General features: G+C 39.2%; 1 protein-coding gene and 2 non-coding genes across 5 annotated transcripts; 2 read left to right on the plus strand and 1 right to left on the minus strand.

Annotated features, from left to right (window-relative positions):
* The first annotated feature begins 31,517 nt into the window (after positions 1–31,517).
* Positions 31,518–31,589, plus strand: TRNAA-CGC (transfer RNA alanine (anticodon CGC)). The gene has a single exon. It is a non-coding gene; the product is annotated as a tRNA-Ala (tRNA).
* Positions 31,590–31,852: 263 nt separating this feature from the next.
* Positions 31,853–31,923, minus strand: TRNAG-GCC (transfer RNA glycine (anticodon GCC)). Its single transcript has one exon. It is a non-coding gene; the product is annotated as a tRNA-Gly (tRNA).
* Positions 31,924–71,159: 39,236 nt separating this feature from the next.
* On the plus strand, positions 71,160–243,425 carry GPD2 (glycerol-3-phosphate dehydrogenase 2). 3 transcript variants are annotated; one of them, XM_055121701.1, is made up of 17 exons: positions 71,160–71,446; positions 121,437–121,546; positions 146,647–146,818; positions 162,090–162,214; positions 163,494–163,591; positions 164,598–164,761; positions 195,726–195,890; positions 196,886–197,030; positions 206,737–206,930; positions 220,519–220,653; positions 220,873–221,048; positions 221,681–221,812; positions 223,416–223,574; positions 236,556–236,668; positions 236,840–236,918; positions 237,096–237,194; positions 240,049–243,425. In XM_055121701.1, exons 2-17 carry the CDS (start codon positions 121,445–121,447, stop codon positions 240,172–240,174), a joined length of 2,184 nt encoding a protein of 727 aa, XP_054977676.1. In that variant the 5' UTR covers positions 71,160–71,446; positions 121,437–121,444; the 3' UTR covers positions 240,175–243,425. The 3 variants fall into 3 exon arrangements, with proteins under 3 accessions (XP_054977676.1, XP_054977675.1, XP_054977677.1); XM_055121700.1 differs by lacking the exon at positions 71,160–71,446 and adding an exon at positions 71,919–72,094; XM_055121702.1 differs by lacking the exon at positions 71,160–71,446 and adding an exon at positions 106,445–106,463.
* The last annotated feature ends 1,074 nt before the right edge of the window (positions 243,426–244,499 follow it).

Raw genomic sequence — 244,499 nt, forward strand, 5'->3', positions numbered from 1 at the left:
GAATACAGCTCTCTTACCAAAAAGCCCGTCATCATGCTTTCCTCCATATTCATTGACTACAGATTGATTCCATGGCAGTCCTTGACCTACTTTCTTCATCAGCCTTTCCAGAGAAAGATGTTTCTCAAGAATGATGCTGCCTGTTTTCTGAATGAATTTAGAGCTCCATTGAAAATGTAAAAGGGAGGGAGGGTGCCAGAAAGACAGCACAGGGGTTAGATACTTGTTCCATTCCACTAATCCCGATTGGAATTCCTATCACCACATATGTCCTCTGAGAACAGCTAGGGGTCAATCCTTAGCATAGAGCCAAGAGTAGTCCCTGAACACCTAGGGTAGCACTGTAGCACTGCTGTCCTCTTGTTCATCGATGTGCTCGATCAGGCACCAGTAACCTCGCTATTGTGAGATCTCGTTACTGTTTTTGGCATATCGAATACAACACGGGTAGCTTGCCAGGCGGGATACTCCGGGATACTCTCGGTAGCTAGCTCGCTCTTGGAGAGAGACTGAGGAACTGAACCCCAGTTGGCCGCGTGCAAGGCAAACGCCCTACCCGCTGTGCTATCGCTCCAGTCCAGGATGTGGCCTGAAAATTTCTCTCCTCATCTCTCTCTCTCTCTCTCTCTCTCTCTCTCTCTCACACACACACACACACACACACACACACACACATACACACACAGAAGGACCCAACTTTTGTAATGGCAAAAAATAATGTCTTGCAGGTGAAGAGACACCACAGCTAGTAAGGCACTTGCCTTGCATGTGGCTGACCCAGGTTCAATCTCTGACATCCCTTACAGTCCCATGAACTGGAGTGATTACTGAGTGCAGAGCCAGGAATAAGCTTTGAGCACCACTGAGTATGGCCCCCAAAGAAAACAAAACAGAAAAGGGAGTAACATCTCCCAGGGAAAGCTACCAAGAACATATACGTTATTGGAATGCACAACAAGGTATTCCAGTTCTTATGGGTACTACATTCCTGTTGGGTTGTCTTTGACTCAAGTTTTGATCCAGTTTTTTTTTTTTTGGTTTTTGGGTCACACCCGGCGATGCACAGGGGTTACTCTTGGCTCTTCACTCAGGAATTACCCCTGGCGGTGCTCAGGGGACCATATGGGATGCTGGGATTAGAACCCGGGTCGGCTGCGTGCAAGGCAAATGCCCTACCTGCTGTGCTATCACTCCAGCCCCTTGATCCAGTTTTGATTCAACTTTGTTCCAGAAAAAAATCATGCTCATGTTGAATCTTGAGTTCAAATAGAAGGTGAATAAAGTCTGGAAAGCTTATAAGGATAGAAGGAGCTGCTTTTGCAAGTGTATGAAGCAATCACAGAACTGTAAGTAGTGGAAGCCGGGCATCTGTATATGCAGGACAGTGAAAGAAGAAACTAGAGGTGTCAGCTTGGGTTATGTCATGAAGGCAGCTTAAAAGCAGAGAGTCAAGTTCTCACACCTGCAGGCATTCTCACTGTGGTTGTTAAAGTCACACAAGTTATATGTAAAAAATTACCCTTCATAGGTGGCTAGAAGAAATCTAGACCTTTCAACAACAGTACTGTCATCTCACTATTTGAAAGAAGAAAAAGGAAAATAGTCATTATTTACCATCCTTCATTGCTCTCTCTTCATCTGGCTAATCGCATCTGATGGAATATGAAGCCCCAGACAAATTATGGGTATACTTTCTCTCCTACAACCTCTGGAGAAACGCTGTTGAGCTATTGTTGTAAAATAAGTCTGTTACTGTTGTTTGAGATGAAGGATCAAAATTTGAGTCAAAGACTGCACAAAAGAAATGCAATCCCCATAAGAATGGGAATGCCTTATTTGGTATTCCAATAACAAAATCAGATCTCAACTGAATGGTTAATAGAGTAAGGGACTGGGGGATACAAAATATGTTTATGTCTTTGATTTTCTGAATGGGAGCAATTTGGTCCCCACCGAGCTGTGCTCAGCAGCTAGTTTTGTGTCTGTGCTCTGGAGTGACCCCCTGGTAGTACTCAGGGAGCCATATGTGGTGCCAGGGATTGAGCTGGGGTGGGAGCAGTGTAACTATCACAAGTTTCCTGCATTTAAAATGAGAGTAGGGGTATGGAGAGACAGCACAGTGGGTAAGGCACGTGGCTGACCTGGGTTTAATCTCAGGCATCTGATTTGTTCCCAACACTTGCAGGAGTAATTCCTGAGTGCAGAGCCAAGAGTAACCCCTGAGCACTGCTGGGAGTGACCCCTCCAAAAATAAAATAAAACAAGAGTGATAAAAGGCAGCAATATGGTTTTGTGAAGATTGAATGAAAACGTGTTATAATATGCCTGACATAAGAAAATCAAAATTTTTAATCCTATGGTATCAAGCAAATTCACTGAGCTCTGAATATTTGACCCTACCTATTTACATGACAATGGTGATTTACTAGAGGGAAGGGGAGCGGAGAGGTAGCACATAGGGTAGGGCGTTGGCCTTGTATGCAGCCGACCTGAGTTCGATTCCTCCACCCCTCTTGAAGAGGCCGGCAAGCTATCGAGAGTACCCTGCCCACGCGGCAGAGTCTGGCAAGCTACCTGTGGCATACTCGATATGCCAAAAACAGTAACAACAAGTCTCACAATGGAAATGTTACTGGTGCCCGCTAGAGCAAATCAATGAACAATAGGACGACAGTGCTATAGTGATTTACTGTATCAGGTAAAGGAAAAGCCTATATCTGCAGTGGGTATTTGGTATTATTTGAAGATGACTTCTCCTTTTTGTGGAGTCTGAGAGGTGATTGTTTGAACACAAGGCAGAACATCTTTTCAGCACTGGTTATCAGAAACTCATTCATGTGGAACACTTTATAAGAAGTGAGTGGCAATGAAGTTACTGCTGACAGTACAAGCAAAGAATGAAAGGATCATGGTGTACAAATCAGTGGTGAAAAGGATGAAATAGAATGCCCTATAGAAGGTGGTCTGGAGTCATGGTCATGTCTAAGTAAGTAAGGATATTCATAGCACAGACCAAGGAAGACTGCAGGAAGAAAGCGCAAACCTGTTCGTGGATGCATTGTGGATGCCGATTGGATTGTTCAAGATTTGGCCCTTATAAAGAGAAGGGAGAAGGATTTTCTTGAACTCATGAAACTACTATACCTGGGCTCCTGGGACCTAAAAGAGCTTAAAGAATTCACAAACAATCCAGTCTCTCTAAAGAAGACAATATCTGACACTGTTGTGATAAAGATGGTAACAATCTTAAGACCAAAGTTCCTAAGGTTAAGTCTCTTGTCTCCCCACCTGTCTGAATTCAATAAACAATAAACTTTCTGAGAAATGAATAGATGTTAGCATGAAAACAAAGTGGACTTTATTACACAAGGAATGCATAAAAATAAGGAAGACTTTGGCTCTAGTAGTAAGGTATTTTATTTTTTTGTCTTTGAAGATCTCAGAAATCAAACCCCTGGCCTCACAATTACAAGGTAAGTGCTCTACCACTGAGCTACATCTCCAGCTCCTTTTGATTTTATGATTATTTCTTAGTTGCATTTTTTAATGGAAAAATATTGAAGCATAAAATAAAAGGAGGGAAGAAGGAAGGAAGGAAGGAAGGAAGGAAGGAAGGAAGGAAGGAAGGAAGGAAGGAAGGAAGGAAGGAAGGAAGGAAGGAAGGAAGGAAGGAAGGAAGGGAAGGGGGGAAGGGAAGGGGGGAAGGGAGGAAGGAAGTCTTATTGAGATACCATTTCTAGTTTTCAGTATGCACCAGGTATTTATTAGTTCATTCTGTTTATACTTGTTTTTAGGCATAATTAACAAAGAAATGCTCATTTGTCATTGATGGCAGATATTATTTACCACTGGATGGTTTATTAGTTTTTCCCAATTAAAAAAATGACTCAGGTAATCAATATGTGTATTAAAGATGTGGAAACTCATAACTCAAGTTTCCTGGCAATAAAAATGACCACTATTTCTGTTTGTAGCTATCTTTTTTGGAACAGAGGAAAGAGGCTTGGGTATTATAGTTTGGTGTGACAAAGCCTAGTAAATAGTGATTTATTTTATTTTATTTTTTAATCAAAATAATATACGTATATACTTTTAAGAGACAAACTCAGTCTTTTGTTTCCCTTCTCCCAATGGATCTTCTCTTCCTAGTCTATCCAATTAAGAACCACTTTCAATTCTTTATTTATGTCTTCTAGACTCTACTGCCATGTTGCTTAATGTTTCCACTATTATTTATTTATATTGACTGATTTCAGACAGATCGATGGCACAGCAGGTAGGGTGTTTGGCTTGCGCGTGGCTGATCTAGGTTCGATTCCTCCGTCTCTCTCAGAGAGCCCAGCAAGCTACCGACAGTATCCCACCGGCATGACAGAGTCTGGCAAGCTACCAGTGCCATATTTGATATGCCAAAAACAGTAACAACAAGCCTCACAATGGAGATGTTATTGGTGCCCGCTCGAGCAAATCGATGAACAACTGGATGACAGTGCTACAGTGCTACTTCCCAACCCTAAAGATGAGGACTAACTCTTCCATTTGCTTTCCCGTCTTCAAATATTAAGATATGACAGTTCTTGGATAAATAAAAATAAATAAGCTATATTGCAAGTTAAAATAAATATTGTTTATAGATGACTATCTAATGTATCGATTTGCTCGAGTGGACACCAGTAACATCTCCATTTTGAGCAAATTGATGAGCAACAGGATGAGAGTGATACAGTGATACAGTGATCTAATGTATAATTATTTTATTTTATTTACTTAATTCTATGATTTTTCTTTCCTGATATTTGTTGTTTGGTTTGCTGTACTTTCTGCACTCTGATATTATTTACTACCTTCTCAAATTTTTTTTTTTTTTTTGCTTTTCAGGTCACACCCAGCAATGCACAGTGGTTACTCCTGGCTCTACACTCAGGAATTACTCCTGGCAGTGCTCAGGGGACCATATGGGATGCTGGGAATCGAACTCGGGTCGGCTGCGTGCAAGGCAAACGCCCTACCCGCTGTGCTATTGCTCCAGCCCCTCAAATTTTTTTTTTTTCAAATTAACCAATTCCATGGAGGGAAAGAACATCAGTAGGGAGAAACATACATCGAAAGTTCTGCTTACTTGTTTGCCTGCATTGTTTTATTCTGCCTTCACCCCATCTGTCCACTTGTCTCAGTAACACAGCCTGAATGCTTTCTAGGTACTTGTCATCGCTATCATCCTGGGAATTGCCCTTACCCAGTGCTGGCTTTTTTCTGAACTTATGACTGCTCTTTCTGTGTATTTCCTCATTTTAATTGGACACAGTATACATAGGAGGGACAAAATTCTTGAGAATTTTCCAGACTGACAAATTTCTATTTCCTTACAATTGATTGTTCAGATCAGTAGATAATTCAGGCTAAGTGTTTTTCTAGGAGCATTAAAGCCACTTGTCTAGTCTTCTGGCATCTCAGACTTGAATGAGGTATCTGCTTTTTCTTTAGAAGTGCTTCTCTCTCTTGCAGGTGCTTTGAAATCTAATACTATGTGCCTTAGTGTCTCTTTTCCTCCGTCTCTCAAAGAGAGCCCGGCAAGCTACCGAGAGTATCCCGCCTGCAGGGCAGAGCCTGGCAAGCTACCTGTGGAGTATACGATATGCCAAAAACAGTAACAACAAGTCTCACAATGGAGATGTTACTGGTGCCTGCTCGAGCAAATCAGTGAACAATGGGACAACAGTACAGTGCAGTGCTAAAGTGTCTCTTTTCAATATTTGTACCCAAAACTCAATGGGAACACATTCCTCAGTAATAGCATATTTGATTATTCATATAATTTCTCTGATCATTCCCCCAATCTCATATCCCCTTCTCCTTTCATTTCATTCAGTACCGATTTTCTTTTACTTTCTATGACAGCATGCTTAATTTTCTAATTTTCTTTCCTGTAGCTCATCTTTTTTGCTTTTATAGTACATTTTTTAGACTATTTTCCCAACTAAACATTATCCAACATTCTACCAATTAATAATTTTTCTGCTGGTATGTTTTTAAATTTCTATAAAGTTTAATTCTTTACCTTTTTCATCTTGGTTCTTCTTTTTGCTTTTTTTGGGTCACACCCGGCAATGCTCAGCAGTTACTCCTGGCTCTGCACTCAGGAATTACTCCTGGCGGTGCTCGGGGGGCCTATGGGATGCTGGGAATCGAACCCGAGTCGGCCGCGTGCAAGGCAAACGCCCTACCCGCTGTGCTATTGCTTCAACCCTGATTCTTCTTTTTCTTCTGTCGTAGTACTGATGTCATGGTATTGTCAAATATTTGATACAATTCATACTGTAGTGAAACATTAAAGATTTTCAAATAGAATTTTTTCCATCTAAATTTATATTTTCAGCATTTAATTTTACAGTGTCTGTGTGTGTGTGTGTGTGTGTGTGTGTGTGTGTGTTTGGGCCACACTTGGCTATGCTGAGAGCTTACTCCTGGCCCTTTCTCATAGGTCACTCCTGGCAGGTCTCAATTGGACCATGCCAGGGATAGTACCTGTGCCATCTGTGTGCAAGGCAGTCACCTTACCCATTCTGCTATATTTATGGCCTTCAGTATGTTTTAAAAATAATCATTACTCATTCTTTAACTTTAGGCACCATGCTTTACACTGTTGATAACAGCAGGATATCATGCATAAGACATTGCATCACCACACCCTTCACCAGTGTCTGCTTCCTTCTACCGTTGTCCGTGTCCCCCACCTCCGCCTATTCTCCCATCCTTCCTACAGTGAGGTACTTCCTACAAAAAAACAGCTATTTATAAAGAAAACTGGCCATGAAAATACCACACATACAGTATATGCAATTTCTATATCTCTGAAAACTATGCTAGATACAGGAGAAAAAGGGGGGTGGGTAGGAAGTAAATGGCTATCTTTGGTTGTGAGATGGCACTGAAATTTTGGTAGATGGTGCAGTGAGTCCTATGCTTGTAAGGAGAGGTTAAACCATGCCCTTAAAATTCTACAATATTGGGGCTGGAGCGATAGCACAGCGGGTAGGGCATTTGCCTTGCATGCTGACCCAGGTTCAATTCCCAGTATCCCAAATGGTTCCCTGAGCACCACCAGGAATTCCTGAGTGCAAAGCCAGGAGTAACCCCTGTGCATTGCCAGGTGTGACCAAAACAAAACAAAACAAAACAAAATTCTACAATATTGTGCACTGAAAAGGGAAAATAGATTTATTTATTTTATTTTGGAGATTACACAAACATTCCCAGGACTAGCGATCTTGATATTTATTCTAAAGAGCTGCTTTCTATACTGTTGGAAGCTTTGTGCGGGTATGAGAGAGGGCAGGTTGAAATGAGGGGAAGCATGTCTTCACTTTTACTAATGCAATGTGAAAGGAGAGACAGCTCAAAGTTCAAATCTCAGTGTTTTTTTTATTTTTGGCCTTTTATTTGGACTAGATCCTTTGTGTTAGTTTCCTGTGATCAAATTTGCACAAATCTAATTACTTAAGAGTCTAAGCTTGGGGGGCTGGAGCAATAGCACAGCGTGTGGGACGTTTGCCTTGCACGCGGCCGACCCTGGTTCCATTCCCAGCATCCCACATGGTCCCCTAAGCACCGCCAGGGGTAATTCCTGAGTGTAGAGCCAGGAATGGCCCTTGTGCATCACCAGGTATGACCCAAAAAGCAAAAAAAAAAAAAAAGTCTAAACTTGTCTTACAGGTAGGTCAGCAATCTCAAATGGGCTTCCCTGGTCTAAAATCAAGGTGCATTTCTTTCCAAGGATCTGCAGGAGAACTGCTTTTCCTGCTTTTTCCAGCTTTCGTACTAACTTTGCTTTTGCCTCCCTTCCATTTTCAAAGTCAATAGTAGCCAATGAAATCTTCCTCACATTGTTTCTAATGAAATTTTATTTTTTTACCTCTTCCCAACTTTCAAAGACCTTATGACAACAACAAAGACTTGATGACAATGTTCGGCCACTCATATAACCCAGGACAATGTTACTCTCCAATTGAAAAATAGCTTTCATTCTCTTTACCTATGTGATGTAATATATCTGCAGGTTTGGGATTAGGACACAGACTTTTCCAGGGGTTACTGTTCTGCTCAGCACACATTCCAATTTCCATGCTCTCTTCTAGGGACAGAGCAATAGATAAGGCTGAGATGTCTTAATATTTTATAGAAATTTCACACAGCCCTGCACTCTGGGTTTCCTATGGTTTAATTTGTGTGGAAAATGAACCTTAGACTCTTGCCAAAGAGAGAAGGGCATCCACCGGGAAGCCTGCAGCCGACATGAGGGGGAAACTGCGCACCAAGGAGGAGGGCTGTGCTGGTAGCGGAGCTGTGTGGGTAGCCGTTGGTTGGTTTAATGGGGAGGTGGGGCACTATTTTTCAGAATTTGTAATATTTGTATTTTCAACTTCAATTAATGTCCCTACCTTTTGAGATACTTAGTTTATTCTTGAACCATCTAAGAACTCACCCACTTGCTTTCGCACTTCCATATTTCTTGCCTTCCTCTCTTCAATGATATCATCTCATATTATTTTTTTCCCTATGGGTTTATGTCTTATTTTATTTCTTTATTTTTATTTATGTGATTTTGGAAATTATCAAAGAAAAACAAATATTATCATAAACCTGGAGTTGTTTATCATTTGTAAATAAAGGATAAAACTAGAGAACAACATTATTTCAGATTGTCACTAAACATAGAAAGAGGTTATATCTAGATGAAGGAGTGCTAATTTGCAAATAAACATTCTGATTTGGATAATGGAAAAGCAAAAACTAAAAAAGAGGGAAAAATAGGTCAGAAAATTATTGAACTTTAAGAATGTCCTAAAATTATAGAATTAATTTTTAACAGGATCAGTGAGAGATTTTTTTCAGGTATGCAAATTCTTTCATATTATTCTTTCAGCTGCTTTAAAATTTTGACTTTGAGTCCTTCTGTGCTTTTCAGATTATAAATCCCAGTACACAATATTTTGGGGACAATGAATATTAAGAACTTTTACCTCTGTGCCTCAGTATAGATCAAGCATAAATACTTTTAGTGATTTTTTTCTTTTACTCTTTTTAGGTATTCCTTCATTGTTTAAGAAGGTGTTACTCATGAAGGGATGGGTGTTAGATCGTTGTATGACTGAAGCTCCATCATGAGCGGCTTTGTAACTGTGTATCTCATGGTGATTCAATTTAAAAAAAGAATACATCTATATAAAGAAGGTATTGTTATATAGGTGTGAAGCTACATTTTCATTCATTTTTATGTAGTATTATTTAAGAATTTTAAGGTCTTTAAATCATAAATGTGAACAAATCTTGGTTATATACTACTAAAAATAATAAACAATGATTTACTTTAATATATATGTACATATATATTTACACATTTCTGAAATTGAGGTAAAATGTGTAACAATGTGATAGTCAAGAATGTTTGAATCAGATACAGATGGTCTGCTTAATGATCTGTCCTAATTAAAAGCTGTCCTAATTTTTGAATCAAATTTTCAATAGATTTACAAGTTGGAGTACAAATTGAAGTTCTGTTAATAGCTAAATCACTTAATGATCTTACTTTAAAATCCATATAAATCTATATGATTACTTTCACCTGCCTTATTTCCTAATGTCAAAGTCATGAAGGCTAGTGTTTACTTTTCTTTATAGGAGCTGACATATACATGGAACTGTAGCTTTTATTGCAGGAATGGATATTGTTAAAATTCAACTTAGACATTTTATAGGCAAAAGTAACCCGTTTCAGTTTATTTAATTGTCATTTCAATTTTTCACTTCTTACTATTTTGATCAAGTCCTCAATTGAAATTATGAGTGCTCCTTTATTTCTTCCTAACTATGTAGTGTCCAAGTGTCATTTTTTAAGGGCAATGCATGGGTGTTAAAGGTCAAGTTAGGAGTCATCCAGTTCTGTATTTGCAGAGTTAAGCCCAATTAGTTTGAAAGTTATTGAGTATGGTAAATGTGGTTTATATATGTTTATAACAGAACAGACGTTTAAACTGGGAATCACAACCGTCTTTCTCCCATCACTGTACATTTCACTAGGCCTCCCAGAGCAGACAGTCTGGCCTCTTGATTAGTTATGAATTTCTATCTGGAGACATGGAGTGTGATTGAAATACAATGAATATTTGCCTTTGAGAGAGCCATTGTCTGTAGCATCCACGGAACTGCCAAGGCAGATTTGACAATGTCTCAAGAGTTTAAAGTCAGAGTTAGAAATTCTTTAAAAAAAAAACAACTATAGTACAGTTGACTCAAAATCCCAATATAATGCAAATGCTGAAAAGATGGAATGATGCGCAGGCTTTAAAATCAGTTCAAGAAGGTGCTATTTACTGAGATTTCAGAACTGGGAAGACAGAACGACAATGAAATAATAAATTCCTTGAACAAGGAATTGGCTTTATATAACACAAGAGAGTCTCCATCATTATATAAATACTGAAGTTTTTTTCTGACATCTTGATATTCTTCATATCTCAGAGCATATGTAAATTTCTCTATAGGTTATCCCCATTGAAGAGTTTCATTCATTCATTTTTTTAAAACACTATTTTTTTTTAATTTTGGGACACACCCATGATGCTCAGGGGACTGTATAGGATATTGGGAATCAAATTTTGGTTGACCACGTGCAAAGTGAGTGCTCTCCTCACTGTTCTATTCCTCTGGCCCCATGAGTTCCATTCATTTAATTTTCATTCTCTGACAGATAAATTATATTTTTTAGTTTTAAATTGGACTGGAGTGATAGCACAGTGGGTAGGGGGTTTGCCTTGCATGCCACTGACCCAAGTTCAATACTTCCGTCCCTCTCAGAGAGCCCGGCAATATACTGAGAGTATAACACCCGAATGTCAGAGCCTGGCAAGCTCCCCATGGCATATTTGATATGCCGAAAACAGTAACAAGTCTCATTATGGAGATGTTACTGGTGCCCGCTTGAGCAAACTGATGAACAATGGGATGACAGTATGACAGTGCTACAGTGCAGTGCTATTTTAAAATTATTTGTTTATTTGTTTTATTTTTATTGAATCACTATTCATGACTAGATTTCATTCATACAGTGTTCCAACACCCACCCCTACACCTGTGTACATTTCCCAGCACCAGCATCCTCAGTTTCCCTACCCTAACCCCCTCATTCCCCATCCCCACCTACCTCTATAGCAGGTGCTTTTCTGTTTTCTCTCTCTCTGTTTTCTCTCACTCATTCACTCTCTCTCTCCCTCCCTCTCTTTCCCTCCCTCTGTCTCTCTGTGTGTTTCTCTCCTTTTGGGCATTCTAACAGATAAATTTCAAATCTTGCTCTCTAAGCATTCTTGTACAAGTAAAGTATTGTAAATTACTTGAGCATTCCAACAACCACCAAGCTGACTTGAAAGCACAGAAATTTATAATGATCACTGCCTTTGCCTGATTAAAAACAAGATAAATCAAGGATCAATAATTTAAATTATACTCTAATTTTTTTAGCTTTGGCTTTGCAACGGATCTCTGAGAAGTCTGGTTACTATTCATAAATGACCTTCCTAAAAGTAGAAACTAGACAGTTTCTGCCCTCTCTCAAATACCCTCTATCTACCCCTTCCAGATTTCTCTAGACTTTTCCAGTATCTTTGTTATAGTAAAATCTGGGGGTTATAATGTATCAGTTTAGTTCAATTCATTTGGAAAAGTTTCATTCAAATCTTTACCACTTCATGAAATAGACAATAACACTGTAATCAATCACAAAAAAACAGTCACAGAAGAGTCCTTAAATACCTCCTACTATTGGATTTTTTTTATAGTACAAATTAAAATTCAAGGCAACATGCAAATTTTTTCAAGGCAGTAGAATAAATAAATAAAAATAAACAATTAGAGAAATAAGTAAAAAATAAGGAACTTCTTTAAAATTTATCCCAGAATTATCCTATTTGTGTATCCCAGGATTGGGCTAGAGATACAGTACAAGGGTTAATTAACTTGTCTGGCATTCAGCTGACCCTGGTCATACCCTAAGCTGCACCAGCAGTGACCAGTGACTGAGCACAAAGCCAGAGGTAAGGCCTGAGCTATATATGATTCAAAATCTTCAGCTATAAACAAACAACACACACACACACACACTTTCAAGATTTCATGTGCAAACCTCCAATCACTATGGCATCTGAATTCTTGATAACTAAGTTGTATCTTTTATTCCATTTATAAGGTTGATGACAATGTGTACCACTGGTGGCTCACACTTAAATGTGGTCTAACACAAATTTCAGAAGAGTCTCAATATTATTGTAGTTGTATAGAAACAGCTAAAATCTATTATTTATATGTGACAGGCACAGTTCTATGTGCTTTAGTTTAATTTATTACTCAAACTCCATTTAGCTTTTGTTATTCTTATTTACAAATTGAGTCACAGAAAAGATATTAATTTTCTCAAGGTTGCACAGGTAGTAGGCTATTTTGTTTCACCCTTGTCTAAAAAGCATGATTCCAGTATCAAAGCTGCAATCATATATGAGAATACCTCCTCTCTCTAATGCTTAATTTGCCACACACTTTCATTGTAACCTAAGATTTTCAGTAGGAACAGTTTCCTGAATGAAAAGAAAGATGTGCTGTTCAAAGATACTAAAGTCCAATGCTAAACTGTTTTGTTCCTTAAAAACAAAAAAAAAAAAAACAAAAAAAGAACAACCTCTTACTGCCTTCATGAATAGAAAGAAATGTTATACAGATTTTGGGAATTAATTCAGTGGTAGGATAATTGCCTTGGATATGTGAGGCCTTCAGTTCAATTCTTGGCACCACTAGGTTCTAGAACCTAGCCAGTAACCCCTGAGCACTGTTGATGCTGTTCAAGAATATGAGAGAGAGAGAGAGAGAGAGTTAAAGAATTATATCATTTAGGCAGTACCAAATTGGGCAATCCAAAACTGAATTTGAACTCAGAATCTTTGATGATTATAGTAAATGGCATGGAAGAACCTAATCTAAACAAATGGATTTGAGCTAAACACAAAACTCAAATTAATGGCAGAACCTAGAAATGCTCTCTGAAAGGCTAAATTTTTGGATTTTTATACTATTTGGAAGAGGAGTAGGTTCTGTTAATAGGACAGACTTTGTGCAACATATGTTAAGAAAAAAATTGGAAGCACTTAAAAAATACAAGTTGGAAGCTCAAGCTTGCAAAAAAAAAAAAAAGAGGGAGAGAGAAAAGAGAAATATCCTTAAAATATTTTGGAGCTTTTAAGAGAAAGTCAATATTAAAATTAGTATGAACATAGAGGAAAAGCTTGATTAGTTGACTGTCTGTTGTTTTCCTAAATGTCAACATGAAAACCCAAACAGAAAAAGGTGAGCTGGGTCTCTAGAAGGGCTGTTAGGGAAGGTATAGTGTTAATTTCGTGATTTGGTTGATGGCAACCTCAAAGTGTCAAGTGCATGGTGACAAAGTATTTCCTGGAACTAAGGGCTCCTTCAGGAAATATAAACAAGCATAATGTTTGTGGGGACCAACACTTTAAACCAAGATGGGACCTATATGTGGCAGTAATTACCAGTGATTTAAACAATATTGACAGACAGATCTCTAGAATTTGGAAATCATTGGTGGATAGTCTGAGCTGAGCATTAAACTCTACATCTTTAGTAGTTATATTAAGCATAATTTTCTTCCCCTTCTAGTTTGGCATCAGGGAAAATATGCCTTTTAATTTATAAGTAAAACTTTGTTGACTGATCATTGACTTATAATGAGGTAATTTTGTAAAAGATTCATGGCTTTGTATATACTACACATGTACCACCAAAGTTTTAAATTGCCACTTCCAATTCAAAATTATGTTGACATTCTCTACCCTTTCTACATAACTAAATTTAAAATTTCATTAGCTTTTATTTTGTTATAACTTTAAATTTTAATTCTTGATTTGTAAGAGACATAGATTTATTTCATTATAGCAATGATGATTTCAATCTCAAAAATCACTATCAGGGTTCTAAATTTTAAGTCTTTTTAAATTTGTTGTTTTTGTTTTCTCCTCCTCTCTGTTGTTGTCAAGATAAAAAGGAGGTGAGCTTGCAGTAGGTCGGGTGCTCGCTGATATCGTTTCAACTTCAGCATTGCATATGGTCCCCAACACTCTCAGGAGTAACCCCTAAGTACAGAGATAGTAGTAGCCCCTGAGCATTGCTGTGTTCAATAGATTTACAAGTTGGATTATAAATTAAACATCTTGTGAAAAGTTAAATCACTTAATTATCTGAGAATATCTTACTTTAAAATCTGTATAAATCTATGTAACTACTCTCACCTGACAGTATTTCATAATGTCAAAGTCATGAAGGCTATGTTTACTTTTCTTTATAGGAGTTGGCATGTATGTGAAACTATAGCTTTTATTGCGATGAGGTTAGCTAATTATGGTTAGCTATTATGTTGGGGAAGGACACACCCAGTGATGTTCAGGGGACCATATAGGATGTTGGGGATCAAATTTGGGTCAACTGCACATGAAATCATGGTGTGTGTGTGTGTGTGCGCGTGTTGGGTGGGTTGTTTAGAGTTCTGGATCAGATTACACAGCTCAGGGTTTACCTCTGGCCCTGTGCTCAGAGTTTCCTGCTGGTGGTGCTCATGGTATTAATATGGTACTAATTCCAACCCTCAGCAACTTATATATGTGTGTGTGTGTGTGTGTGTATTTGTAGACATAGATGAAATGCACACATATGTGAGATGAATTATCTCACTAATCTGGTGTATAAAAAAAGACCAAGGGAATGGGCTGGAGCAATAGTACAGTGGGTAGGGCGTTTGCCTTGCATGCAGTCAACCTGGGTTTAATCCCCAGCATCCCATATGGTCCCCCGTGCATCTCCAGGAGTAATTCCTGAGTGCAGAGCCAGGAGTATCCCCTGCGCATCTCCGGTGTAACCCAAAAAACAAAACAAAAAACCCAAGGAAAATGACAATATCAAAAAATGGCAAACCCGCGGCCTTGGATTATAAAACTGAGATTACCAAACTGACTGGAAGAAGAGGTAGACTAGAAGTAACATAAGGACAATGATGGATGGACTTAGCCCTTTGGTGGTGGTGAAGCTGTAGTAACTTTGTACACCAATATCATAAACGTTAGCACTATTATACAAGTTATATAAATTATAATAATTGGGAGGGTGGCACCCAATAGTGCACAAGGCTTACTCCTAGCTTTGTGCTTAGGGATTACTCCTAGCTCAGGAGACCATAGTGGGTCCTGGGATCAAACCCAGATTGACCACATGGAAGCCAAGTGCCCTACTTGTACTTTCACTCATCCCCAACACTAATTTTTTTTTTGTTTTGCTTTGTTTGGGGTTTATACATGGTGGTGCTCAGAGATCCATATGGGATTTTGAAATTGAACCCAGGTTGACCGTGTAGAAGGTAAATGCCCTACTCTACTTTACTCTGGCCCCAGCAATAAAAACTTTTTAATAAATTATGCAAAAATAAATAAAATAGGAAAACACTCTGTTAAAATGTTGCCAGCCTCTCTGAACCTTACTTTTCTCATCTATTAAAAGAGGGAGCATGTATGGTCTATCTGTATGGGTTTGTGGGTTCTGTTGCTTCTATCTTCATAATCAAATCATTTGTTTTGATGACAACTTTTCCTAGCATCACTATCAGTTCTAATAGAAGACAAAGATATGAGAAAAGAAATGTGTGTGTGAGATAAGAAAAATACTTTTATAAAATATCCAAAACAGAAGCCTAAATAGAGTTGCATCTCCTTCAAAAGTCTTATGTTTCTGGCTCAGACCTTACCATTTATGTTTTTATTTACAGGAACAATGAAGCGTTTTCGTTTAAAAATCTTTCCCCTCTAATTAAGCAGAGATGGAACTGAGTCAACAATGCAGTTTGGGAAGCTGACAAACTGAAAATGTCAATAAGCTATTGAAAGCATGCTCTGTCTAAAGATAATAGGAAGTTGCATTGATCCTGAATTCTTAAGAAGAGAAAGAGACCTTTAGATCAGAAAACAAGCCTTAAGAGGAGCTGAGGCTAATCATGGTTCTTTCCCCTTACCAGCTCCTCTGATCCATAGAATGGAAAAAGAAAACCCAGCCTTGCCAGATTTTCAGAGAGGAAGAAAAAAATCTTTATTTTTGACCATGCACAATGGAAGAACTTTGTTTAACAGATGATCACCAGTGCTTGGAAAGTAGGTCAGTCTCGTGGCATGCAGTGAGTGATCCTGTACTAGTTATCAGCCTTTACATATGATAAAACTTATCTTTTATCATGTAAAATAGGGATATGTTCTTATAAATTCATCAATAGGACATTATTTCTGTAGGTAAGCATAATAGAGTAATTACACAGATTTACATGGTATAATCTACTATATAGAGCTGGATCGATAGAGCAGTGGGTAGGGCATTCGCCTTTCATGTGGTAGACCTGGGTTCAATTCCTCTGTCCATCTCGGAGAGCCCGGCAAGCTACTGAAAGTATCTCGCTCTCATGTTAGAGTCTGTCAAGCTACCAGCGGTGTATTCTATATGCTAAAAACAGTAACAACAAGTCTCACAATGGAGACGTTACTGGTGCCCGCTCGAGCAAATCAATGAACAATGGGATGACAGTGACAGTGACAGTCTACTATATGCCTTGGCCATCTGGTCTAACCCCTTGACACCACCATCACGTGTTGGGGGTCATTAACCTACATACTGTAAAGTGACTTGGTGCAGGAGACTCTAAACATTGACCACAGAGTAGTGTCAACCTCCATGAAGCATTTACCTTACCCAGTAGATCTAGCATTTTATGGTGGTGGCTATACAAATTTGTGAATTTATAGAAAAAATAATATGCTTAAAATAGGTGGATTACCCAGCATAAGAACTATATACAAACAGTATTATTATTTTTTTTTTTAAAAAAAAAGCACTTTTGTGCAGATTCAACTAGGACACGGGTTCTTTTGTTGTTGTTGCTGTATTTGGGGGCCGTACCCAGTGATGCTCAGGTATTACTCGAATTTTGAGTTCAGGGGTCACTGCTGGCAGTGTTTGGGGAACCATATGGGGTGGTAGAGATCTAACCCAAGTTAGCTGTGTGTAAGGAAATTTACCTACTGTGCTATCCCTCCAGTCCCTAGGATACAGTCTCCTTAGTTTCAGTCCAAAGGCTTATAGATACTAAGTTCAGGCAATTCTCTTTAAATTAATTCAGGAGATCAAATTGAAGTCTTCCACATGCAAGGCAAGGGCCTTAACTTATCTCTCATGCTCTTCATATCTCTTTAGATATGAATTCCCAGGGCACTCTTACCACCCAAAAGTTGACTACTTCTGAAATATCTATTCCAAAGATCCCACTGCCAATGAGGGACTGATCAAGCATCTGGTCAACCTATTTCTGTCTTTCTATCCTTTTAGAAAAACCTTAGATTCCATGTTGGTCTCCTCAGTCATATATCTTTGGCAGTTTCCAAGCATACTGTTTCCATCGTGTTTTTGGTGCAAACACCTTTTCAAAATTTCTGTCCAATCTGGCATTTCTTCTCTGGGCCTACCAGTGACTCTCTCTACATTCCTAGCTCCTGCTTCTGGGTTTCAATGCTACCTTAAAATCTTTCTAGCTTCTCTAGACTGTTTCCTCTTTCATTAGACTTTCTAAACACAGTAACTTGGCTATAATACCAAGTAAATAAACTCCTTTCTTTGGCAGAGAAAATAGAAACTTTATTCATAGGAATGTCTTCAGTTAACTATCTCTGGTCTATAAAATCAACTGTATTCCACAGCTTTTGCATTCCTACGTTTCTTTTGCAACAGTGCTGTAGCTGTATCTCTTATATATTTAAGTATGGCCCTTCAGTTACTTTTTACTTATCCTTATTATCTCCCTTCTTTTCTGACTATTTAAAATTTCCTAGGGCCAGAAAAATAGTACAGCAGGAAGGGCATTTGCCTTGCATGATGCCAACCTAGATTTAATTCCTGGCATCCCATAGGGTCCCCCAAGCATGCTAGGAGTAATTCCTGAGTGCAGATCCAAGAGTAACCACTGAGTATTACCAGGTGTGACCCAAAAAGAAAAAAATAAATTCCACTAATGACCCAAGGTTCCCTCCCTCTGTCTACCTCACCTATGTAGCAAACCCACTTAAAAAAAAGTACTAATTATAGTTTGGGTAGCATGCATAAAATAGTATTGACCTTTATGATTTTGATAATCATAGTTGTCTTTTGACTTCTTTATTTAATTATTTAATTAATTAATTTATTTGCTTTTTGGGTCACTCCTGGCGATGCACAGAGGTTCTGACTTCTTTAAATTTTCATTCAAATATTCTGAATCTTCCACCTTAAATTTTAAAGACAACCTACTCAAGATGCTAATTTGAAGAGCTGTCTAAGTGCTGGAGCTACAGCACAGTGGGTAGGGCTTTTGCCTTGCACGTGGCCAACCTGGGTTTGATTCCCAGCAACTCATATGGTCCCCTGAGCACCACCAGGACTGATTCTGAGTTCTGAGCCAGGAATAACCCCTGAGCATTGCCAGGGGTAACCCAAAAAGCAAAAACAATTAAAAAAATAAAGTGTTGTCTAATAGAAATATAATGTAAGTCACCTATGTAAAAAGTTTAATTTTTATAGTATCCTCAAGAAAGTGGGCTGAAATGATAGCACTGCAGTAGGGCATTTGCCTTGCATGCGGCCGACCCAGGTTCGATTCTTCTGCCCCCTAGGAGAGCTGGGCAAGTTACCGAGAATATCTCACCTGCACGGCAGAGCCTGGCAAGCTACCCGTGGCATATTTGATATGCCAAAAACAGTAACAAGTCTCACAATGGAGACGTTACTGGTGCCTGCTCAAGCAAATCAATGAGCAATGGCATGACAGTGACAGTGATCCTCAAGAAAGTAAAAAAAAAAGCTTAATGTTAATAATTTAATCTAGTAATTAAAATATTATTTCAAGGTCTACTTAGGAGTAAAAATTATTAATGAAATATTTTACCATTCATGTTTGCATTAATTCGCTTCCATTAGACATGCTAGTGGGAGAATATCCATGATAGCTACTGGTGACGATATTGTACAGTGAAACTCCCCCCTGAGTTCATCATTTGTTTGTTGGATGCTCAGAAAAAATTCTTATGGCTTCATTGCTTTCTATTAGGGTCCTCTCCCATATGTTCTATATACTACAGCCAGAATGGTTTTCTAAAAATAAAATCTCATGTTGCTTTCTTCTGTAGAACTCTGCATGGTTTCTCACAGCTCCCTAAGAGCTTATGATAATGACAAGGCCCTTTATAAACTGGACCTTGCATACTATCCAGCTTCAGCTCTTACTTTTCCATATTCTGAAATATATCACACACATCTCACTCAATTTATTTTTGTTTCTTAAAGTTATAATGGTGATCTTGACTTCCATGTCTTTACATATTCTGTTGCTCCTGTGAAGGATGCTCCTCTTCATCCTCCTTATCCCCGTTCTTCCTCAACAAGCTGTTACTCTACTTTAGTCGTCTCAAAAACCTTTCTAATCCCATAAATTTGAATTATGGGATTAGAAAGGTTTAGCTTCTTTTAGCTTCTTTTACCACATTTTTATTACATTGTTACCTTCTCTACAGTTGTTAAAGGCTGCTTTCTTTATATTTAACCCTAAATATAAGTGGAGGCAGTGAAAAATAACCTGGTTTCATTTTTATTTGCAGGTCCAAGAATAGCGGCTAGCACACTCTAAGTATAAAATCATGAGGAATCTATCTATTGGTCTCTGTCCCTGGATCCTGGCACAGAGTTACTAAAACTAGTTATTTCTTGGTGCATCCCACTTTGGAATTGCCTGCATCTTTACTCAGAGTGCATAAATTCTTTTCCTACTTGGTGGGGTTCCCTCTTTTCTCTATTACTTCTCTCTCTCTTATATTTCCTAAATTAAACTATTTCCACTTTACTAATAGAACAATAATAGATTGTATCTTGTCCAGTGATGTGGCTCAAGTGATAGAGCCCATACCTTGCAAGTGTGAAGCCCAGGATTTGTTCCCCAGTACCACATAGTACCCCCATCCCCCACCCCCAAACAGTGTTAGTAGGACTCTGGTTGAAGAGATAAAACAGAGTTTAAAGGCATATTTGCCTTGTACACTTCCAACCCTGAGGTGAATCCCCAGCACTACAGATCTGGTCTTTGGAGTACTGCCAAGGGTCACTCCTGAAAATAGATCCTGGAATAGTCTCTGAACACTGCCTGTGTGTTTCAAAAATAATGAAAAAAGGAAAGAGACAGACAGACGCACACACACTCAGACACAGAGAAAGAGAGAAAGAGAAAGAAAGAAAGAAAGAAAGAAAGAAAGAAAGAAAGAAAGAAAGAAAGAAAGAAAGAAAGAAAGAAAGAAAGAAAGAAAGAAAGAAAGAAAGAAAGAAAGAAAGAAAGAAAGAAAAAGAGAGAGAGAAAGAGAGAGAAAGAGATATAGAGAGAGAAAGAGAAAGAAGGAAAGAAAGAAGAGAGGCTGGAGCAATAGTATAGTGGGTAGGGCATTTGCCTTCATGCAGCCGACCAGGGTTCGATTCCCAGCATCCCATATGGTCCCCTGAGCACCGCCAGGAGTAATTCCTGAGTGCAGAGCCAGGAGTAACCCCTGTGCATCACCAGGTGTGACCCAAAAAGCAAAAAAACAAAACAAACAAAAAAAGAAGGAACGGAAAGGAAGGAAGGAAGGAAGGAAGGAAGGAAGGAAGGAAGGAAGGAAGGAAGGAAGGAAGGAAGGAAGGAAGGAAGGAAGGAAGGAAGGAAGGAAGGAAGGAAGGGAGGGATGGAGGGAGGGATGCTGAGTCCTGAGCACAGTGTTCCCTATCCTCTAGAATAATTTAAACAATTTAAACTTGATTAGGAACAATTTTTAAAAGTAAATTTTAAAAGGAAAGAAGCATTAAATTACCATTTCATTAGAATAAAAACAGAATAAAAAACTCCTAGCAAGAATAACTGAATAACAAAGTATATATGAAAAGAATATTTAATTTTATAGTAAAATAAATATTATCATCTAGAAAATTACTTCCGCATTACTAAATCTAATGGACTTTCAAAAAGTCCTTCAGTTTGTTCTGTTAGTAGGGGTAATGGACATTTTAAATCTTGGATATCTTATGTGATTTCTCTAGCAGTGTTTTAGAACTTACCTCTCTCTCTTTTTTTTTAAACTTTTTATTAAATCACCATGTGGAAAGTTACAAAGTTCTCAGGTTTAAATGTCAGTTATACAATATTCAAACACCCATCCCTTCACCAGTGCCCATATTCCACCACCAGAAACCCCAGTATATCCCCCGCCCCACCCCCTACCCCCTACTGTATAACTAATGAATTTCACTTCATTTTTTCTTTACCTTGATTACATTCCATAATTCAACATAAAACTCACTATAGTTGTTGGAGTTTCCAACCAAGAGAGACAGACCTACTACATTTGATAATTAGTTTTTCATTGCTGGAAATGAAGAGATATGTAGCCCCACTGCTACAAGTACATAACTCTCTCTCTCTCTCTCTCTCTCTCTCTCTCTCTCTCTCTCTCTCTCTCTCTCTCTCTCTCTCTTTTTTCCTTTTTCCTTTTCCTTTTTTTTTTTTCTTTATCCCCCTCCTCCCCCTTCCGGCGCCTCATAGTATGGTGTACACCACGCCGCGTCGGCCAGCGTGGGGCTTTTGCTTAGTTCACAGTCCAGAGAGGTGGCTGCTACATTAAAAACCTTCAAAATTTCAACAAAAACTTACTGTTATTATTTGGAGTTTTCCCCCCAAGTCAGACCTGTTCAAAAGGAACCGTTGCACATTGCTCACAATTATAAATGTTAAGTCGCGCGGACGCTGCTGCGTCCGCACGGTTTTGGATTTCTGTATAAAGTCCAGGGAAAATTCTGCCAGAAATTACATAGCTCAGCTCACAGTCCCAGTGCATTGCTGTAAGAAGTCTTTAGGCGCAGAGGGTCCGATTCGCGCTCAGCAGCTCCGGATTTATCTGGGCCGAGGGTGTGCCGGTTACGCCCCCTTCCCATGAGTTCCTGGGAGCCCCAAGAGTAAAAACTGAATACCTCTGGGTTTGGAGTCACAGAAGATGGCGCCTGCCACGTGGGTGCCGCCAGGCCGCTGCTTTCCGTGCAGGAAGACAGGGTGGGGAGGAAAATAATCCACCCCCGGCAGCACAGAGTTACAGCTCAGTTCAAAGTCCCAGTGCATAGCTATCGGATGCTGCGCTGGATGCCCGAATGTGTTACATCTCTGGAATCAAAGTCTTTTGGCGCAGAGGGTCCACAACTTACCTCTCTTTTACATCCTTTTCTTGGTATCTCTTCAGTCTTCTCTTTCAGACTTGCTTCTGTACCTATGGCTCTTATTTCCCTTGTTTCTCATTTGTGAAATATTAGAGTTCTTCAAAGCTAAACCTTTAGTTTTTTTTCTTCTTATCTTCTTTGTTCTCTTCCTAGATAGTTCATCCAGTTTATAGTTTAGTTTCTATATAGATATTTCATAAACATATATGCATTCCAGTGCCAAACCTCTCATCTCCAAATCTATCACCTAAGTATCTATTAAAAATATCCCTCTAATTAAAAAATTAATGATTTTTAAAAAAATAAGTTATCACATTTGAGCTCATTTTCTCTTCAGTATTTTCTATTTTACTAAATTACACCACCACACATAATAATGTGGAAGCCAGAATACTGATTCATAATACTGATATTCATAGGAATCACTTTAGACACCTCCTTCTCTTGTAATCCTATTTCCAATGTGTCCTAAGTCAATCAATATTTAGAGTATTAACAACTAGAATGTAGTATATCAGTAAATATCCAGTTATTAAATAACCTATGATATGTAATATATACCATGACTGCTTATTTATGTTTGCTTGACTATGGATTTTATGGTGTTCTCCATATTTATCTGAATTATGTTAAGACTAAAGGCATTTTTATTATCCTTTCTGCTTTTTTGGAAAATTTTCCATGTCAATGGAAACTCTCAGATTCCCAAGCAAGAATAAAGATAATACCATATTTGGCATCTTCTTTGTTAGTCAAGAGAGAGAAGAAATATGAGCATTTTGGGATACCATCAACATTTATATCCTGTTACTCATTTTTAAAAGTCATTTGTATTATAATGATATGTGCTGAGAACTGAATGGGAGCAGCATGAGGTGTAATCTTTGAAAACTAAACCTCTAAAGGGAAAGCTGTGACTCTTTTTCTCTTAATTTGTTTATAATTAGTTAAGAATGGTTAAAATATCTTGAGGCATATTGACAAAATATATTTGATTATATATATGTGATATATATACATATATGTGTGTGCCTCTCGGAGAGCCTGGCAAGCTACCAAGAGTATCCCACCTGCATGGAAGAGTCTGGCAAGCTCCCCATGTCATATTCTATATGCTAAATACAGTAACAATAACAGGTCTCATTCCCCTGACCCTGAAAAAAGCCTCCAATCATTGGGAAAAACGAGTAAGGAGAGGCTCTTAAATCTCAGGGTTGGGACGAATGGAGACATTACTAGTGCTCCCTTGAGTAAATTGATGAACAACAGGATGACGGTGATATAGTGATACAGTGATACTATACCATCTCCAACTTCCTTTCCTTTGGGTGATAAATAAGCACGACAGTTTTATATCCTTTCTCGACCTAATTAGGGGGAAAAGAGAATCATTGACTGTCAATCTGCTTTCTGAGCCCAGTCAATGACAATAAGTACCCAGATAGCAAAAGTCATGTAACAAAATTGTCAACACTGCTTCTCACTCAAGCATATCTGCCTGCCCAAGTCACATGGGAATATGCCTCTATACTTATGCTCTAGAATAAATTATTTTAAGTAGAATTTATGGTCTATTCCTGAAAAGAGAGATTCTAGATAAAGTGGCTGGAATATATGAAGACCGTTTTTCTCTCATGAAAGTCTAGATGCAGACAGCACAAGACTGATAGGGTTGCCTCAGGGATGTTTGAGACTCAAGCTTCTCCCTCCTGCTCAGGTGTGGTCATCCTCTTGAAGTTTCAACTCTTACTTCACTTAGTATCTGAATTCCGTCACCAGAGTCAGTTCTTGCCAGTGGAATGAGGAAAAATAAATGGAATCAAATGCTACAACTTGTGATGTGTGTCCTCAAAAGGAGAAAGGTCTGTGCTTCCTCTACTTTTTGAATATGTAGAGCATGTCATTGTTGCTGGTGGTCATATGTCCAGCTAAAACTCAGAAGATATGCAAGAATCCTGTGATATATACGTAAAAGAATACTATGCAGCTCAATGAAAGAACAAAATCATACAAATTTTAGCAACATGAATGGAACTAGAAGACATCATGTGGAGTGAAGTAAGTCAGAAAGAAAGGGATCTCTCTTATATGGGGGACTTAAAGATACATACACATCAAAACAGCAACAAAGGACCAAAAGGAGAACTAATGAGAAATAAAAAAGGGAAAACTAATCCACACAATTGAGTTGGGATGCGTGTGGGGGGTTGAAAGGGAAGAGTGTTAGAGTCCTTGGGGGAGGAGGGGAGGGGAGTGGGTACACTCACCAGTGAGCGTGGTGTTGAATTATGTGCATGAGAAACCATCATTGACAGCATTGTGAATCACAGAATATCAGTAATTTAAAAAAACAGAAAAAAATTAAAATAAAATTCAAAAGATCTATTATTATTGAAGAGAGAGCATACATGAGGACAAGTCCTGTTTTGGGCACCAGCTTAGAAAGCATGTCTTTAATTTATGCATGTGCAGTAGTTTAGGAGTACAGACTTTGGGTGAGATAACGTTGCTTTCATTTTTGCTTTTAATAAATCTACTTATGTGAAGTTGGTGGCAAGTGAAAACATTCTTAATTTTTTTATTTTGTGGGGAGTTTTCGTTTTGTTTTGTTTTGTTTTTGGTTAACATGCTCTATGTAGAAGGCCAGGGTAGATAGCTCAAAGACTTTGGCTGCATGCTTTGCATTTGGAAGTATGGGGCTGCATCCCCAACACCATATATCTCCTGAACACAGTGGATTGACCCACAAGCACCAGTGGGTCACTGTCACTGCTATCCTGTTGCTCATTGACTTGCTCGAGTGGGTACCAGTAATGTCTCCATCGTGGGACTTGTTAGTGTTTCTGGCATATCGAATACAACACAGGTAGTGTGCCAGGCTCTGTCTGCCATGCGGGCGAGATACTCTCAGAAGCTTGCCGGGCTCTTCAAGAGGGACAGAGGAATTGAACCCAGGTTGGCCACATGCAAGTCGAACGCCCTACTCGCTGTGCTATTACTCCAGCCCCACCAGTGGGTATAGCCCAAAAATAAAAACAGAAAGAAAAAGAAACTCCACGCAGAACTTCATATGGAATTTGGTGATATTGCAACTGACCCTTGTGTTGCTCTTGCTTAGCTTAGTAAGGAATACAGTTTGTGAACTGCCATCCTTGTAGCAGTGGAAACAGTCAAGTACTAATGTAACATACCCATCTCTACTTGATTTCCCTTTTTTGTTTTGTCTTTAGGACCACATCTGGAACTGCTAAGGGCTCTGATCAGCCATACCCACTGTACTATCTCTTTGGCCCCTCTACTTTTAAAAAATTTATCAATTTTTTATGTTTTTATGGGGTGCACCTAGCAGTGCTCAAGGCTTATTCCTGGCTCTGTGCTCAGCAGTTGTTCCTGGCAGAGGATCATATGGGATTCCAGGGATGGAAGGATGGAACCAGGTTTGACTGTGTGCAAGGCAAACTCTTTACCTGCTATACTGTCTCTACTCTTCGTTTTTTCTTTTTGTAAATAACTTAAGCAATCGGAATGTGTGTAAGTTTTCACTGTCACATCCATCCCATTCCATTAATAACACTTTCCATTCTCTTACATCTCCCTTTAAAAGATTTTTTGTTGGAGCTGGAGCAATAGCACAGCGGGTAGGGCATTTGCCTTGAGTGTGCCAGACCCAGGTTCGATCCCTGGTATCCCATATGGTCCCTTAAGTACAGCCAGGAGTAATTCCTGAGTGTAGAGCCAGGAGTAACTCCTGAGCATCGCTGGATGTGACTCAAAAAGCAAAAAAAAAAAAAAAAAAGATTTTTTGTTGAGGTTTGATAAACCCACCACATCTAACTATACAATTAAATAATTTTGAGAAATTTTACTAGGCTGCACAATCATCACTATAATTTCATTTCAATCTATCTTTTAGAATATCTATATCACAATAGAATAATTGATGCTCTGCCACCTTAAATACTTTTAAAAAATTTCTTTATTTCTCTTACATTTTAGGAACACCCAGTGGTGTTCAGGACTTACTCTTGGCTCTATGCTCAGGGATCACTGTTGACTGTGCTCAGGTGATCATATGTGATACCTGGAACTGAACCAGGCATAGCCATATGCAAAGCAAGCGCCTTAACCCCTGTACTACATCTTTCACAAAAATCACGAAATCACGAAATCCCGTTAATCACCGATTTCTCGGGCGGGCTCAGTAACATCTCATTTCGTCCTTTTCCTGAAATCTTAGAAGTCCATCTTGACTTGGTCCTCCTAAGGATGTTGCACTGGGGGCTCTTCAGGGTCAGGGGAATGAGATGCAGCTTGTTACTGGATTTTGCATATGAATACACCATGGGAAGCTTGCAAGGCTGTCCCATGTGGGCAGGAAGAGAAGAAGGCTAAAAATATCGAGTGGCCGCAAAGCGAGGCCACATCTTTACCCCCGCTTAAACATTACATTTATCAATCACTAAAAAAATACATGTAAGTTAGCATGGATTTTATGCAGATCGATCCAGGTACTGTGAGAATTTGTACACTAACATATAGTAACTAATCTCAAGGACCTATCTAGTAGACAAAATAAGACTTCATTCAGAAACCAGTATAAGAAATATATATGTGTCCCATGTTCAGCTTTTGTGAATGGGCCAGTAGTATACAACTACAGATACTCCTAGAGTTGAGAGTGAATTATCTAAGTTTGGAAAAAAACTTTCATACTCCATATAGATATATCCCCCCCCACCCCTTTCAGTCTTAAAACACCCTTTCTTAAACTGACTGACCACTGATAGTCCCAGAAGTATGGGCTTTTTGTAACATCTCTTCTCTTTTAAATGTCATCTTAAATATGTACCTCCTTCTGTTTCCATCTATTTGTAACCAGAATTTAAATTATAGAATTTGCATCTTTCCAAGTAGTTTCTAACTTACTGTTCAATAAACACTTCTAATTCAAAATGCAAATTTTATGATCACTATAATTTTTCACTTTGGGGTACTTATTGAAAAGAGTAATGTTTATTAACTTTCTCTAAATTAAATGTAACCAGTAGCTTTTTTGACCCTGGGGTTGTTATTAATGATAATTAACTGTGGTGATGAAGAGTAACTAATAGTCATGATCCTGAGAAGCAAAGACTGTATTTCAAAGGGCTGCCCGTTCCTTTAGGAGTTATGTAACTGCAATCCTGTCTTTTTTATCCTTGAAGCCACAGGCATTGGGCATTCCCACATGCCAAATGCAACTCATTTGCCTCTCACCCATTTTGTATCTTTTCTTTCTTTTTATTGTTTTCCTTTCATTTGGGGGTCACATCTGGTGGTACACAGGGGTTATTCTGAGTTCTGTGCTCTCTGTGTCCCAGCATCACTCCCAGAGGTGTTTCAGGGACCATGTGGTACTAGGGCTTGAACCCAGTCCTCCTGCATGTAAAACATGTGCACTAACTTTTTGAGTTTTCTTTTCTTGTTGTTTTCTAAAGGTCAGCAGAACCACAGGGATATTATATAAATAAATTCCTGGATGATCTCACTCGTATATGGTATATGAAGAAATTAAGCAAGGGACAAGGACCAATGAAATAAAATTGTAATAAACCCTTAAACTTTCACAACAGAACTGAGTACCACAGAAGGGGTAGGGGTACAGCAACAGGAAACAGGAAAGGATTCTTGTTCACCAGAACAGGAAAGAAAGAGAAAGATGAGAAAAATCTAGGGACAATTAGTAGAGGAATACTGACACTTTGGTGGTGGATGTGCTGTAATATTTCACATTAAAGTAGAAATATGAATGTGATTATAAGCCATGTTAAATAAAAACACACACATACACACACAAATGTCATTCCTGAACCCTCCAGTTACTTTAAATTAGTATATTTGAGGATGAGATTCAAATCTTTTAAAATACTATTTCCAGAGACTGGAGAGATAGCACAGCGGGTAGGGCGTTTGCCTTGCATGCTGTTGACACAGGTTTGATTCCCAGCATCCCAAATGGTCCCCTGAGCACCGCCAGGAGTAATTCCTGAGTGGATGAGCCAGGAGTAACTCCTGTGCATTGTCAGGTATGACCCTCCCCCCCCAAAAAATTAAAAAGCACTATTTCCAATATACAGCCAAGACTGGGAACCACTGAGGTATTAATCAACAACTCTGATGTTTAATTTTTCTAGTTTAATTTAAATACATAGCATTAGCATTGTTATATGTTAAAATATATAAACATTGGCATATTAGTTTAAGCTGTCCAACAGAATTATTTGATATATGTATATGTTATATGATTAAGTTTAGATAATAATTATGCCCCATGACCACTATAATTGACATATAAGTAACCCTTAATCAGAGGCTCTTACACATTAAAATTACCTCAAAGTTTTAAAATGCTGATGTGTGGGCTCTGCCTCTAGGATTTCTCATTTAAAAGATTTGGGGTTAGCTTCAGACAAGCACCCGCAACAATATTTTCTAAGGGCGGGGCGTGGGCAGGGCACATTCAGCAATGCTTAGGGGTTACTGGCAGCTCTGCAGCTGGAAATGACTCTGGGTAGTGCTGTGGAACCACACGGGATGCTGGGGATAGAAACCCAGGTCAGACACATGCAAGGGACGTACTATTGCTTGGACCCAGCCCCCAGAAATAATGCTTCAAAGTGTCTGCCAGTAATTCAAATAGGCAGTCAAAAGTAAAAACTATTGCATGGACTGAGAAAAAACACCTTATCTCAAAATCACTTCTGAGGGAATGGTGCCCCATTACCTGTGGGACCACCAGTCAGAGAGCTGAAGCAAGAACATAGCAGAGAAAGTGGAAATTGTGCATAGAGTGGGGGTGTATGGTCCTTTCTTGTGAATGGTATGTGTGCTTGCATATGACCATGTGTGATAGATAGTACGTGTGATAGAGACTAAGACTGGGAGAATTTGACCCCACTCAAAAGAAACATGAGAATAGAAGATAGCTCTTTTTGAACTGCATTTTTAAATGCTCCATAATTACTGATATGCATTCAGACACTCTTCATTTGTGAAAAGAGTTGGTGTATTTATTTGCTTACAGAATAGGTTCGATTCCTCCATCCCTCTCGGAGAGCCCGGCAAGCTGAGAGTATCCCGCCCACACGGCAAAGCCTATCAAGCTACCCCGTGGTGTATTTGATATGCCAAAAACAGTAACAAGTCCCACAATGGAGACGTTACTGGTGCCTGCTCAAGCAAATCGACGGGACAACAGTGCAGTGACAGTGCAACAGAATAGATATAATCCAGAGTTTTCCATGAAAGACCCTAACCCAAAACTGCATCCTTTTTCACCTTTCCTATCAGAGACAGTGACTGAAAAATCCCACCTTGCTCAGACTTTTTTGGGGGATTATACCAGGTCAGTAAATTAATTTCATATCTTGTATTGACTCTAGAGCTTGGCCCTTCTTTATCAAAGACACTTCATTAAGCCTTGGATTGGTGAACGGGAGGAGTAAGCATTAAAGGTTAATGTCTCTGGGTTTGGCCCTGAAATATCAGAATTACTGAGAGAAGAAGTTCCCGGAAAGCCAGGGCACTGAATGATGGAGCAGTAAGTCAGTAATGAGGAAGGAATCCTGAAGAGGATGGCAAGGTGAGGTCTCCGGAGGCAAGCTTCCTTCTCTGACATGAACTCTATCCTTGTAATTGCCACTGATTCAAAGCTGGGGCAGGGATAGGGCTCTGTTCCTGTTTGCCCATTCAGACAGAATCCTCAGAAGAAGTTCAAGTGCCTCGGGGCAGAATGCAGGCCGGGGCTGGGAACGCTCTGGCTTAGAACAGAGTCCCTAATGACTGTCCACTGACGTGGCGTGGCGTGTGTGTGTGTGTGTGTGTGTGTGTGTGTGTGTGCCGGATTCGGAGCCACTGTTTGTTTCTGTGACTGTACTCACACACAGTTAGCTTTTTAATCTGAGCGTTGATTGTGGAGCTGGAGGGCGACCCAGAGTGATTCTGAAATCTGCGTTTCCTGCTCTGCCTTTCCACCTGCTGACTGGCACCTGTGTGAGTCAGCCTGAAAGGGACCAAAGTCTAGGCCTTCCCGTGCTATCCCCCTTTACCTTTGGCTGCAAGTGGGTGTGACCCATCTCCCAGCCACCCACCCACACATACACACACACACACACACACACACACACACACACCATCCCCCCCCCACCCCCACCCCCCCCCACACACACGCACAGCACTTCGCCGCCGTCAAAGTGACATTTGTCAGCTCAGACCATCACCCAGCCCTCACACCGCCCCGAGCGGGGATTTCCGAGGAAACAGGTTTTCTTCCTTTGCGGCGGGGAGCGCGGGGGTGGCTTAGGCAGCCCGGGAAAGGGCTGTCCCGCGACTTCGCCTGCCAACGAACTTGTCCGACGGCCCCAGGGGCAAATATCTGAGCCCTAAATGCACCTTCAGCAGGTGTCACGCCCAGACTTGTTCATTATTTGCATATGATTAAACTACCACCCGGGCGACATTCTTCCCGTTTGGGACGGTGAGGAGGAAGAGCGCGCAAAAGAAATCCCTTTTAATTCCAAGAGGCGGCGGGGACCCCCTAACCAAGCCCAGTGTGGGGGGCAGGAGGGGCACAGGCGGGAACACCGATTCGTTCTCCTGGGCGGGAGCTTATCTCGGGGCGGGCTGGGGGGAGGGGAGCGGATAGAGAAATCCAAGGGTTTTCGGGCGCGCACGGCCGAGCGCGGCTCCTGCAGCGGGTCTCCCCGGGCTCGGATCGCGCGCGGGCTCCCGGGTCCCGGGCCCGGCGGGCGTCCAGCGGCGCGCGCGAAGCTGCGGCCCCGAGAGCCCCGCGGCCGCGCGCTTCTCCCCGCGCCTGCGCGGTAAGGCCGGGGCGGGCCCCGTGCGCACCGACGTCCCGCCCCCCTCGGCGGCGCCGGGCGGCCCCGGGCTCCAGGAACCCGAGAACTGGGGCTCGGCTCGGCGGGTGGCTGCTCGGGGTCGTCCTGCAATGTGAAAGCAGCTTTCAAACGGGGTGGGTGCAAGTAGAGCAGGGACACGCATCGAAATCAACTCTGCACGTGGCATTGGGATAATCAGCAATGAGTACTGTGAACCAATACCGATACCAGAAGCCCAGCTCTCGGCTGGGGGATGTAGCTCAGTGGTAGAGCGCGCGCTTCGCATGTGTGAGGTCCCGGGTTCAATCCCCGGCATCTCCAAACCAGCCGCTTCGCTTTTTTTTTTTTTTCTCCAATTTCCTTTTTATCTTTCGTATGCCTGCGTTTCATTTTCTCTTGTAGACTCTAGGACGCCCAAACACAATGCGAAAGGGAGATGGTCTTCTCGATTGCATAAAATAAAAGGTGAAGCCGGAGGTTTGGTTTGATTTCTGTTTTCATGTTTGCCGTAATACCAGGCGTTTCCTTGTGATGTTTGAAGGTGGTCTAGGGATATAAAATAACCATGTTAAGAAAACAGAAGTTGCATTGGCCGGGAATCGAACCCGGGCCTCCCGCGTGGCAGGCGAGAATTCTACCACTGAACCACCAATGCTCACGGAGGAAAGTTGTTCACTATATATTACTAGAAGACATACTTCCATGAGCCTACTGAGTCTGGTTGTGTATAAAATATTAGAGAAAGCAATACATTTCTTAAAACGAAATCAATAATATTGAAAAAAAACTATTTACTAAAATCTCATTCTTAACTTCTGATGAACTCTATAGAGATTCCTTTGAAACTGTCTTTGACAAAGAAGAACATGAAGTTTTTGTTGGTTATACAGTTTTACAATATAACATAACATTGTATCTTCACGCATTTAGATAATTTTTAACCACTTTTTTTTTTTTTTTTGGCTGTAGCTACTCAAATGCTTAATGCTATTTAACATGGCTTGGCAGCATAGGTGAAGGAGAATTATAGAGGAACTACACTCCCAGATGCAAATTATAAGGGTTAATTGTAATTGTATGATCTAAATAAGAAAGTCGGTGTCCTACCCAAGTCACCTAGATCCTCTAAAATTGCCCCATTCTTCATAGTGAATGATTTGATCCTTGGGACCTGTTTAAACTCTACTAGTATGATTCCGATCTTTTACACTTCGTTTCCATGGAAAGTAAGATTGCAAACCATACGGCAAAGATATATAGGGAAGGAGTAGTGAAAATTGGTAGAAGAAAATTTATGGAATTGATATAATAAGAGGTAAAAGTCTGAATTTAGACAACATTGCTTACTTTATTTAAAGGAGGAAAATTCCCAGCAACCTGAAGGATATTTTATGGCCAGAAATAACTTGGGAGGAAAGTATGAGAAATAATATTAAACTGCAGCAGTAACTATGTGCTGGGCCTGTGTAATTACTTTAAACATGAATTTCAACCCAGTGAGACAGGTATAATTTCCTCAAGTTAATACATGAAGAAATGAGGATCTTAGAGGATACACATCCAGTTTAATGTTTGGATGTTTAATTAAAGCGCTGTTCACCCTGCAAGAGAGTAACTCAATTGTATATTTAACTCCAGAAGTTATTATATATAACTTCTGAAGCACAGTACATTATATATCAGGAATAGTTTGTAGGAGTTAGAGAAGGACCATTGAAAGTTCCTGAAGCAGTGCAAGGATTCTACATTAAATTTTTTTTTAAGGACTTACAGTCATAGATTCCAAACAAAAAATTGAAGATGAATATATTAAGGTGCTACAAAGACATAGAAGTTATGAAGTGAATAAGAAATCTACGGCATAGTACTAAGTAACCTATGAATGAACAAGACCACACCACTGTTCTTTACAGTGAGAGGATGAGAAAAAACCCTTTAAACTTGCTGTCTGGAAACTGTAGCTTTCCAAAAGTGCTCAGAACCTTTTCCCAGCTCTCTCCCTCCTATCTGCATAGTTTTAAACTTTCCCATTTGTTTGCATTTGTTTGATGGAATTAAAACAAAAAGTTTTCTCATGCTCACATCTAAAAACCTTAAGTTTTTTTGGTTTTGGGGGGTTTTATTTTGCCTTTTGGGTCATACCTGGCAATGCACAGGGGTTACTCCTGGCTTTGCACTCAGGAATCACCCCTGGTTCTCAGAGGACCATATGGGATACTGGGTATCGAACCTGGTTGGCCACGTGCAAGGCAAACGCCCTACTCGCTGTGCTATTGTTCTAGCCCCCCCCCCCCTTGAGTTCTTTTGAACTCTAAAATATTAGTATTCTGGAAAGAGCCATTGTACAGTTGGTAGGGCTCTTGCCTTGCAAGTGGCTGACCCAGGTTTGATCCTTAGTACCTGATAAATGTTCCCCCATATGGTTCCCTGAGCCCTGCTAGGACAGATCCCTGAGCACAGAGCCAGGAGTAAGCCCCAAGCACTGCCTGGTGTGGCTCAAGAACAAACAAAAGGAAAACCAAAACATTACTATTCAAATAAATAAATTACAGCATGAGAAACACCAAGATAAATGTATAACACAAATCAAGGGAAACCAAATAAGAAATACGGCCTAATGGTGAACTTTACTTGTGGTTTACTAAAGACCTTTTCTCTTTCTTGATAAAAGTCCAGATGCGTTTTCCTAGCTTCATGGTCAAATGTTGTACATTAAGCCAATTATCCCAATTTTGTTTCCAAGGATTGGAATGGTATGGACTTGTGACAGTTCTTAACAAAGAGAAGGAAGTCTGTTTGGGACATCTAGGAAAGATGGAATAAAAGATCTTTTGCCCTTTCTTTTTTGCTTGTCACGTTGCTATATTAGGTATATTGCTTAAAGTCACCCCAGCCTCTTCTGTTATAAATAAAGACTGAGAATGATCTGGAAAAAGATCAAAAGGAGCATTCATCATCCTGGGATTTTCTCCTAGGAAATCTGGGTTTCTGGTTAGGTTTGATAATTAAAGATCCTTATTTTAAAACCCCTTTGAATTGGGCATTTTATAATGCCCAAAAATCTGTGAGTGTATGTGATGGTGATGGAGGGGGTATTGGTATGTATATATGAGTGTGTGTGTCTGGCAGTATACATACTTTTAGTAAAAGTCCTGTACAAGTCTTCTATTCTGTAAAGAATATATACCTCGAGATTTGGGTGACATTAATTGATTTCTTTGTCTCTAGTCCTCTGTGTTTGTTATATTTGTGAAACAAGTCTAGCCAAATATTTTCCCTTGCCACTGTGCATAATTTAAAGAGTTGTGACTGAAAGCAGGCACAACCAAGATTCTCACCAAAAAGTTCTTGCCAGATCGATAGGCAAACACCATCCTTTTGCAAGAGTGAGAAAATAGCTGGAGTTGATAGGGCCGCTGGCTTGTCCAAAAGAAACCTATACCTCAAGGATGGACATGGAGAGTATCATGCTAAGTGAAACGAGTCAGAAAGAGAGTGACAGACATAGAATGACTGCACTAATCTGTGGAATATAAAATAACATAGTATGAGACTAACACCCAAGGACAGCAGAGACAAGGGCTAGGAGCACTGCTCCACGTGAGAAGGGACCATTAAGTCAATGATGGTTGGAGGAATCGCTCGGGATGGGAGATGTGTGCTGAAAGTAGACAAAGTACCAAACATGATGGCCTCTCAGTATCTGTATTGCAAAACATAATGCCTCAAAGTAAAGAGAGAGAGTTAAAAGGAAAGTGCTATAAAGGCAGTGGATGGGATGGGGTGGGGGTGGTGGGAGGGATACTGGGGACATTGGTGATGGGAAATGTACCCTGGTGAAGGGATGGGTGTTTGTTCATTGTATGACTGAAACTCAATCATGAAATCTTTGTAACTGTATCTCATTTAATTAAAAAAACTTAAAAATCAAAAGAAGCCCACACTTCATAATCTGACATTAAGCCTTTATAAGCATACATGTCTGGAGTATTCTGGAGTTTGTTTTTATGTGAGTCAATAAATTGTGCTTTAAAAATAACAAGTCTTTTTTTTTTAGTCAGTTTAGATAGTATTTGTTTTGTTTACATCTGAGCAATACTAATTGAGGTGCTGTTTCCCTAAAATGAAAACAAATTCAATTTAGAGAACTCATTGCACTAAAACATGATATAAGCTGAGAAACATGAAAACTTAAAAAAAGCTTAAAAGAATTAGTGAGTGATAGAGTTACACAGAGGCATAATGAGCTTGAGGAACATTTGTTTCCTACAAATAATTAACCTTATTTATAGGAAAAATGTCAATTTGTTACAAGGGAAGCCACTGAAAAATTTTCTAGCAGGGCTGGAGTGATAGCACAGCGGGTAGGGTGTTTGCCTTGCACGAGGCCAACCGGGATTCAATTCCCAGCATCCCATATGGTCCTCTGGGCAAAACCAGGAGTAATTCCTGAGTGCATGAGCCAGGAGTAACCCTTGTGCATTGCCATGTGTGACCCCAAAACAAAACAAAACAAAAATTTTTCTAGCAGGGGAAAGATGAAAGCCTTAGCCGGCATGATGTGGCAACAGAGTCGGAAAAGAGGAAAATGAATTTAAAAAAATACAATTTACCCACAAAAATGCTTATAGTGGGTTCAGAGTCACCATGTGTTTCTGAAGCCTAATGAGAGATCCAGCAGGACGTTATACGAAGTAAACGAGGAGGGGCTGGAGTGATAGCACAGCGGGTAGGGCGTTTGCCTTGCACGCGGCCGACCCGGGTTCGATTCCCAGCATCCCATATGGTCCTCTGAGCACCGCCAGGGGAGATTCCTGAGTGCAGAGCCAGGAGTAACCCCTGTGCATTGCCAGGTGTGACCCAAAAAGAAAAAAAAAAACCGAAGTAAACGAGGAACTGATTTTAAATGACAGAACTGTGGTTTTAGTGTTTGGGGGTCAGCAAGGAGAAGAGTAAAGGAGTGATTTGGAGATACTGATTTTGAAGAGATCGTTATGAAGCAGTTGATCTGGGGAAATCAATCACTGAGTTGGAATTGGGAATGGACTGGACAGAAGTGGAAGGGAAGATGGTAGAAGTAAGACTGTTGTTGTATGAGTGGCCAGAGTAAGGGAGCCAACAGCAAGAAAGCAACAGTGTGAGACATCATGGAATCTTTGAGGCAGACTCCTCATATCCGTTCCTTCTGAGTCATGTATTGTGACCAATACAGTCTACTGTAGTTAGTGTATTCCATGTTAATCCTGTCTCACGTTAGTGATTCTGTAGCCATTTGGGTACTGGTGCGGTCAAGCATGGAAAGATTACAGGATAACCAGCAAGTGGTCCCTTCTGGGCAGTGCACACTAACACTTGTCCCAGTCTGCTGGGCTCTGATGAGTTCAGCAGAGAGGAAGAAAGCGGGGTGTTTAATCCATTTTGATCTGACTTTTGTACATGGTGATAGGTGAAGATCTAAGCCCATTTTTTTGCATGTAGCTGTCCAGTTTTGCCAGCACAATTTGTTAAACATGCTTTCCTTGCTCCAGTTCACATTTCTTGCTCCCTTATCAAAGGTTAGATGATCATATATTTGGGTGTGTGTGTCAGAGTATTCAACCCTGTTCCATTGGTCTGCAGCTCTGCCTTTGTTCCAGTACCACGCTGTTTTAATTACTACTGCTTTGTAGCAGAGTTGAAAGTTGGGGAGGTTGATTCCTCCCATTTTCTTTTTCCCAAGAATTGCTTTAGCTATTAGTGGGGGCATATTGTTCCATATGAATTTCAAGAGAGCTTGCTCCATTTCTTTGAAGAACGTCAAGGGTATCCTTCTAGGGGTCGCATTGAATTTGTACAATGCTTTGGGGAGTATTGCCATTTTGACAATAATAATTCTTCCAATCCATGAGTAGGGGATATCTTTCCACTTCCTCGTGTCCTCTTTTACTTCCTGAAGCAGCGTTTTGTAGTTTTCGTTATACTTTAGCTCCTTAGGTAAGTCCTTTAGCTCCTTAGGTAAGCTGATTTGGAGGTACTTGGTTTTTTGAGGCACAGTTGTGAACGGGATTGCTTTTACCATGTCTCTTTCTTCTCTCTCTCTCATTATTTGCATATAGGAAAGCCATGGACTTTTCAGACCAGAATCCCTAAGGTACATTGAAGACAAGGCCGGCAAAACCCTCCACGACATTGAAGCCAACGGTATCTTCAAAGATGACACGCCACTAGCCAAGCAAATGAAAACAGAGATAAATAAATGGGACTATCTAAAACTAAGAAGCTTCTGCACCTCAAAAGAAACAGTGACCAAAATACAAAGACAATCTACAGAATGGGAAAGAATATCTATGCAGTACCCATCTGATAAAGGGTTGATATTAAGGATATACAATGCACTGGTTGAACTCCACAAGAAGAAAACTGCCGACCCGATCAAAAAATGGGGTGATGAAATTAACAGAAACTTCCCAAAGAAGAAATCCGAATGGCTGAGAGGCACATGAGAAAATGTTCAACATCACTAATCATCAGGGAGATGCAGATCAAAATAACAATGAGATATCATCTCACACCACAGAGACTGGCCCACATCCCAAAAAACAAAAGCAACCTGTGTTGGCGTGGATGTGGGGAGAAAGGGACTCTCCTTCACTGCTGGTGGGAATGCCAACTGGTTCAGTCCTTTAGGAAAACAATATGGATGATTCTCAAAAAATTAGAAATTGAGCTTCCATTTGACCCAGCAATACCACTCCTGGGAATATATCCCAGAGAGGCAAAAAAAGTATAGTAGAAATGCCATCTGCATTTGTATGTTCATTGCAGCACTGTTTACAATAGCCACAATCTGGAAAAAAACAGAGTGCCCCAAAACAGATGACTGGTTAAAGAAAATCTGGCACATCGACATAATGGAATACTATGCAGCTGTCAGAAAACATGAAGTCATGAAATTTGCATATAAGTGGATCAACATGGAAAGTATCATGTTGAGTCAAATGAGTCAGAAAGAAAGAGACAGACATAGAAATATTGCACTCATATGTGGAATATAATGTAGCAGAGAGGTACAAGCTTGCAATGATGCAATTTCTGGCAGATATTTCTCTGGACTTAGCTACTAAAATACTAAAATACAGAAATCCAAAACTGTGCGGCCACTAGTGCGGCCACTCGACCTCATATCTTTTCATTCTCAGCAATGGAAAACAAATTATCAAATGCTTCCTTTTCAGCAGGTCCAACTTTAGGGGAGAAAAACTCCAAACAATGATAGTGAGGTTTTTTTTTTGAAATATTGAATGTAATCAAAGTAAGTGAAATTTATCAGTTACAGAGGCGGGGTGGCGGGCTAGGGAGGTGGTGGGGTGAGTGGGAGGTATACTGTGATTCTTGGTGGTGGAATATGTGCACTGGTGAAGGGATGGGTGTTCGAGCATTGTATAACTGAGACTTAAACCTGAAAGCTTTGTAACTTTCCACATGGTGATTCAATAATAGAATAAATTTTAAAAAATAATAAAATAAAAAAAAGAAAGCGGGGTGTGTCCTGAAACATTACACAATTGTCTCTCTTGAGAAACTGTCATTGTGACAGCCCAATGGGGAACTAGAGACTGGGACGTTGTTGCATCATAACACTGTGGAACTCTTGCTCAAGGCTCCTAGTCCCAGGTCGGGGTTGGCTCATCCAGGGAATGTGGCCAGGCTTCTATCAGCTTGAAGAAAGCAACTCATTTGGAAACAGTAATAGTTCATATAGCTACCAAAGCAATGACTTAAAAAAAAAAAAACTTGTGAGTGATGATATTGATTTAATACACACAGCTTATTTCTGTCCCAGGTTACAAACTAGCCCTGGGGAAATGGTGGAGCCAGTCATTTGGATTGCCCTTTACTGGCTGGGAATTAAATCATTACTTATTCCATTTTAGAATCACAAGTAGTACCCCAAGGCCTACTTTCCTAAGGATTAAAATCAAGGCATGGAAATGAAGGATCCAGGTATAATTCTCAGATGCATACAGATGTTGTGAATGCAGCAATTTTTCCTGGAAAGCTGTCACTGCCAAATCATCCTGCTCGTGCCATACTCATTGCTAGCCTTCGAGTCTGTCCAATTAGTCAATAAGTCTGAGTTTCCCCTCTTTAAATGACATGAAAAACTAAATTTAAAAAAAAAGAAATAAAATAAATACTATTGAACCTTAGGATTCTTCCTCATGTTCCCCCTCCACTATTTAGTATAGACCCTTTCAGAGCTCTCTCCCTGGACAAAGAAAAGACAAATATATCTTTGTCATTCTATAAACTGCTGCCCATTGAATTTTCTCCCCCTTCTCTCTCTCCTTTCCTTTTTCCCTGTCTTTTTATTTCATTAATTCTTGAATATTCAACCAGTTCTTTATTGCTGATTCAAGAATTGAACTTATTTCAAATCTGCACAGAGTCCTCAGAATAGAGGAAATGTGGGTGTGAATTCCTTCTCCTTTCCTGAATCCCCATCTCTGGAAGTGGCATTTCAAATACTCCTGAGCTGTGCCACTCAGCCACCCACTATAGGATGGCAGCTGACGTCTCCCTTTCCAAGTTCTTCTTCCTCTTCCTCCCAAGCCATTTTTGCCTTTTCAAAGATAAATTTTTGGAGGGACATGGGTACTCTGGTAGTGGGTGTGATGTTGTAGTATTATAAGCACAAAACAACATTAATATTATTATATACCATGATGCCTCAATTAAAAAATAAATTTCATAATTACAATAATAATCAATTTTCCCCCTGTTTGTAACCAATATTTTTGGTGTAAAATTTAAAAGCCATAAGATACCACTCATTAAAAGGTCTTTCAGGAAGCCAGAGCAATAATGCAGTGGGTTGGGCATTTGCCTTGTATGCAGTCGACCAGGATTTGATCCCCAGCACCCCATTTGGTCCCCCAGGCAATTTCTGAGTGCTGAACCAGGAATAATCCCTGAGAATCACCAGAAGAGGCCCCAAAGTAAACACATTTTTTTTAAAAGATATTTTAGCCCACCCCAGTTCCTGGGTTCTCTTTTCTAGAAGCAACTGCTGTTACCAACATCTTGTATTTCTCTTCACAGATAATGAAGAGTACAGAAATATTAAATTAACTTTTATTGCACACATCTTACATAACTACACTATTGTGCTCACTCCCTGTTCTTTTTCTTTTCTTTTACTTTCAGAAAAATGATCTCAGAAAAATTTCTCTCTAAGATACAGAGCTATCCTTTTTTTTTCTCTTTTTAATGACTCTATATTCATTTTTACTGCCCTTTACTGGTTGGAATTAAAACATTATTTATTCCACCTGACAATCATTAGTAGTGCTCCAGGCCAAGTTTCCTAAGGATTTAGATTCAAGGCATTGAAAATGAAGATTCTCAATATCATGCTCAGAAGGGTGAAGAGTATCTGATTGTCTATTACATGAAGGTTCCACTGTCACCTTAACTAACTCCTTACCAGAGGACATGTAAGCTGCTTCGGTTTTTTTTTTTTATAGTAGGAAAAATGATATAATGAATATATAAAAATATATCCAGGATAAATTCCTAGAAGCACAACTGCAAAATCAAAGGGAAGGGATAGTTTAAATTTTAATACATGTTGTGGAATTACTCCCCAGAAAGATAAATTTTTCACTTTTAATGTTGCTCCCAAATCTCCTTGGAGATTAGTTTGGACCACATTTCCTAAGTCTTGCTAGATTCAGTGCAAGCTTCGTGGATGTATTGTCTGTGCATTTGTATTATTAATTTTTAAGTAGCTTAGTTATTTTAGACCTATCAAAATTTTGTTCCTAAATATTTTTGTTTTTTACTTTTAACTTAAATATACTTAATATATTACACTTGTGACCAGAGAAAAGTTTTTTGAGGGTGGAAACGGGATAATGAGGGGAGGGATTCCCAAGCAGAGGGACTGACAACCAAATTCATGATATTTGGCTTGACTGTGGACCTGATGGTTCAATGGTTGGACCCAGCTACAACCACACCTAATTCCTGGGAACCACTGTTTGCATTGCTGAGAATTAAACTCAGGGCCTCCTCATGTGAGATATATAATCCAGCCACCCTTGAGTTCCCTTTCTGACCCCAGAAAAATCTTTAAATAAAAAGAAATTTAGTTTGTGAGTTTGATTTTCAGCTATTTGAAATACAGTATCAAGTCTATGTTCATAAATTACGTATGATATTAGGCATTGCATATGGAAAATAACCTATCAATACTTATATTGATACTAATATATTGGGATAGAACTTCCAACGAAGGCTTAGAGATATTTAAAATTTCTTTCATTCTCTCCCTATTTATCTATCTCTTTTTAAATCTCCCCTCTTCCTCTTATTTTCCTTTTTTTCTCTTTCTCATATATGTTAGAATAATAACAGAGCATAGCATATTCAATATTACAATTTTATTCCAAAATTATAATGAAAAATATGTATCTTCTGGTGTAGTTTGTTTATCAGATAATACAGGTCAAATTTTGCCCTTCAACCCTGTACTCATAGGTTAAATTTCTAGTTATAGTATCTGTTAATGTGAACTTGCACTTAAAAAACAAGGCATTCAAAGAAATTCATAAGGTGGCCCTAATTCAACATGACTGTGTCCTGAGAAAAAGGAAAATTTGGACAAAAGTATACATGCACCTTGTGAAGATGAGATGAACAATGCTTCTACAAAGGAAGAAATGTTATATAATACAATTACGAGGTTCTAGGAAAGAAGCTTGAAACAGATTTTCCCTCTGTTCTAAAAAGGACCAACTTGTAAACAACTTGATCTCAAACTTTTAATCTCCCAACACTGGAGACAATACATTTCTGTTACTCAAGTTACACATTTATTTTATTGCAGTTACTCCAGTCCATTAAACAACAAATTATCAGAAGAAACTCAGCAGTCAGAATGCCACAGTCTCAATTTTTTTTTCTTTTGGGTCACACCTGGTGATGCACAGGGGTCACTCCTGGCTCTGCACTCAGAAATTACTGCTGGTGGTGTTCAGGGGACCATATGGGATACTGGGAATCAAACCAGGGTCAGTCATGTGCATGCCCTACCCAGTGTGCTATTGTTCCAGCCCCCAGTCTCAATTTTTTTACCAGCAGAAGTCAGAATATTCATTTCGAATATTAACTTCATTTTTTCACATGAATTCTTGTATTAGTCAGCTCCTACACCTCAAGCAACACAAGCCTAGAGACAATAATAATCTGATACCAGAAAGTCCATTCAACATGAAATGTTAGGGCAAAGAACTTAACTCCACAAATAAACTCTTCTTGAAAAGTAGCATCCTGGTTACCAGAGATCTAACGTGAGGAAACTTAATACAAGTATTTAAAATATCTAAGAAAACAATAATTTTCTAAATAAACTGCAGGGTAACTTCTAGTTATGGGCGAGAACTATATGAAAGAGGCATATGGGACCAGCATCATGTGAAATAAGTGTATACTCTTCCATTGGTCAGTCATGTGGACTTTTGTAAGGTACTTTTCCTTTCTACCTTAAGTAAAAATCTATTAAATATACATAATAGCAGTTTCAACCTACTTGGATTGTTCTGAGAAATAAAGGCATCAAGACATTTAAGCATAAAGAACAGTAGAACATAATAAGGATCTAGCACGTAGTCTTTATTACTCATTTAGAGTTCTCGATACAAATTTAGAAAAATGGCATCAGATTTCTTTTAGAATACAAATGATACACATTACTTTTCAAACACAATTATTTGATAAATTGCTAGTTCACTGGGCAGGTCTCAAGATTCAACTCAGGCTACACTTTCCAGGAGTGCTCACCATGAATCATGTTTCTTGGCGGCTTTCCACAGTTAGGTGTCTGGTTCTCAATTTTGCAAGTTCTGAAACTTCATTTAGTGGTAGAACAGAGAAAAAGGACATTCCTCTGATTTAGATGTATATTAAGCAAGAAAGATGATTATTTGGTACCCAAATTTAAAGTACAACGTTCTGGGCCAGAGGGATAATTCAAAGATTAAGGTGCTTGCCTTGTATTCCAGTTCAATCCCAGAATCACATAAACTCCCCTGAGCACCACCTGGAATTATCTGCAAGCATAAAACCAGAAATGAGTCCTGAACACAGCCAGGTGTATCTAAAAATTCAAAAATCAATAAACTGCAATATTCTCCTTGATAAATATTATTCTCTATATGCTATCAGAGTATTTTTCTTATTAGGCTCAAAGTTTAAGAGATGTTAGGCTATGATCTGATAGATATTACTAAGCACAGTTAAAGCACAGGAAATTTTTAGTAAATTCAAATATTTGATGGCATCAGTTTATGAAAAAGCAATGTTTTTATTATTTATTTATTTTGCTTTTTGGGTCATACCCAGTGATGCACTGAGGTTACTCCTAGTTCATGCACTCCGGTGCTTGGGGACCATATGGGATGCTGGGAATCGAACCCGAGTCGAAAGCATGCAAGGCAAACACCCTACCCGCTATGCTATCACTCCAGCCTGAAAAAGCAATGTTTTTATATTCACAATGCATCTATATCCCTGTCCTGGACCAAACCCTTCTCATTCTTAGATGAGCTTGCACAGAAATAAAACGTGCTTCTCTGTTTCAAACCAGGTATTCTCAACTCTTTCTCAGAGACACAGTTTTCTTATGACATTGAGAGCATTGAAAAGTTACAGCTGGATCTAGTCCATCCACTCCTGACTTAGGATTTGTATTTTTGTTCATTTGTTTGTTTTGTTTTGTTTTTAACTGCCTATATCTTCCTGAACTATTGGGTGGGTGGACTACTCTTTCTAGGTTAAGCCTAGAATGTCAAACGAATGCTAAATAATGTGGTATGGCCAGCTAAATTGCTCTGATCAGCAAATATTTATGTTTAATTATACAGTTTTGTATTTCAAAGGAAGACGGAATTTCCCTTTGTTCAGATCACTCCACCCAACACCCACCCTTCCAGTGTAGGCACTCCCAGTCTCTGCTTCCAAACAGCAGTGTGGTAGATGTCTGTGTGTGTGTGTGTGTGTGTGTGTGTGTGTGTGTGTGTGTGTGTGTGTGTGTGTGTTCCACATTGTCTCTTTTCCCTGTGGCCCAGACTTGGAAATAACTCTGAGCTTCCTTGCTCCCTGGTACTCTCTCTCTGTTTAGACATTTACTTTTTGTAACTCAGTTTTCTCTGGTAAATTCAGCTTAGTTCCTGTTACTCCAAATTGGCTGCCATTGCCCTACAGAGTACAGGCAATTTGCAAATAACTTTGTGTACACCTCCACATTTTGAACAGTGTAAGTTTTCTGTAGGTGTTAGTATAATGAACAGATCCACCACTTGAATATTTTGTAAATACCTTTTCTGCATCCAGGATTGACTCATCAAGCATTAAAGATAAGAAAGTGAGCTAGATATCCTTATAGAAACTTACAGTTTTAACTTTGGTTGAGCACTAAGAGTCATTAACATGCTTGTCTTAATTTTTTTTATTATTTAATTTTTTTTTATTGTAGGTTAGAGAATGTGTTTACAGTAGTGTTAACTTTTATGGTTCTGATATGCAACGTCTCTTACCACCACCAATGGGTTCATTGTCTCTGTGTTTTATTTATATTCATTACCTGCAAGGGACTGTATTGCTTAGTCATATACTGTTTGGATTTATCTTGCTCCTTAGCAGTCATGACCATCTTATCTTGAGTTTATGCTTAAAAGGTTAATACTGCTATTAGTTACTTGGCGACCTTTTCACTCTTTCCCTTCCCTGTATTATACCTTATACAGAATATTTACCCAGAAAGAATATTGCACGGGTGAATGAAATGTCCCCTTTGGTCAATTAACTGAATGTCTAATGTAGACAAATTATTTCCAATTTAATGTGATTTTTTCCCCAATTTTAAAACTAATTCTAGATCTGCAGAGATAATACAGCAGGTAGGGCATTTGTCTTGACACTGCCCACCTGGTTTCTATTTCCAGCACCACACAGGGTACCTTGAGCCCTGCCAGGAGTTATCCATCAGCACAGAGCCAGGAATAAGGACTGAGTAATGCCAGGTGTTATACCCTTCATTTTCCACCAAAAGAAATAAAACTAATTTTATATAGTGAAAGAAACCTAATGGAGTTGTAAGGATAAGTTAAACTACATGTGGTAGTTTTTTTGTTAATGTTATTTGTTCAGCTAGAACTAATAGAAAATCAATTGCCAGATACATAGGACATTCTGGTTAACAAGTGGGAAACCTAGGGTTTAATCGACACTTTGACTCTTGGGTTTTTTTTTTTTTTTTGCTTTTTGGGTCACACCCGGCGATGCACAGGGGTTACTCCTGGCTCATGCTCTCAGGAATCACTCCTGGCGGTGCTCAGGGGACCATATGGGATGCTGGGAATCAACCCAGGTCAACCGCATGCAAGGAAAATGCCCTACCCACTGTGCTATCGCTCCAGCCCCTGACTCTTGGTTTTATCCCCTCAGCAACTTATTTATAACAAACCCATAACAGACATACACTGTACCTGTTAAAGACATTAGGCAAAAAAATAATAATTTCTTCTGCAATGACATAAGAAACATTAAACTGGACATTGTTCCTCAGAATGGTTAGGAATTCCAAGTCATATTCTGACTTCATGATTCTTTATTATGAAAACAACACATGTTATAAAAATAACATATAACACCATACATTTGTAGGGATTATGGTGCAAAACCATTTCTAGACAACACAGGGGTTCCTGTGTATGAGAGTAACTTCCTTCCTGTGCTCTAGTTTTATGAATAAAAGGATAACAATTACATGTTATATATTAAACTTATGAATAAGAACTCTTCCTATATAATCACCATAACTTGGCTAAGTTCATTCTTATATTAAACTTAACTCAGTTTATCATGCTGAAGGGAAAGTACTTTGCCCAAGTCAGGTCAAAGGCTTCTACTAACAATGCTGAGTGATGAAAAAAAGGTAGGTTTTACCAGTTAGCCTTAGAAAATATATGGCAGACTACTATGAAATGCTTGTGGCATGTCATCTGCTTCAAAGTGAAGGATCTGGCAGTGAACCGAAGTATTCATTCCAACTCCAACTCTTATCTGCCCTGTGATCTTGAACAAGGTACTGGCCTTTCTGTCTTAGTTTTTTCCTTGTTAAAATGGACCTAAAAGTAGATTTACTTCAGAGCATTGCTCTGAGAATGAATTAAGCTACTGCATACAATGGTGTTCCATAGTGTCTGGCACATTCTATACTTAGCTCAGTAAATATTAGCTATTCATATAATGCATGAGAACCAGTATTGCAAAATCTGTTTCTGAACTGGATAAAAATGATAAACATGCTTATAAGGACATATAAATACATATGGAGAGAAGAAACTTGTATTATACAGAACATATTTTTACTAAATTTACAAAAATGGTACTTCTTGTTTTTTTCAATATGTAACCTTTATATTTTTGGAGATATTTTGGTAAAGGCAGTGTCAAAAGTTATAATAATAAAGGCCCTGTATGTATGCATACTTATGGTTATAAAGGCATTTTGCTTCCCAACAGCTCTGTGTAATAGATAGATAACACTTCTTTGTCTTGTAGCAGAGAAACAATGATTGAACAATAAAATTAAGGGCCAGAGACATAGTACAGGATGCAAGGTGTTTGTCTTGCATGATGCTGACCCCAGTTTGATGCATGGCACTGTACATGGTTCCCTAAGCACCACCAGGTGTGACCCTCGAGGTGAGCCAGGAATAGTCTGGAGCACAGCTGGATGTGGTCAAAAACCAAAAACACAAAAGAAAAAGAAGAGAAAGAAATAAGAAAAGGAAGGGGAAAAAAAGAGAAGAGAAAAGAAAGAAAAGAAAAAAGAAAAGAAAAGAAAAAGACAATATTTCAAAGAGACAGAACTGGGGTTTAAACATTGGTGTTTTGATTTGTTTCAGTTCCTGAGTTTTCTTGTATGGAATGTAAGATGATTTACACACTTATCACAACCAGTGAATTGACATAAATATTCCATTTAAATTGCATTGCCTTGAAAATGTAGTCACTCTGCTTAGCTTACTCTACTAAAATACTTGTAGTGTTAAATTTAAATTTTATGATGATGCACGAATCACTTAGAGTCAAAGCCTGATTTCCCTTATAATTGAAAGATAGAATAACCTTATTATTTTCATCATTATTTAAAATTTAAACTATGATACAAATACAGAGAACATGTATCATTAGTTTATTGTCACATTAGCATACCAAGAGAAAGTTAGAATTTTGTGCTTTAAAAAAATAGTTGTTGGACATAAATAACATACAATTTAGTACATAATTGTGAGATTTTTTCAGATTTGATATAAATAAAAAATTAAAGCCAATCAAATAATTGATGCTGAAGCACAGGAAGAAGCAAAATATGGGGGAAACCATTACGTTAAAATTTGAAGAAATGGTATATAATCTGAAAGTATGCACATTGCATCTTACATATATAGTCTAGGTGCCTTTCTATCTGAAGAAATATGTGGGTAGTAAATAGCTTAGATATTCACCTGCTTTATGGAAAAGGTGTGAACCAAATGATTTCAAGTTACTTTTTAGTTCTAGCTCTGTGACATTTCAATGGCTTTAGCAGCATCATATTATTTGGTGAACTTTATTAAAAAAGAAATCAAGTTTTACATTCAAAGTGGATGAGATCTAAAAACTTTTTCAAAGGTTATTTAGTACTAGAACTACTCTAATGAGCACTTGCTTTTTCAGTGATCATTATTTCAATGCCATTTACTTTTTAAAAACTGGGAATGTCATCATTTATTTTATGTATCTTTTAAATAACAATGACAGTCCCAAAAAGCTTCAAGAGGCTCATAGTATATGTTATTAAATGAGGACATACAAATACTACATTATATCCAACTAGATACAGAAATTATAACCATGAATTTATGTGCTTTTATTTCCTCCTTTTATCAGACAATATAATGATACTTCAACCTTAGAAAAGAATAAAGACTCTTAATCCAAATGTTTTACTTTTTATTAATTATGTTAGTCTTTATTTACATTTTTTTAATTTAGTTTTTATTTAGATCCCCTCCCCCAAGCAGAGCCAGTTGAAGACCTCCGGAACCCAGCCACAGCCATGCTCAAGACCACTTTCCACAAATTCATATAAGGTTCATGCATGAAGGAACCAGCAGAGGAACCCAGGTATGCAGGACCCGGGGCCAAGATTTCCTAGGCTGCTCAGATCGGGACTGGGCCTCTTCCATCCAGACCCTCATTTTCCAGTGGTTGGTCAGTCACACCCAGAAACTGCCCCGGATGTCATGTAATCCCATCAACAGCCAACATCCAGAGACTATAAAACCAAGCTCCTGGAAGCGTGAGGCTGCATTGCCTAGTTCTCCCTGTTGGAGTACCTGACAAGCTACTGAGAATCTATTGCCTTCATGGGAGGGTCTAGCAAGCTCCTCGTGGTGTATTCATATCTCAAGTACAATAACAGATATATACTTACCTCTCAGAGAACCAGCAAGCTACCAAGAGTATCCCACCAGCATGGCAGAGCCTGGCAAGCTACCTGTGGCGTATTTGATATGCCAAAAACAATAATGATAGGTCTCATTCCCCTGACCCTGAAAGAGCCTTCAATCGTTGGGAAAGACAAGTAAGGAGAGGCTGCTAAAATCTCAGGGCTGAGTGTAATTAGAGATGTTACTGGCAGTGAACAATGGGATAACAGTGACATATTTTTATTGTTTTTTGTTTGTTGTTGCAGTTATGAGGATCAAACTCAATGTCTCACATGTACAAGATGTTTTATTGTGGAATTGCATCCTCATTTTGTTGAGGTTTTTAAAGTTCCTGACACTTTCTCAGTCATTGAAAATAAGTCCATTAACAAAACAGAAAAATAAAATTCCTTCTTCATGGCACGTGCATTCTATATGGACACACCAATAAAAGACACAATAAACAAGACAAATTGGGGACTGCAGAGATAGTACAGTGGGTAGGGCATTTGCTTTGCATGCAACTGATCAGGGTTTGATCCCTAGCATCTGAATCAGAGCCAGGAGTTACTCTGGAGCATCACAGGGTGTGGCCCCCACTCAAAAAAATAGATGAAAGAAAAAGAAGACAAACTACATGTTGTTGTCGTGGAGAAACAATATACCAGGGTAAGGGGTTAAAAGAAACTGAAATCGTACCTAGGGTGATGAGGTATGTCTCTCAGAGGAAATGACAGTTGAGGCAAAAGCTGCTCCTTGTCAGTGTTGTAACATTTTTATATGGAGAATATCAAATATCAAAGTCCCAGGTGTGAAAGCTGCTTTCTCTTTGCTTTTCTATCCTGTCCCTTTCTCTTTCCCTCCCTCCCTTCCTTCCTTCCTTCCTTCCTTCCTTCCTTCCTTCCTTCCTTCCTTCCTTCCTTCCTTCCTTCCTTCCTTCCTTCCTTCCTTCCTTCCTCCATTTTTCCTTCATTCTTCTCTTCTCCCTTGCCCTTTCCCTCCCTTTTTCTCTCTCTTACCTTCTTTCTTTCTTTCTTTTTTTTTTTTCTTTTTGGGTCACACCCGGCGATGCACAGGGGTTATTCCTGGCTCTACACTTAGGAATCACTCCTGGCGGTGCTCAGGGGACCATATGGGATGCTGGGAATCGAACCCGGGTCGGCTGTGTGCAAGGCAAATGCCCTACCTGCTATGCTATCACTCCAGTCTTTCTTTCTTTCTTTCTTTCTTTCTTTCTTTCTTTCTTTCTTTCTTTCTTTCTTTCTTTCTTTCTTTCTTTCTTTCTTTCTTTCTTTCTTTCTTTCTTTCTTTCTTTCTTTCTTTCTTTCTTTCTTTCTTTCTTTCTTTCTGTCTCTCTTTCTTTCTCTCTTTCTCTCTCTTTCTTTCTTTCTTTCTTTCTTTCTTTCTTTCTTTCTTTCTTTCTTTCTTTCTTTCTTTCTTTCTTTCTTTCTTTCTTTCTTTCTCTTTCTTAAAGATATGGAAAGATTAGGAAGATTAGAAAAAGAAAAAGAAGAAGAAGACAAACTATATGTTGATGTCATGGAGAAACAATATACCAGGGTAAGGGGTTATGGCAAATTTCTTGGCTTTTGCTCTGAGAGAGATAGAAAGTCACTGGTAGACTTAAAACAGAAGAATGACTTGATTTTACTTACCAGGACCAGTCTGGCTGCTAAGTTGAGAATAGAGGGAATGAGAAGACAGGAAGCAAAGTGAAGAAATTATTTCAATAGGTAACAGAGGCTGCAGCCAAGAAGGTAATAGCGACGATGTTGAGAAGTGGTTACACTCAGGATATTTGGCAACTTAAAATGCCATTTCTTTCAATTTTTCAGCGAAAATAGGAGCTCAGAATTCAGCTATTTTTTGTTGTTCTTAATGACTTTAAGTTTACACACATGTCATAGAAAGCCCCTTCCTGATTGGTCTCATCGGCATCCCTTCAGCAACTCCATTTATTTTCTATTCTGCTTTACTATTTTATTCTTGACCTCTTTTGTCGGTTTTGCTTATGCACTTATTTGTGGTTGCATTACTCAGAGTCACTCCCATTAGTATTCAGGGGCCTATGGGTACCTAGGATAGAATCCAGACCTCCCACATGCAAAGCATGCACACTAGGCCATTGAATGTTACTTGTCTTTTAAAATTGTCATTATCCTCAATAAGTGCTAGTTGTTTTTATTGTTGCTGGTGTGTGTGTGTGTGTGTGTGTGTGTGTGTATGTGCCACTCACAGTGGTGGCCCAAGGACTCTGTAGTGCCAGGAATTGAAACTAAGGCTTAAGGCTTCTGCATGCAAAGCATGCTCTCCAGTTCTTTGAGTCATCTCCCTGGCCAAGAACTAGTTTGAAGAGAAAGAATGTGAAATTTGCATTATGAGAAATGGACTTTGGTCTCTTATCTTCCATTAATCTCTCCTTTAAAACGTACTGAAGTGTCTTTATAGAGAAGTGAGCATAAGACACAATTTTGAATCAAGTCAGAAATTTATTTGGGTCTCTGGTCAAATTGTTTGCTTTTGGTTAATCAAAACCTATGACTATTTTGCTCAAAACAACACTGAGAGTGTGAAGACAACTGTAGTCTTCATTTTTAAGGTTTACTGAATGTTTGAAACTCATTGTAAGTATATTTGAAATCCAAGAAATTCTAGAATACAAAATTGTGAGTTGATCTGCCAAATATCTGAGTTAATTCCAAATCCCATCACATGCGAAATAATTATTTTGTTACTTAAAGTAACATCTGACATCCTAACAAATGCCAGTTTGATCACAAGATGATCTGGTACCAATGAGGGACAATAAAATTTGTGACTCAATAAAGTGTATTTCTGCCAGTTTTATGGCTCAAAATATCATCTAGTAATACTAAGTAAGTAAAAACTCCATCATACCCCCTATTTGCTTTTAGTTTCAGCTGCATAATTTTACAATTTAAAAGCTTGGTCAATAGAAACTGTCAAGAGAAATAAGACCAAAACCAATTTTATTTCATTTAGCATCTATTGATCATACTTCGAGCTGTTTAAGTCTTTCTCGCTGAAGCCTCCATAAAGTCATTTATGCCTCAAAAAGAGTTAGAAATTGATATATAAGCAGAAGGGGATAACTAGAGAACTATTAATAGAACATTTAGATCTCATTTTTCCTCATTACATTTCCTGGAATGTTAGTGTAGGAGTCTTAAATGCCACAGGTTTATCCTTCTGGGATTTTTTTTTCTTCCAGATTATTCAACTGATGCTGAAAAGAATTTGAGATAGCAAGACTCCCTCTTGCCTATTCTTTCTATCCAGTGTTAATTGGGATTCTAGGTCCTTCAAAAGGAAAAAAAATGCATGGGGCTTCTACTTTTCATGGGTAAAAAAGGTATTTATCTGTTGTTGGAGCTATTCAGAGATTATTTGTTGACAAGTAATCTACATAATCTATATGTTGAGTGTTTTCTGATACCAAAGATCATTTTTAAAATTGTATTTCTGTCTCATTTATCTTTACAACAGTCCGTTAAGGCATGCATTATTACTTATATATTATACATGAGAAAACTGATGTTTAGAGAGATGAAGCATGGAACTGGGTACCTCAGGCAGAAAGGTGACTCAAAGAACCGGGCATGTGCTTTGCATGCAGGAGACCTGGGTTCAGTCCTTGCCATTATATATTGCCCCCTTGCACCAAGAATGATCCCTGGGCAGAGAATCAGAAGTGGGTCCTTGAACACTGTCAGGTATACACCCCCTCTCCCCTAAAAACAAATCCCCAAAATGTATTTATTTGGGGAGAAGGAGATCCCAGTTGGTGCTCAGGTGGCCCCCTACAGATTCTCTGCTGGCAAGGCAAGAGGTTCCGTACAAGAACTTGTTTTGTGAAGCTGTTCTGGCCCTGCTCTGGTTCTGCGCTGCCTGGACACCAAGGTCACTCCAGCGGTGCTGTGGCTGGGACCCTCCAGGGTCACACCTGATGATGCTTGGGAGACTATGTGGTGTCAGGGACTGAACCAGGGCAGGGTGCATAAGCCCTAACCACTGCACTATCTCTGACCCTTGTACCAAAGTTCATTGTGCTTTTTAGGAAGGTGCCTCAATGGTAGAGTACATGCCTTGCACACGAAGAACTTGAGTTTGATTTCTTTCTTCCCTCCCTCCCTCTTTCCCTCTCTCACTTCTTCCTTCCCCTTTTCATCTCTCCTCTCTTCCTCCCTTGCTTTTATTTTTTCTTTCAGTTTTTGGGTCACACCCAGCAGTGCTCAGGGATTACTCATTGCTCTGTGGTCAGGGATCATTCCTGGTGGGTTCTGGGGATCATATGGGGGTTTGAACTTGGGTCAGCCACATGCAAAACAAACACTCTACTGATTTCCCTATAGCTCTGGCCCCTTGCTTGCTTTATTTTTCTTGCTCTCTGTCTCTGTCTCTCTGCCTGACTCTCTTTGTCTTTGTCTGTCTCTCTCTGTATGTTTCTGTTCTATGTCTCTGTCCTGTCTCTGTCTCTGTTTCTATCTGTCTGTCTGTCTGTCAGTCTCTCTCTCTCTCTCTCTCTCTCTCTCTCTCTCTCTCTCTCTCTTTCTCTCCCTCCTATACAGAGTCATGCTCAGTGCTTACTCTTGGCTCTGCGCCGAGAGATCATTCATGATAGTGCCAGGTGTATGTGTAGAGAGACATTCCTAGTATTTTATTAAATAAACCAGGGTTTGCAGAAAAATGTTTTAATAATAATTATAATATTTAAAACAAATAGCGTTTAATTCAGAGCTTGATCTAAGTGATTAACAGAGACAGTGCTTAGAGGTGATTTGGATGAATTAATATGTTGAGTGTTTTCTAGACATCAAAAATCATTTTAATGATCATATTTGTAGCAATCCACTGAGATAAGCATTATTACTTATATATTTTATATGAGAAAATTGATGCTTAGAGAGATTAAGCATCAATTGCCCCAATTCATAAAGGTAACAAATGCTAAGACTTGATTTTGTATGAGCTGACTTAAAGCCCATGACTTTATATACTTAGGGCTCTATTTCTTTTTAAATGCAGATATAGGGGCAGAGAGATTGAACAGATAGTAGAGTGTTTGCCTTACATGTGGCCAACCTGGATTTGATCAGTGGCACTTCAGATGATTCCCCCAAGCACCATGAAGGAGTGATCTCTGAGCACAGAACCAGCGTAAACTCTGGGCTGGGTGTGGCCCTAAAACCAAGCAACCAAATAAAGGCTGTAGACATTGAAGACATTCTAAAAAAAACAGTTAACAAACTATTAACAATGATAAATTATGTTTTTCTCTTTTTGTCTCATATCTCATATTTTCAAATGACTGTATATTTTTTCTGAAATAAAGTCTACATGATAAACAAAACCCCTCTGTTTTTTAAATATATATATATTTTTGAATCACCATGAGATACAGTTACAAAGGTTTCATGATCAAGTTTCAGTCATATAATGATTGAACACCCATCCTTCCACCAGTGAGCATTTTCTATCACCAATGTTTCCAGTATCCCTCCTGCCATCCCACCCCATCCCACCCATGCCTCTGTGGCAGGCACCTTCCTTTACTCTCTCTACTTTGGGGCAATATGGTTTGCAATACAGATACTGAGAGGCCATTGTGTTTGGTCCTTAGTCTACTTTCAGCACACATCTCCCATCCCGAGCGATCTCTCCAGCCATTACTGACTTAATGGTCCCTTCTCCATTCCAACTGCCTTCTCCCCCAGCATCTGAGGCAGGCTTCCAAACCATAGAGCGATTTTCCTGGCCCTTATCTCTACTGTCCTTAGGTATTAGTCTCATTTTATGTTATTTTATATTCCACAAATGAGTGCAGTCATTTCACATCTGTCCATTTCTTTCTGACTCATTTCAGTTAGCATGATACTCTCCATTTCCATTCACTTACAAGAAAATTTCATGACTTCATCTTAAAAAACCTCTTTAGTTGGTCTCATCACCAACAGAGAGGTCTTTTGTGGGTATTTTTCTTTCCAGAACAACAGGAATAATACTCTAACATACTCTATAAAACTTAAATCTATTTTTTCTCTTTTCCATTTATAGTTATTTTTACAGTATCGTTCTTTCCTCCTTGACCACATCAAAGAATATATTCTATTCACCTTCATGTTTTGGGGACTAAATTGAAAAAGAAAATTTAATGTAGCGAAAATCACTGTTTACCATTACATTTTTCTTTGCCCTTTTTCCTGTGCAGTAAATATTCTGTGTTTGTACCTAGTCGCTGCCATGGCCAAATGAATCTCCATTGCCCTTTATCCCCTACTGCTAAGAGCAGTAGCCACTAAGTGTGAAAATCAAAACAAAGCACTTTCCCATCTCCCCAATGGAGTAAAAGCAGTGAAGCCCAAATAATGCTTAGTTACCAAAAGCCACGCCAGGTGTCTAATCGAAAGGGTATTGATTTTAGCTAGTAAATAGCCCTTAATATAGTTGGAACCTGGGTTGAATATGCAGCCTGGTAATTAGCTAATAAAGCAAACAAGGGCTAGAGAGAACGTGGCGCAGTTGGATAAGCAGCAGCCTGTTATCCAGGAAGCTTGCTTAGGTCTAATACCCCCTCATACAGGGGACTCAAGTCACCTTTAGGACTCCATGAATAGCGTTTTCAGCAATTAAATAAGGAAGAAACTATCAAGCTATCATAGAGTGTGAGATATAACTAAAAGCTGTTGTAAATGTTTGGCAAATATTACATGCAATGGAAATGCTTCCTGAAGACAGATGTTGCAATTTAATAATCTTAAGTGGAAGGTTTAATAACTATTTTAGATCATTAGGATAATGTTTAGTGCCCTGGGATAGTTATTAAACAATTCTCAGCTTGTTAAATTATCTGATACTTCAGAGAAATCCATAGCTTGATTAATTCTTACATTATCCTACAACTGCAGAGTGCAGAGGCCAGTTGGTATGGGGACTTGGGGGAGGGGGGTCGCTCAAAAGTGGGAAAAGGATCAAGTTTACCAAATGTCACTTTAAGTATTAAGAAATTCAGGATGGTGACCCAGAGAGCTAAGGAAAAGAGTTAAGTATAAGCAAAACCCTGAAAACAGATGATACATTAAGAAAGACCTAAAAGTCAGCTTTAGCATTCAAGGCATTGTATCAGGCCCACATAGAGGCTTTGTGGCTGTTTTTTAAAACAGCTTTCTTTAAAAGACAAGACAAACGCCTCAGTACTTGGCGTTAAATATGGCACTCATGCATAGCGCCTATCTTTACCCTCAAATAGATTAAGAAAAGTGTGTCTATCCGACGAAGAGATTTTATACATTCACAATTACAAAGTAGCATTTCATTTATATTGAATGTTATATATCTGAGAAGGTGGGTTCATTTGTTAAAATCCATAGAGATTTTTACTACAATCCTTTACTTATTAATGCATCACTTAAGCAGTAGCTATAACATCATATTTTCTAACATAAAGTCAATATTCCCTTTCTTCTCTTGAAGAAGATAGCTTCTATTGAAACTGAATAGAAAGATGTGAGGGGAGAGAAAGAGAGAAGTATGTGTTTAAGAGAGAACAGAGGCATCTCCAGAGTAGGAAAAGCCAAGGGAAAAAAAAAAGAAAGAAAGACTAGCAAGCAAGATATGTGTTTAAGGGAGAATATAGACTTGAAGAGCAAGAGACGTAAAACACACTTTTATAAGTAAATAGGTCTATTCGGATTCTTGCCTTAAATTTTACTTCACCCATACTAAATTTTGCATTTGTAGGATTTATCTATTTCATGTAAGTTTTAAGTGCATTTGTATAGAATTATTTATAATATTTATTTTTTAATTTTATACCTTTAAAATATACATTTGCAAATTTTTGTATTTTAGCAATCTATCATTGATTTGCAGTTTTGTGGATCTCCAGAAAATTAGCTCTATTCACTAATGTGTGTAGTTATAACCATCTCTCACCACCTCCATGATAAGACAGAGAGATTGAGAGAGAGGGAGGGGGGGAGAGAGGGAGAGAGAGAGATTTGTTCTAAATATGGTACAAAAAAAGAAACATAGTAAAGGAAAAACAAGTGGTCGTCAGAACTGAAGATTTTTTCTACAGAACCAAGCTTACATGGCAGGGGATGGGAGACAGTTGGGAGGGGTCCTAGGACACTGGTGGAGGGAAGCAGGTTCTCTGGTGGTGGAATCAAAGATGTGGTACTATTTCCATGAAAAGTGTAGCTAACAGTACAATAAATCCCGGTAGCAATGTAGCTAGAACAACTGTTGTCCCGTTGTTCATCGATTTGCTCGAGCAGGCACCAGTAATGACTCCAAGTGAGAGTTGTTACTGTTTTTGGCATATCGAATGCTCCATGGGTACCTTGCCAGGCTCAGCAGTGCAGGCAGGATATTCTGGGTAGCTTGCTGGGCTCTCTGAGAGGAACAGAGGAATCGAACCCTGGTAGGCCATGTGCAAGGCAAATGCCTTACCCGCTGTGCCATTGCTCCAACCCAATAAATCGCGGTAGCTCAATAAAAATAAAATTGGTGTTTTTAGGGGCTGGAGTGATAACACAGTGGGTAGGGCGTTTGCCTTGTGCACGGCTGACCCAGGTTTGATTCCCTGCATCCCATATGGTCCCTGGAGCACTGCCAGGAGTGATTCCTGAGTGCAAAGCCAAGAGTAACTCCTGTGCATTGCCGGGTGTAAGCAAAAATAAAAACAAAACAAAACAAAAAAACAACTAATGTTTTTAAATGAAATGGATTGGTGATATTTTCTTTTCTTTTAAAATTAGGATCTCACCTATGGTGCTCCAGAGCCCAGTTGATGCTCAGTGCCAGGATTTGTAAGCATGACCATACCGAGTGCTGAAGGCCTGAAGGGCCACCACCGAAACTAATATTTTCTTAAGAAAAATCAATGTTTTGTGAAAAGTTTTCAGATTTTTGGTTTCTTTTGAAAATTCAGAGTATCCTTTAAAATAATTTCCCCATCATAGTGTTGAATAAAGTTTTCACCTCTTGTTTTTCCTGTGGTTTCTATTATGAAAATAAGATGACTGACTAAAAAGTACAAATAAAAATAAACATTCCTTCTTTTTATATCTTTTTATATTCAATTTTTAAAATTGTTATAATGTTTTGCTATATTGATTACATGTTATTCTCTATCTATATATTTATATTTTTGTTAAAACCATCTTAAAGCAGTTTTATTTGTCCTTCCTTATTTAGCATACATTTCTAGACAAGATAATTTTCTACATAACCACAATGCTATTATCACACTGAAAAATACATTTATTGTAATTGTCATTTATCTTTATATAGTCCACATCCAAATTTTCTCATTGTCTCCAAAATATCTTTTAACATTCACTCTTTTTTCAAGTGAGGGTCTAATTTTAAACACACTCATTACATTACTTCCAGTCACTTTTACTCCAGATAGGCTCTCCCTCTGCTTCCCTTTTCTTTTCTTCCAGACATTGTCTGTAGAACTAAAATCTAAAGACTTGATTAATTCAGATTAAACATGTGAGACAAAAAGTAATTCAGTGGGGTTCATATTACATCACACAAAAATATATCACCTAATGACTAGCTTTTCCTAGTTGGTGACACAAAATTTGATCATCTGATTAAGGTACTGGACTAACCACTTTGGGTCTTTTTGGTTTTGGACCACACCCAGCAGTGCTCAGGGGGTTACTCCTGGCTCAGTGATTGGACGGTGGCTTGAGAGCCTCCCATTTGCAAAGTATGCGCTTAGGCCTTTGAGTCATCTCTCTGGCTCAAAGGGCTAAACACTATAGATGTGCATGTTCTCTCCATTCTAGCTCATATGTATCCTACTAGATTTCATTGTTTGTCTTCCCTGGGCAGCATGTGTAAAGTTCGACCTAAAGTATGTCACCTGCTACAATGCGTGATAAGAGCAAACACTACCACCTCCCTGGAACAATACACAATTCCTGGCATGTGATGCATGAGTCCCCAAAGTCTCTGATAGACTAGAGCTAGAAAAAGCCTTAGAAAACCTGAAAGCGGGGCTAGAGTGAAAGGACAGTGGGTAGGGCTTTTGCTTTGCATGCAGCTGAACCAAGTTATGTCTCCAGCATCTTATTTGACCCCCAGGCCTGCCAGGAGTGGGCCCTGAGCACAGAAGAGTGTGGCCCTCAAATGAACAAAAAGACCTGAGAGGAAGTAAGGTGGGGAAAATATTAAAAGCCACACTCTATCTCTGAGCTATAGGTGTTCTGAGAAACGATTTGCTGTTTATTTTTTTAATTTAATTTAATTTATTTATTTATTTTGCTTTTTGGGTCACACCTGGCTCTGCACAGGGGTTATTCCTGGCTCTGCACTGAGGAATTACTCCTGATGGTGTTCAGGGGACCATATGGGATGCTAGGAATCGAACCCGGGTCAGCCGTGTGCAAGGCAAACGCCCTACCTGCTGTGCTATTGCTCCAGCCCCACAATTTGCTCTTTAGATACATCCTGCAGACAGCAGAGACTAGGGAATAATGGTTCTTTCTTTCAACAGCATAGAGATGAATGATCCCAAGAGAGAAACTGGGAGGAAGAATGAATTTTGAGTGTTTTGGAAGTCAAGGGCTTTGGTTACGAGAGGCTCACTCTTTTTTTTGTTTTGTTTTGTTCTGTTTTGTTTAGTTTTTCTTTGGTGGTGGGGATTGAACCCAAAGCCCCTCCCACAAGTGGGTGCTCCACAGCCCAGCCATATACTGGGCACCTTCACATTTATGAAGGACCATTGCTGTTCATGTTCGTGTCACAGGTTGGGTTTTCTGAAGGCAGATATTAAAAATATGGCATTCATGTTATTTATTAGGGCTATTTATGGAGGGAAGAAAATGGGGGCAGGTTGGGCTGAGAAAGAAGCTGAAAGAGATGCAGGTCCAAAGCCTCTGTCAAGTTCTTCAGAATTTTCTCCCAGTCCCCTAGCTTACATTTCTGCTTCACTCAGGCACAAATGTAGTCACAGCACTGGTCTAGTCTCAAAAAGAAATAACCTCAAGTGAGGCAGTTTCATGTAGTAGAGGCAAATTCTGGAGCTGGCAGAGCTAGACCCACTTGCTGGAGATGCTTTCAGCTACTAAAGTAAGTTCTGTTTAAAGGAGGGTTTGCGTGGCATAGCAATCTATTTACCACAGACCCTAAATTTAAACTCTAAAAGTACAAAATTCACTCTTATCTCTAAATGAAATATGTGGACAGTTACAGATACTTTTCCTTAGCTGGCTGATTCTATTATTCATGCTATTTTACAGTTTTTTTCATTCTCTCTCTCTCTCTCTCTCTCTCTCTCTCTCTGTGTGTGTGTGTGTGTGTGTGTGTGTGTGTGTGTGTGTGTGTGTGAACACAAATTCTGGTGCTCAGTTCAGTACTTGGGAGTCACTCCTGGCTTTGCTTCAGGGACCACGTGAGATGGAACCAAAGCATATACTTGAGCCCTTTGTGTTATCTCCCAGACCTAGAGCCTGGAAATTTCTCTCCCTCCCACCCTCCTGTCTTCCCTCTCTCTCTCTCTCTCTCCCTCCCATCTCCCTGCCTTCCTCCCTCCTTCCCTCCCTCCTGCCTTCTCCCCTCTTTCCCTCCATCCCTCCTGCCTTCCCTCCCTCTTACCCTTTCTTCCTTCCTTCCTGGATTGAACTCAGGCACTCATATTTACAAGGCCAGCACTCTTGCCCTGAACTACAACCTTAGTCCCCACATTTCTTTACTTATTTATTTTAAAAATGCATATAAAATTAAATGGCCTGGGCATGTCAAATTCTGGAGACTGCTATTCATATAAGGTAGATTGAAATTCCTATAAGATAGAAAAAAACTCATGTCAAAATTTTTGTGCCAGAGATTGAACCCAAGGTTTTTGTTTTGTTTTGTTTTTGTTTTTTTAATTTTATTGAATTACCCTGAGATAGTTATAAGCTTTCATGTTTGGGTTACAATCACACAATGATCAAACACCCATCCCTCCACCAGTGCACATTCCCCACCATCAATATCCCTAGTATCCCCCCCCCCTTTCCCACCCTCCTCCTGCCTCCATGGCAGACAATACTCCCCATACCTCTCTCTCTACTTTTGGGCATTATGGCTTGCAACACAGACACTGAGAGGCTGTCATTTTGGTCCATTATCTACTTTCGGCAAGTATCTCCCATCCCGACTGACTCTTCCAGACATAATTTTCTTAGTGATCCCTTCTCTAATCCAAGATTTGATATGAAGAATATATGTATCTACATCTCCAGTGCCCCCCCATACTGAGCTGATTTGTGTGTTTATAAGTTGCTTTTTCATCCTGAACAAAAAAATATATCCTACAGGGCTAGGGAGGTTTTTTGAAGGACTAGAGAGCATGCTTTGCATGCAGGAGCAGCAAGTTTAATACCTGGCACCACATGGTCATGTCTCTCCACCCTGCCCCCCAGGCGCACACTCTAGTAATTCCTGGAGCAGACCCCAAGCTCTGAGCTAGCTGTGACCCTAGAACCAAATACATAAAGATAGGTAGAGATAGAGACAGAAAAGCAGAAATAGAGAGATACGAACAGAGATCGAGATATATCTTCTATGAATTTTTATGATATTCTGAAGATCTAGCTGGAGGTAACAGGACAAATTGTGGCTGGAGAGACAATATAGGGCTTAAAGCACTTCCCTTGCATGCTGCTGACTTCTGTTCTATCTCTGGAACAACATGATCTTGTGTGGCCCAAACCTCCTCCTACCCACAGAAAAGATAAAATAGATTGGCATTATTGCCAAAGGGAAATAAATGGAGTCTATATCAGTTCCTATAACAAATGTGGTTGCTGTATAAAATAGAAAATTTTATGGTTGAAGCAAAATTTCCTCCACGTTTGACTCTTGATATTTTCATAAGTGTAAATTTGCTAGGAAAATAAATTTTATTGCCCTGAAATCAGTTTCTAGCTCGCTATTATATTATGTACCCCATGTTGTCTCATTTCTCAGAAACAATGGGTAGGAAGGAAGAGGTTGTAGGTGGGTAGGAAGAGATGAGGTTGTCTGTTTACATATGACCTAGAAAGTGGCAATATAAATTATTTTTCCTTACATTGGCATATTTCTCCTTGATTGATGTGACACTGGCCATTCTGTCCTTCTGTTCTGTTTCAATAACTAATTCCAGTGTGTAATCCAAAGAAAACAAGGCATAATCTCTGATTTTCTTTCACTTTTCTGTTTTATATATTTCTGCTGATAAAGGAGGAATAACAGAGGTTCACTTTGGAGGCCAAGTTATATGCCGAGGGAGAAGCACGTGCTATTCTCTGGCCTGTGTGCCCCATGCGGAAAGGGCCTCCTCTTGGCTCGGCAGAAAATAGGCCAATGTCCACGTGTTTTCAGGCTGCTGAATTAACACACAACGTTCTCATTTTAAAACTCATCATGCACAGACATAAATCTGCTCAGTGCTCTTATTGTTCGATTCTCGCTGTTCAGATGTATTCCCTTTTCTTAAAACCACTTTTGAGATTGCAAACAGCGGTCCCATTTATTTTAAGCATTTACTGCTGAGATTTCAACCATCTCCAGGTTATATAACAGGTATTCAGATGTGGAACTGAACAAATTTCCAGTTTCTCAGGCTGTTTACCTTCAGCTCCATTGCCTCTTCCACTGAATCATAACTAGATTTACACTGAAGAACCCAATTATCCATTTTGTTTCAGCTTCCACTTCAGCACCTAATGCTTATTCATGTTCTCTGCATGAGTTTCTTGGGACAGTTTTGCTTATCCACTACCTTCTTGCGGCTATTAATGAGGAGGCTCTGTTCCAGAGACAACAGTGTTCAATTTACATCATCAACATTTGCAAAAGCTCTTTTTTAGTACTATCCCAGGGCCGGAGGGAGGGCATGCCTGCCTAAGAAGGATTTCACATTTCCTTTACCTGCAAGACCCTTAAATCTAAGGAAGTTTATATTGATGCTTTAAATTTTTATCTTAAATATACTTTCCCAGATTCTTCTAAAGCAGAAATAAATCTCGGAGTGCCCACTTAAATTATATTTGGTATTTTTATTTCATCTTTTCAAGGATCATATATTTTTACCTCATTCTTGATCCTAACTCTTTGAAAATCACTGATGTGGGAAATTCTTTCCTCTGGATATTTTCAGATGTCTCTAATTCTGCTTTTAAGAGTTCAGCTAACAAGTACATGGAGATCTACAGAATGAGCTGTTCCAATCCTAATGCCCCAAAGTCACTGATCTATCTAGCCAGCTCAATAGTTTGTCTACAAGTTTTCCTGAAGAATATTATCAATCCTTTAGAAACTCTAGACAAGACTTTCTTCTTTTTATAACTCATAAACTTTGAGATTTTGTTTAATTTTTGGTTATACTTTCAGTGTTTGCAACTGTGGTCAGATTATAAGTGGGTATGGCAATTCCTAAATAAAGCAATATAATTAATAGAAGATATATGTGAATAATGCCAGCAACTAAATCTTTGAACAAGGGTGTCTTGATGAAGAGATAAAATGTCTGAAATTTAGGGGAGGGACCTGACATTAATAACACTTTTATTGACAATTTACATGTTAGGCATCATATATATATACATATATACATATATATGTACATATATACATATATATATATATATATATATATGTCACCTCATTCAGCTCCAGTTTGGTGAATTGCTAACTGTGTTATCTTGGGCAGGCTACTTAAGTCTTTTTTTTTAAGTGTATAATTCATTAATTGGCTAATTTTAGTGTATGTTAGGTAACAGATTATGATAGTGCTAACATATAAAGTTGCTGCACCTTCACCACCACCAAAGTGCCAAAGACCTTCCACTACTGGCCTTTTAATTTTAAGATTTTATTTATTTATTTTTTAATACTGTGGTGCTGCTTTACCACATCCATCCCCAGAGTGCCAGACCTTCACAGTTATCCCAAGGGGCGTTTCTGCCCATCCCTTTGCACACTCAGGTCGCTTTTTTATTGACCCTATCTCAGGACGAAACAATTTTGTACTTGTATGCCTCAATTTTAGAAAACAAAACAACACTGAACTTAAAACCCAAAAACTCATCGAGGTGCTATGAGGATGAAAGGTTACATGTTCCTTGTGGTCAGTGTCTGATTGGCACAGGTTAACTATAATGTGAAATTGACTATTAGCGTTCTTGCTAATAAGATGACTGAAGTTCTGGGAGGCTAGAGAGTGAGGTCATGGTCAAGCAGTTTGTAAGTGGAAGAATATGAAGTCTCCACACTTTTCTTTGTGCCAACTGGCTTCTCATTTCAGTCTTGACTCTGTTTAGTTAATTCTGTAAGAGACAAAGGGCCAAAATGTAGTCATAACTAACAAAACTTCAGTTTAATTTCTTTTCCTTTTTTGGGGGGAGGGGTGGGTGTTGGGGGCACATCTAGCAGTGCCCATAGCTCATTCCTGGCTTTTTGCTCAGGAATTACTACTGGTACTTCTTTGGGGCTGGAGTGATAGCACAGTGGGTAGGTCGTTTGCCTTGCACGCAGCCGACCCAGGTTCAATTCCTACGTCCCTCGAGGAGAGTCTGGCAAGCTACCAAGAGTATCCCGCCCACACGGCAGAGCCTGGCAAGCTTCCTGCATTCGATATGCCAAAAACAGTAACAACAAGTCTCACAATGGAGATGTTACTGGTGCCCGCTTGAGCAAGCCAATGAGCAACGGGATGACAGTGATACAGTGATACTGCTTTGGGGAAAAGTCCCTCAACCCTTGTCCTATCCTTCCTCCCTTTCTTCCTTCCTCCCTACCTCCCTCCTTCTCTTCCTCCCTCCCTTCCTCCTTTCTGGTCTCATGACTGGGGAATCACACATGTGCCTGACTGTGGAGCTTACACACCTTCTAGCCCTGGTGCTTGTTGGGGATTGCTCATCACAAAGGGGTGCAGAGCTTGACCATGGTGCTAAAGCAAAGTTTTTACTTCTTTACTTGCAGTGTTTCCACCTTGGGGCTCACACACTTAATTGAAGTACACAGTTTCTGCTTATGCTGCTTTCTGGAAGTTGCTGGTGGACTCACACATGTGTTTATCAGGCAGCATACTTTCTGGCCATGGTGTTTGCACTTTTTCCCTCCCCAGTTACAGTGTTTGCTGGGTGCTGTACATGTGGTACTTACAACCTTGGCTGCAGTGTGAGTGGAAATTGCTTGCAAAATCAGGGGTCACAGATATCAGAATGGCTTGGTTCAAATAGCGCCAGGATTGTGCTTGTCACATGTGGTGACACTGGGGATTTGAACTCTTGACCATAAGCTTGCAAGACACGTGTTATAAGTCTCCTGGGTCCCTATTTGCTATTTTCAACATCTCATAGAAATGTGACCTTTAACTGGGCAAGCTAGAATTTCCTGGCCAGCACTAATGAGATCATCTGACTGATAGACCTTTTCCCATTTAAATTTGTTGCCTAAAACAATAAATCTATTTTATCCCTTTCTTCCATCATCTTTCTGTCTCTACAAGTCTTCCATTTTCGCACATTTTTTTGAGGACTTTTCTGTTTGCTGCATGGAATGCTTTAAGGTTTATGAAACATTTAATAAAGCCAATTACATCTTTAAACATAATCTGTGAGAATTTTTCTTAACATTGCTTAAACTTTCTAGGTCTTGTTTTTTTCCCTTTGTAAAATAAAATCGTGAGATTTAATAATACTTATGGCCCCTTTCATTTCTTGTAAAATTTTAATATAAACTGGGATGACAATGAACTCTTTACTATGAAAAACTTTTGTTAGAATGGGCAGGATTAAAACTTTGGGATAAAAATGTGGTAGATGGTCATAAAAAGTGCAAGGTAAGGTCCAGAGTGATAGTACAGCTGGGTAGGGAACTTCCCTTGCCTGTGGCCAACATGGACTTGATCACTGTCACCCCATATGGTCCTTTGAGCACACTAGGATTGACCCTGAGTACAGAGCCATGAGTAAGCCCTGAATTCTGTTGGGTGTGACATACCCTGCCCCCACCCCCTACCAACAAGAAAACCGGAAAAAAAAGAGAAAAAAGCATGAGACCTTTCAATCTAGGGCCAAGGCATTTCCTAACAATTGGGTTGATGAGTGGCCTAAAACAGATGACTGGTTAAAGAAACTTTGGTACATTTACACAATGGAATACTATGCAGCTGTTAGGAGAGATGAAGTCATGAAATTTGCTTATAAATGGATAGACATGGAGAGTATCATGCTAAGCGAAATGAGTCAGAAAGAGGGGGACAGACATAGAAGGACTGCACTAATTTGTGGAGTATAAAATAACATCACATGAGGCTGACACCCAAGGACAGTAGATACAAGGACCAGGAGGATTGCCCCATAGCTGGAAGCCTGCTTCATGAGTGGAAGGGAGAAGGCAGATGGAATAGAGAAGGGATCACTAAGAAGATGATGGTTGGAGGAATGAGTTTGGATGGGAAATGCATGCTGGAAGTAGATAATGGACCAAACATGATGACCTCTCAGTGTCTGTGTTGCAAGCCATAATGCTCAAAAGTAGAGAGAGAGTATGGGGAACACTGTCTGCTATGGAGGCAGGGGGAGGGTTGGTAAGTGGGGGTATACCGGTGGCGGTGAATGTGCACTGGTGGAGGGATGGGTGTTTTATCATTGTGAGATTGTAACCCAAACATAAAAAAAAAGAAAAAAAAACAGTTGGGTCAAAACTGTTGTAGATAAAGTCTGCTACCCCAAGTATTTCTCTTTGGTATATGGATTATTTTCTAGAAGAGGCCCTGAAGTCTGAGTGGAGTTTTCTCAGAGACACTCCTGTGGTAAGGGAAATCTTCTTTTTTGAGGGTGTATCCAGACCCTTTAATTTTTTTTTTTTTGGAGGCATGTGCAGTGATGCCGGAGGGGGAGGGGGACTCCCAAGCAGTGCTCAAGTGGGACCAGAGATATATCAAGTAGGACATTGGTCTTGCATGCAGCCAACCTAGATTTATTCCCTGGCACCCCATATGGTTCCCCCGAGCCTCCCAGGAGTGAGTGCACAGTCTGGATAAAGCCCTGAACACTATTGGGTGTGGGTCCCTCAACTCCTCCCCCCACAACAAAACCAAACCAAGTGGTGTTCAGAAGGTGGGGGGCTGCACTGGCCATTCTTGGGCAGCCAGGGATGAGACTTTACTTGGCCTGCAAGTGTTGGGTGACAGATGGAAGCCTCCAGGGCTGTACCCCACTAATCCCTGGGGACCAGGTAGTTCCAGAAATCATATCAGCAATAATGAGCATTGATACATTATTTTTCGGTTCTAGTTCCTTTAGCTTTTACCAAACAATCAATTAAATCTGTAGTGTGGTCAAGATGTGTTTGTTCTCTAAGCCTTTCCTGTCGATCCTCCATGGCTGACACACCTCCACACACCACCCCAATCTCCAACCCTTCTCCACACCTGCCACGCTCCCTTTGTCTTCTGCTGAAGATTTTTTTTTTCTTCTTGGGTCACACCTGGCAATGCACAGGGGTTACTCCTGGCTCTGCACTCAGGAATTACTCCTGGAGGTGCTCAGGGGACCATATGGAATGCTGGGAATCGAACCCGGGTTGGCAGCATGCAAGGCAAATGCCCTACCCGCTGGGCTATCGCTCTTACCTCTGCTGAAGATTCTTAAGGTGGAAACTGAAGCCGTCTATGTGTATTACTCCAAGGGACTGATCTGGTGTTCTGCTGAATTTCTTCTGTATGTAAAGGAAGCAGACATATTATATTTCCCCTCTGGTCAACCTATGTGGTGTTTATCTCATTGCTTCCAAGCCTGGAGGGATAAGAAATGATTTTTCTGCTTCCCTATAGTTTTAGCATCAGGTAGCATATTTTCTAGGTTGGAAAGGAGTTCTTATTGCTAGTTTTGTTACACTAGACTCTAAGTAATCACCTAAATTCAAATGGCAACATTGCAGAAGCAAGATAATTTAATGGTAGGCAAATTTAGGCTTTGTTAGGACAGGAATTAGTGAAAAGGGGTACGTTTTTCCAGAACTAGGTAGTATGACTACTGAAATTGTCATAGGCTCACCGGAAATGAATTAGGTGGCACCAGAAGTTATTTGACACCCTCAAAGGCAGTAAACATAGTTACATTCCAAACGCTGAGTCATGCTTATGGTGACAAGAAGAAACTCTTGGGAGTGTAACTTCTCTGAAGCACTGATCTTTAATGTGGAGGTAGTACTCTGCCGAAAAAATTACTTCATGTTTTACAATTGGATTTGGGAAAGTGCTTTTCCCTGCTCACTGTCACTCAGTTTCCCTTGCCCTCTGCCCCTTTCAGCCCTGGACTTGTTTGTTTTTGCTTTACTTCCAGTAAACAATAAGAAGCAGTAGCTAGTGTATGTATAAGTGAGCAGGGTCTTAAAAACTGTTACTTGGGATCCAGTATAGTAATTCTGAGGCACAATTCTTAAATTGTTATTTCTCTCCCACAAAATTATTTTGATAAAAGAAATTATTCAGGGCCTGGAGAGATAGTACAGCGTGTAAGGCACTGCTTTGCACCTGGCGGCTGACCGTGGTATGATTTTTGGCACCATTTGTGGTCCTCTGAGCCCCACGAGGAGAGATCCCTGAGCATAGAGCCAAGGTAAATGCTTGGTACTGCTGGGTGTAGCCCAACACCCCTTTCCCCGCTGGGGGAAAAAAAAGAATTACTCCACGATATGGGAAGATTTCTTAATGTTACATTACCCATCAGCAGCTAAATTTTTTCAGTGGATTCTTATATCAAGCAGTATAAAGGGGCAGAGAGAGATGGAAAGCTGCTCTAGATTCTCATAAGTCACTGTCACTGTCATCCCCTTGTTCATCGATTTGCTTGAGTGGGCACCAGTAATGTCTCCATTGTGAGACTTGTTACTGTTTCTGGCATATTGAATACGCCATGGGTTGCTTGCCAGGCTCTGTGGTGCAGGTCAGATACTCTCGGTAGCTTGCTGGGCTCTCCGAGAGGGACGGAGGAATCAAACCCGGGTCAGCTGCATGCAAGGTGAATGCCCTACCGGCGGTGCTATCGCTCAGTTCCCTAAATTTAAACCCTTCATATTATGTTAAAAACAAAACTATTATTTTTGTTTGTCATGTTGATGGGCCACACCAGCAGTGCTTAGGACTGGCTCTGTGTTCAGGGATCAGTCTTGGTGGTGGTCTGGGCACATTTAAGGCAATTATCTTACCTCTTTACTCTTTCTTTAGCCCCCTGTTCCCCAGCTTTTAATAAATTTTATCTCCTTTATAAAATATTGATGGACCAATAGGGTATAATTTTATCTCTCAATCTTAGGCCACACTTGGCAATGTTTGGGGGTTGCTTCCTTGGGGGACCATATGGTGCCAGGTCTTTTACATGCAAAGACCTTATTTAGCCCCTTGAGCTACCTCATTGGTGTCCAGTGGGGAATCATTTTTGATTCTGTAAGACTTTCTGGATCTTAAAGGACAGCACTGTATTTTTGTTTGTTTGTTGGTTCTGTGCCATGCCTGGCAGTACTCAGGGATCACTACTGATGGTGCTCTGGGGATCCCGTGCCAGTGGGGGGCAAGGAAAGTGCCCTTCCTGCTGTACTATCTCTCCGACTTCAAATATTTTGAAATTATTTTGTTTTATCTTCAAAGATTAACAACTTCATTTTAAAAACCATTTTTACCTCAAACAAAAGTGGATGCCGAATTTGTGCCGAATACTTGCAAGATGGCAATGTTTTATCCAGTAAATGAAAGTGACCATCTTGTAAGTTTCCTGTTTACATTTTTTTCAAGGATATAGAAGGATTAGGTATATGTATGGAAGGTGGGAAAGGGCAGGGCAGAGGCTGATTGTTTAGAAAGAGAAGATCCCAGGGCAATCATGGTAAGCCTCCTTATCTAGCTTCCTTTAACTCCCTTCCATCCACGCCTTTTCCCTCTGGTGCCTTATCTGAAGTCTATAGGATGTCTAGTGCTCCTCTACTCTCCTTTAAGCCTCAAATTTGAAAAGTAAAACCCTATCAAATTCTTTTTCTCACCTCAAGATTTTCTAACTCCTCCTACTTCACCAGGGTCTTCTTGGGTCAGATTGCATTGGATGGTAATAAGTCATTCATTGAACTTAATCTCAACTGGACAACGTGAATAACTGAATCATGCTGGCCTGTAAGCTAATTAGGTGACTAGGACTTTGTGGAGGAAATAAAAGTAGATATAATAGCAACTGGAACAAATCATTAATCTCAGTAGTCATTCGAAATCAATAAACACTTATCAAACATCTATTATGATGCAAGCACCATGCTAGGCCCCAGAGCACAGAAGTGAATTCACAGAAGGTTTGCAATTTACAAGCAATAAACTGTTCTGGGAGAATTACTGGGGTGGGAATCCAGGCCTGGTGACTTAATTCAGCCAGATTCTTCCTTTTCTGTGTAACATGTTGCTTTTAGATATGTTTTTGGATTTGAAATGTGAGCGCACAGGAGTATGACAGGTTTCACCTTCTAAGAATCAGCTTGGGGAGACTCCTAACTGTGGTTCTCACACTTCAGTGTGCACAGAATCACTTGAAGGGCTTGTCAAATCAGAAACCTGGGCCCGAGTCCAAGTTTCAGAATCAGGTAGCCGGCAGTATCACTGAAAAGTTGCATTTCTATTAAGTAGCTGATACTGCTAAGCTTTCCTAGAGAGAGCCTTGGGGAGCCATTTGGAAAACACAAGGATTTGCAGATTCTAACGCACAAACGGACTCAATTGGTGTGGAGATGGAAATCTGGCATTGATAGTTTTAACATGCTCCCACCTGGCATCCTAATCTGTACCGGAGAGCTGGAAGCACGGCTCCAGCAGGTAAGATTCCACGGGGAAGTAACTCTGAGTGTGGGGCCCAGTGATTCTGCACAGTCCTCTGGGTCAATGAGAATAATTCGGCGGAGTTTAAAGAGATGAATAGGTAACTTAGTAAATACTCAACTGGAGAAAAACCTACCACTGAGATTTTGGTACAAATTAACTTAGCTGCCATCCTTTGCAAGACTTTGGCGAACCATGCCCTGGCTATTTCCTAAGACTCCAGTAAGAACTTTTATTTTAAGGCACCCAGGAGTTCCCCAGACTATCGAAGAAAAGCTCTGAAAAGGATTCATTTGAACCCCCTCTGCACCCTCCTGGGGTCCACTTGGACTCGCCTAGTACTTGCAGGTCCAACAAGTGAGCTGGGCATGCTCAGTGGGCAGGGTCGGTTTGTCGCGGGGGAGGGCGGGGGGGTTGCAACTGGGAAGTCTGTGGCTCAGCTGCTGGGGTTCTCCGCCTCGTTCCCCCCCCATGCCCCCCACCCCCCCCACCCCGTACGAGGCCGGGCCTTGAGCAGCCTTGCTCAGCATCCCACCTCCTGGGGCTGGGGCTTGGTCCTCCCTGCAGGAACCCGGCGCTGACATTCAAGCGGGGGGTCAGGAGGCCCGGCGCGCCTGCAGAGCCGCGCTGGGGGGGGGGGAGGGAAGAGCTCAGCGCCCGGGCTTTGGGCTCCGCTGGCGGGGTCCCAGGGGTCCGCCCGCCTCGTAGGCGCGTCTCTAGGCCCCGGGAAGCCTGTCGGCTGAGCCCGGGCAAGCACGATTCCGGGGCAGGCAGCGCGAAATCAGGTAAGACCGGCCCGCTGGCTTGCAGGCGGGCGTGCGAGTGTCGCCCGGCCCGGGCAGGTGGCGAGGGCGGCCGGGCTCGGGGAGGGCCGAGGAGAAGGGACGCGTCCAGCGCTCGGCCTAGGCCCGCCGCGGCTCCCCGGCGGGCAGCAGGTCCGGAGAGGCGCGCGGGCAGCAGGGAGGGGCGGCACTGCAGCCGGGCACCGCGGCCCTCGCCTCCGGGTCCCCGTGGGGTCCCGTGCGAGGGGCGGCCGCGTCCTCGATCGTGAGGCGGCCCCTCTCGGGCCCCGGGGACCTCCGCCACCCACTTCCGCGTCGCCGGGCCGGAGCAGCCTGGGCCGCGGCCTCGAGGCTGCAGGAGGCGGCCTCGCGGACCCGGGAGGAGCAGCCGCGGCGGGAGGAGGAGGAGAAGGAGGTGGAGGAGGTGGTGGAGGAGGAGGAGGAAGAGGAGGAGGAAGTCGCCCGGGAGGCGGGGGCGCGGCGGCGCCGGGCGCGTCGGGTTACACTCGCGCAGCCTGCCCCGGAGTGACATCCACCCGCGCCGCGCTGCGAGTACCACGGCCGCGGCTCGCATTCGGGGGAGGCAGAGACTCCGCCCCGGCCGCAGGAACTGGGTGCTCCCGCTCCCTCTCCCCCGACGACCCAACGCAGGTGTGTGCTTCCTGGGAGACCCCTCGCCACCCCCCGCCTCCCAGGGTGGCCCGGGGGAGCCGGCCCGTGGTGACCCGGGCGAGTCCTTTAGTGCTCCGGGGTTGGGGTGAGAGGTGGCGGGAATCTGGGGAGAGGTTTTGAATTTCTTCCCCAGCCACCGAAGGTGGACGCGTCTAGGCTTTTTAGTTGACTTCCCCCCCGCCTTTTTTTTCTTTTTTCGGGGTGGGGTGGGGTGGGGTGGAGGAAGGCGGCGAGGTGGAACACATGAGTCTCTCTAGTGGTAAGGAAGGGTTTTGGGGCGAGGGTTGGTGTCCCCTTGAAAGTTTGCTGCAAACTTTTGGCTGGTGACTGTCGCGCAGCTAATGCGGAGCGTTGTTGCTGCTCTTGGAAGTTAAGAAAAAGGTTTTGGAAAGGGGCTGAGGCTTTTTTCTTGGAGGACCTCAGCTGCTTCCCTGCTGTGGCAGTTCTGGGAGGAAATGGAAGGTGCACCCCGATGAGTTTCCACCAGCCGCCTCTCCCATTTAGGAAGATCTAGACGCAGATAAGAGATGTTCCAGGAGTGCTTTGGTAGGAAGGTAGAGGTTGGCGAATGAGGCGTTGGTGTTTGGCCGGATCACGTCTCTTTTCCTTCTTATTTAGGGAGCACTCACTTGCAGAAGAGCCTTCCTTAGGGGTTCCAGAGACTTCACACACACACAAATTGTCACCCAGTCTTAGGGACATGGGCTAACTCAAATGACACAACATAGAGATTACATGGGAGGCAGCTGTAGCAACAGCTAACATCTGGATTAGTTCATTTATATAAATAGGTGAAGGAAGGCAGGGTAAGTTACACCGAGACTTGATTGCTTAAAATAAAACGGGTTAATGTTGCATAGGTTCCACATTGAAGAGTTAGGAAGTTTCTGTGAGGATTGTGGAGGCTCATGGCAGTGACAGTCCCCTGGTACCCCCTCAAGCCCCCCTCCCCCCACCACACTTTATTTCCCCACCAGCCATAGTCTGTCCAGTAATAAATGGTGTTTGGGGCTTACTTCTAGCTCTGTACTCAGGAATCTCTTGTAATGGGCTCGGCAGGTCATTTGGGGTGCTGAGTGAGGATGGAACCCTGGTCCTGATGCACAAGGCAGGCACCTTTCCTGCTCTACTACTGCTCTAGCCTGTGACTCTAGTCCCTGAATTTTTCATTTTTCTATTGGCCATCCCATGAGATCTGGCTGCCTTTGGCTGGATCATGAGTCCTGCACAATCTAGGGGACCTTATGAAGTGGATGTTGAAACTGTTCTCTCCTTGGGACAGTATGCCAAATTACAACACTTCTTTGATTTTCACAAACTAGCAGTTGTGGGAAGATGGCGTTTTACAATCAACTTTATTGGAGTTGCACATTCTCACATACTCATACTTTATTTTATAAAAATATTTTCTTTGAAAATTTTTTATCAATTTATCATTGATTTATAGTCATGTAGAATTTCAGTTTAGCATATTTATCTAGATATGTGTAATTGTCTTCACCTCCACTATCAAAAAACTGATCTCTCTCCTGTGTGTGCTGTAAAGAAGGAAGGAAACAAACAACCAAAGCCTTCAGAACCAGTTTCTCTGAACTAGGGCGTGTGTGTATGTAGGTACTGTGAGAAGGATTTTTGGGATTTGGATAGAGTTAAGTGGGTATTCTTATGGTGGCTATTGAAACAATGTATGCATGAAACTATCATCAAACAGTACTGTAAATCATGGGACCTCAATTAAAAAAATGGAGAAAGGTTTGTAAAGAAAGATAATCTGATTAGCATTAAAGCTCTGCTTCTGTTTCTCTTTCATCTAGTCAAAGATTCAATGGCATGGCATGCTAATTGACAGTTGTCTATGGTCACTGGGTTTTATCCTCTCGCCCCAGTTCCGCGGTTGTATCTGTTGGTTTAATCTTGTCATATATATTTAAAAAGGTTTGACTTGTAGCGAAGTCATTTTGGGTAAAAGATTGTAACTGATTCTGTCTTGGTTTACCTATTTTCTCTTTTCAACTAGAATGTACATTTTTTGTGAGAGGAGTTGCTTTACTTTAAACACTTGTATTTTTAAATGCCTAGAGTAGTAACTCGCTTAAAATAAGAGCCCAATGTTTTCTGTTGTTTTTAGCTCTTGGGCCACACCCAGCGATTCTTAGGGATTACTCCTTGTTCTGCATTCTGGAATTACTCTTGGAGGTGCACAGGGGACCATAGGGATGCCTGGGATTCAATCCGGGTCAGCCTCATGCAAGGCAAGCACCCTACCCATTGTACTATCTGCAGCCCAGCCCCATAAGTGTTTTCATAATGAGTGACTGAACTGTAGTACAAATTCTAGCTTGTAATAGGCGCTCAATAAATGTTTTCACAATGAGTGACTAAATTGTGGGACAAACTCTAGCTGAGTTGTAGTGGAGAGGAGAGAAAACCAAAGACTTTGGCCTTAGGCAACCTCTTTAAACTTGGTGAATTTCTATGGTCTTATTGGGAGGCATGGTAATATGTAACACATGTAAAATCCATAGTCATAAACCTGTCAGGCAGGTAGTAAAATTCAAATATTTGTTATGTTTTTTCTTATATTCAAAAGGGTAATTGTGGGCAAAGAATGCAGTTGAACAATTTAGCTCTTGTGTATTGGGTATGAATTATCCAGCATCCCGTTCCCCTTTAAAACGATGTTTGTGTTATGTATGCCTTACCTATTTCATGTAAACTCTAAAATATATTAGCACAGAATTTTTTTTAAGTTTATTCATGACAGGTAAGATATGATTATTACCATGAGACCCAAGTAAAAAATTAACTTTAATGCAGGAAAAGAAAAAAAAATAAAATGGTGTGTGTGTGTGTGTGTGTGTGTGATGGTGTGTGTGTGTGTGTGTGTGTGTGATGAAAAAGAAAAGGGAATGAGTGGTAGCGATGGCTATTACAGAAGGGAAGCAGTTTCCTCATCATCTGATTTCTTCGCTTTATTATTAATTTTTTTTTCCTGTGATGCTATTTTCTTCTGTTTTGCAAAACTCTGTTTTCTCTTCTTGCCTACCCAAAGAGTTACTAGGCTGTCCTAAATACAGAAAAAAACAAAACAAAACATAACAAAGTTCATGAAGTGTGTGAGAAAGCAAATAACCCTGGCTTTTAAGTGTTTTTTTTTTTTTTTTTTTGTAAGTTGTGTAGCATTTTAAACACAAGTAGTAGGTAAAGATAAAGTGTAGCTTTTAGGAAGAACCAGATTTGTTTAATAAGGTAACCATGGAACTCTAAGACTATCTAGAGATCAGCTTGGCTCCTGCATTGTCATGTAGCCAGTGGTGGGCTGTTTGGGACTAGTGTCTGTGAAAGGGACAAGTGCCCTAGGCTCAAGTAGAATCAGATTTTTTGGTTAGGAGGATGTCACTCAACTTCAGAGAAACTTGTTTCTGAAGATTATAGGTCATAAGACAGCCTTTGTTTCAAGTCTATGAGCTGTTTTATATTAAAGTATATTTAAAAAGGCAGGGACTGGAGTGATAGCACAGCGGGTAGGGCGTTTGCCTTACCTGGGTTCGATTCCCAGCATCCCATATGGCCCCCCAGGCACCACCAGGAGTAATTCCTGAGTGTAGAGCCAGGAGTAACCCCTGAGCATCACTGGGTGTGACTCAAAAAACAAACAAACAAAAAAAGACAGTCTGTCATGGACACATATACTTTCAAAATGAAATTTCTGTGGAAAGGTTTATCAGAATTCTGTAAAAATTCTGTATTTGCTCTAAATATGCCTTTCATTATGTCTAAAGATTTAAAATTCATGATCATAGTGAATTCTTTATTCTTGCCACTTTTTTGGGGGGGTAAAGGGGTGAGGACGCTACACCTGGGGGTGCTCAGGGCTTACTGTCTACAGGCATCCCACCAGATACGGTGCCAGAGATTTGAACTGGTGTTAGCCTCTCAAGGCAAGCACTTTAACCCCTGTAATATCCCTGTGACCCCTACTCTTGCTACTTTTCACGTACTTAAAAAACAAATGTACCAGATGACTGTCTTAATGTGTTCAGTGGGATCTTTTTCATCTGAAGTTTCAGGGGAAAATTACTAATCATTAGTTTGGAAACCCCAGAAGTGGCTTATTTCAAGATTGTTATTTTGGAAGGTAAAATTGAGTGCAATTAAACTGGAAAGTTTAGTTCTGATAATTAAGCCATTATCAGAATGGCTTTATTTATTTGTTTATTTATTTGGGAAGGTGCCACACCTGTCCAGCCCTCAGGGGCTACTCCTGGCTTGGTACTCAGGGCTCACTCCTGCAGGTGTTTGGGGGATTATGCAGTACTGGGGATCAAGCCCAGGGCTCCACATGCAAAGCATGCACTCTCTCATTTTGAGCTACCACCTTGATCCCAGATCGTTTTAGATTCTCATTGCTAAATAACAAAATTCTGCTGAGTACGTTTGAAGGTCTGAGTGGCTTTATTAAATGATTCATGAGCTGGCAGTAACCTGTCTAGCTAATGGTGCTCACTGTGTTGCACAGAGAGGTTGTATGTGATGTAGGGGTGCCCTGAAAGGCTGTACATCAAGGAAGTTTATCTTTTAAATTTTTTTGTTGGTCACAGCTTGTGGTTTGGACAAGGGGCAGGAAATGACAGGATCTTCTGGTGCTGGGAATTGTAACTGGGACTTCTGCTTGCAATGCCTGCTCTTTAGCCTTTGGAGCTATGTCCTAGCCCCAGAAAGAGCTTTTACAGTTGAAAGGTGTGAATGCTTGTGGAAGGAGGTATGTGTAGGGTAAAGTATAGAGCAGTTATTTATCAAAAGACATAATCTTAAATTAAAAAGAAAAGTAATCTAAGTGTTTTTTTTTTGTTGTTGTTGTTGTTGTTGTTGCTTTTTGCGTCACACCCAGCGATGCACAAGGGTCACTCCTGGCTCTGCACTCAGGAATTATCCCTGGTGGTGCTCAGGGGACCATATGGGATGCTGGGAATTGAACCTGGATTGGCCAAGTACAAGGCAAATAAATGCCCTACCCGTTGTGCTATCCTCCAGCCCCTGTTTTTTAATTTTTTGATTTAATTAATTAATTAAATTTTTTTTAGGCAGGGCTACTTTTTTTTTTAATTTAAATTTTATTGAATCACCATGTGGAGGGTTACAAAGTTCTCAGGATTATGTCAGTTATACAGTACTCAAACACCCTTCCCTTCACCCGTGCCCATATTCCATCACCAACCACCTCATTATACCTCCCGCCCCCTCCCGCCCCCCCAGTCCCTGCCCTTGTAAGTGATAAGTTTCACTTCGTTTACGCTTTATCTTGGTTACAGTCCATGTTTCAACACATAATTCACTATTGTTGCTAGGGTTTCCCCCCCAAAAAAGAGAAGACAGTCCCACTGTCAAGGAAGCATTTGATGGCTCTCCATTGCTGAGAATGTAGAGATATTAAGTCCCGCTGTTTGTTACATAACTTTTCTATTTTTTTCCCCCCTTGTCCCACGCCACCGAGATCACGCCTGTTTAGTAATCACCACGCTACCTGACAAAGGGAAAACACACCAAAAAAGATGGTTATTTCTCGTCATCAGCCGGCGTGGGGCTCTGGCTTAGTTGATAGTCTGGTAGAATGTCTGCAAGCAGTTTCTGGAACCAAAAGTAATACGCTGGTATCGGCCCCGGCTCAAGATTCCACCAGCGTCCCGCTGTTCCAAGTACATAATAATTTATTCCCTTGTATCCCATTCCCACGCCACCAGGTCCGTGTCAGCTTAATGGACATCATACTATGGTTAACGCCACGCCGCGTTTCTTCCCGAGAAAGAAGGATATTTCTTCTCAGCCGGCGTGGGGCTCTGGCTTAGTTCAGTCTATAGAGATGGCTACCACTTTGGTGGCCTTCAATATTTCAGCAAAAGACTTACTATTCTTGTTAGGATTTCCCACCAAAGTCCGATCCGTTAAAAGGGAACCATTTCATATTGGTGATGATTAAATGACAATAGGTTGCGCGGCCATGGCAGGGCTACTTTTAGAGAGGGCCACTCTATAAGGATCTTAAGCAGATTGCTTCTTAGTACTGATGGGAAATTTTAAATTCCCCTTTTGTGTCTGGGTAGATAGCTCAAAGGGCTGGAACATTTGCTTTGAATGCGAGAAGCCAAGGTTTTATGCTTAACACCACATGGTTCCCCTACTCTGCCTGGATCTAAAGCTGAGTACTGCCCGGTGTGGCCCCTCCCCCTCCCCTAATCAAAGAAAGAACAGTGAAACTATTCTTCTTTTGGGAGATGCTAAAACTGTACTTAACTATCAAGACTTTGATAGGACTGGACTTTAATGATTCCACTGTGGGTCTTTAAATAAACATCAAAATACCTACTTCCTCAAGGACCCATCATCTTTTAAATTTATTTTATTATTATTTTTTAATTGAATCCCAGTGTGATATGCACAGTTAGAGAGTTGTTCATGATTGGGGTTCAGCCATATAATGTTCCAACACCTGTCCCTTCACCCCAACACCTGTCCCTTCACCACAACACCTGTCCCTCCACCAATGTAATTTCCCACCACCAGTGATCCCAGGGACCCATCGTCTTTGAGGTGAGAACAAACTTAGAAGTTAAGTTATAGAGAATAAATGAATGACAAGTTGTGCACCTTCTTATTTTAGAATTATTGACATGATGGAGAAGGATATATAGAATGTGCCATGATCATTGATAACTCCAAGTGAAAAAGACAAAGGTCCAGGGTGCCTGCAAACCAGGAACTTTCAAACAACATAAGAACAGACTTTCTGTGTTATCTGGTCAGGATCTTAGGAATGGTTGAGAAAAAGGTAATATGAAGAATAGACTATTTCAGCACTTAAGATTGTTTAGGTAATGATGCAGGCTTGAGTTTATCCTGAATGCTAATTTAATATCTTTGACAGAAATGACTTTTTTCCTTTGTGCTTTCTTACTATTCTGTGTTTTTATCTTTGTCAAGTTTTTTTTTGTTAAATGTTTATTCCTATATTTTATGTTCTGTTATTTCCCAGTTTTCTGTTGAAAATTTAAGTCTTACAAGTTCAGCTTTCTGGTTCATGTTGCAAACAAAACGTGGTCTCTGATGTAAGTTAGATCAAACCTTGGTTGTAATTAGTTCATTAAAATTGGTTTGAAAAATAGGTTGATTTAAATACATTTCCTTTCTGTGGAGGATGGCTAAAAGCACTTCCCCCCTCCCTTTTTAGATGTTTGAGTCATACCCAGTGATACACAGGGGTTACTCCTGGCTCTGCACTCAGAAATTACTCCTGGTGATGCTTAGGGTACTTCATGAGATGCTGGGAATTGAACCTGGGTTGGCCACGTGCAAGGCAAATGCCTTACCCACTGTGCTATCATTCCAGCCCTCTCCCCTAGATGATTAGGGGCACTTAATGAATGCTTTGAATGCAGGTTATTTGCTGAGCTACACATCATCCATTCTGCACAGATCCTGGAGTAGCCAAGGAGCTATTAAGTATGCCTTTAAAACAAACAAAAATACAAAGAAAAAAAGATTCTTTCCTAATTAAGAATTTGGATTGTGACATGTATTAAAACTTTAAAACATTATTTAGAGAAAACCCCACATTATTTGGGAGGCATCTTTTAATTGTTTAAGGAATTATTGTGGATTTATTATATGGCAGAGCCTGGCAAGCTCCACATGGCGTACTTGTTATGCCAGAATCAGTAACAATAACAGGTCTCATTTCCCTGACTCTGAAAGAGCCTCCAATCGTTGGGAAAGATGAGTAAGGAGAGGCTGCTAAAATCTCAGGGCTGGGATGAATGGAAACATTACTGGCGCCCACTCGAGTAAATCAATGAACAATGAGATGACAGTGATACAGTGATACAGTGATTATACTTTTAATAATGTACTGAATAAAAATTATAATAGATATTGTAAAATAAGATAATTTTAAAAATAACAAAGTTAGAATGATTCTAGGTGGGTAAAGTGACCTGCACCAAAAGCAGTGAGTTGCCTGGGTGATTTGCAAATAATGTTGCATGTCACCTGACTCCTGGCTATCTTGCCACTTCTGTTGCAGGTGAGTTGGACAAAGTGGTACCTTTCCTCTCAACTCTCTTCATTGGAGAAGTCTCTGAGAGGAGGATTAGGACTGTTCAAGTATGCTCTGAACATGTATGTGTTATGGACATTAGCCACATGAAATTCTGTCAAGCTGTGCCTGAAGTCTACTTAACCTACGTGGTGTGGGAACCGGTCCCCAACATCGAGTTTTCAGGGAGCCAAGGACTTTGTGGGCCCAGTCTAGATTCCAGTTTCTTTAAGTTGTACAGTCAAGTTGCATATATGGGTCCTTTCTTCCTTAATCATGAATGCTTGCGTAGTTATGAACTTCCCTCTCAACACGGCTTTTGTTGTGTCCTATAGGGTTTGGTTGCTCTTTTAATTATTGTTTGTTTCCATGAATGAAGCTTTGAGTTCCTGCCCTCCCCCCACCCTTTTTTTTTGCCTTTTGGGTCACACCCAGCGATGCTCAGGGGTTACTCCTGGCTCAGTACTCAGGAATTACTCCTGGCAGTGCTTGGGAGACCACATGGGATTCCAGGGAACGAACGTGGATGGGCTGCATGTAAGGTAAAGGCTGAACCTGACGCATGATTGCTGCAAGTCCTGAATTCCCTTTTGATTTCCTCTTTAACCCACTAGTTATTTAGTAATGAGCTTTTCAATTTCTGGGTATTAGGGTTGTTTCTCCATTTCTGTTCGTGAATAACTTCTATGTTTCGTGCATCATGGTCTGAGAAGATAGTTGATGTGATTTCTACGTGCTTGACTGTGGAGGTATGTTTTGTGTACCAGTATGTGGTCTATCTTGGAGAATGTCCCGTGTGCTTTAGAGATGAATGTGTATTCGGCTTTTGGTGGATAAAAATATGTTTACTTAACCCCTCTCTTCCATTTCTTCCTTCAAAGTATTTCTTTTCTGAACTTTAATGTGGTTGATCTATCTAGAGGTGACAGCAGTGTTGAAGTCTCCGCTATGATTGTTCCTATCAGTGTCTTTCTTTAAGTTTATTAGCAGTTGTTTTAAGTATTTTGCTGGTCCCAGATTAGGTACATATACTATTTATGAGTAAGTTCTTTCTGCTGTTTGTGTCCCCTAATCATTAACAAATGACCCTCACTGTCTGAAGTCTATGTTGTCTGATACCAGTATGGCCACTCTAGCTTTTTTATAGAATTGTTTGCTTGAAGGATTGTCTTCCAATCTTTGACTTTGAGTCTGTGTTTGCTCTGCCCACTCAAATGTGTTTGTTGGAGATAGCAGAATGTTGGGTTCAATTTCTAATATTCCATTCTGTGCCTCTTAATGGTGCATTTAGTTCATTGACATTGAGAGAGATTATTGTCAAGGAGTTTTGTGCCATCTTTTGGTAGAAGTAAGGTGTGCTTGTCGGATTCATCTTGCCTTAGAGTAGCCCCTTTAGTTCTTCTTATATGATTGTTGTTTTGTTTCTATAAAGTTCTTGAGCTGTTTTTTATTCATGAACTTGCATTCTGTTCTTTCAAGTCTGAACGAGAAGTCTGTCTGGATTAAATATTCTTGTGAGGTGTTCATTCCATTGAAGTGATTTATTTTTATTTTTATTTACTATATCCCACTATTATCTTTGAATCCTGAGGGTTTTATTTGGTAGGTCTGCTGTAAATCTTAAGAACACTCTGTTGCATATAATTTCCTTCTTTAATATAGCTGCTTTCAGCTTCCAGTATTCTATCCCTATCTAGTGTTTTAATCATTCTGATTAGGATGTGTCTTGGAGTATTTTTATTTGTATCTCTTTTAGATGGTAACTTCCCAGCCTCCTGGATTTGGATGCATGTATTCAATTCTGGAAACTTCTGCAATGATGTTTTTGACTATTGGTTCTTCATCAGGGGTCTTCCTGCCCCTCAGGGCTCCTGATGATTCTTAAGTTGTTCCTCTTAAATTCATCCCAAAGCTCTCTTGTCATCTATTCACTTATTTGGAGGTTTTTTTCCCCATCTTATGCTGCTGTCTGAAGGTTTTTGCATCTTGTCCTGGATCTCACTGATTTGTCCTCAGCACGTGTCACTCTGATGGTGAGGTCTTCCAGTGAGTTTTTCATTTCGCCTACTAAGTTTTTCCAGATCTGTCATTTGTGTTTGTAGTTTCCTCATTTCCGTTCTCCTATCTTTTTGTGTTTTATTGGTGGTCTGTTTCATTGTATCTTTGAGCTCGTTAAACATCCTAATCATTTCCACTTTGAGTTCCTTCTCAGAGAGATTGTAGAGGGAGTTGTTACTGATAGGGACTTCAGGATTACAGTCTTCACTCACTAACCATATTGGGGTTCTGCACTGCTTTTCCGTGCTTCATTTTAAAGTCTGGATATATTTCTTTCCCACTTCACTGTCTGCTTCTCTCTTAAGGTTAGTAAGGTCTCTGGGAGAGTTTTATGGAAGGGAAAGTATCTTGTGACTGCCCCTTGGGAAGCACACATTTTGCCTTTCCCACAATATGCTCTGACCTGTGGAAGGTATTAAGTATTTCTACTTAATACCCCAATGATAATTTTTTTTTCTTTTTGAGTCACACCCAGCGGTGCTCAGGGGATACTCCTGGCTCTGCACTCAGTAATCACTCCTAGCAGTGCTTGGGGGACCATATGGGATGCCGGGGATTGAACCCAGGTCGGCTGCATGCAAGGCAAACGCCCTACCCGCTATACTGTTGCTGCAGCCCCAATGCTAGTGTTTTTATATTCCATTAAAAAATTATCCTGTGGGTGAACGAACACAGCAAAAGCCAGGAGTAAGCTCTGAGCATGGTTGGGTGCAACTCCAAAACAAAAACAAACAAACAAGGTATTATCCCAGTCCTTGAATATCCTGAGAATAGGCTACCAGTTTCATCAAGTTTACTCTAATTTCCCTAGTCAGAAATTTTTTAAAACCCTTTAACTGTCTCTTTTAAAAATGCTGCTCTTAAGTATTTTACTTGAGTAGATGGTAATTACTTGAAAATATGTATCATTTCCCTCCAGGCGAAAGATTACTCATATCAAGGCCTGGATTTTACATAATTTTGTAGACTTCCTATCTCATACTTAAGTGCCCAGCATGGAAAAAATGCAAATATTTGTTGAAAAGTGATTTCCTCATAATTCACCGATCTCCTAGATTTTTTTCAGATTTTGTAAATTTTATTTTATTTTTATAAAGTTGTTCACAATAATTCATTGCATTTAATAGTCAAACACCAATCCCACCACCATTGCACCTTCCCACCACCATATTTGAATGTTTCCACCCCAAATCCCAAATCATGCCCCCCAAAGCTTGGTATATCAGTGGTGTAGAGTATGAGAAGTTGCTCCGAGAATTCTAGAATTTAGAATACGATTACACAGCAGATTGATTCATGGGTGAGGCCTATGTTCCTCTCTTCTGGGAGCTTTATTTCTGAATCACTGGATTTTGGCCATTGATGAGATTATGGCACCAGGGGCAGTTTGTGGGTGTGACTGCCAAACTACCGGTAAACTTGAGAGATGGGGGAGGAGGCCAATTTCCCCTCTAAATGAACTTGGAGATCTCAGTCTCAGGTACTGCATACCTGGGTTTTTCTGCAGATTCCCTCGTGGGTGAGGCTCGTCCGAGTCTGTGGACAGTGGCCGTGAGCATGGCCAAGGTTGAGTTCTGGAGGTTTTCAGCTGCCGGGTCTCGAGGTGGGGAGGGAAACTCAACCCGCCCCCCTCCGAGTTGCCCTTGTGGGGACAGCCTGGCGAGGGTTCTCGACCACTTACCTCCTAATTACTCATGAAGTAGAAGGATTGCCTGTCCTTGGAAAGGAGATAAAACAGGCAGATGTATTTTATTTTACCTAATTAGTTAAGCTTTGAGTTTTGTCTTTTTAGTTTTCCTCTTTCTCTTTAATCATTTGTAGTTCTCTTATCTGAAGGCTATTTGGGAGGAGGAAAGGCAGTGACAGCAGGTGATCCACTGAGGGTTTCTTGCCTTTTAAAGACCTCACAGGACTGCTCTCTCTCCTGCATCCCGCAATTTGCCCATCTATTCCATTCTTTTAACTTTCCTTTTACTTTGTAGTGCTGAGAATCAAACCCAGAACCTCATTCAAGCCACGCTTGTACACTGGCATCGAGCTGCATTCCCAGTCCCTAATCCCTCTCTTAGGAAAGAATTCAGGGCTCAAGTGATAGTACAGGGGTTACAGCACTTGCGTTGCATACAGCTGAGCTGGTTTAATCTGTGGCACAATATTCGGAACCTGGCTTGGTGGCAGGCAAGGCACCAATCCCTATACTGGCTGGCTTTCTCACCCCAGATGCTGTGTTCTTAATCTCATTTTTGGCTTATGTTCTTAGGATCTATCAACAAAAAAAATGCATATTTTGGGCTGGAGCAATCGTACAGTGGACAGGGTGTTTGCCTTGAGTTCCACCAAGCCAGGTTCAATCCCTGGCATCTCATATGGTCCCTTGAGCACTGCCAGGAGTGATTCTTTGAGTGCAGAGCCAGGAGTAGCTTCTGATAATTGCTGGGTGTGACCTTCCCTACAAAAGTGTATTTTTACCTTTTATCTCATTTACTCTTCTTTTTTTTTTTATTTGCTGGCATAAACCTCTTGCCCTTATCCCACCCACCATTAGTAGAGGAGACTTTTTCTAAAAGACTCTGGAGTCACAGAGTTGTCTAGTAGGAAAGGTTAGATATTTAAAACCATTTGAGCTTATTAATAATAGTAATGAAAACTATTATTTCTTGAGAACATTTTTTTGTCCCTCTGTGCCAAGAACTTTTTGCACATTGTTTCATGTGTCAGCAGTAAATCTTAGTATATCGTTAAGGAAACATGCCCAGAGAACTAAAGCTTACTCATAGCTATATAATTTTCTGAAACATTGGAAACTTCTTTGAAAACTGTGGAAAGATATAATAGAATCAATGGATAATACTCCTAGCTTTTCCATGGTTACTTTCCCTCCCTCCCTCCTTTCCTCCCTCCTCCTTCCTTCCTTCCTTCCTTCCTTCCTTCCTTCCTTCCTTCCTTCCTTCCTTCCTTCCTTCCTTCCTTCCTTCCTTCCTTCCTTCCTTCCTTCCTTCCTTCCTTCCTTCCTTCCTTCTTCCCTCCCTCCTCCCTCCCTCCCTTCCTTTCTCTCTCCCTCCCTTCCTTCCTCCTTTTCTTTTAGATTTTGGACTATACTTGTGCTCAGGGCTTACTTCTGATTTACTGCTTGGGGACCACTTCTGAGGTGCTTGGGGGACCATGTGTTACTGGTGATTAACCCCAGGGCTCCTGCATGCAAAGCATGCACTCCAGCCTGTTAAGCTATATCCCCAGCTTCTCCCCCCCCACCACTTTTCTATTTTTTTAAATACAAAGGTTCACCAATGCTTTATTTAAATACAAAATCCTAAACTAGACTAGAGTCTATTTCTTGCTTATTGCTACTGGATACCACAATTCTGCTCTTTAAAACTTGTCCTCTTCTTTTTTTCTTTTTTTTTTTTTTTAAGGGCCCACGTATTTATAACTAAGTCATTTTCTTAGTTATAAAAGTAGGGTTTTGGGAATGCATGAGGATAATCTGTTAACAGTGTTTGTCATCCCATGGATCACCAGGTATGATTCGGCCCATCTAGCTGGCTAAGGTGGGTCTCCCATTCCTCCTCTGCCAATCCATGTGCATTCTTTCCAGAGATGCATGCTTGATTAAGAGGGTAGCGTCCCCAAATTGGACGCAACCTCATGGAAGGTATATGAGAGAACTTGACCTTTCAACACCTATAATTCCTGTTACTTGGACAGTTTTTGCTGGGAATGCTGAACTTGTGCAAACATCGTATAGTACTCTACAAATGTCTGCCTAAAATGATACTGTCAGACGCTCTACCGCCGAGCTACATCTCCAGCCAGAATCCCTGTTCATTTCAATGGATGTGGAAACAACCTGCAATTTGGAATCAGTCTTTTTTTTTTTTTTTCTGTTGCTACCATGGATTATGAATGCTACTGGAAACTAACAATCCTATACGATAGGAGTTGCATACAGATTTCTATTCTATGCCTTTAGCCACGAGGTACTCCTTTCCACCTGTTTCTTGACATCACCTTTCTACATTTCTTGGAGGTTTTTCCCCCAAACCTTTGTTATTTCCTTTGACCCTTTCACCCTATCTATGTCTTTCTTTATCAGAAGACAGTGTTAAAACACACTAAGCTGTTTCAATTGAAATATCTGGAAACAGATCAAATATTTCTCAACCATGTCATAGCTTTAGTTGTCGGATGACTTTCCTCTCTTTGAAGAACAGGCACCTTGAGTCATTGTATTGTGTAACTCTGTGATCCCTGAGGGCTTTGTTTTCAACTCTCTCCAGCTAGTGAAAAAGTGGGTGAAAAAGAAGCACACCCACTTTCTAAATATTTAGTCTTGAGATTGAATATATCAGTTGTACCCCCATAAGACAGGTTAGAAACCAAGTGTTTAATGAGGCTGACACTCAAGGACAGTAGAGACAAGGGCCAGGAGAATTGCCCCATAGCTGGAAGACTGCTTCACGAGCAGAGCGGAGAAGGCAGATGGAAAAGAGAAGAGATCACTAAGAAAATGATGGCTGGAGGAATCAGTTGGGATTGGAGATGTGTGCTGAAAGTAGATAATGGACCAAACATGATGACCTCTCAGTGTCTCTGTTGCAAGCCACAATGCCCAAAAGTAGAGAGAGAGTATAGGGAATATTGTCTGCCATGGAGACAGGGGGAGGGTGGGAAAGGGGGGGTATACCCGGGATATTGGTGGTGGGGAATGTGCACTGGTGGAGGGGTGGGTGTTTGATCATTGTGAGATTGTAACCCAACATGAAAGTTTGTAACTATCTCACGGGGATTCAATAAAATTTTTTAAAAAAGAGAAAGAAATCAAGTGTTTAGTCACATCTACCAGGAAAGGGAGAAGAGAAAGGGTTTTTAGTAGAGAGTTAGTCCCTTAGCAGCAGTTTTGCATCTTATTATACTGAAAAATAAAAAAGGAAAGAAACAAAAACAAAACAAAAGCAAGTTATACATGTCAACTCGTAATAGTTTGCTCTTTTTTCACATATCTGAATTAACTCTTTGTTAACTACCAATTTTGGAGCAGAGTTACTCAAGTTTTATTTTTAGCCAGAGTACTCTGGATCTCCCATTCCCTCATATATTTCACTCAGTAAAGTTTTGCCACATTCATTTTAACGAGAATGCTCCAGATTCTTCCATCCTAAAAATACACTGGATGAGTGGGTCTGGAGGACAAGAGATAGGAATGGACACCTCACCTGAGCTATGGCGGCCTCAAAAACTCTCCTGGGTGTAATGTTGGTGGGATTGGTGTTGCAATATTGAATGTGATAAATCAATGTGAACAACTTTATGCAAATAATGTAAAAAAAACTGAAAGAGAGAAAGAAAGAAAGAAAGAGAAGGAAGGAAGGAAGGAAGGAAGGAAGAAAGGAAATTAAGAAAGAAAACTCTTGGAAGACCTCTTCGAGCCATGCTTGCTCCCTGCACCTCATCAGGCTACTAGATGCCAACAATGTTGGACACAAATCTGGGGTCCAGGAAAACCCGAGGACTCCTAGTTGGGGGCCTGTGCTTCAAAAAATTTTGAAAGCCAAAGCTTTTCTTTCACTCCATTCTCCACTTTCTGCTCCTTTCCTCCGTTCTTTCAAGCTATGCTTCCTAAAAGTGTGTTTTATATTTTGTTTAAACAAAAAAAAAAAGAAAATTAATTTTCCGTTCACATCACCTGTTGAGAATTTGGCTTCTACCTTAGATGGATCTGTTCTTGTCAGGATTATTAGTATCCTCCTGATTGGCATATCAAGGTGTTCTTTTTGAAATTTCACTGGTTCTGTTTTCTGTGAGATTAAACCTCTGGGTTCCCTGAACACTTTGCTGGACTTCTGTCAGACTATTCTTCATGGATCTCTTTGCAGTGTTTCCCGACTATTGAGTTCTTTATACCTGTCCTTTGTTCATTCTCTTTTTACTGTAGCTGCTTCCTTATACCACTGGTTCACCTCAATTTCTAATTTCAGTGATTTCCTAGTCAGCATTCCTAACCTGACCTCTTCCTTGTGTTCAGATGAGGTGGATATTTCCACTTGGATGTCCCACAATTAGGACAGGGCACAGCTCTCCCCTCCACTGGCCCTACATGCTCTTTTCCTCTTCTGGAAGAACACTACATCTTTTCTCCCATTCATGCATCTTGTTCCATTCATTTATCTTGTTGAGTTAAGCTGTCACCTAATATGTGTCAGGCCATTTGGTTCAGATTAGCACTGTAGCACTGTTGTCCCATTGTTCATCGATTTGCTCGAGTGGGCACCAGTAACATCTCCATTATGAGACTTGTTGTTACTGTTTTTGGCATATCCAGTATGCCATGGGTAGCTTGCCAGGCTCTGCCGTGTGGGTGGGATACTCTCGGCAGCTTGCTGGGATCTTCGAGAGGGATGGAGGAATCGACCTGGGGCGGCAGCATGCAAGGCAAACACCCTACCCGCTGTGCTATTGCTCCAGTCCTTGGTTCAGATTAAGATTATTAAAGTTTGGGGCTGGCTGGAGCAATAGCACAGCGGGTAGGGCGTTTGCCTTGCACGCGGCCATCCCAGGTTCGATCCCAGCATCCCATATAGTCCCTCGAGCACTGCCAGGAGTGATTCCTGAGTGTAGAGCCAGGAGTAACCTTAAAAAGCAAACAAAAAAAAAGATTATTAAAGTTTAAGATAATGTAAAGTAGGTACCATCATTCTCTTTTTGAATTTATGTTCTGAGGGTAGGAGGGAAGAGATAATACAGGAGACATGAGGTGGTGACAGCCATCGCTTGATTTGGATTTGGGTGGTTTTGGATTTGGCCTGGCCTGGTAAGTTGACATTTATGCTGGCTCTTGAATGTCCAGAAGGAGCGATCTATCTGTGCAAAGACAAGGAGCAGAGTATTCCAGGCAGAAGAGACAGCTATGCAAAAGTCTAATTGTATTCCTGATAAATTTGAAGGGCAGAAGAAAGTAAATTAACCTGAAATTTAGTGGGTGAGAGAAGAGGGGTCTGTGTTACTTTCCTGAGACTGCTGAACAAATACCTACAAACCTGACTAAAAGCAGTTTCATTCTTCCATAGTTCCTTCAGAAGGCCAGAAGCTGTATCAAGGTATGGCTGAAATCAGATGTTGACAGGCTGTTTCCTCCTGAAGACCTGTGGGGGGATTGTTTGCTTCATCTGCTGCTGTGACTTCTATCATTCCCTGGTCTGTGGCTGCATCACTGCAGTCTTTTTCCTGTGTGGGTACAGTGCCTTCTCTGTGTCCAGTCTCTCTCTGCCTTCCTATTCAAATGTCACATGTAAAGCACTTAGGGCCCTGAATATTCAGGATAACCTCCCCATTTTGAGTCCTTAATTAATCACATTTGTAGATATGGTTAACTGCTAACGAACTACCTGGAACTCACATGGTAAAGAAAGAAAGGCTGCCTAAGAGTAGACGCTCATAATTAGATATTGCCTTTCCCTGGAGATAGGTTAATAAGATGGTTTCTGGTAAAAACCCCAATTCTGGATAAGACTTCCACAGTAGAGGCTGGAGCCATAGCACAGCAGCTAGGGCGCTTGCCTTGCACGCGGCCAACCCAGGTGCGATTCCCAGCATCCCTTATGGTTCCCTGAGCATAGCCAGGAGTGATTCCTGAGTGCAGAGCCAGGAGTAACCCCTGAGCATCGCCAGGAATGACCTAAAAAGAAAAAAAATACTTCCACAGTAAATTGATAGTTAAAAAATGTTAACAGTTTTCTACCCTTTTTTTTGGGGTGGGGGCACACCCATTGGTGCCCAGAGCTCGCTCCTGACTGTGCTCAGGAACCATCTGTGGTGCTGGGGATTAAAACCAGGTCAATTGGTGGCTGGAGCAATAGCACAGTGGGTAGGGCATTTGCCTTGCACGCAGCCGACCCAGGTTCAATTCCCAGCATCCCATATGGTCGGTCCCCTGAGCACCGCCAGGGGTGATTCCTGAGTGCAGAGCCAGGAGTAACCCCTGTGCACCACTGGGTGTGACCCAAAAAGAAAAAAAAACAGGTCAATTACATGCAAAGCAAGTGCCTTACTTCCCATATTTTCTTTTGAACCTGCTGTTCCTTAGTTGGTATTAGCTAGAAATAACTGGTACATCTTGGAAAGACCATTAGAGCTGATCTTGGTTATAGATTTATTACCTAGATAGAGGAAATAATTACTTCAGCTGATCTTGGTGATAGATTAATTACCTAGATAGAGGAAATAAGAACCAAGGCAGAGACTTCAGATTTTCTCTTGAACAACTGGGCCATGAACTGAGAAGTGGGTAGTTGGGAGAGAAATAGACTTGATGGAAGACAGAAAATATTCTGTTTTGCTTAAGCTAATGTTGAGATACGTATTAGAACAGTCCTCTGAGATATTAGTTAGATCAATGGATGGATGGAGTTTGGAGATTCTGGAAAGGTTTTTTTTTTTTTTTTGGCCACATCTACTGGTGCTTAGGACTGACTTCTGGCTCTGCACTTAGGATCATTCCTGGGGGCCTTTGGGAACCATATGGGGTGCTGGGGATCGAACCCTGGTTGGTTGTATGCAAGGCAAGTTCCCTACCTGCTTTATTACTGCTCCAGCCCTGTGAGAAGAGCTTAGTTGCAGATATTGCAGGAGTTATTTGCATGTAAATTGTGTGGAATTACCTGTAGAGATTGCATGGATTATTATTTTTTACCTTTAGACCTGCAGACCATCACTCTCTGTGGACCTGTGGTGAAAACAACGGGTACTGAATTGTTTACCACAAGAAGAGGACTATTAAAGCACTGAATTATTTAGGAAAGGAGAAGTTGATAGTGGGGTGGAAGGAAACCAGGAAAGTGTATATCCCTGAAGTTAAGGGTTAAACATTATTTTGATTTACTTAATTTTTCTCCTTTCATTTTGCTTTTGTTGATGCAGTGGTTAGGAGTTATGGTATACAAGTCCATTTTGCGCTGCAGCACTTGTGAGGGTTGGGATTTTGGGGCCTGCACACTTGGTTGCAGCTCAGCAGAAATTGTACACTTTGCAGTGACACCGCGGATCCCAAATGGCAGTGCTGTCAGGATGGTGGCATGTGGGGCAGCATCAGGGATCAAACTTGAGGCCTCACACTTGCAAGGTGGGCACTCTATCACTGAGCCATCTCTAGGTCCCACTAAACAATTTGATTTTTAAAAAAAGTAGATAATTTTAGTATGCCAATTTTGCGATCATTTGTGACACTGGCGACCAGCGTTTATATAGTGCTAAAGATTGAACCCAGGGCCTTGCACATGCAAGGAATGTTATTTTGCCACTCAACTACCTTCCTGACCCTGATTTTATATATTAATATCTATATATAATTTATTTATTCTAATTTTTTGTTTGTTTTTAGGCCACATCTGGCAATGCTCAGGGCTTATGCCTGACTCTGCACTCAGGAATTACTCCTGGTGGTGCTCAGGGACAAATGCTTACTGGAGGGAGAGGCATTTGCTACTAGGGATTGAACTCAGAATTTCATGCATGCTAGGCATGTGCTCTACCACTTGATTTCTCTTCTTGGCCCTTGACATTTAGTACAGAGCCAGGAGAGTTTGGGACAGATGCTTACTGGGCTGAATTGGGGACTAGAGACTCTGCTAGCATACAACACTTCCAAGGTATTTTGTTGTGAAGAGAAGCAGAGCAATGGGAACATTGTTGGAAGGATATATTAGTCAAAGGAAGGCTTGTTAAAATCAGAGAGCAGTAGAGTGAGTTTAGAGTGGAGAGGAAAATACTTAAGCAGAGGAATAACTAATGAAGGCAGGAGAGTATGCTGGGTAATTGTAGGGGTAAAATTCTTGGATAGCTAGGAAAAGAGAAACTCTCAGGCACAAGTAATGGGGCTGGAGTGATAGTACAGCAGGTAGGGCGTTTGCCTTGCATACGGACGACCGGGGTTCGATTCCCAGCATTCCATATGGTCCCCTGAGCACGGCCAGGAGTAATTCCTGAGTGCATGAGTCAGGAGTAATCCATGTGCATCGCCAGGTATGACCCAAAACCAAAACCAAAACAAGTAAAATTGTCCTTTACTAGAAGAAACATTTAATTCATAGTAATGATAAAAAGAAGGACCTCAGAGATTATGAAAATAGAGGGGGATGTCCATACTTAGTAATGAAAGATGGAATTACTGTTATATTTTTGGGAAGAAGGGGACTGTTTGGAGCTTTGGGCCACTCCATTCAGCGCTTGTGGGTTACTCCCTGTGGTACTAGAACCTTGATTCCAGGAACTATCCCAAGGCTTCTCACTTGCATGCATTGTGCACTTAGCCCATTGCCCTCTCTCTGACTCCTAGGAGATGGAATTCTTACCCGACTGTTTCAGCTTTTCCAAGAAGAGTCATGAGGTCGGGGTAGGGAGGATAACACAGTTTTGGGAAAAGAGGTCATTTGAAAGATCCTAGTATTAGGTTTGTTAACTACGGCAATTACATGTTTGAGGCTTGCCTCATGAGTTTCAGTTGAAGCCAGTAGCAGTGTTTTTCTTCAGATAGTTTTTCTTGGAAGCTTAGGTGGAGGTGTGGGACAGGGAGAGCATGCAGCTTAACTAATTTGAGGAAGAGAGGAACCAGGGGTTTAAGGGTGCTTGCAAGTAAGAGATTAGATTACAGTGGTGAATCTCGATCCTAAAATGGACAGCGAAGGGCTTGAGGATGTAATGCAGAGTGGGCAGAATTGTAGAACCAAGGATTAGAAATCCTTGGTTACAGGAGGAGGAGATCAGAGTTACAGTCTCTGAGTAAAGAGCTGAAAAGGGAAAGTGGCCTTTGCAGCCTGGGGTGCTTGAAGCTGGTCTCAGAGTAGGTGTGAGTAATTGTGATGTCAAAGTCAGGCTCCAACTGGAAGGGTGAGTGCCTGAGGCAAGTTCAAGGGAACAGTTATCAGCAGTGAGGTGATTTGAGGCAGTGGGCCTCTGTGTAGGTGTGGAAGAAGTCAGAAGGAGACTGGGGTAAGATTGGAACAGGAAACTGCCAGGTGCTCAGGTCATCAGCGAAAGAGGAAAAACGGAGTAGACAAGTAGATGCCAGCCAGAAGGGATGATGCATGGTAAAGTCTAGTGGCATAAACTTCAAAACAGGCGTGATTTTTTTGGGGGAGGCGTGTAGGGGACACGGGAAGGGGTTAGGCACCTCCCAAGTGGTGCTCAGGAGACCAGGGTTCCCTCCTGGAATTCTTGGCCACCCAGGCCAGTAGTTCAGTGGGAGGGCCTGAGGATTCAGTGTTGCTTGGGCTCTGTGGTGCTGAGAATTCCCTGGGCCACCCAGCTGGTATTTGGGAGGTCCAGGACCACACTCCTGGGAGACCTGTATTGCAAGGGTCAAACTAGGGAGTGCTGCTTGCCAGGCATGGACCTTAACTCCTGTTGAATCTCTAGTCCCTAACTAGTTCTATTGTTTTGTTAATTTGTGTGTGTGTGTGTGTGTGTGGTGGGGGGGATGTTGGGGCTACATTCAGTTTTATTTAGGGGCTGCTATTCCTGTTTGTATTCAAAGATTACTCCTAGTGGTGCTTTGGGACTACTGGATGCCAGGGATTGAATCCAGGTTAGTAGTATACATCAAGTGCCTTAACCCCTTTTCTATACACCCTCTCTCCCCCCCCTTTTATTTTTCTGTTGTGAGAGGGGGATGAGGGTAAAGGAGTTTCCTGCCTAAATTGGCATGCTCATAGAAAAACAAGTCAGTTTAAGGGTTTTGGGGGGATTTGAGCAGAGGTGTCACTGTATTTACAGTCATGGGGTGGGAAGCTGTTGCCGCTGGTCCAGGCGGAGTCTGGCACATTTTGTGAAGTTAGGAATTAACTCTGTCATCTCGACCACAGGAAATTCTCCAGAATGGGAGACCGGTTATCAACAAAATCAGAGATGTTTTGTTATTTCCATCTAAACTGGCAGAACATTAGACAAATGTGAGAATATAAACAACCTGATGTTGCTTGGATGCTGAGTAAAGTGTTCTTAGACCTGTGCAGATTTCAGTTTAGGTTTGCTTTCTTTGTGTTTCTAGAATTTTGCTGGGTGAAAGGAACATTAGAAGAGGTCATGGTGGCCTGCTGGGAATGGTCACAGGGAAGCCTTTTGGGGATCTTGGGTGGGGCTGGACCGAAAGATGCTCCTGTTGTTATGGCAGCCAGTGGTGAGCAGTACAAAGACCCCTTCAGACTGTCTGCCACCTTGGGGCATTTCCTAATGGCAGAGTGGCCAGTAGGAATATTAAGGTTTCCTTGGGGACTTCTATCCAGGGGCTGGGAACATGAGGTTCTCTGAAGACCTTTTCCCTACCAGAATGGCCATGTAACCCCTGTGAGTGTGGCCTTCTCCTATTTGGCAGAAGCTAAGAGCTGTTGCTTCTGGAGGCATGCATCTTAGCAGTCCTTCCTCCAGATATATGTAGACTCTGCTCCCCCTCCATTGTCACTATCTTTGGGTTTTGGAGAGGTCCTCTGGAGTCTCTCTTGATGCTTATATCCTACTTCATAGCTTGGGTTTTTTTTTTTTGGGGGGGGTCACACCTGGTGATGCACAGGGGTAACTCCTGGCCCTGCACTCAGAAATTAACCCTGGCGGTGCTAAGGGAACCATATGGGATGCTGACAACATGAGTTGGCTGCATGCAAAGCAAACGCCCGAACTGCTGTGCTATCACTCCAGTTCCCCTAGCACAGGTTCTTTTATCATTTATCTTCCAGCGCTGTTGCAAGGAATGGGAAAAGATGGAATAGTTGTAAAAATTCAAATATGATTCTAGTAAACCTTGCTAGGAATGTTGTGAAGATCAGTATAATATATAAATTGACTAGCACAGGCTCCAGAGATTTACTTTTTCTTGACAGATCAGTCTCCTCATCTCCTTTTTTTTTTTTTTTTTTTTTTTTTGCTTTTTGGGTCACACCTGGCGATGCACAGGGTTTACTCCTGGCTCTGCACTCAGGAATTACCCCTGGCCGTGCTCAGGGGACCATATGGGACGCTGGGATTTGAACCCGGGTCGGCCGAGTGCAAGGCAAACGCCCTACCCACTGTGCTATCGCTCCAGCCCCGTCATCTCCTTTTTTGACTGCTGCATACCATTATTCTATATTTTAGGCATATCATGCCTCTTTAGTGTTGATAATGTGATATCTACTTGTCTGTTTATATCTTTGATAAGATCACCCTAAGCTTGGTGGAGCTTCAGAATTCAAACAAGTTATCAGTTTTCCTACAAATATGTTCTAATGTTTCCTGTCCACCCTTATCGTCAGTGGTCATTACTCCCCCAGCCCCTGGTCCAAACTTTATTTGAATCACTTACATTTGTGTTAGAATCTTCTTTAAGTTATGAATTTTATTTCATTTTATTTTTTTTTTGTGGTGCTTGCGATCGAACTCTGCAATCTGCCACATGCAAGTGCACTACTGCTGAGCTAAATTATGTGTTTCTTAAGGACAGAAACCAGTACATTCTTTCTTTAGTCATGTAATAATGTAGCTATGAATGTTTGTTGAATGTGAAAATCCAACACATATTTGAGTTTGCATAGTGTTTTTTTGTGAAATATAATTTGTGGTTATTATATTTTATTTTTCTTTGCTCTTTTAGCAATTTTTTAATAAAGATGAATGCAGAAGAAAATTGGTGACCTTAGTCAAAGTGGGACATTGATTTAATTGGTATACTTTTTCTTGAACGACTTTTACTGCTCTTAAGTAATCCAGTGATTTTACTCACCACTTGTCACTGTTTCATGCAGAATTATAATCATTAACTTTTTAAAAACCCAAAGAAATACAGATATAAAGTGACCGCGGTTTTCTGGCAGTGTTTAAATGTGATTGTCCAGGTAGTTTTTAGTTCTGGCTACAGTTACAAGATTGGCCTGCAGAGCCTTCTAGAACATTGGTTAAGCTGCCTTCTAGATCTTTTTCTAACCTTGGCGTCCTTGATTCTACATGAACTGATTAATCAAATATAATGAAGAGTTGAGATAATGTAGACCAGATGTCAGCAATAAAAATTCAGTTAGAGGAGAGTGGGAAGGGCACAGGAAAAGGGTGAGATGCAATGATGGAGTGAGTCATTCCTTAGTGTAGATGAGTAAGGAATGGTAGTGGTAAGGGGAGGGCAAAGGTGGATTGAGAAGTGGTGGAGCTTATGGGAAACAGTGGTGAATGTCTGAGGGATCGAGTAGACTTCTGTACAGTAGGCGGTATGCACTAAATAAATGACTGAGCAAAACTCATTTGGCACGTCAGAATCTGAGTCTTGTTCTCGGGTCTGGCGTTAAGGTTCACCAAAGTGATGACATATATTTTTCCAGCTGAGATTGGGGAGTATTCTAGAGTCCTGTGACATTCTTGAGAAACGTCTTTCCCTTTTCTTTTCACTTTCATTTTCATTCCTTTTCTTTTTTCTTTTGTTTTCTTTTCTTTTCCCTTTTTATCTCCTTCCCCTCCTTCTCTCTCCTCTCCCTTCCCCTTCTCCCTTTTATTGGGTAACTTCTGGCAGTGTTCTGGATTTAAAAGACATCTTGGAGTTTTATTTGTGTATTTTGGGGCTTCCTAAGCAATACGCAGGAGGCCCCATGACCACTCAGTTCATTGCTGCTTTCTTTGCTTCAGCTGTGCTGGAGGTCCAGTGGTACTTGCTGGACCATCTAGTTCTGGGAATTAAACCCAGACTCTCCTCATGCCAAGTAAGTGCCCTTTGACTTATCTCCCTGACCCACTTCACTTCTTAAAAAAAAAAAAAGAGTACTCATAGAGTTGAATATTTGATGGCCTGCTGTTTTTACTTCCTAAATTAAAAAAAATTGTCATCATCATGAAATTACGAAGTTATTCATGATTGGGTTTCAGGCATAGAGTTTCAACACCTATTCCTCCACCAGTGCCTGCCCCCCAGCCCCTTTGCTTTCCACCCTGCTTTCACAAGAGGCACTTGAAAAAAAAAAAGTTTTTGCAATTTGATTTTCATTGCAATGTGGTTTCCGTTGCTTATGGGTGGCGCACACACTTTACCACCTCCCAGCATCACCCCTGCTTCCAGTTGGACCCCTCCTTTCGCCATGGACATTACCTCTTCCCTGTTCTATCCCACAGCCACCTCAGTATTCTCATTTTCTTTGTTCTTTGTTTCCCTTGTTTTTGTGTATTTGCTATTCCACCTTTAGATTTCTTTATGTCCTGCATATGAGAGAGATCGTTCTGTGTCCGTCTCTCTCCCTCGAAGACATGCTGTTTTTATATTAGTTTTTTTTTTTTTTCCCTAATGGTGCTCAGCTTTTGTGTGAGAGCCAGAAAACAATTCTTCCTCTCAAACAAAAAGAAATAATGTTAAGAAGTATTCTAATTAGAGGACAAAAAGCCACTCTTGTGAAGCAAAGTTGTCTCCGTGACTTGGGTTAACTCAGGCCACAAACCTTTGATCAAGCCTCTTACAGGGAATGCTTCAAATTCGCCAACTAAACTGCTAGAGATAGACGTAGAAACATTGGACTTCACGTGATTAGAGCCTGATCTAAAGGGAAAGAGTCAGTCGGCTGCCTCCCTCTGACCTCTGTAATAGGTAACCTGTGGCCTGGAGTTAGGTCTGTTAGGTGCTGGACTCGGTAGGGTTTTTGATGGAATGTTCCACAAATAACAGTATCCATCTGTTTAGGAGAATTTTGTTTTGGGGTGAGATACTGGAGAAACACCAGAAGAAAATTGCCAACTGTTCTTTTTCCAGGGAATGTGTTGAGATTCATTCCCCAGGCTGTGTCTTTAATGTACTTGCCCGGTGAGAACTTCGTGCTGCTGAGGCTAAACCAGGACTGCTACCTTGTGTAGACTGCTGCTGTGTTTCTGTTATTTCCCACCCAGCTTTTGTCGTCCTGTCCCGAGGAGGTGCTGCCAATGTGGGAGCTAGTGGTAGGCGCTCAGGATTGTTATAAATGAGCAATGGGAATTAATAGCAGACGTGTTCCTATATTTTATATCTCAGGTTTTCCAAGTGTCCTGTGAAATAGATGGGGTTTGGACGAGAGGACACTTCACAGTCACACAGCTAGAAAGTGACCAAGTTGGAATTCAGTCCTGAGCAATCTGTCTCAGATGACCTCTACTCCAAGTGCCTCCTGCAGAGTGTTCTATTGACTGGGCAGTAGTGTCATTTGAACATGCCAAGGACAGCACCTTCTGACCGGAGGGCCCTGTGCTGTGCTGATCTGTTTCTGCATGGGAACACCAGATCGCTGCAGTGAGAGGCAATGTTGACTCCCAGAGCGGTTGTTCTGAGTGTCTCAGGATCTGGCACAGTGGAGGGGCCCCTGAGTGTGTTGCTGGCTGGAGATTTCTGTGCTTTTAGAGTTGAATTCCCAGGAGTACCCAATTCCAATGAGTTCTTTGCGAAGCTTTGCAGTCACTGATTTGATCAGTTGAGAATTCTGATGTTGTGTTAGACTTGGAATTTCTGAGCGGCTGTCACGTGAAATAACTAAATGTTCAAGACTAGTTTAGCTGTTTCTCACTACACCTAACTGAATGGAAGCCTTTAGTTGAGTTGTGTCAGATTTATGCCAAAGAAAATTTATACTAGTTAGAGACTAATTCCTCAGCCTAAGGTAGATAATACTATGACATCTTTTGGTTGTTGTTCCAAGATTCCTAATAATTTGTAAATGCAAACTACTCCAATTCTTTCTTAGTGTGGGCTTTTTACTTGTTCATTTAAAGTGAGAGAAGTTGTGTTAACAGGAAAAATCACTCAAGTAATAAGCATATGATAAATGATTTGCTTAAATATCAACTATCTATCTGCATGCAGTTCTTTTTTGGGGGGGAGGGATCACACTCAGCGATGCCCAGGAATTACTCCTGGCGGTGCTGGGAGGCAGACCATATACAATGCCAGGATTGGAACACCGGTCAACTGTGTGTAGGCAAATACCCTTCCTGCTGTACTGTTGCTCCACCACAGCCTGCAGTTTTTTTTTTTTCTTTTTGGGTCACACCCAGCGATGCTCAGGGGTTACTCCTGGCTTTGCACTCAGGAATTACTCCTGGCGGTGGTTGGGGGGCCATATGGGATGCCGGGGATCGAACCCGGGTCAGCTGCGTGCAAGGCAAACGCCCTACCCGCTGTGCTATCACTCCGGCCCCTGCAGTTTTTTTTATAGTTGTTTTTCCACTTCTCATGTATACATAGACTGTTTTTCTCATAAGAACAATACCTGCTAATTAAAAATTATTGTCAATTGTTTATTGAGTCACATCAATTTACAAAGTTATTCATAGTTGAGTTTCAGGCATTCAGTGTTCTAACACGTCACACTACCATCACATTACCAGTGTGACCACTTCCTCTTAGAAATGCTGTTTTGTAAGCCACTAACACCAGTCACACTACCATCACATTACCAGTGTCATTTTCCTGCCACTAATGTCCCCAGGTTCCTTCTCCCCTGCCAGCCTGCTTTTTCGACATGCACATTTTAATGTTTGGTTATTGTAGTTTGGATCTCATGCTTTCCATTTTGTTGATTTTATGGTTCACATGTATAGTTAAACAGTACCTCGATACAGTCATTGTGTCCAGTCCCCCTGTCCACTACCTTCTGTTTTCCTCTTCTTACTAACCCTTTCAGTCTTTCCTCCCTTCTCCTCTAGCTCTGTAGTCCAGGCTCCCGGTAGATCTAGGTATCTATTCCTGCTTTGATACCTTGCTTTCCTTTGTCCGTTTTTCTGTGGACCTCAGATAATATATGCTCATTTAAGAAATTTAAAAATGGATAAAAGGATGAAAATAAAAGTTACTTACAACCCCACCATTCAAAAATGAGATTTATTTTTTAACCTGCTGCTGTGTGTCTTTCTACAGGTCTTTGTGTGTAGATGAATGGGCCTAGGTTTATGTACTGTAAAACAAATACAGATTTTATTTGTTCTCTTTATTAATTTTCTATTTCCCACTTGTCCCATACATTCAGCATGTAATTAACCCAGAAAGAAATCCCAAAGATACACCAGAAGGCTTAACTTATTTAAGGCATCTGCCTATTTCTGAACCTTTATTCATTTTATTATTATAAATATTACCAACAGAAAAGTGTTGGATTTCCAGGTCAGAGACATACAAGAGGACGTTGATGATGGCATGAGGGCCTGGCACATGACCTTACCCACATTGCCCAGTTTAGTGAAAAATGGGAGGAGCCCTTGAAGAGCAAAAAGCCAGGATTCTGGGGATTTTATAGTACCATAATATAGGACATATAGAGACAGTATCATCTTTCACATGAGGAATTTGAAGTCAGAGAAGCCAGGCGGCTTTGTTCAGACTAGGATTGCCCGAGAGTGTGACTTGGGTTGCTGACTGCTCCAGATTAAAGTGTGGAAAAACAAGCCATGCTGCTGGCACCTGCCAGACTAATGACAAGGGGGTAGGCACAAGTGCACTGGGTGAGGTCACGGCTGAAGGTTGCTGTGTGTTGATATTGGAGCCTGGAGTTTTTTACAGAAAAAAAAAACCACTTCCTCTTAGAAATACCGTTTTGTAAACCACTTTACGTCTGACTGCTTCAAGGAAAGGACAGAGGCCAAAGTTGTGGAGTATTTTTTTTTTTTTTTGGGGGATTGAGTTCACTTAACATCTCAAAATTTATGATTGAGAAGAGGCTGTTGAGTATAAACTGCTAATGTGTGCTGCTGATTTCCATCCACTATGTGATTTGACTGACAACGGAGTGAACCTAGCCCACTGGGGTCTGGTGAATTACATCGCCTCAGCCAGAGTGTTTCTGGAGCTGGAATTGAAATGCACGGCCCTTTAGTTTGCAGTGTGATGCCAACACTCAGGCAATTGACTTTTGCTCTTCAGGCTCCAACAGGGGGAAAATTATGAAATAAAATGGGGAGAGGCCAGCCATCCTCAGGACTCAAACCCATAAATATAAATAACTGTAATTAATCATATGCAGTCTCTCTTGCCTATTAAATCTCTACTCAGCGGGTCAGTAAGCTTCACATAGCTCTTCAGCTTCTCAGCCCGTGGTTGGTTGAGAATGTTCTGGTGCCCCTGCTTGTTGAAATGTGACCCAGGGTTCTTTTCCAATTTGGGTCCCCAATCAGTTCAGGATAGGATTTGGGGCGGAGGGGGAGGGGAAAGAGAATCATCTGCAAATAACCCTAGCCCAAGGGGAAATGCAAATAGAAAAGAGACCTGCTGTTGGCATTTGAAAGGCTGTTGGCAGTTGACACTCTGTTCTTTATTACCAACTTGTTAGACTGAATGGGATGGAACAGTTTTTCAAGAAGAGTTCAATAGATATTTATATTCAATATTATCCCTGAAGTATTTGTTTTCTCATTGTGAAGTGCCAGTTTTGATTGTGTTTTGCATTTTAAAATATTTTCTCATGTGATTTGTTAACTCTGCTCTTCCCTGGCTCCGTTCTTTCTCCTTCTATTATGCACATGGCTAATATGTCTTTTAGAAAGAGTGACTTTATTATTGCCCTAAAAGACATTCTTTATGCTGTAAAAGGAGTTGACTGTCCTTCCATCCTTCTTTTCCTTTCTGTAAATCCTATCTATCATCACTGCATTAAAAGTCTGTCCCCTCACATCTTGCAGACCAAGCAGAGGGCTGAGAGGATGGCCTTTTTCTCATAGTCTGGGGCCAGCTCTTCTCCACAATTCGATTTTTTTCCCCTCAAATTACCTGCTTCTAGATTCTCTCTAGCTTTATGTGTCTCACCCATCTTCCAAAGCATTTGTCAGTTTTAAGTACATTTTTATTTATTTATTTAGTTAGTTTTTGGGGGGTGTTTGAGACCACATTTGGCATGCTCAGGTGTCACTCTGGCAATGATAGGGTGATCATATATGGTGCCAGGGATGGAACTGGGGTCAGCTGCATGCAAGGCAAGTTCCTTGTACCTACCCTTTATATTAAACCCCTGTGCTATCTCTCTGGCCCAAAATGTTGTTTTTGATATTAGTGGAGTGTGTGTGTGTGTGTGTGTGTCTGTGTGTGTGTGTGTGTGTGTGTGTGTGTGTGTGTGTGTGTATGTATGGGGGGGGGGAGAGAGAGCGAGAGAAAGAGCGCATTCTTACTTGGGCAGTTCCTTCAGGGATTGCTTTAGTTATATTTTTAGAATGTATAATTTCTATTATTCCCTACAAACAATATTTTTTGTAAGTTAGTTTTCAAATTTAAGGGTTTTTTATTCCTTTGGTGGATTTTGGGTCACCCTGGTGGTGCTTTGGGCTTCCTCTTGACTCTGCACTCAGGGATCACTTGTAACAGGGTTCAGGCGACCATATAAGATGCCAGGGATTGAACCCAGTGACCACATGCAAGGATCAGTACTATTTCTCTGGTCTACAGTTTTAAGATTTTTAGTAATGGCCTATAGATTTGTTTTGGGCCTGTTGTCTATAAACTTTGAATCTAAGAGAGCACAGAAAATGTTCTAATTGTTTCCAGAGCAGAAGCAGTTTTGTCACGTTCTTCTCCATTGATAATGTCAATCTGTTCATATGAGTTATGATTGGATAAAAATTTCCCCTTTTCTAAGACTTAGACTCTGCACTTATATCTAGCTTGAAGTTCTTAGTCACAGCTTCATCCTTGCTGTGTGTAGCCTACTCCAGAAATTTCCTGGTAAGTTTCACTGGGAAAGGTGGAAAAGGCCTTAGAATAGATAGAGCGGGTAGATAGGAGTTGAAAATCCAAATGTCAACAGGCTAATAAGTTGCTCTTTTTTGTCTCTCTCCAAGCTATTTATTTGTATTTTAAACACACGTTTAGCTAACTTAGCTCTTATTTTTCTGACCACAGTGGTGATAAGTGAGCTAGAGAGCTCAAAGATCAAGTGATCATGCTGGTGACAAATTACCATCAGCGTGATAGTTTGAAAAAAAAATTGGAGAATTTTATAAATCAGATAAGGGAAAAATTCAAATGGGAACACCTGTGTCTTGGGGTAAATTAGTAGAGAGGTTAATATTAATTTTCTTTTAGCTGTTTCTGAGGACATTGGCCTGTCGTTGCAGAGCCTAAAAACGTACATGTAGATAATTCTGATTTGTCAATAACTGAATTCAGACTCAGTCAGTAGAGTCTGTATTTATAAGGACAAATTGTAGCTTATATTTTTTATTGAGGTAATACGACTTACAAGAGTATTCCCTAGTTCCATTCCTGCCCCAGCCCCCTCCTGCCTCCAGTCACGTGCCCCCTCCCCCTCAGTTCTACAGGCAGAATCTCAGGGCTTGTTTTCTTTGGATATTCTCTCTTTTTTTTAAATTTTTTAAATTTTTTGCTTTTGGGTCACACCCGGCAATGCACAGGGGTCACTCCTGGCTCTGCACTCAGGAATTACCCCTGGCTGAGCTCAGGAGACCATATGGGATGCTGGGACTCGAACCTGGGTCGGCTGCGTGCAAGGCAAACGCCCTACCCGCTGTGCTATCACTCCAGCCCCTTAATTTTATTTTTTAATTAGTGAATCACTATGGGGGTACAGTAACAGATTTACACATTTTCATACTTGTGTTTCCCTCATACAGTGTTCGAACACCCCTCCCTCTACCAGTGTCCATTCTCCACCACCAGTGAACCCAGTATCCCTCCCACCTCCTAGTCCTATCCCCCTCCCCTCCTTCCTCCCCCCCTCCCTGCCTGTGTGGCAGGGCATTCCGTTTTGGTCTCTCTCTCTCTCTTTTTGGATGTTGTGGTCCGCAATAGGGGAACTGAGTGGCCATCCTGTTCAGTCTATAGTCTATTTTCAGCATGCATCTCCCCTCCCGAGAGGGTCCTCCAACCAGAGGTTACTTGGTGTTCCCTTCTCAATCTTAACTTCTTTTTCACCCAGCATGTGAGTCCGGCTTCCAAGCCATGGAGCCAACCTCCTGGTGCTTATTTCTACTATTCTTAGGTGTTACGTGATTGTTATTTAAATTGTTATTTTATTTTTTGGGGAACTCTTCTCAATCTCAGGAAAGCAGAATAACTGATCTCCCTACCCCAGTGTACTTGCTGGTTTCTTTTGAAATGCTCAGCTATATAATAGCTTATGCATCAAAAGAGTTGCAATCAAACGTTAAACCATTTTTTTTTTTTTGGCTTTTTTGGGTCACACCGGGTGATGCACAGGTGTTCCTCCTGGCTCTGCACTCAGGAATTACTCCTGGCGGTGCTCGGGGGACCATATGGGATGCTGGGAATCGAACCCGGGTCGGCTGCATGCAAGGCAAACGCCCTACCCGCTGTGCTATTGCTCCAGCCCCAAACGTTAAACCATTTTTACATTAAGTAAATTGAATTGACTGTTTACTATTTATTCTGTATGCAATTGTCATAAAAAATGTCACTCAGAGTTTTTTTTTTGTGGCCTAAAAATTTTATAACGTAGGCTCACATGCTGTCTGAGCCCATGTGCTGCTTGTGCCCATGTGGCCGAGCACATGTGGTGCCCCCAAGCACATGTGTTGCCTGCATTTTCCCTCTTGAGATGTGTTGTTTTTCTGTCTAATGCTGGGATGTGTGTAGGGGCTCTCTTCACCCTTGGAGAAGTCCACATTCTCCCATGAGCATGTTACTCTCTCTTTCCCTTCTTCCTCACCTTCAGAAATCTCCAAATAAAATCTGTTTTACTTCCCAAAATTTTTTTTAATAAAGTATTTTCAACAACTATTTCCTGAAGTGCATTGCTAATGACATGTATAATGCGATGGCAGGTGTAACTTATGAAAAAAAGGTACATTTTTCCTCTCATTGAGTAATAAACATAATGAACAAAAGCTAAGTAAAAAAAATGAGATCATTATTTGAAGTGGAAAAAAATCAGTTCTTTAATGTTTTGTTTGTGCTAACTGCCTTTGAAGGTACATTCTTAAATATTCTTTAGCTGTGCTATTGAAAAAGATTTATGTGTGTAAGGTTTTTTTGAGACTTCACAGAAAATTCCTTCATTATAGTTTTTTCTAATTCGGGCGTATTTCATAAAAATATAATATATTGAAAAATGAGATAACCGATTAAGATTCCTGGAATTAAAAATATACCAGATTTGTGTTTACCAGAGGAAGAGGGTGAAAGTGATAGAATTAGATAAACGTTATTGAAATATACCGATTTTCAGTTATAAAATATAAAATAAATAAGTACTGGAGATGCAATGCTCATCTTAATACTAACACTGGTGATATGGTAGCAAACTTTTTAAAGATTATAGATCCTAGTTCTATGAGAAGGGACAAAACATCTTCTCTCTCTCTCTCTCTCTCTCAACTTTCTTTTTTCAGGGGAGAGCTCCATGAAATGATGGGTGATTTTTTGTTTTGTTTTGGTGGAGGGGTCCATCTGGCACCAGGGAGTTAATCTAGGGCTTCCATATACAAACTGTATGCTTCAACACTTTGAGCTATCTCCCTAGGCTCATAGACTATATCCCTGTTTTCTGTTTGCTTTATTTTGTGGTACCAGGCATCAAATTAGGGACTTGTGTGTGCAAGATTTTACTACCAAGACTCTACTTTTCTGGCCTGAGGTGATGAATTATTAGTAAAATTTATGGTGGTAATTATTTTGTAGTTGATGTAGATCAGGTCATTAAGCTGTACACCTGAAACGCAGGCCATGCTATATGTACATTATATCTCAACAAAATTGAAAGAAAGAAAAAGATACAGATAGAAAGTTAATTATCAAAAGCACTTTGTGAAACCATAGGAAAATAGGCATTGATTTCTGCCCCCAGTTCCTGGCAGTGAGCTCCTGAAACTCTTGTCATTTCTTGGGTGAGAGATGGAGATTTTATTCTAATGAACCCTGGGTGGTCTTGTACAGGAGGCCTAGTTATTTGAAAGGCCCAGCCATGGTTTGAAGCTTGCAAGTTGCAAGTTTCATCCTGGCTTCTATTCCGCTGGAGAATTGGTAGAAGGGCTGAAAATGAGGTTAATGATCAACCACGCTAATGTGAGGAAGCCTCCACAAAACTTCCAACAACTTGGGGTTTGGAGAGCTTCCAGGCCAGGGAGTATATCCTCAGAGGGAGGGTGAGGCCTCGCTCCCAGCTCCACAGAAACAGAAACACATCATTGTGCTCCGGCCTCTTCCAGACCCACTCGTAGTTTTCTCTCTGTCTTCCTCTGGCTGTTCACCTGTATCTGTTACCAAATCCTTTAATAAACTCGTAAACATCCGTAAGTATTTGCCTGTGAATTCTGTGAGCTGTGCCAGCAAATGAATTGAACCTGAGAAGGAAAACTTTGCTATGTAGTCAAGGCAGAGGAAGTTGTGAGTAAGTTGGCGATTTGCTACCTTCAGGTAAGGGCAGCTCTGAGGGTCACAGTTCTGGAACTGTGGGAGTTGATCCTCTCTCCTAGAAGACAATGTCAGAATCCAGTCAAGTTGGATATCACCAGCTGGTATTACAGAGTATTGTGTGTGTGTGTGTGTGTGTGTGTGTGTGTTTAAACCTACATTTATTTGGTGACTAAGTATAGTGTTTGTTTATAAGTATAGTGTTTATGTGGGTAGGAAAAGAGACTCAGAAAAAGTATACGGTAGGGAAGAACTGAGATTTCCTTATATGAAAGAATAAAAGAAAAAGGTTCTTTTTTCCCATTAAACATGCTTTGTTTTCTTCAAAAAAAATTTAATAAATGAAAATAATTTAACTATAGTATATGTTTATACATATATAACTTTTACCCCACTATCACAGCAGACTTAGTTATTTAGTATAAGGAACAAATTAGACTAATAAGTGAATACCTAAGATAATCCTTTATTTCTTTTATAGTTTGTTCTTTTGGGCCACACCCTGTGGTGCTCAGAGATTACCTCCTGGCTCTGTGTTCAGGGATCACTTCTGGCATTGCTCAGAGGGTCATATAGGGTGCCTGCCTGGGATTGAACCTGGATCAACCACATGCAAGACCCTGCCTGCTGTACTATTTCTCTAGCCTTCCTGTATTCTTTTCTATATCTCTTATCCAAACTGATTTTTTAGGCAAGACAAACGCCCTACCCGCTGTGCTATCTCTCTAGCCCTCCCAACTGATTTTTTAAAAAAGACGCATTTAGTATTTTGGCTGTCAGCTTATTTCCCTCCTAAGTTGTTTTTTTTTTTTTATAATTGCAACTATAGTTAAAAACCAGAATCTCCTGTCTCTGCAATAATTATAAAAATAGCATCACTATGCCATTATTTTCCTTAATCACATTTATTGGAGCATGCTATTTAATTGAGTTTTTTAAAGGCACACTTATTTTGACTATAGACTGAATATCTATATCATTTATCTGTGAGCAAGCTTTTATATTTGATTCTCAGTGTTTTGACATTTTGTAGCTTTCATTCCTGTTTATTGTGGTGTTGGGAATCATACATGCAAATCAGGTGCTCTGCCTTTGAGTCACATCCCTCGTCTATTTTTTTTTTAACATTCATTTATTTATATAGTAAAGTAGACTTTTCTTATGGGATATTTGGTGTATGTATTTAGAAACAGTAATTATGATTGATTTATAAGGCTTTTTTGTCTTTTCCATAAATCAGGATGAGAGGCTTGCTATATTCTTTTTGCTATAAGGACTGATAATTTGAATTCTATTGTTTATTATGCGGTTTTGTTTTTCTTTCTTTACTGAAGCAAGTATCTATAACAGCATGTAAAATCTCAAAACCTGTTTTATGCTGCTAAAGAAATATAAACCCTATTATTGGGTTTTCTAACTCAATAATAGGAATGGTAAAGGGTCAGAAAGACTAAGAAGCCAGGGAAGTATATCTGTCTGCCTGAAGAACTTTTTACGTGTGATTCACTGTCGTATTCTTCCGAAAGTTGGAATTAAAAGAAAATTTTAGCATCTCTTTAAGAGATGCATCTCATTAGTTGAGAGGGTGTGTGTATGCACACACATGCATGCATGCATGTATGTGTGCACAAGCTTCTTTAATGTCATTCTAGGCCCATTACTCATTCAATTCCCTAACCTGACTCTAAGGAGTGGGCATTTTGGAGAAGGAATGTTCCAGATTTTCAGTTGTGAGAGACATTTTATTTTATGCTTCTTGGGGTTACGTTAAGTATGTTGTAAGCAAGGCAGAAAAATTTTGAGATAAAATTAAATATATGCTCTTTCATTTTAATTTATAGTTAGGGAGTATGATTGCAATAGTGTTTAACATTTATGTATAAGATTACTGCATCCAGCCACTACCAGAGGTCCAGCAGCCCTCTTGATTTTATGATTTTAAACAAAAATACAATAACTATCTATGATGATAGAATATATATTAATTTTAGTTTTAAAATGAATTGAAAGTGGAAAACAAGTTCACTGGCACGAATTAACCATATTCTTTATGGTTTTTGTAACAATTCTATGAAAAGCAAATACAATAGAGATGATTCCATTGTGAATTACACTATGATCATTTGCATTTAATGAATATAAATCTATTATTAGCTGAGGTGGGCTTTATTGATTTCTTGTAAATCTACAGTGTGCCTCATGAAAATGAGGGAAGGGATCAAATTTATGATAGTGGTTTCAGTATGTACTTTAGAAATGGCTAAAAACATACATTCATAATATAGAAGTTGCTTTGCAACATTATTTTAAAAATTGCCTTATGTAATTAATGACACCTAGAGTGTGAACATGTATCCTATATCCTAAGGCCTACCTCGCTTTCTGATGAATTTCTTTCATAGAAACTCATGGAGTCAATGCTTTTATCAGTTATGACATTGCATATTGAAACAAAAATTGTCTCAAAAGGTTCATGTTGGAGACCTTTTTTAAAAAATAAAAAAACCCAGGGCATTTAGTGAACTTACTTTAAATTGTGACCTTGTTTTATCCTTTTTCCTTTTTGTGCCTTTTGCTTACATTTCTTGAGCTCTGCCTTGAATTTCTGGAACAGGCTCCCCGTTCTCTTTGCCAACTACTCCTCCTGTCAAACTTCCAGGGTCGTGCCCTCTTTTGAGCTAAGAATGGGTCTGGACTAACCTCTTTCCCAGTTATTCTGTAGCCATGTGTTTGTTCCTGAACTGATCCAACTGACCTAAAGGTGCCCCAGGGAAATCAATAAGAAGCTTGTCCTTAGTACTTCTGGCATGAAGCTCTGTGAGCTACAAAAAGTGCCTGTGTTTCATTTTGCTTCCTGATCTTGGCTCTCTCTTTTCTTTATTAAAACACGCCCTTTGTTAAGGTTTCCTTTCCATCTTTTGGGATGGATCTTTCTTGGTTTAGATTTCTCAGGGAAGTTGATTGAAAATAGAACATGCCATAATCCAGAAATTTAGATGTGTAGCGTCTGAGGACTCCTGGCATTTCTAACCATTCTCTTTACATTTACTTGGTTCTTCGACTTTAAACAGTTTTTGGAGCCACTGTGGTTTGAAATGTTGTTAATGGCAGGTTTTGTGCATAATACTCCAGCACCACACCCTACCTTTGTCCTCCCCACATCTCGTTCTATCCTTCCCCCATCTTGCAACTGAAGACTATTTCTCCCTTTCTGTTCCCTTTGTTTTTTTTGTTTTGGGGCTATTTCTGGCAGTGTTCAGGACTTACTCCTGGTTCTCTGCTCAGAGATTAGTCCTGGTGGGCTCGAGGACTGTAGGAGGTATTGGAATTGAACGCCAGTCCGTCAGCTGTGTGCGAGACAAACACTTACCTACTGCACTCTCACTGTGGCCCCTCACCGCGTTGCCTTTGGGCATTTATCCCACTGTTTCTTTATACCTCATGGATGAGAAAGATCAGTTTGTATCTGTATCTCTCCTTCTGACTTTGACGCGACATTCTATTCTTCAGATCCATCTATGTAGCAGCAATTGTATGATTTCATCTTTTCTTATAGCCGAGTAACATTCCATTATGTGTGTGTGTGTATCACTGTATCACTTTATCACTGTCATCCCATTGCTCATTTATTTGCTCGAGCGGGCACCAGTAAGGACTCTATTGTGAGACTTGTTACTGTTTTTGGCATATCAAATATGCCACGGGTAGCTTGCCAGGCTCTGCTGTGTGGGCAGGATACTCTTGGTAGCTTGCCTGGCTCTCTGAGAGGGATGGAGGAATTGAACCCAGGTCGGCCACATGCAAGGCAAACGCTCCACCCGCTGTGCTATCGCTCCAATAATATGTGTGTGTGTATGTGTGTGTGTGTGTGTTTGTATCATAGTTTCTTCATTCATCTGGTTTTTTCATCTTTTTTTTGTCATAATACGTTTTGCTATGATTATAAGAAAATGTTTTAAACATCCTTTGATATCTTACAGCATATGCAGTTTTTTGGTGAGGTTGGTGGAGGAGGGGTTGGGTCCACATCCAGCAGTGCTCAGGGCTTATTCCTGACTTATATTCCTCATCAGGAGCCACCCAGGCAGTGCTCAGGGACCACACATGGTGCTGGGATCTAACCAGGGCCGACTAACATGTCCTTATGCAAGCCAAGTGCTTAACCTCCTGTACTCTCCAGCTCCTCAGTCTATGTATTTTTGACAGCAGTTGATTGTCATCGTTACTGTTTGTGGATTCTGCACACATAAAGTAGAGGAAGAACTGGGAAGAAATATTAAAGAAATATATACAAGTTTTGCTTCTCAGAACTTGATGTATTTACTTTTTTTCCTATTGGGGATGATCTTTCATGAATGAATTTGGATAATTTCTTGTGAAAACTTGTCTTAACTTTTTTCTTTGTTTTTGGGCCACACCTGGCAATGCGCAGGGGTTATTCCAGGCTCAGCACTCAGGAATTACTCCTGGTGGTGCTTTGGGGACTGTATGGGATGCTGGAGATCGAACCTGGCTCGACTTGTGTACAAGGCAAGCATCCTACCTGCTGTACAATCTTCTCAGCCCTTAAATTCTTTTTCAAAAAGAAATGCAGGGGTCTGAGTGCTAGTACAGAGGGTAAAATGCTTCCTTTGCAAGCAGCAGACCTGAATTCAATCCCTGACTCCCCATATAGTTCCCTGAGTCCTGCCAGGAGTGATCCCTGAACACAGCGGAGTGTTGCTTTCCCCTCCCCCAAACCTATAATTATTCCACCCTTCTCTATCCATCCCTCACACACATGCTTATGCCCACAGACGCACACAGTTGACTGAAAGCTGCACATAGTTTTTCACAGTGCTTACACACTTGGTTGTGGTGTTTTCCAGTGGAGTGGGTAGGGCGTTTGCCTTGCCACGCGGCCGACCGAGGCTTGATTCCTGTCCCTCTCGGAGAGCCCGGCAAGCTACTGAGAGTATCCTGCCCGCACAGCAGAGCCTGGCAAGCTACCCGTGGCATATTGAGACGTTACTGCTGCCCGCTCGAGCAAATTGATGAACAAGGGGACTACAGTGCTACAGTGCCGCTGCTCTGAGCTGTGGTGCTCATGCACTTGTTAGTTGCACTGCCTGGGGGTTGCCCGCTTTGTTGCAGTGCTTACATGCTGTTTTAGTTGCAGTGTTTGCTGAGAGTTGCACACTTCAGTTGTGGTGCTTGCACAGACTTGGCTGTCGTGTGGTGTGGCTAAGAGCTTACACTGGTTGTAACACTGGCACTCCAAATGGCAGTCCTCTGGGGTTGCCCATAGTGTGTCTTGCCTTGGTGAACACAAGGCAAGCACGTTGACACTGAGCCATCTACCTTTACCAGGCTTAAATCTTTAAAAAACCTGTTTAAGGCAGCCAAAGAAGAGGACAATTCATTTAATGTTTATCTACTAGCCGCTCTGCCGCTCCTTTCTGTTCCCTGAGAAGAGTCTCCTGTGCCTCTCTGATGCTGTTTTGTTTGTTTGATAACTTCCAAAAAAATACAGCTAGAGGACTGTGTCTGTAGGGATCACCTCTGTAGGGGTCACAGGGTGTAAGATGTTTTGTGTCTCTGCTTGGTCAGGGAAGATGCAGTTGCAGACCGAGTGCTAATTATCCCTGCCACAAAGCAGGTTAATGTTGGGGAAAGAGAAAGTAGTACATGGTGTGCTTAGGTTGTTACTTGGGTATAGAAGCATTTTGTCAACATATGCTTTGTATCCCTGCACTATACTTTCTTTCTTTCTTTCTTTCTTTTTTTTTTTTGGTCATACCCGGGGTTACTCCTGGCTCTGCACTCAGGAATCACCCCCTGGCGGTACACCGGGGACCATATGGGATGCTGGGAATCGAACCTGGGTTGGCCGCTTGCAAGGCAAATGCCCTACCCGCTGTGCTATTGCTCCAGTTCCCATAGGTACTTTCTTATGGGGAAGTAAACAAAGTGTTTCTTTCTCTCTCTCTCTCTTTTTCTTTTTTAAATTTTGTTTTTTTGGTCTTTGGGCCACACCCAGTGGTGCTCAGGGGAGCCATGTATGGTATCCGTCCCTCCCCTCTATCACTTTTGAAAGGGACAGGGATTCATAGTTTATGTCTGTACTGGTGTGAGACTCAACCACGAGAATTTCCTTAAAAAAACAAAACACGGGGATTAGTCGAGAACATAGGGTTTGAAATGGTTGTGTGTCTATTCCTCTGCAAATAGCTGGAGGAGAGAATTCTTATAAAAGGGAAGCTCCTCCAGTCTCCAGCCCTCTCCACAGAGGAGTGAAGAGTTCATTTGAATGAATTTTAATTTATGCTAAATTAAGAGAAACAACGGGAAAAGTTATTTGGGTATTCCATTCAGAAAATTCAGAAGCTGCATAGTTTGCTGGAATGAGTCTGCTGGTGGTGATTGCTAAGGGGAACCTCCTGTCTCTTTCAGTGGCTGGTTTTTGTTTGTTTTTAAGCTTATAGTGTGTGGTTAAGTTTTACAGACGTGATTTTAGTTGAGAGCACAGGCTTCCTGTGTGTGGGAAGAGGTGGGAGTGGTAGGCAGTAGGGACTCTGACAGGATTGAGTAGTTGTTCTTGTTGTTGAAGTCACTTTATAATGGCTGTCCTCAAAGCACAGTAAGAATTGGTTGAACCAGAGAAGTTGCAAGGTTGACTAGACATGCATCTTCAGACTCTTGAGAAGCGGCAGAACAGCTTCACTTTGCTAGCAGTATGTTTATGATATTACATGGCAACTCTTTATCTGTTAGCATTTGGCAGAAGATTTTCCCAAACTACGTCTTGGGATCTGATTATTTGAGATCCTCATATCCATCACTTACTCTCTTGTCCAACTGAATGTTTTGTCACGATTTCAGATTTTCTTAATTCTCATTGGAGAGTCTCTTCTCCTTAAGTCTGCTTGTCTCTCTTAAGCTTAATGTATTTTTTTTTAAAGTCTTTTTGGTGTTTGGGCCAAATCCAGTGGTACTCAGTGGTTACTCCTGGTTCTGCACACAGAAATTATTCCTGGCAATTAAAGCTTAATGTTTTATTGGGCCAATTTCCCAGCCACCTTGGCTACCCTAATTGTGTTTAATCTCTTCCGGACCCCTGCCATAGGTTGGGAGGTCCTGTCACGGTCTCCGAGTTGCATGCTGTTTTAAGAGACTTTACCAAAGTTTGTGCATTTGCTCTTTTCATTGTTGCTTTACCCAGTTCCATCATCTAACACAAGGACTGTGCCACTATCCATACTTGTTCTGTCTTTGTCATAAGCTTGAACACAGAAATCCACTGAGCACTTTGTAAATCATGGGCTGAAGCATCATGCATCCGCCAGTCCTTCACATATGCCATCTCAATGCTCTGTTGCCAAAGAATATCAGAGATAAAATATTTTTCACATGGTATTATCTTTTACTCTGACTTCTTTCTCAAACTCAGTTTCCATACTTCCACCAAACAAACCAGACCACTACTTTTATATTTTATCTCCTGAACATTACTTGATGTTCCTCTTCCTCTTCTACATCCACGCTGCTCCCTGGGAAGAGGGGGTTCCCAAGTGGTGCTCTGGAGGCCCAAGAACTTCTCCCATGATTTCCAGCTATCTGCTCCAAGGGTTTGATACGAGGATGCAGTGCTTCTTGACCCCAGGATTATCCAGGCCGGTGTGCTCAGAGGGCCTTTGGGGCTGCCTCTTAAGGTTCTTGGATGACCATGTGATGCTAGGGAACCACACGAGGGTTAGCCATGAGCAAGGCATTTCCTTAACCCATGTACTCCCATTCTAGTGCTTTCCTCCAGTTTTACTTTATCTATCCAGACATGACCCTATTCTCTCTTCTCTTTTTTTTATCCTTGAAGATGTTTTTCTTCAAGTATTCTGTTTTTTTTGAAGTGTCCTTTAATACTTTTAGTAGTAATCAATCTCTCATTTCATTGCAGTGATATTAGTCATTCTTAACCTGCTATGTTTATGAATCTGTGTGTTTGTTTCTCTTTTTTATGTCATTCAGAGTATATATGATAATATGAAAGTTAAATTTACTGTCATTTTGACTTGAGTATTCTATTGATTCTCCCGTCCCCCATATATTATTTTGGTTCAGGAAATATTTTAGCAGTATGCCTTGTTAAGAAACCAACACTTTCATTTTAGGGACCCCTTATCACAGAAATTCAAGTAAAACATAGTCACTACCCACAGAGTTTTTTTTTTTTTAGATCATTCAGCTTTCTATCTTTTTTCTTTCTCTCTCTGTTTCCTTTTTTTTTTCTTTCTTTCTTTCTTTCTTTCTTTCTTTCTTTCTTTCTTTCTTTCTTTCTTTCTTTCTTTCTTTCTCTCTTCTTCTCTTCCTCTCTTTCTTTCTTAAAATTGAATCATTGTGAATTACAAAGTTACAAAGTTTGGTTGAGTTTCAGGTGTGTATTCTTCCAACACCAATTTCTTGATTGTGTCTTAGAAAATCAAATACCTAGGAATTGGTTTAACTAGAGAGGTAAAGGACTTATACAAAGAAAACTACAAATCACTACTTCAAGAAATAAAAGAGCACACAAGAAAATAGAAACACACACCCTGCTCATGGATTGAGGATTAACATTGTCAAAATGGCAATTCTCCTCAAAGCATTGTACAGATTAACTGAAGTCCTTATAAGGATACCCATGATATTTTCTAAGTAAATAGATCTAACACTACTGAAATTTATATGGGGTCATAAATTAACATTCTGCCTTAACTGTGTCCTGTATCTTCTGCTGGTATTAGTACAGCGGGTAGGGCTTTTGCCTTGCAAGTTGGTGACCTGGGTTCACTCCCTGGCATCTCATATGGTCCCCCAACCCTGGCAGGAAAAATTTCTTAGTGCAGAGTCAGGAGTAAGCCCTAAATACCTCTGGGAATGCACCCCCGCCCCCCAAAACCAAACCAAACCAAAAAAACAAAATAGAAGAGAAAGAAATAAAGAAATGGTACCAGTACTTTATTATCCTCACCTCCTCTCTCTCGCTTCTTTTTGGGTTACACCTGGCAATGTACAGGTAGGTGTTACTCACTCAGGAATTACTCATGACGGTGCTCGGGGGACCATGTGGGATGCTGGAAATCGAACCTGAGTCGGCTGCATTCAAGGCAAATGCCCTACCCGCTGTGCTATCGCTCCAGACCTGTTTTTTTTTCTCTTTCAATTGAAATATTTTTCTCCCAGTTTTATTGAAGTGTGGTGGACAAAACAATGTACCAGTTTAAGATATACATTGTAGTGATTTGGTATATGTATATATTGTAAAAATGATTACCACAAAAGGTTTAGTTGCATTAATCACAGTGTTATGATTCTTTTTCTTATGATAACTCAGTGTTATGATTCTTTTTCTTATGATAACTTTAGTTTTTTTGAAGGGGGAGGGCGCACACTTGACATTTGTCAGGGCTATTCTTAGTGCAGTACTCGGGAGCTGCTCTTATGGTGCCTGGGGATCATGTCGTTCTGGACTTGTGTGCAAAGCAAGCCCTCCAGTCCTTTGAGCCATGTCCCTAGTTGTGATAAGAGCTTTCTTATATCTATGCTTAGCAGCATTCAAATACACAGTATAAAACTTTATTACCTTTTAGTTTACTTTTACTACTTTTTTACATTTTTTTGTTTCAATATTTTTTGTTTCAGTTAGTTTTGCACTATAGTATTTCAACTATAGTAGCCATGCTGTATAATATATTCAGAATTTATTCTGGTTATCTCATAGCTGAAAAGGTATACCTTTTGATCACCTTCATCTCTTTCCCTCTGTTATTGTACTCCCTTCATTTTGCATATTTTCTTTATCTGTAATTTTTTTTCTGCACGCACACACACAGCACATTTTATTTAATTACCCAAAGAACATGTAGTTTGTTTCCATGTTTTTAATGTTGCAAACAGTATTCCAGTGGGGAGTAGGGAGGTAGTTGGGTTTAGGGGTATGTACCTTATGCTAAGGGCCCCAAGTATGGTCTCCATTACCACACCACATGGCCTTAACTCTGTAACCCCGGGTGTAGCTCTAGAGAGTCCCAGAGCTCTGCCAAGCACCACTGGTTCCCAGCAGCATTGTATCCCTCGGCCCCAGCATTGAACTGTCATCTGGCCCGGTGGAATATTGCAGAGAGAAGCTCCTGGGCTGCCTGTGCATTTCATTGCTCAGGAGGCTGCAGTAAATAAAAATCAAATAATGCAATGAGCATGGGGGTGCAGCTACCTTTTTGAGAGTGTTTTCTCCCCCACTCTTTGGCTAAGTGCCCAAAAGTATAATTGTTGGAGCACATGAATAACTATATTTGCTATTATTTTGGGGGATCCTTTTTTCATTGTGGCTACCCCAGTTTACATTCCACCAGAAGTATGGAAAGGGCTTCCTTTCCCCCACATTCTTCACGACACATCATTTTTTTCTTGAGGTGCAATCTCATTGTGGTTGTGATGTTGTTCCCTAAGGAGTTTTAGGTGTGAAGCAGGTTTCATGATCTGTTGATAATTTGTGTGTTGTGTTTGAAGAAATATTCATCCCTCTCTTTTTTTAGTGGTGTAAGGGATCTAACCCCAGGGCTCATACGTACAAGGAATGTGCTCTTCTGCTAAGCTGCTCCTAAATTTCAGTCTTTCTTCAACTCTAAAACATACTTTCGACATTCACTGTCAGAAGATTTCTCTTAGATCCTGAATGCAGTGCCTTAGAGAAATCCTCACTGAAATGGACTTTACATTTAACACGAGCGAGAATGATGTCTTCTTTAGGGAATGATAAAAAAATATATATAGATGTGAATTTTTGGGAGCTGTTGCCTTTTTTTGTTTGTTTTGTTTTGGGGCCATTATCTGGCAATGGTCATGGGTTACTCCTGGCTTTGCAGTCAGAGGTCACTCCTGGCAGGACTCCAGAGGCCATATGGGATGCCCGGGAATGAACCCAGGTTGGTCTGTGCAAGGCAAGTGCCCTACCCACTGTGATATCTTTTTTTTTTTTTTTTTTTTGCTTTTTGGGTCACACCTGGCGATGCACAGGGGTTACTTTTGGCTCTGCACTCAAGAATTACTCCTGTCGCTGCTCAGGGGGCCATATGGGATGCTGGGAATCAAACATGGGTCGGCTGTGTGGGCTGTGTGCAAGGGAAGTGCTGTGCCTGCTGTGCTATGACTCCAGCCCCCCACTGTGATATCTTTCTGGCCCTGAGGATGTCACCTTTTAAGACAAAGGTAGACCAGAACTGCTCTGATGAATAGATTAGTTGGTGATTTTTGCACTGATATTGAGAAAATTCTCTACTCCATCTGAACATTACCTGTCTCTTTAATTAAATTGTTGTTGTAAGTGATATGAGATGAAGTAGCAATTATCATAACCACAATAAGGGTAGTGAGGAAGTGATGCTTTTAGAACCATGTCAAATTGATTAATAAGTGCTTTTTTTTAAAATTACCTGTCAGTGATTTACTCATTACCAGTTGATGAGGGAATCTTCTGATTGGATTTGAGCATAGAAATATTCACTTAAACTATTTTATGCAAGTACCAAAAAATAGTTCATATTATTGCTAATTCTGAAAAATAAGTCATTTAGTGTTCTTCATTAGTAGTGGTAGTTCATTGAAAACCCCCCTGAAAGTATTCCCCTTAGCAAGGTTTTTAATTTTTTTGCCATACCCAGTGTTGCTCGGGACTTACTCTTGGCTCTGTGCTTAGGGATCATTCCTGGCAGTATTCTGAGAACCATATTGGGTACCAAGTATTGAACTTGGGTCAGCTGTGTGTAAGGCAAGCATTTTATCTTCTGTTCTGCTTCAATGTTCCCCACCCCTCTCCACTTTTGGTTTCACACAAATCATACTGGAACAAAGTACTAGCATATGCAGGATAGTCATGCATCTCCTCAGTTGGAAAAAGTAGCTCCAAACTTCCCTGGCTGAAGAAACACCTCTGGCACTTTCAGGACTGTGTTAATGTGCTACTGTGACATTCTTTAGCTCCCTATACATTTCTCAGATGCTAATACATGGTGTCTTTTGTGAGGTCATCAATGACATTATCTAGGAGAAAGAATCAATGATTCTAAGCTAAAGTCATTAAACCACAGAGCTCACATATAATAGACCACCAAACTGCTGTCTCTGTGGAGGTGGTGGCATTACTTAAGTAACTACCAGTAGTTTTTAATACTCAGTTCCTATTTGTGAGGGGAACCCAGTTAACCTGGAACTATCAATGCTCTCTCAGCTGCTAGAATTCCTCTGGTTATGATAGACTCATATGTGAACATTTATAATAGTACTGGAAATGATGTTGGTAAGTCATGACAAATAGGTGCCTTCCAAGTTAGTTAAGATAAAAATTTCACTACCAGACAATCTTGGGCATAAGATTTTACATAGGGTTGGCTGGAAGATGAATTAAGACCCCTAACCAACATAGAAAATGTTTGTATGATTTTGAAAAGGGGACGGTTGATGTGGAAGGGGCAGTAAATGAATAATTTTCCATCAGCAGAGATTGTGGGCATATAAAAGACTTTTCTGGTGAAACTCATTTTTTTGGATTGAATAGGGGAAATCAAAGAATTGAGGGCTGAAAGGACTGGTGGATGAGCTAGGCATATTACAGGATTGGGAACTTCTTAGCCTATTGTCCAGAAAGATATGATAATTTTAGTAAGAAATGGGTCCTAGAATTTAGGAATTTTTCAGAGGAAATGAGATCAATACAAAAATAAAATTTTAAGAAATGTCACCTTTTGCTATCGAATTTTTTATAGTATGTCAAAATAAATTTTCTGGGCTGGAGCAATAGCACAGCGGGTAGGGTGTTTGCCTTGCACTCGGCCGACCCGGGTTCGATTCCCAGCATCCCTTATGGTCCCCTGAGTACTGCCAGGAGTAATTCCTGAGTGCAGAGCCAGGAGTAACCCCTGTGTATCGCCAGGTGTGACCCAAAAAGCAAAAAAAAAGAGAAATTTTCTGAAGAATCATATTCACTGCGTTCAAATTATTTGATTTGATATGGTTATGTAAAAGGTTTTATCTTCCCAGTATAGACTCAAATATTTCAATTAATGTAGTTTATTTTGTAATGTTACATGGTCTTTAGTGCTTGGCATTAAAATGGAACTCAGGGGCTGGAGTGATAGCACAGCGGGTAGGGCGTTTGCCTTGCACGCGGCCGACCCGGGTTCGATTCCCAGCATCCCATATGGTCTCCTGAGCACCGCCAAGGGTGATTCCTGAGTGTAAAGCCAGGAGTAACCCCTGTGCATCGCCGGGTGTGGCCCAAAAAGCAAAATAAATAAATAAATAAATAAAATAAAATGGAACTCAAACACTTTTTTGTAGTGGTACATATTAAGCACCTTTTTCTCTGTAGAGTAGAAGGTGTATTGTTCAGGCAAGTCAGAGCTCCACCTAGTCAGAGAATGGACTGGTGGTTTTCCAGGAAGATGTATATGTACCAACGGCTGTACTGAATGATATTTCTAGGCGTGTCACATTGCTTAATATCAGCTCTAAGATAATGATCCTTTTGTCTTGTTTAACAGAATAAAAGCTAGTAATTTTTGGGGTGGGTGTTCCATTTGTATGTAATTTTGTGTGTGTGTGTGTGTGCGTGTGTGTGTGTGTGTGTCCTGAAAAATAAAGTGTTCAAGAAACCTTTGACATTTCCATCAGTCCGTTAGTGTATAGTGAATGAAATTTCTAGGCGTGTCACATTGCTCAATATCAACTCTAAAGTAATTATTCTTTTGTCTTGCTTAGCAGAATAGAAGCTGCTAAGTTTTTTGGTGGGGTTTCCATTTTTATGCAACTGTATTTTTGTTTTTGAAAGATTATTTGTCAAGAAACCATCAAAATTTCCATCAGTCCACTAGTGGAATAATTCTTAGCGAGTGTGAAAAAAAGTCAAGGGCTAACAGTGTAAAGCTTTATTTGGAAAATATAGTGAGGGCTGGAGCGATAGCACAGCGGTTGGGCGGTCGCCTTTCACGCAGCCGACCCGAGTTCTATTCCTCCACCCCTCTCGGAGAGCCCGGCAGGCTACCGAGAGTATGGAGCCCGCTCGGCAGAGCCTGGCAAGCTACCCGTGCGTATTGGATATGCCAAAAACAGTAACAACAAGTCTCTCAATGAGAGACGTTACTAGTGCCCGCTCGAACAAATCGACAAGCAACGGGATGACAGTGACAGTGAGCAAGAAAGAGTGCTTGGTTTGCATGATTCCCCAGTAAACTGTTGTAATGCAACTCTGGTTAGGAGAAAACAATTTTGCAGTGTTGAATCTATCACTTTGTAAAGGAGTCAAGGTATGGCTTCTTTGGCTTTTATGGTAAAGAGTCACTATTGTAAAGATAGAAACGTAAGTGTATTGGCTTTGGCTTCTTTAAAAATGGGAAAACATGGAAAGCGGCTGCATTGTACTGTCATTGGAATTAAACCATTACCCAAGAACCTGAGTCAGTTCATTCACACAACCAGTGACACAAGACTTCTAACAGGTCTCTGTGTGGAGGGGATTAGCAGTTGAAAAAAACTGCAAGTTCAGCATGCAGTTTTGTCAGATTCTTTTTTACTTCATATTGTTTATATATCTCATTTTCTCTTAATTTGCTATTCACTTAAAATTCCTTTTGTAAGCTAAGTTTATGTGGTGAATTCCTGTCTAGGTTTTTTGTGTGTGTGTTGTTTTGAATCGTGACATTCAAACTAGCATGTTAGTAACTTCCTTGTTCTGTGTTTTCTAGTTTAGCAGAGTTTTATGTTCTCTATAGTCTCTTTACCATTGTGATTGTTAGGTGGTAAAAATCCCAATTAACATTGTTTCCTTTCCCTTTTCTTTATAGGCTAAGAAATGGCGTTTCAAAAGGCAGTGAAAGGGTCCATTCTTGTTGGAGGAGGTGCTCTTGCAACTGTTCTTGGCCTCTCTCAGTTTTCTCATTATAGAAGAAAGCAAGTAAGTAATCGCATATGTATTGATCATAATACAACACTTAAATCTATGGCACATACGCATGTTAATGCTTTTTCTTTGTTGTCATCTTAACTTGATCTGAAAAACACAAATTCAAAATATTGCCAAAGTTATCCTTGAGAATGATATATTCTGCTATTCATAAATAACTTTATCAGAAGGCATTATATTTTTTACCCTTAGCTTGGCTCTTTCTTTTTAAAAGACTGCTTCATTTGGGAATGCCAGGGTTTGTTCATTCAAGCTTTCCTCATCTAATTCATCCAAGTGTCTGGACACCTTCTGTGTTCCTGCCAAAAGTTTGTCTTGTGAGAAGGCAGGCAACTGAGAAAGGAAATGGAAAAGAAAGAGTTTATACAAAGGACCCAACTCCGAATCCCGGTTTTGTTTCTTAAAGGTTTAGTTACTTATGTAGTATTGCTTTATATTGGGTGAACTTTTTAAATGGGGGATAGGTGTAAAAAGTGAGAGTAGCATCAAATTTACTACCGTAAAGTAGTAACTTAAAGTTTTCAGTTTATTTTTCCCTTTGCGCCATATCTTTCCCCTTTGTCTGTGCCTTCCTGTGGTTTGAATTGATGCAGGAAATAATTTTGGCGAATCATTTTCCAGGATTGAAATTCGGGAAGTTCCCCTCTGTGCTCGGGTCTCCTATTACCTCTCCCCTATGCCTTAAGACATTTTGTGCTACAACTGGGTGCAGCATTCCCCATTCAAGACGTGGAGGTAAAGGAGTTTGGAAAGTATTTTCTGGACTCTATGAGCTACTCATTTTCTACATTTCTTTGAGAACCTTTAAGCCATGGATTGACTTGAAATTCTTCTTCTTCTTCTTCTTTCCTATTAATATGGCAGTGGAGCTGTGTTGCTTGGAGCTGATGTCGCTTGGAGTCCCAAGTGCCTAATAAATGCCACTTCTAAAAATGCACTTTTAGTATTGTAATTTGCTGACTTATAGTTTTAAAAAGATTTTTATTGGATGCCCATGTCTTAGTGCTTCCTTCTAAAGATGAACTGTGTTGAATTGGTTAGATTTGTCTTTTTCTTTAAAACAGATTTTTTTTTTTTACTTTGGGGGTTACACTCTTTAGTGCTGAAGGCCTACTTTGGACTCAGTTCTTGGGGGGAAATTGCTGTGGTAAACAGGGGACCATGCAATGCAGTACAGAGGGTTGAACCCAGGAGTCCGATATGCAAAAAGTGTGCTCCAGCCCTTTAAGATATCCCTGAGGGGGGCCAACAAGATAAACATAGCTGGCAAGATGCTTACCTTGCACATGACTGACACTGGTACGATCCCCAGCCTCCCATATTGTCCACTGAGCACCACCAGTAGTAATTCTTGAATGCAAATCTAGGTGTAAGCACCTGAACTACTCTGAGTGTGGTCCCAAAACAAAAACAAAATATCTCCCAGAACTCATCTCTTTTTTGTTGTTAACTGTGAGTATATTGCATATATTGCAGGTACTTATTTACCACTTTGCTTTTAAAACTCATCATCACCTCAGGCATATTACACTGTTTCTTTAGAAATGTTGAAAATAAATGTGAAGAATGATTAACCCTGCAGAGGCTATTTCAGAAGGGCAGATGTGTTTGGTGCATGGACTTTATGGTTGAGCTGACTTTTGCCATATTTACCAGTACTACTTGAAAAAAAAAACAATGATATCTAATATATGATGTGTTGTTCCTAAGTCATGATATCTAATATATTATGTGTTGTTCCTAAGTTTATACATGGTTTATGTCTATTAACTACTGTAAGCATATTCTACCTCAGACTTTACAACTTCACTTTGGACCTAGGCAATTCTATTTAACACATGCCTATTATTTCTCTAATAGTTGATCTCACAGAAGGGATGAAATAGGTAATACCACCCTCAACCTGAGCCTGAGTGAATTTTGGTTAGGAAAGTCAAGGCAAAAAAACAAAAACAAAACAAAACAAACCCACAGAAATGCCTATTGGTTCTGGGACATTATGTTATTTTCTCTTTCTTAATTGGACATCTTGACCATCCTAATAGCAATGTCAAATAGATAAAATCAGTTTTAAGTCACTTACAATTTTGTTTTTTATTTTTATTTGTTTTACTTTCAAGGAGCCATGCCCGGCAATGCACAAAGGCAACTCATGGCTCTACACTCAGGAATTACTCTTGGCAGTGCTTGGGGGACCATATGGGATCGAACCTGGGTCAGCCAAATGCAAGGCACTTGCTTTAACTACTGTACTGTCTCTCCAGGCCCTTAAGTGACTTACAATTCAAGTCTGACAAGTTCTTTTGAGAAAAATCCCCATATGCATATTCAGTCAGTGAGTCGCATAAGATATGCATCCAAGTGTGTGCATTTGTTTGAGTTGTAACTCCTGTCCCTTTAAGCCACTTCCATGAGCATATTTTGGGGTAGCAGGTGGGATGTAGCCACAGGGATTGGCACAACAGAGAGGAGAAAGGGAGGATGGAGGTGGGGGGAATAACTCATTTGAGCCGTTGACATAAAATGACCCCAGGCCTCAGCTGTCCTCTTTCAGAAAGTATCTGCCAATCAGAGTCATTCCGGGCAAAAAAAATTTTCTTGACTCAATAGTCAAGAACAATCTGGCCCTTGATACCCATTCTTTGGCAACGTCCTGTGGATGCACTGGCTTTAAAATGTGACTGACTAGCCATGCTCTGTTTTTCTGCAGAATGATTCTGAAAGTGTTGGTGTGTACAGAGATACTTATTGTATTTTTATACATTTGCCACATTCTAAGATGTTTTCAGTGGCTCAGCGGACCTCCTTTTGCAAGATTTAGTTGGTCTTGCAAGCCTGTGCTGGTGGTGCTTGAGAAAGCTGACTGTGGCTTCCAGTTTGGGCACACTCTGCTGGCATTCCTGCGCGCTCAGCTCCGTCTCCCTGGCCCTTGCTTGTGCTCATTTGATATTCCCAGTACAAAACTTCCCTCCTAAAATACAGCAGGGGTTGTGTTCTCATACCGAAGGGCTGGTTTTAATAGCTGCTGACATGTCAAAGCACATTTAGGGGGCCAGGGAGATGACTCAAAGGACTGAAGGACACATTATGCATGCAGTAGCCCTGGGGTCTGTTCCTGGAACTGTATGGTTCTCTGAGCACCACTGGAGTGGCAACCCCCCCCCCAATAAATAAAAAACATTTTTGGTGATGAAATAGTGTTAGAGTACTTAGGTGCCAGGTGAGCTCTCAAATGCAGTTAAAATAAACTTTGCAGTTAAAATAACTGTGTTTCCAAGAACAAAGAATGGGAACATAAAATGTGTATACTTTTTTTTTTTCTTTTTTAGTAAACAGAACACACAATGGAGTCTGATAAAACATGCAACTTTTGGCCAGTTGCTTGCATAAAATCTGTGAGGTGCCTAGGAAATAGAGACTTGTGGGAACGGTCACTTCTTGGCAGGTTGGGGTAAGAAATGATAGCAATGACTGTATCATGTTGCCTGTTTTTTGTTCATGCAAGTGAGTGTTTCTCTTTGGTCCTTCCGGATGCTGCTCAGGATTTACTCCTTAGACGGTACTCATTCCTAGTGGTGCTCTGGAAACCATATGTGGTACCAGGGATTGAACTGGGATTTGCCCCTCGCAAGTCAAGAAGCATCTTACCCACAGTGCTGTCTCTCCAGCCCCAAATATCACTTTGTAATTTTTGTTTTTGGGCCCACACCCAGCTGTGCTCAGGTCTTACTCCCTACTCCATGCTCAGGGATCAAAGTTGAAGGTGCTCAATGGACTTTTTATGGGGCCAGGCATTGAACTGGGGTCAGTTGCATGTAAGACAAGCACCAGAAACTCAGGAGAATGTCTCTGGCTCCTTATGCAAGCACCTGGTTAGTATTATCAGTTTATCAGTGGTGAACATTATCTACTGTTGACTTAATGAAGCCGAGAGATAGATTTTCTTTTCTTTCTTTTTCTTTTTTTCTTTCTCTGGCTCTCTTTTTTTGAGCTAGGTAGATTTAGAAAGGGCCATTTATTGTGGTGAGGAGAGAACTAGGGCTATATACACATTATGCATGCAGTAGCCCTGGGGTCTGTTCCTGGAACTGTAGGGTTGGTTCTCTGAGCACCACTGGAGTGGCAACCCCCCCTCCCCCAATAAATAAAAGCATATTTGGGATGAAATAGTATTAGAGTACTTAGGTGCCAGGTGAGCTCACAAATGCCTAGATAAACTTTGCAGTTAAAATAACTGTGTTTCTTGAATGTTAATAAAGAATCCAATTGTGGAAAGGAAAGGAATGTTGGCTGGCTTATTTTAACCGTGTCTACCCTCAGGGGAAGGAGGTTTATGACCACAAGTGGCACCCACAGACTGGAGCCTGTTCCGTTACTCATAAGACCGCTTGAAGTAACTCGTATTTCTTTTACTTTCCTTCTCTGATTCCCTCAGCCACAGGAGGTGACAAAATTTCCGCAAACTTCTTGATTTTCCTGTCCCCAACCCTGCCATGTGGCAAAGAACAGGGGTCTAAGTGGTTGCCATAAGCATTCTACTGCTCCCTTAGGCCCCACCAAGCGGCTAACTCAAGGTGGTTCCTAAGCTTATTTGGTCTATTGTCCTATTTTCAGGGGGAAAAAATAATCTCTCAGCATCCTCCATCCTCACCCCACCCCAGCATCTGCCTTTCTTTTGGTTGTTTTTGTTGGAGGGGGCAGACCCAGTGATGCTCAGGGATTACTCCTGGTTTTGCTCTTAGGAATTATTCCTTGAGGTGCTAGGGGGAGTGTATGGGATATCGGGGATCAAACCTCTGGTGGCCCCATGCAAGGCAAGTAGCCCTATTTGCTGTACTATCACTCCAACCCCCGATCTGCCTTTTTTAAGCAAACAAATTCAAAGCTTTTTTCCCCTTGTGCCCAGGAGGCTACTACTCTTACAGCCTCTCCCACCGCCTGCTTTTGTAATGTTAATATCATAGGGCTGGAGCGATGGCACAGCTGTAGGACTTTTGCCTTGCATGCGGTGGACTGGGGTTCAATTCCTCTGTCCCTTTCAGAGAGCCCGGCAAGCTACCCGTGGCATTTTCAATATGCCAAAAACAGTAACAAATCTCACAATGGAGACATTACTGGTGCCCGCTCGAGCAAATTGATGAGCAAGGGGATGACAGTGACAGTGATGATGATGGTGATGATGATGATGATTACTATTTTAAGGTATCAGCTGCATGATCTCTTATAGCCTAGTTCTCCCTCTCAGAGAACCTGGCAAGGTACTGAGAGCATCCTGCTCGCACAGCAGAGCCTGGCAAGCTCTCTGTGGCGTATTCGATATGCCAAATACAGTAGTAATGATGGGTCTCATTCCCCTTACCCTAAAAGAGCCTCCAATGCGGCACCGCTGGGAAGAATGAGCATGGAGAGCCTGTTAAATCTAAGGTCTAGGATGAATGGAGATGTTACTGGTGCCCGCTTGAGAAAATCGATGATCAACGGGATGACAGTGATACAGTGATTACTATTACTATTATTATTATTATCCTAAAAATATCCACTTTCCTCTTACTGTCCATTCTTCTCTTTCTCCCACCTACCTGTGCAACCACTAATCTTTCTTACCATGTCTGTAAAATGTCTTTTAAAATGTTTCAGAAAGCCCACAGTACCACATCCATTTCCAGTTAGGAATCAGAATGCAAAAATAATAAAAAGCTTAGTATGATATCAACATTACAAAAACACTTTCAGACCCATAGAACATACAACATCAAGAACGACCCAAGTGTAAATTGTGAACTTTGAATGATTATGATATGTCAGTGTATGTCCATCCTTGGTCAGAAATCTGCAGAGCTGGTGAATGATAGTGGTAGTAGGCGAGGCTCTGCATTTTTATTCTCTTTGGGGCATGCTGGGGACTGATTCTCTGGATTTTCCCAGTTTTGTTTTAATCCTAAAACACTGAAAATAAAGTCATTGTAAAAATTAAAAAATAAAACTTAAAAATTTCCTATCTGCCATCAAGGACATGTGAATGATTTACAAAAATTCCATATCACTGTTCTGTGATAGTTATTTAAAAAGAAATACATTTTATTTTTTAAGTTCAAAATACTGCCATTTTCTATATTTATTTCAACTATACTTTAAAATTCTTTTGTAGGGGCTACCCCTAGTCTTGCTGGGGATTGAGCTCTGAATCTTGCATATGCAAGGCATATGCTCTACCATGTAAGCCACATCGTGGGCCATCAGATATATGTTCTGGAAAATAAATTATATGTGTGACAGATGACAGAATGCTTCTGCTTTCAGACTCAGTAACTTTTTTTTTTTTTGAGGCAGGAAATGCCCTGCTTTGCTCTGGGCTTACTTCTGGCTTTGCACTCAGGAATTGCTCCTGGCAGTGCTGGGGGGAACATATGGGATGCTGGGGATCAAACCCAGACGGCTGACTGCAAGGCTGGCACCCTACCCCACTGTACTAGGACTCCAGCCCCTCCGTAGCATGTTGATTCCATATAACACTTTATTTTTAAAATGCTGTGAATATATACTAATCATTAAAAAATAAATTTATAATGATGAATTTAATATTGTCATGAACTTATTAAGAAAATTATCATGGGAGGCCAGAATCATAGTACAGTGGGTATCTGTAGTTCAGAGTACACTTGCTTAGCTTGTGGCTGATCTGGGTTTGATCCCTGACACCCTATCTGGTCCCCTGAGCCTGCCTGGCGTGGTCTCTGAATGTAGAGCCAAAAGTAAGCCCTGAGCACTATTAGCTGTGGCCCCCAAACAAACAAATAAACAAACTACCCCCAAACTCCCAAACCCCAAACTATTATTCTGAAGAATTCAGAAATATTTTTTCCTTAAATATTTCTGTTTTGTTTTGGTTTTGACCCACACCTCTCTGTGTTAAATCTTTACTCTTAATTCTTTTTTATGTCACTCTTTGTTTATGTGGGACTCCGAGCCAGGCTGTTTTCACTCAGGGCATCCCAGAAGGGGGCGGGTGAGAACCCTCCTTGCCCCAGGGGATCCAGTCCCAGCAGCTGACCTCCACTACCCACCCGCCTGCCCCCACGCTCCAGGCTGCTTTCTGGACTGCTGGGCCCAGCCTCTCACATGAATGAAGTCCCACGGAACCCAGATAATGTGGAACTTTGTGACCTTGGACTCTGGACTCAATGGGACCGGAAGCAGGGATCTTCTGCCTACTATCCGAGAATTCCATTAACCCAGGGATCACACCCATAAGCCACACCCTGCCATACTCTGCCTCTTCATTGGCCACCCTCCAGATCTTGACGACTGCTCCTCCCACACTGGAGTATAAAATGAGGCCCCCATAGCCATGCCACCGGACTCCGAGCCAGGCTGTTTTCACTAGAGGCACCCCAGAGGGGGGCGGGTGAGAACCCTCACCACTCCAAGGGACCCAGCCCCGCAGCTGACCTCTACTACCCAACTGCCACAATGCTCCAGGCCACTTTCCAGACACATTATGAGACACTTCCTACCTATTGTCATACCACACCATATTTGATGGAGTTCAGACAATAGGCAACAAATCATAGAGAGTAATCTATCTGTCTGTCTGTCTGTCTATCTATCTGTACCTCTCAGAGAGCCCGGCAAGCTACCGAGAGTATCCCGCCCACACGGGCAGAGCCTGGCAAGCTACCCGTGGCGTATTCGAGATACCCAAAACAGTAACGATAGGTCTTACTCCACTGACCCTGAAAAAGCCTCCAAATATTGGGAAAGACAAGTAAGAGGCTGCTAAAATCTCAGGGCTGGGAGGAATAGAGACGTTACTGGTGCCTGCTCAAGTAAATCGATGAACAACGGATGACAGTGATACAGTGATATGTGCCACTCCTAGCAGTGCTCAGGGGACCCTGTGTGGTGCTTGGGAGTGAATCTGGGTCATCTGTTTGCAAAGCAAGCACTTTGCCGACTATACATCTTTGGTCCTCCATGCTCTCCAAACTTACGGAGCGTCTGTGGGCTTGATATCAGAATGAATCTTTCTGAGCATTGATGTAGCTGAAGTTATATTTGCTTTATGTTTACCAGATTGCTTTTTAACTTTGTGAGTCAATTTAGGCTACCAGACTTGTTTATTCTCTCTGAGTAAATAATCTCTCATATCCAGAGGCATTTTTCTTAGTTTTGTAAACAGCCTTCCAGATTTAAAAAAATAAAAAAAAAGTAAGGAAGTGCTGTAACATCAACTGTTCTTCCGCAGTCTTTATTTTTGTTCATTTCAGTGTTTAGGTGGGAACTCTGGTGCAGAGAAAGGATGAGGTGTGTGTTAGGCAGCCGCCAACTTAGAGCTGTCAGCATCAGCATCGTGTCAGAGGTGAAGGTGGAAAGGTCTGCATCTTGCTTTCGTGGTATGTATTTAGTGATGCATCCTTTTAGAGCTTTATCTGTACGGATTTCATTTTCTGTTTGTGACAGGGTCTTAGTCATCAGAAGATGGACAGTATGCAAAGCAGATAAGTTTGAGTGTTGGGTTGTAAAGACACACCTGTCTCGTGGCCGTGGCTAGCAACTCTCTGAGCTCTGTGGGTTTTCTCACGAGTGGTTTCTCCTCTTCCCATGACAAGTGAATGTGATTTGGTGTGACACTTGCTCCTTTCAATCACTCAGGGACCTATGCTTATTTATTTATTGATGGTTTGGGGCTAAACCCAATGGTGTCAGGGCTTATTTCTAGTTCTGTGCTCAGAGACTACTCAATGGTGGTGGTGGTGGTGGTGGTGGGGGTCTGGGGCTCTGTGTGCTGCCAGGGATCAAACCTGGGTTGGGTGTGTGCAAGACAAGCACCCTTAGTGGCCGTGCTGTCTCGCCAGGCCCAGTGTTACTTTTTTTTTTTCATGCTTCTGCTTTTCAAGGACTTTGTCTGCCATAGGTCATTCCGAGACAGCTGTAGGGAGGGTAGGACATGTAATCGAGCACTGTTCATTAGAAGCAAAGTTTTGGTTAAGCTATTATGTCTGTCCTAACTTTTGTTTTTAATCTAATGATAAGACTAGATTACTAGCTGTATTTCTTTCGTTAAATTTTATTGTTAGATTTTATGCCAAAGACCGTATCATTCACTCGTTCCTCCTTTTTAGACCCCTACATAGATTCCTAGAAACACGATTGGATTTGTGTGGATTTTGACTAAAGTGTGACAAGGATTCTGAGTACACTGTATTTTGGATAAGGCCAGTTGAAATTATTCTTAACTATGTTATGTGCATAACAGTTTCTTCAGAAGTAATGTTTCATCAAAACACTAAAATTATGCAGTTAGAGCTGGAAATGTTCTTTGAAGAGCATCCTATCATCTTCCTTATAATTTTGGTTTTTATTTAACACTTATCCCCTGAAGTGGGGCCATGGTAATATATTTGAGTTATAACTCTCACCAGACCTTCGAGGAGTTTGTGATGCTATTTTGTTGCTGGCATACAAAATCAGCAAGGTTAACTGTGCTGCTATAGGTCACACAGTGAGTCAACGGCTGAGCTATGATTAACGTTGACAGCTGGTGAGCTTCTAGGCTGTTGCTAACTGAGCAACATTGACATTCATTTTGATTTGACTTTGCATTTCATTTTCGACTATTTATTCATTTTAAGGCCTCTTGAAGAAACTTTTTAGGGATACTGTGGGGCTAGGAAACTTTCTGGAGTTCGGGGAGAGTCCTTTTGCTTTCTTGCCCTTGTCTGCTGTCTTAGTCCAGGAGGGCGCTAGGAAGGCTTCCTCTAGGAAGTATTTTATGATTGTTTAAGACAGACAGTGCTGTAAGGCAGAAGGGGTAAAGTTAATTTTCATTTGTTTTATTTTGCAGTTTGTGCTGTTTAAAAAAGAATTTGTGATATCTATTCTGATAATGAAAAAGGGTATAGCAGTGTACTTTTTTGATGGACTAAATTCACAGAGATTAAAAGTGTGCAGAACAAATTCTGTGAAGCTGCCTGGAATATGTGGTTAGAATGCAGCCATGGACCAAGTGGACAGGCCCTTTGGTGCAGTGGGTCAGCATCTCATTCACTTGCGAAGCCCTCCTTCAGTCCTGTATCCATCCACTTTCAGGGCGATATTTTTGGGAAGATTCTTCAGGGGTCCTGATGTGGAGAATGTTGGGCATCTAATGCAGGACCTTGAGTGTGCCAAAGGTGCATCCTACCACTGTGCCCGCACCACTTGTTTGGTAGGAGAGTCTCAGGACAGCTCTCTGTCCTAAAAACACAGGCATCGGAAACGCCAAGTGTGACTGTCACTAGGGGTGGCCTGTTCCTTAAGCTTTCATTGCCCCGACTGCCATCACTGCGCTTCTGCATGCTGCTGCTCTGGGGGCTGAAAGATTGAGGGCCCCTCATGCATAGAGGCAAGAGGAGCTGGCGAAACTTATTTTGGGAGTTGGACTCAAACCTGGGATCAGATTCTGATCTCTCAGTTCTTTGCCCACAGAAGAAAGCAGCTCAGTTTCCTTCCTTAGTTTTCCACACCTGCAAAGAGGTGAGCTGATGGAACCCAGGGCGTAGCAGTAAAGAGATAAGTGAGAATTCTGCCTCTTCGTTTTTTTTCTGCTCTCCTCGTGCCTGGCCTCCTTGCCTTCTTTATTCTTCATATTTATTTATTTATTCATTTATTTATTTTATTGAATCACCGTGAGATACAGTTACAAAGTTTTCATGATTAAGTTTCAGTCATACAATAATTGAGCACCCATCCCTCCACCAGTGTGCACTTTCTAGCACCAGTGTTCCCAGTATCCCTCTCAACACCCTCACCCCCATTTCACCCCCTTTTCGGTGGCAGGCACCTTCCTTCTTACTCTCTCTCTCTACTTTGGGCATTGTGGTTTGCAATACAGATACCGAGAGGCCATTGCGTTTGGTCTTTAGTCCATTTTCAATACACATCTCCCAACGCAAGCAATCCCTCCAACCATCATCGAGTTAGTGGTCCCTTCTCCATCCTGACTGCCTTCTCCCCCAGCACATGAGGCAGGCTTCCAAGCTGTGGAGTGATCCTCCTTGGCCTCCTCTCCTCTCCTGATCCTCTACTTCTGAGCCTGCTCTTGGAATGGAAGCGCAGGATTACATGCTGCCAACTTGAGGCACATACTCCATGTTTAAAAAATATTGAAGCCAATAGAATGTATGGTTTGACCCCCAGATTATGTAGTGGGTATGGCAGGGAATTTATTTGAAGTTGATTTGGACCTAAACAAAAGAACAGCTTCCCATTTTTCAGCCCCTCCAAATGTTTTGTAATTTAATGGTGTGACCATATTCTAATCACTATTTTCAGGGGATTCTATGTGGTTTTGCAAAGCAATAACAGCCACTAAATGCTCCTTTTCTCAGACACGGCCAGATAGGAGGAGTCCTTTTATTTTCTCTGTCTGTCCCCAGTGGAGGTGGCAGTCTACCCATCAGCTCTTCTAAACAGTAATGATGAATTCCTCCCAGAGTACATCTATTGAGAAGTGTTACTATAATGGACGTACATACAAAACACCAAATCTAGTTTAGAATAGCAAAGTAATCCTGGAGGTAAGGGTCATTAAAACATGTTGGGATTCATTGTATGGAGATGCTTGTTATAGTTTCTGCCCAGGAATATACAAATACAGTTCATGTTTTTCAGTGACAATAAAATGTGAAACAATTTTTCTTCATTCTAACAGCTCCATTATCAACATGTGATTGAATCACATAATATGGAAAAGGGAGAGTGGTAGTTTGCAGTGTGAAGTGATTTGCATGAAACGTTGCTTTATACTACAATTATTACTATACATGATTACAGGACAACCTGGTTGTTAATTGCCTGTGGTCTTTAAATATGCACTTCTTTCAGAAATAGACACTAATTATTAGATCTTGTTTTCGGTTTCACCCGAAGTTGCAAATGTCTAGGATTTTTTTTTTTAATTTGCAAGTCTAATGGTATACAGAGATAGTAAAACTGATCTCATTCTGAATCTTCTTCAGGGTGAATGTTCACTGGGATTGAAAAAACAAAAACAAACAAACAAAAAAAAACAACCACCCAAACTCCAGGGTTCTGGATTTTGGCTTTCCATTCCATGTATGTGTCTATGCAAATTCTTGGTATAAACTGAAACTGTATGTTTGTTTTTGGAACTTGAGAAATGTATTGTCCTGGAAGTTGTACCTAGTGAACTGCCAGGACCAACCCCTGGGGTGCTTGGGGGTGCGACCAAGAGTCTGTGGTACAAGGAACCAAACCTTGGGCTTTACAGGTGCAATCCTTGTGTTCTATTGCTTAAACTACCTTCCTAGGCCTGGAGAAATTTTATGTTATTATTATTTTAACATTCTTCTGTCTATTGATATCGGAGTGAAGGTGAAAATACACATGCCTTGTGGGGGAAAGATGATGCAGGCCAAATATAGACTAGAGACTGAACGCAATGGCCACTCAACACCTTTATTGCAAACCACAACACCTAACCAGAAGAGAGAACAAAAGGGAATACCCTGCCATAGTGGCAGTGTGGGGTGGGGGGAGACGGGACTGGGAAGGGGGCGTGGGATGTTGGGTTTACTGGTGGTGGAGAATGGGCACTGGTGAAGGGATGGGTTATCAAACTTTGTAAGGGAGAAACATGAGCACAAAAATGTATAAATCTGTAACTGTACCCTCAAAAAAAAAAGATATTTATCACTTAGATTTTAAGAATTGTATTAATATAACTTTGGATCTAATGAAAAAAAAATAAAAAAAAATGGAAAAAAAAAAAAAAAAAAAAAAAAAGAAAATACACATGCTTACCTGTGGCACTTTTACATTGGCTGCGGTGCTTCACGTCCCATTTTTAGTTGCGGTTCTCTCATATGTAGTTCTCTCATATGTGCTCACCCACGAGGTTGTACTCTTAGCCATGGTGCTTATACATCTTTTTTTTTTTTTTAAGGTTGTGGTGCTCCCTGGGGGACTAAATCTCTTAATCGTGGTGCTTAAACATGGCTGTGGTGTGGCCAGAAATCACTTTCAGCATCACCAGGAATCACTGGCCGATCGCTGCAAGGATTGCTCTTACAAATGGCACCAGAGATTAGATTCACGGCCTTAGCTCGTGTGGCAGACACTTTAACAATGGAGCCATCTTCTGGGTTATCCCTGCCCCTTGGACAAATTATGATTTTTTTAAAAAACATAGATGAAAGTTTGTTTGCAACATTGAAGAAGGCTGTTTTCTGATAGCTCATTCTATTTATTTATTTATTATTTTTTTATTATTTTTTTAAAATTCTTTTATTGATCCATCATGTGGAAAGTTACAAAGCTTTCAGGTTAAAATCTCAGTTATACAATCCTCAAACAACCATCCCTTCACCAGTGCACATATTCCACCACCAAGAATCACGATATACCTCCCCCCTTCCCCCCACCTCCCCAGCCCCCCGCCCCGCATGTGTAACTGGTAAATTTCACTTTACTTTCACTTTACTTTGATTGCATTCAATATTTAAACAAAAAATTCACTATTAATGATTTGGAGTTTCTTCTTCTATTTAAATAAGAATTTACCAACATCAAGGGCTGGAGAGATAGTAAAGTTGGTAGGGCACTTGCCTAGCACAAGGCCAGGCCGGGTTTGATCCCTGGCACCCCATATGAGCCCACCAGGAGTGATCCCTGAGCTCAGAGCCAGAAGTAAGTCCTGAATACAGCCAGGTTGGTCCCCAAACCAAAACCACAACAACCAAGACACCAAAAGATACTAGGTATTCCTATTTTCACTAAAATTATGCCTAACATAATTTTTTATATGGGAGTTGTGGTTGGATTTGTGTTAGGCAGTAGGCTCTTTGCTTTGTATCTTGGGCTTCCTTTCTTCACTCTCATTGACTGGGGAGCTGGTTGTCCTTCCTCTAGGCCGAGATGGTTAGACTATGGCATGTAGGCCAGGCTGATGAAGAGGAAGGTGTGAACCCAGTGAATGGGAATCCTGGCTTAGCCTGAGCTCGAGGCCCTGTTGTTTGGTTGCAGCAGATTTATCTCAGATGGAAACCTTCGTTTTCATGTGAGAGAGAATGTTTTAAAGGTCGCCTGCATACCTCATCATTGTTTCAGAAAGCCATGTTCTGACCAGAGGTATGATGCCTATATGACTATCGGCTGTTGCACTTGCTGTGTCTGCTTCCTGCCCTGGTGCTGTCACCCAGTGAATGCTAACTACTCTTAACTTTTTTCCTGCAAACTCAAATGCTTGAATTTGCAGAAAGCCTTGGGACTCTTGAAACCTCTTTTCTACCTTAAGTCCACTTGTTAAACAATATTATAATTACTTTTTGTTTTGATTTCTAGTCTGTGGAATCAGGGCCACTAGTGCCTACTTCTCCCAGAATCTGACTCAGTCCTTTAATAACACCCATTTCCCAAATTTTGATTAATTAAAGCATCTTTCGGAAGATGGGGGTGAGAAAAGACCAGATCTGGGAAGATTTAGAGTAAAAATTTCCTTCCTTCCTTGCTCCCTCCCTCCTTCCCTCTCTCCCTCCACTGGTAGTGCTCAGGGCTTACTCCTGGCTCTGTGTTCAGGGTTCAGTCCTGGTGGGGTTTCAGGGACTATACGGGGGACTGGGGGATCGAACTTGGTTCAGCTGGGTGCAAGGCAAGTGTTTACCCACTGTACTATCTCTCCAACCCCACAAAGCTTTTTTAAAAGCCTGTTATTACTAACTGCTTTTTCCCTTTTGCTTTCCTCTTATTTCCTCTCAATCAACATATTTTAGAGAAGGTGGAGTGCAGATGTGTTTTTGTGAGGCAAAGCCATATGAAGCTAAAACGAGTCTCTTGTTATAATTATAAGTAGGGCCTTAGGCTGTGTTTACTGCCTCTAAAATAAACTCAGTGCTTAGCTTCTCAGTTGCAACACTTTCCAGCTCTTATGAAAAAAAAAATAAACAAAAATAAAATGTTACTTTAAATGTAGTGTCAGAAGTTAAATAAATTACCCTCAATTGTGCTATATGATAAAAAATTATTTTGGAAGGAGTGTTCTAGAGAACCTCCACCCACAACAAAAAATACCAGAAAAATGATCCACCCCCACCCTCCCAACTACAAGAGGTGAAACCCAGGTTGGCAATCATCTTACCTACTGTACTATATCAGGCTCCCTACTTTGTTTTCCTTATTGCCAATTATTCTGTTACATAGATGTACTGTATTTGTATAGTCAATCACATTTGAAGAATGTTTTGCGTTTTCCCTAGTATTTGGTATTTATGAATAAAGTCATTCTAGACATTTTCCTACGTGTTGTTTTTTTGTGTAAACAGGGGTTTTGATTTTTCTTGAGTCAATATTCGGAGGGTGATTTCTGGGTTTTATGACAGTCAGACGATAAGTTCATATATATCTTCGTAAGTAGCTTTCCAACTGTTTTGCGTAGTGACTATATCATTTTTCACTTCTGCCAACAGTCTGAGAGCTTCATTTGTTCAATAGTACGGTACATTATCTTTCACTTTAGTTAGTTACTCTAAAAGACTATCTTAGAAACTTAAGGTGCTTACCTAATTAAAATGAGTTAATTTTAAGATAAAATAGGGTGTTAACTAAGGTTGGAATCTGTTGAAGGGTTGCACCCATGGAAATGAAATTGGATTTTTGAAAATAGTTATTGTTACTGAGCTTATAATAGTATTTTGGTGGTGTTAAAAGTTGCTGCAGCTCCAACACCTTTTCCAAAGGGTTAGGGAGAAAGAAAAGAAAAGAAAGAGAAGTGGAGAAGGGAGAGAAGAGAGGAGAGGGGAGATGAAGGTGGACGGGGAGGGGGAGGTGGAGAGGGAGAGATGTAAGGAGGGAGGAGTGGGAGGGAGAGAGGGAGCGGGGAGGGACAGAGCCAGGAAGGGAGAAAGGGAAAGACCTGAGCTAAGGTGAAGGAGTAGTTGTATGTTGAGGTTCTGAGCTAAAGTGAAGGAGTAGTTGTGTGTTGAGGATTGCCTTTAGTAGTATTGTGGCCATTAGTTTTATTGCTGCTATAGTGTATATGTGACAATCCAGACAAGGATGGGTTGAGGAGTAAGGAGATGAGATAGTAGAGGAAGCAAGAGCCTTTCAGGAATTTTTAGTGATTGCTGGAACATGTGTAAGAGGTGTTTTTTAAAAATTTTATTTTATTGTTATGACTAGATAGGTCAGAGTATGTTGGTGAGAATAAAAGGGGATGAAAACAGAGATTAAGAATAGTGGGGACTAGGGGCTGGAGCGATAGCCCAGCGGGTAGGGCATTTGCCTTGCACATGGCCAACTCGGGTTCGATTCCCAGCATCCCATATGGTCCCCTGAGCACCCCCAGGGGTAATTACTGAGTGCAGAGCCAGGAGTGACCCAAAAAGCAAAAAAAAAAAAAAAAAAAAAAAAAAAGAATAGTGGGGACTAGGGGTGTGTAAAAATTTTCTGTGAGCTTATTATTTTAACACTTAAATAGCTAGTATAATTTTTATTTAATAATTCTAGTTTTAAAAATAAATGCCCCAAATTCTGTTATACGGTTTTTCTGTTTCTGCTTTAGCAGTCTGCAGAATATTTCTCTTTTTTCACTGTTGCACAGGTATGAAAATAGTTGAAAACCATTGTGTGGACAATGGAATGAGAGAGGCCCTTCTAGCCTAGTATCTTACTAAAAACTTACGCTAAATTTAATATTCATATTGTGAACCTGTTAACAGAGTAGAATGGGGCACTTTTAGTATTATCAAGGTCTAATGAACCCATATATCATAATATATTCCTTAAATTTATTTCTCAAGTATTTTTAGAAAACTTACCAAGCAGAAAATGTCAGCAAAATTCTCGTGATGTGTGAAAATGCTCTGGCACTTTAGTCACTTGTCAAACTCATGTCCAAGTTCTACCCATCTGTCAAAGCCCAGTTGAAATCCTCAAATGAAGGATTCTCCCTCCCACATCCGAATGGTCAGAGCATGATGCTTCTACCCCTCCAACCCCTTTTTAGCATTTGTTCTTCCTACATGCTTATTATTTTTTGTATTCGTATATATTTGTGTATTTTTTATTTCATTATATGATAGAAAGCACAAACCATGATAGAAAGATGCTATGTTTTACATAGCACAAAGTAATTACACTTACTCAGTTTGTTACCATAAGAGTATGTAAATGTGAACATAGGGAAATGGTTATTAACAGTTAATTAGGAGGTGTTATATGAAGGTAAGATTTTTGTTACTTGGCATCTGAATTAATGGTTTGAAATTTTATGGCACCTGATTATAACCTTTTGCTTTTATGATACTTAGTAAAATATGTTTTGAAAATTCCCTGTTAGATGCTATCAATTATTATCAAATTATTTAATGTAGCAACAGTGAATCTTTGGTGCATTTTGTAATTCACTGCTTCCGTGTCATTATTCCATTTAGTTGTAAGACAATGCAGAAATGTAGACACAGTAATATCAGGGGGATTTTATCCTGTTCTACAGATGAAGATATCAAGGCCCAGAGTTACAAAGTGTCATGCAGTGTACTCTGTGGCAACCAGATTTATTTTATCATAAAAAGCTCCTTGGTCTGATAAGAATTAATCAACTCATAAGCAACAGTTAGGTTTTTTATTTTTTACAGTTTTTATTGAGGTACTGGGATTTATGATAGCGTTAATTATCCTTTTCATGCATACATCATTCCAGCACCACACAAAATTGCAATTGGCTTATTTTATTTAAATGAATAAAAATGACTTATCAGAACCATCTCTTGGTCAGAGCTGATAATGCTTTTCCTTGAAGGGGCTTTGACCTTGAGGTCAGAGATTCATAATTGACCCTTACTGCAGAACTGGAAAAATCCTGCCATGTGGCATGTGTTGATGCTATGAATATTTTTGTGGGGAGGAGTAGGAGGAGAGAAAGAAAGCAGGAATTTTTACCTGTGGATGACCATTAGAATCACACCCGCTGGCACTGTTCAATATAACAAATTATCTACTATTAGCATTTTGGGGTGAAAATTATTTTTTAAAAAATATTAAATTTCTAGGCCTGTGTCTCTGATAACTACATTTGTTTGCATTTTCTTTTGGGGGAGCCACATCTGGTGCTGCTCAGCTCTTACGCTTGGCTCTGCTGTGCACTCAAGGATAGTTCTTGGCATTGCTTGGGGAATATTTATGGTTCTGGCGATCGAACCTATGCTGACTTCATGCAAGGTCATTACTTGCTGTACTGTCGCTCTTGCCCCTATTTATTTATTTTTCAACACTACCATGTACCCCGCATGACAGAACCTAGAAAGCTACGCTTGGCGTATTCAATATGCCAAAAACAGTAACAACAAGTCTCACAATGGAGACATTACTGGTGCCCACTCGAGCAAATCAATGAACAACGAGACGGCAGTGCTATAGTGCAGTGCTACCATGCACATCATTTTTGACTTACAATGGTATGTTACATGGAAGAACTAAAAATAGAAGTAGAAATATTGTTATCCTTTTGTAGACTAAAACTGGTTTAATTATATTTTTAAAAATTTTAAAAATCTTTTAAATTTATACTTTATTAAGGCACCATGTAACAAATTGCAAAGCTATTTAAGCTATTTAAGTTCAAGCATACAGTGCTCCAGCTCCAGTTCTACCACCAGTGGAACTTCCTACAACCAGGGTCCCCACGTTCCCTTCCCAGTCTACCATCTTGATAAGCACATTTTCAAATCTGGTTGTAGTTTGGATCACATGCTTTTATTGTTGTTGACTTTGTGCTTTGGATAAAGTTACCACTCCTCCATATCACCATGTTTTGAGGATTTTGACCCCTCTCCCTTATTAATTTCTGCTCACTTCTTCCTACCCGCCTTCATTTCTTTCCCTCTATGTCCTTCTTTTTCTTATACTCTAGGGTCAAAGATGACTCAGTTATTTCCCCTTTAGTTCCTTGCATTTCCTTGACTCTGTATATCACAGATAGGTGAGATCATTGTCTGTTCTTTTCCTTTTCATTTACTTCACTTAACACGAAATCCTCCAGTTCCATCCAAGTTGCAGTAAATTGCATGATTGCATCCTACCTTGCAAGCTGCATAGTATTCCATTTTGTATACATACCACATCTACATAATCTATCAGTCATTGGACAACTAGGTTGCTTCCATGTTTTAGTTATTGTACTATATGTTATAATGAATAATGACATGCATATATCCACATATCCATTTGGATAAATGCTTTTGTATCCTGGGAGTAGATAATCAGAAATGGAATTGTTGGGTCATATATGGTAGCTCAATTCTACTTTATTAAGAAATTCTTTATCACAGGGACTGAACCAGACAACATTCCCACCAGCAGTGAATGACATTTTTACCACATCCCCCAAACACTAATGGTTTTCAGTGTTCTTGATTCATTTCCTCTCCCAAGTTTTTTGATAGAGATTTTGGAATTTTGTTGTTGTTGTTTTTTGTGAGTACTTTACATATCCTGGATATCAAATCTTTATCTGGTGTGTGGGATTTAAACAGCCTTGCTCGTTCAGTTTGGTGTTGTAGTTTTAGTTCATTTCTTTTGTCATGGAGAAAAATTTTAACTTGTTGTAGTCCCATTTGTTGATTTTTTTGGTTCTGTTGACTCTGCCAATGGCATCATATCATTGAAGATCTCTTTGAGGACCAAATCCTGAAGTGTTTTGCCTCTGTGTTTGTCAGTGTGCTTGTAGAATCTGGTCTGATCTGAGGTTCTTTGATCTACTTTGAATTAACTTTTGTGTAAGGTGTAATTTTTTTTAACCCATTGTTATCCATTTTTCCCAGCCCCTTTTGTTGAAGAATTTATATTTATACTATTGCCTGTTCATACCTCCTTTGTTGAAAATTAATTGACCATAAATATGGGGGTTTGTACTTGAATTTGACTCTGAACCATTGGCCAGAGACTGTTCTGATTCCAGTACCATGCTGTTTTGATCACCATCGATTTATAATACAGTTATTTTCTTTAATTTTTCTCAAGACGCTATAATTTACATAATTCTTCATAATAGTTATTTCAGGCATATAATGTTCCAACACCAATCCTTCAGCATCTCTTGATCTCAACCAGTGTCCCGAGGTCCCTTCCCACTTCCTAGTCTGCCCCCTGCCTGGCAGGCATATAACAAAGTTATTTATATTAATTGTTCTAACAAAACTTAAAGGAATGAAATTATTATAAAATAAATTCATCATCATCATCCTGTTGGTCGTCGAATTTCTTGAGCGGGCTCAGTAACGTTTCCATTTGTCCAAGCCCTGAGATTTTAGAAGCCTCTCTCTACTCATCCTTCCAAGGATGCCATACTGGAGGCTCTTTCAGGGTCAGGAGAATGAAACCCAGCTTGCTACTGGTTTTGGTATATGGATACACCATGGGGACCTTGCGAGGCTTTCCCATGTGGGCAGGAAACTCCCAGTAGTTTGCCACGTTCTCCCAGAGGGAGAAGTAGGCTATAAGATATCTGGGAGCTTGCTTTTAAGTCTCTGGTCATTGACAGGATTACACGGCGCCCAGGGCAGTCGCTGGGTGTGACTATCTAGCTACTGGGAGATGGGAAATCTGGGCGGAGCAGGCCCAGTCCCGATCTGAGCAGCCTTGGAGTCTCAGCCCCGGGTCCCACACACCTGGGTTCCTGTGCTGGTTCCTTCATGTGTGAGGTTCATCTGAACGTGTGGAGAGGGACCTCGAGCATGGCTGTGGCTAGGCTCCAGAGGTCTTACATCGCCGGGAGCTCTGCTTGGGGTGGGAGGGAGCCCATCCCCTCCGAGGAGGCCCCGGGGAAAACAGCCAGTCTCTTGCGCGGGCAAGAGACTCTGCCATAAAATAAATTAGTAAAAGTAAATTCGTGATGATTGATTTCTATGTCTTTAACCTTTCTTAATCTAGTAGAGGGTGGCAACTTTATGTACTGTTAGTGCCCTCATGGAAAAGTTCTCCTGTCCTTTGAAGGAGCTCTATTAATGCTTGCAAAAATGTTTTCAAGGCTGTGAATTTCTTAAGCTTTTTGCTTGTCCATGAGTAGTACAGTTCCTTCAAATCTGAATGATCATCTAGCTGGATAAAATATTCTTGGTGAGGTGTTCTTTTCATTGAATTTTTATACTATATGCAACCATATTTTTATGGCTCATTTGATAGATCTAATGTGAATCCTATGGACTTTCCTTTGTGTGTAAATTTTTCTTTTGATCTTGTTGCATTCAGTATTTTGTTTCATCTTTGGCTTTCGTCATTTTGAATATAATGTGATATATATTAAACTAGGAGTTTTCTAAGTTGGGTATATTTTCACTGGGACCCTTCAGGCCTCTTGGATCACAGTTACTATATTTCTCAACTCTGAGGAATTTTCTGGTTTTTTGTGGGAGGGATTATACCCAGTGATGCTCAGGAGTTAGTCCTGGCTCTACACCTAGGAAATACTTCTGCAGTGTTAGGGAGACAATATGGGATGCCAGGGATTCAACCTGGGTTGTTCACATGCAAGGCAAATGCCCTACCCATTGTACTGCCACTCCCAATTTTTTGAAATTCTTTCCATGATTACTTTAACTATTGCTTCTTCACCATATTTGCCTTTCTATTCTTCAGGGACTCTTATGATTCTTATATTGTTCCCCTTGAATTCATCCTAGTTATATGGTATACTGTTCATTTCTTTTCAGACTATTTTCCTCATTCTGTTGTTTCCTAGCTGCTTCTTGCTTCTCACCTTGCAGCTCCTTGATCTTTTGCTCAACTTCTGTTATTCTGCTCTTCAGAATTTTTTTTGACTCTCCCCCCCCCCAAATTTTATTTTGATAAGGTGCCGTAAGTTACAAAATTATTCAAAATTGGATTTTTGACATACAGTGTTTCATCATCAGTCCTGCTACCAGTGTCAACCTCTCTCCAGCAGTGTTTCCAGGTTCCCAGTCCTACACGCCCCCCTCCCCCCCAGCCCCAGCCTATAATCTTGACAGATGCCCTTTAAATTTGGATTAAAGTTTGGGTCTTGCAATTTCAGTGTTGCTAACTCTGTGTTAATACTCAAGTTGGATATTTAGCTCTATCATTCTTTAACACCACCAGTGTACCTGAATCACCCTGACCCCTTCCTCATTGCTTCTCCTCTATATCTTCTCCTTTTCCCCTTTATTCTGTTTCTTTCCTTTTCCTTCCTATACTCTGCGGCCAAGGGTGATCTAGGCATTCCTCCCTTTATACCATTGCATTTCCTCATCTAGTTACTCTAAAAGAATGGCACATAGCAAACAATGAGAACAATCTGTGTTGGTGAGAATGTAGTGAAAAGGTAGCTCTCATTCACTGTGGGTAGGAATGTTGTTTGGTTCAACCCCTATGGAAAACAGTATGGAATGTTCTCATAAATTTAAAATTGAGCTACCATTAGGTCCAGTAATTCCACTTTTGGATATCCACCCCAAGGTAGAAAAACATTCATTCAAAAGATTGTATTCATGCAGCACTCAATACAACAGCTAAAAATTGTAATAAACCTAGATATCCAACAACTCAGTGATTCGTGAAGATGTAGTATATATACACAATGGAATATTACACAACTGTAAGAATGATGAAATCATGCAATTTCCTGCAACATGGATGGAACTAGAAGATGTGTTAAGTAAGCTAGAAGGATATGGGATATATATTCTAATGATTTTTTAATATATCACATATCATATTCTTTACTTCTGATTAAAGTAGGTTTTTTTTTAAATTTTGACTCTCATACTTTATTGGGTTTTGTTGACTGACAGTGTTATCATTTCTATGAACTAATTGGAACATTCTCCTCACAGTGTCACTGAAGATATTGTCTGAGGATTTACTGGTGATGTTTATGTCTTTAGTGATACTGTTTCCACTTATTGGGCTTCTACATATTTTCCCTATTGTTTTTTCTTTCTAGTGTTGTTACTCTGTTGGGGGTAAGACTTTGTAGTTAGACCCCTCCTGGAACATGCTGAGGAATTATGCTGGGGTCACCATCTTTTCTGCCTGTCTTCAAAAGTGATAGGAGGAATGACTGAGCAGCCTATAATTTGTTGAGTAGAGCTCTTTTACGACTTTGCACTTCAGGAGCTTGATTAGATGTGTGGGCCCGATTAGATGGCGCAGGGGAAGTTGCTGGGAGGGAGGGGTTCTGCCTCTTATTTTGGACTAAGCCTAGTGGACTAAGCCCAAGGCAAATCTCATCTGTCATTGTAGAGCAGCAGGTAAAAGGTCCTGTTATGTAATGAGATATCTCCCAGTTTCTTATTTTCAGTTTGGATGTTCTGAGGCTTTTGTGATTCCATACGACTTTCTTAGTGATTGTTCTAATTACAATTCTAATAATTAGATAATTGGAATGCATTCTAAGTAGAACTTATTAACGTATTCTAATTAGAACGTTTTCTAACTGTTCTAATAAGTCCTTGAAGAATATTGTTTGAATTTGAATAGGGATTACATTGAAACTGTATAATAATTTAGATAGGATGGTTATTTTGACAATGTGATTCATCTACTCCATGAGCACAGAATATTTTTTCTTTCCTGAGTTGTTCTATCCATTTTTAAAGTGATTTAAACTTTTCCTGGAATAGATCTCTGACCTCTTTTGTTAAATTGATTACTAGATACTTGATGTTTTTGGGTACTATTTTGAATGGGATAGACTCTTTGACCACTTTCATTATTTGTATAAAAAAATACAACTGAGGGACTGCAGGGACAGTCCATTGGGTAGGAGGTCTGCCTTGCATGTGGCTAACCCTGGGTTACGGACTAGCCTGCGTTTTATCCCAGCATTCCGTATAGTCCCTGGAGCCCAGTGAGGCGTGATCACAGAGTTAGGAGTTAAGTCCTGCTTGTAGCTGGTTGTGGTCCAAAAACCAAACAAACAAACAAGCCAAAAAAAAAAAAGAAGAAGAATTTACTTCTTGCATATAAAAAATATGCAACATATTTTTTTTGTGTATTGACTTTGTAGCAGGCCACTTTCCATATTGGTTTATTGGTTTTTGCTTGTTTTCATTTTTGGGCCACATTGGGTGGTGCTCAGTGCTTACTTTTGGCTCTGTACTCAGGGCTCTGGGGACCATAGGAGATGCTGGAAATGGAATCTGGGTTGGCTGTATGCAAGGCAGATCCCCTACCCTCTGTACTATTGCTCCGGCACCAGTTTTTTGCTTGTAGGAACCTTTTTGTGACTCTCTACAGTCTTATAAGTATATTATTATGTTATCTGCAAGTAGTTATAATTTATATTCTTAATGTTTTTAAAAGTCAAGTAGTGTGTATTTAATGTTTAAAAAATTTTAATTTATATTCAATTATTCAGTAATTTTTTTCCCCTAAAGGGTGAGAGTTGAGGCCAGAGCTAGTCATTCAGTTATGAAATCACTAAAATCTTTTAAAAATATAATTTGCATTGGCCACTGATGTTTATTTAAACTGGATAACAACTTTTGCTAAACCGATTTTTAATAGTATAAAATTAAGCTTATAGAATATATTTTTATCAGGAAAACAAAGGAATAAAGGACATACTTAAGGTTATAAAGTGCCTTTTCCTCCTCCTTTCAGCCTTTTAAGTGTTATTTTAATGAATTGCTGCTACTGGATAAAATGCTTCTGTTTGTTTTCTTTTTAATTGTTTTAGACAAGGTATTTGGAAATTGTTGTATAGTGTGGGAAATAATTGAACTTGACTACACATAAAATGAAAACAAGCTGTTGAAATATTGAACCTGAAACTAGATGTTGCATAGCTAAAAAGTCATGATTCATGGGTGGGTGTGGAATAAGCAAATCACCCAGAATCTTAAGACACCTCACCCACAGCCCCCCTCCCTTATTATATAATCCCTTATTATATAGGACCTATATAATAGATCCGGTATAATGGGCAGTTGGTCCTGTAACTCTACAGGGGACTGTGGACTAGGATCTAGGTCTGGAATTCCTCATCTGTGTTACAAACGTCTTCTCCTAGTAGGTCATAAAATTTATTACAGTGGCATTCCAGATGAAGGACTGAAAATGGTCTGTTCTTACATCAGGTGAACCTGGCCTATGTGAAAGCAGCAGAGAACGTTTCAGAACCTATTAACAGGGAGCCTCCTTGCAGAGCAGCTCAGCTCCTGACTTTGCAGAACACAGACGAATTCGACATCCTAATCATTGGAGGAGGAGCAACAGGAAGTGGCTGTGCACTTGATGCTGTCACCAGAGGTAAGTCTTGATGTAGGTAGCTGTAACACGTCTAAAGGCTTCATTGTTCCTCCTCTATGTGAACACGCCATGGTGTCTGCTGCTAAAGTCCCACTTCGGAGTTTTCTACCCTTCGTGAAACACCTTCACATTTTGAAAAGATGTTCATTTGCACAACTTAGTTTGTTTGTGTTTATTTTTTTTTAGATTGGAATGAATTAAAATTTTTTTCTAATACACAGTAAATACATTTTTATATGAAATAAAATATGTATCACCTCTAGACAAACATTATAAGGAATTTATTGAATTGAGTTAGTGTGTCAAAATAATTTTTTTGGTGCAGTATCTCTTAAAATAATTACTTTCTCTGAAATACAGACTGTGGATTGGGGTTAAACATGGAAAGCACAGTTGCTATATAGGTCTATGTAAGTCATTCTATTATTTAGAATTTGGAAAGTCATGATGAAAAGTGTTTTAAAAGGCTATATGACAGATAAGAGCAGTTTTCAGTATCAATACCAATGCCATAACATATGATTCATTTAATAAAATAATTTGTATCTCTTTTGCCTGTGCCTATCAATGTCAGGTTTGGAGTTGGAAAAATCTGGGTATATTCTTGGCTTACTGGCTTTCTCAGCTCTTTGTATGTAGGTACACCCACATACACACTTAGAAAGATTACCTTCTCTATGATATTCTATCTTTCAAATGATGAAACTGTATTTGTGAGTGATTGTTGTGAATATTCAGTGTATAATCATGAAGACAACTTTACAACATAGAGAAGCCCAATAAATTGTCTCTAGAGTAACTGCTGTTATTAAGATGGAGGCAAAAACATTTTAGAACCAGTTGTCCTAGAGAAATTCTTTTTGGTATTCTTATATTTATTGAATTCATCATGGACACTACTGCAAAGAATTTTGATTTTAGTTTCTATGCAAGTTTTGATGTTTATTTTCATTTCATTCTCAATGGTGGTGATTTAACATATAGAATAATTATTCTCAAATGTAGTTACCACTAGTACCACACTATATTTATTTATCTTCTTTATCTGTGGAAAATACACTAATGGAAATGGAAATAATTAGGTGTACACAGAAAGTGTGCCAGGTTTATTATGATGGCAAAGGATCTACACTTAAAATTTGATACCTGTCAATTTCACAGCCTGTCTTATTTTGGTTGCTTCTAAATTCACATTAATATATATGCAAGTTTGTATCTGAGATGATTGATGTAGTTGGCCTATTTAGTGCACCCACAGTTCTATCATACTTGTTTAATGTGACTGAATAATGTAGTAGAGAATTTATGCCTTCTGAGGATTTTGGAGCACTGTAGTTATGTAAAGGCTAGAGTAGTCATGTATGCAGGGAATGACCAGTAGGAAAAAAACTTCTGTGTATCTTATGTAGAATGTGGGAGCTGTGAGTAGTCCTAGAACATAGGCTGTGCTGTGCTCAGTAGTAGAACCACCTGCCATGCAAACATGAGGCTTCGAGATTGATCCCCAGCACTGTCTCATGTACCAAGGGCAATAGTGGCAGTGCTGCTGTTTGGGAAACTAAGCACCCGAGTGAGCACCACAACCAAATGTGCCTCCTGTCATTGCAACAACAGGTGAATGGGAAAATAACGGGCAGAATTTATATTAAATTTTTTTTTAAACTGTGAAGCAAGGTAATTTTTACTGAATGAAACTTGTTTAGAAAGATGTGAGAGGAGAGAAAGAGTGGAAATATGTTCAAGAGTGAACACAGGCTTCTCCAGAGTGGAAATAAGCAAGCGAAGAAACGTAGAGGCAAGCAAGAGAGATAGGTGTTCAAGTGAGAACATGGACTTAAAGATCAAGCCTATTTAAAATTTTAATATCAAATTAACACTGATTCAGAATATAGGTTTCACCTGGATAGCATCTAAACATACTATATTATGATCACCACCAAAAGTCTTGTTTTCATTCATCACTATAAAATTAATTGACCTTGTTACCCAATTTAACCCTTTGTATTTTGCTTTCTTTTTCTATTTTTTTGGTCTTTTTCCCCAGATATGAATGGTATTTGTTTTATACAGTAATTCCCAGAATTTTACTTTTAAAAAATTACTGGATAATACTCTGTTGTGTATGTATGTGTTTTGAGTGGCATTTACATTGTTACCATATCTTGCCTATTAAACATAATGCTGCAGTGAACATAGGGGTGCATATGTTCACAACTTTGAGTTAGTGTTTCCATATTATTCAGTTTAATACCCAGATGTGAGATAGTTGGATCATATGGTAATTCCATTCTTAATTTTTTGAGGAATTTCCATGCTTTTTTCCATAACCAATATACAAATTTACATTGTATAGCTGGGGCAAGGTTTCAGCACAGAGAAAATTTTATTTATATTATTATTTTTTTGGGTTTTGGGCCACACATGGTAATGCTCAGAAGTTACTCATGGCTTTTCACTCAGGAGTCACTCCTGATGGTGTTCAGGGGACCAGATGAGATGCCATGGGTCAGCCATGTGCAAGGAAAGTGGCTTACTTTCTGTACTATCTCTCCAGCCCCATACAGGTGGAATTTTAATAGACAAATATTCCTTATAAAAATATCCAGTCAGTTACAGTGTAAGAAGAATAACACCCATGTATGTTGGTATTGAGCTGGAGCTATAGCATAGCAGGTAGGGCATTTGCCTTGCACGAGGCCGATCTGGGTTCGATTCCTCCACCCCTGTCAGAGAGCCTGGCAAGCTACCAAGAGTATCCTGCCCGCACAGCAGAGCCTGGCAAGCTACCCGTGGCATACACAATATGCCAAAAACAGTAATAACAAGTCTCACAATGGAGATGTTACTGGTGCCCGCTCGAGCAAATCAATGAGCAACGGGATGACAATGATACAGTGACAGTGATATATTGATATTAGTTCATGTTTTAGTTTGGAGCACTCATGTAATGGGGAAGATATGAGGAAAGGTGAAAGGGAACACTGTGGCTGGTAAGCCAGGTGAACCTTTCCTGGCCACCTTGGAGTACTTAAAAATGTTAGTTTGGCAATGAGGAATAGGCATTTTTTTCCCACATTTTCCTTTAATGGCTGGAAAAATTATCCCAAGGATTCTCTTTTTTAATGATTCTTTAGATTGTCTCGTGTTGTGTGTGTGTGTGTATGTGTGTATGTGTGTGTGTGTGTGTGTGTGTGTGTGTGTGTGTGTGTGTGTGTGTGTGTGTGTGTGGTATGTATGGGGGCAGGGGTTGAGGAGGGATATTCGAAACAATGCCATATGAGTCAGGTACCAAGGCAGCTCTGAGAATGCAAAGACTAGTAAGATGTGGCTTTCCTGTCAAGGAGCTCATCATTTATTCATATTTACTGAACAAATACTTTTTTTTTCTTTTGAGCAGTGTAGGAGATTCACTTAGTGATTAGGACATGAACTAATTCTTTGTAGATAATCGTGGATGATGATAACAACGATGATGAGGATGATGATGATGATGATGATTTTGAGATGAGTTTCCAAAGTCAGAATATTGATCAGATTTTTAACTCTTATAGTTAGAAACAGCTAAGACAATGACGTGCAAGTAATATCTCTTGTCATTGATAGCTGTCTTTTTGTCATATACATGCGAATTATGATTTATAAAAGGGATGGAAAAACCTTGGTTTGAATCTTATTATGCTGGTAGCCCCCAGGGGTAGCACTTATAATTAAAATGTATGGAGATGCTGAAGTTAATCTGTATTTATCCTTTTAGTACAATTTCTGATCATATCAGTAGCTCTCTGAAGTGTGAAATAATCATGGGCATTTGGTTAATGAATTGTGCATTGTTGCTGTTCATTCATGGAATTTGCTTTTATTATATTTGATGCTTCACTTAACAACAAATTTTGCTTTCTTTGCATTTGATATGTTTTTACCAAATTATTCCTGATTGTATCCATTAATCTTTAGTCACATTTGACAAAAATAAATTACTGTGATCTTTTAAAGTTACCAGTAATAATTAGATTTTTCAGGACATCAAAGTTTTGGGGGAACCAGTAGATGTTAAAGGGCTTGTGTAAAAATGTTTGCAAAAGCTTTTTGATAAAACACTATGCTCAAATGCAATTTTGGTAAAAGAAAAACAAAGATAGTGGAAGGAAGACAAAAAGTCATGACATCTTCATCAGGAACATTTATTTGTATTCTTGCCATCTGCATTTTCCTGTGAATCAATTTTCATTTGTTTCATTTGGGAGTATTATTTTATAAACATAATATGCCAATTCTCCTCACGTTCTCCTTCAAGCCTGTAGGATCAATAGAAATTGCTTCACTGTTTAACACCTCTGTGTCCATTTCCCCAAAGAGCAGTTGTAGGCATTTTGTGCAGGGGGCTGGGGGCAGGCAGGATGAGAAAACTGATAAATATATTCATTCCCTCAGGTCTTCTTCCAATGTTTTCTCCAGTTTCTTTTGTGCTTTTCTGTGATTTTTAGCTTTCTGTATCAGAGATTGCTAAGATCACTTCAGAAATCACAGTTTTAAACTCTATGTATAAACTTTGGTGCTTCAATTCACATCCTAGAGAGGACTGTCTCTTGCTCTAGGAAAAGACCAGTTAAGGTGTGTGCACATACATATATGTACACATACATGTGCCAATACACATACTATCTTAGTTAATGATTGCATACTGCAGAATTAGCTCTATCACATTGTACCTCCTTTCCCATATAGAAAGCCTCAAGTTTCTCAGAATAAAGAATAAAATTTCATAAATAAGGAAATAAATAAACAGTAGTGTTCTTCTGCATCACTAAAAGTATGCAAAAAGGAGAGCAGGTAGGTGCATTCCAAAAAGAGAGAGTCTTGGAACGTAGCATCTCTTTGAGTTACAGTTTCCAGCTCAACTGCTTCTATCACAGTCCCACTCCTTTGAGGGTAGATAAAATGCTGGTTTAGGACAGTATTGCTGAAAACTTATCATTTGACAGCCTATAGCATTTGAAAGCCTATAGTTTGTTGAGTGGTGCTGTTTAGACTCGATGGCAAATTCCTAGTAAAATTAATCTTCAAATGTAGCATAATTTTAATTAATTTAGTGCTTTTCTTTGGTAGAGTCAAGGGAAGAATTTGAGAAACTACTAAAGTTCATCTGGAGAGATAAACCTATGAGACTTACTAGAAAAATAATGATACAATAAGTTGAGATTTATGAGCTTAAAGTATATTTTAAAGCTTCTTCAACTAAAATTAGTTTACTAGAGGAACAGAGAGATCAATGGGATCTAGAAAATTGACTCTAGAAAAATTTAGCATAGAAAATTGAGTCTAGGAAACAATCTAAATAATGAAAGTTAGGATAAGATAAAGGTAGTGTTTTAAATATGACGTTATTTAATATATTTATTTGTATGTACATATGCATACAAATGTATATAAACCTATGAATACACATATACATATTTTTAAGTTCTCATCTTTTTTTGTATTTTATATAGATAAAGGACAGCAACAAAATAGTAAAACTATCAGAAGAAAGTATAGGTTAATTAAAAAAGTTTTTTTAGGCAGGGCACTAATAAAGCCATTTTTATTTTGGAAAACTTGCTAAGTTTGCTATCACAGAAGTTAATGAATACAAAGTTAAATAAACACATGTGAGAATGAGAAACTAGTCATAACATATCAAACATACAAAGTTTATTTTCAGATTTGCTGTTGCCTTTTGTTTTTGTCTATAAATAATCCAATGTGTAGCTGACTGGATTCTTTTCTTTAAAATACTTAATAGCTAGAATCTATCTTTCCTTTTACCTGTTCATTTTATCTGTTGTTTGCTGCCAGGGGTCAGAGAATCATATTCTTTCTTCCCTTTTTTGGGGGAGGAGCGGCACACCTGGTAGTGTTTGGGACTTAATTCTGTCTCTGCACTCCAGGATCATTCCTGTCTGGGCTTGGAGGACCATGGGATTGGGTCCTTGGGTTAACTGCATGCAAGGGAAGTGCTCTGCTCACTGTACATCTCTCCAACCCAGAGACCCTCTTTTTGTTTTTCTTGGCTTTTTGGGCCACACCCAGCGATGAACAGGGGTTACTTCTGGCTCATGCACTCAGGAATTACCCCTGGTGGTGCTTGGGGACCATATGGGATGCTGGGAATTGAACCCGGGTCGGCCGCATGCAAGGCAAACACCCTACCAGCTGGCTCCAGCCCCAAGAGACTCTCTTTTTCAGTAGGCAACTTTAATTCATTTTTATTTGTTTGGATATAATTATTTTATATTTTTTACCTTTTTACCTTTTTTTCCCCTATTTCCGCCTTTTTTCTTTCAGATCAAATGAATCACTTTTGTATATTACATAAGTGTTTACTCTGTGTTACACATTTTAACTCTGACAGTTGCTGCCACCCTGTCAAGACTTTCTCCGGAGACAAATTGAGACACCTGTTGTGTGTTGCCACTGGTCTTCCTTACAAGCCAGCTGCTGAGCCTGTTAGTGGTGCCCTGGCTGGGTGCTGTGCTGGGATTAGACTTCTGCCTCCCAGACCTGTCTCTGAGTGCACATCACGGTCCTGGCTGTGATCTAGATACAAGCTCTTCTACCTTCTTTATTTTTTAGCATAAGCGCTAGTCTGACTTTTCCCACTGACAAAGGACACTTGTACTCCTCTTATCTTTCAAGAATTGAAATCTTGGTTGCCTTTGCCTGTTTCTAGCCCAATGTGGGACAGAGGTTTTTGACCTGACTACTCTGCATTCACTTGATGCTATACTGGTCTTTGCAATATTTCAGTCAACAAAGTCCTTTACAAAAATATAAATGTAATTCATTTTTATTTAATATTTACATATATAATTTTTATATTTAACATTTACATATATAATTTACATACATAATTTTTTCTGAGGTAGGAGTTGGAAGTTAAATTTATAATGTGGCATTGATAAAAAGCTATGTTTCTGTTTTGTGTTTTTGCTGCTGGGTTTTGAACCAGGGTCTCACACATGCTAGTCATGCACATTGCCATTAAGCCACGTCCTGGCTTCAAATTGTACTGGGATAACAAAAAATTGTTATCTGCTTATGTATAAATTTTGCACATTTGATTTTTGAAAAGAAATAGCAATACCAGGGAAAATGGTTAAAATGTTTCATAAATTGAAAAACAGGTTGTGAAAAATGAGTTTGTTAATTGTGTGGCTGGAGTGATAGCACAGCGGGTAGTGTGTTTGCCTTGCATGCAGCCGACCCAGGTTTGATTCCTCTGTTCCTCTGGGAGAGCCTGACAAGCTACTCTTGCGTACTCTATATGCCAAAAACAGTAACAACAAGTCTCACAATGGAGACATTACTGGTGCCCACTCGAGCAAATCAATGAACAATGGGACAACAGTGCTACAGTGCTGCAGTGCTACAGTGTATAAAGGAAAATGGTATACAGGCTGTGTACTTGCATAAACTAGAAAGTTTCTAGTAAGATCTAAATGCTAATTTTCATAGTTAACATTGGTTACCTTTGCATTTTGTTACTTGAGAGCTAGTGATGTATTATTTTCTAATTTCACCTTTCTGTATATTTTGGATATTTTTGCTGTCTGTGAATGTTGACTTTTTATAATAAAAAAAAAAGTAAAAACAAAAAAACAGGCAAGAATCGTAACTCTCCTATTCCTCTGAAACTGTGCTATTGCAGTGAATTCTATACCTTAATACACTTCTGTGTTTCCAGGATTATGTGTTTAATAATAACTTAAAGAACACATATAAAATAACGTAAAGACCAGTGTTTTAATAATATGGTCTAAGCTAGTACTTCTCACCAACTCTGGGTCCCCATTTTTTTTTTTTTTTACATTATTCCCTTCTGACCTTGTTTTCTTCCTGTGGCCCTGTCCTATAGGTTGGTCCCCTAGTCCTATGCTTTGGCCCATTGCTCCATTCATGTGAGTTTTCACTTGTGGTACCTGGGTATATTCTGAAGATGTGACACCAGTGGATGTCATATGGTCCCCAGTTGAGAAATACTGGTTTATTGTAACATAATAATTCCATCATTAGCTTGCTTCTTAATATATAAATTGAATTATTATATAATATCTAATGGTAGTCATTCAGTATTATAAAATTCTTTGAAATACAACATTTGCTCTTAGACAATACTAGACTAAGGCATATTATTCTGATTGTGTAAACTGATAAGACAGAATTACTTAGTAGTGTTACATGAGTGTTGGTTTTTAGAGAAGTTGATCCTCTATAAAATGTTCAGCCTTTGGTTTAGTCACCTTTATTAATGGCTTTTTGAAATCCAGAGATAAGTACCCAAAACATTTTAAAAGAAAGATAAACATTTCTTTCTTTGAAGTACAGGCTTTTTTTTTTTCCCCACCCAACATTTGGTTTTAATACCTATGCTTAGGGGTACTAATGTACAAAGTAACTTAAATCTTTTTGACATGTGTATTTTTATCTTGATGTTTTTCATTTTTATATCAAATCAATTAGTTTCTCTCCTTCCTTTGAAAATTGTTTAAATAATTTTAGACTGCTATTTCTGAGAATTTATTCTAACAGGATAATTAAAAGTGGAGTTTAAAATAAAAATATAATCTTGCAGTATTGTGATAGTGAAAGTAGGGAAAAACTAAACATTCACAAATAGAGTTAAATAAATTATTATAATTTGTTAATATGCTATCCCCACATCAAAAACAAAATTATAAAGAATATTGAATTGAGTGATGTTTACATTAAATAATATAAATTAAAAAGTATAAATGAAATAGAGATCCTATTTTTATACAAATGTACGTAAGTGATTATATACATGCATAAAAAATGTGAACATTTAAACACTCAAATGTCAACTGTGGTTATCTCCAAGTGGTGTGATTACAGGAGAGTTTTATTTTGTTCTCTTTACATCTCTGCATTTATTATATTGAGCATGTTTTCATGCATAATAAGATAATCAGTAAAAGGTATTAAAATATACTTCTGTTCTCTTTCGTGTTGTGAACATTAAATGTCGTACCATTCCTCCCCTTAAATGGTAATTATCCTTCTATATTCATCCAACTGTCTTGAGCTATGAGGTAGTTTAGTTAGAAGTGTTTTCTCACTCAGGTCAGAAAAGGCAAAACTGTAAAGAAATGTATTTATTTAATTTATACCCAACACCCCACCTAAAAGATAGAGTGTTAACTTGCTAAAAGATGGGCTGAAGATGATTCAGAAATAAATTTCAAATTGACTTTTCTTGACTCTAATCTTTCTTCTACCTATACTTTTCAGAGCAATTTTACTACAATTATAAATACTCCACTACTGCCATCAAATATTTTTGTGCTGAAAGGAATCAATAATAAAAATATAAAAAACTTGAATCATCTCAATAGTGCTAGAGTTTACTACTTTTCATTAAAAACAAAACAAAAACAAACAAAGAGAAACCTACCCCAAAGAAAAGAAAACAGTCCAACTTGCTTAGTTTAGCAAATTATTCCCAACACATAGAGAGGCCAACTCTTCATTGCCTGACTTGTGGGAGGTCATTCTTTTGCTTCAGAGGAAGGATTGTCTCCACTTTCTCAAATTCACAGCTGTGAAAAGTTGCTTAAAGCCTGGGTACATTAATTTTGTTTTTCCAAATTAATTATTTTACCTAAAAACAAAAGGTTTGCATAGAATATTATATAAAATACTGTTTAAATCTCTTTCAGAAGATAAAATGATGAGTTTGTTCACCTCTTTGATTAAAATTAAGCTCTAAACTTAAGACTGTCTTCTTTGAGAAGAACAGTTTGTATTTTCTCTCTTCTTTTAAAGTAGCACTGTAGTACTGTCGTCCCGTTGTTCATTTGCTCGAATGGGCACCAGTAACATCTTCATTGTGAGACTTGTTGTTACTGTTTTTGGCATATTGAATAGCCATGGGTAGCTTGCCAGGCTCTGCTCTGTGGACAGGATACTCTCGGTAGCTTGCCTGGTTCTTCGAGAGGGACAGAGGAATTAAACCTGGGTCGGCCGCATGCAAGGCAAATGCCCTACCTCCTGTGCTGTTGCCCCAGTCCAGTCAGCTGTGCTATTGCTTCTTTTATAAAATTGAGGTAATCATAGTTTACACCATTATTATCTGTCTGGAGAACTCTGTTGCACCTCTTCAGGGGTAACTGTTATACTCTACTACCAATGAGCTGAGATTCTTCCAACTCTGTCTCTTGGGCCCCTTCTACCCTTTTTGTACCTTATGTGTCATCCTCTCCCAACCCTTAATACCTCTGTTCTGTGATCTGAACCCAAGGGCAAGGTTTGGATTGGTTTTATCTGTTCCATTCCTTGATTTTAGAGAAGTTTGATTTTTTGTTTGTTTGTTTAGAAGTTTGAATTTTTGAGAGCTTTGAAAAAGCAAGTAATATATTTGATAGCTTGATCCATGTATACCTTATAACTAATCATTTTAAGGTTAAACTTTTTAAGATTGTCTTTGTTGTAGATGGTTAAAGATACATTTTTGAGGGCCAGAGGGATAGCTGAAAAGAATGGAGCGCATGCATTGTCTACAGTGTCCCTGGACACCACATGGTCCCATAAGTACCGGACTGAGTATACCCTGAGCATCACTGTTGTGTCCCTAAAACAGCAGACAACAATAATACAAACATACGTATACATATGAGAAGTGGTTATAACTTCTAATAATGGTTGATTTTTTACTTTTTCCTTCTTTGTTTTTATAAAAAAAAAAAGAAATTCAGAACAATTTATATAAGGCAACACACAAAAAAGTGCAAAAATATATTCCTGCTTCGGAAAAAAATATATATGTGCATATATATACACACACTTTTTTGTGACATTAAAAACTTCTGATGATACTTTAAGGTTACCAACTACTTTAATATATGTCATTTTGCCTATAACCTTGGAGACTAAATTCTCATGTGTTTTGCTTGGGGAGGAGAGTAGAATTACTTCTTATCAGAAATTCTGGCAGGTAGTATGATGTATGATACTGAAAATAATGGGGCAGAAAAAAAATCAGGTTGACTTGACAGAGAAGCCTATTTTAACTTTTGTTGGTATTCAGTATAGGTTCTCACATAACTAGATGTGAATAACTTTTTAAAATGTCCAGTACTTGCAAAAGCCATTTCGAGGCTTTAAAGTGTTAGCTCTCACTTGAATATCCTGAAATATCCCCGAGATGGCTTGCTAATTCTTAGAGTAGTTCCTGCCTCACACTGTGTCCATTTGGGAAAGAAAAAAAATTAACCAACCCTGACAACACAAGCCCATAAAACTCTCTTCATGTCACTCTTGAGTTTTATCTTCTCTCTGTGAGGCTGAGATCTGCACAACCCCAACTCTTACTGTGTTCTCTTTCCCTGAATGGTTTCTTACTTCAAGCTCTTTTCAGCTTCTCATCTTCTCTCTTGAACCTCCATCCTCAGAGAAATCTTTCTAAATCTTTAGAAATCTTTCTAAAAATTTTTTTTTTTAGCTAAAAATGTTTGAGTGGTTTCTTAGAGACACAATGGTATTTTTCAAAACAATATCTGAAAGCCTCTGGGAGATAATTCAAGTGTTATTCTTTTTTACATAATGATAAAAAACCCAACTCAACCCAACAACTTGCACTCCCTTGATTCTCCAAATGGAGAATGTATACTGGAGTGTGATGTTTAAGTTCAGGCTTACCAAGTTTGATACCAAATCTTATAGCTTTCTAATGAGGCATTAACATCTTGAAATGGACCCAAGATTTCCGGTCATGTTCATAGGGGCATTTTCCTTGTAAGGAGATCAGATTCTGATATCAACGTGTGAGAAACAAAGTCCATAGGACAAGTGTTGGTGATCATTTGTGACCTGTCTTCCACTACTTTTCCCACTGGGTATTCTTTATTTTGCCCCTCCGGTCCCTTAAGCAGAACCATTTCAAGCATCGGCCTTGCCTCTTGCTTAAGTAATCTTCATACAGGTCATCTCCTTCTTTCTCTCCACTCACCTTGATTACTTATGCCTCACAGACTTAGCCTTTTCTTAAGGTCCCATTTCCAGATATGTTAGGAACCACTGCTTGACTCCATTTTTATTGTCCACCCAAGGAATTGTGCCATAGATAAACTGCCCCCTAACATGTTATTCCACAGTTCCTTTGAGCTAGAAGTTTAGGTGTCACTTTTGCTGATTTATAGCCACTAGCTGCTTGCTAACAGCTCATGCCAGAGCCGTGGCAGTTCCTCACAAACGACCTTTTTCTCACAACCTGTTGACCATGGGACTTCCCTTGGTTCCTTGATTCAGAACATATGACAGCATGCTTCTTCTGAGCAAGCTGGAGAGAATGTTGGTAACTGAGAGAGGAACCTAAACACAAAAGTGACCTGCTATTGCTGTGCTATACTTGAGTCATTAAAATCAAGGCTCTCAGCCTAACACACATGGCATGAAGGATGAGGATTCTTGGAGAGTGATGAGGATTCCCGGACACTATGATGTGTTTCTACTGCAGACTGCATGGATCTATTTGGCATTGCCAGGGGAAGCCATGGTCTGAGTGAGAAGCTTCTTTTTGCTTGTTCTTTTGTTTCTAAGGCCATACTCGGCACTGCTAAGGGCTTACTCCCATCTCTGTGCTCATGGATCACTCCTGGTGGTAGTTAGGGGTCCACATGGGGTGTCCGGGATCAAACCTGCTTTGGTAGCATGAAAGGCAAGGGCCCTACCTGCTGAACCATCTCTCTAGCCCTTTTCAGGAGTTTTTAAAAAACTTCCTATCCTCTCTCTGACTCCCATCTCAGCCTGTCCTGGTATAATTATCTTGATGCAATGACTGATTGCAAGATAGAAATAGAGGTATATTTAAATAGTCTATCTCTTAAATGCTACTTGAAAGTTAGCTTCTTCATTTGATCTTTAGTTGAAGAAAAAAACGTCTATTTTGATTCTGGAAGAATTCTGTGTTGGACATAGTAACTGAAGATGATGTAGCTTATAACGTTGGTGCATTCTTAAGAGATTGCAAATACAATCTTGATTACACAAGTTTGAGTTTATCTTCTTTTTTTTTTACGGGGGGACCCACACCCGGTGATACTCAAAGCTTATTCCTGGTTCTGCATTAAGGAATTACTCCTGGGGGTACTGGGAGACTTTATGAAATGCTGGGGATTGAATATGGATTGACCACATGCAAGGCAAATGCCCTACTTGCAGTACTGTTATTGGGTCCCTGAGTTTAACTTCTAACCAGATGTGTTCTGTGATGTAATTTCAGATATAGTGCCTCTAAAACTGCTGAGCTTTGTTACATGACTCTCTGGTAGCTAATAGCTTGGTATGTGCCTAATTAATTTCTAATATCAATATTTTGCCTAATATATATACATATACAGACAAGAGATAGATAAAAATATCACACATATAAATATTGAGGGTCTACCAGGCAAAATATTGATATTAGAAGTAAATTAGGCATGTGCCAATATATATACTAACTTGATGTATTTGTGTGTGTTTGTGTGGAGGGGATTTGCCATGTCTGGTAGTGCGCAGGTGCTATTCCCAGATCTATGTTTGGGGGTTCCTCCTAGAAGTGTTTGGGATTAAAACCAATTTCCCACATGCAATGCAAGTGCTCAGCCAGTTGAACTTTCTCACCTGTGTATGTATGTATGTGTTAATATATACTACATTTAATATATATACTACATTTACTAATATAGACTATATTTACTAAATTTCCTGAGGATTGCTAGGGCTTTTATAGTTAAAAACTTCATAGATCTTCCTTTATCATAAATGCTTTAAAATAATTACCTGAGTCTATCATGCCTTTAATATCTGTGATATTTTTCTAATTAGGTAGAAAATTAGTAGGTTTTGTCCTGGAATTAAAGTTCTCTATACTTTTCTCCTCACAGCTTCCAAATATTTTTTCTTTTTGTGTCAAGGGAACTGTCCTGATTTTATGATGACATTTGGGCACGATATTTAAACTGTTAAAAGTTATAAAAACGACCCTTTGGTATTAAATGTAATAAATGGCCCTGAACTGAATACATGCACAGGTTCTCTTATATGAGCTTTGTGAGCCCAAACTGCTCTAGTTACATATTCTCATTGTAATTGGGTTCTTTGACATTCTCACATCTCCCAAGAGTCAAGGCAGTGCATGAAATATTCCTCATGACTTGATACTGATGTATATTTTGGATCTTATTTTTTTAAATTTTGGATTATCCCTAAATCCCAATATTTGTATGTATTTTTTCCTTTTTGGATCACACCTGGCAATGCACAAGGGTTACTCCTGGCTCTGCACTCAGGAATTACGCCTGGCAGTACTCGGGGGACCACATGGGATGCTGGGAATCGAACCCAGGTTGGCCACGTGCAAGGCAAACATCTTACCTGTTGTGCTATAGCTTCAGCCCCCAAAATTTGTAGATTTTTTTTCCCTAGTGGATTTCATGCCTCTACAAGAAAAAATCCCAAAATTTCATTTCCTCAAGTGCTCAAAGGAAAGATGCAGGTTGGGGAAGGGAGAGAGATAACTTCTAGAGCTTACTTATCTTTGTCTTACCTTTACCAAGATATTTTATTTCCTATACGTATGGGTCATTTGCAATGCCTTCATCTGTCTTGGCTTGTATTTTTCTTTCCTTTTGTGTATCTATGTTAAATTAGCCTATAAATTTTCCTGATACTTCTCAATATCAAAGATTATTCTCTTTTTTTTTCTCTTTTGATATCTTTGATCTCTTTCCTTATTTTATGCCTATCATAAAATACCACTCTAGAAAAAGAGATAGTATATAAGAAACTTATTCTAGGTTTATTGACATCTGAGTGTAGACTGAATCAGGATTTGGAGCATCTCTGGATTCCTATAGTGAGTGATGAATGTGAGTTCCAGAATGCTTCATAATAATACCGAATTAAATCTACACGAGTAAAGATGGATGTCTCACTCTCCTTTGACCTTCTAAAGACTCCAGAGTATGTTACTGCTTTGAAATTGTAGTCTAATATTTTTTAGTTGTGATTCATTCACAGTTTAATATGCTTCTAGTTCTAGTTTGACTTTTCCCTCAGGAAGAGATAAAATCTCTTCATTATAATATAGACAGTGTTCTGCACTTTGAATACAAATTTATACATGTTCAGAGTAATTTTTCTTGTGATTGTCTCTACCCTGGAGAAGTGTCTTTAATGAATTACATACAAATTGTGTAATTTAAGAAGTTAATTTGGTTTTCTGGTTACACAGGACTGAAAACAGCCCTTGTAGAAAGAGATGATTTCTCATCAGGGACCAGCAGCAGAAGCACTAAATTGATCCATGGTGGTGTGAGATATCTTCAGAAGGCCATCATGAAGTTGGATTTGGAGCAGGTAATTATGTATTCTGGTTGTTAAACAAAAAAATTGCGGCTGTGCTTGCTTTTTTCCACATAATTAAATCATTTTTTTTCTTTTTTTAAATGGCTTTAAACAGTTTTTTACTGTTGAAAATCCTGATTGAGTATATTCTGCTAGTTTTTTTTTTCAGGAGCAGTGTGCCACCACTACCCTGTAATATTATGTCTATGGATTTTCAGGGGCATTTTCTTCATAGACATAGCAAAATAGCAGACTTAGACAATCACTTATAGATGTGTTGCCGTTTAACAATTGTGATTTTTTTTTCCCTTTGCCAATGACCACCAAATAACTTTTCCAAGCCGCTCCAAGGGAGTTGTGTTGTAGTGCTGGGAGAGTATTAAATTGATCCTTCTAACTGCAACCACAGTCATGCATTCATCTTGTCACTGGCATCTGAAGAAAAAAGATGAGCTGAGTCATGTTTTCCTTTGGTCACATTTTATTGTGTCCAGTCTGCCATCATTTGGAAACTGCCAAGGCAGTGGGCAAGATGACATTTCCTAGAGGGGGAAAAAATATCAGTTGAATTCTCTATCAGCTTTTCATACAGGAAAAACACAGCAGCACTAACTTGACATTGTCGTTTTTGGATCTGTCCTCTTTCTATAAGTGTCTTCGGCATCATGATGGATGCAAAGAAAAGAGCAGAAGAGTTTGAATTAGACAACTCGTGATGTGTTCCAGCTTATGTATTCAACTTCTATTAGCTTCCTGCTTCTCATTTGTAAAATTAGTATTCTAATTGTATTGCTGGCCCTTCTGTGCGACCTAATGAGAACTAAAGGAGTTAAGAAAAAAGCTTTTTTTTTTATAATCTACAAAACACTCTGAAACTCCTGAATATCATCTCTGATGAGCTAGTGGAAGCATGAAGGGAATGCTTATTGTGGGTTTAAGTAATCTGTTATCTCTTACATGAGAAAATATTATGGGGGAATGAGAAAGGAGACAATACAGAGAATGCAAGATAAATTGTTACAATAATCCTGCAACTGAAGTCAGGAAAATATCTTACACCTGGGAACTCTGACAGCATGTTTTTCTCCTATGCAAATACAGTTAAGGTTTCTAAAAAATCTTTCAGGTTGACAGCATGATGTATTATTAGAAATTTGATTAGGAGGGAGCTATCCTCGCTCAGAGGTAGAGAGGTTTCTGTGTATCAATCAGTTGGCAGGGTGTCTATTTGCCATTTGAAAATATTATGATCTGTTACTGCCAAACTAATTTTCTCTGTTTTGCTTTTCAGTATAGGATGGTAAAAGAAGCCCTTCACGAGCGTGCCAACCTACTAGAAATTGCTCCCCATTTATCAGCTCCATTGCCTATAATGCTTCCAATTTATAAGTAAGCCTTTGATATCATCTTGATACTGTTTGTTTATCTGAGGTCAATAGAACAACACAGTGTTAATGGGTATGGTCCCTCAAGGTGCATTTCTTAATGGAGTTTTAATCGGTCCTAATCTTGAGTCTTTTTCAGATATTTTCCTTTGTTGTATTTGAAAGTATGGATTTCTTTTTTTTAAAAAACTCTTTTACCGATCTATGAGGCTAGATTTTGAGGCCAGGTTTTGCATTCTGTATTTATAGTTAGTAGTTTCTCCAGTTTTCTGGGAGCATATCGAGGAACAGCTGAGTTTGCCTTGGGGATTATAGGACGGTCAGCTGTGGACTAAAATGACTGCCCCAAAGTATCTTGTTGCAAAATCTGAAACTAACAGGTGTCAACTTTAAAATGAAATCATCTTGAGTTATTTTGGTTTCTGAGTTAATGAAAACTAAAATCTGATATAGAGATGTCAGATTTTGAATTAGAAAAACTAATGTTCTCATGTTACTAGAGCTCTATATATGACAGTGCCTTGTGTTGTATTAGTGATGATCTGGAAAAGCAGATTGTGTTACTATTAGCCACCTGAGATTTGGGGTCTAGAAACAAACATGTTTTATAATTTTTATCCATATTTTTGTGTACGTTTCTAACGAAAATTTAAATTAGTGATTTTCTATTCTGGATAGAGTAACTTAGTCTTTTATGTAGTTAAATCAATCTCTATACACATGAGACCCTGAAAACTATTTTTGATTCTCCCCAGAGTTTTATAATATGCAGCTAAGTTGAGAACCTTGCCTTGGAGATGATTTATTTAGGGTCTCTCTGATTTCATTTATTTAAATAATAGTTCCTCTAGGCAGGTGTCATAAACAATCACATGATTCTTCTCTTTATTTTTTGCAGCGCATATTCAGATATTCTTTGCTTTTTTTTTTTTTAAAGTATCTTGAAACTTAAAGTGACATACAATTATACTGTGGTCTGTGTCTGAAGAAAAATTCTCTCTATGTTGTAGGTGGTGGCAGCTACCTTACTACTGGGTAGGAATCAAGCTATATGATCTGGTTGCAGGAAGTAATTGCCTGAAGAGCAGCTATGTCCTCAGCAAATCCAGAGCCCTTGAACATTTCCCAATGCTCCAGAAGGACAAGCTAGTAGGAGCAATTGTCTACTATGATGGTATGCGATTTTATTTTCACAAGATATCTTTCTCTCACTAATGACTATATACATACATGTGTAATGTATGTATCCATGTACATATATATACATATACATATATACATATATATGTATGTATACATATATATGTACTCACTATATTCTTGTTGAGATTGCTTATATACTTTTAGTAATCATTTTATGCAACACACAAGGGCACTTCATGCACATTGAAAACCTCTAATAGTAGCCTAGAAACTCCTCATAGTATTTTGTTTTTAATATTTTTAGTATTTGCATATTCAATTCTTTGATTTCTTCTTTGTTGCTCATGGTTGGTTTGGCCAATTTTTCATCATGAATTTGAACCACACTCTTTTGCCATTTCATTTATTATATATTTGTAGTGAATACCTGTCTTGTGAATATAGTATAATGTTGAAAGCAGCTGAGATCTGTTAGTTTTTCTAGATTAAACCCCTATTTTTAAGGAGTTATGAACATAGGGAAAAATGCTCCCTAGGCTGAAATTGACACATTTGTGTTTTGCACAGAAAACAGTTTTTCAAATTATAATTTATGTGATGAAGGTTTATGAACATTGCATCTGTTAAGTGAAACCTTCCGTTTTTATTGCTTATTTCATTGTTGTTAAGTATTAGAAATTTTAAGTGGAATTCCAGTATATAATTCTAGTATATATTTGACACATATCCATTATGTATTTCCAAGTTATTTTTAAAAAAGAACAAAATACTTAATCATCCCCAGATGACCAAAGTACAAAACAAAATAGCAAGAGCCATTTGTGAGCTTTTCTGACACTTTAAAGTCTCATGGAAATGGAAAATAGTTGAGGATATCTGTGAGGAAACAGCTGGTAAAAAAGAACTGTGTTTTAAAAGTCTAGAACTTTGATAACACAAAAGACGACTTAGACTGTCTAGCCCAAGATTTTTTTTCCCTTAAAAAAATAAAACATTATGGGGTCTTTGATATTTAGTGTTAGATATCTTTTAGTATGAAGAAACATTTTTGTTTTATTTTCTCAGTAGCCTTTGATGTTTCTACTTCTTAGTATAGGATATCCTCAAGGCCCGGTCCCACCTTTGTTTCTTCTTCGTGTTAGTTTTTGAATCAATTTGGTTATATGAGGGAATCAATTTAGCAGACCTTCATGGATGAATGCAAAGTGTCTCTGTGTAGAAGGGCACGAGGGAGAAGCTCAAAAAAACATTCTAGGTAAAACAGCACTAGAAAAATAATAAGGGTATTGGATAAACATTTCAAGCTTTAAAAAACTTAGTTTTAAAAATTCTTTTAGTTTTTGAATGTTTTAAATAGGAAAAAATTATACTTTTTCAGTGCCTATCGGCATCTAAACTCCAAGAGGTGAGCATTTAAGGAGATTTGCAGTATTCTTGTCTAAGCCCACATTTTAAAGGACAACTTTATGACTTTGCTTTCTGCTACATCAGATCCTTAATGTTAATCCAGATATGGAAGTGTTTGTGCCCTTGGTCTATTATTATCCCTTTCCATATCTCCCTCTCAAATATATGGCCATTTCCTTTCCACTTGATGTTTTGAACACTAAATACTTGCATTTATTCTTATTTTTGTGCCTATCTGAGTTTCCTTAAGAGTAGTATTGGTAGGTGTTGTATCTGAATTTGTGATATTCTGTATTGTTTGTTTGACATTATTAAACAGTATATTCCTAGTATTTTATATATACACACACACACACATATATATATATATATATATATATATAAAACCCCAGAAGTATTATCATATTAAAATCAAGAGGAAGAAATCTTTCTTTTATTTAGATAAGGTTTTTTTTTCTTTTTGGGTCACACCTGGTGATGCACAGGGGTTACTTCTGGCTTTGCACTCAGGAATTACCCCTGGTGGTGCTCAGGGGACCATATGGGATGCTGGGAATTGAACCGGGTCGGCCTCAACACCCTAACCATTGTGCTATTGCTCCAGCCCCTTGACAGTTTTTTTATGACTTCTTATTGACTAAAATTATTAGTTTAGCAAAACATTATTGAAAAAAAATTAAAATCATTAGTTTTAAAATGATATTTGCAAATTGATTCTAAAATGGGAAATCTCCAGTAAAATGGAATAAAGATAGTTGTAACTTCTTTTCTTCAAGCCCTCTTCTAAAATGGAAAAGGTTCAACTCTGTCATACTTGAAGCAAAACCAGAATGTGAAAGAGCGTGTAGTTCTATGGTTTCACCACTGTGTTCACACATAGGGCAGCTCCTGTTTTGCCTAATGCTGTGATAGTCACTTTAAAGCTCAACATAGAAATAAGATAGAAAGGAGCACATAGGTTAAGGAACTTAATGCAATAAATGAGTGCTCAGAGAGAGGAAGGATGCCTTGCATTTTGATCAGAAAAAATAACTTTATCTTGTAACCACAGTTTAACAGGTAAGATAAAATACTGAACATTAACCATTGTATGTGAGGGCAAGCCACTCTAATTTATAAGAGAAGCCCTCCCTCCCTCCCTCCCTCCCTTCTTTCCTGCCTTCCTTTCAGCCTCCCTCCCTCCCTCCCTCCCTCCCTTCCTTCTTTTTCAAAAAAGGTAAAAAATAGAAAGAGACAAGAAAGAGTAAGGGAGAATGTGCTGCAGAGGTTGTGATATAGGCAGCAGAGAATGCACCAAGATAATCCTTAACAAGAGATTATTACTATTTTCTTTTATAAATAACCAGTATGAGACTATAGCAGTAGGCACCCAAATGATTTCAAAATGCCTTTGTGCTGCTTGCAATATATTTCTTTATTTATCCTCAACCATAATTATTGGAACTGGGGATATCAAAAGGGTGGTGTCTCAAAAGTATGGGGCCTCAGTTTGATCCCCAAAACCACATCTTTCCCTTACTCTACCCCAACACCAACAATTGTGAGCCCACAGACTCCTGGTACCACCAGCCCAAACAGCACCACATAAGGACGGAGGAATCGAACCCGTAGTGTAGTATACAGTTACCTCAGCAATAGTGAAAAGTGAAATATAATAGTATGAAAATAAAACCTAGTTATCAAGCAGAGTCCTTAGTTTGGACCAGTATTCACGAAAAGATTCCTTTGGTGCTGAGGTGTCAGGTCTGGCTGTAAGAGGGCATATCTAAAGCATACAATGTATAAGTAAAAAAAAAAAATTCTCATAAGAACAGTTCATGTTAAATTAATTGTAATAGAAACTGCATCTTATGAAGACAAAATATATTTATCCAAAAAATTCCATAGAAGTAATAAATCCCACATACTTTAAAAATGTAGTAATTATAGTAGCTATTCTGAGCCTGGCATGGGTAAGATCCATCATCCTATTTTGTTGTTAACTGCTGCAAAACAAACCCACACATACTTTTCACTGCAAAGTAAATGTCAAATTTCTCAGTAAAACTCATATGAAATGAACCTTGGATAGGAAGTGACATATAAGGTTATACTTTCTTTCTGTTTGAGACAAGGAAGAATCAACTTGTGAGTTTTCTCAGAGACTTGTCTGTGTTTACTATCTCCCCACGCTTCTGTCTGCCACCTCTTACCAAAAGGCCAACAGCTGCAACCGGACCATGATTGTTGCCACTCAAAGTGCAGTTACCAGGTAGAGGGGATGGAGACTGGTTGGATTCTCCTGGTCCATCAGGAAGTCTTTATGAGTGACAGGATTGGAGATTTGGCAGGATATGAGTTTATATGAACTAGCTGTTGATGACCAGCCAGTTTTCTCCAAAACTTTCTTTGTCTTCCTCTATCAACTTGAATTATCTTGTTCTCAGGATACATCTACATCTTGGTTCCATTCTTGTTGGACTCTAGTCATCCAGTCCACTGCATAGCAAATGAGGTATCGTTGAAAATCATTAAATACTTGAAACCATTAAATACCTTCATGAGGCTTCTATAAAATGAAACCAGAGAAAAACTTACAGCCTTAAATTCTTTCTCAGAGTCAAAGCATTGACAGAGAGATGTTATTACACACTCAGTAATGCCCTTAAGTATTCCTTATGCACATATGAAAATGGCAACCTATAAGAAATTACATTGGCTTTCCCAATGTAAATAAAAGTTGGTTATATCCATGTTTCAAAGGGAGAATTAAAGTCCAGGTTTCACTCGAATATTCATATTTATTTCAATCTAAAACTCACAGCATACAAATAGATGAATTCAGCTCGTGAGAAAGCAAAGCCAATTTAATCTCTGGCTCCCCTGAGGTAAATGTAGTTCACGGTCCTGCCCCCTCCCCAACCTTAGCTATAATCCTTGGCTTCTGGAGGTAAAAATGCACTGAAGTGAGAAAAATTCTGCAGCAGGATATAATGATCCAAAATGACAGGGACAATAATGACAATGAATTTCATGTCTCCCAGTCATGAGCTGAAGATGCTTGACTAGGCTGACTCATACAATTAAATTGTTACAGGTACAGCAGGAGATGCAGTTAGCTGTGTGCTTTGGGGAACAATGCCTTTAGCAAAAAGGCATATTGTAGAATCTTCTAGACTCTTTGTAAGGAACAAACTATTACTCCTTTAGGCATGCACCTGCAATCGCACACTTTAATAAAAAGAAACCTGGGCTAAAGACAAGTCTTTTAAAGTCTTGATTTTTTTCTACTGTGAAAGCTAAAAAAAAAAATCTATTACCCTATTAGTATGCTTTTTCCCTAGTTTTATGTTTTCATTTTTGTTTATCCACTGAGTCTCTGGAACATAAGTTAGACTCAAAGAATGGTGTCTCTGCAAACTGCAATTATTCAATTAATTGTTACCTATATGAAGTTTTACAGACACATTATTTTCTACAGATGAGTAGAAGTAGGTTGAAAAAATGAACACTGTGGATTTGCAAACAGAATAGCAATGTAATTATTCAAATTTGGTTTTATCTTTCTTACAGATATGCACAATTCTTGTAAGTTTGGTATGTTATCGAAAAATCATGTTATATCTATTTTTGTAAAATTTCTTGCATTCATGTTTTTATATATGGCTCTAATATCTATAGTACAAAAGTTAACACGTAAAGTTTAAATAATTTTGATAATTAATTTGAATGTTTTCAAGACAGATATATTTGGTGAGAGGAAAAATTTCCTTGCCAAAGGAAACATGACTTTTAGAAGAGTCTGAAAGCTAATATTATCAGCAAAGGGGAAATATTACCTTAGGGATCTCATAATTTGGCAACTTATATCAAAAGCATTTAGTTAAAAAAATTTATTTCAGTATCTGAATTGCAAACCATAATGCCCAAAAGGTGAGCATTATGAATCTGTTTGTGATTTCAGAACTGTGGCTTTCTTTTCACTTTATCATCTTTTTTTTTTTTTTTCACTTGTTGGGTCACACCTGGCGATGCACAGGGATTCCTTCTGGCTCTGCACTCAGGAACAACTCCTCGCGGTGCTCAGGGGCCCATATTGGATGCTGGGAATCGAACCTGGGTCGGCCGCGTGCAAGGCAAATGCCCTACCTGCTGTGCTATCGCTCCAGCCCCTTCATGTCATCTTCTTTTATCTAGAAATAGCTATTTCAAACTAAATTGACTTTCTCCCTTTAAAAATTTTTCCTTTGTTTCTAAACATCATAAAAAATAATATGATATATTCTATTAGTTGTTAAAAAACACTTTGTAAAAACAATAAGACAGTGTAGTATGGTGGATCACGCACAGATCTGTGAGGAATAATGATACTAGTCAGCTTGTGTTTCAAAGAAACACTTGCATCTGTGTACCAGAAGATATATATAAGGAACTTTGCTGCAGTGTACTAAGTATTGTTTCAAAGATGGAAATAATCAGCCATATACCAAGGAGAAAACGCATAAATAATCTGTTATTCACATGAGTAAAACACAGCACTGAAAGTGAATGAACTAAGAAGTAAAACTAATCAATAGAGATGAATTGGAAAAACTATTGAAAATGGCATGATCACTAGACTCAATTATGTATTACAGTCATACTTGAAAACTGCTTTAGAAAATATTATATGGTACTTGAGACAATATGGTAGTAGATGACTTACAGTTACAAACTCAGTAGAGTTTGATTCTTGTCTTTGCACATACAGGAATTTAGGTTATTTAGGTTTATTGAGCCCTACTGGTTCCCACAGAGGAGGGTCTTTTTTTTTTTTTTGGTCTTTTTTGGGGGGTCACACCCAGCGATGCTCAGGGTTTAGTCCTGGCTCTGCACTCAGGAATTACTCCTGGTGGTGCTCGGATTACCATATAGGATGCCAGGGATCAAACCCAGGTTAGCCTCATGCAAGGCAAATGCCCTACCTGCTGTACTATTGCTCTGGCCCCTGAGTTTTAAGTTTAAATGAACTAATATAAAGTGACTTTATATGTGTAAAACAAATAATCTTTTCTGGGGGACCAGTTTCATGGTAATCTTTTAGTCCATCATATTTTTATATTTTATAAAAATATCCCAAAGTGAAGTATCAGTTCGACAAATATCCTTCTAAGTACTTTAAATTTGCAGATTTTTTTTTTCAGAAAATTTTACAAATCATGTTTAGAAGAAAGGAAATACTGTGTATTTAGATATACTCTAGGTAAGCTCATGATCCTTAAATTGTAGGAGTTAAAAAAAATGCCATGTTAAAATTATAGACCTCTTAGGCATTGATTTTTAAAATGTCTGTTCTTGATAATTTTCATGTCCATATACAGTTTTACACTAATAAATTAGATGAATAGTTTCATCTTGATTTCCTCCTGTCAGCTCTTCCATTGTATTTTTCTTTTTACTTTCTGTTACATAAATGAAACTGACATCATTGGTCATACAGCGATGGGGGCTTCTTTGGTTGATGTTGTTCCCTAATGCTGCCTTTTTGCTACTCAGTATATCTGGATACCAGCTAATGCTAAATGAAGTTTGACACATACCCCTAAGAAAGAAAACTTATAAACTGTGGCTTCAAAGGAAACCTTGAATAAATAGGACACATTTGTGTCCACCCAGGCTAACATCTAACATATGCTTTAGCTTCCTCATGATGAGATACAGAAAAATAGCCGCTAGGGAACTTTGCAGTTGCTTATTGCTCACTTGACTAGCAAGTATTATATACCAGACTTGCATTCTCTTATCATTAATTACACGTACCCAAAAGTAGATTAGATTGGATGCATAGCAAATGAAAATTGTGGTCATCCATATAGTTCCCTGCATATAAAATCTTAAAAATAGAACTAAAATTCACCCAGAGCATGTTAAATATGTGTGTAGCTGGTGGAACAAATAGTTCTAGTGGGTTCAAAATAAGTTCTCTGCTTCTTTCACAGTTATTAAAATGAATCACTGGGCTTTAAGGAATAGAACACTATCAAAGTAAGAAAAATGGAAAACATAGGTTGGGAGAAGTGATTAGAGTATTTTTGGTGACCTTGCTATAAGAAAACTAGAACAGATTATTTTATAAAGAATACTTTAGAGATGGTGAGGTGAATTGCCCTCACAAATATTTTTGCCATTATATATATGCCATAAATATGTATAAACATACATGTATATATAATTGTTTTCTAGAATTCAGTGTTTTTCAGCCTTTTTCAGACTATGGACTCCTCCCTTCTTTCTTTTTTCCTCTGTCCTACCATTTTGGCCCTGTAGTCTACTGCTTTGGCCTTCAAATTACATAATTTTTACTTGTGTTCCTCTTGGAATATTCTGGATATACACTACAGGACAGATAGCCATTGGTTGAGAATGCTTATTTAGATTAGCTGTTGTGTATCATTAGAGATTAAGAGGTTGCAGGACGGTCTTTTGCAGCTCTATCTTTCTGTTAGTTTGCTTGTAGTGTACTTGTATCATCTCTGCCTACCTTAAGGTATGCTTTGTATAAAATACTGGGTAAAAGATCAAGCTTTTCCATTTATTCCATGTATTTATTATTTCATTATTATTTTCCTCATTGTTTTTCAAAATGCGTTTTCTTGGGCCTTCTAAATGTAGTGAGGCATTGTTTTTATTTTTTCTTTTTTCAAGTAACTGAAAGTATTTTTTTATGGTGAAGCAACATAAGTTGTGTTTTTTTTTTTTCTTTTGGGTCACTCCTGGCTCTGTACTCAGGAAATTACTCCTCACAGTGCTTGGGGAACCATATGGAATGCCAGGGATCTAACCTGTGGCAGCTGCATGGAAGGCAAATGCCCTACCCACTGTACTATCACTCCGCCCCCAAAGCATGATAGTTTTCATTGAAACTTACTTAGATGTGAGGGAAGAGTATGAGTGAAGTACATTACATGTTCAGAAGAGAACACACATGGGCTTCTCCAGGAAATGGGCAAACAAAGAAACTTCGAGATAAGCAAGTCAGGTATGTGTTCAAGGGAGAAGAGCCAACTAAAAATACTTTTGATATGGGTCTATCTGTTATTAGTGCTCAAATTATTCCATTTGATCCCTGGGCACATCCTTAAATCTGTTTCTGTGTCCTTTTGATATGTGGTCTAGAGTCTCTTCTATATTATTTTCTATGACATAGTCTAGACTCATGGTAAGACTTTCCTGTCCTAGACCTGGAAGCAGCCATTTCTCCAATAAACTGTGTCTTTTTCCTGTGGGAAAAAGAAATCAAAGACTGTAATCTACTAGTCATGGATGTTTTTCACTACTAATTGGCCATTTCTCTAGGCTTTTCAGCAGTTATGAAACAAAATAATGCTTAAAGAAGAAAAACCTGACTTCATAAACATAGTTCATGTTTAGGAGTATATCCTTTTTTATTTAACATCATCAGTCATACCTCAGATATATTACTGCACCCACTTTAAGATATTATTGTTGCAGTTTTGTTGTTCTTAGTATATATGCCAATGAAGATATAAAGACAAATTATTGTCATTCAAACTACTTGACATAATTTCTGTCAGTGTGATTAAGTAACCAAGTCAGTTTTGCTTTTGATCATTAAGGATTTATCTTTTAAAGATATGCTTTTGTTTAATAATATGTAAGTATACAGTTTCAAAGTAAAAATTCGAATAAGGCTAGGTTTTTTTCCTGTTCCATCTCTCCTATTACTTTTTTTTCTCTAATAATAATTTCAAGGGTAGATATGTTCTTTCCACTGTCTCTGCATGTATGTACATGTGTGTTTGTTACATGTATATTTGTATTTGGTCCTCTTACCATTTCTTAGATAATATTAGTGCCTTTCTTCTTTCTCCTAATGTTAAGTGGGCATTTCATTCCACAGTAATGTAAGGAACCAACATATTTTCTTTTCTTTTTTTTTTTTTTGCTTTTTGGGTCACACTCAGCGATGCTCAGGGGTTACTCCTGGCTTTGCACTCAGGAATTGGTCCTGGCAGTGCTTGGGGGACCATATGGGATGCCGGGGATCGAATCCAGGTCGGCTGTGTGCAAGGCAAACGCCCTACCCGCTGTGCTATCGCTCCGGCCCCAGGAACCAACATATTTTCTAAAGGTTGAATTAAAAACTGTTCCGAAACCAAATTTTATGGAATTAAATTTTGTTACTTAGATCATAATGTATCAATTGGTTGTAAACCTTAGCATCAGTAAACCAAATTTTCAACTTTTTTCTTTTATAAATGAAAATGAAGCCATATTTCCTTTTTGAAAAAAATAGCACACAAAAAGTGGCACATCCACTAGTTTTGTTGGTACAGAGAACTTAAAATTAAGGCTTCAATTCTCAAGTGCTATTATTATTATTATCATTCTATAAAATATGCTCTGAATTGTTTAAATTTGCTGAAACCAAGTCCATATCATCTGCTTGTGTTGAATGCCAATCTGCTTAGTCATTTTAAATGCTCATGTTAACTATAGTCTTTTAAATAGATGGAAGTGGTTTATACTAATTCATGAAATAAAAGAGGAGAATCTTATTTTATATTCTTTATGTGTGTCATACATTAACAAATAGACATAAAGATCATTAATTGTTTATGGTTAAAATTTAAAATTTAAAAGTTTGGGATTTTGCTGCTTTTGTTTTAGAGATATTGAGAAGACTTGTATCCAGTAACATAAACCATGTTACACGTGTGGCAGATTGAAGCTTAAAGTCACAACCCAGTGCATTTATCTCAGAGCAGTTTTCCTTTGGAAATGCTGTCTTACAGGTCGTGTTTGTAAAAGGGTGGGAGGGGAATGACTGTCATTAGGATATGGGGGATAAATAGGAAATAGTAGGAAATAAAAAGCTGCAATAACTAGTCTATAGGAACTGATCTTCCTGCCCCTTGTTTGTGGCAACATGATCTCTATGGCACCTCACTTCCTGTTTGTAGAGTCCCTTGGTGCCCACTGAGCTCTTCTGATGCTCTACTATGTTTTCTGGCATTCTTTCCAGGGAACCAAGAGTCTTTTCCCAGATAAATGTTTAGAAAACAGTAGTCATGTCAATTCTGAAGGAGTTTTTCTGATTAGAGCACACACATTCTTTTATAATAAAAAGTGAGGCTGGTATCTGACTGTTAGGAAATAACAGTGACAAACATATCTTCAGTAAAAATGCTCCAGTTACTAGTCTCAGCTTACTGATCCTACAGCTTAGTTCTGTTAACTTATTATAGAAAATTATAAAAAAATCCAAAACATTCATATTATACTTAGTAAAGCTAACACCCTAGTAATTTATATTCTACAGTGTCAAATAGACTACTATTTTAAAGTGTGAATTTAAACTAGTTTTATTATTACTATTAATACATACTTGTAACACACTTTATATTAGCAAAACACTCCTTACTTGGATCATTAAATACACTCACAGGAAACATGAACTTCATAACACCTTCTTTTAGAAAAACACTCAACTCTGCACATTAACAACATGTAACAGACTTCGCAACCAACTTCTTTAACTACTGCTTTATTATCCAAAACCAAAGAGGTGTTCTTGTATCCACTGAGAAAGTATTACAATATATAATTTATTGTCTATTTGCAAAGATAGTTATTCAGAAGAAAATGATTAAAGAGCACAATAATTAGATGGGAAGCTATCATCTTAGGAACAAATTAAATAGCTTGTACTTTATCTTTATGTTGAAGATTATATATAACGTATGATCTCCTAAGGAGTGCTCATGGTGGCCCAGCAGTTTGGGTCACATACTTCAGTACTCAGACCCAGGGGTACTGGGGGCTACCGGGGCCATATCTTCCTGGTGCTCGAGGGACCATGTGGTGAAGGAATTGAACTTAGGTCTGAGGCTTGCACACCAGCTTCTTGAACTCCATATCCAACACCTTGCCCTCAGCCCCTAAATGTTTCTAATTTTTAACTTGAGGAGTGCAGTAATGAGCAGACTTGCTGTCTACTTTCCTTATGAAGGACAAAATATGCTTGAATAATAACTAAATAAAATCTTCAGAGAGTTATTGTTCTTCCCAATTTTCTGTAGTTATCTCATTATGGCCTGGTGAAGGAATAGATATAAATATAATTGTAAAAGTAATCTGAATACTGTCAGGACTTATGCATTGTATAAATCCACTACCCCTACCTCCCTAAGGAAATAAAATTAACACAATCCTTTTGCAGTAGTTACTTCTTCAAACTACAAAAAAATCAGAGTGCATGCTAGTTGTATTATATTAAGGTTATGAAATATTTTTATCTCTTCCCTCTATCTCTTGTGTATTTCTTTTCTCATCCCACTCTTGTTTTCATGCTCCCTCATTATGGATAAAAAGAAGAACAGGGTCAGAGAGATAGCTCCGTGGTATGGTGTCCATGTTATACACACAGGTGTCTTAGGGGTTGATCTCCAACCACAGCACTACATGTCCCCATGAACCGTCAGAATCACCTCCCATGTCACATGTAGCCTTGGAGTACTGCCAGTGCAAAAAAAAAATTTTTTTTAGAGGAAAACATTCTTCCACTCATTTACATTCATTTTTCAAGTGGTAAAAGACCATATTTATGTATATATGTATGTGCATCTGCACACACACGTATATTCGTATTCTTCCCTCTTGTACATGTTGTGCATGTTACGATGATCAGGTCTTGATGACTGCCTATCTGTGGTGCCTCATACCATTGTAGCTACAGTTTTCTGGGGGTGGAACATTAGGTTGAGGTGCTTGTGTGCTCAGCTGCAGTGCTTACTGACTATTACCTTCCTTTCGACTATTACCTTCCTTTCATATGATGCTTGCAACATATGCCATGGGGGATTGTGCTACTCATGCACATTCTGTTTGTAGTACCTGCCAGGGCTCTCTGCACAGCTCGCCCATGCTTGTCAGGGGATAATGCTTTCTGCCTGTGGTACTCTTACAATTGTTTTTATGCAGTGATTGCCATGTGGTATACTCCATTGCTATTTGCTTAACCATTCTGGTTTGTGTTATGATCATACATTGTTTGAGTTTCTGGGGATCACAGACAGCAGAGCTGCCAGACTCATTCTCAGAACATGTGACAATAAACAGTAGACTTTTTAGCCACTGAGCTATTCCTCTGGAACCTCTGAAAGAAGCTAAACATCAACATTATTTTTATGCCCCCTCTTTTGGGCCATACCTATGCTCGGGGCTTACCCCTGGCTCTCTGATTAGGAATCATTCCTGGGATGGTACACAGGGAATCATAGGTGGTTCCCAGATTGAACCTGTGTTGATCTTGGTCTCACGTAAGGAAGTACTTTAACCATGTTTTATTGATGCAGGGGCTCGCTTTGCTGGGCTCAGGGTTTGCCCTTGGCTTTGTACTCAGGAATCATGTGTAGTGGGACTCAGGGGACCTTATATTGTACCGTGGATTCTGACAAACCACAGTGCAGTGCGCAGGGTCTATCCCTGCCCTGGCGGTGCTTGAAGGAGCATGTGGTGCCAGGAATTGAATCCAGGCACACAAAACATGTGCACTAGCCCTTTAAGCCCCCTCCCTGGCCCCAACACTCTGACAATTTAGATGAACACTTGTCTGAAAATTATGTGATTTCTAACACATAAGTCACCAAACTATGTGATTTCTAGCACACCACATCCAAATATGGGAACCCTGGTCTTCAATGCAATAGCAGCAGCAGTGGAAGGAGGATATTTAACAAATCTCAGAAGAAACAGAAACTATTGCTCTTTCTAAACTATCTTCTAGAAAGAGATGGAACTCGTATTTTCAAACTTCTCTATGCAAACTTTTATGGTCATACCAAATATCCTAAGACTAATAAAATTTAAACCATTTTCCCCTTAGAAATAAAATATTGTATTAGAGCGTAGTGACACTTAGTTTTACTTATTTATTTTAATGTAGAGTACTGCTATTTATTCTGCCACTGGTTAAGCTGACTGAAGCAGGCATGAACTCCATGCCACATTTAATTTTAGATGGTGACACATGTCAACCTTCTCCAGTAACTCAACTGGCAGAGTATGTCTCCTAAGTGTGAAGCCCTGGTTTGAGCCCCAGTACCACTCTTACTCAAGTGAAAGGCAAAAAGAATCATAATGTTAGGAGGTTCAGCAGTATTTACATGAAAACTTTGTGTGTGTGTGTGTGTGTGTGTGTGTGTGTGTGTGTGTACCCTGGGATTTTTTTCCCACAGATGTTGAGTTTTTATGCCACAGATTCATCTGTGCTTAAAAGTCACTCCCTGATAATGCTCAAGGACTATCTCTGGATACCAGACCAAGGTCGGCTGCCTGTAAAGCAAGCGCCTTACCTCTGTACCATCTTTCTTGCCCTTTCCCATAAACTTTTAGAAGGAAGATTTATTTATCAGAGCTAACTCAGAGGCCTTGCTGTCAAAATTGGATTGATTGATGGACCGAAAAACTGGATGGTGACATACGGGCTGGTCAATAAACCTGATGGCTTGGAAAGCAATAGAGTCAGCAGCAGAAACAGTTCAAATACAGATGCTGCCGTCAAGTTGTTCTCCAATATTTCTTCAGAATATCTCACAGCTCATGAGTGGTTAGGGGCAAGTCAGACTGCCTGGCTTCCTGTAATTTCCCTTTAACGGAATGTAAATTTGGGGGAGGGCTCCATTTTCCTCTGGAGAAACAGAACTGGAAAGCAGTGAATGTGAGGGGTCGCAATCAAATGACCAGAAGGGCACCCCAGGCTGCTGCTGCTCTTTCCTTTAATCTTGGGAAATTTTAGTTCTTGGGAATGGATGTGAAGATCTGATTGAGGTGAGTAGGCCCTGGGAGCCTGATTTAGGCCCCCCACACTGACTCTTAATACAGACCCCCCTCTCCATAATCGCCTCCCCTCACAGCCCCCACCCTCCGTCCCAACACAAAGTTCTGCCACTCTATTTTTCAGAATTAGGTCAGCATTTATAGCAACTTGTCTTACTATGTTGCTCTTTCATTACTACACAAAGCACGATTTCTGTGTCAATTACTGGTCGCAAAGGGGGAGATTACGGAATTTGTTCCCCGAGTCCTCCATTGCTCCATAGCTTTCTACGTTCCTGTCATTTTGTTGGCTCTGTTTGGAATTTCTGTGACACCATTTCATCTGCTTTCTACATGGTACTGCCTCTGGTAATTGCGACTGTAGCCAGCAGAATAATTTCAATAAAGAGCTGATGGGGCCCGGCCCCTCTAGTTATCTAAAATTTCACGGTTAGAATCTATGAAAAAAAATGCTAAAATGCCTACATTTGGTGTGAATTCATGGGTGGGGTGGGGAGGGAATACTCTAAAAACGAGTTCATAGGACAAGAGCACCCACTCACAATCTGATGGTGAATGAAGGGACCGGGGAAACAGGGAAGTTCATTCATATCCACTACTCAGCACAAAGAGGTCCAGATGGAGTCAGAGGCTTGTTGAATGGATGTTCTCATTTATCATAAAAGGGAAGAATAACCAAAAAGGGAACCCTTGTATAGAGCTTGAATGCTGGGTTAGTAGAGGCAGGGACTAGGGAAGCAGACCTGGATCAAGAAGATTTAAGAATGCCCTGCTAAGGAGTTCATTTTGAATTTCGTTATACAGAGAGTACCCAGCAAATGAAAGTAGCATTTGTTGGAGGGAATTTAGGATCCAGGGAGCATATTTGAGAGACTAATGAGAGAGTAGTCTAACTGGGAGGGAATTGGGTGGGAGAGAAGTAAAATGGGAAGGAGAAAGTACAAGACATGAAGTAGTAGCATCTTTGTTCACATTTTGTGGACCACTCCAGTATCCATTAACTAGATTTTCGTATATTTTTCTGTAGGATAACACTGGTTTGTCCTTTCTGCCTTGCCACAGGGAGCTTAGGTTTACTGGATTACTCCCATCACAGTGCTCCCATTCCTCTGTGTTTAACTCTCTTTTCTTTGTGCTCTGCTTCCCCAACCTGTCAATTACCTTTGTCTCCTAATCAGACTCTGTTAAGTTGTAAATATTGCTTTTCTCTCCTTCTTAGTCCTTTGCATAATTAATTCAGAGCAAAGTCCTTTTTGTATGGACACAAGAAGACAGTTAATACTATGCTTTTGTAACTTGGGAGTTAATTGATCTTGAATGATATTTACTCCTGGTCATGTGTTTTCTTGACTTATGCCTCAGTTGCCCTTACTTCCTAGATCCCCAAAAGCAGGGTCCTGACGAGGACTGGATGGATCCAGGGCTAGCTGTGAGGTACTCTGGCATCAAAATGGGCCAGGCCAAAGTGCCATCATATTTAACTATAAGTTAAGAGAATGGTCATGGACAAATTCTGTCATGATCCAAAAAGTGCAACTAGATTAAGACCCTGCTAGGGTTAGGAAAGATTAATCTGGCCTGAGCACTGTAGTCTGAGATCTATAGCGAGATGTTCCTGGGAGAGCCACTGACAAGCTTTATTTATCTTACTGTGTCCATACAAAATAACTAATATTAAGAAGGAGAATTAAGATGTTAATTAAGATGTTAATTGGGTTATTGGACTAAGTCGAGGAGAAACATGCCTAGGTGGTATTTCTGTCCTTGAGTCTGGTCTGTGATCAGGAAAGGATTTTGATATGTTGATTGTGCTACCACACAGGGTGTGGTGGCTACCTACAATGCTGGAAAGTTTGAGAGAGGAGAGAGAGAGACCAGGATGGCAAGTGGGAGCACAGAGAGATTAGCAGGAGAGACAGGAGGAGACAGGAATGAGGGACAGTGTGAAACTGGAATGGGGAGCTAAGTTAGATCAGAACAGGCACGTGGGGAGAATGTAATAAACAGCAACTGATCACCAATCAGCTTGGCTCTCATTTCCTTCTTTGTCCGCCCATGTCATTGGCTGTCCCTGGTGGGCGAGGGCCTGAGACCACTGAATGCAGGCAGAGAAAGAGAGAGAGCCTCGGGGTTCCCTAGTCGTCTCATGATTGCACATTTTTCTGGTTGAATTTGTTATTTTCCTTCTTTGTTTAAATATCTGCCTTTTCAGATCTTTTAAATATACTTTCCCTCAGCTTAGGACTTTGTTATAATTCTTTTTTTCATAATTTGTCTTGCTATAAATTATTTTGTTATAATTTATTGCTATTATTTTGTTAAAATTCCTTCAATTTAGATTAATAAACTAATGTCAAAATCTTTCCAAGATCTGTTTTAAGACAAATCAAGATCTTTTAAAACTGCATTCATCTGGGTTTTACAATATCTGTAATTGCCCAACTGGTTTATGTCAACATTTTGGAAGGAATATCATTCTTTAAAGCAGCATTAGAGATATAAAACCTCCAGAGGGTAAAGAATGCCTGGTGCATGCTAATTTTATACTTATCCAGGTGGAAGAGAGAGAATAGCCAAATTTTGAGATAGAACAAGGGGATGTCAGTTGCAGCCTGGTCTGAGTTTGGGCATAGCTCTTCTCACTAATCTCATATTAGAACATTAGTGGTTGTTGTATTCATTTCCAACCTGTATCATATTAAGATCTTACTTTGACAAATAGCGATTTGATTTGTAGTCTGTTTTTGGCATGTGTTTTACCAGCATTAGCCAACTCTAGACACTTACTGAATTCATTATGTACCTTATGTATGTAAGTAGTAATACTTCCTCTTAATGAACATACGGTCACATCAAAGTACTGTGAGGTTGTTTTACAAAAGTGGCTTTGTGCAGTGCTCCTCAGAAGTTATGAGACATGTGTTAAGTTGAAGACAAGAATGCTGTATTTCAAGTCTCATTTTAATAGAGTAATCTGTTAGAATTTTGCCCACTCCTTACGGTGAGTAGTCTGCTATATATTTTTTTCTTTCTTCTTTGTTTTTTTTTTTGTTTGTGACTCCAATGAACTGAAAATTCAAAATGAATTTGTATTCTAAAGTCTGAAACTGATAAGAGGCTACATGGCCTACATTCTCACTCTGGGTAATAAGAAATTCATAACATTTTATTTACAAAACAGGAGCCACATACCAGTGGTGCTGAGAGAAGGGGCCACTCCTTGTGATAATCATCCTGGCCTGGTGGTTCAGTTTTGGGAGCTACCAGCCCTCACCATGTGGTGCAGGGAGAGGTAATGCATATGGTACTGTGTATTGAACATGGGACCTCACACATGCCAGGCCTGTGCTCCACTCTTTTGAGTTCTAGCCCAGCCCCCTAAAATCTACTTCAGTGCTCATGATGTCTATTGTATTTTAGTGTTTTTTACTTTTTGAACCATACCTGGCAGTGTTCAGGGCTTACTTCCAGCTCTGTGCTCAGGGATCATTTTTGGTTATGCTTGGGAACTATATGGGGTTCCAGGGATCAAATCTAGGCTGGCCACTTTCAGGTCAAGTGCCCTACCTGCTGTACTATTACTCCAGCCCCAGTGCTCATTAAGTCGGGGCGGGGGGGGGTGTCATTCTTTGTAATTTTTATCCAGCCAGGATAAAATTAGAGTCTTGCTTTGCTTACTTTAAAGTTTTAGGCCCAAATTAACTTCCCAAGGAAACACAGCTTGTATGGAAATACTATTCTGATGAATGTTTGTGTTTTGGATAACAAATAAATGACTATAAAAACAAAAGAAGAAGGAAGGTTAAGTTTAGAAGGAAATGTTTATTAACAGTAATAGCAGTTTCCTCCTTTTTCCATATATGTCCCTCTCTTGTCATTCCAGTGGCTGTAGTCTTGGCAAAAATCTACTTTCAGATGAAGAAACAGACTCTGATGCTAACAGTCTGTAGAATGAGTCCATCTAAGACCCTTGTGTCCTCAACTCAGTTTCCTGACTCTTGGCACAGTCCTCTCGGAGGGTGGTTGAGCATTTGCCTGGTTTCCAAGTCAGTGTAATGATACCCATTCTTTTCAGAGAGTTGTGATACTGAGCTATGTTCAGCCTGATTTGATAACAGTTTGATACAGTCATCCTGTGATTAGAGAGGAAAATCTGATAAGGTAAAGGACTCTCTTTGCTACAGATAAAGATTCTCAAAAGACTGCTTCTAGTTAGAATTCCCCGGCTGGTCCTTAGCACATAGTTCCATGCACTTATTATGTAGCTCACATTCGGAATCACCCCTGGGGCAGGCAGAGCTGTCCAGCGATTTTGTAAAAAGTTGTGTGCATGTGCTCACAAATGAGGAGAACTGAGATGTGGTTCTTTCCTCTGTGAAAAGGGTCCTCTTTTTTTTTGCACTCCTTTTAGGACCTGGATTAGTTTCTGACCAAAGAACTTCTTTTTTACCTTTGTCACAGAATTAGGATATGGAATTTCCATGTGTTTCATTTGATTGCAACTTGACAAAATAGCAGATCTGAGAGGTCATGGGATTCCACCATATGGCTCAAGCAGCAAAGGCAACTGAGGCTCAGGTTACGGCTTGCCCAGATTTTTAGGCACGGCAAGAGAGAAACAAATTTGACTGACTTGAGATGAATTGAATAGCAGATGAAAAGTGGTAAACCTCAAGACTTTGCTTGAAAAATAAGGGATCAAAATTACTGAATTGAGGCACAAGTTGCATTCAGAGAACAGGTATACAGAAGGCATGAGTGCTGACGGTAGTGCATTGATCCGCTCTGCCACTGATGCTGGCATCTTTATTACCCTCCTCCTCCACAAAGGGGTGGTCTGCTGCCATTTATCTTCTGCCTTCAGACTGGGTTCTCCTTGCTTAGAGAGCCCTCCTGTCTGTCTTGGAAATATCTGATCAGACCAGTGGCCTCTGTCTTACGGGCCTTCTTCAGCTCCTTGGAGAGTAGTGGACTGCTTCCCTGCAAGGCTTTCATGCAAGAGAAAGGGGGAAGAGATGGCTACAAACAAACACAAAACCCAGACAATGATCTAATACTGAAATAAGCCAGTTATTGGCAATTTGAGATATTAGAACCGGTGTCTTTTGACTTCTAACAGGTGTTGGTTGCCCTGTAAAACCTCGAAGAGGCTTCCTATTTTTAAGAGAAAATAAAGTCACCTGGATTGATACTTGGTAGTGCTAATATTTTGAAATTCTATCTAGCGCCTTCCTGTGGATTGGAAACATCATACTGTTTTCCTGTAGATCCTCTGTAACCCAGAAAAGAAGACCATGCTTGCAAGTGGATCACAAATGAGCAAGAAACAAACAGAATGAGCAAACAGGATTTATAAAGTACATAGATTAGAGATTAGTTGTTACATATTTCAGGGAAAGTTTGCCAGACTGATAAGCAATAAACAACTTTGAATTAGAAAAAGTACAGTTTTTTTTTAAAGTAAAATGTGTTAGGCAGTAGTTAACGCATAATGTAGTTCTGACTATCCAGTGATTTTTTTCCCCTAATTTTTTGTAAGACATAATGTAGTTCTGACTATCCAGTATTTTTCCCCTAATTTTTTGTAACAATACTTAATATTTATTGAGAATGATTTATCTTCACATGTTATTTCCCTCATTATTCCTCACTGAGCCATCGTTCCTATTTTACTCCATGACTGGCAGGCATCCTTGTGAAGGGGTTATAAGAAATTACTTATACAGTTATCAAATAACTCTGCTAACTAAAAACTAAACTTCTAAACTAAATGTCATATTTTACTATAAGAAACAAAAAATCATATCTGAACAATAGCCCAACATGTCTGAAAAAGAGACTTTCTCCGGCACCCACTATATAATTCTTGACCACTGGTTTAAATTTTGAAGAATTTAATTTTTGCTTCCACATGCTCAGGCTGAGCCTCACGCACGAGTGGCTGTGCGACAAATCACCATAAAGGGAAATATATACATATATGTATATATGCCTATATATGCATATATATGTATATATGCCTATATGTGTGTGAACAGACACACACACACACACACACACACACACACACACACACACACACACACACACACACATATATATATATATACCTCTTGGAGAGCCCGGCAAGCAGCTACCGAGTGTATCCTGCCTGCATGGAAGAGCCTGGCAAGCTACCCATGGCATATTTGATATGCCAAATACAGTAACAATAACAGGTCTCATCCTCTGAGCCTGAAAAGAGCTTCCAGTTGTTGGGAAAAAAAGAGTAAGGAGAGACTGCTAAAATCTCAGGGCTGGGAGGAATGGAAACGTTACTGCCGCCTGCTCAAATAAATCGATGAACAACGAACGGGATGACAGTGACAGTGATACAGTGATTCTTCACAGTAGTCCTGTCAGTTCTGTCATCATTCCCCATGTACAAATGAGTGAACAGAACCTCAGCAGAAACAACCAAGAGGAATTGGTAAAATGGGACTTGTGCTCAGGTACAGACTCCTCAAAGAAGCTTTGCTGCTATATGTGGGCCATGAGAGAAACAAAGATACGTTTGGAACACTCTATCTAGTGGCATTTTAAGAAAGCTGTGGTGAAAAGAGAAAATGTGATAGGAAACGAAGGACTTTGGGGCATGTTTGACTTTTCTGAGTCATTCTACTTTTTCCTGGTTAGGCTATTCACTCAGACTCCAGACATGGTCTGATTTGTTTCCTTTTCTGCTCTCTCTGTGGATCTTAGCTCAGCGCCCAAAATAAATATTTGTGAAAGAAATAAATCTCATATATCTTTAGGATAGTTATCCTACAATAAAAGTTCCTGCTGTACAGACTTCGGTTCTTAATAAAGAAAGATCCGGAGCCCTCAACACTAGATTGAAATTCTGAGATTACATATCAGTAACTTTAGTTATATTTCCCAAACAACCAAGGAATATCCGGTGGTTTTTAGATCACATAGGTGTATGGTCCATATAAATCTAGTAAGTCTCGGTCCTTTCCAATTTCATTTCCAGTAGTTTTTGTTATATTGCTCCTTTCCCCTTTTTCTTCAAAATTTGGCCCTAGAAAGAAAATTGTCCTAGATAGAAACAAGAAGAACTCTTCATTGTAAATTGATGTCTAATTTTTTTATATAGATAAAGCTAATAACCACCCAAATAAGTTTATTGTTTGCTTATAAATATAACTTTACGTGTTTTTTTGCTTATGTTTATTTATTTATTTTGAAATAAATAGATTTTATTTGGAGGGTTTTTGAAGGTGTGGCAAGAGAGAGAGAGAGAGTAAGAGAGAGGGAGAGAGTAATATGCTCAAGAGAGAATTCAGGTTTCTCCAAGGGTGGAGAGAACCCCTACACACATCCTGGCATTAGACATGAAAGCATGAAAGTACACATCTCAAGAGGGGAGATCCGGGCTCCACATGTGCTCAGCTATGTGGGCACAAGCAGCACATGGGCTCAGGCAGCATATGTGCTGCTTATGTTTATTTTTGATTTGGGGGCCTCACCCAGCAGTGCTCAGGGGCTGCTCTGAGCTCAGGGTTTATTTCTGGTGGGGCCACTCTGTGGTGATGAGGACCTGTCTCTCTGGCACTTAAACTGTAGTTTAATTTTTGTGCAGCTCTACATAGATGCCTAAGTGTTGGAAAAGTTTTAATCATATTTATTATACTCATTTAAAAACTTTTTCAAGAAAGAAAAGTCCTGAGCCTATAGAAACTTTTTGTACTTAAATATGTCACGTTAAGGTATTTCACAGTGTTTCGTTTACACGGGGCCAAAGACCACAGATCCACACTGATTGCTAATTATTCAGACTGTAAATAGCTTATTCCAGATTTTAGGGTGAAACAAAAGAAGCATGAAGGAACAAAAGGCCCACAATAATGAAAAGGATATTGTGAAAAGAAAGGTTTGGCAGAATTATGATGCAGGTCACATCCTGTGCCTGTATTTAATTGTACCTTTGTATTTAATAATAAAAATGATTACATGCTCAATGCTAACAGGTCTCCCTCCTTGAGAACTCTAGTATGGATAGGTGACAGCAAATTATTCCAATTCATAAACTTTAAATATTATACTTTCATTTTGAGTTTCACTATTCTACATTAAAAGATATTTCCTGCAAAAATATATATCATTCCAGGAAAATTTTTAAACTGAATTCTATATAAAAAGCATTATATAAAATAATATAAGTGAATACTTTAAAGTAGGATTTTTTTTTAAAAAATCACTTTTCTGGCATGCTGTAATCAATCAGAGGTAGCCATTATCATGGTCACATTTTGGGTAGCTTCTGCTTTGTCTAAAATTTGAGTACAATCATGAATTATTAGTGACAAAAGTTTATGGATTAATGTCTTACTGTTAGGACTTTCTTGTCTTTTCTGCATTTTTCTTCTACTTGGTTTTCTTTACCTCTTTACCTTAATTGCTCTCATTAAAATAAGACCCTACTCCAGGGAGTTGTACTCTCTGTCCTTTATTTTCCCCTTGTTGCCCCTATTACAATCTGTAATTCTGATACTAACGTATTTTCCTTGATTATTTTCTGTCTTCTCCATTAAAATGTCATTTCATGGAATAATGAGACCAGAGTAGACTTATTCTCTGTATGTAGTGGATCGCTAACACATAGCAGCATGCCTGGCTCACAGTATGTGTTGATTCAAATATTTGTGAAAGGGACTCATGATTCTGCCACTTGTTCTAACCATGAATTCATAATCATCATATTCTCAAATCCACCTAGGTTTAACTTTATGACTGACCTTTTTTTTTTGTTTTGCTTGTGTTTTCAATAAGTACTTTTGTCATAGAAGATATTGTGGTTGCTTTTTTTTTTTCTAGGAGGAGGGGCATTTTGGGTCATACCTAATGATGCTCATGGATTTCTTCTGGCTCATACCTCAGCTATCAGTTATGGCAGGACTCAGGGGATTATATGGGGTGCCAGAGATTGAACCTACATGCAAGACAAATTTCCTACTCACTGTGCTATAACTCCACCCATTTTCCATATTTGTGAAGTCTTTAGCCTGTGCATCTATCTGAGCATTTATATGCTCATTTGTACATTCATTAATTCAACAAACATTTAATATCTACCAGTAAGTATTGTGGTAGATATGTTAGATAGCAAATAATTCCCTAGGTTTAGTCTAGAACTGTTTTTATGTGGATATCTATTACTCAATAAATGAGTTAGTGTTGAATGCAATTTTTTAGAAAATAGTTTGCACTGTAATAACTATGTAAGGAAAAATACTGAAGAATACACATTTTTGATATCAGGGGAGTTGGAAAGTTTCATAAAAGAAACTTTGTATCAATGGAAGATGGAAATGTGCTATTAAACCCATCTGATAAGGGGTTGATATGCTGTAAACTAGTAAATTAGTTAAAATAAACCATAAAAGGAGAAAATCTGGATTTGCACATCTAAAATTACAGAATGCCTATAACAGGTATTCTTTGTTCATTGTGAATGCCACAGCTTCTTTACCCAGTTATCTCTCAGTGGAAATTAGCTTGACTTGATGCTCTGACTATTGTGAATAATGCTGCTATAAACATAGCGGTACAAATTTTCTTTTGAATCAGTGTTTTCATGCCCTTTGGATGAATGTCTAGGAATAGGATCTCTGGATCATATGATATACTTTTTTTTCCCCTTCCTTTTTGGGTCACATCCGGTGATGCACAAGGGTTACTCCTGGCTTTGCTTTCAGGAATTACTCCTGGTGGTGCTCAGGTGACCATATGGGATGCCAGGAATCGAACCTGGGTTGGCCACGTGCATGGCAAATGCTGTGCTATCACTCCAGCCCCTTATATAGTATTCCTTTTAATTTTATCTTTAAAATTTTTAATTTTTTAACTTAACTCACAGTGAAATACACAGTTATAGAATTGTTCATGATTTGATTTCAGTTATGTAATGTTCCAACACCTTTCCCTTCGCCAGTGTATATTTTACATGGTCAGTGTCCCCAGTTTCCCTCCTCCTGCCACCCCAGACCGCTGCCTCTAGGGCAGTCACTTTTCTTCTCTCTCTCTTTTCACTTTTTATTTTATTTTAAATTTTATTTTATTGAATCACCATGTGGAGAATTACAGTGCTTTCAGGTTTGAGTCTCAGTTATACAATGCTGAAACAACCATCCCTTCACCAGTGCCCATATTCCACCACCAAAAAAAAAAAAAACCAGTACACCACCCATCCCACCCCCCTCCATAATTGATAAATTTCATTTTACTTTCTCTTTACTTTTGTTACATTCAGTATTTCAACAAAAACCTCTCTATTATTATTAGGAGTACCCCACTAGAGTCAGACCTGTTGTGAAGAGACTTTAGCAATTAAGTCCAGGGAGATTTCTTCCAGATATTGGATCATTGCAAGCTTGTAACTCCCATCTGTGGTCCTCATAATATGGCGGTCGCCATGCCTTTCACCTCTGGCAAGGAAGAGGCAAGAGAGAGAAATACCTTTCCCCTCCTGGGCGGGCATGGGGCCGCGGCTTAGTTCTCAGTCTGGAGACATTCTGCAAGGAGCTGCCCATACCAAAAGTAGTTTAGCTGGCCTCTGGAGTCATGCTTGTGCAGTTGCAGAGGGGCTGTGCGGCCCCCAGAATCACATCTTGGCGGCTTCTCTTTCTCTTTTTAAAAAATTTTTAAAAAGAAATTCTCATACTCTTTTCTATAGAGACTCTACTAATTTGCATTTCTCTTAACAGTGTGAGAGGTTTTTTTTTTTTTAATATACTCAGCAACATTTGTTTCCAATCTTTTTAATAAGAGTCAGCTCCTTTCCTTTTGTAGAATGCTGAAGTACAGTTTATGACCTACATTATGCCAACCAACTAGAAGAGTGATGCCAGATTTATAAGACAGTAATTCCAAGTCTAGAGCTACTCTCCACTGTAGCTTAGAAAGTATATTCTTCTTAAACTGTTTCCTGTTTCTCCCTGATTCCCACCACTCTGAATTCAAACACTCACTTTAATAATTATTTACTTTCAAAAATTACATTGTTAAAATTCGCCATAAAGTATATGTTCTTTTGAATTTCCTTAATTCAGTATACTTAAAACTTGACTCTAGGGCTTGGAAAGAGTATAGTAGGTATGGCTCTCGATCTCTGGTGTCACCAGTGGTTCCCTGAGTCCTGCAGGAATCATCCCTAAGTACAGAGCTAGAAATAAGTACTGAGCAGAGCTGGGTAAGTGCACTTAGTTTGTAGTGCATCAAACTAAGGCTGCACTATACACACACACACACACACACACACACATTTAGTAATTCCTTTACACAAACACACACCTAGGTCAGCATCTAGTCTCTTCCCATTGAAAAGGGACATTTAAAATATAATGATTGTATTAAATCAGCTTGAATTTGGTAGTTAGCCTTTGAACTGGTTTTGCCAGATTGCAAGGAGCTGCCCAAGAGGTCAGTGTGAAACTGTCACTTAGGGACACTGAGTGAAGCAGGCCATGGGTGTTTTATGAAAATGGCAGTAATATCTTAGGAGGAGGTTTTCTTTCTTTTAAGGACCCTCCCCCCTTGTTAAAAGTGGTCATTTGATTTGTACAAAAGTCCAGTCAGGAAAATTGAAGGAAGTATCCTCAAGATTCTGATTTTGATTCAAGAGGAAGTTAATGGCATGTGCCAAGTTCAGAACTGGTTTTTGGTGGGGAAAGAGCCACAATGGCTGGCCTCAGGCTGATTCCCTGCACAACATGGCTCCCCAGGCCTCACTGAGGTGGTTCTGGTAGCCCACAGAACTGCTGGGAATGAGCAATACTGGGCTAAGTATCCCCTGGAATTTCTCCTAGGCTCCCTGGCCCATACTTGGAGACCTAGAACAAAATAAAATCAGTCTATTGTTTCTTAGCAACTCGTCTATCCATATAAATTCTTGTGCCCTTTAGATAATTATGTTCACTGAAAAAAAGGCTTTTTTGTTTGTTTACTTGTTTGTCTCTTGTTTTGCTTTTGGACTATATCCCAAAGCCCTGATGCTCAGGGCTTACATCAGGCTGTACCCTGGGGAGCTATATGCAGTGCTGGGGAGTAAAATTGGGGTTGATTGCATGCAAGGCAAGTGCCTTATCCCTTGTGTTATTTTTCTGGCTCTAAATGGCCATTTTAAAACTATGCTGTCACAACAGATTGTATAGAATTCAGAGCATCACAGAATTTATATTAGAAGAAATAGGAAAATGACAGGTAACTTGTAACCTAGTATTTCTTTTTCTTCATATTTACTTACTCCTCATAGTCCTTACACATTCAGTAATTATTTCTCTTCTTTTCAGTTATTTTTAGTATTAGTTGCCAATCTGTCAAAACTTATTGGGAGAGTAATATTGCTAGTATCAAAAAATTTATTTATATTTGAAGCCTATCTTTTAGATATTATATTATAATATATATGTACACACATATATATACATATATATATTACTTGATTTCTCTCATATCCTATGTGCTAGGCCATTGAGGATTATGGTAAATCTTTTTTTTTTAAGGTTTTGGGTTACACCCAGTGGTATTTAGGAATTTTTCCTGGCTTTGCACACAATGATCATTACTGTTGGCTCAGGGGAACCACATAAGTTACCAGGGATCTAACCTGGGTTGGCCACATGCAAGGGACAAGCCATCCCTACGTGCTGTACTATCTCTCCGGCCCAAGATCTCTTAAATCATTTACTGTCATCACTGACCTTTATTCTCTTTGGTGGATAGATTTTTATGTTTTGTTTTTCAAAACAAGAGAAAACAGTTATAGTTCCACCTCTTATATGCTTCCTTTCATGTAGTTATAAGTTCAGTATATGCACATATGTAAGATTTCAAGTGCAAAAGGAGAACAGAGCAGGAAACAGATTTTCACAGTCCCCGTCTGGGTCCTTGTGTAAGTGCCAACGTAAAGCTATTCACTTACCAGTGAATAGTATCATGTTGCCTGGCTCTAAGGAAGCATATTTGAGAATTCAAGCTTAATAAGCAAATTAGTTGGGTGAGGGAAAGTTGATGGTATTGTATCACATTCCAGTGACAGGCAGTGTTGTCAAAAACTTTTTTCTCTAGGAATAAAATTAAAGGAAGCATAGAGATACCTCTCAAAATGTCAGGGAAGGGGGCTGGGGAACTTATTTAAGAACATGAAAATATACAACTTTTCCCAGGAAGCATGCACTGTGAGCATCATGGTATCTTTTGGGGAAAGGAGGAATTTCCTGTGGAACTGGGAGGATGACTTCAACCTTGAATTCAAGGAGGTAAAATAGCTCAGCTCAGCATCTACGATGAAGGCTGTTGCTGGTGGAGCTGTTAACTCCTGACTTGGAGGGAAGTCAAATTAGTGGCTCCTGGATTAGCAGGAGCTCATGCTAGCTGTATTTGGATTTCCCTGTAGGGCAGGGGTAAATTTGTGGGATAAATTTTGAGGAACTCATTTATAACCATTCTTTCTCTTTTTCTCCTATTTATTCTACTACTTAATTATTTGAATTTAAGTTCAGATTTTAAACATTTTTGGAATTTTCCCTACTCCATTCAGATTTTTTGCCCTCAAGATAATGATTATCTATAATTGTCCCTTTTTTCCCCCGCCATCCCACCCCCTCATCTATAATTTCTTAACAAGTCATTTCCTTAACAAGAACTCTATATGCATTTCATTCCATAGAGATAAGACTATAAATCTAAATGCCTATATAAATCAAAATGCTGTATACCCATTTTGTATCTGGTAATAATGAAGAAAAAGAAGAAAAGATGACCAGATAAGCTATGTATCTCCCTTTGAGTGGTAAATCACATGGGGATTCCTGGGGTCTAAATTCTGTGAGGATCGAGATCCCATGTATCTGTTCCAGCATACCTCTCCTGACCTGTCATAGACCCTAACTCACAGCTAAGGTTTAGTTTTATTTTTAAGTGGAAGGTTATTTGGTTGAAAAGAGCATGAAAAACAAACAACAAATGTTCCAGATATGATTACCCAGAAGAAAGAATAAATAACCTTTTTCACGGAGGGCTGCAGAGTGCGGGAGACTTCATAGATACGAAGAAGAATTAAGAATGGGAAGAATTGAGAGTGGGCAATGTCAAAGGGGTGTGAAACCATGAATGTCTAGGGAATTTCAAAAAAATCTGACAGTCTTGGATAACAAAAATAAAGTGATAGAAGAACTGTGACACTTGATGATCCTATCATGAAAGACCTTCATGATTTGAGTCAGGGCAAGTGTTGTGGAGTCTTTGGGTAGACAGTCAAATGTCCATATTCAAAGAAAGTTATTTCTACTCACATAGAGAGCTGAAGTTAGTCTTGCTTACCCTTAAACATTATTCACTGTCATCCCGTTGCTCATCGATTTGTTCGAGGGGGCACCAGTAAAGTCTCTCATTGAGAGACTTATTGTTACTGTTTTTGGCATATCCAATACGCATGGGTAGCTTGCCAGGCTCTGCCGTGCGGGCTCGATACACTCGGTAGCTTGCCGGGCTCTCTGTGAGGGGCGGAGGAATCGAATTCAGGTCGGCTGCGTGAAAGGCGAACGCCCAACCACTGTGCTATCGCTCCAGCCCCTTAAACATTATTGGGATTTGAAAACTCATTGGAGTAACATTGCTCAATATAGAAGCAACAGTACTGATCTGATAAGTTGTTTCTTCGGCAGAGGGAAAAGGTGGTATCTTTGGGCCTCACCTGATAGTGCCCAGGAGCTGTCCTGGGCTCAGTGCTCAGGGTTGACCCCCTACCTGGTACTTGGGATACCACACGTGGTTCCAGGGATCTGAACTGGGTTGGGACCAACACAGTTGTATGCAAAGAAAGTGTCTTAATTCCTATACTATCTCTCTGGCCCTCTGATAAGTTTTATTATTATAAAAATATATTAAAGGAATGGCTTTGAATTTTTAAAGCTTTGAGTTTTATTCACAGGTGACGGGCTAACAGATATATATCACTTTAGAAAAGAATGTGTCATTGAACTGATGGAATTTCTCCCTGTTTCCTTTGTTCAGTGACTTCACTTAGAAATTAAAGAATTGATTTATACATAGATTTCAAGAGATTTGTCCTGTGTGTCAATCAAGGGACACCTTAAATGGATGAGTTTTCCTATTAAACAAAAAATGCCTTGAATTTCTTAAACCATCAAGTACTTACCTCTGTAAGTAGGGTGTTTCATTCTTAGGTGCATACATACTAGAAAGATTGGGTGGGATGGGAATTCTGAATTTAGATGGTTATTTCTATAACTTAAAGTGAAGATATAATAATTTAATTTTTGGATTATTTGTGTGTATTTAAATTTGTGGAGCATAGTCCAATATTAAATGAAGCCACAGTAACAGTTTTTTAAAAACAACCTTAATACTCCTACTGACTTCTAATGGCAGCTGGAAAATGAGGGTGAGTTGAAATTTATAGAATTGTCTCTTCTGTTTTCCCTCATATAGCTCATCTATTATTGCTATTCTGTGTGCTTTAAAAAATAAATAAAAACAAACTTTCATTCTTTTAATTTTGGCTGAAATAACTCTTCCTCTGCATTAGAGTTTTAATTTATATTCTCCACTTGATCAAGGGTTTAATGTTAAAGGAAAGGTTCTTGGATGATTGTGTTAGTTCAGTGACTTTAGAATAAGATGTTGGTAGGGAGGGCTAGCAGAATCTTTGGTCGTTGATTCTCTCTTTATAACTTTGCCCTTTTAGGTAGAACAGATTACCCGTGCAGGGCTTCTTGCCTTCACAGAATGAATCACAAGGAAGAAACTTTACATAAACCATTTATACTAAATGTTTGGTATGCTGGCAACATAAATCAACAACAATATCCATTACAAATTCATCCCTTTATCAGTATTATCTTGATAGAACCGATCCCAATGTGTGGGAGTTTGAACCCTGCTTCAATACATCTCACCCAGGGTAATTAATTATTCAGGGCACAGAGAACCTGGCCCTTGCAATGTAGAGTAATTCTTCCTGGTCAGCGTTAACTCCACTGGCAATAATAAATAGAAAAAGTCTCCAGTGATGCCAGTATTTTAAAGTGATTAATCATCTTCCCCCTCTCCTCCCCCTTAGTTTTCTTTAACTAGGATTTTTCAGCAATAAATCTTTAACAATACAGGTAGGAATTGTTCTGTAATTAAATTTTGCTCTCCTTAATTTCTTACCTTTTATGTGCATTTAAAGAGAAAGTTACATTTTAAGGAGCTCTGATGAAAATTCAAGCCAAAAAAAAAAAGACCCTTTTATAGAGCACGGAGAGATTCTCTATGAAAGATTAAGCTCCTGGGTTTGAATATTAGAGAGCACATACGCCTAAAAATTGTTAAACAACACCAGTTGTAGTGTCAGAGATTCTGAAGTTTTAAATCGCTTCACTTTCATGCATACCGGTTGTCTGTGCTAGGGGAAGTCTGACATGTACATATGTTCTTGAGCTGAGAGAATAATTGCTTGTTTCTTAACTTTCGGATAATTGGCAGGAGTTCTGTAGCAGAGGTATATTTTCCACTCTTTATGAGGTACACAGAGCAGGTAAATTCCTGGCAAGGAAAGATCATGCATTTTATAAATCATGCCCTGTAGGGCTGACCAGCCATCATGTATATTCTGGATGACAGGGACATATGTGACATATCTGTTGTGACACACTTCTGTAGCACCAGTCTGTGGCTCGAGGTGACTCCTGTCTCTCTGCTGATGTTTTTCCCTGCTGCAGGACAACACAACGATGCACGGATGAACCTTGCCATTGCTCTCACTGCTGCCAGGTACGGGGCTGCCACAGCCAATTATTTAGAAGTCGTGAGTTTGCTCAAGAAGAAAGACCCCCGCACGGGGCAGGAGCGCGTGAGCGGTGCACGGTGCAAGGATGTGCTCACAGGTATGCCGTGCCTCGGGGAGGGAGTTCTTTCTTAGAAGCATCTTGTCTCGCTCCTATAATGACTGAATTATAATTTTTTTGTCACTTCTCTTTTATGTAAGTCAGACTTCAGAGTCCTATTAATTATATTCCTTATTGTCAACAATGATTGGCTTAACATGAAAATTTCCCCTTGTGGGACTTGGCAATTTTCCTCTTTTGTGTTCAATAATAATAATACCGATACTAATAAATGCCCACAAAATTCTCACAGCTATGATTGCGTTCCGTTTTCTTCATAAAAACATGTTATTAATAAAATTAAATAACTGTGCAAGTTTCAAAGTATCATTTAGATGACAGAGGCAAGTGCATTTGCAGGTCATTAAAGTCAATCACTTTAACTTCGGTTAGATTTTTTTCATGCTTGTGCAGGTTCTCTGGTCACCACCGTATAGGCGGAGTTTCAAACCTGCCTCCTTCGTGTGAATGAAACCAGCACTGAGGAATAGATCTTCTCATAGCAAGTGTTGAGATATTTGTTTTGTTTTGTTTTTTGTGCCACACTTGCAATGCTCAGGGGTTATTCCTGGCTCTGCACTCAGGAATCACTCCTGGCTGGCTTGGGGCACTATAAAGGACACCCAAGATTCAACCCAGGTCATGGGCTACCCTCTGTAGTATCACTCTGCCCACAGTGTTGGTCCATTTGAGTACTTGGAAAAATGGGGCTGTTTACTTGTCCCACTTCCTTCCCAATGTAACACTTTGATGTTACATTCTCTTCGAACTTGACAGCTGAAATGAAAAATGTGGCAGGCTTTTCTCTGATTTGGACTGATGTTTAGCAGATTTACTCAGGTGTAAGTCTTTATAATGGCGTTTCAGTACCAGGCACCTCATATCATGTGGAATGCAATATACTTTGCTATTAGTTACGTTAATAGATGGATTTATAATACAGAGCATCAGAGAACAGAGAAATAAGTGGGTAATTGATGCTCTTTCTTTCACAGGGAAGGAATTTGATGTGAGAGCCAAATGTGTTATCAATGCTACGGGACCTTTCACAGATGCCGTCCGCAAAATGGATGATAAGAATGCAGCAGCTATCTGCCAGCCTAGTGCGGGGGTGCATATTGTCATGCCTGGCTACTACAGGTAACATTTTACACTGTGGTGATCATTGGCAGAGAATGTAGGCCACAAAGATGAGTTTCTATTGTTTTCCTTAGCCCATCTTTCCTAATACTAGATGGTTGAGTTTGCTGTTCAAAACAAGGAAGTATAAGCCGAAGGAACATTTCCAAAACTCATAATAGAATCTAAGATTTGAATACTTTTTAGCTTTTACTACAGTACTTTTTCGTAAGTGTTAATGATTTGCGATTAATTTTCAAATTTTGTTTAGTGATTTTTGGAGACTTAAAAAACTTATGAGATTTTCAAAAACAAGCTTTTTACAAAGGACATATTTTTATTTAAAACATTAAGAAATTAGGGGGCCGGAGTGATAGTACAGCGGGTAGGGCGTTTGCCTTGCACATGGCTGACCCGGGTCTCATCCTTGGCATCCCATATGGTCCCGCAAGTACCGCCAGGAGTAATTCCTGAGTGCAGAGCCAGGAGTAACCCCTGAGCATCGCTGGGTGTGACCCAAAAAAAAAAAAATTAAGAAATTATTTTGTTAAATACTCAAATGCTCTTATAAAGAATTTCAAAATGAAGAGTCCTTGGGTATTAGAACTTTTAAAATGTATTTTGAAAAATATTGAAAAAATCATAACTAATCTAAACTATCAGTTTACAAAGATCGGTAGGTAGGAATAGAGATGAAAATAACTATTAAAATCATTTAAAAACCAAAAATGAATGAAAATTAAAATTAAAGCATAACTAAGAAAAAATTTCACTGAAGATTCTTTAAGCAAGTGACATATTTGTACATAATGGTGCTTCTAAACTTTCCTACTTTAGTGTATATTTAGAAAAAAATTAAAAAAAATTTGCATCATACCCAGTGGTTCATAGGGCTTTTTCCTTGTTCTGCGCTCAGAGATAACTCTTGATGTTGAGGGGACCATTATATAGTGCTAGGATTCACACTGGGGTCTGCAGCATGCAAGAAAAGTGCCTTACCTCTGTACTATCTCTCCAGCTTCTATATTTGAAATGTTTAATAATTAAAAGAACCACTTAAGGACTGGAGTGATAGTACAGTGGGTAGAGTACTTACTCTGCTTATGGCTGGGTTTGATCCCTGACATGCCATATGGCTTCCAAAGCCCTCCAGGAGTGATCTTTGAGTTCAGAGCTGGGGTGACCACTGAGCATGACCCAAAAAGCTAAAGAAACAAACATAAAGGAGAGAAGTAAATTCATCTCAATGTTTGCTTACTAAAAAATAAGTTTTCAAGGGGGCTGGAGCAATGGCACAGCGGGTAAGGTGTTTGCCTTGCACGCAGCTGACCCGGGTTCGATTCCCAGCATCCCATATGGTCCCCTGAGCACCGCCGGGAGTAACTCCTGAGTACAAAGCCAGGAGGTAACCCCTGTGCATTGCCGGGTGTGACCCAAAAGCAAAAATAAAAAAAAGTTTTCAAAAAACGGTTCAGGCATGATTAATCCATTTATTTTGTGTTGGAGTAAAAGTAAAGAGAGATGGTACAGAGATTAAGGTGCATGTCTTCTGTATGGCCAACTCTGTTTCCATTCCCAATAGTACAAAGTCTCCTGTAAACCACTGAATGTGGTGCTGGAGGCCCCTGACCACTGCCCGAATGGCTTGGTCAGCCCTTGCAATATCACATAATCACTTGGAGAGTCCCCAGTGCTTTTTGAGTACCACTTAGAAGCCCCCAGCCCTGCCCAAAAAGTAAAAGAAGCAGCAATAAGCAAGATTATCTAGTTTAAGTTTGAGGAAGTTTTCCCCCTAGGTTGTGGGTGTTGTTTTCTTTGTTTTAACATCTTTTAGAACAGAGTACTTATGTAATACCTACATTGTAAGCAAACTCATTATCATTGTTACATTTGTCTAGAGTTTACACATTCAACATTTTCTTTTATGTATTTTGTTTGTCTTTCCTTCACTATTATCTCATATCATAGAACATTTATTATTCCTATTTGGTTTTTTTTTTCTCAGTTCCACCACTTGGTAATGTTGTTATTTAGGACACACCATTTCATTCTGTAACCTCTAATTATCCCATAGAAATGGGAAGACATTCTACTTTTTCGGGAATTTATAGAGACAGTACAGAAAGTTAATATCTGGCACCAAAAGGGTTTGTTCCTTGAATTACATTTTTACACTTCTCTAAATTTGGCTAACTACTCTTTTCAGCTTTTAGTTATTTATTATTTTTTAAAAAATTTTTTATTAAAAATTAGATATTGAATTCCCATTTGACCCAGCAATACCACTGCTGGGAATATATCCCAGAGAGGCAAAAAAGTACAATCGAAATGGCATCTGCACATGTATGTTCATCGCAGCACTGTTTACAATAGCCAGAATCTGGAAAAAACCCGAATGCCCCAGAACGGATGACTGGTTGAGGAAACTTTGGTACATCTATACAATGGAATACTATGCAGCTGTTAGAAAAAAGGAGGTCAAGAATTTTGTAGTCAAGTGGATGGGCATGAAAAGTTTCATGCTGAGTGAAATGAGTCAGAAGGAGAGAGACAGACATAGAAAGATTGCACTCATCTATGGTATATAGAATAACAGAGTGGGAGACTAACACCCAAGAACTGTAGAAATAAGTACCAGGAGGTTGACTCCATGGCTTCGAGGCTGGCCTCACGTTCCGGGGAAAGGTCAACTCAGAGAAGCGATCACCAACTACATTGTAGTCGAAGGCCATGTGGGGGAAGGGAGTTGCGGGCTGAATGAGGGCTAGAGACTGAGCACAGCGGCCACTCAACACCTTTATTGCAAACCACAACAGCTAATTAGAGAGAGAAAACAGAAGGGAATGCCTTGCCACAGTGGCAGGGTGGGGTGGGGGGGAGATGGGATTGGGGAGGGTGGGAGGGACACTGGGTTTACGGGTGGTGGAGAACGGGCACTGGTGAAGGGATGGGTTCCAAACTTTGTATGAGGGAAGTATAAGCACAAAAGTGTATAAATCTGTAACTGTACCCTCACGGTGATTCTCTAATTAAAAATAAATAAATTAAAAAAAAAATTTTTTTATTAGTGAATCACCATGAATCACAGTTATAGACATACAAACTTTTGTGCTTGTGTTTCAGTCACACAATGGTTGAGTACCCATCCCTCCACCAGTGCCCATTCTCTACCATCAATGGTCTCAGCATCCCTCCCACTATCCCTGCCCATCCCCTCCACCTCATCCCGCCTCTGTGGCAGGGCATTCCCTTTAGCTCTCTCTCTCCTTTTGTGTGTTGTGGTTTGCAATAGAGGTATTAAGAGGACATCATGTTCAGTCTATATTCTACTTTCAGCTCACATCTCCCATTAGTTCTTTATTATTATGATAGTGCCTAATTTATATAAATTTTGACAATGAACCATTTGAACCATTGCTTATTTTTTTTCATTTGCCCTGTTCATTACTACTGCATCAGCATCTGGTGACCAGTAAATATTTTTTAATATAAAAACTACTAACTTTATTGTGTGTGCTTGCCCAACTTGAAACTATTGATGTTTTTATTTACTTATTTATTATTGTTTTAAATTATTTTATTGAATCACAATGACATACAGTTACAAAGTTGTTCATTGTTTGGGTTTCAGTTCTGTAATGTTCCAACACGCACCCCTTCACCATGGTACATTTTCCACCACCAATATCTCCAGTTTTCCTCACTCCACCTGTTGCCTGTTGCCTCTATAGCAGGCACTTTTCTTCTCTCTCTCTCTCTCTCTCTCTCTCTCTCTCTCTCTCTCTCTCTTCTTCTTCTTCTTCTTCTTCTTCTTCTTCTTCTTCTTCTTCTTCTTCTTCTTCTTCTTCTTCTTCTTCTTCTTCTTCTTCTTCTTCTCCTCCTCCTCCTCCTCCTCCTCCTCCTCCTCCTCCTCCTTCTTCTTCTCCTTCTTCTTCTTCTCCTCCTCCTCCTCCTCCTCCTCCTCCTCCTCCTCCTCCTCCTCCTCTCTGTCTCTCTGTCTCTGTCTCTCGGGCATTTACAGAAAGGTTATCATGTATATCCCTTTACCTTCTTCTGTTGATGTTTTTAAATTAAAATTTTTAACATAACACCTATAAAGGATATTTTTAATATATAGAAGTTAAACTAGGAAAACACGGTCAGACAGAGAGAGTTCAGTGTGTTGAGCATGTGTTTTGCATTCAGGAGGCCCAGAGGTGCAGTATATATTGCGCTTTTTCAAGTTTCTTTACCTACTTAGCTAGTTATATAATAACCCCAACTACCATTTCACATGTAGAATGGTTTTGTGCCATGGTATGGCTTTCTTTTTCTAAAAAAAAATCAATAAAAGCTTTTTTTTTAAAGATATTTTTCTGTTTACATTAAAAATAGATAAACCTTGAATTTTCATCAAAGTTATGCTATACAAAAGCAGCAGTAATTTAAATAACTGAAAGATAGGAACATAGTTGTCATCTTCTTCTGTCCCACAGATGCTTTTTACTATTGACAAGAAGTCAATATTTTTTGCTATAATGTTGTGTGTGCTTACTGTTAGCTCCTAGAGTGATTGTTTACTGTTAGCTCCTAGAGTGATTACTGGTGCCTGCTCGAGCAACTCGATGAGCTACAGAATGACAGTGATACAGTGATACAGTTGATAATCTATTTTATTTATTTATTTATTTATTTATTTTTGTGTATATGTGGGTGGGACAGGTGTGAATAAAACTAGTGGGAGGGTCCTTTGGTACGACTCGTTCAGTGTCTGAGAGCCCCCTCCCCAGCCTCCCGGATGGAGAGACGAAGAGACAGGGACCACAGACTGATGGTCAGAATGGCTCATTCATTTTCCCAGCTGAATAGCTTATATTCTGAGGGGGTTCGCGGTACAGGACTGCACAGAGGTGTGATCGATCATTTACGAAAGTAAAGCATTTCAACAGAGGCAATTCTTTCGGGGGACTAACTCAAGGAGACACTCTGAGTTCATACTGAGAAGTTTGCTCAGGGCTGACAAGCATCTATACTGCTTTCCGCTTTCTCTTACTGCTAGTACATATCAAACAATTAAGTTTACTTTTTACTAATATTTGTGCTTATTTGGATAAAGGCAAGAAGAGATATTGATTCTAAAACTTAGTTTTCTGGGCTCTGGGGAGGCAAGGTGCAGAAGAGTCTAAAAGCCCGCTGGACTTTTACTGTAAATTCCAGACTAAGTCCTCAGACCCGGTTAGCTTTTCCTACCGTAGCCATGGGGTCCTGTCTTTTAGGTTATTACAGCTTGTATCAAGACCATGCCTTATGATGTCTAAGACCGTTTCCATATTGATGCCCAAGTAGCTTTGTGGCTTGCCCCAGGTACATCCAGAGGTCCCTCAGTGGGACCCAGCTTTTTGGGGTGTTAGGAACCATAGCTTCTGAAGTCTGAGTCAAGTAATTATGAGGGATACCCAGGAATAAATATATTTCAGAGTAAATTACTCCCAAATATTAGAAGCATAACATTAATAGTTAAGCAAAGATCATTGCTCTATCATAAAATATGAAAAGGTTATAGGAGAAAGAGAAAAGCAAGTAATTCACTATAGATACAAAATCCAGAGTCACTGGAAGGTTTGATTTTATAAGTAACCAAGTGTGTCTTTGGGAATTTAGTACCTAACCGTAGGATAGGTAATGCCCAAAGGAAAGGTTAAAAATAAACTTGGGGGATTAGGAGTTTTTATAAGAGCACTGTAGGCTTCTCTGGGAGGAGGAAAAGGGGCAATTTACTGATGAGGCCTGGAGCACTTAGGGTTAATTTCCATTCCAGGAAGGAAATGAGGGAGCCATATGCAGTGGCTCAAACCAGTGTTGGCTACATGCAAAGCCTTAACTACTGCACTATCTCTTCACCTCTGATACCCATTTTTTTTAGGGGGGCAGGTGCAGGTCATACCAAGCAGTGCTTAGGGCTTACTTTTGGCTTGCACTCAGGAATCACTTCTGACAGCCTGGGGGGACTATATGGTGCCAGGAATTGAACCGGTATTGGCCACATGCAAGGCAAGTATCCTACTTGCTGTACTATTGCACTGGCCCTTGATATCCATTTTTAATCTAATGTGCGATCTTAACCAAATTAACCCTTTATAAGTAAACAGTATTATCCCCTAACAGGCAGTTTGCATTGGTAATTGCAAAGTTACTTGCAAGTGGATTCTTAAATTTGTATGCTATTCATTAATAATATCATTGCCTTCCCTCTGTGCTCTTTAATTTTAAGTTTGACACATATGTCTTCACTTAAGCAGTTGAATTTTTATGGGTTCCAGATATGCGTGTGTTGGATACCATCACCTTCACCCTTTAAACTGCTTTTTTTTATTGCATTGAATGATTGTAATGGATACAACACATGTTTGCTTTCCTAATAACATTATATGTAGATGGCTGAGTGTTAGAACTCTAAGTTGAAATTTATGAGGTTTATTAAGGTAGACATGTGTTATATGATCAATTAAATAGTCATATGTAAAATATACTAACAGGGAATCTGTTTCTTAAACATTGAAATATAGAATTTATCCTTTGGTTTCAATATACAATAGTATATTGAAAAGCTTATTGAATTGAGTAATTAAATCAAGTTGAAAACATATTTTTTTATTGTTTGTATTGCTGGGTTGCAGACCTAAGACCTCACACATATAGGAGAAGTAAGTGCTCTTACCACTGAGATACTTCCCAGCTTTCAAATTGAAAGTTTAAAATCTTGAGTTTTGGGGGCCAGAGCGATAGCACAGTGGGTAGGGCGTTTGCCTTGCACGCGGCCGACCCGGGTTTGATCCTTGGCATCCCATATGGTCCTCCAAGCACCACCAGGAATAATTCCTGAGTGCAAAGCCAGGAGTACCCTGAGCATCACTGGGTGTGACCCAAAAAAAGAAAAAAAAAAAAACCTTGAGTGTTAAGTTTAAACACGTTCCCAAAGTTATCGATTTAATGATACACTCTTGCATATCAACCCAGGATCAAATTAGAGGCTGACCAAACATGTAATTAACTGTAGCACTGTAGCACTGTCCTCCTATTGTTCATCGATTTGCTCGAGCAGGCACCAGTAACGTCTCCATTGTGAGACTTGTTACTGTTTTTGGCATATTCGAATATGCCACAGGTAGCTTGCCAGGCTCTGCCATGAGGGTGGGATACTCTTGGTAGCTTGCTGGGCTCTCCGAGAGGGACAGAGGAATTGAACCTGGGTTGGCCGCATGCAAGGCAAATACCCTACATGCTGTGCTATTGCTCCAGTCCATGTAATTAACTAGATTCTTTTTTTTCTTTTTGGGTCACACCCGGTGATGCACAGGGGTTACTCCTGGCTCTGCACTCAGGAATTACTCCTGGCGGTGCTCAGGGGACCATATGGGATGCTGGGATTCGAACCCGGGTTGGCTGCGTGCAAGGCAAATGCCATACCCATTATGCTATCGCTCCAGCCCCAAGATTCTTGAAATATTTTTAAAGCATCTTATTACAAATACAAAGAAAAAAATACAGCAACAGAAACTAAAAGTACTTGAGCCTTGTAATTTAAAAATAAATATGATTGAAAGTAAAATGATTTTCTCCAATAACTGAGTCAAAATATCTTTGTTGGAGGGTTTAAAAACTTGATATAGTTTTTGCTGAGCACAAACTCCTTTGTCCTTAAAGAACATTCTAAATAACTATTTATTTTTGCAAAGACCACATAGACATGGGAAGCATTTCAAAGGTCTGTGAGTCTTTTCAAGGAAATACATAATACTCCTTATGGCTTAAAATAAAGAATATTTATTATCTAAGTTGTTTGTGAAAATTTTTCATAAAATATTTTGTTTGCTTTTGATTATAAACAGTTGTTGGTCTCTCATCCTTACATATTTGAATCAACCTAGGTTTAAAAGAATTTTATATATGGAAATGAACATAAAAAGTTTGACCATATGTTCTTCTAAATATGTGGGTACAGGAAGAATTTCTTGTCACCACATAGAATGGTGTTTTCTATTTAAGAAATTACATTCATTAGAATCTGAAAATACATTTACAGAAAATACCTTTAACACTGACTTGTTATGAAAATTTTGTCATATTGTAACATTTCTCTCATGATTTATATATGAAAAAATGAGATTCACATTCCTCTCAGCCCTTCAACAAATTCTCCAGTTTATTCGAACCATTAGTGAATACAACAGCCTCTAGGGAATTAATTTATTTCTAGAGACTTGATAACACAATTGACAGGTTTTGTTAGTGTTTACAGTTCTGTATTCTTTCTTTTAAGTGTGTTTTATAATATTATAAGTGTGACATTGAATATTTTAGTGAAAACTGTGATTAAGACTTTGGAAGATCTTATATACTGTGTTAGAAGTGCATCCTTGAATCTTGAAATAACTGCACAGTATACTAGCATCTTCTGTTTTCTACAAGATTTTTTTTGCTAAGATATGCTTCTGTCCTTTGACCTTATATTAGTACATTGTTATTTAGGCAGTAGTAGAAAACAATTCTTTTTTCTATGGAGGTGCTTCTTGTATAACTGAAATAAAATAAGAAATCTCATATTTGGTGAAGTGGTAGCAGTTCCTGTTAGCACAAAGAGTAAAGAACTTTTGATTACATTTTAGTTTCTGGAAAGTTAGGCCTTTCACTTTTCTCATATACTTCTCAGACCTGCTGAAAGATGTGTCAAATGTCAAATGTCCCAGGAAAATTGTTTTCATAGACTTGAGAAAAAGGTTGAAGATCTGTCCTTAATTGACCACCATAGAAAGAAATTATTAACATTTATCCTGTTGGCATTATCTGATGTGAGTGGTCCAAGAGACATTAAAGCCCTGCATTGAAAAGAGATGTCCACTTTCTTTTTTTTTTTATATTTTGCTTTTTTTCAGGGGGCAGTCACACCCAGCTATGCTCAGGGGTTGCTCCTGGCTCTGCACTCAGGGATTACTCCTGGTGGTGCTTGGGGGACCAGATGGGATGCTGGAAATTGAACCTGGGTCGGCTGCGTGCAAGGCAAACGCCCTACCTGCTATGCTATTGCTCCAGCTCCCAATGTCCTCTTTCTTTTTTTTTTTAAATTTTTTTACTATTTATTTATTTATTTATTTATTTATTTATTTATTTATTTATTTATTTATTTATTTATTTTTTAAAACTTTTTATTAAATCACCATGTGGAAAGTTACAAAGTTCTCAGGTTTATATGTCAGTTATACAATATTCAAACACCCATCCCTTCACCAGTGCCCATATTCCACCACCAGAAACCTCAGTATACCCCCCGCCCCCACCCCCTACCCCCTACTGTATAACTAATGAATTTCACTTCATTTTTTCTTTACCTTGATTACATTCCATAATTCAACACAAAACTCACTATAGTTGTTGGAGTTTCCAACCAATAGAGACAGACCTACTCAATGTCCTCTTTCTTAATAAGCCTTTACTTATTAAAGTGGAGAATACTTCTTCTGCTGTGCGGTATTATTATTATAATACTTCCCATGCTTTCTTGTTATGACAATTCTCTCAGTTAGAATTAATTTCTAAATTAAAACAGAAGCAGCAAAAGTAATAGATCATGTATTTCTTATTTGCTTATATTAGAATTGATGAGTAAAATACTCTTTATCACATATTTATAAAAACGGTTAAATTAAAATTTTCTAATTTAAGGAATATTCAACCCTTTCTCTTTTCTCAGCCCTGAGAGCATGGGACTTCTTGACCCAGCAACCAGTGATGGGCGAGTTATTTTCTTCTTACCCTGGGAAAAGATGACTATAGCTGGAACTACTGACTCTCCAACAGATATTACATCCCATCCTATTCCTTCAGAAGAAGATATTAACTTCATTTTGAATGAAGTACGAAACTACCTGAGTTGTGATGTAGAAGGTAATGTATGCATTTTTAAAAAAATTTATTTATTTTTTAATTAGTGAGTCACAGTGAGAGTACAGTTACAGATTCACACATTTTTATGCTTGTTTTTCCCTTATGCAATGTTTAAGAGCCCATCCCTCCACCAGTGTCCATTCTCCACCTCCAATGAACCCAGTATCCCTCCCACCTACCCCAGTCCCATCCCCCCACCCCACCCCACCCCACCCCACCTCTGTAGCAGTGTATTCTAATTTGATATCTCTCTTTCCTTTTGGGTGTTGTGGTTCCAAATAGGGGTATTGAGTGGTCATTCCGTTCAGTCTCTAGTCTACTTTCAGCACACATCTCCCTTCCCGCACAGGATCTCCAATCACATATTACTTGGTGTTCCCCTCTCTATCTGGGATGACTTTCCCCCAGTGTGTGAGGCCAGCTTCCAAGCTATGGAGCCAACCTCCTGGTATTATATACTACTACTCTTGGGTATTAGTCTCCTACTCTGTTGTTCTATATTCCACAGATGAGTGCAATATTTCTATGTCTGTCCCTCTCTTTCTGGCTCATTTCACTTAGCATGATACTTTCCATGTTGATCCACTTATATGCAAAGTTCATGACTTCATCCTTTCTAACAGCTGCATAGTATTCCATTGTATAGATGTACCAAAGTTTCTTTAACCAGTCATCTGTTCTCGGGCACTCGGGTATTTTCCAGATTCTGGCATCAATGGGGAAAATCTAAGGGCCTTTCCTGTATGCATTCTTTTAAGCTGCCCTTCTTGTCCTCTTTCGGAACTTTTCTACTTCTCACTGGGTGACTGCTGTGTCTCACCTGTATCATCTCCGTACTTTATCTGCTCTAATTTTTCTGACTGACTTCTTCGAGATTTAGGAGGACTAAATTATAACACAACGGGAAGAAGAAGCGCTCTTTTTCACCTCTTCTTTCTATATCATGGTTTAATCTGTACTTTTTTCTTTCTTTTTTGAAAAAATCGATTTATCGTCAGTTTAAAATCTAATTTCTGTTTAGTCTCACACCTTTATATGGGTATATACCTCACCACACTTACCATCAGAGTTCTAGTACCATCCCCACACCTAAAGGCCCTCTTTTCATTCTTCCCATTCCCCTCATCTTTTCCTCTTTTCTCTGAGTCTCCGAGTTAGTTTTGTTGTGTTTTGCCCGTTTGTCTGCTTTAGTTATTCATATTCAACACATTAGTAAAACCAGCCTCTAATTGTCTTTTACATCTTCACTTATTTCACCTAGTAAAATTAGTTCAAGATCTATCCATTTTGCCCCCCCCACCATAAGTCATTATTTTATCTTTTTTAATGCCAAAGTCCCACTGGATATCTATACTGCAACTACTTTATCTGGTTATCTGTTGATGGACATTTAGGTTGATTCCATGTTTTGGCTATTGTGAATAATGCTCATAGTTCTTTTCTGATAATTTCTGAATTCAAGGTTAGAAAACCATGTTTGAGATGTCATACTAATATCTTAGCACTCTAAAATGAGTCACTTTGGGAGTACCTGATTCATATATATGTATGTACCTACATATATATTATAACTGTAGAAAATAGGGAAATCAGAGGAAAGAGATATATATTTAAGTATGTTTGAGTTGTTAACTATCCGAAGAGTACTGATGATGGATTTGACTAAGAAAAATAAGTACTGTTTCTTTAATTGAAACAAAGTTTACCTTTCCTATACTTACTGGGACTTTCTTCTAGTCTAATCAACACAAAATTTTATCTAGTGAACATATAAATAATTTTAAAAATAATTTTTAAACTAGTGTGAGAGGTTCCCTTCAATATTATTCTTCTGTGTTGTTCCTTACGAGACCCACCATCTCCACTCATCTAGTCTCACAAGCTAGAAATGGCTTGCTTATCTTATCTTTTATTGATCTTTCTCTTTCCTAAGCCAGTCTGATTTTCCTTTCTTCCACATTCGCTCCCCTTTCTCCACCCCCTTCTTTCCTTCTTTCTTTCCTTGTTTTTGTTTTGAGCTGTTCTCAGGGCTTAGTCCTGGCTCAGGGATTATTCCTGTACTCCTGCAGGGCTCAGGGGAACCTATTGGTACTGGTGATCATATCTTGGTCAAGAAGGCAAGCACCCTACCTACTGGACTATTCCTCTGGCCCCCAAACTCGTCCAATTTCAATATGGGCATTCTGGAATGTCATTTAAGTGCACTGCCTCCAGTATTGTTTTGGTTCAGACCTTTGTTTAGAGCAAGCTTTTTGACAGGCTAACCATCTTCATTAGATTAGGTCTCCCTGCCTACCCAGTCTTATCCTTCTTTCAGAACTTTTCTTTCTAAAACGTTATTCTGTTGATCACTTGCCTGCATAAAAATAAAAATCTCTAGGATATCTTTTCACTGACCAGGAAAATTCTGAACAATCTACAATGGGATCTGATTCCTTTCACAATGGGTTAATATTAAGCTCCTACACTCCTGTGTATTCAATGGTCTGATTTATTTATGTATTCAGTTTTCAAATCAAGTCATACACTTATTTAGTTTTCAAAGAGAGGTAGTGAATTCAGTGTGTCACATATGCAAGGCAAGTGCTATAACATTGAGGTACATCCCTGGCCCAATGTCATGCATCCTTAAACCTTTATGCCTTGTTTAATCTGAAGCCTTGTCTGGGAAGCCATTTCTCCTAAACTTCTCATCTTGGAAAAAATACCATTTATACTTCATAAACCACCTTTCCTTTGTACTTCTAGAATATTATTCTAATATATATGCACATGTATAGTATAATCATATTGCAGTATAGTATACTATTATATATATTACACTAAAATGTAGTCTCATTTGGAATTCCTTAAGGGTAATGTATCTTCATTACAAAGTTGTTAACTATCTGGTATGTCACTTGTGATTATTTTTAATAGAGCTGAATTAGTAATGTATACACTTTTAGGAGTTTGACTGATATCTGTACCAAAATAGAAAGTTTAAAAGTTTTACATGTTTGTGTCAATAATCTTTCATAATGTTGGCTTCAGTAGAAGACCATGACAGTTTTTTGTCTTAATACAACCCGCTGCTATCTATGACTATTCAGAATGGAATTTCTTCCGCAATGTCTCACCACAATTTTATAAGCAAACAAAACTAGCAACTTTTCTAGAATTTTGGCGAGGATTTTCTACCCCAATGTGTGACCACAATTTTATAAACAAACAAAACTAGCAACTTTTCTAAAATGTTGGTGATTTTCCTAGATGCATTGCTTAGTTCATAGTATGGTCACTGTCACTGTTCCAGCGGGCACCAGTAACGTCTCTCATTGAGAGACTTATTGTTACTGTTTTTGGCATATCCAATAATATGGTATGGTAGTTTTAGATTCTATTGTCAAGTAATGAATATAATTTCATGGTAAGTAGAATTTTTATACATTTACAGTAATAGAATAAATGTATTAAGTACATGTTATTGAAATCTGTGTGCCTAATATTCTCTCTGACATGCACACAAACTCACACATAGTTACTTAGGAAATAGTCACAACAGTTTAATAGCTATATTTAAATACTCAAGAGTAAATTATAATTTTAGCTTAATATAATACTTTTTCCTCCTTTTGAAATTCAGGGGAATCTTGAGCTAGTTATGATTTTGTGTGTGTGTGTGTTTGTGTGTGTGTGTGTTGTTGTTCTAGGGAACAACACCTTGTTGTACTCAGGGATTATTCTTTGTCGGCTACAGGGCACCATATAGGGTGCTGTGTAATGTATGCCCTGTAATGTAATGTATGACTCTAGGTTGGCCATGTGCAAAGAAAATGCCCTCCCTGCTGTACTATTGCTCCAACACATGACTATATTTTGACATGTGATTGTTTTTAATGATTCTTGCTCCATTTCATTTACTTGGGTAGAATATTCAGTACAAGTGGGCTTATAAATGGCTTCCACGAACAGGAAGTTTAGATTGTTGGAGCAAAGAATAAAATTAATTCAAGAGCTGAGAGTGCTATGTTGACAGTTTCCAAATTCTTAAAGTTCAAATGCAGTAAAGATGAGAAATATAACTGCTTCTATGTGCTGAGAGGCTGGATGTGCGGGAAACCAGTATAGGCTTCAAAAGGCCACTGTGCCCAGATTGTAGGTGGGATTTCCACCAGGAAAATGAGTTTTGGGCTATAACAAGAACCAGATCCAGAGCCCCTTGTTTTTATTCTACATTTCAGTAGATAGAAAGTTATGGTTGGACATGTAGGAAAATAAAGATCTTTTCAGTTAACATGATTTTGTGCTGTTTAGGGGACTGGTGAAATTAACTGGGATTTTTTTTTTTTAATCAATTCTCATATTTGGTAACAGCAGTTCCTGTTATCTAGTATTGGGCTATTCCTGTATTGGGCTTTGCGTAAGATGGGCTGGACATATCTTGAGATTGATTTCTCCAGACAGCAAATATCTGGGTGTAAAAGCAGAGGTGACAGCTTTCTTAGATCTTTCATATACTCCATTTGTTACTTAACTCCATTCATCATCATATTTTCCTACTGATGAACATCCTTTTAAAGCCAGTTATGATTCTGTATAGTCTTTTTTAGCATTCTAATTTCTTGAAGATCACATCTTTGAGAAATTGACATTATTCTTGGTAGAATGTCAGTATGTCTGTATTTTCTAAGTGAAGACATTCTGGAGCCAGAATGATAGTACAAAGAGTTGGGTGTTTGCTTTGCATGTGGCCGACCTAGGTTCAATCCCTGATACACCATATGGTCCCCTGAGCACTGCCAGGACTCATCCTTGAGCACAGAGTCAGGAATAAGCCCTGAACATTGATAGGTGTGGTTCAAAAACAAACAAAAAGGAAAAATATTGAAGGCATTCAGAAGTCACTTTTTTTCCCCCGGGGGGGATTTTGGTAAAAGCTGAGTGCTTGTGTGTGTGTGTGTGTGTGTGTGTGTGTGTGTGTGTGTGTGTGTGTGTGTATGATCCTGGTTCTAATATAGGGACTCCCATATGCAAAACAAGAGGCCTTCTGCTGAATCACACCCCTGTCAACATGCTTCATTTTTTAAAAGTTGTTTTTTTTTTTTTTTTTTTTTTTTGCTTTTTGGGTCACACCCGGCGATGCTCAGGGTGTGACTCCTGGCTCATGCACTCAGGAATCACCCCTGGCGGTGCTCAGGGGACCATATGGGATGCTGGGATTTGAACCCGGGTTGGCCGCGTGCAAGGCAAACGCCCTACCCGCTGTGCTATCACTCCAGCCCCAACATGCTTCATTTTTAAAAACCACCATTACTTATTTTATACTAACAGTGCTACACCTATTGCTTATTCTATCTCTGATTACCCATAACAACACGAAGTGTATTTTCCCACTATACAGAAGAAATTGAAGCCCAAATGACTTTAAGTTTTATGCATATGGCTTATTTGTGCTAGAACCAAGATTGGCATGGAGGTCAGTCTAGCTCCAATACTTGTGCTTTTGAGTATCGCATAGCACTCCTGGAGGGCAGGTCTGGGTTTTATAGTATGGGATGATAATCCTCTAGGGAGCGGATTATGTCTCTCAGTTCATTTCATGGAAGCTGCTACACACCTTCAGAATAATAGCGACCTTTGCTCTAGACTTGCCTTGTTTGGATTTGGATGTTAAATCGGAGAAGGTTTCTTATCTTATAACTGATCCCATGGGCCGACTCGTCTTCTCTGTAGATCTAAAATATAAAAAGATTCGTATAAATCCCAGAGCAGTAGTTTCAAAATGTTTTCTATTAATCAAAGTTGAACTCATAATTTTAAAAGGATTTATTAAATGGCTGAATAAGTAAAATTCTGACAACATTTTCTGAGCCTCCCCAAATGGCTATATCCTTAAGAAAAAAAAAGTGTCAAATCTTAACACTCCATGCTGTTCACAGCAGCTGCCACGCTTCTGCAAAATGCATTGGAACAATTCTGAAAAGCGTTTTGCCTGTTGGGAATAAGACCATGTCTTCTTTTACAATTTAGAAAGCTTTCCATTCACAGGCTGTATTTTCTAGATTACTTGTTTGTTCTTTTCTGAAATTGGGTAATTGATAGTTTTGCGGTGTGTGCTGGGAGAAGAAGAAAAATAATCTTTTGAAAAATGTTTCATTAAGTCAGCTGTGTAGAGGTTAATCAGAAGGATGCAGTGGTGAAACTAAGCTATGACTTAGCTGGATTGAGGGAGACAGAATATTTGCTGAGTGCTTTATCCTTGTAGTTTTTCTGGAGTGTTTCTTAGGCAGCTTCTCTAGTTGTACACAGGTTTTCACATATGCAATTAGTAGTGTTTATAGATTGCCTGTTATTCAATTAACAACCGAGCTGGCCATATCAACTCACTGCAGACCTGCCTTTTCACTGCCAGAGATTGTACCAGGGTTATCAATTTACACAGGCTTGGATGTCTTCCAGCTGTTTAATTATAGTGTCATGCGCTTTGCTTTTTTCTAGTTTCATTAGTTTATAAATGTAATATGGTATCTTATTTTTTCTGATTAACACTTCATTTCACCAGTTAAACATGTGGTAGGGAAGTATTGATTTCTGACACTATTTCCCCTGTGCTCATTTAAATATTTTCACATGCCTCTTACTATTTTTTTTAAGTGGCAAACATGAGAAAAAACACCCAAAAATGTATGCCTGAAATAACCATTGGGAAATAAAACCACACATTTAACTCTTGTTGCTACATCACTTCTTGCAAGCTTTGCTTTCTATTAAAAAATGAAGAAAATCACATCATGAGGCCAGAGCAATAGTACAGGGAGTAAGGCACTTGCCTTGCATGCAGCTGGCCTGGTTCAATTCTCGGTATCCCAACCGGTCCGTCAAGCACTACCATATGTGATTCCTGAGTGCAGAGCCAGATGTAACCCCCAACCAAACAAAAAATCACTGTTTTTGCCAAATTTCTTAGAATGAAGATATTGATAGTAATTTGAAAGAATCACATAAGCACTTAGATTTTCAACCAGCTGTGGAAAATTGTTTGGTGAATTATTTATATTTTGCTCACAGTGATACCTATTATGTGATACTATTAATGAGTTACTTGGTGGGATATAGGAAAAATAATTCTTAAGCATGGTGGTAGAGGACTATTTTTAGAGGACTATTTTATTTTCTCGCTATCCTTCTGAAATATTGCCTGATATTTTAATAAATCTGGAGGTACTCATGATTCTTTTATTTCTTAACATCTGGGAAATTAGTCATTTCCATGAATGGCAATGGGGAGCTGCATAAAAAGGGGTTAGCTCAAGTGGCGGAATGCTAGCCCAACATATGCAAAGTCCAGAGTTAGCCATCAGCACTGCATACTTCCTCACCTTATGCGGCATGGGCCCTGTGCTCTCTCAGCTGCATACTGCTGTACTGAGAATCACCCCAGCACTGCCCCTAGGGAAAAAATTAACTTATTGCCATCTGTATAAGTTAAGCTAATCACTTTGGTAAGTGCTGCTTAATGACAATTTTTCTCAACTTAAAAAGTAGTGTGGTTTCCTGTCATTGTGTTTCATTATGCACATTGATATTATTTCTGCAATCTGTATTAATTAGTGGTGGTATGCACTTGTGTTAAAGCAGTATTTTGACCGCTGATATTCATCACTTAAATATATAATCATCATAAATCTTATATAAACCTTAGCATAGTGATGTAGAATCTCAAATATTTTTGCCTTTGGCTTTGTGATGTCAGCTCTTGTTTAATCATAAAGTTGAGAGAATGTTTAATATTCTACACAATATTTATATGTACCCTTGTATCTGTTGCACACCATTTGGGGGGTACTGAGAAATATTAGAGTTGACTTACTGCAGACTTTCAACATAGTGAGAAAGATAAAACAGCAATAAAATTGTGTTTATTCTCCTGCCAGTGTGAGAAACACAAAAATCAAGATGAATCTTTGAGTTCTGAAGCTTAAAAGACTTGAGTTGTTTTCATATGTTATACTATGGAGTATTAAGGAAGAAGGTGATATTTATTACTTACTCTTGACCACCACCTGATGATAAAAACTGATACTTTTCATTTCTTTGAATTCATGGGGATAGAAGAAGAGGAGGATATTTTTATAAGATACATATAGAACATGCTATGGCAGTAAAACATTTAGGTAAGGGGGAGGCTTGCTATTACAACCAAGCATAATATCATGAACACAGGAGGTGGAGTGGAATTTCACTGAAAGAATGCTTCACTAGAGGTAGGGGCAATAGCCATAACCTGCTTGAGAATTTTCTGAAACAAGCTTGAGATTTATTCATGATCACGATCACGAAATCCCTTTGATTGTCGAATTTCTCGAGTAGTCTCAGTAACCTCTCTTTTCGTCCTATCCGTGAGATTTTAGAAGCCTCTCTTCACTCGGCCTTCCTAACGATGCCGCATTGGAGGCTCTTTCAGGGTCAGGGGAATGAGATCCAGCTTGTTACTGGCTTTGGCATATGGATACACCATGGGAAGCTTGTGAGCCTGTCCCATGCGGGCAGGAAGCTCTCAGTAGCTTGCTAGTTTTTTCCAGAGGGAGAAGTAGGTTATAAGATATTATTAAGATATAAGATATAAGATTATTATTGAGGATACTTTGCTCCTTGTGTAATAGCATCATCCTAGGCATGTACCTATTGTGTGACTATTTTAATTTAAGATTAAATTGAAAGAAAATTAGGAATTTAGTTCCAGCATAAAAGGATAGTAGAGACAAGAGCCAGGAAGATTGCTTCAGGGTTGGAAGCCTTCCTCATGAGCTGGGAGAGAAGGCAGCTGGGATAGAGAAGGAATCACTAACTCAGTGATGGTTGGAGGGGTCGCTCAGGATGGGAGATGTGTGCTGAAAGTAGATAAAGGACCAAACATGATGGCCGCTTAGTTTCTGTATTGCCAACCATAATTCTCAAAAGTAGAGAGAGAGTAAGAAGGAGATTGTTTGCCATAGAGGCAGAAGGTGGGGTGGGGGGGTGGTAATGGTGGGAGGCTTACTGGGAACATTGGGGTGGTGGAAAATGTACGCTGGTGGAGGGATGGGTATTCGATCATTGTACAACTGAAACTCAATCATGAAAGCTTTAATGTATCTCATAATGGTTCAGTTAAAAAAAATTCAGTTCCTCTCTTACATGAGCCATTTCAAATGTTGCTAGTAATTAGTAAACTGGTAAAGATAGAGAGTATTTCTGTCACCACAGAAAAGTCATTGAAACAGTGCTATTGCATAGAATAGAAGGTGTTAGAAATAGTTAATAGTCACTTAATTCATATATTTTATCTTGTAAAAGAAGAGCTCCAGATATAAGAAGACTCAAGGGGCTTTGTTTAACAATTCACTAATGTCTAAGTTATATATTCTCCCTTACCCTTCCTCCACCTCCTGGTAAGGGATTTTAATTTTATTATTGTTTAATGTAGTCTTTAAAAATTCTTTTTAAATATTTTTATAGTAGCAGTGATTTAACTCAATACATTGAGGGTATGAATTCTACCAGGGAATCACATCATAAATGTATTTTTTAAAAAACAAACCCAACATTCATCAGATATAATTCGCAGACTAAAAGAGCTAAATGCTAAGATAAGTAAAATAAAGTTCCAACCATAACATGAATTTTTCTTGGTAGTATTTTTTCTTTTCCTCAGTATTTCATGAGTAAGGATTAAAAATGGTATCAGTATTCATGTTTTACTTAATAGTCGCCTGTGATTGAAAAATACAGATGTTTACTTCAGTCATTTTTTAAAATTAATTTATTCTTTTATCGAATCACCATGTGGAAAGTTACAAAGCTTTCAGGTTTAAGTCTCAGTCATACAATGCTCAAACACCCTCCCTTCACCAGTGCACATATTCCACCACCAAGAATCACAGTATACCTCCCCCCCTCCCTCCACCTCCCCAGTCCCCTACCCCACCTGTGTAACTGATAAATTTCACTTTACTTTGATTACATTCACTATTTCAACAAAAAAACTCACTGTTATTGTTTGGATTTTCTCCCACCTAAAGTCAGTCATTTTTTAAAAAAAATGTTTCTGTGTTATACCAGTAAGGCCAAAGCCGCAAAGATGATCGCATATACTTCAGTTACTTTAAAAAGTACTTGTCCACCAAGTAGTCTTATTGATTTATTTATTTTTGGTTTTGGGCCACACTCAGCAATGCTTGGGGTTTACTCCTGGCTCTGCACGCAGGGATCACTCTTGGTCGGCTTGGGGAACCATATGGGTGCCAGGGATTGAACCTGACAGAATAGCATCCTGTCTGCTGTGCTATCTCTCTGGCCCTCCCATCAAATTATTTTAAACTCCATCAGAAGACTTTAATCAAGTATTTTAAACAAATCCCTGGCCAGCAACCTAAGGAATTTTACTGACACACTCTTCAGATTTTGTGTTGACCACAATGACGTTCTAAGTGGTTGCCTAAGTTTTATTTTTGACTCAGAGGGCAATTTGAACTCTAATGGAAAATAGTGGTAATTTCCTAGTTAGACTTTTTATATAGATATTAAAACATTGCATTATTTATACTGCGGTTATACAAGACTTTCCTGGAATAGGTGAAGCAAGAATTAACCTCCTATTTGATGGAAACATTCAGGGTTAATTCCTGTTTATGAGAATGTTGGCATCAGTGGGACATTCCATCTAGGAATGAAAGTCTTGTATTGAGATTCCTTTTTGTTTTCTAGTTAATAACATTGAAAACCATAGACATTCTTTTGTTTCAGTTACAGTTTATGGATATGCTTTGATTCAAGGTTCTTAAAGAGGTAGATGGTACATTTTTCATCTTATAGTTGTGTTAAGGACCTATGTTTAAATCTGCCAAATTTATGTTGAACTTATCTTTACCAGAAATTTATTACTTTTTGTTTGAGATACAAGGCCATCTGTTGTTCATCATAAATTATTTTGGTGTATTTTCCCCTCTATTAGTTTAGGTGGTTAATTGTTTTTTGTTTGTTTGGTTGTTTGTTTTAAATTGTGATGTGTAGGGTTCTGTTTTGCATTGTTTTTCCCTTTAATTTCAATGAGTGTTTATAACTCTTCACGCAGTTTGATAGATGTATACCAAAATTACTGTGCATGAATTTTTAGAATATTCACCATATGAGGATTTATAGCTAAGGAATAAATTAGGTCTGGAATTCATATTGTCTTCTGCTCACAAAACTACTCTCTGAATGAACTATTTTACTAAGACCTCAGCAGAGTATGGGGGGTAACAGAAGTACTGATAGTCTATACTGTGTGTTTTCTTAACTTTGTCATACTTTGACACTTATTATTTTCCCTTTTGTCTCAAGTGTTTTAAATTAGAGTTAAATTTATCACCATAACCCTTTAGAGAATCCAGTTATGTGGCATTAGCTGCTTTCATACTTTTGTTTAACCCACTATCACTATCCATCGCTCAAACGTCTTTATCTTCCCCAGCTGAAACTCAGTACCCACTGAACAGAATCTCCTCCTTCCCCCTCTTCTACTTCCTGGTAACCAACTTTTAAATTTTCTGTTTATTATTTTGATAACAGTACTTTACACAAGTAGAATAATCTGATTTGACCTTTTTTTGACTGATTATTTCAATAGTGTAATGTCTTCTAGATTCATCTTCATTAATGCCTGTGTTAGGATTTTCTTTTTAAGGCTGAGTAATGTTCCAGTGAATGTTTAAGTTGCATTTGGTTTATTTATTCACTAGCCATTGGACACCTGGGTTACTTAAGTTCTTTATTATAAATAATACTGCTATGAAAGACATGAACAAGTTTTTCTTCTTTAAATATGGTTTCTAGATGATGTACTAATCTGGTTAATTTTTTGAGAAACTCCCATTAAGTTATTCACAGTGACTGCGTTATTTTATCTTCAATGTGTAAACAATGTGCAAAGGTTTGATTGCTTCAAATTTCTTTAAATACTTGTTTTCATATAGTTGTCCATTTTCTCTTTGCTTAATTTTTTATAATATTCATCCTAATGGATACAAAATTGTATTTCATTGTAGTTTTTATTTTCAGTTCTCTTTTTAGTGATACTGGGCTTTTTTGGTCAGGGGTGGGGGCAGGGCATAGTTGATCACATCTAGCAGTGCTCAGGGGTTACTCCTGGCTTTTCACTCAGGAATTACTGCTGGCAGTGTTCAGGGGACCATGTGGGATGAGGATATTGAATCTGGGTCAGCCGCATGTAAGGCAAATGCCTTACCCACTGTACTATCTCTCTAACCCCAAGGGATTGTTTCTTGTGTGCTTATTGGTTAGTTTGTGTGTCTTTGGAGAAATATCTTTTCATATTCTTTATCTACTTTTTTAAGTAGGTTTGTTTATTTTACTATTGGATTTAGGGATTTATTGTATATTTTGAATATAAATTTCTTATTATATATGTGACTTGGAAATATTTTTTCCCATAGCATAGGTTACCTTTCATTCTGAAATCATGTCCTTTCCAAAAGATTGTGGTGTGTATGCAATAAACCATTGCTTAATACAATATAAATGATGGTTCTTCCTTATGTTTTCTTGCAATTTTTTTGCAGTTTTGCTTTTAGATATATATTTTTGATCCAGTTTGGGTCTTTTTTTTTTTTAACCTTTGTTTTGGGCTTTGGACCATGCCAGCTGTTGTGCTAAGTGTGAAGGTAGAAAGCTATACCAAAATGTCCAAAATGGTGGTCAGTTGCTGTGATGATCAGGTCAGAATCCAGCCTGACACTCCTGCATGCAAAGCGTGCTCTCCAGCCTGCAGAGATATTTCCCTGGCCCTAATATGTATATATATCTGTGTGTGGGGGGGGGCGCTTAAGGTAAGGATTCACTTTAATTCTTTTACATGTGAATTTCCAACTTCTCATTGCCTTAATTAATATATATTCACTCTTCCACCAATATGGGTATTAGAGGAGAATTAGATGGAGAAGGAGTTTGTATATAGTAGTTGAAGCAGAATTGCTCTTCTCTATTTTTCTAAGGTTGAAATAGCTATTTTACAAAAGTACATCTGAACCAAGTAATCATTGACCTTCCACTATTAGATTGGGGCAAATGGTCGCCTCCTTGGTCTGGAAAATGCAGAGGAAAAGAATTAACCCATTCTTAGAGCTGATGTGGATAAGGAAGAGTTGAGTTTGAAAGCTTTTCACATAGGTCTTGTCTTATCTCTGATATTAGACCAAAGTATAACTTCTCAGCCTTTTTGAGGTTATTGTTAAGTACTCCAGATTGTTCCAGCCAAGGGCTGCTGACATTTGTTTGATTGGTTTCTGTTTTGGAAATCAATTGGTTCCAGTGTCAGTGATTTTCAAGTTCTTATTCTTTGTTTTTCATTTGGAGGTTATCTTTGTAATAATGAATACTTTTAGGTTTTATTTTTTTTCCTTGTACTTATTCTTTTAGTATTTACATTTTCAGATTTTTTTTTCTCCCTTTAATGCATATATTTATGTACTTCTACCACATTCTTACTGGCCTCATAAGTATTTCATTGTTTTTTCTTGAAATGTCATTGAGTAAAAATCTTAACCCCTTTTATGATTTTTTCCAGTAAGAAGAGGGGATGTGTTGGCAGCATGGAGTGGTATTCGTCCCCTTGTCACAGACCCCAAGTCTGCAGATACTCAGTCTATCTCCCGGAATCATATTGTGGATATTAGTGAGAGTGGCCTCATCACTATAGCAGGTGGGGACTATTTAGCCTTGCTGTTTGGATGTGCTGCAGATGGGGGTTAAAATTTTGCACTGGAAACAGTGCTAATGAACATGAAGATTTCTATAGTTCATAGTCTTATACATTACTTTGCCATATTTGTTATAAAAGGGAACTTTGTTATAAATGAGTTGATAACATGTTCAGATGTAAAAAGATTGCATCGTTAGTAAATCATCAACTTATTTGCAGGTGGAAAGTGGACGACATATCGGTCGATGGCAGAAGATACAATCAATGCTGCTATCAAGGCTCACAATTTGAAAGCAGGACCAAGTAGAACAGTTGGACTTTTCCTTCAAGGGGGTAAAGATTGGAGTCCAACACTCTTTATTAGGCTTGTGCAGGATTATGGACTTGAAAGTGAGGTGAGTATGCATTGCCACATCATTTTACTTTTTTACTAAATCTCAGTAATGCCCATCACACAATTGGTAACCATGTGACCTCCCATATTTAGAGACTTCTTTTGCTGTGTTTGTTACTTTCTGTGTATTATCAAAGTCAATTATTAAACAAAAATGATCATACGCTGATTATCAAGTTGCTAAAAAGCAATATGCACCTTAATTTCTATTTTAAACTTATTGTTTTATTTGTTTCCAGTAGACAGGGAATTCCAAATTCCTTCTACCTCAGGTATAAAGAAAGTTGTTCTTCAGAAGTGATAGCAAGAGCAGCATGAAACTGAAGGTTCATCAGTCATTGATGCAGTGATACAGTAGACTTAGTGCTGGCCTAAGCATTCAGAACTCATTCAGAACTCAAGTGATTTCCTTCCAGAAAGTAAAAAATCTAATTCTTACAAGGATTAGTTACAGGGTATAAAACAAAAATCAATAAGATAAGCCCATTTCTTTACATTTCTTTCTTTTCTTTCTTTCTCTCTCTCTCTCTCTCTCTCTCTCTCTTTTTTTTTTTTTGGTGTGGGAAGGTGGGGTGCAGACACTGTACCTATAAGTTGTTGATATTCCTAACTAATGCAGTTTTATTTTCTTAGGTGGCACAGCATCTTGCCACCACTTATGGTGACAGGGCTTTTGAGGTGGCAAAAATGGCAAGTGTGACTGGGAAAAGGTGGCCAGTTGTTGGAGTGCGTCTTGTGTCAGAATTTCCCTACATTGAAGCTGAGGTATGTGAATGGCCTTTCACATATTTGGAAATATCCTATTTGCCATGGAATACTTGTTCATTTTCCATCTTCTTTAAAAATTACGGGAGGCTGGGATGAGTGTATAGCAGGTATGACATCTGCCTTGCATGGGGCCAATCCAGGTTCAATCCCAGCACCCCATACAGTTCCCTAAATTGGCCAGGAGTGATCCCTGAGTGTGGAGCCAGGAGTAAGCCCTGACAACTTTGGGTATGGAAAAACCCATACCCAAAAACCCATAAAACAAAAACTAAACTCAAATTAAAAATTACAGACCACTGGAACCAAAGAAATAGTACAGTGAACAGGGCGCTTGACCCGCACGCAAATAACATGGGTCTGATCCCCAGCACCTCATTTGTTCTTCCAAGCCTCTCTAACAATGATCCCTGAGTGCAGAGTCAGGAGTTAGTTATGAGCACTGCTGGCTTTGGCCTAAAACCAAACAAACAAAAAACCAAAAGAAAATTACAGATAACTAAGTTTTAGTGTACATCTGTTATTTGAAACCCAGATTTTATCACCATAGATTATTCATTTACAAAATAGCAATATTACATCTGATGTGATATTGATTATGATAATGATGATAAAAAAATATGTGATTCTTTTTTTCTCCAGAGTTGTCCTAAATCTTGTTAATTTACTTCTGTTTCCCTCTTTACTGAACTTGCAGTTATTCAAATGTATACCACTTATGTACTGCATGATGACATAATTTTATTTGGGGTTTCTTTTGGAGGGGCCACACCTGATGATGCTCAGGGGGCTATACCCAGAGTGTTGCTCAGAGGTTACTCTTGGATGTGTACAAGAGACCATGAGGTGCTGGGAATCAAACCTAGGACTCTCGAATGCAAAGAATGCTCCCTTGACCACCAAGTAACTTGGTTGATTGCACACTTGTCAGAGATTTAAACAAGGTTTCTTACTTCCTGCATATGAAATCAGAGCTCGTTGTCAGTAAGTCACTGTACCTCAAAACATGAGTGTTGTCATTGCCAGTCACTTGGGCTCTACCTGCAACCTTCTATCACATGGTTACTCTGAGGCAGAAAACTTTGGTTATTCTTAACTTATTCTTTACTTAACTATGTAAATGAATACCCAGAGATTATTGTATCTGGTAATCACTTTGTATCTTGTGCCAAGTTCTATTCAGGAAGAAGGCACTAACTCAAGTTCAGTTTATCCCCCTTTTTTTTTTTTTTTTTCTTTTTGGGTCACACCCGGCGATGCACAGGGGTCACTCCTGGCTCATGCACTCAGGAATCACCCCTGGCGGCGCTCAGGGGACCATATGGGATGCTGGGATTCGAACCCAGGTCGGCCACGTGCAAGGCAAACGCCCTACCCGCTGTGCTATCGCTCCAGCCCCTATCCCCTTTCCTAAACCTCCTTTGCAGACACGTGGGGAACTTCCATCGATGTCACCATTCATCTTATATCTATCACAGAACCCGACGGTGTAAAGAAATGTGTCACTTTTCCTAAGCATAAATTTTTTTTTTGTACATGAAACTTTATTTTCTCTTTTTTAAAAAGGTCTATATTATCAATTTTTATTTTAATTCACACACAGGTAAAATATGGGATTAAGGAGTATGCCTGCACTGCAGTGGATATAATTTCACGTCGTACTCGCTTGGCCTTTCTGAACGTCCAGGCTGCGGAGGAAGCCCTACCCCGGATTGTTGAGCTGATGGGCAGAGAGCTGAATTGGGATGAGTCTAAGAAACAGGTATAATATAGAAGTCCGTGTGATCAGGGCCTCTATTATAAACATGTACAATATCATGATTGGTTAGTAGTTTTTGATGGTGAGTTTAGTATTTCTTTCTAGTTTGTGTGTGTGTGCTATATTGTTAAGGTCTTTAGGAAACTGTGAAGGTATTCTTTTTTTTTTTATTGAATCACCATGAGAAAAGTTATAAAGCTTACAGGTTTAAGTCTCAGTTGTACAATGATCAAACACCCATCCCTTCACCAGTGCACATGTTCCATCACCAAGAACCCCAGTATACCTCGCATTCCCCCCACCTCGTCTGTGTGGCTGATGATTTTCACTTTAATCTCTCTTTACTTTGATTACATTCAATATTTCAACAGAAAACCCACTATTATTATTTGGAATTTCCCCCCAACAATCAGACCCGCCGAAAAGGCATCATTTGATAATTTGTTTTCCATTGCTGAGAATAAAGAGCATATGAGGTTGTGCAGCCTTGACAGTGCCCATGTGGTTTTGGATTTCTGGTATTTTAGTAATTAAGTCCAGAGAAATTTCTGCCAGAAGTCACTTCACTGCAAGCTCATACCTCTGTCTAGTGGGCTCTAAAAGATGGTGGTTACCACACTGCCACTGCTGCAGAAAGGAAAGGCTGAGAGAGAAAAATCTTTCCCCTCCTGGGGCAGCATGGGAATGTAGCTTAGTTCACAGTCTAGAGGTATTTCTGCAAAAAGTCACTGGGTTCCGTAATTAGTTAATGGGCCTTGGGGCTCATGGTTGTTCAGGAGTGGAAGAGCCGTTCATGTGGGGCCACTCAAAGTCTCGTCTGGGCGCAAAGTAGCACAAAGGTATTCTTGTACCAAAATGTCGTTGTTTCTTGAAATTCTTTTAAAAAAAGATAGCTCTCAAATTTATGACCTGATTCTTGATAAAGTAAGGCAGTTGTGAAGTGTGTTAGAATTTTTTCTGGTTTTCACTGAAAATAGTCTTAGAATTCATCCTAGAGTGGAATTCCCATACCTGTAAATTTGCCTTTTTTTTTTTTAAAGAAATAGTGGTTTTGTTGCCTAGCCATCAAATGCTCTTTGATTCATTATATTTGATATTTTATATTTAAATAAAAATGAAAAATAATAAAACCAGTTATGCTTAGATATCCACAGAGGCAGGCCTGGCTTTTAATAAGCAGAAGAGCATTGTGGTTTCTAATTAAACTGAAGCACTGTGATACAGAGAGACATTTAAAAATATTTATTAAAAATGTAAACTTCTTTCCCCACCCTTCATGCTGTGTCCTCACCTCACAGTGGAGAGTGTAGGAGAAAGATAGAAGGACAGAGGAGTGGAGGGAAAGGGGAAAAAGAAAGCTCTCTGAGCCTTCTTATTAGGGTACTGGCCCCATATAACCTCTGAAGACTCATCTGAATCTACTTAGCTCCCCTGAGCACCATATCCACATAACATCACATTGAAAGTTAGATCTTCAACATGAGAATTTTTGAGGACACACCAAGTCTATAGCACTTTCTCAGGTCTTCTCCTACTTCCCCCGGATTTCTACCCGACTTCCTCATCTCATAATTAGATATTTTGCCTTTTGTTGGCTCAGATCTTTGTATCAGGTTTGATCAAAATCTATCAGCAACTCTCAAGTCATAGGCCAATTTTGATGCTTTTTATTTATTTATTTATTTATTGAATCACCATGTGAAAAGTTACAGAGCTTTCAGGCTTAAGTCTCAGTTATACAATGCTCAACAACCATCCCTTCACCAGTGCACATATTCCACCACCAGGAGTCCCAGTATACCTCCCCCCTCCCACTCTCACCCCCCAGCCTGTGTAGCTGATAAATTTCACTTTACTTTGATTACATTCAATATTTCAACAAAAAACTCACTATTATTGTTTGGAGTTTCCCCCTCAAAGTCAGGCCTGTTGAAAAGGAACCATTTGATAATGTTTTCCATTGCTGACAATTAAGAGATATGAGGTTTTGGATTTCTGTATTTTAGTAACTAAGTCCAGGGAATTTCTGCCAGAAATTGCATCACTGCAAGCTTTTACTTCCCTTTTGTGGTGCTCATAAAATGGAAAAGCCAAGAGAGAAAAACCCTTCCCCTCCTGGTGCATCATGGGGGCAGTGGCTCAGTTCACAATCTAGAGACATTTCTGCAAGAAGCTGCTGTTACCCAAAGTAGTTTAGCTGGCCTCTGGGATCATGCTCGTGCAGCCTCGGAAAAGCTCGATGCTTTCTTAACACAGTCACCTTCAATCACCTTAATTCAGACTACCAACATTCTTACAGGGATAATTTTTCTTTCTGCAAGCCAGTATATCATTTTGGAACTAAGACAAAGGACTGAAATAGAGTTAGAAGTTTTAGTTGATATTTAAGCAAGTTGATGGAATGAGATCTCTATAGAGATGGTGTGATTAGATCATGACTCAAAGTCTGAGTCCTGGAACACTCTAGAAGTTAGCAATGAAGGAGATCAGAATCCAAGTAGAAAACAAACAATAGCTACTTGGGTTGGAGGAGGTATGAGAAGAATCAAGACCTGTAAGACAGTAGATGGGAAGGAACGTATTTCAAAAAATAATATACTATATCAAATACTGCTAAAGGATTTAGTAAGATAAGAAATGGTAACCTTTTCTTTATTTTTTTTTACTTAAAGAACCTTTTTTTTTTTTCTGCTTTTTGGCTCACACCCAGCGATGCTCAGTCTTTACTCCTGGCTCTGTGCTCAGGAATTACTCCTGGTGGTGCTTGGGGAACCATATGGGATGCTGGGGATTGAACCTGGGTTAGCCTCATGCAAGGCAAACGCCCAACCTGCTGTACTACCGCCTGGCCCAAGAACCTTTTTTTTTTTTTTTTTTGTTATCAGAAGTTAAGCCAATGTCATTACTTCAGTTATCTGACTACTATCTTTCTGATCCCTGAGTTCTTCCCACTTATTTACTATCCTACATTCCACAGGCCAAATTGCTTTTCCTTAATTAAGGCCTGATGCCTTGAGATTTCTTCCTAGGATATTCTCATGGCTTATACTTTACTTCCCATGGGTCTCTACTCCTGGGTGGTCTTCCTTAACTCTCTTGAATTAAGTAGCACCCCACTTCCCACCTCATCCCATCCCCTGTACATATATCCAAGTTACTTTTACTCCATTCTCTGTTTTGTCTTTAACATCTATCCAGTAATTATACCATGTGTATATTTTGTTTTTTTGTCTACCTCCAGAAAATTTTACTCTCTGAGAATGGGACATGGTCTGTTTTGTTGTTGGTGGTAGTTTTTTCTTGCTATTTTCTCGTACCCTCAGTGCCAGACATATAATAGCCAAAAATAAATGTTGCTTGATTTGGGTAAATGAATATTATGAAGCATATGTATAATTTCCTAGAAATATAAGGGAGGATTTGGCATTGGTTCTCTCCTTAAAGTATAGATTCCAGACGATAGTAGCTTATTAGAGTTACTATCTTGTGAAACACAGGCTCAGGATGCTTTAATGCCATCAGAACCTACTGCATGCAAATTCAAATTTATTTACATCTCTCCTAGTTATTGTAATGCCATCCATGTAGTATCCTTATGGAGGAACTTCCTTTTTGAAATAGCTAACCCTGACCATAACTCCAGCAGGAATAACCTTTACCCCCATTTTATAGTTTGAAGGAAGAGGTTCAAGGAATGTGTCTAGTCAGTACTCCTTCAACAAGTTAATCGTTTAACTGGGGCTGAAGCCATGTGTCTGATCTTCGAGTATGCGCTTCCCTCTTGCTGCCCTCTGATTGGGCAGAATGACTTTATAGCTCTTCCAGTATTGAGTTTTGGTTTCACTAAAGCTGCTATATACAGAAGAAACACCAGAATAAACCTACTCCTGTGCTACTGCCAATCATTTTTACCATGTAGAAGGATTGGGCATAATGTGTTCCTGTAAAAGTTTTGGTTGGAATGATTTAAATATTCAGGAAGATATATTGTGCCAGGAATCAGACTGTAGGAGGTAGGAAGAAGGAAGAAATTTCTGTAAACTGCTTGTGTTCAGCTCCCCACGAGGAATCTAGATTTAACTTCAGTTCAAATTGTCTAGAAGATTTATGAACTCAGAAATATTCTCCTATTACCCTCAACACAGTAGCAGAAATAAAAGAGTTTAAGTTATTTCTCAGTATTAGAGACATAGGAGTATTAATGAGGGCTGTGGACAGTCTAGAGAGAACAAAGGAGAAGGGAAAAAAACGTAAAGGTTAGAAAGCTGGACTTGTGAGAAAAGGTTAAAAGCACTGGGATTATTTAACCTGCAAAAGTGAAAGAGGAACAAGGTGATAAATAACTCTCTGTAGATGAATTGTAGTTGTTTTACCAGTCAATACTTAATGAGTGACTTGTATACTGAGCACTGTTCCAAATATTTTAGGGGAATAGTAAAGAGCTCATTGTTTCAGAGTATTTACAACACATATATACTTTAGGAATGTCTGTGTATTTTCCAAAATTTAGGTAGAGATTTAGAGGAATTCTTGGCTCAAGTCCAAATACAACCAACCTGGTCAAACTGACTTGGGAAGTAAGGCCTTTTCTAAAGGACTTGAAGGTTGATAGAGGAGTTGGTGGAGATGTTTAGAGAATACCCACTACTGAGTTATTGTCTATAGGGTATAAGTTAATATAAGGGAAAATATAACTTTCCTTTTATTGCATGGTCAAAAGGGATTGTGAAGTTCTGAGTTAAATAAAATAAACTGGGTTTTTTTTTTTTTTGCTTTTTGGGTCATACCTGGTGATGCACAGGGGTCATTCTTGGCTCTCCTGGCTCTGCACTCAGGAATTAGCCCTGCTGGTGCTCAGGGGACCATATGGGATGCTGGGAATCGAACCCAGGTCGGCCACGTGCAAAGCAAACACCCTACCCGCTCTGCTCTCGCTCCAGCCCCAATAAACTGTTTCTTTAGTGAAGATTTGGTGCCTTTAGCTTGACTGTTATCTAAACAGTAATTTAAAGAATGAAATGAAGATTTATCTATCAAAAAAAGTTTTAAAAAAGTGGAAATTACTTTGTACATCGTCAATTTCTATAAGGGAAACGATTTGCAAAGAAATCCAGCTCCCATTTTTTCAGAAGGGCTGCTAAGTAGAGAGACTCAAATGCATAGGATGTATTTTGGGGAAGAGCTACATTGTATTTAGTAAAGTCCATTTTATAAGCTTTAAATAAAACATGCATTTAATTGAAAGACTTTAAACAGAAGATCACTTAAGTAGATTGTGACAGTCTAACAACACAGAATTTCTTTTTAAATGAATTTCAATGAGGAGGAAAATGGGAAGCAAGCAAAGGGAGTGGTGGGAGAAAACAAGCGTATACTACAGATTTATAGCCGATGGAAATTGCTGACTCTAACACCCCCCCCCCCCAAATTTTTCTTTAGAAAGATTGAAGATAAAGATTAAACTTTTATCATTATTTAAGGTGACTGGCACAGTATTATTTAGTCCTAGAGAAAAAGGAGAAATAGTTAACTCAGTGTAATTCCAACTTGTATATCTCCCTTCTTTAGTTTCTTCTTCCTTCTCCTTTCTTCTGCCCCTTTTGTTCCTCTTACAACAAAAATTATTTTTAATGTGAAAGAACAAAATTAATATTGGTAGGAAAAAATAGATAAACAAGTAGGATGCTACTTTAAATAAGCTTGTACATCATAAGAAAAATTAGGCTTCATGAAGTAATTTACAGGTGGAATTATTTAACTGTGGCTGAGCATTAAAATATTGTGACAGATATAAAGGGAATCAGAGGACGAAGGCGGGGAAAGTAGTTCTAGAAATGGAGAGGAGAGAATTCTAGAAAGGGAGAGGAGAGAAATATCTTTTGTGATCTATAAGTATGCAGTTTAGCTTTGTTATTGGACATTTTCTTGGATTCTGGCACCTTGAATTGCCTTATCAGCACTGACTGTGGAATTGGTTAGAAAAATTACTTTCAACATTTTACGTTCTTTTTTTAAAAAAAAAACGTCTATTTTTACAATGTAAACCATTTTTATTGAGATACCTGGATTTATAATGCCACACTTTTCATCTATATCACATCCTACACCAGATCCATCATCAGAGAGCCTTCCTCCCTCCACAGTGTCCTAAAATCACCCCTCCCAGCACCCCCCACCCACCCTCATGTAAGATCAGTTTGATAGTCTTCAGTTTCAATGTGTTTGGGTACTTGTTCTTCTCTTACTGTTGCTCTTTCCCCTCCACATATGGGAAATCTCTCTCTCTCTTTCCTTCCCTCTCTCCTTCCCTCCCTCTCTCACTCCTTTTCTCTATCCCTCCCTCCCTTCCTCTCCCTCTGTTCCTCATTCCTCTTTCTCTCTCACTCCCTCTCTCTCTCCCTCCCTCCCTCTCTCCCTTTCTCTTTTCCTCTCTCTCCCTTTTTCTGTCTCTCTGTCTCTTCTCTTTCTCTCTCTCAGATGTGGTAAATCTGTACAAAGATAGATGAATAAAGCTAATCTGAAATTCTATAAAATTTTAAATCAAACCTTGTTTTTTCCCCTAAAAATTAAAACCTTTTTTTTTTAAATCTATCAGAGGACAAACATAAGCACCGTGAGTAAGTGCCATACTCAGTGCCATATGTTTGGAAGTTTCTCCTATCTTTTAAAGAAGCTCCTTTAAAGCTTCTTCCCAAACTGGTTTCAAGGCTGTGAAGTCCCAAAATTGTTGCCTGTCCATGAAACTCTGTATTGTTTCCTCAATAATACAGATTTCCTGAATGATAATCTACCTGGGTATTCTTGGTGTGACATTTTCAGTTCAGAGTTTTTGTAATATATTCCTCCATTCTCTTCTTGCTTGTAATCTCATTTGATAGACATCGCATGGGCTTTCCTTTGTATGTGAGTCCTTTTTATGATCTCGTTGCTTTCATTATTCTTTCTCTGTCTTTAGTTTTTGTCATTCTGAGCACAATGTGTCTTGGAGTTTTCCTACTTGAGTTTATTTTTGCCGGGACCCTTCAGGCTTCCTTGTATTTGTTTGCCTATATTTAACTCTGGGAATTTCTTTCTTTCTTTCTTTCTTTCTTTCTTTCTTTCTTTCTTTCTTTCTTTCTTTCTTTCTTTCTTTCTTTCTTTCTTTCTTTCTTTCTTTCTTTCTTTCTTCCTTCCTTCCTTCCTTCCTTCCTTCCTTCCTTCCTTCCTTCCTTCCTTCCTTCCTTTCTTTCTTTCTTTCTTTCTTTCTTTCTTTCTTTCTTTCTTTCTTTCTTTATTTCTTTCTTTCTTTCTTTCTTTCCTCTGGGAAGTTCTTAACTATGATTTCTTCAGAAGTTCTTTACTATGAGTTTTTCATAAAATTCACTTTCCTGGTCCTCAGGGATTCCCACGATTCTTATATTGTTCCTCTTGAGCTCATCCCTTAGTTCTCTGGTGTGTTCATTTCTTTTCAGACATATTTCCATCTTTTGTTGTTTTCTAGAGGTTTCTTCCATGTCCTTTTGGAGCTGCTACATCTTCTCTTCAGCTGCTGTTACTCCGCTGCTTAGAGTTTCTAATTAGGTTTAATATCTCTTACAATACTCTTCATTCCTGCTATTTCTGTTTATAGTTTTATCATTTCAACTCTCATTCTTTATTTTTTAATGTAGGAGCACTGCTATTTATTCAGCCATTGATTAAGCTAATTGAATTGGGGATGAACTCCACATTACTTAAAATTTTTTTTTTTATATGTTAGTTCACAATGTTTGATTACATTCAATACTCAAACACCAATCCCACCACCATTACATTTTACTTCCACCAGATTTGGAATGTTTCCATTGCAAGCCCCAATCTCTGTCCCAAAACACAACTGAAATAGTATATTTCATATTGTCTGTTATGAAGAACTGCTGAACAAGCTTACAAAAAAGTGTTCATATAGGAAACAGTGTGAAGATTATTCTATTTTGGCGTGAGCCATTAAGACATCCTATAGGCTATCACTAACATGTTGTTAAAGTTTGGGTGATGTGAGCTTTGGTATATATCTGAAAATATGTATGTATATATACACATATATATTTCCCTTTATGATTTGTTGCCTACCATCTAAACCCTATTAGATGTGGTGTGGTAATTATGAAGAATGGGTAGGGAGTGTTTTATGATGTGTCACATGGTTGCAAAAGCAGCCACATGGTCCAGAAAATGTTTACTCATATGTGAGGCTCAGCGAGAGCGCATGGGGAGCGGCCTTGAGTGTGGCGGCAGTTGGGTTGTGGAGGTTTTTGGCTGCCGGGGTTTAGTCTTTTGTGGCGGGGAGGGCTCTCCCCTGCCCCTCTCTGGGGCACCCCGTGTGAAACAGCCTGGTGTGGAGTCTGGTGACCTGGTTATGGGGGCTTCGTGTTATGCTCCCTTTCAGGAGAAGCAGCCATGGGGTTCTGGACGGTGGCCGATGACAAGATTATCTGGTGCCAGCAGGAGGTGGCTTATGGGTGTGACCTCTGGGTCACCAGAGTCTGGAGAAAGTGGGCAGAGGATCTTTGGTCCTGTTCCCATTGAGCCCAGAGTCCAAGGTCACAAAGTTCGCATTACCTGGGTTCCGTAGGACTTCACTCATGCGTGAAGCTCAGCCTGAGCTTGTGGGGAGCGGCCTTGCGCATGGCAGCAGTTGAATTGTAGAGATTTTGGGCTGCCGGAGCTGGGTCACTTTGGGTGGGGAGGGCTCTCATCCATCCTTCTCTGGAGTGCCCCATGTGAAACATCCTGTCATGGAGTCCAGTGGCATGGCTATGGGGGCCTCATGTTATGCTCCCATCAGGAGAAACAGCCTTGTGATCTGGACAGTGACCAATCTCCACATTACTTTTTTTTTTAATTCTATTCTGAAAGTTAATTTTATTTTATTATTTTGTTATTATTTTCCTCCCTTTTTTTGATTCATCGTGAGATAGTTACAAAGATTTCATGTTTGAGCTTCAGTCATACAATCATCAAACACCCATCCCATCACCAGTGCACATTTTCCACCACCAGAATCCCTAGTATTGCCGCCCCCCCCCCCACCCCCGTTCCAACCCTTCCGCTGCCTGTGTTAAGCTTATATAGCTGAGCCGAAGGTGGCTTGTGGGTGTGGCTCCAACAGACCTAACTTTTGGCCCTTTAATTTCTTGATAAACTTGGTCACAAGTTGTTGGGGTTCGGCCAAAGGCACAGTGACAATTTTGGGGTATCAGGAAGCCTGAAAGCACCATCAGGCTGCTGATACACTCGCCCCACAGGTACAGGTTGACCTGATGGCAGCACCATACCCCCTCATTCTTTCTTGTACTTTGTTGACTACCTGTGCCATCATTTCTTTGAGCTCATTAAACATCCTCACCATGGTCTCACTAAATTATTTTATAAGTAGTTACAGAGCTGTTCATTGTGCCTTCTGTGTTATTGTTTTTGTACATTAAATTTGGTGGACTTCTCCGAATCTTTCCCATTGGTTTTCTAGTGTTCCTGCTGTAATAAAGGTGAATCTTTGTAGTTAGACCCCTTTGAGTGTCTGAGGAATAGATTAGGCTAGCAATCACTCTTTTTTTTTTTTCTCAGCCCACTCTTACCCAGTGACAGGAAGTACAGCTGAGCACAGTGAAATTTACTGAGATCTGTCTTTGTTGTTCAGGAACTGTGGCATAGTCTCACTTATATGGGGAACATGAGTGTGGAGGTTTCCAGTCTCATCTAGCTGGAAGGGAGGGCATCTGCCTCTCATTTTGGGTAGGACCCGTGATGTCAGCCAGAGATGAGTCTCACCAGGTAATGTGGAACAGCAAGCAGTTCAGGAGCTGTGGGGTAGGATATTTCTTTTTTTTTCTTTGCTTTTTGGGTCACACCTAGCGATGCTCAGGGGTTACTCCTGGCTCTGCACTCAGGAATTACTCCCAGCGGTGCTTAGGGGACCATATGGGATGCCGGGGATCGAACCTGGGTCGGCCGCGTGCAAGGCAAACACCCTACCCGCTGTGCTATCGCTCCAGCCCCCACTATTTCATTTTGTTATCAAAAAGGGGAACAAGATTGTTAGATGAGAGTAATATCTCACATAAAATGTACTTTGATTACATAAAGCATTTTTATGAAGCTCCATGTTCTGTTTTTATAAATTGATGTATTTTTAACCAAATGGTTGCTGTTGGCTTCAGACAAGCTATCTGGTGGCTGGTCGTGCAGAATCTGCCCTTGGTCTTCACCCAGTATACTTTAGTTGAAGCACTTACATTACCATGTTGATGGCATGCATCTTTGGGGCACTGATAATAAGAAACTGGAAGGGAGTGAATATTTCATGACAAATTGAAGCAACGGGAAAAATTTCATTAGGTATAATTTAATAGAGATAAATGGAAAACCTTACATTAAGTAGAAAAACAACTCGATCTATTCACTGTAGATTTGACAAGGCTTAACAGTAGTATATGCAGAAAAGAAATATGGCTTTTGTTAACTGTAAATGCATAGTGGTTAACGGAGGATCATGGCTGCCCCCAAATGCAATTGCAGTCTTAAACCGCATTAATAGTAGACATAGCTCTAGATTGATGAAGCTGGTAGTTACTCCCTTCTAGGTACTTGCAGACTCTCAGTTAAAATATTTGTTGTGGGGTTCTGTTTTTTTTTTTTTTTTCCTGGTGAGTAGTGGTCTGGAAGAACTTATCAGATAGGGGTTTGAAATCTTGTTTTAGGCAAAAGAGTTGTTCTAGACTGAAAGGAACTCTAAAAAGGGAAGCATGTGATAATGTCCTTTACATTGTTATACTGTAATACTGAAAAGACAAAACACACACACATACACACACACACACACACACACACACACACAAAACACCAAAGCCAAAAAACACCCCAGAACTACTAGGTTGTAAGAAAACTTCATTCTAGGCAAGTTTTTCTAACAAATTGGAGGACTGGCAGAGATGGATTTAATCTCAACAACAACAAAATATTTTCAGCACTGACTTATTCGTGAAGGAGTTTCTTTTGGTACAAAGTTACCTTCCTATTATTTGAGTTCTTTAGATGGAGACTGTGTATTTTTATTTTTTTATTGATGCACAGAAAATGTGGAGTTAGTAAAGTTTATTGGGTGACTTCTAGGGAAAATTCTTTTCTGACTTTAAATGCCCTGATTTCTTGCTCAATCGTGGCTGAATACATTACATAGGCAGTGAAGGGATGAGTTGTAAAAGAGCTTGTTCTTAGAGGGAAGCGTCAGAGGCAGCATTGCCAAGGAGATGAATGAATCTTGAACTAGTTTGATGAAAAATGATGAGGCAGAATTTGTGCAACAGAAAAATAGTTCTGATTTTTTAAAAATAGTAAATTTACTTGTATTTAGAGAAATATTTCCCATAGCATTCACTTGATGCCTTCACAGACTAGCTTTATATATATATCATATTCGTATTGTATATTTATCAGTGATATATATATATATATATATACTTATCTCTGACAGAAGCTAGCACAGCAGCACATTTCATATAAGTGTATGTTTTCTTCTTACTGCACTGTTATACAGATCAGGAAATCCTTGATTTGGTGAAATCATTTCATGTAAATTCTGGGAAGTTCATTTTGCAGGGTAGGAAGTTCATTTTGGGGGTATGCTACTCCCAGCTCTGTGCTGAGGGACTCTTCCAGTGGTCCTTAGCATACCATCACTGTATCACTGTATCACTGTCATCCTGTTGCTCATCGATTTGCTCTAGCGGACACCAGTAAGGTCTCCGTTGTGAAATGTTGTTACTGGTTTTGGCATATCGAATACATACAGTGCTAAAAATTGCATGTACTTACCTATTGAGTTATCTTTCCAGCCCAGTTCTGGGGAATTTAAGTCTTGTACTAGTGAATGTTTTCTAGGTGATGTTATCCAACAAACATAGCAAATACCTGTTTTCCATCCATAGTATACAAAGGTTATTTTTACTGGATATGCAACTTTTCTGACTTTCTGAAATGCTTTGGATCTTACCTTCTTATGGCATAGGATTAGAAGCTAAACAAAACTGTGCAGTTGCTTGTAAAGCTTTTACTGAAAGTGACATGTACATTCATTCATCTCCTGTTGTCCAAGTAAATTACATATCTAAGCTCGCATCCTTTGGAATAGTTTTGTGTGTGTGTGTGTGTGTGTGTGTGTGTGTGTGTGTGTGTGTGTGTGTGTATGTGTAAGAGAAAGAGAGAAAGAAATAGAGAGAACAGAAATAAGATATTTATGAATAATAAGCAGTACAATTAAGCCATTTGGTATCGGGTAGAAGAGGAGTGACATGATAAAAAATTAGTATCAATTGAGGGTGGGAACCCAAAGTGGGAAGAGTGACTATGCAGGGCAGCCTGTTTCTCCTCATAAATATACTTCTACTCAATTTTCAGCGTCCTAGTGACAGAATCTCAGATAGCTAATCCCGTGATGTCTGTTTTAGCACTTGCCACATTATAGCAGTTGTTTGAGTTCTTTTTGCACTGAATCACAAGGATTTTCTACTGTGTGTTTTGATAATCCTTAGTGTAGAAGAATATTCAGCACTGAGAAGAAACAATACTAAAAATGCAACAGCATGAATGAATCTCAGAGTCATTGCCTTATGGCTAAACTGTTAAGCAGAAGACTACGAACATACATTGCACATGTGAGATTCTAGAAGAGGAAAAACTTTGCTTTTTAAAATCAGACCAGCCTTAGAAGGGAGAGGAATCAAGTGTACATGCACCTGAGGAGGGTTTTTGAGAAGGTTTAAGTTCTGTATCTTCATCATGGGAGAGTGTACACCAAACAAATAAATGCCTTTCTGAATGCAAATGGTCTTGATAAAGCTGGAAGAAAAGTGTTTGTGCTTGTCAGATAAATGAAGATGAACACTTTAGAAGACCAGAATTAAGAGGGGAAACAAATCAATAGTTCTCTCCATAAATCTTTAAACTTTCTATGTTTCTCTCTTTTAGGAAGAACTTGAAACAGCCAGGAAGTTTCTGTATTATGAAATGGGCTATAAATCTCGCTCAGAACAGTTAACAGATCGGTCTGAAATCAGCCTCCGGGCTTCAGACATTGACAGGTACTTGTAATAAGTTTCTCTCTCTTTCTCACTGTCTGTCTCTCTCTGTCTCTCTGTCTCTGTCTCTGTCTCTGTCTCTCTCTCTCTCTCTCTCTCTCTCTCTCTATCTCTCTCGCTCTCTTTCTTCTCCTACCTAAAAAGATTTTTTCTTTATTCAATGGTGTATTCCAGGTATAAGAAGAGATTTCATAAGTTTGATGCAGACCAAAAAGGCTTTATTACCATTGTTGATGTTCAGCGAGTATTAGAGGTAACTATTTTTGATTCAGCATCTTTAATAAAAGAATATAAAAAGTTAAAATACGTGATATTTTATCATTCCATGCATTTCCTCTGATGTGTCATTTTAAATTTTGAAAAATTGGTAATTGAATAAGTTTGTACTCATAAATTTTCATTAAGGCCCTTTCTTTATATTTTCCTTTAGAGTATTGATGTCCAAATGGATGAAAATACACTACATGAAATTCTGAATGAGGTAGATTTGAACAAAAATGGACAGGTTGAACTCAATGAATTTTTGCAGGTAAGTTGTACTGAAAGGAAACAATTATTGTGCAATCATTTTGGGTACTAATGGATGTTAAGTAATTGATTTTTAAGTCCACATGGTTCTTACTTCTCTGAAAGAGAAGAAAGATGAAACCAGCCATGTCTGTCTGTCTTTAAAGACATATGACTCTATGTGTTACATGTTCATTTTTTTTGTTTCTATGACATTTTCTCTATATTGGGAAATTTAAATTCAAGTTAATTATGGCATAAATGGCTGGGTAAGAAGTTTGCTTCTTCAAGAAGTATATTATGGGATATCATTGCTGGACCATTATTTACCTGCTTCAAAAGAGGCAACATAATATTTCCAGTGTGGAAAGTAATTCATTATTTTATGGAAGAAATTGTTAAAAGTTATTGTATTCATCTGAGACCCATACAGATTTTTTGAGACTATGTTACATTTCTGTATTGTAAAGAATTGGAAAATAACAAAAGATATATATATTCATTGGTCAAGTCCATATAATTTGAACATTTCATTTAATTTCCCCAAGACTTGAAATATTTGATTGTAATCACCAAGGAAATAATTTTTGTTTAATTTCAAATTGGATGCAACACGTCATTCTTTAAGTATTCCTTTAAAAAAAGAAATTAACAAACCCATGTATTATTTGTAGCTGTCTATAGAATGCTGATCATAGAAAGAATTATTAGTTTCCAGGCAGCCAGCTCTTTCTGTAGAGCTTCTTGGGCAGGTATTTCAAATGAATGCCAGGTCTTGCTTGCACCATGGCAATGATGAATGCTGAACATGAAATAAATTAATGCTGGGGATTTTGGTCAATGTCAGCCCTTTCTTCACTGTGTCAAGTTAAACAAACAAGATCAAGGCAAAGGAAATGGTAATTGTCTCTCTGGAGATGAGCTGCAGATAAGAGCATTGTTGAATCTAAATGCAGAAAATTTTCACAGGTTGTGTCCAGCATTACAAAAAAAAAAAAGAATATTTAGTTCTTCAGCTTACTATTTAGCTAAAGGCATGCTAAATGCACATATGAAATTGAGTATAAAATTTGTACTTGGGGATTATAAACCTTTCAAACAATGCATTGTTTGTATAATGTTTTTCCTTCAGAAAATTTTATTGTTTAATGACTTCAGAAAACTTTTCTTCAAAGAAATAATATATTTTATTTCATGTGTATTTTAGATAAAACAACAGTTTATTTGAGCATTTAGAATAAATACAGGGTTTTAGAAACAAGAAAAATCTAATTTTATGGATATGTTATATGGTTTGGGTTTTAAGTGATTTTCTGGAGTGTAACTGAATTAAAGCTACATAAAACAATTTAAACTATCTTCAGATTTTTTGTAGAATTTTTAATACTTAAGAATTTTTGTCTAAATAAACTACTTGTGCTGCAAGTATGATTAAAATTAAATATACAAATTTTAAAATGCTAACTGTATTTCTCATGAAATATATTCAAAAAAGAAAAATGTTACTTTTCTTTATAAAATGGTTTCAAGATATGTGCAATATTTAAAGAAAACGTCTAGCTTTTAGAAACCAGTGCACTATTTTTCTATGGCTAAGGGGAAAATACCAGTTTTGTTAACTGTAGTGAACTTTGAAAGTTTTCATAGAATCAGTGACACTTGGTCTCTCTTTTTATATGTTATCACTCCTCCTGTTCTACCGTTTGTCATATGCAAAGATCATTTTTAGAATTTATTAATAAAATTTATTTCTTCTCTGAACATTAAGAACAAATGCTCATCTCAGTAAACACCATTTTAAACTTTGATGTGATTTTTTAGTAACCCCCTTAGAAGAATCTAACTAGTGCATGATTACGTGACTTTAGTTTAACTTTGGGCTCTAACGACACTTCTGCATGTAGGAGTCCATCTCTAATCACCAATAAGTTGTAAAACAGCTTTTAATAAGGTCGTCATGAAATTCTGATCCAGCCCTTTCGCAGATGCCCCTGACTCTTATTCAGAGCCATTTTAAGAAATGTGTTTCTGTAGGTTAAACACTGTAACCCTAAAAATACTTTGAGAATTGTTATATACACATATATTTATGATGAATGGCTAAATCAATTCTATTTAAAATAAATTAAAAAATTGGGAAAGTGAGATCAAGAAAAGCAAATAGTTAAAAGCCACATCAGCTTGAAAAGAAGAAAAAAAAAATCCCTGTGCTTATAATTGCAAAGTGCCTTCCAGATTAAAGGCCTTTGCCTGCTGACTGCATGTAATTTCAAGACTAATTCTGATTTTATCCATTGGATAAAAATGAATTAACTAAAATCTGGGCTGTGGAGTGCTTTTAATTCTGCTTTTAGATCTCTGGGTCCATTTTCAAGGACTTAAATGTGAATTACCTTAAAAAGTCTTTAAGGAATTTGGATTTAGGAGACTTGAAGTTGTCAAATACAGTAACTAAAAAAGTAGTTAAATATGGTCATCATCTTGTCTTTGTCCAATCCTCGATATTCCTTTTTAAGATTTTAAAATGGAATTAAAGATCCAATATTTGAGTTGCTTAAAAAAAAAAAAGTGCTGTGAGCCCAAGAAGGGACAAGAAAGTGATGCGTTCAATTTGCATTTCAAGGCAGGCTGATTTGCTAAATGAATATAGCAAATTCATAGAGCTGCAAATTTTTGTTGCAGCAGTGATGAAATACCTGTCCCTCTCCCACATTTTTGAAATGGTCAGCATTGCACTCTTATTTGAGCTGGAGGTCCTGCTATGATTTTTGATGGAGCACTTAATTACCTCTGCCCGAAGCAATGGTATCTATTAAATGTGGCCATAAGGGAGGGGTCTGGCCTGCATTCTGACTCCGGCTAATTTTCTCTTTCAGTTGATGAGTGCTATTCAGAAAGGAAGGGTGTCTGGAAGCCGGCTTGCTATCCTCATGAAAACAGCAGAAGAAAACCTTGACAAAAGAGTTCCCATTCCAGTGGATCGAAGTTGTGGTGGCTTGTGAATTTGAGCAGTGACAGACAACAATCATAGGAATGACAACTCATGTAGCCAGCAGAGATGACTTACACCACTCCAAACTAGTGGATCTGAATAGCTGCCTTTAAAAAAAAATTTTTTTTAAACACTGGGAAACATTCCAAAGCTTAAGGATGCTGGTGTATACTCTTGTATTTGCCATTCAATCCAGTTTCTAAAAATTGGATTTTACCTTTTTTTTCTCATTTTCATCACATCTGATTTAATAATGTTTTACATCCATTTGATAATTTGCTTGACTGGAAATCCCCATCTGCACCTTTTAAATGTATTCTAAATTAGTTCTGGGGCAGAAATCATTTTTAAAAAAATTTGGGAAAATTTGTGACTTGCACGGGGTTTTGAAAACTAGGCTTGTAGTTATTTGTTCTTTAAAGAAATTGACCGGGTAGTGAGCCGCTTCCTTTTAGGAGTGCTTCTAAACCCTTCTATGATCTGTTTGCCTTTCTCATTCCAACCTTAGTTCTAGAGCATGATGGGTAAAACTGGAGAAGGAAGAAAAAGTTAGATCTCACGATAGGAACAAGTTTTTGGGAGAACTTGAAAGCGCCCAGACCCCCAGCAGGTTTAAGGGGCACAGCACTGGCATTTGCAGGGAGTTTCACTGATAACTTCTATCTCAGAGATTCATTTTTTTCCTCCCTAGTCACTGCTGGTTTTTCTCTGACTGTTATAGTTGCCAGGAAGATCGTTGCTTTTCTTATTTTTAAAACTAGCATTTATATAACAAGTTGGATGAAATGGAATGGGACTAAATTCCTCAAATCTTTACGGTCATAATCAGTGTAAGGATTAAAATCCTGTTATGGAGATGACAGTCCAAATCTGCTTCAGGTCCTGTGTCTTAGAAAATGAGTATTTTCAAACAGAACTTATTTATTGCTTCATTTTGGGAAAGTTAACAGATAGTATTAAGGTGGTAGAAGCAGATTTTAGCTTACCTTTGGTTCCAGTTATTTGCAAGAAGGTACAATTCTTTAATATTCAAGGTCATTAGGTTTCTTCTAGCCTCTCCCCTTCTGAACTTATGGAAAGAGAAAAAAGAAAACTGCACATACTCCCTTCCTGGCCACGCATGCATAGAAACATAAAAACAAGAGTCAGATGCATTGGATTTAACAATGTCCTGAATTTAAAAGGCCAATGTATTATGCTTTTGCAATATATCAGTGGTACTTTAATCAGTCATCTGACTATTTACTCATTAAACTTCATCTTAAAAAGTTAAATCTCTTTACTTTCGGCTTTCAAGATAAGGTTTTAAATGTAATAGGAAACCCTTCATTTAATGGCAGGTATCAGTCCAGCAAATGAAAGAGTTTTGTTTTGCTTTTATTTTTTTTTTTTTGAACTGGTACATGAAGGACTTTTTGTGCTCCTATTTCTATTTATGTAAACACTGTGGAATTTCTTTGCACCTTATTGAACTAGTGTATGAGCCTGTGTGTCATATAATTAACACTGGAGGTAAATTCACATAACTATGGGCCTGGCCCACCCCCAATTCCTGCCCCCAGACAAACAGAAATCATGGATAAAGGATAATGTCTTAACTTGTGGGGGTTTTTCTTAGTTTTGTTCTGCCAGAGATTGAACCCAGGACCTCACACATACAAGGCAAGTGCTCTACCACTAAACAATATCACGGGTCCCTTGTGTTTTTAGACTTGATAGTTCCTAAATGGAATCTGAATGATGGAAATGATGCTTCCTGGTATCATGGTTAACTTTTTTTCTTTCAGGGTGTGAATTTTTCACCCTGGCTTTATTCAAATAAATGGGAACATGGAATTTAGATTCCTCCCCCTAAAAAAATGATATATTTCACTCTTTAGAACCCAGTGAAACTTAATAGGTAAAAGAAGTGTCCTTTAAATCATCTCAGATGATGTACCACAATAATGTACATTATGCTCTCTTTCTTTTCTTAGTTAGATCAGATAAGAATGACTTACTTCCTCCCTGAATCCATTACAGTAGGGACTGGGCTTTTAACCTAACTGCCCTGGGCACAGCTCTAATTGTAAAACAGGCCTGGTATGTGCATGCTTTGCTATGTTTGAAGTTCCTTTAAGGACAAAGAAAAGTACACATTTCTTCATTTGAGCATATCTGCTTTTGCTAAAAATCTGCTCATTCTAAAACACACTCTCCTTCACCAATTCCTTGGAAATGAGCTGGTTCCAAGTTTTTCCTGTGAATAAAGCACCCCCGCATTTTCCCGTAAGTTCTTAATTAAACTTATGCAGCTTCTTTACCTGATTTTAGAAAAAGAGAACAGAAATAGGGGCTTAAGCCTTTTTACTACAGATTTTAGGTCCAAGAAGATATTTCTTTTCATATAATTATGATATTAGGTCATTCGGTTGGGTTTGGAAGGGGTGTGTATGCAGATTGTTCTTATCCTTAAGTGATTTATTTCCAGAGCCTTTCAAGGGGATGCAGGTGAGGCGCCCTCTCCCTCCCCAAATCTGTGGTAGTTCATGGATTCTCCTTTAATTATCCCCTACCATAGTTATAACAATAGTGGTCATGCTGGATTATTTGTTAAATCGAGGTTGTCTGCCTCATACCATCATGTTGTTTGCAGTATTCTTGCTTTCTGTTTCTACTGAGTGTAACTTTGGGATTTCTACTGTGAAATGCATGTTCCCAATCCTGCTTTTATTCCCAGCTTTGTTTTGTTTTCTGCAAAATGTGTAGCTTACTCTTTTGTACAACAAAAATTTCATTCTGACTACTTTTAATAAACATACTGTAAGAATGATCAGTGATCTTATTTTCTTCTTTTTTACATATTTAAAATGTTTGGCGTATGAATGTAATGTTATTAAAGTCAGTGACACTACTGTATCTTGCACTGTTTTTGCATTATGTCATCCACTTCTAGGGAATTAAAAAGCCTACTATGTTTTTAAAGACTTATCAGGTATAAGCCCAATACTGCACTGGAGATATACACTGCATGTTTCATATGTGGCACTTTTATGTATTGTGTTGGGTTATTGTTCTAGATTGGACTGTTAAATACTATGTTTGAGGCTGGATTGTCATTTTTATAACTGTCTTGGTGTTTTATCGCCATTATTTATTACTTTTGATATACAGAATGAGCTGCATGCATTTATAGAGCAATAAGAGGATGTATTTAATGTGCCTTGTTTTTAACTGAATAAGAACTGAAAGCATGAATCAATAAAACTGATTAAAATGGTCCATTTGCTGGCATTTTGATGTTACTTGCAGTAAGAGAAATAACTTTGATTACTATTGAAGTTTTTAAAAGTTTAAAATACATTTTCATATACTATTTTCAATGCCATGACAAGTTAATTTTTGTAGTGTGGGTTCTTATAATTTTATATCAAAAGTGAATCTGCATAGAAAGATGTACTTTTATGAAACTGCTAGAATTATTTGTATTAATATATTGCTGGAGCCTTTAGGGCACAACTTCTTTATTTGTGCATTCCTATTCTAAAATTACATTCACCCTATTACAACTCTGTTGAACACTGTATTTCTCTCTGTCCTCTCTCTCTCTCTTTCTGTGTGTGTGTGTGTGTGTGTGTGTCGCGTGTGTGTGCGCGTGTGTGAACCAGACCCTTTCAGCCTGAGCGTTTCCAGGCACACTGATGAATTTTATCATAACCAAAATCAATAGAAATGAATGGGAAAGATTACATAATCCATTTTGATCATCTTACATGTCAAGTTAGTGCAGGGTTGCCAAGTGTTGATAAATGCTCTAACTGAAAATACGCTATATATTTTCATTGTCAGTAAATCAGTAAAGCTGTTATCAGTTTTAACACAAATTTTATAATGCCCATGTTATTTTATAGGCTTTAATTTACAGATGTATATAGAGCGAATTCTCCATCTGTGGTTTCAATGGGCTGATTCCTTGTTTTGCATGCTCAAAAGTATGAGCTTCAGAAGTTTCTTTAAAATGGTATAGAATATTACAGATTCATGGCTCCCAGACTGACTTTGAACATTGAACTGTTGTTCTGTGCCTGGAAAAACATATAGAGCCACTCAGAACCTTTTTTTTGGGTTAATCTAATTTATTAAATGATATTTCATTTAAAAATTTGTCAATATAAATTTGGCCACAATGCCTTGTTTCCAGTTTTCAAAATATAGAGTGTACAGAGAAATAGAAGTAGATACTAACATCAGTCTTCTGCATCTCTAACACTGCATTATCTTCCATGTGAGATTTTCTATGATAGCATTTGACTTAAATGGAAGGAAATTCAACAGAATAGTTCAACTGATATTGAA

The sequence above is a fragment of the Sorex araneus genome, chromosome X, assembly GCF_027595985.1.
Source record: "Sorex araneus isolate mSorAra2 chromosome X, mSorAra2.pri, whole genome shotgun sequence".
In the NCBI taxonomy this organism is placed as follows: Eukaryota; Metazoa; Chordata; class Mammalia; order Eulipotyphla; family Soricidae; genus Sorex; species Sorex araneus.

What these genes read in the sequence shown, in the direction of transcription:
- GPD2 (XM_055121701.1), top strand. Translation starts at nt 121,445, where the DNA reads ATGGCGTTTCAAAAGGCAGTGAAAGGGTCCATTCTTGTTGGAGGAGGT. An exon ending in CCTGAGTTGTGATGTAGAAG is followed by an intron (nt 206,931 to 220,518) that starts GTAATGTATGCA and finishes GATTTTTTCCAG; the next exon opens with TAAGAAGAGGGGATGTGTTG. An exon ending in GGGATGAGTCTAAGAAACAG is followed by an intron (nt 223,575 to 236,555) that starts GTATAATATAGA and finishes TCTCTCTTTTAG; the next exon opens with GAAGAACTTGAAACAGCCAG.